Source organism: Plectropomus leopardus, chromosome 18 (assembly GCF_008729295.1).
Source record: "Plectropomus leopardus isolate mb chromosome 18, YSFRI_Pleo_2.0, whole genome shotgun sequence".
Classification (NCBI taxonomy): Eukaryota; Metazoa; Chordata; class Actinopteri; order Perciformes; family Serranidae; genus Plectropomus; species Plectropomus leopardus.
Window position 1 is genome coordinate 147,484 of NC_056480.1, and position 245,017 is coordinate 392,500.

The 245,017-nt window shown below is 39.1% G+C and overlaps 7 protein-coding genes and 1 pseudogene across 15 annotated transcripts in view; 2 read left to right on the top strand and 6 right to left on the bottom strand.

Annotated features, from left to right (window-relative positions):
• Nucleotides 1-4,475, bottom strand: part of LOC121957412 (ectonucleotide pyrophosphatase/phosphodiesterase family member 2-like) — a 56,998-nt gene extending 52,523 nt beyond the window's left edge. Inside the window, exons 1-2 of the mRNA XM_042505978.1 lie at nucleotides 4,173-4,475; nucleotides 1,362-1,467 (exon numbers count right to left, since the gene is read on the bottom strand). Coding sequence (XP_042361912.1) covers nucleotides 1,362-1,467; nucleotides 4,173-4,190 — 124 coding nt within the window. The 5' untranslated portion in view covers nucleotides 4,191-4,475. The remainder of the gene's footprint in view (nucleotides 1-1,361; nucleotides 1,468-4,172) is intronic.
• Nucleotides 4,476-26,344: 21,869 nt separating this feature from the next.
• On the top strand, nucleotides 26,345-28,988 carry LOC121958106 (annotated as a pseudogene).
• Nucleotides 28,989-36,617: 7,629 nt separating this feature from the next.
• LOC121957675 (collagen alpha-1(XIV) chain-like) lies at nucleotides 36,618-242,744 on the top strand. The gene is given in 51 exon segments (XM_042506398.1): nucleotides 36,618-36,710; nucleotides 41,010-41,124; nucleotides 48,921-49,037; nucleotides 60,913-61,056; nucleotides 65,513-65,596; nucleotides 104,143-104,301; nucleotides 104,602-104,721; nucleotides 107,996-108,160; nucleotides 109,364-109,525; nucleotides 109,888-110,057; nucleotides 113,169-113,295; nucleotides 116,011-116,054; nucleotides 116,057-116,158; nucleotides 122,306-122,435; nucleotides 127,168-127,307; nucleotides 127,429-127,555; nucleotides 128,215-128,354; nucleotides 130,474-130,606; nucleotides 130,817-130,861; nucleotides 131,474-131,619; nucleotides 142,985-143,005; nucleotides 143,007-143,115; nucleotides 150,009-150,131; nucleotides 151,545-151,694; nucleotides 157,690-157,806; nucleotides 165,441-165,590; nucleotides 168,650-168,724; nucleotides 171,010-171,149; nucleotides 174,150-174,273; nucleotides 176,886-177,029; nucleotides 177,887-178,051; nucleotides 178,177-178,215; nucleotides 179,452-179,590; nucleotides 180,451-180,593; nucleotides 180,830-180,909; nucleotides 180,911-180,946; nucleotides 186,608-186,766; nucleotides 190,445-190,522; nucleotides 191,777-191,863; nucleotides 193,506-193,559; nucleotides 230,311-230,406; nucleotides 230,590-230,643; nucleotides 232,215-232,268; nucleotides 232,496-232,549; nucleotides 233,234-233,305; nucleotides 234,668-234,703; nucleotides 235,606-235,672; nucleotides 236,378-236,566; nucleotides 237,078-237,155; nucleotides 237,240-237,395; nucleotides 242,444-242,744. Coding segments are annotated over 50 exon segments (5,613 nt in total). The 5' UTR covers nucleotides 36,618-36,710; nucleotides 41,010-41,042; the 3' UTR covers nucleotides 242,731-242,744.
• On the bottom strand, nucleotides 200,413-204,204 carry LOC121957679 (nuclear matrix constituent protein 1-like). Of its 4 annotated transcripts, XM_042506412.1 has the most exons (7): nucleotides 203,855-204,204; nucleotides 203,486-203,569; nucleotides 203,311-203,372; nucleotides 202,604-202,759; nucleotides 202,129-202,302; nucleotides 201,712-201,817; nucleotides 200,413-201,615 (listed from the first exon to the last, which is right to left on the bottom strand). In XM_042506412.1, the coding sequence occupies exons 3-7, from the start codon at nucleotides 203,360-203,362 to the stop codon at nucleotides 201,561-201,563; spliced, it is 543 nt and encodes a 180-aa protein (XP_042362346.1). In that variant the 5' UTR covers nucleotides 203,363-203,372; nucleotides 203,486-203,569; nucleotides 203,855-204,204; the 3' UTR covers nucleotides 200,413-201,560. The 4 variants fall into 4 exon arrangements, with proteins under 4 accessions (XP_042362346.1, XP_042362343.1, XP_042362342.1 ...); XM_042506409.1 differs by having other exon boundaries at nucleotides 203,311-203,569; XM_042506408.1 differs by lacking the exons at nucleotides 202,604-202,759; nucleotides 203,311-203,372 and having other exon boundaries at nucleotides 203,855-204,203.
• LOC121957676 (asialoglycoprotein receptor 2-like) lies at nucleotides 205,303-212,752 on the bottom strand. Of its 4 annotated transcripts, none has more exons than XM_042506402.1 (14): nucleotides 212,558-212,752; nucleotides 212,247-212,358; nucleotides 211,616-211,705; nucleotides 211,404-211,499; nucleotides 210,946-211,088; nucleotides 210,342-210,454; nucleotides 209,905-209,991; nucleotides 208,167-208,288; nucleotides 207,858-207,968; nucleotides 207,405-207,503; nucleotides 207,199-207,297; nucleotides 206,780-206,922; nucleotides 206,263-206,375; nucleotides 205,303-205,463 (listed from the first exon to the last, which is right to left on the bottom strand). In XM_042506402.1, the coding sequence occupies exons 2-14, from the start codon at nucleotides 212,281-212,283 to the stop codon at nucleotides 205,340-205,342; spliced, it is 1,377 nt and encodes a 458-aa protein (XP_042362336.1). In that variant the 5' UTR covers nucleotides 212,284-212,358; nucleotides 212,558-212,752; the 3' UTR covers nucleotides 205,303-205,339. The 4 variants fall into 4 exon arrangements, with proteins under 4 accessions (XP_042362336.1, XP_042362334.1, XP_042362335.1 ...); XM_042506400.1 differs by having other exon boundaries at nucleotides 207,199-207,294; nucleotides 210,342-210,457; XM_042506401.1 differs by having other exon boundaries at nucleotides 206,263-206,372; nucleotides 210,342-210,457.
• On the bottom strand, nucleotides 214,943-219,867 carry LOC121957677 (CD209 antigen-like protein E). 3 transcript variants are annotated; one of them, XM_042506404.1, is made up of 7 exons: nucleotides 219,543-219,867; nucleotides 218,066-218,185; nucleotides 217,078-217,158; nucleotides 216,875-216,979; nucleotides 216,419-216,561; nucleotides 215,824-215,927; nucleotides 214,943-215,461 (listed from the first exon to the last, which is right to left on the bottom strand). In XM_042506404.1, exons 1-7 carry the CDS (start codon nucleotides 219,703-219,705, stop codon nucleotides 215,320-215,322), a joined length of 858 nt encoding a protein of 285 aa, XP_042362338.1. In that variant the 5' UTR covers nucleotides 219,706-219,867; the 3' UTR covers nucleotides 214,943-215,319. The 3 variants fall into 3 exon arrangements, with proteins under 3 accessions (XP_042362338.1, XP_042362337.1, XP_042362340.1); XM_042506403.1 differs by having other exon boundaries at nucleotides 215,824-215,930; XM_042506406.1 differs by lacking the exon at nucleotides 216,875-216,979 and having other exon boundaries at nucleotides 215,824-215,930.
• LOC121957678 (hepatic lectin-like) lies at nucleotides 220,651-223,928 on the bottom strand. The gene is made up of 6 exons (XM_042506407.1): nucleotides 223,700-223,928; nucleotides 223,079-223,189; nucleotides 222,850-222,972; nucleotides 222,634-222,758; nucleotides 221,887-221,996; nucleotides 220,651-221,322 (listed from the first exon to the last, which is right to left on the bottom strand). The coding sequence occupies exons 1-6, from the start codon at nucleotides 223,854-223,856 to the stop codon at nucleotides 221,184-221,186; spliced, it is 765 nt and encodes a 254-aa protein (XP_042362341.1). The 5' UTR covers nucleotides 223,857-223,928; the 3' UTR covers nucleotides 220,651-221,183.
• LOC121957680 (natural killer cells antigen CD94-like) lies at nucleotides 225,721-228,629 on the bottom strand. The gene is made up of 6 exons (XM_042506414.1): nucleotides 228,296-228,629; nucleotides 227,583-227,702; nucleotides 227,361-227,483; nucleotides 227,145-227,269; nucleotides 226,861-226,970; nucleotides 225,721-226,300 (listed from the first exon to the last, which is right to left on the bottom strand). The coding sequence occupies exons 1-6, from the start codon at nucleotides 228,444-228,446 to the stop codon at nucleotides 226,162-226,164; spliced, it is 768 nt and encodes a 255-aa protein (XP_042362348.1). The 5' UTR covers nucleotides 228,447-228,629; the 3' UTR covers nucleotides 225,721-226,161.
• Nucleotides 242,745-245,017: the final 2,273 nt, after the last annotated feature.

Sequence of the window (245,017 nt, forward strand, 5' to 3'; positions counted from 1 at the left end):
CACACTTTTTTTGTGACATACTTTTAATGTATATTTTTCATGAACATGAAAATAGTTTTCTGGGCATTTTTCTCTCATCTTTTTTCCCTTTCTTGAAGAACAATTTTTTTCAGGTCACTTTCTTGTCACCTTTTAATGTATAGAAGTTTTTTTTATCTGATTATATATTTCACCATATATTTATGTTTGCTCAAGTTTCAAAGGGTTTTAAAGAGGGTCATAACATAAAAAGTGGTCTCTCTCTAAGAAGACGCAAATACTTTTGAAATTGGTGCCACATGAGCAGAGAACAGTGAAAAAGGACCGTAGCCTTCAATTTCGAGAAAAAGGCAACGCAGCAACTTCGTCTTGGTTTATATTTGATCAGCTTCAGTTTTTTCTGCCTTCACTGTGCAGGAATCACACATTGGGCACGTTTACATGGAGCCTGTAAATCTGATTTGAAATGGTTTAAAAGCCCAAACAGATGAAACATGATCCACCTTAATCAGCTTAAACAGGCCCAAAGTGATCCAGGTTTCGGTTGCAGAGGGGAGTTTAAACCTTTCTATAAACCGACCAAAAGAAAATGTATATCATGTAATCGATGAAGCGGACTGATCTCTGCACATGCTCCGTCCTTACGTAAGAAGATGTGACGATGTATATTTCTCCGCTGCCAGAAAACGCAGACTTCCAAGCAGAAGTGACGTTTGTTTTTAATCCAAACTCTTAAAAATTGAAAATGATTAAAAGCTTTAAAGCAACAGCGAATACGTTGCTGAACAGAGAGCGCTGTGCTGCTGACAGCAGTTATCCGTTACTTATTTTTCACTGTGATAAAATGCACTTGTGGTGTGAAAAGTATCAGTTGCATGTGTCTCATGGTCAATGCGAGAGTTCGCAGTCCTGTAAAGTTGATATATTCATAATTTTTGACAGTTGACCCGAAATCAGATTGATTTCAATCAGACTGAGAAAAAAGTGTGCACGTAAATGCAGCAACCATTTTGATTCAAAGCCTTTAACTCTGAGGTATAAGAGAGTGAAAATGGTCCCTGCATGCAAGCATAGCTCTACATGAAGATAAATAATTCAATAAAAACAACTAAATGTAACTGTTATTGTTTTATGTCTCTGTAGATTATATCGTCTTCATATCTGGCAAAATGCACTAAAACGAATAAATGCCTTGACGGAAAAAAAAAAATCGACCTACTTTTGTAAATAACCTGTAACAATATTAGGTATTCACACTTTTTTTAGGGCGACAACCTCCGGTTTCACTTTGTTTGCATGCAAAATCAGCTTTACTCCACTACATCAAGAGCTGCTCCAAATCTCTAAAAGCATCTCGAATCGAAGACGGAGGCTGTTCTCACCTTTGGTGTGAGTCGGTGGGCTGTCTCCTCCCTCTGAAGGTCTGCTGGCTTGAAAAACATAAGCTCTGCTGACGTCAGTTCCCCACAGACAGAACACAACCACTACCTGCAAAAAACACAGACCAGACCGTCAAAAAATGCACATTAAATGATTGTTGCATTTAAAAAGTGATACCTCATTAAGGTCAAAGGTCAGATTCAGCAGAAGCAGCTCTGGGTCGAGTAGCACCTCAGTGTCTTAGTTAAGAAAACTAAGAAATACAAGTAAACAGTTTTATTCGTCTAGAGAAGATATTCAATGAGTAATAAAATACATTTTTTTCTATAAAATTTGACGTTTGACCAACTAAATGGAGAATCTCTCATATCTCACCATACTAGTGTTATAATAGACCAAATTATTATGTTTAATATTATCCGTTTCTCATTTTTTTTCTCTTTCTTTTATTGCATTGTTGTACTACAATTTACTAGCTTCATTTTTATGTGAATCATCTCGTGCACATTTATTTTATTGTCTGATAATTTCATGTAAATTGGTGTTTTTGCACTGTCAGTATATGACTGTGTTGTTTGCATATTTTGTAAAAAATAAAATAAAATAAACAAAAAACAAAAAAAAAAAAAAAATAGAATACTAGGACACCGTTCATCCCAAAATCAAAAATACATACAGCTGGTGGATGTAGTTTGGTAGAAAGAAAGTAGTTCCTACATAAAACTACAACAACAACAACAAGGTCTGTGGATTATTTTTAGTAACCGGATCATGGTTTCTGGGAAGAGACACGCTGTTGAGTTTTAACTTTTTTAATTTAATTTAATTTGATTTTATATTTTATTTTGTTTTATTGTATTATTGGTTTTTATTTTAATTCATTTTATTTTATTTTTTGGCACTGGCAACACAAGGCGAGTGCCATCTACGTAGTCCCATTAAAGTTTAAAGAAATCTCTACGGCTGATATCTCCAACACACAGAACGATCCAGACTGATAAACAGCGCCGCAGGTTAGAGGAAAAATATCTGCTTTTGATTTTGGGGTGAACTGTCGCTTTAATGAGAATATTTCTCGATATAAACTCTTTAAAGACGGTCACTGCTCCACCACGTCGCCCTGACCAGGAGTTTGTTTTCCTCTCTTCTGAGACACAATCACATCTCACCAGAGGGGTCAGAGGTCAACGGGCAGCCAGGAACGGCGGCCGTGGGAAAGTTAAGCGTTGTGTGATTCCACTCCTTCAGCTCGGAGAGAAGAGGCCGGCACTGATAAACACGCACACAGTGTGCCGCGCACAGCTGACTGAGACGCTCACAGCAGCAGTGACACAGACGCGCACACGATATCAGCCAGATTACTTTCTGAGGTCAAAACATTTCAGAAGGCTTAACATGATGCTTTCTATAAGAGCAGAGCTTTTCTTGGTTTCAAAGAAACAATCAGAAACAGATGCAGATTCTTGTGAAATACTGGATAGTTTTGAGTTTTAAGGACAGAAGCTAAATCAGTTTTGAAACCAGAGCTCTAAATATCATTTGGTGAGTCACTTTTAATTTGAATTTTACCGTCAGCTCAGTGGGCGGGTTTCCGTGGACCCTCAGATTGCGCAAAGAGAAATTATGAATATAAAATAAGCTTAATCAAAACATTCACTTTTTGTAAAACTTTCCTAAAGCTAAGAAAATCAATGTCAAAATGTGGGACGACAACGTTTTTACTAACAACACTTTTCTAGCAACACGTCTTAAACGTCCTTAAACTTGGATGGTTAGTATTCCTTCAGTGTTCATTGTTTAGGTTTTTATGGGAGCCGAATTATCCACAGAGGTCTCAAAACAAATCGACCAGCTGATTTAAAACAGTTAAAAACGCAAATAAAGCAGTTTCCCTTTTAAAGGAAAATGGTGTTTTTCTGATGCTGCTCTCGTCGCAAAGCTGCTATTAGCTGACGCAAATATGCAAAACCTGAATGTCCCCTATCTGTCACCAGTGTTTGTTTGGTTTGTCCCTTCTGGGCTACTGTAGAAACATGGTGGTACAACATGGCGATCTCCGTAGACGAGGATACGCTCCCTCTGTGTAGATATAAACGGCTCATTCTGAAGTAACAAAACCACAAAGATCCTTATTTTAAGGTGATTATACACTTATACTTCTTATATTATCTTTAAATTCTGCAAAAATATCCTCCTAAATCCTACAAACTGGACCTTTAACATATCGGCCTGATTCATTACTAATGACTGGCTTCACAGGTGTCCTCCATATGATGATGATGATGATGATGATGATGATGATGATGATGATGATGATGATGATGACATCACCCGCCTCGCTCTGACAGAAACGGGGACAGTACATAGTGTAACCATTAACCTACAACTTTTGCTTACCTTTACCTCCCCCAGGTAAACAAATGTGTGTGTCAGTGTTGACAAAGAGCATTTCCATCATCATCATCATCATCATCATCATCATGCATCCTGTCCCAGAGTCTGTCAGAAATAAAAAATAACGCCACCCCAAATCTGCAGCCGCTCCATAATTCATATTCCTGCTCACACTTATGTCATCTCCTTTTCTCTTGAGGTAAAGCTTCCAAATTTCAGAGCTTGCATTGATGTGAGGCAAAGTGCAGCTCTCGCGCTCGCAGGTCGATACATCAGCTCTGCAGCAGCGCGGGGGAGGGAGGGGGAGGGGGAGAAGCGAGAGAGAGAGGGGGAGCTGCTTTCCAAATGAAAGCTAAAAATTAATTAATTAATTAAAAAAAACTGAGTCAAACTACAAAACTGTCACAGTCTTACCGTACCAAATTTCCCAATAGCATGTTCCAAAGAGTGAATCCACTTTTAGCATTCCAACTGGGAAAAAGTGAAACTCAGAAAGTGTCCAACAGTCCGGTGGAAGCTCCTCTGTGCGCCTCTGCGGATCGATGCAGCGCAGGGGTCCAACTCTCTCTCTTTCTCTCCCTCCCTCTCTTTCTCTATCTATCTATCTCTCTCTCTTTCTCTGTGTTTGCCTTTGCCTCTGCCTCTCTCGGTCCTGAGCCAATAAGCATGAAGTAATGGTGACAGCTGCGCTCTGGTACAAGAGTGCGTCAGGTCGGGGTGACGCTCCGGAGTCCAACACAGTCAGCAGCACTGAACTGAGAGGGAGAGGGAGAGAGAGGGAGAGGCTCCTGAGGGAGAAGAGGGGCTTTTCACTTTTCACTCAGGCTCAGACAAACATGGAGGTTTCACTGGCCTTGAGTGCACCTCAGTGACAACATGGAAATGATCCGGTGATTGATGTGGCAGCTCTTGCAGACTCTTAATTGGCTATTTTGCAGAGTTCATGCTGCATGAAATTCCTGAACATTTAAAGGAAGAACTGTCTTGGACATTTAAGAAAAGATCACTCCGTAACTGTCCATAGATTTGTTTTTAAAAAATTTTTTCTATATTATTATTATTAATAATAATAATTATTATTATTATTAATAATAATAATGATTAATAATAATAACAATAATAATAATAATTATTATTATTATTATTATTATTATTATTATTATTATTATTATTATTATTATTGTTATTATATTATTATTATTGATAATATAATAATAATAATAATAATAATAATAATAATAATAATAATAATAATATCATCAACAGTATTTTTTAAAATTTTATCTATTTATTGTTTTTTTTTTTATTTACACCTTTTTTTGTTTCCTGCTGTGTGTGTACCGCTGAAAATACTACTGGATCTGAGACAGGCATGTATATCGCCTGTATGCATACACTGAATGTTTATTAAGAAATGCCAATTAAAAAGCAAATTACAAAAACAAAAGAAATTCCTAAAAAAGTTATCAATTTAAAAAAAATGTTTTCCAGGCCTCAAACTTATTTTAATTTAATAGAAAAAAAGTCAGATTTCTTTGAGAATAAGTTGTAATAATCCAAGAATAAAGTCATGATTTTAGGAGAAAAAAAGTTGTAATTTAATGGAAATTTTTACGATCATTTTTTTCAGCGTAGAGTGCCCCAGACATGACGTTTTCCTGTAGGCCAAACAGAAAGCTAACGTCGTACTGGCTCCCCAATAGAATTTTTCCAATAGATTTTTAGATTATTGCAAAAAAAAAATAACCTCCGTAGAAACCAATTGCCTTGAAAAATGTAAGTAAATATAAACATTAATCTTAATTTTTGTTTACTTCATATATAATCGGAAAATTGAGTTATATTTACTTAATTTTGTGAAGTTGTTGCAACCTAAAAAATGACTAGTTTAATTAAAATCTTTCTTAGTTTTAGCAACTTCAGTAATGCAAGTCATATAAAAAATCATATTTGTATGTTATTACACATGTAAATAAAACTTTTAGATCTCCTAACTTTATCATTGGTGAAATCCTCTTTTTTAGGATCTAGTTAAGTCACACTAACTCGGTTTACAGAAGTAGCTAACACTTAAAAAGAACAAGATTATTTCAGATGTCAGTTTTAAGTTGTGACAACTTCACAAAATTAAGTAATTACAGCTCCGAGATGACTTTAAGTAAGACCAACTTGTCAGATTTTGCAGTGTTTGAATTTGTTTGAATCGACGTCAAGTCAAGCTCAAAAAAACTATATGCTGACTAATCAAATGCTCAGCATTTCCCAACATCTTACGGTAAACTCACAGCTGAATATAGCGACTGTAAGCTGGAACTGCAGAAAGAGAAACGCTCAAAGGAAATCAGTAACCCACTGAAGAAAGACAAAAATAAAAGGATATTAGTAACGTACTGCAGAAAGACAAAAAGTTAACCTCCATGTTAGTCACTTACTGCAGATTTTATGGTTACGGGGCGACCTTAGTCTGAGTATTAACATACCATTCAACTTCAGTTAATAGCACAGGCTATATTTTGCATAAACCACTATTTTATTGGGTGCATACTAAACTGGGATAGTTGTAAGCTAACGTCGTACTGGCTCCCCAATAGAATTTTTCCAATAGATTTTAGATTGGTGCAAAAAAAAAAAAAACCTCCGTAGAAACCAATTGCCTTGAAAAATGTAAGTAAATATAAACATTAATCTTAATTTTTGTTTACTTCATATATAATCGCAAAATTGAGTTATATTTACTTAATTTTGTGAAGTTGTTGCAACCTAAAAATGACTAGTTTAATTAAAATATTTCTTAGTTTTAGCAACTTCAGTAACGCAAGTCATAAAAAATCATATTTGTATGTTATTACACATGTAAATAAAACTTTTAGATCTCCTAACTTTATCATTGGTGAAATCCTCTTTTTTAGGATCTAGTTAAGTCACACTAACTCGGTTTACAGAAGTAGCTAACACTTAAAAAGAACAAGATTATTTCAGATGTCAGTTTTAAGTTGTGACAACTTCACAAAATTAAGTAATTACAGCTCCGAGATGATTTTAAGTAAGACCAACTTGGCAGATTTTGCAGTGTTTGAATTTGTGTGAATCGACATCAAGTCAAGCTCAAAAAAACTATATGCTGACTAATCAAATGCTCAGCATTTCCCAACATCTTACGGTAAACTCACAGCTGAATATAGCGACTGCAAGCTGGAACTGCAGAAAGAGAAACGCTCAAAGGAAATCAGTAACCCACTGAAGAAAGACAAAAATAAAAGGATATTAGTAACGTACTGCAGAAAGACAAAAAGTTAACCTCCATGTTAGTCACTTACTGCAGATTTTATGGTTACGGGGCGACCTTAGCCTGAGTATTAACATACCATTCAACTTCAGTTAATAGCAAAGTCTATATTTTGCGTAAACTGCTATTTTTAAAATATATTAAAATTCTACAATCCTTTATGCTTACAGTAAAAGGAGAAAGAAAAAAGTTGAGCTTACATTAAAATAAAAACATAAAAACAATCTAATAAATAAATAAATAATATTTAAAAAGAAAGTACTCTTTTTGTGTATTTTTTTTTAAACCCTCTTTTGTTAGAGTGTGGATGTTGCTGAGAGCCTGCTGGATCGTACCTGTCCACATCCTGCTGATAGTTTGACCCGCAGAGTCCAGGTGTGCTGAAACTCAAGCTGCAGTCTGACTTCCTGCCAGGATGAGCCAGATAAGAACGGCCTCAGGTGAAGCGACACATCGTCCAATCAGATTGTTCTGTGGCCAGTGGAAAGGTAATCTGTGCCGGAGGCAGCACTCACTCTCTCACACACACACACACACACACACACACACACACACACACACACACACACACACACACACAGGTTTCATAACTTCAAACCTCTCAACATGTTTTGTATTTGTGTTCACATCTAGGAATATCTGTGTGTGTGTGTGTGTGTGCGTGCCCATGCATATGTCAATGTTTATGTCTGTGTGTGGTCTTTGTAAGACGAGGATGTTCGCCTCGAGGTGATGGATGTACAGATCACTTTTCAAAGCCGGGAGAGATTTGTATGGACAAAATGTTCCCGGCAGAGTGCAGGCCTGTCACAGAGATGTGTTTTGATAGCAGCGCTGTGAAAAGAAGCTGCGGCTTTCTGTGCTATTCATCCCAAATCACAGCGCAGACAAACATCTTACGAAGACTGATACCCGTCTCGCAGCAGAGGCATTTATCTGCTGCAGAGACAGCTTTCAACAGGAGAGCTCTCTGCTCAGCGCCGAGTCTTTGTCTCAGTGTTTACAGAGGAAAACACTCAGACGTTCACATGTTCACTGTCGGCTCACCACGGGCCTCAGGTGTCTCTGAGCTTTGTGTTATCTCAGAGAAGGAACGAGGCGTGCGCTGGAAAATCTGACAAGTTGATTTTACTCTAAGAAATCGGGGCAACCAGTTGCCCTGAAAAATGTAAGCAAATAGTTATTAATATTAATTGAAGTTTACTTTTCTTAATTGGCGTGGGTTTAACTTAAAAATGACCATTTTTATCAAACCAATCTTTCTGTTGCAGCATGCCAAAGTTCCTAAATCCACATTCAAATGATAACACTGTGAGAACCATCCCTGTGAACATGGATCAGCAAAAACTACCAAAAACGCTGATGTATGCATGCCAATGCAGAAGTTGGCAGTGTAACTTTGTAATGACACACAATAGAAGAACACCATGCACATGCGCCAAATGCGGCCGTGACGTCGCCGTTTTCACAGGATCTGCACATCGCCAGTTTGCACGACGACAGAAGGGTTTGCGTTTTCAAAAGTTTACACTCTGCAACCCGATTTCAAATGTTTGTGTTTTCAGGCCCCTAAAACGCTGTGAAAGAAAGGCCAAACCGCAACAAAAGTTTAACATTTCATGCAAGAACCGTTGCCGTGTAAAAAGGTCCAGTTCCATTTTGTGAAATCCACATGAGGCAGGAAATAACAAAAAAAAGTACTGCAGGCAAAGTTCTTCCAAAATCACATCGTGTCTGCTCCATTACTGACTTGATTTCCTGTCCATAATCTCACATAAACGGTACAACACGTTTTCAACACGTCAACAAATGCACATGGTGGGATGACGCCGCACGTCTTTATGTTTACACAACATGAGCACATGCCAACTAACGCAGACTGTGGTTAGGTTTAGGCAAAAGAGTCACATGGTTAGGTGTAGAAAAAAAACACACACATATCCTCGCAGGAAGTGAACTCAAAGTCTGTGAGACCCACATACTTCTCCACCAGCCTGCCCAAAAAACGCACTCGTGCATCTTAAAATACATGGCAGCGTTATTACCCGACGCACCGCTCCTGTCCAGCTGTGTTCTCAAGTGACGCCGTCTGTGCACATCGCCTGTGGACACGCCCGGTGCCATCCAGCTGTCCGCCAGCGTATAATAACAACGCCACCGATTCAGTCCGAGTGCTTCTCATCTATTTTGTACACCTTACCTTCTTTACTTGAAGCTATCCATCGGATGCCATGTTGTGTAAACATAACGACCGGCTGCGTCTTTACACCATGTGCATTTGTTGACAGACAGAGCGTAAACAGCCAACGCAGAAGGAGACCTAAAACGTCAAAAGTAGACGTAGAAAGTCACTGACAGAGCGCCAGCGGACGTCTCTTTTGCCCGACGCGGCACTGAAGCAGTGCAGATTATGTGGGTTATTTTACTTTACTTGCAGCAGTTGAACATTTTGGGCTTTATGCATACTGAACAACTTCCACAGGACTGAACGGGACCCCGCCTCCAACGCTGTACCCAAATCACTTCTCATTAAATCCATTCTACAAGTATGACCCTGAAAATGAGCAAAATTGGTCCCCTGAAAGCATCAAACACATCTTTAACTCTGAATAATCAAGACGTTGTTGACAAAAACACAAAATTCCCTGGAAGCTCCACTGTCAGTTTTAACTTCCTGTTCAAAAAGCAGAAACAAGTGTGATGCAACAGCAGGCAGGCGGACGCTGAGTGATAAAAACACTGCTTACACGCAGAGTTTGGTAGTGAAGCAGCAAAAGACTGAACTTACTCAGAAAACAGGCAGAAATAAAGTGTGACTGTGTCAGACGTGCAGGGATTTCTTATTTTCTTCTTTTTTTTCCCTTATTTTTATTCTTTCACTCATTTTTCTTTCTTTGTTTTGTTTACATTTTGTTGTCATTTTCATTAAAAAAGTGAAAGCTATAAATCTTTATTTTATAGAGCATCTTTATGTATATGTATGTAGATAACTGATATATTTTATATGCATTCATTGGTGTAGGAAGTTAATGTTTGTATAGATACATTTTGTTAATTGTTTAAATCTGGGGGGATAGTATTAAAAAAATTAGACTTATTGCTACTCATTTTCAGACAGATTCAGATTTGTAGCTTATATTCATATTTATATGCTATTCTTATTCTCTTCTTGTTTGTTTTCTTTTTGCATTTCATCTCAAGTGTCTTTGAGCACTTAGAAAAGTGCCATATGAGTCCTATCAGTTATTATTGTTAATAGTAGTATTCATAGACATAGATATCCTGGAAAGTTATGGCCATTTGAATAAATAAACTCTGCAGTATTTCTACAGCCACTTTCTAAAGTGCACCCCAAACAAAACATTACAGAAACACTGATAGATTTTGTTATTTCCAGTCATGTTTAATAATAATAATAACATAATACAGGGTGCTCGGGGGTTAGCTGAAGGAGGCAATAATTCAGCTCTCGCATGTTAAATTACGTGTGAGTGGAGCACCTGTAACATAATGTCTTCCAGACTTTTTAATGTGTTTAAAGCTGTATTAGTTGGGTTTTTAGGGGAGAAAAAGCTTGAAACACACCACTGACACAGTGTCACCTCGTCCTCACACTCAGCAGATGAACGACTGTGCGGTGAAATGTGCCTTTAATGACGCTGACCGTGGAGCCGCTGCTGTATGTTGATGCTCCTGCAGAGAGTTTGAAGTTCAGAGCGCTAAAATACATTAACTCTGCTGACATTTGTGCATCGTAATTCAGGAACAGTAATGTACTTTGGACAAAGTTAATATTTGCCTCACTATGCTCAAACACACACCCACACACACACACACACACACACACACACACACACACACACACACACACACACACACACACACACACTCTTGCAAACACACACACACACACACAAACGAACAGCCTGTTCCAGTGTTCACGTCTGAATTAACGTAAAGCTCCTGCGTCACCCACACGGTTTTTAAGAGATTTATTATGATTTTTTCTCAAAGAAAAGGTTGGATGTTTTTTACCTTTAAAATAAAAAGCGTGTTAAGTCAAGGCGGTTTTTGGTGGTTTTAGAGACACACAGACACACTTTAGATCCATGAGTGGAAATGTTTAACCCTTTGAAACTTGAGCTATTTGGTTCAATTTCCTTTGAAAACACAGAGAAAAGCAGTAAGCAAAAAAAAAGAAAAAGTTCCACAAATTGCAAGAAATAAATCATTTTCTTGTTTTTAAAGTTTTTTTTAAAATTTAATTCATTTATTTTTACAAATTCTTGCAAAATTTTTTGCTAATTTTTGGGCCACTTCTCATCAAGTTACACCTTGCCTTGTCCCCATATTTTTGCAGGAAGTCAGAATTCAGCGAAAATTGCTGTGAAATGTGACCAGAACTTTACAGAGTGACTTCTAACTTCATAATTATATCATATATTTACAATCAAGTTCAAAACTTCATTGCACAGTTCGCCTACAACTGTGACAAACTAACTTATTTTAATATACTGAAAGTACACTGCACTGCAGAGACACCGGACACTGTCCACATGCAGATGTTCAACCTTCATTTGAAGGAATCCACAGAGAAAGGGACAGGAAGTGAATCAGGGGTACACAAGAGATGGCCTTCACACTGGCGCCCCCTGTTGGTAAAAATGGGGACTGACAGGGATTATGAAACAAAGGGCTCCTGGACGCAGACATGCAAAAGGCCTCACAGTCTCCAAACACACTATGTGGTGGTTTTGCCACTTTTTTTCTCTTTCTGTGTCTCTGTGTGGTCGCTTTGTGTCTCTTTGTGATTGTTTTGTTTCTTTTAGAGGTCAATGTGTTGCTCCTTGAGGAATATTTGTGTCTATATTTGTGTAATGGTTGTCGTTTTGTGTATTTGAAATACATTGTGGTTGTTTTGTATCTTTTTGGGGTCGTTTTGTGTCTCTGAGGTATATTTGCTCTTTGTGTTGTTGTTGTTTCCTTTACATCTGTCAATACTCACATTTGTCTCCTTGTTGTCATTTTGTGTCTCTTTGGGGAATATTTGTGTTTTTATTTTTAGTTCTTGGATCAAGTGGACCTAAATGCGGGAAAATGCAGAGAACAGGAACATAATGAGTTCATTTTTTTACAATTCAAAGTTGGAGCAGAGAAACAGCAAACTGAAGGTAGCACAACCAAATCAAAAGGATCCAACAAAAAATGAAAACCAAAATACAAACCAGTGTGACGAGCAGCTGCAGTGCAGGTGGAGAAAAGCGCAGAGAAGCTCAGGTGAGGCCGATCAGGTGATTTTTGCCCCGTTTACACGTACACGGTTACTTTTAGAAACGGAGAAATACTCCTGCGTTTGCACCCTTCGTTTACACGCAAACGGAGAATTCGCCTCTGAAAACGACGCTTTTTAAAAACTCCGGCCAGGGTGGAGATCTTGGAAAACGTCGGTTGCCCGTTTGCGTGTAAACGGAGCAAAACGGAGGAAACGCAGGCAGCAGACGTCACAGTATGCGACAGAACTTGCACTCGAATCAAAAGTGCGACCTATGTTTACATGTTGCTATGGTAACCATAGAGCAGCAGCCGTATTTATGTTGACGCAAGCCCTCCTCTCATGCTTACATTTACAACTACAGCTGATTTATTACATGGAGGAGCAGAGACGGATGAGTGTTGCGATTTTCGGGATTCTGATTGGCTAACGTGGGCTTCAGCCTCTCGTTACACTGCCACCTACAGGTTTGGAGAGTCCTGGCAGCAGACAAACACGGGTTCGTGTAAGCGCAGTTTTCTGAAAACGGATACATGTGCACGGAATTATTTTTGAAAACGGAGAGGGTGAAATGTCCGTTTCTAAAAATAACCGTGTACGTGTAAACGGGGCATAAGAGGAGGCGAGGAGCTGATCGGCTGAGAGGAGCAGGCAGGACTAATGAGGCTGATGCAGAACAGCTGTGAAGGTGAGGAATGAGAGAAAAGCAGCACAGGAGCACAACGAGGAGAAAACACACTGAACTGAAACCCAAAAACCGAAAAAACACACCATCTACTTAATGCTAAACCAACTGAGTGACAACAATATGAGACTAACTCAAATTAAAAAAAAAAAAAACTTAAAGATGACAAATCATTAGACACTGACTGTGACGTGTGCACGCGTTAATCTGAATGATATTTTGGGCCCCTGAGCCTTTGCCTGTGGGTCCATGCAGGCATCATCATGCTACTGAAGCTTTATGTACTGATGAGCTGTTTATGTGTGATCTTTTTTTTTACTTTTTATACACAGTTCTCTTCACCTATTTTTTATTTCCCTTTTCTGCAGATATACCAAGATTTTTTACAGTGTGGTATTATTACTTTTACTTAAATACAGGATCTAGATACTTACTCACTGCTGTAAAGACAACAAAGTGAGGTGATAATACATAACTCTGGACCTTGAACGTGTCAGAGGCTTTTCTCCAGCAGAGAGCAGCATTTCATCTGTTACAGGAGAGAGGAGGAGAAAAAAGTAAGGATCAAAATACACACGAGTTTACTTTAAAGTAGTACTGTAGCTGCACAAATGTACTCCAAATACCACACAGAGATACTGCACACAAACTAAAATGTATCTTACTGTATCTCTTGGTCATAATTTCACAGTGTTACACGTGTGTTCATTTCATATGTGAGAAATGCAGCAGTGGAAACCTCCAGGTGTAATAAATACTCAGAATCAATAATAAGAAGCACAGACATAATGTCCTGTGTACTTCAGTCCTGCAGCCTGTGAGTTTATTGATCCATGAAATCAATGAGAAATAACAGCGTTATATCATAAAGCTGCTCAGGTTATGAGAACAAGGTGACATCATCAGATTGTTACAGCAGATGTGCAAAATCTTATTTTCTGCTTGAATTTTCCGTCACTTTAACTTGAAGCAGTTGTTAGGTTGTTAAAATGATGTGGAAATGTTCTCTACAGTTATGTAAATGAAGATTTTTTATAAAAAGAAAAAATATATTTTCTTTAAAAATCAGTCAAAACTTTTTAAAGAAAACAATATATTTGAATTTAAAGAAAGATTTTTTTTTACCATTTTTTTTCTGAAAAATAGCCCCCCAAAATTTTGACCAAAAATAAAAAAGTCTAAACATTTTGGCAGTCAAATAAGTAAAAGAAATACAGTGATTTAAAGTTATATGCCTCTCTCCTAAATCCCCCTTTTTGCACCACCTGCTCCCTCCCATTAATAACAACAGTCCCTAAATTATACTTAAATATTCTGTGTTAATCCTGTTCTGATTTATTATCATTTTTTCAGTAATTATACATATTTTAAAAAGCTTCTGTGTAATAATGAAAAGGAACTGAGAAGGAGTATCGATGGTTGTTTCAGAAATCATTAAAACCGGCCTCAAAGTCCTGGAAAGTCCTGGAAATATATTGGTAAAAATGTGTGTGAACCCTGAGTCATGATGCTGTTTAATCAGTCACACCTGATTATCTTTGAAAAGGAGAAGTGCTCATTGACCTGGATTTTAACACATTTGCAAACAAAATTTAACAGAAAAATATTTGTTCAGTGCACAAAAAAGTCTCAGATCTTAAATTTAAACCTTGAAAACATTTGGAGCAAAAACAAAGTCATTGTATTGAATTGTCTGTTCAGTGTTTGTTGCGTGGGTTACCTGGTAAACAGGTGTGAACTGGAAAACTGTGACTTCATCACATGTTTTTTTTTACTTTAAAAACACCTGATCTGAGCGAGACGACGTGCAGGGAAACAGTGAAATGATGAAGTCACCTACTGACAGTAACATTTAGGTCATTTGTGACAGTTTCTTCAGTTCAGCCCTGAACTGTTACAGTCGCACATTTACAGCTGCTGCTCCTGTTTGAACTCAACTGCTTCTAAGATGAAGGTAAACAAATAAATGAAGTGATGCACACATGCTGCAGAGTTACCCGGCGATGTGCACATCTCACAGGGTCACTGTGTCAAAGGTCACGAGGCTGCTGAGTTTGTTTTTAGGTTTTTAGCGCAGACCGTCGGTCGGATAGATCAGGACTCAAACTTTCACATGTAAAAGATCTCCACAGGTCAATTCTTGTAATCCCTCCAAAAATCCCTGACGACAGAACGTTAAAGATGACAGTAATATTTTTCTTTCACAGGAATGCTGCTGTGTATCACTGTTATCTGCATTTTAAGACCCCACATCGACTCCTGATCAGGAACTGAAGCAGCACTGATTGATCGCTGATCGGCTCTGATGTAACGAGTCAGGAATGTTTTTGCTGCAGACACAACAGAATGTGAGCTTATCAGGAGCGTGTTTACTCTGTGCGCAACATGTTGTTGTTGTTGTTGTTGTTGTTGTTGTTGTTGTTGTTGTTGTTGTTGTTGTTGTTGTTGTTGTTGTTGTTGTTGTTGTTGTTGGCGGTGACGTCTGCTGAGTATTTCTCCTTTGTTGTCGTTCTCGGCCACGTTGTCCAACTGACTCAGCTGAAAGGCTCAGACATGTTGAACATTTATGTGTCACTTTTTGCAATAAATAATGTTTAATGTCAGTGAATAACATGAACAAAGTCAGCTGGGGTGCATTTATACACAACTTCATTTTTTCATCTATCTTTCGTTGACACAATATGTGAAGCTTTTAACCCTTTGAAATTTGAGTAAACTTATTTCAGAAACGCAAGACGAGGGCAATGAGAAACTTACGGAGAACTTACCCAAAAAAATAACAGAAAATTATACCTTAAAAAAAAGCTAGAAACCTGAAAATCACTTCTCATGAAACCTAAAAAAACCCTGAAAATTTTGAATAAAAATAACAATTATTCTGCAAAATAATTGAAATAGAAAAGCTGTTTCTAAAAATGGTTTCTAACATTTTTCTCTCACTTTTAAAAAAAATCCTCCAAATGTACTAATGTCTTGCAGTTTGCAGGACATTCCTTCCCAAGGTGTTCGTTGCCTTTTTCCCACGTTTTCAAAAGAAATCAAACCAATTAGCTCAGAGTTTAAAGGTTTAAAATACCTGTTAAAGGCGCCTGAATGCATCACAAAAACAGTAATGTCGATTCAGGTTTGAAAGGGTTAAACACGAGATGCTGCTCAGTCTGACCCTGCTCCTCTCAGTATCGACTGATGGAAAGCTTTCGTCTTCATCCCGCCTCTCCTCTGTCCATCAGAGCAGAAATGATCTCTGCGTTTCCTTTTCCTCTGCGGCTGCAGCCTCCTACAGTCGGCATGGCAACCAGGCTGAAGCTCAGGTGTATTTAACCCTTTGAAACTGCATTCAGATGCCTTTCACAAGCTGTTTGACACTTTGAAAACTGAGGACCAACTTGGCAAGAAATGTCCCACAAATTACAAGAAATTAGGAAAAAAGGGGTAATAAAATTATCATAAAATTTGGAGATGATTACTGAAAAAAAAAATTTAAAACAGGGAAAAATGTCAAAAACAACATAGTTATAATTCCAATAATTTTCAAGATTTAAGATTACAATACAGAAATATAGAATATAACAAAATAGCCTTTTTTTAAAATTTATTTATTTATTTATCATTTTTACACTTTTTAGGCCATTTTCTTGTTTTAGTTTTTAATTTTTTTTATTATTTTCAGGTTATTTCCTTGAAACTTTTGCTCAGGTTTCAAAGGTTTAAAAGTATCACCTCTCTTTGTCACAGTGTCATTTTGTTTGCTGCTGAGAAACTCTCTTTGTATTAAAGCTTGTTTTCTGAAGTTGCTCAACCTTAGATTCGAATGGAGAAATCCACGCTGTTATCAGGAAGGACCACAAGCTGCAGCCCGCAGTGAGCGCCGGAGAGGAAAGGATAAACACAGATATTACTGATATTATTCAGCTCCACGGGAACAGTCCGTTCTGGTGCAGATATTAAAAGTAGAAATCACACTTCCTCAAACATATGGCCCAACAGCTGAAGCTCCGGGAATGATTGTGCAAGACTCTCTGCCCTTCAGGACTCCACTAAAATACACTAAAGCATGTTAAATTACTAAAAATCTATCAAATAAATCTTCAGACCCTCCAGATTCCTGCAGACCTGCAGACCTCTACATTTCTGCAGACCACAGACATGAGTGATCAGTGGTGGACAGCAAACAGGTACATAACTCTTTGAAAAATGAGCATATCAGCTTGATCCCTTCCTAAGAAAATAACTGGAAAATAACAAAAAATGAAAGAAAAAACAAGTGAAGTAAAAAAAAATAAATAAAAACACGACAAGAAAATGAGCTCAAGGAGGTGTTAGCAAATATATAATTATAAGAATTAGAACTATAGTTTTCAGAACATTTTACTCTCAAAACTTTTCAGCTAATTAATAATAATAATAATAAATGACCGAAATCTGAATCCCAAATCTGAACATGACATTTTATTCATCAAAAGAAATCATTATTTTTTCTTCTAATAATTTAAAGAATTTGAGAAGTTTTCAGTCGAGTCGAGCTTTTCGTAATTTCCTAAACTGTTTGTTTTCTTCTGCAGAGTAAAGATTTTTAAGTTTGCAGCGTGACAAAACGTTATTTTAAAGCTTAAAGTTTATTCTTTCTATAAGAAAAAGATTTCACGTACAGACTCTTCAGCATCTTCAGACTGTTTATTTAAAAACAAACCCTGAAAAAGTACATTTTTCTTTTAAATCTAAGAAAAGAAATCGATGCACAGCCCCTTTTTTTCAAGTAATACATAAACTCTTAATATTACTTAAGTACTGCAGAGAGGAGAAATTCTACTTAAGATGTGTCTCCTCCTCCTCCTCCTCCTCCTCCTCCTCCCTCCTCCTCCTGTCAGTTTGTTTGTGTAAGGGTTTAATATTTAGCTCACACACACACACACACACACACACACACACACACACACACACACACACACACACACACACACACACACACACACACACACACACACACACACTTCTTTTTTTTCTGACCGGATGACTACCTTCGCTTTCAGACCTGTTGACACACACACACACACACACACACACACACACACACACACACACACATACACACACACACACACACACACACACACAGATTTCACTGACCAGCTGATGAAGAAAACTTCAGTCTGTGCAGAGACTCTTTTAACACCAGAGGACTGTCACAGACCGTCCGTCCACGTGTCCATCTGTCTGTCTGTGAGTTTATATGAGCAGTTGAAGCGTCTTCGTCCCCTGGGTTCGTCCTCAGCAGTTGTCCTCTCTGATCCACTGAGGAGAGATGGGACCTCGTACAGCAGGTAAGAACGTTTAAGGACGTTTCTCAACTTCGCCACAAACAAATAATGTAAGAAAAAGGTCAGAGGTCAGAGTCACTGTGTAACTGCACGGTTGACATTTTTTGTGATAAAATTGTTTCACTAAAAGCTCGAAAATTTTGTTTTTATACAGTCAATTTAAGTGTTTTGATTATTCTGTAATTCTATTAAAATGTATTTTTATTATGATAAATTAACTTTTTTTTTTACCTACATTTCAAACTGATTTTGTCACTAAATTCATTATTATTTGTATTTATTTTTGTTTGTTTAATTGTTTATTTTGTGAAGTTACTTTAATTTTCAGATTTTTATAATATAGCGTTGACCTTTTTTTTTTTTTTTTTTTTTTTTACCATATTTCATACAGATTTTTTTTTTACTAGATTCATTTTTGTTTGTAGCTATTTATTTTCATTTACATTTATATGGTTATTGCATTAAGTTACTTTTATTTTCAGATTTCGGTTATATTACATTGACTTTTGCACTTTTTACTTGAATTATATTGGGAAAATGCTGTTGTTTTTTTTTACTAAATTGCTGCATTTTGTTTACATAGTCTAACTCGTAGTGACACACTTTATAAGAAAACAATTTTGTCGTATTAACGCGGTAACCATGGCTACAGGAGGAAGTAGTGGATAAATTATTATCCTGAGTGAGAAGTGTTTTTGTTATGGTGAGACAAAGGACATGTTTTATCATCAAGGGAACAAATGAAGTTCATCGTTTTGTTATCATTTTATTATGTGGGTGTGTGAGGTCGTCTTCCTGGCATCATCTAATCATACAGTCACACAATTAAAAATGTGTATGTGTGTATGTGTGTGTGTGTGTGTGTGTAGATAATAGTCAGGGGCCACATTCACAAACATGGGAAAAATATCAAAGTGGTCTTTAGCCTAGCATTTTCTACAAGGAAGCTTTGTGAATATACGTGAATGTTCCTCCTGCAATATTATCAAATCTGCTACATAGATAATATTGATAAAGAACACATATTGATAAGTAAGAGGAAATGTAGTGTTTAGGCTCAATGATAAACTCTTATCCCAAACTTATCCTGATTTACCTTTACTCTCATGCACATAATACAAGGAAAAAGCGACTTTAAAAAGACCTTAAGACAACAGCTGCAAACAAAATATGTTCATTTGTAGAAATTTGTATAGTTGATGACTTAAAATTATTTTCATTTTATTTTATTTCTTTAAACAACCACTCTACTCCAGGCGATTTCTACTGCTATTCTCCACAGGCCATTTGTCTGCATGTTTGTATTAATGTTGCTATGCTTTTAGGATCTTAGTCATTTTTGAATGCTTTTAAAGTTTTAGATTAGAGTGAAGTTACAGGATGAAAGTTATATTTGTAAAGTTGTATGTCGTTTAATCTCTGGGCCCCAATTTACAAGCTTTGAATGGCTTATCAGAGTGTCCCATTTCACACATTTTACCGGAAATGATGTTTTAGCTTTATTTTTTATCAATCATGTGAGTAGATTTACTGTAAACAAATGAGACCACCAGCAGGATGTTAAACAATGAAGACACTGTAAATATGAAAGATGGCTGTTTGAAGAGGTAAATGGGCCCTAAAGCATCAGTGAATAAAGATTTTCAGTGGCCATGTTTTTAAATACATCAAAATTTGCTCAGGTTTTAAAGGGTTAGGGTCAGTGGCCAAACCAGCGCTCTCTTTTTGTCTTTCTTATCTCTGCTATTTCACGAAGCGTCAGCTGTTATCAACACATGTTTACACAGAAACACTTTTGTTGGAGGATGAATTGAGGAAGTTAAATGCAGAACTGGGTCAGCTTTGAGTCTGATTATAAAAAGTCACAGAGTTCTCCACCTGATGATGATTTCTGGTCTCGCTCCATCAGTGGCTCCCTCAAAGGAGGTGAAGGCAGCTGCAGGAGGAGGAGGAGGAGGAGAGGGAGGAGGAGCCCGTCTGAGGAGCTGCAGTGACGGCAGCAGGTACAGCAGGAGAGGAGTCGGCCTAACCAACAACAACTCCTCCTCCTCTTCCCCGGTGCTCTACAACCCCAAATCAGGTACAAAAAATAATACTGCAGGAGCAATTATAGACATGATGCTTTTAATTTACATTTTGTTTTGTTGGGTCACCTCACTGCAGCCACAGCAGAGGTCCGCACGCATCTCTGCAAGAGCGTGCGCAAGAGGTGACAGGAAATGACATGTTCTCAGCAGCGGGAGTTGGAGAATTTAGCTGAAGTGTTGCAGAAGGAGAATATAGAGAGTAAATTTTGAGTATTTCAAGCGAGTTTTGTTGTTGTTGTTGTTGGAATCGTTGGCGAAAATGAGGTAAATGTAGCTGCCATTTGCAAATTTGCTGTGTATGAACATTCGACTTTTTCAGCGAACTCACAGAACAGAGAACAAGCGATCAGGAGATATTCACTAAATTTGAGAAAAAGTGTTTCGGATTAGAGTCGCTGACTGCACCTTTAAGAGCTGAAAACATCACAATAAAAGCATCATATCCAACACATCCGGGTTGTTTTAATGGGAGGTGATGAAATCAAAGTTGGAAAAACTTTCTGCTTTCTTTGAGACGTTTTTGACATTTTGACTTTCTGCTTCATGTTTAGTCCTGAAGAGACCAGTGAGCACAGAAGAGCTGCAGAGACCAGGAGGACCCTACATGAAGAAAACATTCACAGTACGTTCACAACTGAACCCTTTTTCTAACAGCTAGCAGAGTGTTTCATTCAGTTTTCATTAAGCTGAGAGGGGACGAGACTGTGCGCACTTCTAACCCCACTGCCATGTCAGTTTAACCCATTTGAAAATCAATGTGAAATATTAAAAAGCTTTTTTTTCAGTATAAAAAATTTTCTACTGGCCTTAATTAGTGTAATCAACTTTTAAAATGAAAATGTTTTTTATCACAGAGGAACTGATTGGGTCAAACTGACACAGTGACACTGGGGTCAGAAGTGGCAAAATTAAGACAATTTATATCTTTGCAAATGTGAGGGATAATAAGTTCATATCCAAAAGAAAGAAAAAGTTTTAAAAATGTCAAAAAAAAAGAAATTTTAAAAAAGTTATGTAAGTCCGTATTTTATATCTCCTGTATCTTTCTAATTAAAAAAAAATTAAAATAAAAAAAAATTAAAAATACATATAGGCCTTTAAAAAAAACGTTTTTTTAAATCAATCTGTGAGCAGTGAATAATGCCTTTTCCCTTAATATTGATTGAACTGATGAAGTACAAACGACATTTGTTTGGATTTTCTGCACATACTAGGACCCCCAAACAAAAAGCGCGGGCACATTCTCCGACACCCAAAGAGAGACAGCGCGCACATTCTCTGACACCAAGGGCCGGCTGTAGCCATTTTGTTGTCCCCTAATCACAACAAGTAACAAGGTTTTATTGGAACATTAAATAATAACACCAATTATGACAACATTGCAGTTTAATAGAGATGCTGGGATCTACAGTATGAAACTGTCCGGATGTGGTGATGCCGGTGGTGTCTGCTGTCTGACCTGCAGCTGGATTCAAACATTAGTCTGTGGTTTCATTCTGCTTCATGTAAAGCAGCACTGAGCAAACTAACGTTATTTAATTTAATTAAGACCTGCATTTAGTTTGTAAAACCATTTATAAGGTAACAACAACAACAACAGTGATAACAGCAGTTACTCAGAGACTATAAATAATTGTCTAAATTTACAGAGAGATGTGTAGATGCAGCTTCTGGGAGCTTCTGCAAAAGTTTCCAGATTTATCTGGAGAGTTATAGAGTAGACTATCTCTGTGCGTGGCGCTCTATGCCAAGAGCCGGTCCTGGCTGCTGCAGACGGGTGTGTGACGGTCGTCTCTGTGTGTCTCCAGATCGTGGGCGATGCTGTTGGTTGGGGGTTTGTGGTGAGAGGAAACAGGCCGTGTCACATCCAGGCCGTGGAGCCCTGCGGCCCTGCTGCTGCTGCTGGCATGAAGGTAGGCATCATACGCTTGGGATGCACGACAATATCCGCATTACCAATACCAGTACTGATGTTGTTAAATTTCGGAGTCAGCCAACATGCTGCTTTCTGCAGATATCCCTAACCTTTTTTTTAATTGACAAAGCAAAACTGGTACAGAAGATCAACCCTAAGATGAGGTACTGATAAGATATGATCAAAACACTAGGAAAAAATACACTTAAAATTCTAAGAAGGACATATTTAAAATTATTTTATAGAAAAAAAAAACACTTTTTAAACATAATTTTCCATTGTTGTTTTTTTTTTGGGGGGGGGGGGGTGCTTATTTGCAAATAATTCTTTATCCTTTTTTATTATTAATTTCTTGGGTAGTTTTGGGCCATTTTTTGTTAAGTTGCTTGTCACCTTCTCCCCATGTTTTTAAAAGACATCAAAATTTGCTCAGGTTTTAAAGGGTTAGCTTTTCTGTCGATCACATTCAGCTCCATCATGGATGTTGTCCTTCACTTGCTCCCTCCTTTTCTTCTCACTTCTCTTATTGCATCTCTCTGTTCTTCACTCGCAGGTTTGTCAGTTTGTAGTTTCGGTCAACGGGCTCAACGTCCTCAATCTGGACTACCGGACCGTCAGCCACCTGATCCTAACAGGACCCAGAACTGTGGTGATGGAGGTGATGGAGGAGATGGACCACTGAGCAGTGACAGAGACACTAACAGAGGCTGAAAATGTGTTCCTAAAACACGTTTCCTGTCTGAGGTTTTCTTGGAAGGACTGCAAGAACGCGGGAATGAAACAGGAGGAAACCGTGTTAGGAAGGTCAGAGGAAATATTCTGTGTTAAAATTACTGTCGAGCTGATGGAGGCCGTTTGTTTTCGGATTGGCTGACAGACAATATAACTTTAAGATCAACCTCAGATCCAACAGTCTTTAGACTTTTAGAAGAGGGAGGATTTCGGGAGATATATTGGCAGAAATGGAAAATGTTCACTCCTTTAAACTGCAAAAAGAACCCGCTAACACCTGCTAACAGCTGGACTTTTAATTCATATAATGGGAAAAGTAAGGAATAGTGTTCACACCTGCGTCTGATGACTGCAGTGGTCACAGGTATTCTTCCCTCCAGCTCTGATCGACATTAGGCAGGTTTCCGTTAACCCTTTGAAACCCGGATGACATCAGCTTGCTTGAGCTGCATTCAGATGCTTTTCACAAGCATTTCAACCATCACAACGGAAGCAAATTGGTTTGGCATGAAATGTCCCACAAAATTGCAAAAATGACCTGAAAATTAGCTTTTAAAAAAAGAGAGAGAATCATATGAAAATGATCAAACACTATGAAAAATATAAAGAAATGTTCATTTATGACTGTATTTTTAAAATTAGGTTCTAGAAAAAAATATATGTATTTATTGTTATTTATTATCTATACTTATTTTAGCACTTTTTGGGGTAATTTTTTTTTTTTGTCTTTTGGTGCTAGTTGTTGGTAGATTTCTTGTAACCTCTTTGTGCAAAACATAAGTGATATTTTCCAAATTTCTATGAAATACAGTTGCAAGATGACTGCGTTTCCACTGAGTGATATTATGCGACTTCTCTCGCGATGTTACGCGACTTTCCTCTCACGATAGCATTCCAATAAAAATGGCGATGTTCAAAACATTGACAGGTTTATTTCTATTGCAGCTACTTTATAAAGTCAATCTAATTTCACCGTAATTTCTATGTATCATATCAGAGTGAAGAAGACCTCCGTCCACACATACCGACTCATGTTTTGTTGAATTTTATGTGACTTTGTTGTACTTTTTCTTCTTCTTTGGGTTTAATGATGGTTGGTATCCATAAACTCGCACCCGATGTTCCATATCATATGAGCTATAAAAGCAAAAAAAAAAAGCGTTTCCATATCAGTTTTGCGAAATACCACCTCATGCAAGTGTAAAAAACTGTAAAAAACATGCGATAAACAGGATTTCTTTCAAAATCGATGTTTCCATTAGACGTATTTTGTATTCGCAATTTCAACTTGACCAGTTTGAGGGTTAATGGACGCAATCATGTACCAATCGTGTTTTTTCTGAATTTTTCAAAATATCGCTGAAGTTTTGCGCAGATCCGTAATAGAAACCTGCTTATTGATAGAAACACGTGTGTTAATTTAAGCCCCTTCAGCAGTGAGATGCAATGACACGCTGACAAAAAATAGTCCGTCTTCACTCAAAAGAAGCTCAAATTAATCTGCACAGATTTAGAAACACTGAATTAGTAAGAGATACAAAAAACAAGAAACCACCGACCCTGAAGGTGATCATGCTGTTGACATCTCTCCAACTGTTGTTTCCTTCTTCAGGGAGATTTGGACTTTTAACCCCTGTGTGCCACCTCACTGCCTCCTCCACACAAACACATTACCCGCGTGTATTGCAGCAGCAGCATTCACACGCACCTATTCCTCCGCTGTGTTTACTTTTCCATCCACCGCCTGCGACGTCTGATTCCCAGAAAGGAAGTAAGGAGTGTGAAGACATTAGTGTGAGGTGCATCAACAACTTAACCCTTTAAAACCTGTATAGACCCAAAGCAAAATGTTTCACAAATTGAAAGAAATTAGTGTTTTTGGATATTTTTTTTTTAAATAATAGGGAAAAAAAGGAAAAAAATGCAGGGAAATATATATGATTATCATAATGACATACTTAAAATGATTTTACACAATTATTATATTTTTAAAGCATGTTTTCTTTTGTTTTGTGTTTTTTATTTTGTTTGTTTTCTTCGCATTTTCTATTTTGTCTTTTTTTTTTCTTCTTGTTTCATTTAAATTTCTTGATCTTTTTACTAATTTCTCAGTTTTGGATAATTTCCACTTTTGATGGTCAATGCAGTCTTCCCATGTTTTTTTGTTTTTTGTTTTTTTATGAAATCAAGGCAATTTTCTCAGGTTTTTAAGGGTTAAGGAAGCAAACCAGAATGCTTTGTTTTAAAGGATCTTTTATTCCATTATCTTTTCATACCTTGTTTCTGTATGTATGTTTGGATTTTTCTCTGTTTGTGTGCACAGGTTTGATAAAAATGAAATATCCCTCAGCAGGCAGCGTTTTGTTCTCTGCAGCCTGATTCTGGAGACTCAGTCGGTCTCTCTGCTCCTCTTGCATCTTTAATGATGATTTTAATGGAAGCGGTTAGTAAAAAAATGGCTGGATATTGTTTCCAAATATGAGTACTGAGAATTTTAATAAGAAACTAAATACCCTTAGAAAAAAAGAGGAGGTCACACATGTTTAATACAGAATTACAAGCATGATAACCCTATTACAGGCTTATCAATATTTAAAAGTCTACTTTAATTTAAAGTATTACTCTTTTTGTATTATGCTTTTTATTGTTTGCTTCATTTCATCTTCTCTATTTTATAACTTCACCTGTGACTGCTGTAAAGGTTTGTTTGATTTTTGTAGCGGTTATTAATAACTACGTTAGAATTTGGATTTTGCACTCATTAAAGTAAAAGGGGCACCACTCTCTATTTAGGAATTAAATTTTAAAATATGACAGTTTCAAAACATGTCATCACTTTAATCAATCTCACAATCTGTACCGTTTATCCTGTATACATTGATCTTTCATGAAATAATATCAACAGACAATGAACAATGAATAAATGAAATATTTTTATTTAGGCTAATAAAATGATGAATAAATAGAGGAAGTAGTATGACATATAAAGGACAGTGAACAAATGAAAGGGAACCTAAGTGATGTATGTTCAGGTGATGTAAATGATTAATTATGGATGAGTAAGTGTGTGTGCGCGTGTGTGTGGACATGAGGAGACAGTACTCCCAGACTATGGAGGTCAGCATCATACCTGTCGGTGTGCAGCCTGCCGGACCGACATTACAAGAAGAAAAAACACAACAACGCGTTCAATGCTGTGAGCATGCGCAGAGCCGTTAGTTTGCCGCTCAGCAGGACAGAGCTCGGACACACAGCGCGAGACGGAGACTTTTTTAAACAGACTAAACTGTGTTTTTCATTGAGCCGCAATGTCCAGATAAACCAGTTTAAATGAACTCTGTTTACTTCATCTAAAACCGTGAATGATCTCCTGGTGTTTGATGAAGCTAATGAAGTTAGCCTGCTAGCAAGAAGTATGCGGATCCGACGGTAACCCAGCAACACGGCAAACAAACCGATTTTAACGGAGTTTGTCTGAAGAAAAAACTGCTGAGATTTTAGTCAAAATGTCCAAACTTGAAATGCTGCGAGATTTTGTCAACCAGCGACTAACTGCGGCTGCGGAGGAGATTTTTGGGCAGTTTGAAAGGACGATAGCAGAGTACGAGGAGGAGCTGGAGATACACCGACAACAACGGAAACTACTGGACGCTGTTTTCAGCCCCAAAGTCCGGTTACACCGAGCAGGTCTGGAAACCAGCTGTGGAGGAAATATTGAGACTATTTACCCGAGTAAAGGTACTAAAACCACCGTGAGAAAGTACTTAGTTTCAGGTTTAATCAGACTTTGGATGAATTATTTAGAAACAGTGTCTCATCCGGCCGCTCGCGCTGAGCTCTCATTATTATCACCAGGGGCAGATGTAATGTTTTGGGGGCCCGGGGCCACAAGCACATGAGCTTATTTTCAGCCTTTCTCTAGCTGGGAATGTCGGCAGGCTGTCGGCAGCTATAGGAGAAGTAGGCCGACTCAAAAGTTTGTAATTCCTGAGTAAAATGATTAACAGCACAGAAGTTTGACAGAAGCTGAAGTCAGAGTCCTGCAGTCAGGAGAGGTTGGCCTATTATCAGCACAATGTGCTTCAATTTACCTGAAGTTTGTTTCAGATGGAGCTTTTCATTTTTATATAATGCTGGAAAGTTTGATGTATAATGATAAATCATATGTTTATTACGCTCCAACACACCATGGTCACATGACACTGTGTCAGTGAACCATGAGGGCAAAAAACAAACCACAAAAAAAGCAAAAGGCAAAATAATCATTGTTATATCGTAATCAAAGTAAAATGTTCAATTAATGGTGATATTGATTTTAAGTATAAGGTTCAGACCTTTGCTGGGAGGAAATTTCAGTAACTGGACCTCTTTGAATTTTAGTAGAATAGGTCCTCCAGTTGGTGACGCCTGTTCTACAGTGTATTTGTCATGTTCAATGTCTGACAGAAAATAAATATTTAAACCAAAATTAACCTTATCATGTCTTCATATCTCATTTAAGAGTCAAAGGGAACCTTTAAACTTGACAGAAATAGTGATTTGGTGTATATTTATATATCGATTATATATATCGATATCGATTGATATGAAGAAAAATATCACGATAGGACTTTTTTTCATATTGTCCACCCCTAGTCATATGACTTTGCCGACCTTGACATACCTTTTAATCTTTATGCTTGAGGGAAAGGTATTAACTGTTTTTCATTCAAAAGTCTCAAGTCAAAGAGAGGTCATGATTTTAAGGTCAAAGTCAAGTTAATCCATTAATGTCCTTAGTGGAATTTCAAAATTTCCCTCACAGCATTTAAAGTACTAGCTGACTTAAGAACCAGAATCAGTTGGAATTCCCCAAATCAGTCAAAGTATGAGGCGGCAGCGGCCGTTTGCTGTAACATACTTTTGTCACATTTGATCACAGAGGGTTTCTTGTTTTTTGATTTTCCATGAAAACACACCCAAAAAATTGGTTAGGAGTATTGGATCTTAATCATTTTTCATGCGCACATTGTCCAGACTCTTATAATACAGATTTAAAAAGAAAAATGATTATTCATCGATTTTTCTTGCTCCAATTTGACATTATGCACATTATAGAAGCATTTTATAATGTATTTCTATCACATTTTTGGTACCATTGGACTCAGAACAACTTGAATTTCATTAATGTGTTATTTGTTCCAGTGTATGTGTAATATTAAGCATATAAAATGAGTGCTAAACTTATTTTTGTGACATACTAAATATAATTTATGGATGTTTATGTGTTAAAAGTCTTTTTAGATTCGTCAAGCTGATCCTAAAGCCATCAAAGTTGTGACTCGAGTCCAAGTTAAAGCTGTGTGTGTGTGTGTGTGTGTGTGTGTGTGTGTGTGTGTGTGTGTTTTCTTAATCCTTCACAGATGTCCAGAAGCTGTTGATGGTTAAAGGAGAGGTTCCTCCTGAGCAGCAGGACTGGAGCTTCAGTGTGGACCAGGAGAACCCAGAGCCTCCACACATTAGAGAGGAGCAGGAGGACCCAGAACCTCCACACATTAAAGAGGACCAGGAGGACCCAGAGCCTCCACACATTAAAGAGGAGCAGGAGGAGCTGTGGAGCCGTAGGAGGAGAAACAGCAGCTTGAAGGGCTGGAGGAGGCTGATATCAAGTTCACACACACTTCTGTCCCTGTGAAGACTGAAGAAGACGATGAAGACAAAGCTCAGTCCTCACAGCTTCATCAAAGACAAACTGAACAGATGGAAACAGAAGCTGATGGAGAGGACTGTGGAGGACCAGAACCAGGCAGGAACTCACATCCAGGTAGTCCTTTACGACTGGATGTTGAAGACGAGGCTTCACATTCATCAGAAACTGAGACTGATGACAGCAGAACCTGGGAGGAGACTCAGGAACCTCAGTCAGGTTTTAACTCTCTGAAAAAAAAACAACAGACGTGATTCTTGTGAAAAACTGTTTTGCTGCTCTCAGTGCGGAAAACAATTCAACCATAACTCTGATCTAATTAAGCACATGAGAACTCACACAGGAGAGAAACCATTCAGCTGCTCTCAGTGTGGTAAGCGATTCAGCAAAACTGTGATCTAAAGAAGCACATGAGAACTCACACAGGAGAGAAACCATTCAGCTGCTCTCAGTGCGATTCAGTAAAAAATTTTCAACCAAAAATTTTGCTCTAAAGATGCACATGAGAATTTCACACAGGAGAGAAACCTTTCAGCTGCTCTCAGTGCGGTACACAATTCAACCAAAATTTTGCTCTAAAGATGCACATGAGAACTCACACAGGAGAGAAACAGTTCAGCTGCTCTCAGTGCGGTAAACAATTCAACCAAAACTCCTATCTAAAGATGCACATGATAATTCACACAGGAGAGAAACCTTTCGTTTGCTCTCATTGCAGTAAACAATTTCGCCAAAAGTCCCATCTAAAGAGTCACATGAGAACTCACACTGGAGAGAAACCTTTCAGCTGCTCAGTTTGTGGGAAAAGATTCGCTCAGCTTCATCAGTTGAAAAACCACAAGTGTGGCGGTGAATCGTCACCAAGTGCACACACACTTCTGTTTCTGTGAAGAGTGACAACGATACAGAGACAGCTCAGTCCTCACAACTTCATCAAAGACAAAATGAACAGATGGAAACAGGAGCTGATGGAGAGGACTGTGGAGGACCAGAACCAGACAGGAACTCGCATCCAGATAGTCCTTTACGACCAGTTGGTGAAGACTAAGAAAAAAGTTTCACCTGTTTAGTTTGTAAAATATTTCAGCAGCTTAGTTTGTAAAATATTTCAGCTGCGTAGTTTGTAAAACCAATTTCAGCCTCAGGAGCAGGTTGGTTTGACGCATGAAAATCCACACAGGAGAGAAACCATTTAGTTGCAGCGTCTCGGCGTGATATTGTCAAAAAACACAGGTGTGTCGGTGAGAGCAGCTGTAATAAGTGAACTTCCTACATTGGCATCCACCACTGCAACGCTTCATGGAAATCATTAGCAACCACGAAAAACCACCACAATTAAGAAACCAGTTTACCTTACGATGTAAACCATTAAAACCATTAAGGGACAGCTTGAAATGGACACCTGTATGCAGTATTGCAGTACTCTACAAACAAATGCAGTTCATAATAAAAGTCCTCTCTTCAGTCTCAGCAATGTGACTTCCGCACATGGCACGGACACCCTGCTATAAACACCTGGGAGTACATCGCATTTTTGGCCACAGACACTTGGCTGCAAACCTTTTACCTCTGACTCCTCGAGCTCATAGAGTGTCTAATCTGATGTTTAGCGTCTGCAGAAGAAATATTTCATTTTATACACGTGTCAGTACAAGTGTCAGTCGATATTCTCAAGGGCTCATTACAAAAAACTGTAAAATCTGAAACTAAATTCATGCCACAGAGTTAAAACCGAAAATCAGTCAACATCTAAATACTTAATATTTTTAAAATTAAAAATAAAAGTAAAAGCTGACAAATATTCTAAATATAGTGTACACTCTAACAGCCATTCATTTCTTTTTTTATGAGACTGTATTTAGTTGGCTGAAAACTCATTTGCTCACCATCACTTTAGTTCCTGTATGTGACATGGTCATTTTCCACCTTTTCAGCCTTGTAATGCAATTCCAGAGAGACGCTCTTCATGCCAAACACACAAACACATCGTGAACACACATCAGGAAAGAGGTACATTTGAAAAAATATTTAAAAAAAATGCAGGATTATTCCTGTGCTACAAAGCATGGCTGCACTGAGGAAGAAGCAAGTTGTCAAAGTGCACCTAAACATAACAAAATATATAAAATATTGCCAAGATTCACGTTTCATCTCAACACAAGATCAATGCATGACAGACACATTCTGTCAATGTTGTAAAAACTTGTGTCCTGTTCTTTACACTTTTTGAAAAATATGTTTTGTCATGACACTTTTTAGTGAAGCTTGAGGAGTCAGAGCTGCAGAAACCATTTATCACCTCTCTTTTGCTGCCTCCTGCTGGAAAAACTAAGCAACAGCTACCTCTGTGTAAACACCCATCTATGAAACCTTTGCAGCAGAGGCTGCGTGGGCGCAGATCTGATACCAGCATTTTCTAGAGAGGCAACTCAAAAATGAAAAGAAATCAATACAAAACGGTTTAAGAAAGTTACCTGAAAAGTAACAGAAAAAAGAAACAAAAAAGGACATGCTTAAAAATTCTAATGATTTGCAGTAACATAATTTTAAGTATATAATAATGGCAATTAAAAGTAAAGTTAAATTTTTTTTCTATATTTTTTTCCATAGGCATTTCCTCTAGCTCCTATTTAAAAATCTACTATTTTTTGCAATTAGTGTTACACTTATTAATAAGTTAAAAGAAATCAAACCAACAGCAACAAAAAATGGCCCAAAGATGAGTAAGCAGTACACCTTTAAAAAAAAGTTTAAAAACTATTTAAAAATCCTCAAGATTTACTTACTTTCTGTAACACATTTTAAATATATAATTAAGATTATGTTGTTTTCTAGACAATTTTCTTTCATTGTTTGTAAAATATCTTATATCTTATCTTCTTTTGTTGCTCATTGCCTATATATATTTACAGAGAAATCAAGCCATATTTTTCTGGTTTCAGAGGGTTGACAGTGTTTTTTTTCCCACCATGAAACACTTAAATCTGACTAGATTTGTATCATCATCATATTTTGACCAAATCTCATTATAATAAAAACTCAGTTCAGAAAATATTAATTTACAGTTTTTCTGACATTGAAATTGCATCGTTTCGTGCTGCTGCACCTCCAGTAGTGTAAATAACTGAACCATGATTAAGTTTTGTCAGTCTGAGCTGAAAGGAGCATAGAGCTGCATTACTGTGTAAATGATAAACAAACAGATTAAACTTGAACTCCCAGTGAAGAAAACTCAGGTTGATAAACTGTTTATTCAAGCTGCAGATTGAAACTTGGAGTCTGAAGGGAGTGCACAGAATTCCTCTGTTAAATATTCATGATTATGATAATACAGGAGGCTTCAGAGACCTCCAATTCTACTGTTGAGTAAAAGGCTACATGGTCAGCAAACAAAGCTCTAATAACTGAGGTGAAGAGAAACGGAGCGCCACCCCTTCAGTGGACAGGAGGCCATTATTCATTCAGGGCTCCGTGCTATCTCAAAGATAAAGACAGCTGCACATCCAAAGCTGCAGCTCTGTGCGGACATTATTATGTAAAGGATTTCCGGGCCCATTATATCATGCTGATGAAAGAAAAACATAAACAAACTGACTTTTAACATGAAAATGTAAATGGAAGGGGGAAAAAGGCTTTTTCTGGTTTAATATGTCACATTAACAACAAAAAAACACCCCTGTTCAAATGTTCGAATTTCTTTTATTCTTCACTCAGTGCGTGTGTAACAAACCTCCTCTCCTGAGGTTTGATGCTTTTTGGTTTTTATTGTTTTTTCATTTCTTGGTAATCTTTATGCATCTTTTTTTTTGCCTGTATAGTTTTTTGTGTCTCATCGGGGTCTTTTTGTACCTTTTTTTCATTAAAATTGTGGTTATTTTGTGTCTCTGTATGGTTGTTTTGCATTTCTTTGTTGTCTCTTTGTGTCTATTTGTGGTCTTTTTGTGTCTTTTTAAGTTATTTGTTTGTTGTTTTTTGGTTGTTTTCTGTCACCTAGCGGTTGTTTTATGTTTTTTTGTGTCTCTTTGAGCCTTTTTTTGGTCTTTTGTTTTATTTCTGTTTCTTTGTGCATGTTTTGTGTGTCTTTCTGGTCTTTTTGTGTATAGTAATTTTGTGTCTCTGTGTGGATGTTTTGCATTTCTTTGTGGTCTTTCTGCATGTCTTTGTGATCTTTTTGTATCTCTTTAAGTTATTTGTGGGTCTTTTTTGGTTGTTTTCTGTCACCTTGTTTTGTATCTTTTTGCGTCTCTTTGAGTCTTTTCTTCTGTCTTTTTGTTTTGTTTCTGTTTCTTTGTGCATGTTTTGCATTTCTTTGTCTTTATGTGTCTCTTTAGGTTAATTTTTGTCTTTTTTGGTCATTTAGTGTCCCATAGTGGTTGTTTTGTATCTGTTTTTCTCTTTCTCTCATTTTTTTTTGTGGTTGTTTTATGTCTTTCTGTGGTTGTTTTACATCTTCTTGTGGTCTCTTTGTCCATTATTTCCGTATTTGGTTGTTTGGTGTCTTCTTGTGGTTGTTTTGCATCTCTTTGTGGTCTTTTAGGGTGCCCTTTTTTTATGTGTCTTTTAGTTCATTTTCGTGCCTTTTTAGTATTTTTTGTGTCTCTCTGTGGTTGTCTTGAGTCTCTTTGTTGTCCATTTGGGTCTCTTCGAGCTCAGTGTGTCTTCTTTGGTTATTCTAGGTGCTATCGCAAGTCCAGTTGCCTACGTTATAGCACCTAGAATCACCATGACCTAATGAATGATAATCTTCACCAACATCTTTTTGGGTTGATTTGTGTCTCTTTGTGGTCATTTTGAGTTCATTTAGTGTCTTTTTTGGTTTTGTGTCGCTCTCTGTAGTTGTTTTGTGTCTCTTTGTGGTCTTTTTGATTTTATTTTGTGTGTTTTTGGTTGTTTATGTCTCTGTAGTTGTTTTTTTGTATTTTTGTGGTCTTTCTGTGTCTCTTTGTGGTCATTCTAAGTCTCTTTCTGCTCAGCACATGCTAATTTTAGGGATATTCTGCAGGTGAAGACCAAGGGGGGAAATTTGGGCCCCTGGGCCTGGCCCCAGTAGGTCCTTTCAGTAATCCATCCATGCCTGTGAATTTGAAGAAAAGTCGTCAGTCTAAGAACAATATGAGAGTTTTTCCCCATTCTTCTTCTATGATCCTCACTTTAACTTTTTACAACGAGCCACCTGCCCAGAGAACAGAGTGCCATATTAAAATTAGCCCTGAAGCATATAGCCAAGGGCCAGAAATACACACATTTTGTCCCCTCTGTACGCTCAGCACTGCCTGCCGCTCAAACACATTTTTCTGCCGCCTCGCCTCGCATTAAACAAGGTAAAAGGAATGAATAGCTGCAGGGGTGGATGGTGAATGAAGCGGGAAACACCCATCAGTCCGCTGCAAGTCTCAACTGAGAGATCAGCGGCGTTAAATTGGCCACAGACACCTATGGAGAGACAGGAAGCAAGGCTATTTCGTCTTCAAATTAAAAGAAATACAATGAAATCTTGGATATACTGTTGATTTAACCCATATGTGCAAGGAGGTAATGTTAGTTTGATGGCTTATATTAAATTCAACAGCCTGAATTGCTGCACTAAATAATCTGGAGAGATGCAATAAGTGCAAGTTGACAGTGTTGAATGAAATATTCAGATCCTTTTTATGAATAGGCCAAAATATCTTTGCCAATAATATGTTTGATTCATGTTAATATGTGTTTTCCGACAGAGTTTAATGTTTGGAAAATAAACAAAACAAAACAAACATTTGAAAAAACTTGAATTAAATTATCAAGGGTTAATTTGGTGGCCCCTCTGCAGTAACTCTTAGGACCCCTCAGGGGTCACAGACCCTAAATTGATGACTTTGGTTTTACACATCAACTCTTTACTGAAAACAGTATAATCGGATATAACCCCTTTTTTTAAAATCACTAATATTTTCATGAGTAAATGTAATTTAATTGCATAATTTCTCTCTGTAACTGATTAGTTACATGTAACTATTTTTTTTACATTTTAATATTTGTTAATATGATTTTATTTTTATTTTAACTAGATATTTTTTATATGCATAACAAAGTATTTGTTTACATGACTTTAATATTTTTTTTCAAATTACAGTCAAGTTGTTACCAGTTAGAATCAAACCTACAATTGCATTTAATTATATGTACCTAGATTGTTTTTTTATATTGTTAATATGAATTTAATGTTTTTTCAAATGACACTGAGGTTGTTACCGGCTCAAATCGAAACAATTATATTTTTTTTGTAATTTAATCATATGTAACTTGTTGCATGTAACTAGATTTTTTTTCATATGCATCACAAAGTATTTTTTAATGTGATTTTTTTTCAGATGACAGTTAAATTGTTACCTGCTGGAATCAAAACTACAATTATGTCTATTTTGTAACTTAATATGTGTAACGAGTTACATGTAACTATATTTTTTCATATGCATAACAAAGTATTTGTTTGTATTTTTTTCAGATGGCAGTGAAGTTGTTACCAGCTGGACTCGAACCTACCACCTTGCGGTTGCGTGCCGCGCGCTGACAGCAGGCTGGTCAGCAGATCGGAATCTGATTGGTTGACTGATGTCTCAGGGCCGCAGTGGGAGGAGCCAAACGGTAGATTCTGAGCAGTTGATAAACTGTCGATAAACCGCAGCGATAAAACGTCGATTTGAAGCCGTTAAACTGCGGAAAATGCCCGTTTTGTTCAAGTTAGCAAAGAGCCACGATTTTTTTCTTTCACCCTTGAAGGCATTCACGATGTTTAAAGGTCAGAATGTTTTTTACATAGCTACTAAAATAGTTAAAAAGCTTGTTGCTCAGAAGCCAGCTAGCCAACTCCAATGGTAGCTCGTATGCTTGTTATGCTAGCAGCAGCTCGGCTACCTTAACTTTAAACTCTCTCGGGATAGTTTGTAAAAACTTTTCTTCTTCAGATAAGAAAGTTTGAAGTAAGTGTACATGTAAAATGTGGTGTTAAGTGCCATCTGTGTGACGTTAGCGTGAAGTCGGATATGGACACATTGCTGAAACTGTCAGTGTCAACAGGTGGTGTTAATAATAATTCACCAGAACTGTTGTTTTTCTAATTCCAATTATCGACATTGATTTGGGGATTAAATGTGATGTGTTCACAAATGTAATGTGGTAGTCGTGGTTGCCGACACAGCGGATGGTTTCCAGCCCAAAAACTGTTCAAAAACCGCCCAAAATATTTGACCAGTATTTAATTAAGTAACATCACTCTAATTTCCCTAAAAATACTCTAAAGTGACAATTAGAAGTTAAATGTCTTCCAAACATTCGTATATAGGGCTGCTGAAATCATTTTGCTACTCACTAACAGTAAATAACTTAATAAACTTTGATCTTATTTTGGATAACTTTTTATAAATTGAAACACATGCTCCTCTTTGCACAAGCAGTAACACAGACAGTGCATTGAGTGCAACAACAGGCAAACACATATACTGCACTTTTACAAGGCAGATATCATTTATTTAGAAGACTTTTATTTACGTTATGCAATGATTACAATTATAACTATGGTATGGTGACACTGTCAATGTTAACTGCCTCTCACCCGAACAAGTACAAATGAAACAGATATGTATTGAGTGACTGGATGCAAAAAAAGTATTGGTTGAATACATTTTATCATATATTTTCTAAAATATAAACCCGCCCAACTCACGGAAAACCAGCCCAAATTCTCTCCATTTATTTTCCCCGCAGAATACAACCCAAAACTGCCCAATTTGGTCCAATCTGGCAACACGAGCAGGGATTTTATTTTGAAATGTGTGACCGGTAGTGCGGTGCATGATTGGATCTAACTTGTCTCCCGGTCGGCAGGGAGCGGAGAGTTGGTGAACAGTGTGGATCACAGTCGCTTTGGGGACTAGTGAGCTTCTCATTCAGCCGTCCGGAGGAGAGCAGCGGAGCCGGGAAACATATGATCTGAGAAGGTACGCCTGCTCTTTTATTCACACGCTGCAAAACAACATCTGCAAAAAGGAAAAAAAACAGCTTCCACATCCGCGGAGCTTTTCTCTCCACCATGCTGCTGATGGCGCGATGTGCAGATCCCACCTGTGCTCATTTCAATTAGGAAAACTTCCGCTGCTTTATAAAGAAATGAAAGTGGTTTGTGACTGATATGACTTATCGTTTGTCTCATTATCAAGTGCATGTGCATTCTTTTAGCGCGATTTTTATACTGTATGTACAGCAGTGAGAGTGATTGATCCAGGAGATGCAAAGACATAGTCTTAAATATTTTTTAGTGATGCCACAATGCAAGTTAGAGGCGTGCAACATTATAACACAAGGGCTCTAAATCACATAGAAGCTGCTACTCTGCAAGTTTATTACAGGAATTGGACATAAAATAGCCAGATGCTTTAATGTCGTCATAAACCCACTACAGTGAACTACAGTCACACTGTAAGTCCCTGAGGGAATATTTCAAGGATATTGTAGTGATTTTTCTCAGAGTACACTGAGGCAGGGCTGCTCCCAACAGACCTATAATCCTAACTCTGTTTTTATTACCGCAAGCAGGGCTTGTCTTAACACAGACATGGTGAAAATGCCAATCTGTCAGCCATATCAATAAATTATTGAAAATTGACTTGAATTAAAAGTTGGCTGCAGCGCCAGTTGGAATCTGTCGCCACCTAATGTGTATTTTCTTTGACACATTAGATGCATTTTTTTAATGATCAAACAGCCGCTTGTAATTATGAACAAAACATATCTACAGTTTTTAGTGACATTTTTAAGAAAGAACTGAGCACATCTATGGTTATGCCTGTGTCACTCATTGCACCATCAGTCTAGTGCAAGTAGTAATGTGCTTTATGTTAGATGGATGCAGCCCAGAGGACTTGCATGTTCATGTAACAGTGATCTTTTAATTTACTGACTAATGGGCTGATACTCAATACTTTTAATATTCTACCTTGATTCACAAATTGTGAATATTCAAGTATTGAAAGAATTGTGTGACATTATGATAATAAACTTATTTTTGCATGCAGTGGGGGACTAAAAGAAGCAGCAAAAGAGGCAATAACTTGAAAAACATTAATTTTGCACCTTAATCCAAGAAAAGGTCCTGTGAAACTAAAAACCGAAGCAATGTCAGTATGAAGGAAATTTGATGGGAGGGGCAGAGTGCAGGGGTGATCATAAAATCTGTGATGTAAGTGCACATGTCTGTACCTCATGAAGGGGTGGCTTTGAGAAAAAAAAGCGAGTGGCTATTTCAGTCAGTATACGATTTCGTCTTTGAATTTTCCTTTCAGAAACAGAATTGAAAAGACAAATAGCAATGAAATTTCCATTTTCTTAAACCTGAAGTTGTCTTAGGTTAAAAAAAAACAAAACAAAAAAAACACATTGTTCAATACATAAGCGCCAAAATATAATACATGTAGTTAGAGGGAGAAATTAAGAGTGGAGGCTGAACTTACTGTTAAATAAGTAGATAAACTGTACTGCTATGGCTTTGGAACCATATTCTGACATTATTTTAGATTCTATCATACAGAAATCTCTCTGCATTTCTGTCACATGTCAGAAAATGGTATTTATACCCCTGTGAAAGGTGGCTTGTAGCATTGGTGTCTGCTGAAATCGCCAATAAAGTGGTGGTATTTGATGAGTTTAGAATTAGAGTGAGCTGTGGGCGTCCAGTAGTTCACCTGGTTGAGCGGCACCCCATGTACAGAGGCTGTGTCCTCCCCACAGCGGCCACAGGTTGGACCCTTTGTATCCAACCTGCTCCAATATCCTGTCTTTTGTATATTTGATGCAAAAGCCAAAAAATAAGGAAAGGCAGCTTTATTTGAATGGCTCATTTCATACAGCAGGGCAATTCAAAGTGCTTTACAGAGCAATAAGATATAAAACATAATAAAGGATACAGATTGACAACAAGAGTAAAGAGATAAGATATAAAAGGTAACATTAATTACAGGATGATTTAAAAAAAAAATTATCACCATAAAAAATAGAAAAAGTGCAGACAACAGGTGCAAAGATAAAAAAAAAACACTTTAAAAAATTCAGTTAAAAAAGTTCAGTCTTTACTCTTCACTTCTCTCACCTAACTATTTTGGGGCCCATGCAATGAATAATAATTTAAATTTAATTTTAATTCATATAACATGTTTGACCCTGAGAACTAAAATTGACTTGCTTTTCATTGTTTTGTTTTGGATTTTGAAATGATTTTTTTTTTCATTTCTGTTTCTGAAAGGAAAATTCAGAGGCCAAAAAGTACACTGACCCTTTCCCACTAGGAATGAATATCTGTTCGTATCCCTGTTCACAGATTTTGAGTCATTTTTACATAACCATATCCGCACACTCAATGATGCATTTTTAATAGACATATTTAATAGATTTGTCTGTAACCGAACAAACAAAAATAGAATTGACTCAAGTTTACTCAGATCTAAGTGCCTCAATATTGCAACATAATCTCAGAGGATACATTGCTTAAAAAATGTAATATGGTGAAGTTAAGTCCTTTCTCAAGCTGTTTAAATCCCTTCATCTCCCTCCTCCTCTACATCGTTGTCCTCTCTCCTCCTGTCCTTGTCTTCCTACGTCATCGCTCCTCACACTGCTCTTCCCTTCCTCTGTCCTTCTCTTCTTATCTCCTCCACCCACCCTCACCCATTCCCTTTCTTTTTCACTTGCTCCTCCTCATCTCCTTCCTGCTCCCATCTTACTCACTTTGCTTAGCTCTTTTATTCTCACCTGCATCCCTCCTCCCTTCATTCCTTTCACCTCCCTCATCTGTGCCTCCTGTCCTCTTCCCTCCTCTTTGACTCACCAGGTCTTTCCTCAACCACACCCTCTCCTACCTACTTCCACTCTGTTTCCGTGTTCATGCAAAGTGTCCACCACATTAAGTGTTGTCCCAACTAGTGAGGAGTAAAGGCGGGTTGTTAAAACCTCAAACAATGAGCTTGCACCGATGCCGACTTATTAATCACGTGCAACATGTCATGGAGACGCTCCATGCAACTAAAGTCCCGTGCAACTTCCCTTACAAATGTTACCTGCTCAAACTAAGATCAACATTGAATATTGTCTTACAGATGTTAACATCTTAAGTGCTACATTCAAACACACCCAATTCTAGTCTAATGGTAGTTAGGTTTTTTTTTAATCATAATGTGTTTTATATTATGCTGCATATATACAGGAAGTGTTGCAAAAACTGTGCAGCTTATAAACATCAGAGTGAAAAATGAGAAGATATTTACAAAAAAAAGAAAATAAATGTCACCAATGAGTCTAAGTTTTATTCCTATTTATGTATTAATTATTTGCTAATTTGTTTTTTTTAATTTACTTTTTTATTAGTTGGTTAATTTGTTAATTTTAAATGGCAAGGGGATAATATAGCCTACCACAATTCCGGTAAACAGCAGCAAAGCCTACAAATGTGAGTAAACTTTGTTTTAGGGAATTTTAATAGTTAATTGTGATTAATCATATTTTTTAATAATGTGTTTACACTAACATTGTTTTACATTTCAAAATGTCCATACTGACAACGGAAAGCAATTCTTACCAGATTATCTTGATTAGGAATCAAAAAACAATTGAAAAACTGCTGGGACAAGCATAAAGCGGGCATGTCTGTAAAGGGGAGACTCATGGGGACCCACAGAACCCATTTTCATTCAGATATTTTGAGGTCAGATGTCAAGGGACCCCCTTTCCATTGCCAAAATTTAGCCTAACTTGGAAGCATAATTCCTCTCCCTTCCTGAGAGGCAAGCATGGCATGGTTGGTTCCACTGGATTCATCAGGTCCTCTAGTTCAGATGATACCAGTATCATAGCTCTCACTTAAAAACTCAGCCTGGTACACCCTCAAAAAGATGGGAAAGTCAGCTGATGATTAATGTGATTGAAAAAATTTACATGGTAATTATGGACTTTAATCACATTGCGATTAACCCGTTAATGCTGACAGCCTTTCTTTATTTTTCTGTGTGGTTACCAAATATTGTGACAGCTCCTTTTTCTGCCCCAAAGAGGGAGATTTGTCCCAAAGCTTGCTACTGTAGTGATACCTGACACCTGGGTGGAGGGTGCTTCATTCAGCTGTGAAGGTGACTACAAGCAGAGTGACAGAGTGGGAGTGGGTAGGGTCCAGTTTAGGAAAGCCTCGTCTTGTCTCCTGTTCCTCCTCGTTTTACTCGTTCCTTACCTGACTTTTCTTCCTCCCTCTCCTTCAGGTGTGTCCTGTCCTCCTGTCTGCTGCTACCAAGATGCAGTTCTCAGTCAGACTGAGCGTCTGCCTGCTGGGCTTTGTTCTTGTCTCTCTAATCCCTCAGCCAGCGCGGGGTCAAGGTAAGTAACACCACTAGCCTGCTTCCCACTCAAGGGCCAAGAGGGTCAATGAGGCCTACAGGGGTTTACCTGACAGCGCCACAGGACCTCACATGGTCAGTCTGGGCTTTTATTAAAGAGACAACAGGGCAAACCATTGTGTGTCATAATGGTACCCTACAGGGCGAACTTTCAAACCCAGTGCTAAACCATTAGGACTTCCCACAGTGGAACCATGTAGATTTAGAAACTGGGCTGACTGATAACTGGGGTTTCATTATAGAGGCTTTCTGCATAGATACTCAATGGGAATACACAGAATCCCCATAGTGCCAAACATGGTCAACAGTATCCTCACGGGAGCTCAGGTTTCAGTGATGTTTTCATGATGATTTTTATCCTCAGTTTCCAACAGGCCTTCGACTTTGAGGCCAAACAAGGCTCTCTACCACAGAGCCAAACAGAGCTTTCTGGGTTTTTCCCATCATGATGCTTAGCAGGGTTCCCAAGGGTTTCCCATTATAGTGCTTAGCTGCGTTTCCTATGTTTTGTTTTTCTCACCATAGTGCTTAGCAGGGTTTTCTAGAGCTTTACCTTTTTGCTGTCAAACAGGGACATCCAAGTCTTTCCATATCAGGACCAGACAGGACTACGAACAACCTCATTTACCTGAAAAATTAATTGGTTGTTTCCACACTGGTGTTAGAAATCATTCAACACTAATCTGCTTTCAGCATTAAGATAAAGCCTCGAGGCTTACTCTGTAAACCTCTGTGTGGCCCTGTTGTGGAAATGCAGGTGTCGTCCTTTGCATTCACCATTTAATTCAGCAGGTTTAAATTGTGAACTTTATGTTGCTATTTTGGTGTGCAGCTTTGCTCCAAAGACATTGGCTTCTATTCTGAAATGTTTTTTTTATGGAAATTATGCTTTTAAATGTGCATTTACCTTCATGTGTCTGTCTCAAAGGGAAAAGCCTCAATGCCAAAATCATAATGAGAAAATGTGTGTTACTGTCTGCTAGACAAACTGGGTTGTTTCCTGCAACACAGTCTGCCACCTCTGTAATTAATCCGAACGTGTGTCACTTAATTATTTATTTGTGGAAGTGTTCAAAGGGCATTCTAATGACAGATTTCTGTTAACTCAGGTCACAGATTTGATTTTCAAAATCAAAAAAACATTTGTGCTAAGCTTGTGTATAAATTTACTAACTTAACATAAAGCAGTTTTTAATAATGTTTTCTTTTATTCATATACATCTGTTAACCACACAGCATCTGTGTGTGTTTAACTATAGCACCTCTCTAAAAGACAAGCGCTCTTAATTACGATTTCTCCTTTTTGTCTGTGGTCAATCAATGTGCTCACATCACCTTTCACCCTATTTAACACATTTAACTTACTCAGCAATTAACACATAACCTCACTCATTAGCACAGAGATGATTCTCCCTCACATCATCATCATCATTAACAGTCTTATACTCTCCTTTTTGCTAGCTCGACCTTCCCTGCAGGAATTTAAATGATGGGCTGATTCTTTTTTATATAGAAGACCTGATTATGGATCTAAGATCAGAGTTTCTATCCATTTTCAGTCTCAGTGTATCGGATGTTACATGTTGTATGAGAATGTGAAAAAAAGAAACACACTAATAGATTGATGTGTTGCTTTGAGCACAGTTTGGCACTTATGCTGCACCCCAACTGTCAGAGGTTGTTGGCAGTGTTGAACCTGAAACAAGGCTAAACCTGCGTAGTGCTGCGGTGAGGAGCCAAAGCCACCTGACATCGTGCCACGACCATAAAATCAAATGTTGGGCTGTGATACTGTGCCATACCATAATAGCAGATTAAAGCTTTGAAAAAGGTCAGCATGCAAGCGTTCAGACATTGGAGGGTTTCCCTGGTGTCTGCTGCCCAGTGAATTGGTCGTCTGTATTTTGATTGGCCGGTGGTAGCAGGGCACACCTCTGCTGATCTACTGGCGACATCCATACACACACCCTTTACCATTCACCACATTTTGCTAAATCGACATGCTGTAATTTCATTACAACAGACATGTCCAAAGTCTGGTGACCGATTTTAAACGGCCCACGGCTTGTTTTTCAAACTATGTGTGGCCTGCCGCACAATATTGGGTAATCAAGCAAGATTGCATTTTTCCGTTCACCTCATAATGGCAGGACTATCGTATAGTTTGTGGATGTGCACGAAGTTGGAACTATGCAGGCGAAACCAATGTGTTTTCATAAACAGACAGTGTACAAAGTACAAAATAATTTTCCGGTTACAAAATCAAAAGATGTCCATCATAAATTCATTTCCTGCTAGGTAGCAGACATGTCCACAGTAAAAAAGCAGACAATGAAAGCCTCCACTTTCAGGAATGTTGGAAAGTTGAATAATTTTTCATTGAAAGAAACAGCTGCATTTGTCTCATTGTATGTGTTTTTTTTAATAACCTATATGATGTGAGAAGCATCTGTCCCTGAGGTGTTTTTTACATGATTTAATCTGACCCCCATTCACAACAGTTTTGACATAATGTATTACATAATCTTTAGGTTTGAAGTAGGGCTGGGCAGTGTATCAGTAGTATATCAATATAAGCTGTAGGTGGAAGCTTAACAGAGAGGGAATGCTTGTCAGCATGAAATAATTAAAATACTAACTTCCTAGTTTCAGTGTTTTTGGCTAATCTAACCAAACCGGTTTTAAAGCTAATGTATTTCCCTGTCAGTTGTTTGAAGTTGATATCTTTGTACACTTGTATAAAATAACAAAATTCTCATACACAATGCCATTACAGACCCTGTAGTGTTTTCCTCAGTGTGATGTTTGTAGTTGCCATGACAACACAGCATGCTGGAAATCTTCAAAAGCACAAATACCTATGAAAGTTTCATTCACCTTCTTTCTGCTCTCCATTGTCCCTACATGCTGTCTGAAAGCATACAGATATCTTACAGTAGATCTCATGGACTTCACCCTCAGAGAAGTTCTGCGGATCCTTTGCTCCAATGATTGACTTTTAGCGAAGCCAGAAGATCATTTTCATTGTTGATAAACTGCCAGTTATGTTTCAATCGATAAATCATGTCATCCACAGTTTCAATGCGAAAAATGCCTATCAGAATTTCAAGGTGACGTCTTCAAATTGCTTGTTTTGTCCAACCAACACACTCAAATCTGTAATGATATACTGTAAGAAATTGAAAAGCAACAATTCTCATCCAGTGAATATTTGGCATCTTAACTTAAAATAACAGCTCGTTTCAGTTCTAAGTGAGATTATGTTTACCCTCAAGAAGTGTTTTCCAATCAGTCTTTAACCATAATTGTCCCAGTAAAAGCACAGCCTGACAACTTGTGCAACAAAATAAATATATCACAATGAGGTGGGTTTTGTCCAGAGTTTGAACTGAAAGTGACTGCTGCATTCCTCGGCGAAGAGGCCATAGTGTGATAGCCTCGGCTACGCCACTGACCCACGAGGAGCGGAGGAGTTACGAGCAGCTTGGGCAGCTTCCACAGAAACTCCCCAGCTCTGTGGCTCTCTATTAGTTCAGAGGAATTGGATAGGTGGAGAAGTTTTTCAGCAAATAAATAAATAGACTACCGCTTGCCAAGAGGAGTCCAGAGATGTGAAACAAAGAAACATTCTTCTTTGTTTTGGTGTGTAATCTTTCTGTTTTCCAAGTTTCCCTGTGCTATATAGAAAAATGAGTCAGGGCTGTCATTATCTGAATACTTAGTCACATCCTTAACTATGCTCAAACCCAACACCTGCTGTGAAATCGCTACTGAAAATGTTAAATAGTCAGAGAATGACTTCAGTGTGGGCTTTGTTGAGGCTTCTCGTATTTTCCTCCTGCAGAAACAATAGAAGGAGTATCAACATGTTTCTGTGCCTGAATGGGAAACAGGCGAGGGGAATGTGGTCAAATGTCAGCGGGAGTTTTTCTAGGTCACGTCTTGTAGGTGCCATTCAGAAAGCCAATGGCATTTCTAGTGAATATAATCAGAAGCCGTGGGGACAGAAGGGTAAATTGTCGGTGTATGAAATAGAAAAATAATTGGATCTCCAAATTACACAAAATTTTGACATGAACAGGGAAAATGTGCTTTTTTCCATGAGTCTTTTACTCCTTTTACCATCATCAGAAACAGAAAGAAAGCTTTAGCTCTAGTTTGCTCCATGCACTTAATATGATAATGATTAATTGACATGATAATACTCTGTGTAGCATCTTTAAGTGCGTCTGCTCTTGGCAATGACAACATGGAGTCTTTTCTAAAAGACATGTTTGCAAACTAAAAGTGACTTTAAGTTTGGAAAACTTTCCATCATCCCTTTTCTGCTCCCTTCAAAGCTCCCTACTTGCAAACAAGAGTTTTACCATTTTCTATACTCAGCTCAACACCATCCCTTCACCTAATAATGTCTCCTGGATTCTCCCACTCTCACAAATAATTTAAGATGCTCTCAAAACTTTGCGTGTCTGACTTGCTGCACAACTCCCAGTGGGTGTGACGGACACCTCTCCCACACTCGGCAGCAGTCGGCTCTGCTGTTTGCTCAAGATTCTCCATGAAAAATAGATGAGAATTAAGTTCTCATCTCTACAGGCGAGGCCTTTTGTCTTCACCTGGCTGTTTGCTCAGCATCCAATACTTGTCTCTGTGTGAGAATACAATCTTACAGAGAAGATCCATGGTTTTCTGTGAATGAGTGTGTGTGTATATGTGTGTATGGAGCTGCAAAGGAACCGGCAGGTTTTCTCTTAAGAGGCGTGAGAAAAAAAAAACAACCACCAAAGCTTCATGGATTTTTATGTTCATATACCAGAATACAGTTGCCTCCAGTTGCGGATGAGCATGCATAATTCATGCACACGCATGCACATGTTGATGCACTCACACAGGTACACACTCAACTACACTACAAACAGAGAGGTGCAAAATCTGCTTCTCGAATCATTTGGGATTTGAGCAGCTCTCTCCAGACGAGAGAATGTCCTTTGTTTCCGAGAGAGAGAGCTAAACCCTGAGCCGAAATCCCATGCAGCCCTCATTCTCATCCCCAGGTTGGTGAGATAATTGGTACAGTATTCCTTATATGTGTTTGTATATAAATATATTTGCCTGCTGTTGAATGCGCCGGCTTCACATTCTCTTCATTGAATCAGGATTATCCTCCCTGTGCTGAACTCAAGTTTCTTTGCATACCTACATGAGTTGTGTTCTGGAGATAATGACATGCATAAAGAGGCGGTTCACCCAAAATGCTGCAGAGGTGTTTGTTGATAGGTCTTATCAGCTTGACTAAATCCTGTATTGTGGAGAAAGCTGCAGGGGAGTGGATGAATCAGTTTAGGAAAGCTAAAGAAAACAGACAGTTGCTCTTTAAAATTGTGTCATTTGCAACAAAGCTGTGTTTTTACCTTTGGCAGCACATTACAAAATCTGTTCAAGCACCATAGCACATTGTTACCATGTGTCATATGGACAGACAACTTGTGTGCATTTCGTCCCAAGCGGACAAGCAGCAATAAAAACTCCTCCTAAAAGCCACATTTATTTTCAGTCAATATGTTTTTTTCTCATTTTGTTTTGTTTTGGGTGAACCATCCCTTTAAGCATCTTGTTTATTGTGCGCCAGAGAATCAGAGCTCTTCCAGGCGTCAATCACAGTGTAGGTATTTAAAGAAGTCGGCGGCAGCAGATGGCTCACCTCATAATGAGGACACAAACACAGGAACGAGTTTGTGGTTTTCATATTTTATCCCCCCCCCCCTCCGCTGCCCTCCCTCTTTTTTTTTTTTTTCTTTTTTTTTTTTTTTACATTTTTTTTTAATATAGTTAACCAAATTAGATCGGGGAATGTGTTGCTTCTAGGTACATGATTATTATCTGGGATTTTGTTCTGCCGGTGTGAAAAGAATGGGGTGTTGTGGTTGTTGACCATGAAAATGTGTTTTTTGACATTCCAATGCTTTACTGTGGCCTCTATCCAGTGTTATATAACCTGCGCCTTAATGTGAAAACACAACAATACTGTGTAGGAGCTTAGTGAAATATGATCATGCTCTTTTGTACAAGGGAAAAAAGTTCCAGTAACACAGTGTTGTTGCCTTTTCTGAGAGTTTATACACAGGTCGAGGCCATTGTAAAGCGTATTTGGATATTGTGCAGCTCAGTGGATCTAGTCACTCTGTGTTGTACATCTAAACACTCCTGCTGAGGACAGGAGAGGAATAGTAAACAGATGCTATTCCAGTGCCTTTCCCTTTGGTGCCCTTTGTTCTTTTTCTCCTTGCAGTTAAAAGGAAGTCACATTCACTCCTTTTTCTCATCCTCTCCTTACCCCTGATGACAATTTCAAAGCACAGAGACGCAGAGAGAAAAGAAAGGAAAGAAAATGAGATCAGGACATGGAGGGATCAGATAGAAAGACAAAGACAGAGGGACGGATGAAGAGACAGAGATCGCGAGCTTGAAAAAATGAATATAAGGGAAGGATACAGAGAGGAAAGTGGGGGGTAGGCCTCAAGGCGGCTGACAGGGCCAACAACTAATCAGGATGAGAGGCAGGGGCGTCGCTTTGATGCCGCCGGTAAGTGGAACACAGAAGAAGACCTGTCGTATCCCTGCAGAGACGAGCACAATACGGGCTCGTCAATGGATGAGGAAGATGAGGATGAGGATGAGGAGGAGAATGGGACTTTGCTTTTTAATGTGACATCTGTGCAAGCTAATCTCTCTGATGTGTATCCTCCCCGCTTGGATGAGATACAATTTATCCTTCTTTATTTATTTCCTCTCCTAACTGTTTAAAAACACAGATGGAGCGACTGACTCTACGCCGCCATAACTCTGGAGGGAGTTCAATCTAACTTAACTCAGTCACAGTCATGTTCTGCGGATGAGCAAGCGCAAAACAGACGGAGAGCAGATTCTGTGAAACCTGCAGCTCTGTAAAACATCCTGAGCAGTCATGCTTTTTGTGACTTTTTAAGGATAAACAGATATTAATTCTTAAAGGGACAGTTCATCCACAAACCAAAAATACATATTTCTCTTCTTACCTATAGTGCTATTTATCAGCGTAGATAGTTTTGGTGTTGGAGAAATTGGCCATAGAGATTTCTGCCTTCTCTCCGATATAATGGAACTGGATGGCACTTAGCTTGTGGTGCTCAAAGCACCAAAAAACACACAGACAACAACAAAAAACCCACATTTGTAAAACCCAACTGGAATGTCACTTTTCCAATATCACGGCCAGGTTTCTCAAGATAATCCACAGACCTTGAGCAGCGTGCAACTACTGCTAATTCACCTACTACAGAGGCGTGAAAGTACATGTACAAGTTCTTGCTGGTATATTTAGAGATACTTTTTTTGATATCTCCAAAACAATCTACATTGATAAATAGCACTGCAGGTAAGAGAAAATTTGCATTTTGATTTTGGGATCAACTGTCAATCTTTAAGCACTTGACTTGATTTATTAGTTAGGTGGAGCTTAAAAGAAAACATATATCTGTTAGAAATTATAACCTAAAACAGTTTGTCTTTTTTAATCATCAGCAAAATTGAACTCCAGTCTTTGTTATGGATGTAATCCACTAATATGCACTGATGATGGCAGTTTTTCTAATAATGAGATAAAAATATTTGTGGGATGGACTGTGCATGACAGGGATCATTTGTGTATTTATTCATTCATCATTGAAATATTTACGGTATTTCTCAAACTGACAGTTATTGTGTGAAGTTGTTCATTTTGTTTTTTCCTCTGTCCAGTTTCATCACCAAGGAGATTTCGCACCAAAGTCCTGAGCCCCACCAAACTGCATGTGTCGTGGAAGGAACCGAAAGGACAGTTTGAAAGCTACAAGGTCATTTACAACACACGGCCAGGTAGGATTCAGCTCTTAAAAACACTCTTTTTCAGACAGTGTGCTTTACTGGAGTTTTTAGCATGATTGTTTACTTCTCTAGAGGAAGTTTCATTTTCACTTGAGACTGTTTGTCATGAGAGTTCTCCAAAAGAAAACTGCTGTTTCTATAATTAGATGGACTGATCAAAAGATATGTTTAGGGGTCCAGATGTGGCCCAGTTTCTGGTTCTTAAACAGCAAGTCACAAAATAAAGGAAAAATAATGGGGATAGGAGGTGAGTTTTGCTCAAAATTTGAACGTGACCAATTTGTAAAGTGTGAATGACAGGTTTTTTTTGTAGTGAGAGTTGACAAAAGTGAACATCACGCTTCATCTATGTTTCATTCATTATAACAGGGTTCCTGCGGATCATTGAAAAGTCTTAAAAGGCATTAAATCTATTCATCTAAGATAAAGGGCTTAATTCACATTAAAATTTCTCAAATTGACCTTTCAAAGTCTTAAAAAAACTCAGATATGGTATTTTCATGATTTTTTTTCTGACAAAAGTTGAAAATGATCTATAAATGCTTAAAAAAACTATACAAGAGAGTATAACAAGCACAGCAGTCGATACATAAATTGATGGTGAGATAGATAAATGACTTGTGCATTAACATTACTAAAGAGTCACATTCTATGTTACAATAAATATTAGAAAAATAAAATAATATTTCCCCTTACCTTTCATAATTGATGTTGTTACATGTCTTCTTTACTCCATTTTGGCTATTTTAACATTTGTCTTAAATTTCGTTCAAAGTGGCATTACAAAAGTCCTAAATGGTCTTAAATACCACTTGCCTTAAGCTGTAGGAACACTGTGTGAACAAATTAGAACAAAAAAAAATTAAACACAAACATCAGAACAGTTTGGTTTAATGCTTCAGTGTTGTTTGGAGCTGGTGGAGCTTTGCTGTCTGCAGAAACCTTCTAGTTCAAACTTGATTTGTCCATGGAGATCTGACAGGAGATTCACGCGTACAGTCGTGCCTGGTGTTTTCACACAGTTAGCCACCTTCACACCTGGAAGCTGAGCAGTACATCCTCTGTGATGGATTGGTTGTCTCGTTCAAGGGCTCCTCAGCGGTAATTGTCACGGGATAATGCATCATTAAAGAAGACCATCCAACAGTACTTGCAGTTAAAGTTGCACCAAAGTCAGACGACAGGAAGGGATTTCTTAATACAGTTTCTGTCCTTTCACAAATCATGTTTACTATACGATGTTTGTCTTCTGCTGGTGGGACAAAAATTCTAGTTATGCACGGAGTAGCACAGCAGTTGAACCTCTTCCCCCGAGGGAGAACAAATCAACCTTTTTATGTGGGTTTCACCTGCATGCTGGTTCATAATTCACTCTGTAGAGCAGGAGACACGTACCCACACACAGCTTCTGATATAGCTGATACCAGAGCTGTTCAGGAGCCCACTGTGGAAATCTGTGCTTCATTGTGGAAGACACATTTAGATTTATTGATGAAGCCCTTCAGCAAGTTTTTTTTGAACAAGTTTGTAAAGATACTTCAGCAAACATGGATCTGGAGTGTTGTTAATGGGCATGGAAGTAATTTTGTATGTGATTTGGTTCACCTCAGGTGTTTTTTAATTCGGGCTGGGAGTAGATGGGTGAGGAGTGCCTCCTCCAACCCCTCTGATACTCATTTTAACACTGATTGTAACCCATTTAAATCGGTGAGGGCCTGAGACTAAACGTGAGAACAGTCTCTCAGTCTGAGCCACTTCAGTTTAACAGCTCTTTGAAATACAGAACCTTTCACAGCCATGACGTGAATTCAACACATTTTTAAAACAGTTTTTTGAATACTTTAACCTTCACGAAGAGAAGACTTATTTGGAGAGCTAGCCTGCATATGTTTTAGCCAGGTGTACCTAATAAACAGGTAAACCGACACCACAGCTCCTTGTCGGCTTGCTCAACAACAGTACAGAAGGTTGAATGCAGCACCTCAGAGGCTGATTTATGGTGGGCTGCAGTTTTCTTTGTCTTTATTCGTCACAACATTGACATTATGTTGGTTTTATTGCTCTTAACACTGAATAAATATGTTGTAGATTTACTGGAATCATAAGTGAGGTTGATGTATACCAGTTATATATATGTTATTTTGAAATTGGGCCAAGTTTTCTACCACAGCAAATTAAAAAACAGGTGTACTGCAGATGTTTTTATAATTCATGGATGTGATGTAGAGCCATAATCCTTCATCCTGTGTTGTATTATTGCTAATTTGTGAATAATAATGAATTATATCATGAAACATTTGGGAAGCTGTCACTAAATGTTATGATATGATGAGATATACTTTATTTTCCCCAAGGCAGGGAAATTTTGCTTGAGTAATGGTCGAGGTTAGTGATTTATGACATTTTAATGTCAATCACAGTTTTGGTCTCTAACTATGATGAAACAGGATAATGGAGATAAAATGATGATTGTTTCTCTTTCCATTTCGCAATGATGATCTCACTTTGTCTTGTGTCATGAATCCAGTACCTTTCCAGCAGTGCGCTCAGTGGCAACAAAACGTGCATATGTTCCCAAAGTCACTGAGAAATCATGGTAAATTACCATGATCTCACTATTTACCATATTGATTGTGATTATGACTTTTGCCACAATTGAGCAGCCCCAGGCAATCTCACTACACATAGCTACAATCAACTTAAAGCAATATGGATCCATACAACAAAAATTTAAAAATATATGGAATATTTGCACATACCTTGAAGGATAAACTATATAAATACCTAGGCATTTAAAAACAGGGAAAGAGCTCATTAAACTGTGAAACCATCATACATAATGCATGAAACTTAATGCAACAGTGTATCCTTGAACTGCATGGGAAAGATCATCCTGTTTTCTTGTTCAGTAGAGTTATAGTCAATAACATTGTTATTGTCTGTTTCCTTTATGATCTTTTCACTCCGGTTACTGTGTAATTTAAATGTTTAAAGCTCAACAGCTCAACATAAAGACAAATATCCAACAGGTAGCAGCTGAAGATGGCTGTGGATGCTGTAAATATTTTAAGTGTTGGTTCAGTTTTTTCTATCAACTATTGAACTTAAAAATGTTCAGTGGCTGCAACAGGCATTCACTCGGGTACCTATTTTTTTTTTTTTTAAAATACAGTTTAGTTTAGTTGGTCTAATTTAACGCTTGACTCACTTTGACTTCACAGCACTGACAAGTACATGGCAACTCATTCTCACGATTTAGGTTAATTTTAGGTGTTTCTCATTTGCATAAAGAAGTTAAAAATGGATACAGAGAGAAGAAACAGAAGAGGCAAAGCACAGGCAGCTTATGTGTTGTGCACGAGAAATTGGAGAAAGGGTGTGTTGTTGGCCCAGGTTTTTTTATTGCAGTCAGAAAATAGATGCACGGGCATGAAGTGCTGTAAAAACAAACACATTGAAGCACATTCTCCAGTATTTTATTGTTCTGATGAAATGTTAAAAATATTCAGTTTGTAAACACCTCAAACTGCTATCCAGTAAGTCAGATTGCCTTACAAGAATCATGTGGAGCTGAATGAGTGCAGAGGCCAAACAGTTACAGTTTTTTGTTTTTTATTAAATATAATTTCTTTTCTTTCTTCTACGGTTATTTTTTCCACTGAGAAACATATCAGAAGGCAAGGAGATGCTTTATTGCAAAAGGTGCGCAGCTGCATGTCCTGCTGTAAAAACTGTCCTCTACTCCTGTAACTGTTATGACGGAAAGCTTCAAGAATTCATTTTGTTAAGGACTTGAGTTATAGCACAGTTAAAAATGCTCCCAAAGTAAGGTGTGAGGCTCAGTAGGGGTCCCTCAGTGGGTTTGCGGGGATACATTAAAATTTTACTTTCATTTCTGTCATAAGACACCAAACACTAAAAAAAGATTATACTGTATAAAAAAAAATGATTAAGACTGTTTTGATGAGTTGTTAGTTCAACTTTTACTTCGCTGAGTCAGGAAAAAAAGGAAGCAATAATTTGTCCCTGCTTTTTTCAACCCTGTTTGAATTTGAGGTAACCTTTAAATTTCAAACTATATCATAACTAAGTTCTGATGGTGATGTAATAAGCACACATTTGGATATGAGCCACCACCATTGCCAAAACACTAATGTGGAAGAACCCCTCAATCCTCAGAGAGGTCCGTTCAAACAGTGACGACTTTTACAGTACAATACTACAGTACAATTGAAAATCACTCTCGAACTTCTGGTCCCAATATCTTCTCATGCACTTATTGAAAAGGGAATTTGTGAACCAACTTCCCATTAAATGTTGCCTTTGGATTTGGATTTGCAAGTGAACATGTTTTTGTATCCTTAAGGAATAAAAATTATATTATTTTTTAATTTTCTGCTATCTCAAATGATATGCATTACCCCCTTGGCATTTGTGTAAAATTCAAAATTGTACCCCTCCTCTTCCACGTGCATGAGGATTAACACATATTTAGGTGTATAGGGATGTGGCTCTACAGCAACACCAGTGGTCAAACACTGCACAGAGTATCTTTAAAAGGGTATTACGGTTTGAAGAATCTTCTGGGACATGTTTCAGGTAGAGCTGCGATCAGCCCCCCAAAAAAAGACACAAACCTACATGAAATTATTGTCCAAGCCCAACCCGAGCCCCAAGCACAGCAGCAGTACCTTGCAATAAATGTTTTAATATAAAAAATTTAAAACATTTATTACAAGCTTAGGGCTGGCATGTCTGCTCGCACCACTTCTCCCTTTTCTTCCCTCCGGTATTTGAAGAGTCTGTTGCTTGCGCTGCCTCTCGTGCACCACAGGTTCAGCAGAGTGTGCACATTGGTCCACGCTGTTGTGGCACGCAGATGAGATCACAGCTCTCTGCTACTCTGCCGCTGCTCGGGAAGCAAACGCAAACACTGCCAAAGAAGTTGCTTTGTAGCCCCTCACTCTCTTTCTCTTGTTTTCACACCAGTGCAATTCTGTTCTTGACATTTACGCTGGAGAGCTGCCAGTTTGAAGCGTCTCCCGAGCGGTGTACTGGAGTTTAAGTACAGTATGTGAGAAAATGACCCCCTAATTTTAATATTTGTCTGTTTTAAACTTATTCTTAATTTCAACATTTTCATCAGTTAGAATGGGTTGATGGTGATGCAGTCCATACATTATTCATGACATTGCACAGACTGTAAAAAAATAATCAGGGAATTGGTGTGAACCCAACTTCAAGTCAGACAGGATCTTGATAAATTACAGCCCGCCGGGTTTAGGCCAGTTTGGGTTTGGGCAGAGAATCAAAGATCAAGTTTCAGGTCCATCTGATAGCACAGTGAGTTATGGAAGTTGTGTTTGTTGGTCCTTAGCTCTCAGCTGGCTGCATTACAAAACTAACAGTCTTAAACTTGTCCAGTCAATAGAATTGAACTTGAGCTGTTGATTTCTGAACTGTGGTTCACTTGAAGCTTTGTGGTAGTCATGAACATCCCAGCTCCATAACAGGTTTGTAGGCAAAAAGGCAAAAACAACCCGAACACAAAAATGCGCCCACACAATGAATAACACTCCCAAAAAGATGATTTAATAGATTTAATAATAATGTTTTGACATCTGGTAATGTTCAACATGTGACCAAGAAGATCCATGTATAGACTGATTCAACCCAGCTGTGAGTTAGAGGTAAAGCCCATCAGTCATGTCAAAATGCACACATCAAATGGTCAGGCCCCATTCTCAAATCATATATAAACAAAAGAAATGGATGGTCTGTCAATTACTGTCACCTAACAACACTTACAGTAAACACACAGAGAAATCAAGAGCCATGCACCATAAGTCACCTTCAAAAAGGGGACAGATTTTTACCTGATAACTTCATATAGTCTAATTATTTTGTCTTAATACATCTTAAACTGAAAAATATTTTTTAAACACTTTAAATCATTCAGGAAAAAATTCCACTGTTTAACATGGACTTCTGAAATACACATCTGCTTTAATATTGTCCATGCAAAGTGAAAATGAAATTTCCATCTCATAATATATGAATGATGTCGAAACATTGTTAATGTGTGTAATAAATCGTCTATTAAGAGGCATCTTTAAAACCTTTCAAGACCATTACTGACTTGGCACACTTTACCAGGGATTCAGACCTGCCCACTTCATATTTTTGATTTACTTGTACACTGCTGAATGCACCAGTCTTTTGTGGCCTGAGGTTTGAAGGTGAAGTCAACCTCTGCCATGAGTGTCGCCGTCAGCCAGCAGCGAAGTAAACCTGTAGCGTTTGGTATGGCTTGGCCGTCTGTTTGATCAAAGTAATGGAGAAAATGTCAGATAAGATGCAGTAAGCACAGGCAGCCATCCCCTGACACCGCGGGGGAGAGTCGAATGGATGGAGGGAATGACACAGGAATATAAAGAGAGGGAGATCCTAGAGGGCAGGATGAAGGATGGAGCCGGAGAGACACGGAGAGAGAGTAAATAGAGAGACGGATGTTGGGTATAGATAAATAAATGGTAAAGCGCGGGGAGAGTGACAAATCCAAATAAAATCTGGTCTTCTGTGTCTTCTGTCCAAGAAAAAAACATGTTGGTCTTTTTTTGGTTTCTGAGTTTAAGGTTTGCTTGACTGTTTGGTTTGTATTTTCTGCTCCTGTATGCAGGGAGTTCCTAATAACCGCTGGGAACTCTTTCTCTTTTGTCACATGATATCAGTGCTTTCCAGTTTAACAATAACAAGTGCTGTAGCCTCCCATGTGCCAGAAAGCTTTTCTGCCTTTTTCATATTCCTCCGGATATCCAAATCGTTCTGACATTTTCACCAAAGCACGCTGGCCTCATTTCTGAGACATGCCCACACAGCTCGCTTTGCAACATGTTGCCTTTGGGTAGTGCTTAGTTTTCAAGAAAATGAGAAAAAATTTGAAAAAGTAACTGGAAGTGCAGGGATGGCTGCATGCCTTCTGGGCCGAGTGAGGGAGATGAATGACAAGGTCGATCATCTTCTCGCTGTACGCCGCTGGTATCAGCATGAGGGTAATGAAGGTGGAGAAGTGGTGACGGAGCAGTAGTTAATTTTCTTAAGCAGCAGGAGTTTTTGTGAAGCTCTGCTGGATGGTTTCATTGAGCCTGTCTTTTCCTGGTTGAAGTTAAACCATGACTTAGACTCTGTCATCGTCTGAAACGGATACAGACACAGCAGATGCACATTAAGGTTTTTTTCTGCTACAACGTGAAGACAAACTCTTAATTTAATTTAATTTAATTTTTGTGAGTACTGTCTTAAGCCTTTTTGAAAAAAAAAGTCCTTGTTGTAGATACTCTCTTCAGTCAGGAGTTTTAGGAACCAATACCTGCCCGCAGAAGTGCAAAAGCATTTTTTTCTGTGCCGTCAGTAATTTTTGTAGAAACAGATTTCAGATGAAGAGTTTTGAATCAGTCATTTTTTACACAAAGAAATTCGGCTCTGATAACTGAAAATTTTGGTTTATTGATTTTTCCTGTTGTGCAGCAGCAGCAAAAGTAAAAGAACTCGGCAGGAGGCAAAATGACAAACTGAAAATTATCTCATGGAAAAAACATAAAGGAATTAAAGAGGTATTTCACTGCTGGAAAGATGGTCTTCTAATAAAACTGTTTGGTCTCTGCAGTAGAAAGACACAAATACTTTTGAAATTTACGCTACATGACTAGAAAAAACAGAAAAAGGACTGCAGGGTTCGCTTTTGAAGCAGAGATAGAAAACCTACAACTACCAGAATGCATTGCACCGCAACGGACTGATAAAGCTCTTGCTGGTGGGTGATGTAGTCTTTTTTTTTTAGTTTATCTGCATACAAAAATGGAAAAAAATATAGAGCCAGAGGCTTTTAAAAATGGGTCCCCTCTCAACTTGAAAACAACAAACAAAAAAACAACAAAGTAAAAAATCTAACAGAAACCTCGAAATTAACATTTTACAGAAAAATGCAACAAAAGATAAATGACAACAAACAGCAGAAAAGTATCCAGAATGATTGATGATCGATTGAAGTAATCTGAACTTGTCTGTTTGACACAATGGCAGCTGGCTGGAAACAAGCCATCTCGAATTACAGTCAAACGGTAAAGTCAAACATGTTTCTGAAAACATTTTAGGTCAGAACATTTTCAACTCAGTATCGGAATCTTGGTTTATGTTTGATCAGCACTGACTGTATTTACTGTTGGGAGTTCAGGTCGAGTCTGAGAGAGAGGGGCGGGTCTGTCTCTTGATCTGTGTCTATACTCTTTGTGTCCGTGGTGGCAGCATGGGTGGCAGGCAATATCAAAATGCAGAATTACAGTCTGTATTTTGATCTGCAGCCTGAGAGCCAGCGAAACTCTGCAGAATGTCGAGTCTTGCATCGTCTGGCTGTGTTTCACTGTGGGGGAAAATAAATTATACCCACATTGTTGTGATACAAAGCTGAAGTATCCATTTAAGGCAGCGTTTCCCAAACCTCTTCTGGCATATCACTTGTCCTGCATATTTTAGATCTATCCCTGCTCCAGCACACTTGAATTAAATGGTCAGCTTGTTATCAAGCAGCTTCAGGAGTTTGCAAGGAGGTGATCTTTTGAATCATGTAGGACTAGTGGCACCCGAGGAGAGTTTTAAGGAACCAATTCCTGCTTTAAAATATGCAGTAGCATTTTTTTCCTGTGCTGTCAGTAAATTGTAGAAGCAGATGGTAAAAAGATTTTTGAATCAATCATTTTTACATTGAAAAATTTGGCTTTGTTAACTGAAGATTTAAGATTTATTGATCCCAAACGCTCTGCAGAAGCAGCAGCAAAAGTTAAAAAAAAAAAAAAAAAAAGAGCAGACGAGGCGAAGAATGAATTAGCACTTTTCTGTCATCTCAAACTAATTTTCATGTGTAACTCTGATGATCTTGGACTTCCCAGTCAATATCTGTGCACATGGTAGACTCTCTGAAAGCCAGGAAATAGAAACCTACGCTTCTGAGTCAATCTGCAAACTGCTGACTTCTGCCAAACCTTCTGCTGCTACGACAGCAGAGCACATTTGGCAGGATTAGCTGCTTAAAACATGTATTTTATTAGACTGATTTGATTTTTATTTATACTCGGTATTCCAGTTTTGTTCATATTCTTGGTTTATACCTTTGTCCTTATTTGTGTTCCTTCTGGTTTCTGCTGCTGTGATGAGTTGTCGTCACCTCGGGCGTTAATAAAGTTAATCTTTCCTCTCCTCAGTGTGTGAAGCCAGAGGGCTTCTGAATGTTGGTTTTCTTTTCTTGGCAGTTTAAGCGATAGTGTCACTTTCAAATATTACTCGAGACATTTTTTCATATTTGGAAATATTTTGAAGCTATTTGAGAGTGCAGAGAGGCGTGTAGTGGGTGTGGACAGATCATGTGTTTAATGAAGGTCTGGTGTGAGAGACAGTTCAATAACTGCAGGTCGTTAACTGCGTTCTCCATCACGAGCGTCTTTATGAGCAGCCATTTGCTTTGCTCAAGTGTCCTTGAACAAGACATTGAGCCCCAAACGTGATCACATGCTCAACTTAAAATCAAGGACCTGCATATGTCAGCCTCTCATAACTCACTTCAAGTCAAATACGTCTAAGTATAATCTGTATTATTGTACTTTAAAGTGTGGCAGCTGTGGCTCAGAAAGTAGTAAGCAGGGTTTGATCCTCAGCCTGTTAGAAGTGAGTGGTTTAATAAGAGGCGAGGAGTTTTTAAGAAAAGCACCACATAAACGCTGTCTATTTGGTTCCATAGTAGTGCTAACTGATGGAGGCAGTCTTTATCCACTGCCTCGCTGGCTTAAATCAATCCTCACCAAAAGAGCTGCTCACAGACCTGAGATGTGAAAGCGTTTACGAGAGCCTTTTGGTGGTTGGTCGCAGTTCAGTTAAGGTACAGCAGATGATGATTCATGCACCTGAAGATCCGTGTCTGCCCTCACTGTGACTCAGAAGTTTGGTGCTTCAAGACAGACAGCAGTAGGTATAACCTTTATGTTTCTCTATGAGCAGAAAAATGGAATTTGGCACAGGCACATTTTGGAGACGCTCGTCATCTGTGGAGTTCACTGAGTGCTCTGTGAGCTGAAAACTGGGTAAAAAAAAAAGGCAAAAACATTTTCTGTTGATTCTTGGAAAGTTACATGAAATATTTGGCTGAAATTCTCCCTAACCCTAATGCCTGGAACACACTTCATGTGTGAGCAGCGCGTGACGGCAACCTCGCCGCACTGTGGTGTGTTTCACGCTTGCGATGTCCATTTGATTGTCTTACACTAATCCTCTTTTCTACCTTCTTTTTGTCTTTTCCTTCCTGTCATTTTCCAGCCCTTATCAGTTGTCCATCACCTGTCCACAGTCTGCCTGCCTCCTTTTGTGTTGTATTGATTGATCGATGCGTTTCTTTTCCAGACCGGCAGAGTCCACAGTTCAGCCTGTGGAAGTCTCTCAGACTGATATTTCTGCATAACACAAGTGTGTAACATTTGACCTGCAGTAGGCGTAGGCCTGCACCTCCTATAAAACGATGAAAGGAGTTCACTTCTCAGGTTTAATTGCTCCTTCAGGAATAAAAAGTTATGCTGGTCAGGTTTGAAGGGATGTGCCTGCACTCTGGAGATCTTAATGCTGCTAAAACAGGTGTTGTGAAGGCCTGTTTTGAATTTGTGAGAATGTAATTACACAGATATTACTGAGGTTTTTTTGTGAAGTGATTTGTTACATTTAAAAGGCCACCAGACTGTAAATGATCCTGAAGTAGCAATTTTAATTGCAAGGGAAACCAGACATTTGAAAGTAGAATAAAAGATAATGAAAGTTCATTCATTTTTCAAATATATTTCAAGCTTTTAAAGCATAAACTTTATTTATTTTTGTGATAATCAAAGCAGCAAGTCATGTTTTTGCACCGGGTGACAGGCTCCTTCATTACAATCAGTTACAGGATAAATTCATTGTCTGTTTTGGTCTCCTCTCGGTTTGTCTTCGAAACCTGGATTAGTCTTTTTGTGATGCATTCAAATGCCTTTCACAAAAAAAGACCTTAAACACCTGAGCGATTGTTTGGTGTGATTTCTTTCGAAAAGATATACAAAAGGCAATGAGCAACTTGGCAAGAAATGTCCTGCAAATTGCAAATTGCAAAAAATAAAATAAAAGGTGACAAGAAAAATGGCCTGAACACGATAAGAGAGTAAGCTGTACAAAAAAGAAAAAATGTCCAGAAAACTAATTATAATAGTTATGCATTTTTAAAATTATTTATTTCAGGTTGTTTTTTGTCAAGGTCATTTCATTTTTATATTGTTATTTTTTAAAGTTTTTTCCCTTCTGTGTGCTAATTTTCAGAAAATTTTGGTGTATCTTTACTTAATTTTTTGGGGTCATTTCTTATGACGTTGCTCAATGCCTTTTTCTTATGTTCTAGAGAGAAATAAGGTCACTACTGAGACACTGATGTGCACGGGGCATAATCACACGTCCACAATCGGTTCCAGAAGCTGTGCTGTGGCCGTAACGTGGTGTTGGTGGTCCCGGTGGAATTTAGCTTTCATATTTATTTACCCTTAACATTCAGGTTAGCCTTGTCCTCAAATGATATTGAAAATCCATGTTGGGTGTGAACACAGCTGCAGACTGACTGACAGACTTAAAGACTTGGGTTTGATTTACAGTCCTCGCTGTGTTTGCATGTTCTCCCCATTAAAACGATAATTAAAGTCTTAGATTCTGATTCCCTTGTGTGGCCGGGATTCTTATCAGTAACAGTTTCTTCTCTCTAATCCCCAGACTTCAGCTGCTGAGTGTTTGTTCTTCTCTCACTGTGGAACAGGTGGAGAGCAGAGGGAGGTTCAGGTATCGAAGCAGGACGCAAAGCTGCTCATCGAGGACTTTGACGCCTCAAAAGAATACAACTTTAAGATAATTGCAGTCAGTGGGGGACAGATGAGCAAACCTCTTCAGGCCAAATATGAAGGTAAGAGACTTTCACAGCTCCTCAGTCGTACGACTCCCCTGATGACTGATTCTGATGGCTGATACAAGCGGTGTGAGATTGATGGCGCCAGAAACGAATTGCACATGACAGAAAACTGCTGCTGAACCGATCTCGATGTTACATCAAGCTGCGCTCCTGGCTCCAATCAGTGATGTCACCGTGGGTGTTTTCCATCAGCTGTGATTGGCAGAATACCTGCTGTGACATCACTGATTGGGGTGTGGTCATTAGAGCAATGGGCTTGACAGTTTAAACCTGTGGAGAGCAACACAGTAGCTGTTGTGATTCAGGGTGTGTGTGTTCTGCTTTAACTAATCCTGCTGACCTCTGTTGTTTAGAGATGCCTCCGCTGTTTATTTTGCTAATGTTTGTGTGTTTGGTGGATGTGGGAGTGCAAGTCGAGCAAAGCAGGAAAAAAGATTCAAACAGAATCACAAACAACAGCACGCCTCAGCTCACTGCTGTGGTCGTGAATGCAAAAATATGTGCGGCGAGTTGTTTACTTTGTGTCAGTCACTGACATTCAGCAACCTGCTGATATTTACTTGTCATACTGTGCTTCAAGAAAAAAACAAATACTACACATAGAGCTTTTAAACAGGATTTTAAATGCAGAAATCCACAGGAGTGTTTCCTCCAGAAATGTATCACATCAAGGTGGAAAAGCCCTTTGACTCAGCATTTTTTAATATCATGCTGCTCTTCAAAACTAAAGACTAGACATATTATTATCACAGCATTTTCTGTCACATGATCTCCTGTGCTTACAAACCTTTTGTTGTTGCACCACTTTAGAAAATCACAGTGGGCGCTTTTTTAATGATTTAGAGCAGATGATCTAAAGTGTACGGTGCAAGTGTCCAAATTCACTTTTGATAATTAAGTCAGGGCACAAAGTAAGGCATTAACGCCAAAGGAGGTCTGGTAATTAATCAAAGGTGTGTTTTTAAAGGGTGAGATAAATTCAGCCTTTCCGCACCTGCACCTGATGAACAATGATCTGAATATGATGTGTGACAAAATATGCATCCCCTGATTTGACATATTTGTCAGATGTGTCTAAACAGCGTGCAAAAGAGACACATGTATGCACACAGACAGACACACAAACAGAGACTCTACATGCTCTACATGTAAATAAAACTGATGTGAACGGCCAGGCGGCTGCTGATGGGCAGCTGTGTGACTGTTGGCATAGCAGAGCGTCTACGTGTCCAGTGTCAGCGTGGTGTAATACAGTAAGAGCAGTGATGTCACTGCAAGAAATATCGTGTAACATTTAAACAGCTAAACATCAAACTGTTATAACCTTGACCAAATAAACAGCATCAAACTTTTGGCCTCTAAAATGATCTATGAAATGATCTATGAAATGACGCTGCTACTTGTGTGTAAATGCACACAGCGTACCTCTTAATGTGAAGTCAGACAGCAGCTCTGCAGCTCTGCTTTGCTTTCAGCTGTGCTCACATTTTGCAGAATTTCATTAATATTTTCCTTATTAATGATGGATTATATCACCCACCCACAATCCATCAGCATGTCCCAGTATGTGTAATAAGCTGAGTGTATGTGCACTGTGAACCCACCTATGTAGGCGCATCTTACTGTCTGAATACTGCATCCTTTAAATTACAGGAAAATACTCAGCCACTGACTTCAATTAGTTTATGTTGGTCAGTGGTTCAGTCAACGTGATGCCGTTTGGCCCAAAAAAACCCCACCCCCCTTTATTTACATTGTAAAAGACATGTCGGTGAATATATTTTTTAGAGTATCACAAACCCAACCAAGTATATCGTTTAACTATCAAGAAAAATCTAGAAACATTGCATGTAAAATCTGGAAATGACTGTAAACATCTATTTTCTGTCAAGTAGTTTAATAAATTTCCTTTTCTTAAACTTGTCATGATGGGAATTCAAATAGTGAAATCTCACATGCAGTTTGAAAAACACTAAGTCGTCCAGAAATGCCAGATTCTTCTAACTTCTATCGGTAAACTAAATAGATAATTGCATATAATTGAATATAATATGTTCATTGTCTTCTATTTGTTCCACTCTAAAAAGGATTGTTTATTTTTCAACATTTAACATGGATCATCTAACTTTCTCCAGACATAATAAAATTGTCCTTCAGTTTTTGTTATTAGAAAATTGGTTTTCCAAGTGGCATTAAAAATTCTTAAATCTGCCTTACTTTAAGCTGCAGGAACCCTATTTTGGCACCATTGAGTAACTTATGTAGGGATGAACGGGGCTGGTCCTCTGACGCTGTGTCCAGTTTCTTTATGTATTCATGGGCACAATCGTTTTCTAACGTCTCAAAATCACAAAATGCCAGTGATGACCACACCTCATTGTAAGACCTACACACCCATAAGCGCACCGATGGGCACGAGTACTTTTGCTACTTAGACTATGTGGGTGATGGCCTTAAAAAAAAAGACACTGTGTCTTTCTGAAACTGTGCATCACTTCGCTTCGGTGGAAAAAAACTACACAGCATTGCTGCTGTTTCATGTTTATGGCAGCATCGGTTTAGCTGAGTGATTGACTGATTATAACATACAAATATTGAAGTGTTGATGGTTTGGCCAAAATAAAATAAAAAATTGAGGTTTTAAACAAGCATCGGTGTTGATTCACTGACTCCCTCAGGCTCAATGGGAACTACGCTTTAATCACTCTGTGCCTAAGTGATCAAAGTAAGGAAGGTTTTGATGTTGTTTTTCAGTTGCTGCCACTTGGCCTGTGTCTTACATAAAAGCTAAAACACACTCTTATTTTCTAATTTGTTATCAAATTTAGTGGTTTCTATTCTGGTCGATTCTATTCTTGGGATTTTATCAATATTCTGTTTTGCTTTCCCCCCCTCTCTTAAACACTTAAATATTGCACAAGTGCATTTTGGTTTTGTTTCAGTGATGCACGAAAATGATTATTTCAACCAATACCGATAAACTGATAATTTCCAGCTTCTCGTGGCCAATAACAATACCGACACCCCTTTTTGTGTGTTTTTCATTACCTGAGGGTATGAAAGGCTGAGATGTGGTGAGTACAGATGAATTTAATTTGTGCATTTTCATAAAAAAAAAAAACACATTTCAGACAAAACGCTGGAAATCACATTTTTGTAAAAGACAGTCATTTTCAATAGCAAACTCAAACTCAATTTCATTTTTATATTTGTTTTTTTCCCTCTTATCTTTTTATGTCAACTTGAATTGTACAAAAATAATGCCGAAAATAATAGTGTTTGAATTCTAGTGGAACTATAGAGAGGAATGTTTCCCAAAATGTCAGGAAGCAGCACAGCTACAGAACAGTCCCTAAGTAACGGCTTTATTGTGATCGCTGCACATTTACATGTTGTCCTGCTTGTTGTTGGAAGTAATCAAACATCAGATATCAGTTTATTCTTTCAGCATAACCGTGTTGGAAACTCACTACAACTGAACTCAAACCGCGTCCATCATGTCCTCTCATCATGTCTCCGTCACACACACACGGCTCTAGCCATTTTGGTGCACGAGGCCAGATTTGGATTGGATTGGTATATTCAGTAACAACAACAACAATAATAATGGTAACAGCAGTTACTCAGAGACCACAAATAGCCTAACTGTCTAAATGTTCCCGCTCCAGAGAGATGTGTAGATGCAGATTAGAAGGCTCTTCTGCAGCATCTGCTGGGAGCTTCTTCTAAAGTCCACTGATTCATTTGGACAGTTATAGAGGACATTAACCGATTACTGCACAAGCAAAAACATGAACCTGCAGCAGACAGTGTAGGACAAACACCAGCTGCAGACACCTGTTGGACAATGAGAGACAGGCAGAGAATGATTGCGAAGCGGACATTCGGAGACACTGGCGGAGAATGAAAGCGGCGCGGACATTCAGAGACACCAGCGGAGAATGAGAGCGGGGCGGACATTCGGAGACACTGGTGGAGAATGAGAGCGGGGCAGACATTCGGAGACACCGATGGAGAATGAAAGCAGGGCGGACATTCGGAGACGCCGATGGAGAATGAAAGAGGGCTGGACATTCGGAGACACTGGTGGAGAATGAAAGGGGGGCGGACATTCAGAGACACCAGCGGAGAATGAAAGTGGGACGGACATTCGGAGAAATTGATAAAAAGGTCTTTGCGAATTAGAGACCTTTTCAGATGTTTTTTGAATGACAATAATGTAGGTGTTGATTGTGGTGATGGAAATAGGTTGTTCCAAAGAGATGGTCCTCTGTATCTCAATGAATATTGTTTGAGGGAAGTCTGAAAATACGGAAAATTAAAGTCCTTCAAGTGTCCTGTGTAATAGGAATAAAAGTCATTGGTTGAAATGGACTCAGTCAATTGTTTCGTCTGTCTTCTCCCACCATTCACTAATGTTGATTCTTGCATCATGTGTTGCTTCTTCCAGGTCAGCAATCCGGCGTGGAGATGGTTCAGTCTCAGAGGAGACAGGACAGCGGTGTCACCGAGGAGAACAACGAGATCTCAGAAGGTAAGATCCTCGGCAGGTAAACGGGAGGCAAGCCAGGCGAACAGGAACACCGACACGAAAAAAGATTGATGCATCCGCCTGCTGCAGGCGTCCGGTTGTCTGGATTCAAGACCCCCTCTGTGAAACAAGAGCAGAAGAAGATTTTTTTTTTTTTTTTTTTAAAGGAGATTCTCTTTGAAATGCCATGTCAGGAAGACAACCTGTCACTCTTTAAGAGAAACTGCGAAAAGGAAAGTAAGAGAAATGTCCTGTAACAAAGAACACGTTTTTTACAGATTGGAGAAGACTCCCTTTTCTCAGCTCAGTTCCACTGAAAACAGCCATCTCCTTTTTTCATGAAGAAATCGTTTTAAAAGATTTCTCCGACACTAACACATGAAGCTATCATTTTTAATAACATGACCTTTTTCAGACTTAGATTTCGACTGAGGAAAATAACACAACAAGAACAGGTAAGTGGAAGCTGAAGAGGACATGGAGTTGGTCACAAATGGCTGCATTCACTGCAGGTGTGGAACATGTTCGATTCACCCAGTAAATCAAAGACAGTTTCTCTTGAACTCTCCGTACCTTCTTGGAAACAACAGCCATTATGTGATTTTTTATGATTACTGCCCTCGCCAGTCTGAAGAAGAAGGAAGGCTTGCGAATGCAATATTCCTGCACTCACACATCGATTATCAACGGGGCTCATTCCCGAGGAAATGGAGGGAAAGGAAATGAAAAAGTGCGAAAAGGAGAATTCAAGCAAGAGCCTGCGACAATCAGGAAATGAATCAAGAGACAAGCGCAGTAAACAAGCCTATTACAGTTTTGAAAGTGATTGTAAGCGCCACATGCTGAGGTGCACAATCAGATGCCACGAGGAAAAAACAGGAAACGAGGACACAAGCAGGTGAGACGTAATCTCTTAACTGTGCGTCTGTTTCACACTGCAGACCACAGGAGCACGGGACGGCACTTTGTGTCACTGTCGTGGTTTAGATTTACACCTTCACAAATATGTTGTTTGGTTTTGTGTAACATAAAAGTCATATTTTGGTGATCTTTTTGTGTGCTGTGGATGTTGCTGTGCTATATTGAAAGGTCTTTCTCATGTTTTGTTACCCCATGATTGTATGTAATGGTGGACAAAATATTGGAAACACTTCTGAATAGCAGCAGCAATCGTGTTTTTGCTTGCGTTTTTGTCTGTGTGGAAACCAAACCGAACTCTATAAACATTTTGTCGAAAAGATCCTGCAGTGTAAACGGAGGGTGTTTACCTGCTCGTGTTTTGTTGACAGAAACATGATGTTGTGCCGTTGTTCCTTTGCAGCTCTTGAGAATGTGATGTGTCCCTTTGTGTGAGTGGTGGTGTGTTTTGAAGCTTTGAAAAGGAGGAATGGTGTTAATGATGGTGCAGATGGGACTTCTGGCAGACGCTTAGCCGCCGCCTCAAACCCAAATTACAGCTTCTGCTCTGAAAATCGTCACAACGGGATAAATACTTGGCAGTTCAAAAAATATAATCTTTTTCTGGTTTCTAAATCTACTTATTAGTGCTTCTCAATCAGCCTTACCACGTTTTTGTTGTCTTTAGTCTGTTGTCTGTCTGGTCACATTTTTGTTGCAGCGTGCTTAGATCCCTTGATGAAATTTTGCCTTTCAGTTTCAGTTTTTCGTCTCTTTGTTCAGAATGAGAAACATTTGCAGCAGAACTTGGGCCTTCCGCTCACTGCAAATCTCATTTCACTTCATCGCCTCATCACTTTCCATGCAATTACAGCTCGTCTACTCTAAATGGGGATTTTATTCTTCTCTCAGCAGCACCACACCTCGCCAGGAGAGCTTTGGTGATTGGTATTTTTTCCCCTCCTGACTGCAGAAACTTTACAAACCTGTCAGGAATTTTCTCTGCCTCCGGCTGAAATTACTTAGCCTATGCTAAGTTAACTCTTAAGTCCTGGGGTCAATTTAATCTTGTCCACGGTGTTGTGCAATTACCCATTTTCTCACACACTAAGTGAGCCGTGTAACCAGTGTTGGAGTGTGGCAGTACACACTTGAGATTAGATAAAACTTTATTGTTCTTATGGGAAGTTAAGGGGTTGGAACAACAAATGTAAGAGGATTAAAGGTGTTTTTTAGCTGTTGTCAGGTGCAAGGATGACTCTGGAGAGCTTTGGACACAAAGCTTGGCATTTTGGGATGACATTTACTGCAAGATGACAATTTCAGGGGAAGAAAGTCTTGCACAACAAAATGCCACAAAAACAAAGGTTCTTCATTATTCAGGATTTATAATTAAGTTGCAGTTTTTTGTTGCCTGACATTACATTTGCAAATGAGAGTTAGTCTAGAACCTCTCAGTTCATTTTCAATTTACAAAGGGCGTAATCAATAGCTGTAGATCAAAATACCTAAAGTTGGACTCACAGACTGTAGCCCCACCTCGCAGACAGCCTGTCACTCATATTGGCCGTGTCCTTAAATATGCGTGACTGTATTTTATTTTTATTTCATTATATTATTTTGATTTACTTCTTTATCTTTTTACTTCTTTATTTATTTGTCCATTTCCCCCCCTTTTTACATGATTGAAATGTCTTCATGTTCATTTGGTGATGTATTTTGTTTTTTTACTTTCACATAAACCAACAAAAAGAGAATTCCAAAAAAAGCATAACTTTGGGCTTAATAAAACTGAAACGAGTGAGTTATAAAAAATTCACCCCCCATGCAGTTGTCATGAATGTTAAAATAAGCTGCAGTGACCAACACTTTTTTTGTACCAGGCTGTAAACATGTTTATTTCTGCTGTAAAGTTGGACATTTTAACATGTGGGACTTTTCTCTTCCTTTTTGTGGGTTTTTACTCTGTTTTGGAGGCAGCTTGTTCTTGCCTCCTCTTTCAGACCAACCAGCAATTTCATACTGAAAAATGAGGCCGATGCTCAACGTTAAAATGCCCAACTTCACAGCAAAAACAAACATTTTCTCTCTAGCCAGTAACGTAACCATGGAGTAACCACAGATTCACAGGATATAGGTATAGCAATAGCTGTTTATATTTTAGTGTTTTTAAACACTAAAATCTTTTTTTGTTAATGAGAGTTAAATACAAGGTTTTGGTCACCTACAAAAAGTCTTGTTCAGCATTGAATTGTACTGAAAGACACTCTCAGGAATCAAATATTATTTATATATGTTCTTTGCGGTGTGTGCGTTTTGTTTTTTAGGGTTTTAAGTCTGTTTTTTGCAAAATAAGCAAGCATTAGCATTAACACAGTTAAGTGTAGCTGTTAGTGTATTGTGCTAACCAAACGAGCAGTGAGCGTTAGATCTACCCTCTCTTACAAATACGGTCACTTCTACTTCCAAAAATCCAACACTGTGACAGCCAAAATGCCAAACTGGAGGCTTTATGGAACATGATCTTGTGCACTCGTCTGGTTCCCAGGCATGATGTTTTTTTTGATTCAGAATATTATTCTTGAGGACGTGTTTTGTAGATTACCAGTTAACTTACATTAGTAAAACCTGTTGACTTAGTGCTAGTTCAAATGCTGGATGGAGTTTAGTGGTTCCTAAGTGAAAATAGCCAATCAACAGCTGCGGCCTTGAAAAAAGGAAAAAATGTTACAAATTTAAAGCTTGATGATTTCTTCATCCCTCTGCTATAAGTACAGAAATAGAAGGACATTCAGATTCCTATAATATGGGACCTTTTGAAACATGACAGATTAGTAGAATGGGGGACAGCTGCTTCTGTGCATTAACATTTCACTGATGCTCAAGATGTTTGAGCGGCGCCTTCACTAATGTGACAGATCTGATGCTGGCCATTTCTCTGTGAGAGCACTCGTGGCTCGACAGATGTTTTAAAATGGGTGCTAGACTTCACCAGCTGTGTTTGCACTCGCTGCACAAGACGAGTCAAAGCAGAGAGCGCTGTGGCAGACCGGAGGGAGGGAGGAGGCGCGCCGTGAGTCCAAAGAGATCTGATCCAAAACGCTGAGATAATTACAGCGAGGACTTCCATAAAAGTCCTTTTTCTGACTCATTACTGCTGCTTGGGTGTTGCAAGATTGCTACTCTCCGTCAGTCTTCCTTTGTTTCTTCCCTCTGCACCCGTCACTTTGTGTCAGTCTGAACATTCTAATAACTATATTTTTTACAAATATTTATGATCACAAAAATAAGCCGGAGCAGCATATGGGATGTACATTTTCTGCAAATAGCACTTTCAACGTTTAAGCATCTCTAACATCGTGCAGCAGAAAGTTATTCTAGAAGTTGCATACTTGTAGATTATTGAAGAGTTTGACTTCTACATTTGAAAAAGATTTGAAAATAGATTTCTTTTTGTGTAAATGTTTGCAAACAGAGATACACCTTCGAAAATGGCAACAGTTTAGTGTTAGTCTATTTAAAATAAAAACAGAATGTAAATATATGATTTTAATAAACACTTTTATGGAGAAAAGTACATATGCAACAATATTCAAATTAATAATTATTTGGTTTGAAAACAACATTTATTAGTAGTATAATTTGTTCAGCTAAAGGTAATGTAGTAATGATTTTTAGACTTAAAAGCATGACTGCATAAAATATTGTTGTAGGAAATGAGAGGACTGATTGATTTGCAGCCTTTAATTGTGCAATTGTTTCAGCAGCATCGTGTCTCCATCAAAGGATCAGTCAGTCTGCTCCTGTCCTTTTCTTTTTCTTTTGAAGCTAGTATTTATTATCGTTCACATACGTTTCAAAATAGAGAAGCAGTTATATAATTCAGTATGAGGTTCGAATGAAATCTAGTGTGAAAATCACCTGTGTTCATCTTTCTCTCTCTGTTCACTGCCTCCTTCCTCTCTCTCTCAGGCTGTCTCCTCCAGTTTACCAGAGTTTCACATAAATATAAAGAAGTCCAGCAGCAGAAGCTGTCACTGGAGGAGGCAGGCCATTAGTGGAAGAGTGAGAGCGAGGGCTGACGGGGACCAACATAGTAACAGTTGGTGATGATTGTCAAAAGTCCCGTGGCGCGGGATGTCGCGTGGCCCCTGCCTCGGCTCTGGCAGCAAGAGTCGCCATTTGGCTTCAGAGGAAATGTTCAAAATATTCAGAGGGAGTAAAAGAAGGAGGGAGAGAGAAAAGGTCTGTCACAAATTTAAAGAGCAACTGAGAGAATTAAAACAAGTTAACTAAAGAAATGAAGTTTGTCAAAACCAACATTACTTAAACTTTGTATTAATTAGGCTGCAAAGTATCAAAAAAATTAAGTCCAAGGTGTCACTCCCTAAAATGAGGTCTGTGAACATTTGACTGAGGGCCTCCAGTTCACAAAATGTTTTTCTTCAGCAGAAAGGAGGTGGCATGTTGCTGGGGAGCACTTCATCCCAGCGCTTAGCTTTTTTACACTTGAGCACTCTTTTAATAACTTCACCGCACATCGATTTTGTTTCTATGACAACAATATCTTAACATGAATATTAGTTTGGTAGCTAACCTAACGATACCTAAACAGAGTGTTGACTTCGCAGTGAACGAGGAGCTAACAAAGCGTATGGTGATGAAGACACAACATCGTGTCCGGCCGATCTGCTCCCACAAATGGACTTTTCTGTCTTTGCTGTGATAGTTGATGACTGACGGATCAAACAATAGATAAATCTTTTGAAAACTGACCGTGCCGTAGCTGTTGTGTGTATTTTTTTACATACTAGGAACTGCAGTGTAACAGGCTGAAACAGTTTCAGTATTTATCCAGAATGCTTTGCAAATTTGACGTATACAAGTGCAATAACAGAAAACACAAATGCAGATCTGTTTTGGTGCTCAGTGATGTGACTATTTAAACTCTGTTAATTATCTGCTCTGTATCATGCAGCCTAATGTGCCTGACCTGTGTTGGGTTTTATGTCACCGTGGTCGAGTTTCCTCAGAGTTAATGTCAAGTTTATATTGTTCAATCTGGCTGCATGACGCTGCTTTACGTTTTAGATTTGACACCAACATAGAAGTGAACATGACTTTATATTTTACGGTGCATACAGTGTTTTTGTGAGAGCCACCTGCTATATCTCCAGATTGGCAAAAGTTGCCGCAGGCTAAAGGGGACAGATGGGGGAGAGAGGAGCCAACCGGTGATAAAACGCTTTCCTTTTTTTAATATGACTCCACCCCACCGCCGCTTGTCTTATTGAAGACACCCCCAGCACACACACACACGCACTCACAATCCCATCATCACCCCCTCCAGCTCTCTTTTTTCATCAGCTTTTCTCTCTTGACTGCCATCTCCGCTAACATTTTTCTCTCTCCATCACTTTTTCTCATTACTCTCTTCCATCTTTTTCGGCACCATTTGGTTTCATTTTTCATGATCTCAGTCTTCCCTTTCATTTCCTCCTCATTAAAACAGTTGTGACAAATATGTATGACTGCATAGTTCACATATTTCACTTCATGTGAGCTGTGTTGGGATAACTAGATTCTCAAAATGTCCAATTTTATCCCCCCGTCGTCCTGTTTTGTTGCCATGACAGCTTAACCACAATTTAAGCACCAATCTAAAGTTCAATATTGAGAAATTTGTCCTCTCAGGGTATGAGGACAAACACTGATGTGGATTTATTTATCTGTCTTAGGTCTAGACGGAGTAGATCAGGTTCCTGGAAGCAGTTTAGGCGACATTTGTGTGAGATTTGCTGCGCATTTTACGTCTTCTACCTGTTCTAATCGATACAGTGCAGACACATGTACTCCTTTTGCAGGTGATGAGAATATAAATTACAGGTCAAATTTGATGAACGTATTGAACGTTTTCAATTAAAGCATTCAATTTAATTTTACACAGTCCCCTCACAGGTGTATTAAAAATGTTGGTCATCACGATAAGACTATCTACTGTCCTGTTTTTCTCTCTTTTTCTCTCAGATTTAACTTCCAGCCCTGGCTCAGCACCATTTCTGTGCCTTCCTTCCAGCTCTTTCTCTCTTTTTCTCTCTGTCTCTCTCCTTTCTAACAGCGTCACCTCTCTTTGTCGGCTCTCCGTGCTCATAGCTGACAGTCCGCTCCTTGCCCACACTTGCTGAATACCACAGCTATAGCCTCACAGGCCTGTTCTTGGGCTGCTGCCTCGCTGCTGATCAGACTTTTAACAGCTGCCTGCCTGCTTGCATGGCTGTCAATCTGAAGATTTGGCTGCTTGTTTGTCTGCCGGTGTTGTTGTGTATGTCTGCTGTGTCTGCACGCTTGTCTCTGCAGGTCACCCAGGTACCTACAGGGTACAGCTAAGTCTCTCACAGGCTGCCAGGCTCCGCACTTTATGTCTTAAAGGAGAATTGTGTTGAAATCTAATTTTGGAGTGTTAGATACTCACCCCCTGTAGGCCTGAAAGGTAGCTCTGATAAGTTTGAAGCTCGCTCCTGTAATTAGCTTGAATTCACAGCAGTTCCAGTGGATTACAATGGTGACCCAGTTTTTAATCAGACAGCTCTTGAAGCATAACCTGCTTTTTCATTGTCTATTGATATGTTCCAAATATTATTCTTTTGTCTTAGCTGTTTACATTTGTAATAAATCCAAGCCAACATGACTTGAAACATTACAGCCGATTACGACTAGGGACGAGGATTGAAACACGGTTCTATTGAGGACCCTGTTCCACTTTTTTCAAAACATGAAAATCTGTAACATTTGAGCTTATCCATACTGCTGTCTAGTCTCGTGGGTCTGATAACGTAACATTACATCTCTAGTTGAGTCATTTAACTCCAATCACTAGTCCGCATACATTAACTCTCCTATAAAGTTTTTTTTTTTTTTTTTATCTAATCAAATTGACAACCAACAGGTATTAAACCCAGCAAAGAAGAAATCTGTTTAACCTAATATCATGACCTCTGATCATCGTCTCTTACCCATGCATGATGTCAGGGAAACGCTGAACACCAACTGTATCAAAACACGGAGATGGACGAATATTTGACTACAATAGCAGTATTTGCACTGCCTGTTTAAGGCAGGAATATCACGCTGTTACGCTGCCTCACCGTGCTGTAAAAACTCTGATGATGGCTGATATTCACGACACAATTCACCACATAAATTATTAATAAGGTTCTCTGAATTTTTGTTTTGACAAAAATAACCAAGAAATATACTTGGCAGGACGTATTAAAAAGTAAATTTGATTCTGCCTTCTGGTGGGCGAACTATATCTTACATATATATATATATATATATATATTTTTTTTTTTTTTTTTTTTTTTTTTCTGCATTTGGCAACTAAAGTTCTGATTGGACTCAGACATAACGTGCAATCAAAACCCCGGGTGAGTTCATTAAACATCATAAAACGAACATTTCCACGGCACATTTTTATCATCGCTTTCATCCTTTTCTGAGTGGAGAGTTATTTAGGCTGGAGTTTAAATTCCCGAAGTTCTGATCAAAAGCATCTTCTGTCGGGTTTCTCAGCAGGAGGACGTCCTCTCCGAGAGTAAGCAAGCTCACATCTGTCAAGGAATGAAACCTCCAAACATGCATAGCATTTTGTTGGAAATAATTTGTGCTCAGTGTTGTTCGACTGCTTTTCAAGATGTTTAAAGTAAAGCTTTTATTGCTTCATGTGAAAGTTTTGTTGCACACACTCCTGACCTGCTAACTTTTGCTGGCTAAAACATAAAATCTGCTGATGCAATAAGCTTTACTGTACTTTGCAGCTCTTTGGTGGCGTCTGCAGCTCCTGTCTTCCTGCTCATCAGACAAACTATTTGCCTGTCTAATTCTCTCGCCGTCTGTCCTCCGCTGTGTGATGGATGTGGAGCGTAATCTGACATGAGAGCACTATAACTCATCTAATCTCTCGTTTCGCTCTCAGAGCACCCAGGTGGCATCCGCAGGTGTCCCCACAGGTCGACTCATTCACCTGTCTGTCTGTCTCTCTGTCTGTCTGCCATACCTACCCCACATTTAGCTTTAATGAGATCAAAGAGTTGAATTCATCAGACAGGCTGATGCATGGCTTAAGGAGAATTGTGCATCAATAATTATGTTCTTGATTTAACTCAACCTAACCTACGTGAGCGGTGAGTTGTAGCCACTGGCTGCTTTTAAGCTAACGTTAACTAGCTTTCCTCCTCTTGATTTCAACACAGGTTTGTTGTTCACAGTGTTAACAATAGGCTGCAGCCTATGATGGGACATTAGTGAGTTAAATGTATCTTCTTTGTCTAAAAGACGTCCCGCAAATGATCTCTGTTTGTCCCAAAGACATTTTCTGTTGTCCCACGGGACGCCTGCTGGTTCTTGCCATTTCGTCAAACAGTGAGATTACAGAACCCATTTGTAAAACAGTCATTGATTTTTTTTTTCTCGTTCCAGCTCATTAATTTGAGTTTGAGTTTGTTAGTCTCCAGCGCTGCTTTTTAGTCTGCACAAAACTGATGCGACAAAACAGAAAAGGTCAACGATCAACAACGGGTGCATCAGCTGATAAACTGTTGTGTCCCTAACCAACTGATTTACTCCGAAAGTCTACTTTACTTAACTGAATATTCAACTCCAGACATCAGAAGGTCTTGAATGTCTTAAGGTTTGTGTCTTTGGGCCGACAGATGTTGTTTTTGTTTCTTTGCCACCCTGTGTTCCCCGAAAAGAACTTTGTTACAAAGCTGTGTGTGTTGTCGAAGGCCCTTCGTGGGTGCATTTAAATTAAATGGATTTTAAATGAAAGAAACTTTTTTGCAAACGGTGGAAGTGGAGCTGTGTGGGCTTGAGTTTGAAGGTTTGTGCACACATCCTCCATTTAACCGTCTATCTGTGTCTGTCAGAACCTCCTTGACCCTTCAGGATGTATTTAAGCAGTGCAACATCTGTAATGGGATGTTCCCTCACTGATAAGTGTGATGACACACCGCACTAACTCTCCTGTAACAGCCAGGACGGGTTTTTATGTTGAGGCTCGTCCCCTCATAAATTAGGAGGAAGAGTTGCATCACATCCTGTGTATGGTTAAGACAATACTATGTCTGCTTCTCTTTATCTGCTCACATCTGATGCCACACAGATTTATTTATTTGTTTATTTATTCGCACCATTAAGATGGACAAAAAAATAGACTTTCAGCATCAAAAACAGACACAAGCCCAGAGATAAAAGAACATTGTTTTCTTTTAACGGGGCTTATGTAAGTTTTTCTGTAGCACTGCTTGTTTGTTTGTTTTGTTTTTAGAAATCTATGTAATTTTTCTTCTGGCATTCATCACTAAAGCAGGAATACAATATAAACTGTTCTTTAGTAGTGTGGCAAGTATGAGACTTTGATTAAACCCTTTGAATAGACATGTTCAGACACCTTTCACAGGCATTTAAACCTCTGAAATCTGAGCAAATGGTTTTATTTCTTTTGAAAACGTGGAAAAAAGGAGCTGAGCAACTTGCCAAGAAATGTCCTGTGAATGTGACATGAAAGCAACCAAAAATTAGAATGAGAGAGAGAGACAGACAGTTATGACATTTTTTTAAAGGGGGAAAAATATCCAGAAAATTCTGTTTAGGTTTTTCTGGTTATATGTTTAAAACTGTTAGAGAGAAAAAATGCCTCATTGGATCATCTTTTGCAAAGCTACTCATTGCCTTTTTTTTTGCTCAGGTTTCTAAAAAGTGAACAGATGCAGTGTGAGACGCAACCCAAAAGCCCAACAGCTAAAATGTGAAATGCGACAGGTACACTCATGACTGTCACGACTTGTTAGTGTGTTTTGGGGTGAGCAGCTCTTCACCTGAACATCTGGTAAATTCGCAGATGTCATAGCCCAAAAATAACTTTATTTTTAAAGCACTTTTCTTCTTTCTTAACTAAGAGGCCAGGATTTTGGGTTGTCTGTCTGTCTCATCCTCATGAATGCAATAGCTCAAAAAAAACTTCTGGGATTTTTTTCAGATTTGGCAGAATCGTTCACTTGGACTCAACAATGAACTGATTAGATTTTGGTGGTCAAAGGTCACTGTGGCCTCAAAGAACTGAATTGGTGGCATTAATCTTGAAACTGTGCTGGCTGTAGTTTGTTTCTTTGGTGCTGTCAGATGGAAGATGTGTGTGAGGCGTTCACGTTTTAAAATTTTTTGTTTCTCTGCAGGAAAATCCATATTTGGAGCATTGGAGTCATTGCTACAACTTTGTGTTCTCTATTGTTCCTATGCTGGTCCACCACAAGTTAGCTGATTTCGGTGTTTGTTATTGCAGCATGTGACAAAGCTTTCTGTCAGTCCTCTGTGCTCCTCTGTAACAATGGTCTCTAAGTGAAGACGGCATGTTTATCACTCGAAATTATCTAAAATCATACATGTCAATATAGTGATAACTTCTATTTTGCCAAATCAAATGCACCAAATACCTTTTCATGAACTGCAACTTTTAGCTCTCTTTTTAGAACAGAATGGAGACTTAACACAAACACACACACACACACACACACACACACACACACACACACACACACACAGGTACCTTCTCACAAACACCCAAATCATTTTAATTGGAGGATATACAAACAGTGTGACTCATGCTAGTTGCCATAGCAGCAGTTATTGTGCAGAGGTCTATGGGTTTGCCAGCAGTTGTTGGGTGTTAAGGTTTTGACTAAAGCTTGATGGACGTGGCATTGTTTGAGAAAAAAATCCTAAATCTTAAATACTTCAAAACACTTTGTCTAAGATTTAAAGATGATATATCCAGACACTTTAAACATAGTTCCAGTCAACAGTTAAATTATGTTTTTTTAAAATATTTTATTCACATCATTTAGTGTGTCGCCCTTGCATTGCTCAAACAAACTGCAGGAAGTTTCAGGACTTTTAAATGTGCATTGATTGTTTCTGTCTGTTTACAGTCTTGCAGTTTCGCTCAGTGTCACATTTCAGGGCATCGATTTTGGCTGCAGAGCAGCAGGCAGGCAGGTGTGGGCTTGCATGTGTAACATTGCAGTTGTATGACCATACTGAGCTTTGTCTACTATTATATCACTCTTATATCCTGATACGCTATCTTACATGATAGGAATCCAAATCATTCGAGTTCACGGTTCAGTGATCCATCTGAGTTAGCACACTCTGTTTGTATTTGTCTTAAGGCTGTCGGTCTGAGTTACATCACCGTCGTGCTGCTTCTCTACTCACCTGTGCTCAGATTTGACACTGGAAAGTATGTGTGTGTTCCTGCATTCCTGAACCTGCTGGATGTGGAGCAAATGTCCTCATAAGGATATAAAACTGGGGTAAGCTGAAGGTGAAAGCAGCCCTGCACATTTTTAAAAAAGTAAAGCATGACGTTTTAGAGCCGGTAGTTCGGCTCATTTTACTGCACCATGAAAGTCAACTTGCATAGACTTGAAACTTTCTGCAGCAAAGTGATCCATCACAGCGAACACTTTGTCACCATCTATTTTGTCAAAGTTACATAATTGTCGTGTGTTAATGGAGTTATGATCGGGGACTGTTCTGAGATTTATTGCTTGTGGTGGGTTTAAATTCTTGTGGGGAAACTTACATCTGAGACTGAAGAGTAGCCACCAGACAGCGAAAAGCTCACAACTTCATAAATTAACTTCACAACATCCAGTGGAATTCTCTCCTTAGATGCTGCACATTGGAGGACTTTACACTTTTACTTTTCTTACCTCAGATTGTATTTTGTAGCTCTTTTTGTGATTCTCTGAACTATATACTTGCTGTGATTTGTTTAAGCCCGGTATACACTGCGATTTTGGACTGTCTCAGACCAAAAAAACCATCACGGCAGAAACGTGCTGATTACTTTGGTCATGTCTCTCTAAAACAGACTTCCTACGTTGCACAGTGAGAGAGGTGCAAAGACGCCTGCTGTCACGGTCGGATATTTGGGATGAGAATCTCAAGGTGTGACAGCCGTTACAACCTACGTTCACTAACCAACCAACGGAGATGCGCAGTGAGCAACGCAACAGTGCTCCATGCTAAATGCTAATACTTACTTTGAGCTCTAGTTGCAAAACTGGTGTTGGCCAGTTGGCCTTTTTCCCGCCATGGCCATGTCCACATTCGCCTCCTCCTTTTCCAGATTTTTTCCCAACACACATTAAGGCCGCTACAGCAAAGGCTCGATTTGTTTGTTTACATTTTATTCTACCACTACAGCTGTGTAGATAAATGATGCACGCCAGCGACCCTCTGTTCACGCGTATTGATGTCGATGGACGTGGGTCGTAGCCTGTGATTCAGTGGGTGATATCATCACACAGTCTGCACACCTTAAACGTGATGTTTATTCAGATCCATGTTGCTCCATGTCGCTCAATGTGGCTTCACTAAACTAAAAAGATTGAAAAGTCTCACAGTCTTCTCGTGGTCATCTCTTTGAGTCGTATCACTGACTTCGTCTTTCTTTCGGTGGCTCCCTCTTCTCTCATGTCTCTGTGCTGGCGACATAAACTTGACGTTTTGTAACATCAGCTGTTAAAAGACGCATCACTGTACATTTTACAAATCAATCAGCTAATTTCACCGTCCTTAAGTTCAAGTCATGGATATATTCTAGGTCAGCTGGCCTGAAACACGACTTTGGACTGACTGAGGATCCTGACAGTTAACACTATTGATGTTGACCAGTAGTCCCAAAGGCAAATTTGGGAAATTGAAATGAGAAATAAAATAGTACGCAGTTCCTGCAATCCCGCTCTGATACTCAGACCCTTAACGTCTGTGTTTGTGACAAAATACAGAAGCTCATTCCTGCTGACAACTTTAAACAAATTTCTTCGTCCCCTTAGGTGGTTTAGATAAAATTTAAATTTCTTTGACTGCTAGTGGTATTTGCTGTAATGTATACTGACTGTTGCTACCCATTAATTAAAGAACATATTAATAATAATTTAACATTCATGTATGATAGACAAAATAAATACATTAAAGAAAAAAATATAAAAAATAATGAAAAGGTTGAAAACAATTTTCAAAGATTCACATTATTTTTGTTTACATTTTGATCAGAAGGAAGTGTGCTGGAATTGTTAAATCTTTTTATTTGTAAGAACAACTTTCAGGGTAAACTGCATCTGTAACCCAAAGGAATGACTCCAAAAGTAGCTGAAAAGGTCAAGTTGTAAAATCACAATTTCCCCTTCAGCTCGACATGCAGTGTCTTGGTCCGGGACTCGGTCTCTCTTCCACAGCCTTGACCTTTCAATACAGACACACTCACTCTGAGCACAAGTGTGTGTAGGACCGACGTGACCCAGTTATTGAGGTCTAATTGCTCGTCCATTTGTTGAAGCCACAATAATTAGACCGTGTCAGCTGTGGACGAGGCGGGAATAATAGAATCACAGCTCGGACTTTGGTCCCACTCATCAGACGTGTGTGTGTGTTTCTGAGAGAAAAGAACAAAAATACAGCATGTGTGACTTAAAACTGAGCCTCACAGTTAATTTTGGTTTCTCCACAAGTATCTGGAGAATGTGTGCTGTTCTAACCTGTGGTTATTCAGAGGAGGTTTGCTGAGCAGCAGTTCTCGCCGCTTTGTTGAGGATGACTCGGCTTAACATGTCTTTCATTTTTGTGTCTTTAAAAACCTGAATGAGTCTAAGAATCAGAGATCTGAGACATTTGGCCTCATGATGGAAGTGATTCATGAACACATTTTCTCTTATTTTTACTAATAGTAATAATAATAATGATAATTGTGATAATAAACACTTTATTTATATAGCACCTTACAACATAACATTTTTAAAATGATTGGATTTCAGTCAAACTGTATTTGTATAGCACCTTTCATAAAGAAATAATGTAGCACCAAATGCTTCACATACAAACAGATAAATAAATAAAGAATACATGACCCCAATCTCACAATCCATGCTCAAAGTTAGAAAATGTCTCACAAAGGACTCAGTAAAAAAAAAAACCAACTTAAAAAACAGGCACTGGTGAACTGAAGAAACGCTATCTTAAATTTCTGATGAGGAAACAGTTGAGGTAAGGTTAAAATGTTAAAATAAATAAGAGAAAAAATGTAATAAAACAATAAAAGATAACTAAACTAAGATTATAAAACACTAACAGATAAAACAGTAAAATGTGATAATATTAGATAAAACACTAAAAGATAAATCAGTAAAAAATATTTAGTAACACGGCAAACAATAATTCTAAAACTAAAATAGAGTAAGCTAATATATAAATCAATAAAACAGACTAAGAAGATAAAATTCAGTTAAAAGACAGGCTGTAAAGGAAGGTCTTGAGTTTGCTTTGAGTACTTTTACCTTTAATACTAAATTACATTTTTCTGATTATTCATTAGTGAGCACACCTGGGTAAGAGCAGATTTGGATGGCTAATGTTTGTTCACTTCTCGTATAATTTTTTCTCGACAGAAAATAAAATATCACTGCATGAGGCCCAATGAATACATCCACTGATTGTGTTGGTGTTTTTCCTGTTGTTAGTTAGATTAGGATTTGTTTGGTTTTGTTTGCTTTTTCTTAGTTTTTGTTTGTCGTTTATTTTCAACTTTAGGTGTGGTTCGTTTGTTTGAACCTGTGGCTTCATGACTTTTCCTGACATTTGTTTTAGAATTCAACTGAATTTAATGCAGTTTTTAATTGTGTGCAAATAAAGTAAACGTCAATAAAAAATTTAAATATTAAAGGTTATAAATATTTCGGACTTAGTGTGAGCGATTTAGAAATCAGGCTTCAAGAACCTTGTGAAACCTTTAACGAAGCGCTTTGATGTCAGAATAACTTTTGTATTAGTGTGACGCATCTTGAGTGAGGCAGTTGTGGGAATTAGGAAATATCAAGTTGTGGCAAGTTTTTAGATGATTCATCAGTTGTGTTTTCTGTTTCACTTGGACGCATCTGTGTAGCGAGGATGTATCCACGCTGAGACAGTTGGTGTGGAGGGAGAGCCAGGCTCGGGTAAACTTGTCAGCATCAACAGTGTGTCAACTGTGGCAACGTGCAGCTGCACGAGGACGGTCGAGATGTGGATTTGCACTGCTGCATATGTCAATACTTGGACATGTTGATGTGGATTTGTTCATGTTTTGGTTTTTGTTGTGTACACAATATGGTGCCGTACACATGGCGGGGGGACACAGAATTTATTTGGCTTACTGCTTATTCAGCCAAATATTGATTTGTAGAGTGCGGCAGACATTTGTTTGCCGTGGAAATCTGTCGTATAAAGATAGATAGCTTAGTTTTTGTTAGTTTTGTTTTGTGTGCAGAAGCTATTTTCATAATTTATAATATTGTTATCTTTCTTAAACACATAACAGGCTCCGCAGGGCTGGATGTCATTTAAAATCCTTTCAGTGGTTTCCCCCACTTTTCATAAAATATACCAACCCTCTAACTAATGGTTTGCTTTTACTTGTGTTACAGATGAAGAGATAACTTTATAAATACTGTTTTTGTAGATAATAATAGATAAGAGATAATTACAAGTTTTCTCATAATTTATCTTTTAAAACAATGAACATTGTGAGTGTAAGTAAATATCCTCTTAACAAAGGGTTCGCACAATCTGCTTTAAGTACTCAAATTATTCTTAATACTGGATTTAGGGATGTCAGTCACTGGTAATTCTACATTTGATAGCTTAACACCCATTTACTCCCAGTACTCTTTTGATGTCGGTCCCAAAGGTTCGCACAGAACTTGGCAAAGAAGATTTTTAAATTTGCCGCCCCCTCCACTTGGAATAACTTACAGAAGGACTTAAAACTGTCTGAGCTGATCTCTATGGGTGAATTTATGTCACTTTTAAAACGTGGAGAAAATAGCACTATTGGTCAATGTAACTGCTGCTCAATGCTAACTGAAATCTGATGATTGCACTTTTCGCATTTTAACTGGAGATTGTGCCCGTTCTTTGTATTGTGTGATAGTCGCATTTGTTTGAAGTTGTATTTGTCTGTCTGGATTTATTGTTGTAACCTTGTTTTAAGCTGCCCTCTTGGCCAGGTCATTCTTGGAAAAGAGATTTTAAATTTTAAAAGCCACTGAGTTTAAAAGCCTTTCCTTTAAATCCATCGCTCTATTACCTCAGTGAGCTTTAGTGCTGTGTTTCTAAGGGATTTCCATTTAGAGGCTGTGAATTGTCACATTTTGTCTTTTTTATTTTCTGCTAGCTTTGCAGAGAGACAGACGTCTGTCCACGTTGACATGTGGAAATGTAGTGGTTATCACTGGACTGGTTATTTAATGTTAGCCTCAGCCGCTCTGCGCTGTGCACTCTGTGGGTTTAGTGTGAACTTACTCAGCTAGCAGTGCTGCTCATTTGTGATTACAAATTCTGTTCACATGCAAATGCGACTATCAGGCTGTCAGTCTCACACCAGCTCCAGGTGATGCACAGTGCATTAATCTAAAGAGTAGCAGAAACAACCAGTCAGTCAACAGGTTTAACCGATCAGAAATATCCTCTGTTGTTTAATGATGATTAATTGGATTAATGGTGTTGACATAACTGAGATGCCTTGATTATAGTCACGTTTTTTTAAACAAAGTACTTAAAAAGTCCATAAAATGTGAATGATATTATGCCCTCTTACATTGTGACCAAAGCAATGCTCATCAAATCAGAATGAAATCACCCAGCTTTGGCTTTATTTTTTGAAAAATTCTGATTCTGGCCGTGGGGTGCTCTCCCTCTTTCTTCCTCACCTTGATGATGTCCCATCCAACAGTTTATTTTTGCTTCACTCCACTCTTGAAACCCCAGCAAAACCAGTAGGTCAATGTCGCCATGACCAAACTTAATATCTTAACATGACCTGATCTCCCTCCTTGCTTTGTTTACAGACGGTTGTATTTTCTTCATAAGTTTCATTCCTTTTTCCAATGAGTTGACAATTCAGTCAAGTGCGGCAGGTCCTCCTCTTCCTTGTACACCGTGTGCCGGTTGTTTGGGACACCGTTTGCCACAGAGGAGTCCAATTTTGAGTTTTTGTGGTTTCACTTACATGTAATCACACTTTTGTTGACACTTTTGCTCTGAAATCTACTGGGATGTTTTCAGAGTACAAGAAAGTGGTTCATTACTGTACTATAATCATCAAAGCTCTCATGCAGTTTGAATCCTTTGTTGAGCCATTTATATAACTGTGCTTAAAAAGAATTTGAAAAGTAACACTTGGCAGTTGGCATTTAACAGTGGCTGATATTAGAAATGTGAAGGACAATGCAGACATAAGTGAATCTGGTCTAATGTCCATTTATACCAACAAATGCCAGCAGTAAATTACACAAATATTCATTAAAGGGTAAGTTTCAGTGCGTCGCTCAAGGGCACTCGAGTAGTTTGATGTGGGCACAATGAGGGAACTCTGAAAAACATCTTATGAGTGAAAATGTGATGAAATACAAAAGTGTCCTCCCAAAACAGGTTGGCACATTAATGCTTGCTTGATATGCGGGATGTAACTGGGGGGGACATCAGCATTTACAAACAGCAAGTCCATGTGATGTCAGTCTGCTGCGCCACAAATAAAGATGAATAATGAACCAATAAATCATGTGTGCAGGGTGCTGCGAAGGCCGCAGAGGAGAAGAGATGTTGATTTAGTGAAATTGGGAAAAAAGAAGGCAGCAGGGCGGAGGGGGCTCAGTGCAGCTGAAGCACCATCACCTCTATTTGACACTGTGACAACCTCATTTAGATCTGAGAAATGAAGGGATGCAGGGAGACAGATGGGGGAACAGGAAGAGAGACCAGAGAGGGGGTTACAGTATGAATCCAGCTGCACAGAAACACTCACTGCTGTTTGCAACCTCTTTGAAAATAGAAGGTGGTTGACGGTGCTCGGTGTGCAGGTGAGGTAAAAGTTGTTTAGAGCAGGTGCACTTTGAGCTGCGGTGTGGTGCTGAGTCAGTCATGAATAAGCTGAGGGACGCTGAGCTGAGGGACACTGTGTGAGGGCGCGTGCTCGGGGTGTGAATCACTGGTTTCATCATGATGAGATATTATATTGATACTTTGGACAACACTTTTGCCGATATTACAAAGTCTGCAACAATACGATTTCGATTTGATATGATTTAAGGGGCCTGCGATCGACACAAGCTGAAATTATCTGCTCATTGAACACAGTTAGATGAATTTGCAGTATCCCGCTCAACACATTGTGATAATTAATTATTTCCTCTGTTTTGGCTTTTACTCCATCTTTGGTTTGTTCCCTCCAGCCTACAAATGCCACACATCATGCCAGTTAATTCACATTTTCTCTCCTTTCTTCACTTCCTCCTCTCCATCATGGGAATACCGTCCATTGTATCTGTCAATGGCTGTAATTGTTTTCTCCTTTTCTTTTTGTTTGTTTGTTTGTTTCTGTGCTGTAAATATGCGGTCGGCGTCTGGTTCCCGTGGGTTTTCAGAGCCGACTGTCACACCCTCATTTTGTTTCTCCAAATTCAGCAGAGAAAAGAGTTCTCACCCCCTCTTTCTCGTACAGAGTTATTTCTTTTTCCTCTCGTTATCACTTTTTCTTTCACTTTTATCTCAAACTGTCACTTGATTTTTATCTCTTTGTTGCTCTCGTCATTTCTCTCGTCTTTTTGTTTCACATTGTAATCTTCCTCCAGTTTCACCATCTTCTGTAGCTCAGTCCTATTCTCTGTCTTTACATTATCTCAGTCCATTTCTGTTTTCTTACCAAATCTGCATTTTTTGGTTGTATTTGTCCTTGTACATTTGTTGAAAAGATAATGGCATGATGATGGCATGATGTTCTATCATGCCATCATCATGCCATCATCATGCCATCATCATGCCCATTCTCCCTCCACTGACAAATAAGCCATTTCCTTGTGATGGCAGTTGTCCTGTTGTTTGATTGTATTCAACTTCTTACGCTACATTTTCGTTTCTGACCTGTTTTGAGTGTGCAGAAGTTAAAGAGATGTGTGGTTGGTTTTAACAGTGAAAGCCACAACGCCTCACACTTCCTGTCTGCCTGTCTTACGCTCGGTCTCTCACTCAAACTCTCTCACACACACACATAAATATACAGACAAGTGTCACTGAAGTTCTCTGTATTCTCTCTGTTGCTGCTGCTGCGTGTGTGTGTGTGTCTGTGTGTGTGTGTGTGTGTGTGTGTGTGTGTGTGTGAGTGTGTGTGAGAGAGAGAGAGAGAGAGAGCGAGAGAGAGAGACAGAGACAGACAGAGAGACAGTCAGGTGTGTGTGTGTGTGTGTGTGTGTGTGTGTGTGTGTGTGTGTGTGCGCAGACCTGTGGGACTTCCTGTGGTTTTAGTTCCTTTTTCTCTCAGCCTTGTGAGACTTCTCATTAAAGAACATCAAAAAAATATTTCATCTGTGTCTGTCTGACTGTCTCTCTGTCTGTCTCTGTCTCTCTCTCTCTCTCTCTCTCTCGCCCCTCTCTCTCTCTCTCTCACACACACTCACACACACACACACACACACACACACACACACACAGACACACAGAGAGAGAAAGAAAGGCTCTTTACAGCTTTGTGTAGAATACAGTGTGATTTTCCGCCCCAGAGGTGGCTCGGTACCTGTGACAATAATGTCAACAAGAACTTGCAGCAGCACTTTGGTGACATGTGCGTCGTTGCTTGTACGACCTGCGCACCACAGCAGGGCGGGTCTGATAATACCTCATGACAAAGTTCTGTCTCCTTCACCATTTTGAACACAAAATTACCTTTTCTGCAGATCACATTTAAAATAAACTCAACTGGTTCAGCTGAGTGAAACAAAACACTGCAAAGAAATCCTTTTAGCTGAAATAATTGATTGGTTTCATTTATTTATTTATTTAATGTTTATTTAAAAAGGACAGCATACTAATGAACATCAGTATAAAATGCAGATAAATGTATATGCAAGAATAAGCAGGACTGCTAATTAACATCCATAGTCCTTTGGCAGGTAACAGACATGGAAATATCACGGAAGAAAAAAAAGTGTAAGTGCAAAGTGTATAATTCAACATGTGTTGGTTGCATGCGTGTATCATGGACAAGGGGCTATATTGCAGACACAATGCTTCAGAACAGTTCAGATGAATTGATCCTCTCCTGCTGCCTGGAGTGAATCTAGACATTCGAGATTCAGCTTAAACAAAGAGATTCATCACATGAATAAAACTATACTTGGAAAGTTTTCCCTAAATGTCATGTACAGAACCAAGTGTTTCATACTGATATAAATATGTATTTAGCTTAGTAATATAATTGGAGTTAATGATATTAATAGTTGGATTCGTAATAAAATAAGTAGTATTATTTGTAGCAATAGCATTGTTAGTAGTAGCTGTACTGGCATCAGTAGTCTGAATGTGTAAATGGAGCTTTACTGGTCTGTATAAATTGTCACACACACTGAGATAAAAAAAGATTGTGGTAAAGACTCAAAATCAGCAAGATGCAACATTTAGGCATTAAAATTACCTTTTCTTTGAAGCAGTTTTCTCATTAGACCTCCAGACGATGTAAGGACACTGACATTGGAGTTTCTCTTTTGCACCATGTAGCACACAACAGGAAATTGTCTGTGTTAGAGGCGTTCTCACCCACTGAATATACTCTTGGTTTGGGTGAGAAGTTACGTTTGCCTACAGCGTGCAGGAGGATTGCAGTGCATGTGTGAAAGAGTGAAAGGGTTAACCCTAACCCGTAATAATCTTACAGTCGTAGTCACAGCAGTACAATTCAAGGTCATTTCTGTATACAGGCTGTGTAGAAACAAATATTTTTTTTGCCACTGAGCTTTGCAGAAAATAAAAATAAGCAGCTTAAATGATCACAACTTCCGCATGCCATCAGTTCGAGGATCACTTGGATTTGATTGACTTGGTGTCTTGAGGAGTTTATGGTCTTTCTCTCAATTTATAGATGTTATATCTTCTGAAGAAAGTGTGGCAGGTAGTGATTCATCTGCCACTGAGAGGTATCATAAGCTTTTACTGTCGAGGTGCCGGAGATTTTAGACCTGATATGCCGCTAGCTCACTAATGTTAGGATAAAAAAAAAAGTATATTTTTTGGGAAAGTGCACACTTTCATACTATATCTTTGTTGGCAGGTGAAACAAATGTAAATTACAGTTTGACTTCATACTTGCTGACATCACAAAGTCTTCAAATCACTCATCTTTTTGTCAAAGTGATGGATTATAGATCTGAAGCCACGGAGCATGTCTGAACAGTGTTTGAGAGGGTCTTTTTAACTTGAGAGCTGCACATTAATGGTGTTGTATGAAAAATCACTCACCTTCAACCACTACACATGTTTACATACTAACACGTCTGCTGTTACTCTAAATACTGAGATTAAAGTCAGCTGTCTTGTTTCTTTTTTTTGGTGCTGTTTTTCTGCACTCACCCCTGTGGTGTTTCTGCTCTCCAGTCAGTCATCACTGTCAAGCAAACGGATGTCTTTTCAGATAGTGGAACTCTTTTTCTTCTTCTGATGTTAGCATGTGCTTGTAGCGAGCATAAAGTGCTTTTTGACGCCATATTCATTCATTTTTAATTTCAGTGTCATGCCTCTTGGCGCATCATCACATGAAATTACAACAACAGTGTTATTTCACAGCCATCTTCCAGTCGTGCATGTACAAAACAAACAAAACAAAATTTGGAAAAGGGGAAGTAAAAGAAACATCAAAAGGAACTAAACAAATACAAAAGAAAATACATTAAAAACAAAATAAAGAAACACAACATCCTTAATGAACTGCTCCCACGAGAAACTACCAACCATTTACAGATTGTTTCGATAAAAAGCCCTCCTTTTCTCCCGGACTTTCTCTCCAGATAAGTGGCTAAATTGTATTTTTCAAATGTGAACATATGTTTACAAAAGTGATGTCTGTTTTTATCTTGTTATCGAAACAGTACCCACAATGACATAGTGCTCATTTTCTGCTGTTTTGACAACACACTGGGCAGATTGGCTTTTTCTTCTTCCAGAGGATGATAGACCAAAGAAACATTTTACCGATAGTCCTCATTACGTGTCAGAAGGTGCCAATTCCCTCCTTTAAGATGGTGTAAAACTTAAAATCCAATATTCCCTCTGCATGTGATTTTCTTGAGTGAATATATGCTTTATCATATTTCTGTTGTGTTGTATTCCTTCTCAATTGCTCATCTTGATCTCTGACTGAGGCGAGCTGGAGCCTGAGAGGATCTGGTCCACCACCTCTAGCCTTTAGTCTCTCTGGGTACAGAGCTGCTCCTCAACCCCTCCCACAACAGTTTGGACTCTAGATGGGTTTTCATTAACCCTCTAATTGCAGAATTTGCAATCACATCACATGAGGTGGTATTTCAGGAGATTTGAAAAAGCCATATTTCCCAAAACTGCAATGGAAACACGTTTCAGTCTTTTCTAGGTCACATGATGCTATGGCTATGTGTTTGTCAGTAGGAACTGGCTCCCTCATGATGCAGCAGGAGCTACAAGAGCTGTTATTGCATCACATAACTCTGAGAAAGTTGAGCGGATCATCTGGAAGTTTTGAATCCACAATTCCTCTGTGAAATCGTGGGCTATCAGCTCCCAGAAATCCCTCATATGTAGCCGCTCCCACGTATGAGGGGCTCGCCTTTCCATTATCTCTTGCATAACACGCCTACGTGCCCTTGGATTGGAAATAATGACGGTGGCTGCAATAGAAGTAAAGCTGCTGATGTTTTGAACATCCATCGCCATGGTTACTGGGATGTTATCACCAGAGGAGAGATCGTAAAAAATTACTCAGTGGAAACACATTAATCTTGCAATTGTATTTTATCAACATTTGGAAAATATCACCGAAGTTTTGTGCAGATCTGTAATGGAAACCCATCATGTGACTTAGAAGTGTTATGAGCAGAACATACTAAGCTGCACAGAAGACAAAGGGAAAAAATTAGATGCATTTATAGCCCTTTTATTTCACATAAAAGCAGTACTTTTTGTATTGTTTTATGGCACAAAGATTGAAAGGCTCTGTTGGGCTCTCTTCTATCAGACCTGAACAGTTTCCTGTGGTGTGTAATCGCCTGCTCTTTTCATATTTTCCTGTTGGCTGAGAAAGACAATTTTCCCAGCAGTGTGCGGACTGATGAAACAGAAGGAAAGTCACATTTCCATCTCTACATGTGTCAGAATCACACTTGCTCGTCTGCTTGGTGGTAACCCTGCTGCTGGGCCGCTGTTCTCACAGCTCAGTGCTTCATGGGAGCAGTGGGATTTGTCTCATGTCACACCGAGCTGTTTTTGTGTTGTTATGCTTTAATTTAGAGCTTTCTTCTTGTCTCATTATAACAGGAAGAGGCATGGTTTCATTTCGTCACACTGGACCACCCAGCTGTGTGTGATGCACAGTTTACAAGCTGGAGGTGGAATCAGAAGTTATTAATATTGCATGTCAAAGTGTTCTGACATCTCTAATAATAACAATTAGATCTCTAATTTTAATAAGATCTGAAGTGGAAACACGCCAGCAGTCGTCTGTGAAAACAATTTGATCTAACAAACAAACACCTTGAAGCTGAATTTATGATTCTAATTATATATTTCGGGTAAGTTAGGACTCTTTCTAAAGTAAGAAGTCTGGCCAACACAGCTGCTCAGCTTTGTACTCTCAATCTGTAATTTTGCACCTTCCTGTCAGACATTTTACTGGATACTTATCTAATGTAGAGTTTGATGTGTAGGTTGAAAAATGGTCTCTGTGATCAAAATGACATCAAATGAGTGTGTCGTTATCCTGAAAAATGGATTCTTGCTCACTTTACACATACAGGTTTTCCTCCCTCAGACATTTGCGTACAAATTATTTAATGTTGTGTCGGAGCCAGCAATCTTAAACCTGAGAGACACTTTTTCAATTACAGTGTGTAGGCTGAGATGTATAGCAGTAATAGCATCAGGGTGGTTGGGTGTCCTTAAAAAGTATTAAATTGTGTTTAATTGGTAGATGAACTTGCCTTTGTATAGCACCTCTCTACCACGCAAAGTGCTTTTACACTAAATGCAGTATTCACTTGTTCACACACGCATTCGTCCACTTGTTGCCGAGGCTACAGTACAAAGAACCACCCATAGACTGTACCTAAACATGGACGACACGCCCCCAATCACCCCCGCTATGCTTAAGTGAGGGTAAAATATCTGAGATATGGGCGTTGCCATCTTGCAATGGTGATGTAATTGAGATGATTCTGAGGTGGGGGAGTTCCCGCCAAAACACCCGTCCGACCAATCATGAGCAGCTCCATTGAAAGCAAGCTCATGGATTGGCTGTCACAGCTGTCAATCATGGCGGAAAATCCCCTTTTTGTATAATTTAATAACTCATTAAAGCTGAACTTATCATGAAAAATTCAACAGGGGAACAAATTTTGACATGTGTATGCGCACCGTGCCTCTATTTGTGTCCCATCTAAACAGATCAGCAATGAGTGATGCATTGTTAAACTACGGCTACTACTTAATTTGTTTTTTCTTTTATAAGCACAGAGTGTCTTTAATATTATTTTACCTTATCGTTCACTTTAAATTGACATCGTTTTTTTCGCCCCCGGTCTTAAAAAGTAGTAGTAGTCTTAAAAAGACTTCGGTTTAACTGGTTTATACCTGTTGACACCCTTGTTGCAGTAAAGGAGCGCAGACAGCTGAAACTTTAAGAATGCCTTTGAGTTGAACATTTAAAAAATGATTACAGCCTAATGAGAACAAATTGGGAGAAGTAGTTTGGCTCCAGTAAAACTACTTCTTAAATTGTTTATGAGGGCATTCAAATATCTTAAATCTATTAAAAGTTTGAAAAATGGAAAGTTGATTTTATTAATAGTTTTTTTTTATGTTGAATTTGAAAAACCTTGAAATAATTGGTAACTTTTCTTTTTTATAAATGATTTTTTGAATGCTTCTTGCATTTGTTACGCAGATTAGGATTTGTGTTTGGTCGGGAAATTCATGGTTTTTCCACTATAATTTTGCTTGTTGTGAAATTGTTCTTAAATTTCATTCTGAGTGGCATTAAATGGTCTTTAAAAGTCTTTAAATCAAGCTTGCCTTTAGCGGTGGGAGCCCTGAAACTAGATTTCAAAGGAATATTTCACCCTCCCTTAGAGACAGTCCTCTGTGATGCCGACCAATAAAACGCCTCTTCATCTGCACTCTAGAGTCATCTATTTCCTATTGTAAGAGGAAGCTGGAACGAGCTGTGATTCTCAAGTGTTCCTGTCGTTGTTTAGATTTATTCTGACAGTGATGAGGTGCAGTCATCTGTTAGCTTGTAGCTCACTCTCATCATGTTGCAGTGAAACAAACTGCAGACTTCTTGTCCAGAGGCAGAGCTGGCTCCACAACAACAACAACAAACAACAGAGGATTAATTTCTATCCTATGGAGATTTCTATGTGAAAAATATTTTTCTGGCCTGATGCTGCTGACTGATCAAAGAAAACTACTTTTAGATTTGTAGCATTGCAACACTTCTTTTTCTGCAAACCCTGCATGTGTCAGTGGTTTACCATTTACCTGTAACCTTTAGTTTCCCAGGGACGCTCTTTGTGCTGAGCGTGCTTGTTTACTGCACCACCCGGCTTCACATTTATAATGTGAAACTTTCTTACACCTGGGAGCAGTGCAAGGACACTTTGTCCCTGAGAAGCTTCGTTGGTGCAAATTGGAGCTCGGTGCCTTGCTCACAGGCTCCTCAGCTCATAGAGCTACGTTCACACTGAGGGCAGAAGAGGCCTATATCTTAGTTTTTCCTCCCTGTCTGACCCAGATGTAATTGTTTAATGACAGCGTGAACAGCTTAATTCACATGGAATCTGAACTTTTCAAATCGGATTTGGTTCACTCTCATGTGTGGTTCTGAATCAGATACAGATCACATTTATTGAGATGCAACCTCAGTGCATGTGACTTCGTACTGGATTTCAGTGCAACTTTTACTCGTCAGTCTAGATCCACATGAAAGAAACATGAAGAAAACTCCATCTGTCTATCTGTCTGGATCCATTTTCCTTCTCAACGGTTTGCCCAATCAATCTGAAAGTGCACATGTGTTTTGAAAATTGCAATAGAGGTAGAGGCTGAGGAAGACCTTTGTTTAAGTTGCCCACTACCCATGCCAGTTGTGTGTAGAAATACTTCATAAATAATGTTGACTTTCTTCTTCTTCTGCCCATGGAGTTAAGCAGTGAAAACATGGACAGCGCCACTCGGCCAATACAACCCACAGTGTGGTCGAAGGTGGAATGACAGAAATAAAGCACTATTTTTTTCAGTCTTTCACAGTGCTTAAAATATAAATGAAAGTGCACATGTGGACTGGGTATTGCCATAAGAAGAGACTAAGCCCTCTGTCTCAGTCACCCACTGCCCGTGCCCCTTCTATATAAAACAGACTTTTCTTTTTCTTCACTGTTCTCCTACTCATTATCTTTGGCTTCCATTGCACAATAACTTAAAAATTAAACCGTAATCACCAGAATAACAGCTTCATTTCCTTAGTCTGTGAGAATCCTGAACTCCTCCTTTGACTCCAAAATATGTAGCAGGATTAAAGGACAAACTTTAATATAGATTTTCAAACGTAGTGTAAAAGATGACTAATAAATCTACCTTGTACCGTTGTAAATGGTCACATTAGTGGCCACCATCTTTTTATCATTAAGGACCTCTCCTCCTTATTTACTTACGTATACACAGCATGCTGTATGTGACGTCTTGTTCTTCAGATTCAGAAAACCTTATTGTCTTTCGTGACAGAAAATCGTCTGTTTTGTGGATCAACATACAACATACAGTGCAAATCAAATTTGGAGAACAAACATACAGCATGTGTTCCTAAAAACAGAACAAATGCCTAATACAATAATTTATACAGAACAAAAATCACAATGTACTACTTAGTGCGAAGTGGCGTATTGTTCATGTAGATGTGCAGATCATGAGCTTTTATCGAAGATGTTTATGGCAGTTGGAATGAAGGAGTTTCTATTGTTCTTGGTCAAAGGGACTTAAAAAACGCGACCTGATGGTATATGCAGGGAGAGATTCTTCTGGGCCATGAACAGTTCACAGTCTTGATTTTGGCCACATTTAAACAGTAATGTCAACAGCTGCATTAAAGAAAAAAAAAATCTGATCTAGAAAAAAACTTACTTTCCTTGTTCACATTTCCATTATGCACAATGCACCTGAACGCTTTCAGACGTCTATAGTCCTTCTATACAGTGACAGCTAGAAAAAAGTCAAGGTTTGTTGTCTTTAAATCAAACTTTTAGTCACACTAATGAGACTGCTGATTTCATTATCTCCTCTCTTAAATGAGTTTCTTGCCTGTGACGCTGCATATATTTTTTATGTGATAACCCCGAGCTGGGATCCTTAGGCCACTATATTCTCAACACAGGTTAAAAACAAACACTGAAGAATTTGTTTGACTCAGGTTTAGAGGTGTCATGTGACCAGGCTGACAGGAGACACGTGAGATTAGAAATGTCATCCGGGGCTCAGAGGAATCTGCTGCTGCATCCTAACCAGCTCGCTGCTCTTTCATGTTTCGGAAAGAAATTAGGTGCTCGCTGTTATTGGCTTGGGGTGCTGGTTGTCCTCTTTCTCATTACGTCTGAGGGTAGAAAGCCCTGGATTTGCCATCAAGCAGTCACAAGAGCCACAATGTGCTCGTTTTGTCTCTGGGAAGCTATTTAAAACATCCTTCTTCAGACTTAACTAAGAGGAAACCTTGAGCAAGTTAAAACCTAAATATAACAAAATAAGATAAACATAAATATAACTGAAGCTTTCAGACCTCATCCAAAATTAATGAGTGAAAATCTGTGTGGAAAATAAATCACAGATACATCAGGATATACTACAAAAGTGACTTCAAGTAAAAAAATAAATAAATAAGCCACAAAGGACCAATAAAGTAAATTTAAGTTCAGATATGAACCGAGAAAAAAAGAAAAAAACTAACCAAAATGTTGGGGTGTATCTTTATGACACTTTGGCCAGTTTAAAAACAAGGATGTGAAAACCATTAAAAAATAGATAAATAAACTAAAAAATGAACTAAAATAAATTCACTTTAAATAAATAAAGAACATAGAGGTGTAATATATCCAGCTTTTAAAAACTTGTTGCAGTCAAATCATGAAAGAAATCATTTCCATCTGAAAGATGTTGTTATACCTTTAAACTAGTAATCATTATGTTGCATAAGGACATCTGCTCAGGATCCATTCGGGCTCACAGGTACTACCAAATGCAATATGCAATAATAATAATCAATAATCAAATGATCTTTTAAAATTTAAGGAATGCCACAAGATATTAGTTTTACTTTTTAGCTTTGGATATTTATATCAAACGTGGTTAGTTTTTCATATAATGATGTAAACGCATGTAAAGCTGCTTTCACGTCACCGTGCTGTAACCGCCCAAACAACTGTATACCTGCAAGAAGGTTATGCCCAAAAAATCAAAAATATGTTTATTGAATTTTCACGTTTACTCACTGCACATAACACGTATAAAACTTAACAGAGCATTTTAGGGAGGGCTGCTTAAAGAGAGATTGGTGCTAAAATAAAACATATCAGACAGAGTTTGAATACAGATGTTCTAGTGCAGACTGTTTTAGAAAAAAAGGGTTTTCGGATCATTAAAGCATGTAAACATGTTCTAGTAGAACCCCAAAATAAAAGTATGACCCTGAGCAAAATAGGTCCATTTTATCCTGCTCTAATTGAACCACTAATTTAGAGATATGATATGACAGTTTATATATAGACATTTGTCACTTTCAAGTTGGTTAAAATGACTCCATTAGTTCCATTAGTCTCCATTACCAGAAGGTAATTTTACTGCATTCAGAACCATTTCAGGACAGAGAATCTTTACTTTCTGTCCTGATATTTAAATTTCTGATTACTATAATCTGCTGAGCATACACTAAACTCATCAAGTCTCATTTGAACAGGGTGATTTTCTCCATGTGTTTAGACTTTAATTCCCTCTCTCTACTGTCTCCTTTTGAGGTATTGCTTGATTCAAAGGTAGCTGAGGACATCATACAGCTGCTGTGAAAAACATGTTGACGACTGTACCTGTAGGCCTTTCCACATGCATGACTGCGTGGAATCCACATGAGCTGGACATGAAACGTGTTTTACGTGCAGCGGTAGAATCGGCAGCCGACCTTTTGACCTCCTGCCATGTAAATTAGCCGAGCGTAGATAAAGCTATCACACGGCGCCCTGAGGCGGGATAGCTCACCTCTGACAGGGCAGGTATTGGCCTTGCAGTTGCATCTCCTCCCCCGTCGCCTCAAGCTGTTAGCGTAGCCCTGACCTCGCTGTGACTGCTGGACGTTCGGAGCAGCAGACTCGTCGGAGCTGTCCTGTTTGTGTCTCTGTAACCTTCCTCAGGTGTAAATTGTGAGGGTTTTTACCTTGTTTGTCACAACAACTAAGAATAAATCTCTTTTTCTCTCTGCAACTTTTGCTGTTTTGAAAAAAATAGAGCAGAGCATTCCTAATTTGACATCTAGTTTCATAAATATTCACCCGGCATCGTAGGGTTTTTTTTTGCTATTAGTCATTCAGAAAAATGTGGGTTGTGTAACATTTCCTTTTTTCTTTATAACCTGGTTCTTCATCAGTTTTCTTGCACTATGTTCAGAAGCTTCTCATAAGCTATTTCACAAGTTTGATTTCTCCCAAAAACATGGGGAGAAATTGCAACAAGCCGCTTGTCAAGAAATATCACACAAATTGCAAGAAATTAGTAAAAGCTGACAAAGATTCAGATGCATTTCAGTAGTACTTCTGCTTAAACCTTTGAACTAATTGAGTTAATCAGTTTGCAAAAAAAACAAAAGAAAAGCTATATTGCTAAAAATTGCTAAAATTATTTTACAGGTTGTCAGGTTGTTTAATTTTTTGTCTTTTTTTAAATGTAACTTTCAACCGTGTTTGTTTTTGTTCGTTTGTTTGTTTTTGCTGATTTTCGGGTAATTTTCTTGTACTTTTTACAAATCTAATTATTTTTTGTGCAATTTATTCTGAAGTTGCTTAATGCCTTCTTCCCATGTTGAATTTTTAGAAAATTTTAAAAAATTAGGTGAAAATGTCCAGGAAACAATATATATGATCATTATGATTATATATGTAACATTATGTTACTGGAAAGAAATACACTATAAGTTTTTTTGGGCAATGGATTAAGTTGATCACTTGGCCATGTTTTTGAAAGAATTCAAACCGATTAGCTATGGTTTCAAATGTTTAATATCACTTTTATGTAGCAAGACAGAAAGAGAGAGAAGCAAAAAAAAACATAAATTAAAATAAACACTTATGGACTGTTGCATTTTTCTCCCCAGTGGTTCAGAGCTCTGTAGAAAGGTGAGCACATTCTTCAGAAATTATTCTTCAGTAAATTACAACTCTATAACAATAATAGGTGACAAAGATGAATTTTAAAGCACAAGCAAAGATTATGGAGGTATGAAGTCTCTAGTACCTTGTTTCATCCATTGACAAAAGGAGGCAGTTGTACCTTTTAACCCTGACAGTGGTGGTTCCTCGCTGCATGAATCAGGATCCTGGCTGAGCACAGCCTGCAGACCCTGTTTAAAGTCATGAATATGTATGAAAATGTGTGGAAGGACTCATTATAATATTGTTTACACTCAGCCCGCATGGGTCGCGTCCTCTGTTTGATAGTTTGACCCTCGCTGTCTGGGGATGCACCTCAGAACGCACCGTTTTGACTTTCCAACCTGCGGAGAGACGCTTTGCCTGAGGGGCCGCTCAGCTAATAGCTATCTGGTTGAAGAATCTGTCAACAAATCTTTCTTTTGTATGTTTCCATTACCTCCCTCTATTTGTCTCTCTTTCTCTTACTTCCTGATCTCCTGCCCTCCGCATTTCTCCCCACCTCTTTGAAGATTCCTCCCAGTTTAGCAAAAGGGATGCAGGAAAGTTTTGTGGTGCTTTTATCACCAGAAGACAATCTCAAATAGGTCAGTCATGGCTGAGACTTTTGACTCGTCTGTTCTGGTTTGCACAGACTGAAATATCGATCCATGCAGGCTCACATCAGGACATTTCAGATAATTTAAAGTTTCTTATCACTGAAAACAACACAACCGCCTGCAGCAAAGCACAGGTGTCAAAGCACGAGGCCAGCTCCCTGCCTCTGCGTCAAAGTCTTTGCTGTCAAGAAAAAAAGTTCACCTGGCTGGTTTTTGTTTTCTTCACATATCAACTTATACCACACACGTCACAGCAGGTTTCTGTAAAATTATTCTTTCTATGAACCTGCTGGTTTGTGTTTGGGTTGATTATTGTTCCATCAGTTTATAATGGGCTGAAAAAACAAAAGAATTGTAGCTTGCCAACAAAGCCAACTTATGAATGATTTGGTGTTTGATATTTGGTGAACATTTAGCTGTCATTTAGCTGTCGGCAAACATAACGCTTAAGAAGAAGAAGAAGAAGAAGAAATTAATTCCCATAGGATAATTTCACCTTGTCGTTACTGTACATGTACGTATTAGCAGGCCCAGGCACGTTGGCAGTGCCGGGTAGGTGAACAGGTATCTCTCCAGCTACCAGTCCACACTATATAATTGGTCCGTACAGGGACTTGAGCTGATGCAACTTTGGTCCTCAAGCCAAGTCCCTATAGACTGAGCTACTGCCACCCCAAATTAAATCTGTGATGCCTCAAAAACTTTCTTCCTGTGTCTAATTAGAATGCAGCCTTAATCTGCACGAACACCCAAATGTCCCAGGTGACTGTGATCGCGCCCCTTCTGTCGAGTCTGCCACATATTCATAATTCATACTTGAAATTCCAGAACACAAAATACCGACATGAATTTTTTTGAAAAATAATAATTTGTCTAGTGACACACTGGTGATGAAATAGGGCCACAAGAATCAACTGGCGACTTTTTTTATTGTTGATTTTTATGCAGTTGTTTTGGGTTTTTTTTAAATGAGATTTTCGGGTTGTTTGAGGCGCCGTAACAAGGTGGATATGTCCTCTCCCATTGTCCTTAATTTCTACTGTTTTCATCATCACTTTCATCTCTGTCCACTTCCCCAAATGTCCCACCTTTCTATTTAAAATGTAGTTTAGGAGGTTCAAAAGCTGAGTTTAAGATTCTCAAAATATGGCCTTTAAAAGTCTTAAATTTGTTAACACACTCTTGAATTTTGTTCCCAGATGAGGATCTTAGATGTTTTTTTCATGTCCTTTCGCAGTGATGTTGCACATCCTGCTGTGTATGGATGTTAATATCATAAGTAATTATTTCTAGGGATAAAAATCGACACAAATTTTTGCATTATATCACACATTTGTCAGTATGACCGTGAAGTTGGCCTTAAATTTCATTCTAGGTGGTTTTGAAAAGGTCTTAAATGGTTTCAAATTTTATGTTCAGAACTCCGGCACCTTGCAGATGCTTATTTCTGTTCACTTTGTACAGAACTGTGACGTCGTCTTTAGATTTTGTTCTGCTCCCTTTGTTTTTTTTGTAGGTCAGTCTCAGCGAGGTTTTAACTGCTCACGGTAACAAGCCTGCTCTTCTTCCTCTTATTCCAAATAAGCCACAAATCAAATACAGCGCTTCGTTTGCAGAAGTCAGAATTATTGGGATCATTTCTTTAAGCTGTGTCATTGTTTTCTCTCAGCCACACCCGTGTCTCCTGCTCACGCATGTACCGATGTCTTTTATCTTCCTCCCTTTCAAACATTCCTGTACCATTACTTTTTATTCCTTCTCATTATCCTGTTTACTTTTATCTTGTTTTTACTCTTGTGTGATTAGCATGTGTAGCCTTAAAGTGAAAGTAGAGACAGATATTGCAGTTCAAACATAAATAAGTAATAAAACAGAACAGCACTGGTGATAATATAAGAGCAGAAGAATCAGGGCGGCAAACTCACAGAGAATAAGAAATAAAAGAAAACAAATGCCAAGGGGAAGTTTAGTAAATCAAGCAGAGAGAAGCACAACATTGGTATTCGCTGCAGACTCACTTGTGTAGTTAAACCCTTTAATATGCATCTGTCACAGCTTTTTCCACCGCTTCTTTTTCCTCTCTCTCTCTGTCCTTTTTCCTTTTTCGCCATCTGTCCAGGTGCGAGTATTTTCCCAGACGTGCTATTAAAAGAAGGCTGGTCCTCTTTCACTTAGTTCTCCAAAGCACTGTTTTGCCCTTCAATTTCACCTCCTATATTGACTGAGAAACCGCCTTCCTTTCCATCCTTAAATCCATCTAAACCCGTCCTCTTCGCCAGATGCATTATTCAGGGTTGTCACCTGCGTCTCCAGGTTCTTGGACAGGATTTAGTGGTAATGACACGAATACAGATACAATTTGGTTACAGACTTTTGCAGTCTGCACCTAGAACATGAGATGAAGCACCAGCCACGGTTCAGGAGCTTGTCACAGTAGTGTTATCTGTTGCAAATATTTTATCCTTAGGTATAAATAAGTGGCTCAAAAGACAATTTGATTCATTGTTTATTCAGGGAAAATTGACAGAGCATTGAGTTATGTATAGAAATGCCCTGAATTCATAATAAAATATTGTGATGTATAAAAGGTTAACAAGGCATGGTCCTAGACAGTGGCTTTTTGTCTAATTTCAAATGAACAAAGTCCCACCATCTGAGCTAGCCTAATTCTTGGCCGCTAGTCCTTAGTAGCAGTTAGAGGAATTTGAGTCGATGATTGATTTGTTGATTCAGTCAGAGCTGATCAGATCAGATTGATGGATGAGAGCAGCAGCTGCTGTAGAGGTGAGTGAAAGCAAACTTTTAGACTGAGTGCAAGGAAGGGTTAAGTTTCACTTTCATTGTTCCTGACATTTTGCCGCTATGTACAGAGTGGGCTCTGTGGTTCGAGAGTTTGTTGCAATACATAATCAAATGGCATACATATTTCTGCAACATATTCTCACAGAATGTGTCATAATATCCTACAAAAATGCACACACAGTAGTTTGTCAGAACAGTTTTTATAAAATCATATGAATTAGTGCCCTATAATTAACGTTATGTCCTTAACGCACAGTAGCATAATTAACTTACAGTTATGGAGGTTAGGTTTAGGTTTAGGGGGGAGTCACGTGTCGAATTCCAGACTTTTGTGACTCATCCACACCAACCTGCCTCCTTACAAGACCGTTCAGGACGGTTTCATTTGCTTATTTCCATCAGTACTATCGTCATGTGATTGCAGCTTTTTTTGAAATACATGGGCTATTTACAAATGAGGGTGCATTACTTTCCATGGGAAAACGTCCAAACTGTTTTTGTGAACAGCCTGATTCCTTCAGCGCTCCTCATCAACAGTCCAGCTCCAAAAATACCAAATCTTTGCATTGCAGATGTTGTTTTTATTGTCACGGGCAGCCACAAAAAATTAATATGTGGGAAATCCCGCAGGATGAATGCCAATTAAAGAATCAAATTTATAGTTATTGTTACAATTTCTTTCAGTAAGTTTGGAGGTCTGATACACATCCACGAGTTAAGGAGTGAAGATTGGATTTTTCCTATCTTGAAAAATTAGGAAAAAGTTGTATAATGAGGCCCCTGGACTACCAGAAGAAAGCAAAGCTTGTCATACTTTTGCTTTTGACCAGTTATGATTTGGACTTTGAATTTATGTTTACAATTTCTGCTTTGTCCTCTCCAAAATAAATTGGTCAGCCACTGGTTACTGTTGTTTTCGGCTGCCTCGTGTTAATCACAGCTCAGTAAAGCCAACAGAGTAACCAGATCCAGACTCTTCCTCCGGCTGTCTGCAGAAGTGACATTTTACTGACTTAAATTGCTGCCCTCTTCTTAACTGGGAAGACCATGTTTGCTGTTGTAGTTTGAAACAAATGAATATATCTCAGTAGTGAAGACACATACACACCAACATGCTATAGTGTTCACATATTTTATTTTTAAAATGTTAGCGTGTCATTTAGCTGACGGCGACTTGCAGGAGCAACCCATGAATTAGCTCTAATTTCTGCATCGTGCTCCGTGCAGCCAAACGATAATCAGCGCCAAAGCTCAGGGCTCATTCTTTCCAGTGCAGTGAAGTAATTGTGTGTCTTATGTGTCACTGCTTTCATCTGCCCACTGAAGTCGTATTGGATAGCGGCACCGAGACTCTGCTAGACCGAGGAGGAGGCTTGAATTCCGACACTGTAGAGACTTGTAAGGAGTGATACACTTCTTAGTTCCTGTCAATGATGAATGAAATGACTGCTGAAGAATGCCCTCGCCACCCCACCAAACACACACTCGCAGCCCTCTCCACCCCTGAGATGTTAAAACATGCTGCAACCTGAATGAAATATTCTCTTATACATCTGGAAGATAAGAAATCGTGTGCCAGCGGGTGCAGATATACAGAGCTGGTCTCACACGTACAGACCATCGCAGCAGTGGGCCAACTATGTGTCAAATTCATACTGGAGATAAAACTTAGTGCAAATCAGTGGCTGATGCTCGTGTTTCTACCTACAAGTAAAGCAGTTAAGAGATTTCACTTAATCCAGTTTGAAGTTAAACCATCAGGGTTTTGTTTTTACAACCACCTGTGCTTTATGGCTGCGTCACTGTTTTCTTCAGCTTTATGTATTCAAGGAACGGTTGTCGGGCATGAAGTCTCTTTTTTTTTTAACATCCACACCCGAGAATCTCCCAATGTGCCCACAATCATCTTTTGTTTGCATTCTGTTGATTTAACATTGACTATGTTGCTCAAGAGCACATTTGGAGAAGAGAAACCAGACTGGATCAAAACCTAATATTTGTCCAGACCGTGTATGACACCCCAGAGGACTTTTAGTTTGAAATTAGTCCGATTAGGAAATGTCCTATTTGTTGCGACAGCAGGTGGCTAGTTAGCCAGCTAATGTCACAGTGGTTGCTGAAAAAATGTATAAATGTTTCATATGTAAATAACCAACTCAATCTTTGTGCATCATCTGTATTTACTAAGTCAGTCTGATTTTATGTTTATGTTAGAATTATATCATACGTGTATTTAAGCACTGGGACTACATGAATTGTGTTTTGGGTTCAGAGTGAAATGCTAATTTTCAACACCTGTCCACGGGAGGATTTTTTAAAATTTAAAGAAGAAAAAAGAAAGTACATCCACAAAAATACATCTGCAAATACTACAAATACACAAAAATGTATCCTCAAATCTGTACACAAAATTGCTTCTGCAAACACACAAACAAAAGTACACCAATAAATAGAACAAATGCATACACAAAAATACATTTGCAAAACACAATTACATCCACAAAACACAAAATAAAATTTATGGTTCATTCCCAGCAAAGGACTTACAATTAATTCCATATCTCTTCCCTCTTTTTTCTAAGAAACAAGAACATAATAAATATATACATGTTTGTAATACATGTGGTATTAAAACAACAATGAGTGTTTCACCAGGTGAAAGGTGAAAGAAGCAAGAAAAAACACAGTTTTCAGTTAATGTTATTTTCCCAGAAAAAGAAGTGTTGATGTTGAAACTTTATGCCTCCTGATTAACATTATTGGTCATTTGTTATTTGTAAGTTTAGATGTGACCAAAGTGAAATGAGGATCACAGAATTTAAAACGAGCACTGAAGTGATTATACAATTACTCTTCAATAAAATGCCTTAAAGCAGATTAAACTGATAGATCAGCACAGACTGTTTTGTTTTCCATAAAATATCTTACTATTGCATATTTTCTTTTCTAAACTTTCATTTATTGAATTACTGTTTTCTTACCATACATGCATGTTTGCAGCAGAGTGCCTTGCTCATCTGCATTTTGGCAGCATTTTAAAATTCTGATTATTGGGCCTACTGGGATTAAAACCAGCACCTTTACGATTGCATAGTTTTCCCACACGAACTCACAGAGGTTTCCTAAGCTCTGTGAGAAAGATAATTGGCTGATAGAAATATGGTTGTTTCCTAATTCGGTTGGCCTTTGGCTCGCTGTGTGCCGGACTGGCTTTTTGTAAATGAACTGCTGTTGCCTCATTAGAGTCGGGTCTGTTTTATCACCCAGTAAACTGTTGAGACAAACAACAGAGTGGGCTGTTATTTTTCATCTGCTAAAACTAAGTACCTCGTTCCTCCAGGGTTTAATTATACCGTGTTGAACTGAATTAGAATTAATGAAACACTTTGTAATACTCTGGGACAGAAGCTGCACATCAAATTGTCCTACTTTCAACCACTGCAGATTGAACGTGTGTGCGCTGTAGGCGGCTGTGTACATGCTTTACATCCTTTTTCTGTCTGCTTCATACTTCACATTAGGAGTAAAACATTAATAACAATATGTCACTGCATGTTAGATCTCTAACCACCAGAACAGGAAAGAGACCATAATTACTTACAAATTTTGCAGTGCTGCGTGAGACCGTCGTTCTGTTGTAAATTTCTGTTGTCGTTTTCTGTGTTTCTGTCTGTTTCTTTAGTTGCGGATGAGTTTATGTGTAAAACTCCGGCCATAGCCGACATCGTTATTCTGGTGGATGGCTCCTGGAGTATCGGCCGCATCAACTTCAGGCTGGTCAGGACATTCCTGGAAAACCTGGTCAAGGCCTTCTCCGTGGAGTTCGACAAGACCAGGATAGGTGAGGAGATTAAGTTTCAGGTGTTTAAATGTACAAACTATCTTCATAACATTTGGAAGATTCATTCAAAGTGTCTTATTTAGCATGTTGTCCAACTATAGTTTCCACCTTTATTTTAAATAATACTTAAAAGTTTTCAAAGATGCCAAATACATTGCATTGCAGAGAAACTTTTTTGTCACCACACCACACCAGATTCAGTCAACTCAACCTCAGTGGAGTCTGCAGATTCAAAGGTCAGGACCCAGACAAGACTGTAATATCCATGTGTCCTTTGACCTTAATGTGACATGTTTGCAGGCCTGGCTCAGTACAGCGGAGACCCCAGAATCGAGTGGCATCTCAATGCTCACACCACCAAAGAGGCTGTGATGGACGCGGTGAAGAACCTGCCGTATAAAGGAGGAAACACTCTGACAGGTACAGCACGCAGCCGGCCAAAACCCAAGCCTCCCTCTCAGGTTATTATGGTCCTCCATACTCATCACAGTCAACAGATAACGCCTCAGAGGTCGCCTCGGACCGAAGCCAATCCTCCACCTCAGCTTATTAAATTCACTTCAGTGCAGTTCATTTCAGCTTAGTGTTAAAACGTTTGTGACCTCACAGCGGGGAGGCGATAAGAGCAGACTGAGAGTCAGAAGGTCGCCGCAGTTCAATTAAGGTTTTCACTTCAGTGTGACCACACACAGCATTCACACATTAACAGCAGCTCCATTCATATTCAGCAAATATAAAAGTTAATTTAGTCTTAACCATCAGTCTGTGCTGATTTAATTTGCAGTTTTACCTTAAAAACCATCACCATGAGAAGGTGCAGGTGTAAGAAAACGCTAATATACAGTCATTTCTGGCTTCCTAATAGTCAAGATGGCGTCAAACATGACAAAAACAGCCAAAAAACCTATTACCCCATTAAAGAAAAAAACCCAGCAAAAAGAACATTGTATATAAGCTACCCCCCCCGGTTACCTTTAAAGTGTGAAATACACACTTTTTCTAGCATGACTCCGTTGCACAGATAATCCAAAAGAGATGAACATTTTTGATGAAGTAAAGAGTGCCGTGTGTGACAACAGCAAAACTGTGTCAAAACATCTGTTTACAAACTCTCACACAACTCGTGCAGTAAAATCCAAGTCTCCTTTATCCAGTCGTAGGCTCAGTACTTCACAAACACATGCATTTTTGAGAAACCTTTAATATTTAAAACACATAAACAATCTCCCGCTCAGACAAGCGGCGTGCCTGGGTACACACGTGCATTTGAACTCAAGCAGAGCTCAAACGCACACACGTAGGTGGAAGTGTTTTTATATTTTATGTTTTAGTAAAACTGCATGTGTTGGGAAGTACTGAGCAAACGACTGGATAAAGAAGACTTGGATTATACTGCGAGAGATGAGTTGTGTGAGAGTTTGTAAACAGATGTTTTGACATAGTTTTACTTTTGTTGAACATGGCCCTTTTACTTCAACTCATGAAGACATTTCTGTTTTTGGACTCTGTTTTTTCACTGTGGAGGCATGCAAGAAAAACAGACTTGTAACTGATACACAAATGGTTGTTTTTTTTTAGTTTAGTATCTCTTTAAGGTTATTCTGGTTCCCAGGGGAGGGGAAAAGAAAGCCTGACCGCTCTGACTTCGATAGACAAGGCCAGATTTCATGACAGATTTGCACAAAACGTAAGCGGTATTTTTCGAAATGTTGATAAAACACAATTGTTAAATGAACACGTTTCCACTGAGGGATGTTCTGCCACTTCTCCTCTGGTGATAACATCCCAGTAACCATGGTGATGGATATTCATAACATTAGCAGCTTTATTTCTATTGCAGCCACCGCACTAGCTGTCATTATTTCCAATCCAAGGCCACGTAGGTGTCTTATGTGAGCGATAATGTTAAGGTGAGCCCCTCATACGTGGGAGCGGCCACGTATGAGGGATTTCTGGGAGCTGATAGTCCACGATTTCACAGAGGAAGTGTGGATTCAAAACTTCTGATGATCCGCTCGACTTTCTCAGAGTTATGTGATGCAAAAACAGCTCTTGTAGCTCCTGCTGCATCACCAGACCTAGAAAAGACTAAAAAGTGTTTTCATTGTAGATTTTCTGCAAAATGTAGCTTTTTTGAATTGCCGAACCTCATGCAAGTGTAAAAACTTTTTACATGACAAATGGGAGGGTTTTTTTCTAAATTGACATGTTTGCATTTGGATTTTTTTTTTTTAATTTTTGTTTGTGTAATTTTAGGGTCAATGGAAACCTGCCTACTGATGCACTTGTTTACGCTAGATTTCTAAATCAATATGCAATATGTATGTTCATCTGAAAAATTCATTGACACAAAGCTAAAAAGAATTTCTTACTGTTTCAGCGCGAACAGAATTCAGCATATTAAACAGAAAAATCGATCCCTTTAGTGTATTTTATTTACCAGAAGTTTCTGTAGTCGTTTGGATGAACAGTGCGTCAGTGCAGGTTCACGACAGCCGGTGAACCTGCAGAGTGACAAGAGTCAGATAAGCGGATCAGTATCCAACATTTAACCAACTTTGTATCGACTGTTAATAAACAGTCAGAGTTACTTGAGAGTGTTTTGGTCAACAGGCTGAATTAATGAACAAGAAGCCAGCGGGGCTTAAAACAGACATAAAATAAGAGCGTCGTCATTATTGGAGCCAACAGAACTTAGCTGCTCATTATGTGAACAGACTCATTAGACTGAACACTTGTCGAGCTATTAACGACACTTCAAACCCATCATGTTGGTGAAGTCTTTGAGCCAGGACGCCACAAGTCATTTCAGCTGTCCTTACTCCACCTCAGAGGGGAACAGAAAGAGCAATCATACTGTCAGCCGCAGATTAACCCGCCATCGCAGCTGTTCTTTAAGTGGCTCTAATGTTCAGATGACTGTCGTCTTAAACAGTAGGTGTCACCTTGTCCAACAAATGATGGACGCAGCGTGTCAAAACACGGAGAGGGAACATGCAAAAAATGTCTTATTTTCCAGACTGCTGCACACTGTGATTGATTTCAGAGATTTAAAACACACTTGATGTTACATCATGACTCACTTCTGCTTTGCGTTTAGCGTTCGTCCTGACTTTGGCATTGTAACCCCACTTTTGGAGGAGCATTTCACAAAAGTAAAATCTTTTTAAAACTGCATTACACTTCACTGATTTGGGGAGATATGAGATTTTTAATAATAAGAATAGATAGAATAGATTTTATTTATCACTTTACATTTGGAACAAATCTCAAAGTGCTACAAGATAAAGTATTAGCATAAAAATAAAAAGTCCTTGTATGAAAAGTGCTCTATAAATAAAGTTTATTATTATTGTTATTGAAAACTTTTTATCTTAAAAAATGTGGTTTTACTTGTTTGTTTTCTGCACACAGAAGATGTGTGGCATAGTTTCACCTTATAGGCTGCAAACTTTAACCATAAAACCTTAAAATAAGCATTCACAAAGTAAGTCTTTACTAGAGTTTTCTCATGTTAGGATTAAAATTCTCCCTGCAACCTCAAAAAGTATTTTAAATGGATGACATCTGTAAAAAGAACAGGAGCATAAACACTTGTAGTATTGTAGTTGTGGACGTTTTTTCAGGAGTTGGCACTGTAATAGTGTCTGTGTCACGCTGTATTCACTGTGTTTCTGTCTGTGTGTCTGACCAGGTCTGGCTCTGACCTTCATCCTGGAGAACAGCTTTAAAACCGAGTCTGGATCCAGGCCCGGCGTTCCCAAGATAGGCATCCTCATCACGGACGGGAAGTCCCAGGATGATGTGATACCGCCCGCACAGAGCCTGAGGGATGCTGGGATTGAGCTGTTTGCCATCGGTGAGCCACACCTGCACCGAGACTGACAGCTCAGACAGACACTAATACAAAACAAAAACACTGTCTAAGATTCAACTGATGCAAAATATTCCAAAGACCTGTCACCTGACTGCAAATATCTGCAGCATATTCGGAAGACGTTGCTCTTTAATTTTCCTTAGACCTGCTGTCTTTACAGATTGATGCTTTAAATCACAAACAAAATCTTGACCTTTATGTTTTTCTTCATAAAGGTGAATAAATGTTCATTTTGATGAATAACAAGTCTCCACAAGTCGATTTTGATGCTGCACTGAAATAAACTAAAACACCTCCAAGGAATGAAACCAATCTTAAATCTTATGTTGTGCTGTGGAAAACAGTAGGCAGGGAAAATATTTGTTACTGTCCTTACATGAAATGCCAAATTTCTGTTCATTTGACGGATTTTAGTTTGTAAACCTTCATTAGAGAGACATTTTTTAACCTTTCAGGATTTCTTTGAAGTCAGGTTGCTTTTGGCAAAGCACACAGACAGCAGAAGGTGATGAGAGGACTCCTGAAAAATGACTTTTAGTCGTTGTACTCAGCACTCGGGTCAATTCAGTTTGACATGTTCATTCAAATTAATTTGAAAATTAAGTATAAAAAGCAGTTTTGGAGTTTGGGAAAATATTGTTCTTAATTTAAAAACTATTTTGGGGAAGGCACGTTTCAGATTTTGACAAATTGTCCCCTTTAGGTGAATGAATGTCTTTATATTCATATACATGTCATGTACATTAAAACCCTATTTAAAACACCTTTAATCAGGGACTGCACAAGGTGCTTGAGGTGCTTGAAGTACTTGAATTCATATACCTTGAAAATCAGGCATTGTCAACTTTGTCTTTAGAATTATTTGAATATAATGGAGAGGAGACCAGACTGATGCATTACTTCATGAAATGTATCAGATAAATGTTTCAAACTAGAAAGTAAAACTAAACTAAATAAACTAAATAAGCAGCAGTGACTTTTTAAACCCCGGTAGCACGTTTTCTCCATTTATGAATTTGCACTATTTTCTAGTAACAGATGTTGATGGAGAAACCAGTTTCATTCTAGAAAAAAAAAGTTTCACTGTACTTTACTTGAAAGGGGCATTTAACTCGCCCCTGTCTGGTCGAAACCTGTTTAAAGTTACCACTTCCTGTCAATCTCATCACACTCTCATGTCTTCAGGTGTGAAAAACGCAGATGAGAACGAGCTGCGGGCCATCGCCTCTCCTCCCGAGGAAACTCACGTCTACAATGTGGCGGACTTCAGCGTGATGAGCGACATCGTGGAGGGCCTCACCAAGACGGTCTGTGACCGAGTGGAGCAGCTCGACAAGCAGATCAAAGGTTGGTCTCAGCCGAGTCGCACGACAGGACAGACAGCTCGGACTGCGATTACTCTGTTTGTGCCGCCGGTCATAATTATGACTGCAGGAGATCCCAAAGCAATAAAAACTCAGTCCCCATCTAATATAATGTAGCCAGACGTACCGCCGCCCTCATGAAATGTACATACACACACAGGCTGCTTAATAAAGCAGGTAAACATTTAACAGTGTGACACTTTTTGATTCAGAAAAACGAGTTTTGAAGTTTGCACATAAAATGATTCAGCAGGTGTGAACCATCTTTGTCGCCATTTGCTCGGACAGTTTTTACGTGAAACCCAACATGGAGAAAATGCAGCGTGTGCTTCTCTTCTGTTCCAGGGGGAGGACAGCCTGCCCCCCCGCCCACCTCTGTGGCGCCACCTAGCAACCTGGTGACATCTGACATCACAGCTCGCAGTTTCCGGGTGAGCTGGACCCACGCGCCGGGCCAGGTGGAGAAATACCGTGTGGTGTTTTACCCAGCGAGCGGAGGAAAGCCAGAGGAAAAGGTACCTGGATTATTATTTTTTAACTATTTTAGTGGAAATAGGATCTAAAATCACAGTTATAAGCAATAAAAGAACCATAGTAGCATTCATTCTTTTGCAGCAGAAAATTAAGGCCTCCTGTCATCACTTTATGATACTTTTTTATTCATATTATTTAGCCTTTATTTAGCCAGAAAAAATCTCTTAAAAACCTCTTTTTCAAAAGTGTCTTGGCCAAGACAGGCAGCAACAAAAGTTACAGACAACATGAACAAAAATATACAAAAAGTATATCAAAAAAAAGTTACCACAAAGAATGACTAAAAAGGTATGTTAATATATGGTATAACTAAACCACAAAAACAATCAAAGAAAACATATAAACAATCACAAAGCTGTAATTATATAAGCATGGGAGATAACAAAAATCCTGTACACATATCGATCGAAAATGAAAATTAAAAAAAACACATTACCTTACGTGCCGTGTGAATGTAATATTTTCTGGTCTTTCCCTGGGAGAAAGCAGAAGGCTTTTGATTTCCTCTTGTTTTTAATCATGTTGTTGATCATAATGACCTCATTGTGCGACGTTACCTGCGGTGCAAACATGTGCGGCTGCGCTATAGAAATGAATGATGAATCCATCACAACACATTTGCACTCTGCTCCTAAAATGAGCATATTTCTAAAACTAAATAAATGATTGTTAAGATATATTTTTTATGTTTCCACATTTTAGAAAAAATTTTGATCACGTTTTGTTCATTTATTTTGTAAGTATCATATTTTGTATTATTGTCTTGAATGACACAGTCTTAATACTTTTATCAGTTATTGTGGTTTGTTGACTTACATAACCTTTAAGATGATGATGTGTGATGTGATGTTGTGGATGTGGATGAAAAATAGTTGATCATGATGTTTTTTTCAGCCTGTTCTTTGGTGCTGACTCCTCATACAGCTTGCTGTTGGTCGTTAATGGTACCTGTGAATACAGGCTTTCGCTGAAGTTGTCTTTCATAATTTAAATTAATCCAATCCACTGGTTATTAAGTGGTTCATCTGTTTCTCTGCCTCCTTATCAATGATGAGGGGTTTTCCTTTTGTCACCTTAATTGGTGGGACTTTGCTCCTGATTTCCCAGCAGAGGGTAAATAAAATGCTGAGATACTGATGTAATGGCTGCATTTTAATTAAGGCTGCTCAACAAAACCGTTTAAGGTCAATTTGGCGAGTTAAATTCATTTCTCAAAGTGATATGCAACATTAATGGCAACGATTCTGCAGAATTTGCAATCAGGCGTTCATAAAACCCAGCGCCTCTTTCTGCTGTGGTAAAATATATTCTGCTACCTTAATGAAACAGCCATTAGCCTGATTTATGGTAGGGCGCACTACACTTTTTTTTTTTTACTCAAGGTCTTTTTAGGGGAATTAAAAGTCATACAGAATGCAATAAATCACTAATGCAGTTGGGAAAAATGCAATTTACCTTCCACTCATGTTTCTGCTCCATTATGTACAATGTTGTAATCAAACGGTTAGAAAAAGAGTAACAGTTATTAATAATATCAATAGAAATCAATTGCATGAGCAGTTACATGTACATAATAATAAATTCAGTGGGGCAGAAACTGCACTAACAATAAAATAATTGAGATTGCGTTACTAGACAATAAAGAAACAATACAAATAATAAATACCTGATTCGTAAGTAACACCTCCCCAAAGTAATTAATTAATTATATATAAATAAATATTGTAAGAATTTTAAAAAAATGAATTGAAAATGGGGACAGTAGTGCAAATCTACAAGGCAAGGCATTAGCACATTTCATACAACAGGGCAATTCAAAGTGCTTTACAGAGCAATAAAATATAATAACAGAGATGAGATATAAAAGGTCAGTTACTGAATTATTTAAAAAAAACACTATTAAATATAGCAAAAGTGCAGACAAGAGGTGCAAAGAAAAATTTGTTTTTAAATGATTTAAAATAAGCTAACAGTCATTATCGGGTGGAGTAGGTAAAGTAAAAAAGGAATGTTTTAGCTTTCACTTAGAAGTGGTCAACAGTATCACCTTTTCTACTGTTTCACAATAAAATGCCTTAAGTCAACAACTGATGGGATTCTGTCGACAGAGATGTTGTCAGAGGGCTTCATTTTGAAACGAAAACAGAAAAGTTTGGGGAAAACAGATACATTTTTATTTCTGCCTCTCTGTCACAGATAAAGATATTGAAACTGTCGTTAAAGGTGGTATTAAGTCAGTATGATTATCAAAACACCATTTACACTGTCTTATTCTGCCGACAACCACCAAAAACCCAGCAGGTTCTGAGACGCTCACACACGCTGCTCACGCAGGCAGTGAGTCCCAGGCCTTAGTCGCAGCGAGGTGTCCCTGATAAACTGGCAGCCGAATACGTTCTGCAGGGGTTTCCCCGATGACTTAAGTGCAGCGTCCTCAGCCGTTTGACGACCTGTGCAGCAGATTGATTAAAAGTTGGTATGAAGTCTCTCCACCTTTATAACTAAACATCCACGCAGTACTGTAATTTTTCAGCGTTGATATTTATGTTTATACAGTTCCCTCTTATTTTTATCCAGTTTCCCTTTGATGTTTATTACAACTTGAAGCTGGAACGGCCCAGTTTCCCCACAAGGAAGGCTGAGGTTTCATCAAAGCTAATCTGATCCAGTTACACTCAATTTAAATCTCTTTGGAGACGAGCTGAATGCCTACAGCAACATGTGGTGCATTTTCGACCGTGCAGTACGAGGCTGCCTAATAAACAGAGGCCTTTTGGATATTTCAATTCTTTTTGACGTACAAAGTGCTGCAGTCTGCTGCAAAGAGCACCAAATCAGAGCTAATTAAAGTCTTTCTTAAAATAATAATGCTATCAGAGATTTAGCTCCCTGAGCACACAGCTCAGATGACTCACAGTAATGAACACGACAAAACAAACTTAACTTAAACTCTGGTTTTTCATTCCTGGATGACACTGTTCAATGATTCAAAAAATTACAAAATAATAATAACTCTGGAAGATTTTCATTTTAGAGTGTAGAGCGGTGCTGTCGTGTCCAGGATTAACCCCTCGCTATGATCTCTCCCTCAGGTGGTCCTCGGGACAGACAACAGTGTGGAGCTGAGCTACCTGAACTCTCTGACTGAGTACCAGGTGGCCGTTTTCGCCGTCTACCGCAGCTCTGCCAGCGAGGCCCTGAGAGGAAGCGCCACCACATGTAAGTACATATGTTGACAAGGATACAACGAGGGACATGTTGGAGGGGGGTCAGTGGGTTTACCTGAATGGGCTTTGGTTAGAAGCCTTGAATAAGGTCTTGGTTAAAACAACCTAAAGACAAACGGGACAAACAAACAAACAAACAAACAACCAGAATTTCTTCAAATTTGGTCCCAACATCCACCTGGACTTCAGGATGAAGTCATTACGGTTTGGTGGTCAAATTTCAAGGTCATTGTATCCTTGTTTATCTCACTCTCGTGAAAGTGATATCACAAAAACACCTTTTGTGTTTTTTTCTTCAATTTTGGCACAAATGTTTCCTTGGACTCAGTTAGGATTTGGTGGTCAATGGCCACTGTGAGCTTAAAGAACATGTTTTTGTCCATAACGCAAGAATTTATATCCTCACTATGACAAAATTTCAGACAAATGTCTAATGGGATAAAATAATGAAGTTAGGAGATTTTATGTCCAAAAAGTGACATCATGATGTTGCTCAAAAACATATTTTTTCGGTCCATTAGATAATGTCATATCAGGGACAGAAGGGGACACATTTGGTCTGATACTGAATAGTTGAAACTAATCTTGGGTGTCCAACTTGAAACGTCAAAAGTATAGATCCTATCTGTATGAAAGGAAATTCTCAAACGAAAAAGATGCTGACACTAATTCTAAACGTGGAAGCTTCAAGTTTTTCAAGCTTAAACCTTGAAACTTGAAGCATCTATGTTTTAGAAATTGCTGCATCTTCTTCCGGAAACATCCATATTGGATTTATTGTCAGCTGTCATGGCTTCATGAGTGTGGACAGACATGGATGTAAACTGGAGCTGCAACTTTGCTGGTTTAATGAGCCCACTTTCCCTATCTGCATAATAATTTCCCAAATTTTTACATTTTTGGAACCTTTCAAAAAATCCCAAGAGTATGGAAGCCCATTTGCACCAGAGTGATGGAAAAAAGGTCCCGTAAGTCATTATAAAGAAAAGCTTTATTGAAATAATGATGAAGTATCTCAAAATAATGACTTGTTATCATTTCCCATTATTCTAGGATGCTGTAAGAGTACTTCAAGTTACACAGTGAAGAAGACGTTGTTTTCCTTTATACCTTCACTGTGAATGAAGAATCAAAAAATGGAGAAAATTCTTGATGAATTGAAGTAATGGGGGTCCAAGTTACAATATCAAAAAACATCCGTTCAAATCTATTTATCCAAAAATATGCTTAGTACGTCTAGTACAAAACTACCATTTCTTATGAGAACTGTACAGAAAGTAAAAAAAAGTCATTATTTTGAGAAAGAATTTATTTTGAGATACCAACCCATTATTTTAAGAAAGTTTCTCCACACAGGATGTTTTGTTTTTCATCACACTGGTGAATATTTGCCTCCATACTATCTCTCTACGATCAAGTATCAACAGGAGGAAAATAAACAACTGGAATGAAAACAGCAGAATAAACCCAGCCGATACTTTATTAGAACATAGAGCTCTCTGAATTGCTTTGTTATTTTATATTTGCTAAATAATAAATACGCCTTTCTTTGAACAATATTTGAATAAACCTATGCTCTGAATATATATAAAGAAGAATAAAAAGGAACAGCACATAATGAGGACACTCGCTTCCAGAGGACACATTCATAGCTGGTTTAGTAGCATTTCGACAGAAACACTGATCGACCTGCACATATATCTCACGAATTTGGGCCACAGCAGCTTCACAGGTGTTCCATTATGCATTCGATCCCCGATCCTCCACCTCTGACAGGACGCCTGTGGTGAGCTCTAATTCTGGTTGTGTTGCCCGAGGCCCCGTCACGAGGTCTGAAACACTGAACCGCAGCCTGCCGGGATTCTCCGGCCTCTCGCAGCCCGGCGCGCGCTGATGAATGACGGGGAATTCCTCCCCGTCTGTGGAGGATGAATGCTAAGTTGCAAGTCGACCTTGTCCCAAAGTTAATGGGGTTTGGCTGCTTTCATTAGCTGCCACTGCTGGTTGAGCTGCACCGTCTCTCTCAGGCAACAAATGAGACGTGACACTAAGCGCTGAGAGATGTGGAGGCGTGGTGCTCTTTGTGTGTGAGCGCCTCTCAGAAAACACAGGATGTAAAACAGAAGAACAAAACATATTAAAGTGACAAGTGAAGAGTTGACGACCAAAGTTTGGCTTTTCAAGATGATTTGGACTTTTAATATTTTAAATTACAGGATTAATTGCACCTTAAACTTATGCAGTTTTATTTATGTGAATTTCTTAAAATCCCACCTGAACAGTTTAATTAGTAAATGAAATGTAAAAGAAAAATGATCTTTAATTTTGGATTTTGTTTTTTTTTTTCTCTTGCAGTGAGATCAGAAAGTAACCTGGTGACACTGACGAGCTGAAATACACCAGATTTAATAAAACTTGAGCACTGGCCAGACTGTTCCTGACATTTAGATTTATTTGAACTTACTGAAGATGGAAGTCTTGTAAAAAAAAAAAAAAAAAAAAAAAAAACCTAAAAGAAGCTGTAGGATTTACTTGCTGTCAAAGTCAAAAACTCAGACTGCTGTATTTGTGACGATATGATCAGTGTATAATGTGTATTGTATAAACATGGATGTGTTTTTAAGACGTCTGTGTGTGTGTGTGTGTGTGTGTGTGTGTGTGTGTGTGTGTGTGTGTGTGTGTGTGTGTGTGTGTGTGTGTGCTGCAGTGGCGCTGCCCATGGTGAACGACCTGGAGTTGTTCGATATCACTCACACAGCACCATGATGGTCCGCTGGAGGATCGCCGCCGGCGCATCTGGATACATGATCCTGTACGCTCCGCTGACTGAGGGAGACCCTGCAGACGAGAAGGAGGTATGGAGTGTCTGTCTGTCTGTCTGTCTGTCTGACTGTGTGTGTGTGTGTGTGTGTGTGTGTGTGTGTGGGTGTGTGTGGGTGTGTGTTAGGGTGTGAAGGCAGGAAAAAGAAAGCTGCAGGATTACAGGAGACAAATTAAAACAGCTCTACAGTTTGGAGCAGGACCACTCTTTGCTGAGTGAACAAGAAACGAAAAAATCTGAACAGAACAGCAGTGTTTTCCTTAAGTTTACTGGACTCTCCCGGCCCCTGTCCTTGTGGGACCCCTTCATGCTGCTCCTACTACCAACCAAAGAAAGAAAACTTAAAATAACTCCCCTTTCATTTTCTATGTTCTGTATAAATCTTTAACTTGCTTATTTATCTATTCAGTCAGTCAGTTTGTGACTGAGTTCAGGAGGAGTATTTCCTCTCTGACAGCCTGGTTGGATCAAAGTCTGTCGTCCTGTGCTGAGTCCAGTGCTGCTTGTCAGGGGGCGCAGTTTGAGCAGGAGAGCTGGTGAAGTTACAGTCCACAGTTGGATATTTGTGCGTTAGCAAAAAAGTGAAAACTGTAACGTTGGTAAGAGGATTAATCCGCTGAAAGCTGGAAACTAACAGCTCTCCAGTTCATATTGCAAAGTTTTCTAAGTCACGCTGGTGCTTCGTGGTGCCAAAATGTGAATAAATAGTCGCGATCTGAGCCCTGCAGACACAAACACTCAAAGCCTCATCTGCTCACACTACTGCAGCTACCACTTATTAAGTCAGACTGTTACTGCGGCGCCGTTAAACGTGATGATTTATTCTCTGTCAGCTGGAAACAAACTAACAGCTCTCCAGTTCGGATATTAATAGTATTTGCAAGTCATAATGGTGCTGTGTCTGACTTTTCATACCCAAACCCGTCCAAATGACAGAAGAAGCCCATCTTTTAGGTACGCGGTCCTCCTGGTCTTGAGTAGGCCAGTTGGCGTCAGTGTCTTGGACTGAAGCCGTGCATTGAGTAGATGCCCCCTGGCCCACATGGACGCAAAGCATTATCAGATGACGGTAACAAAATAAACAATCTAGTAGGGCTGAGTGATTTATATTTTTAAATCTCCTAAAAAGCACTTCATTAACGCTAAACTGGGAGACAGGACCAAACATTACAAGTTTTTTTTTTTTTTAACCAAATCCCCTCTTCGATGTGAAAATATTGTAGGAAATGGACTATTGGTAAATATTAATGCCTCAATTTTTGATCAGTTATCATTAGTAATGTAGAGAAAATGGGTAAAGGCAAGTATTCAAACAAGTGTCTGATGTGTTAAGAGAAGTACATAACTTTACTGTAATGCAAAAGGAAAAACACCATTTATTCAGGATGAATATATAATATCTAAGACAATATATAGTCTAATTTCTCTATACGTTCTAATACGTACGATATACTATATATAGCGCAGCATGAAACAATAGGCTTTTTTTTTTTGTCCGATGATATATATCTCGTCACATGATATGTTTTGTCGCAAAGCCCTAACAGCTAGTGTTGGAGGGAGAGGGAAGAAGAAAACTGAATATTGACTGAAAAAGGAAACTTCTGGACAGCCACACTGTGAGAACAGTATTTACAGGTTCAAAAACCATACCAAAAAAAAAAACAGGAAAACAAAGATTAAAACACGCGGGTCCATGACAGGTGAACTCAGCAGCCAAGGAAGATGAGACAGACGAGGAAGTGGAGGAGAGGTGTGAAGGGCACAGCCAGTCTTCTGTATCCCTCTCCCATCAGACCTCATTACGTCTGCCGTCACATTCCCCCGCAGGCAGAAAGCAATAAAAACAATCTAGGAAGGAATTCAGAATCAGGATGGATGCTTTCCAGTGGCGAGGATGAGCCTGGCTTCGAGGCTTTGCCGTCACAGCCCGGGCCTGGCCGACTCGTGCTCGTGTGGCTTCCACTCGCGGCCACGTGGGGACTCGTACGGGCCAAAAACAGAGTCACATCCGGTCCAGTTTGACTCAGAACAGTGCTTTCATCCACCAGTGGTCCAGTAGAGCAGCAGTGGGCTTCAGTACTGAATGAACCCAAGAGAGAGACTGAAAGATGTGAGCAGCTACAGAGAGATTTGGCTAAAATGGGCTCTGAAGACCCGTGTCCCTAAAACCGACTGTTTTCCTGCCAATAGAAAAACAAAAGTGACAACAATTCAGTGTGTTTGTGACAGAATGAGTTTCTTTCAGAGAGGAGCTGCTTCTCCTCAAGCCAACACATAATTTCAGAAACAAAAACCTCGACTCAAAAAGCACCAACTTTCGTCTCAGGGTACAGAGTCAGAGATAAAGTAGCTAATGTAGCTAATGTAACTCTGACGTTTGTCTCAGTGGAGATTTTGATAGTGATTGTTGATTTAGGCCCTGATTACATGGAGATGTATTGTTAGAGATATATTATCTGCATGCCTACATGCCTGGTAGTTTTTAGACAAACATAAAAATTTAAATATCCTCCACTTTTCATCAAAAGGAGCACTGCTCATCAGTGTCAAACTTTACAGAGGCAGCCAGTCAAATGAAACAAAAGGCTGGATTAACTGGCGGTATTTTGATGATGGATGTGCAGATGAGGTGAAACAGTCGTATATTGAAAAATGTAGATGAAAGGTGGATATTAGCATTTAAAAATTATAGCGAAGGTCAGCCTGTTATTTGATTTGGGTGCATGAATAGCCATTTCTCTCTGGCTTTTTGATTTTTTGATTTTTTTTTTTTTTTTTAAATTATTATCATATAATCATCTCATCATTCTGTGGACTTAAAATCTAAAATCAGATGTTTTTGCTGGTCCCTGAACACAACCACAGTGGGTGTGAGTTTCCTTCCTCCTCTGCAGTACTTGTCATTCATGAAGTGGATCATTGATCTATGATCCATTCACAGCTGATCAGATCACATCAATGGATGAAAGGAGCTGTTTGCAGATGTTGGTAGGTGAAAGTTAAGTTTTAGACCAGGAAGAATGGTTAAGTTTCGTCCTAATTAACAGTCTGGCAGTCTTTCGAACAACATATTTTCAGTCTTACACCTCATCAACAGTTTCACGACAAGCTGTGACTTTCTTGATTTGCAAATTTGTTTTGTAAATGAACAAACAACATATGTGTTATTAACAGCAAAATTTAAACAGGATCAAAAAATTACTTGTCTCTCATTAACTACTGTACATATTTTTTTTCCAAAATAATGTCTCATGGTTGTCTATCAGAAGGGGAGTGACTTTGTTTCTCTTTTCAAACCATAATGAGACTTAAAACTCTCCACTGAGTTCCAGACTTATAAAGGCTTTTTTGTCAGTTTAACAGGTTTTCAGTCCATTTCAGCAATTGAACTTTTATTGTGTGTTTGTATGTAATAGAGAGCATCACATCACCGGGGCCAAACCAACATGCCTCCAAATGCTGCATCATACTGCTTTATTTTTGCGAACATCAACAGTACAGGAAGGTGAAACAAGGCCAAAAATAAATGTAAATATACTCCAACGGAAAGGAAAGCTGCTGATATAACAACCATGTAATTCAGGCTCCAACAGCAGTCGAGTAACTCTAAAAACATGCACGTGTTCATGTCGACAGCATGTTGTAAGTTGGCACTCAGATCCCTGTCTCAAACTCTGCATCAGTTATGAAGCATGACTCTTGAAATTTGGCAGTACATCTTATTCCGTCAGGCTCCAAAAGGAAAACAATTTATTCATGGAATGATCAGAGAAGAAGAGCAGATGGACAAACATTTGTCAGAGCCTCTCCTTTCTGCCAGATTTTGTTTTATAAAACATCCGTTTTTTTGTGTGTGTGGCAGGAGGTGAAAGATGGTAAAGTTCTTGGTTTGTGGCCATCGTGTTAGCAGCTGTATTATTGTGGAGGCAGTCATCCTGCTGAAAACGAAATCAGACCATGATGAGTTATTTAGAAAGAGTTCACCTCTGTAATACAAAATTCAACTGAGAGACAGAGCAAGGCATTTAAATAATATATGGCTGTACTGTCTACAATTTATTTTCAGAGTTATGGTATCCATGTGCTGTATAAGTATTTTATTTTAATTTTTCAAATTTATTTTTAAATATAATTGTCTGTATATAATTAGGTTTTAATTTTTAGCACTTGAATGTAAAGCACTTTGAGCTTCATTTTATGTATGCTGACAGTCCGCTCCAGCATGGACATGTCCAGCAGCAAGTTGTTGGGTATTTCAGTTATTTAAAAATTCTGTTAACCCTTTCCCCACTGGGGCTGCCAACTCACACGCATCTGCCATGCGTCTCATCCTGTCATGACACAGAGAAAAATCTCACACCAAAATACAGCGAGGGCAGAAGTGTTGAATAATCATGTTAAAAGGTGAACGACTTTGACTCTAGAACAGCTGAGTGTTTGACAGCCACAGCATTTCATTTTCACGGATCAAACAGCTGATGGTCCGACAGCAGCGCAGTGAGACAGACAAAGAGAGCGCAGCTTCTCCTGAAAGCACTAGTTCAGTGTCTGAAATAGCCAGATTTGCAGAGGTGGAAAGTGACTTATTTAGACTTCTACAGACTACTTTGTGTTATTTTCTCGTTTAATCAGACTTTGGATGAATTATAATAGAAACACCAGGACACATTGCTCCGTGTCTCATCCAGCCGCTCACATCTGAGTTCTCATTATTATTACCAGGGGCAGATGTAATGTTTTGGGGGCCCGGGGCCACAAGCGCATGAGCTTATTTTCACCCTTTCTCTAAATGTGAATCTTGACAGGCTGTTGGCAGCTATAGGAGAAGTAGGCCGACTCAAAAGTTTTTTAATTCCTGAGTAAAATGATTAACAGCACAGAAGTTTCACGGAGTTCCACAGCACCCCCTAACGTGTAGCTCCAATGCTCAGTTTAACCTACATTTACGAAAATCTGTACACTTATGTCTCATGCCCAGACCCACAGAAAAGCCTCAAGGACCCACCGCCCAAACCCTACAGGAAGTCGACCATTTCAAATTTTGTGCTGATTTTTCGCGATTTTGGGCCTCATACTTTTGAGAACTTGTCCTCCACGATTAATCCGATCGACTTCAAATTGGGTGGGTCCAGTCCTAACCCCTTCATGAATAAAAGTTATCCAAAGTTCGCACCAAAGTTTTCCTGTTTTCCCCGTGGTGTGCCATAACATTTTGATGTCTCGCCATAAAAACGGGACATTCTTGTAACTTTGGTGTACATTTTCCGATCTGCCTGAAACTTCATAGGTTTAATAAGGGTCCCACCCTTAACACCTCTGTATGACAATATTCACTAGTCGTTATCGCACCACCTACGGCAAGAGCAAGTAAGCCTTGAGGGACAATTATTATTGGATTTATATATTTACATGATCTGGTCTAGAAATTATGTACACCAAAATGACATGGAATTTGTGTTCCCTGCACTGCCACCTGCTTGCTGCTGGAAGTACAACACCATGTGAAATAGCTCACTCCAGGGTCCAACCTCCCTCCGTACATTATCCGACTTTCACAGTCATGAACGACCGCTTTAGTCGGTGTCCCATCAGCACCCCAACATACGTGGGACTTTCATTGCTGCTTGCAGCTTTTTATATTATCATTGTTATCATTATTATTATTATTATTATTATTATTATTATTATTATTGTTATTGTTACTATATAATGAGATTAAATATGACTTTGATAAAACATCTTTCAAAATGACAAAGTGTTATGCAGTTAATCCACATTAAAATTGACAAGAGAAAGTTATACAACTGTGGTTCTCCAGACTCCTGGACTTTGATCACTTATGTCACAGCTCAGATCACGGGGCACAAAGCTCTGAGGAGCCTGAGCGGACCACCTGCTGACAGCGAGACGAAAAAGGGCACAGCCACATTCAGAGCTCATCTTATATAATCACAGTTTGATTTTTTGCTTGTCTGGACAGGACGGCACATTGATGGAGGAGTAGATGTGCCGAGCGGCAGATGATATGATAGATAAAAGGACAGATGGGATTAGAGACAAGATAAGACGTTAAAAGAGAGAGAGAACGATAAGGAAACACAGCATCCTCTTTCTGCTGAAGGCGCATACCTTCATGCTGTGTGTGTGTGTGTGTGTGTGTGTGGGTGTGTGTGTGCAGGTGAAGGTGGAGGGCTCGGTGAACGAGGTGGAACTGGAGGGATTGACCCCGGCCACGGAGTACACGGTGACGGTGTACGCCATGTATGGAGAGGAGGCCAGCGACCCCATGACCAGCCAGGAGACCACATGTGAGTCTCACACAAACACACAGCGCTTAGCGGATCAATCGATTCACTGATTTGACCATTGACACGAAAAAATCACTGGTTCCAAACATCAATAAGTGGGGCCGTCCACCATTTCTGCTTTCTCTCGGCTTTGTACTCTTTGAAACTGTTGTGCCATCACGTTTTTAAAGATAACAACAATAAGAGTGGTCATCTCTTTCCACGCCCCCCCACGTGGTCGCTACCTTTTTATAAATCCCTGACTTCACTGTTGCGCTGAACACAGAAATAAGAGTAAAACAAGAAAAATATAGACAGAGGGCGGAGTCTCTGCAGATAAATACACACACTAAGAGTCAGTCGTAAGTGATGATTAAGAGGGATTACTTTTGTGTGAGTCTACACATTTTTTTTAGTAAAATCCTGCAAAGTCTAAGCTCTGCTCTGAAACCAAGTCTTCCCCTCAAGCAGGCCCTTAAAAAAATTTCGGACCGTGCAAAATGTTCTAATTCCCCCCCACAAAAAAAGGTCTCAAGTCAAATTGGTCCTCACAGAGATAGAAACACAAGGTCACACTTGCTCTTACTCATACAGTAAATATGAATATCACTGAGAAACTGTCAATGAGCTTTACTAACTGCTGATGAAATTCAATTTCATTAAATCCCTGACAGATTTTATGACCCTCTGAAGTCTCGTCTCTGGAAGCTCTCACATTTCAATCACCATCACAGGACGTTTAAATTTACTCACAGCTGTCTGACGCTGACACATCAACTGAAAAATGTGTGTGTTGAGAGCACTCGTTTTTGGAAACTTCACAGTGAAGTTTCGGCAGTTTCTAACGATCTGGAGTACCTCTGAACTCAGTGATCGAGATGAAGCAGCGTCGCGCTCCAAACTCTACAGCAGCTAATTTCTCTGATCAGCTCTCTCTGCTTCTGATCACTCAAATCAGCTGCTGCAGTTTCATTTGTGTTTGCGTGCAGTTACGTGGCCTTTCCAGGATGGCTGCAGCATGTCGGAGTCACGTCCTGGCACGTTTTCTGCCCCCGACAAAACTGGCAACCAGCGATGCCAAAAATCACTGCATTGCTTCCCCTCAGTGTGCTATTTTTTGCACCTCAGTTTCTTTTAAGAGTTTTGCAGCCTTGGCGAGTGTGCCTCCCCCCTCTGCCTCCTCCGTATCCCCACCATGCCCACTAATTAAGGTTTTATGAAGCCTGCTTTAAGGTCTGTGGCCTGCGGCTTTAAGTCAGGGCATGTTTTTGTCTTTATGATGCGCGTAAGAGTTTGAATGCAGGTCGGATAAGGACGCCGACGGCTATCAGAGGGAGGCGCTGGTTGTTTTTGGGGGGGGGGATTGAGGTCTCTTTCAAATTACTTTTCATTTCCTCCATCCATGCAAGCAGGGCGAGCATGCCTCCATCCACCCATCCAGACATCATTTGTGCATACATCCAGTCATCCATTATGTTAAATGTTCATCTCTTTTTAATCATCCATTCATTACGTGCGAGGAAATACAAACATGCATCGCCCCTGTGAGTCACAAGTGTTTTTGCAGTGATTATGCCTGGAGCGGAGATGGGGGTGCATGATTCTGTTCTATCAGAGTTAGGACATTTATTGAAAATTACATTGATTTTAGACCACATTTGTGGTTTTCTGCATCGTGCTGCTCATCAGCCGGTGGTCACAATTTCCCCCTTGTTTCTTGTTTTTTAATGCATTTGGACAGGCGGGAGATGAGTTTAATGTGCTTTTCACTCAGCGTGTTTGTTCATAATCATTCAGACCCCATTTCTCCGCCTTCAGAAACCCCTCGGCCCTCGTTTCATCCTGTTATTTAACTGTTGTTTGTGTCTTTGTTAAGACAAAATGAGCTTTAATGATGGCTGCGGTGAAAAGAGGCCACCGCAGCTGCAAAGAAAAGGACCTTGATAAAAAAGAAAGGCAGTATGATGGCGATTAAGATAAAGACTCTTTTTGCAAAATCAGACTTCATATACTTCATACTTGATGCCTTGAAATTAATACTCTCAAAATATAGCCTTAAAGAGTCTTAAATTCATTAATGCAGCCTTGAATTTTGCTTACAAAGGTCTTAATTACTATATTTTTCCTGTCCTTTCACAGTGATGTTGCTCAGTACACATTATTATCATAAAAAGAATTGATACCGATATCATTCACACTGTTGGCAGTATGGCCTTGAAGTTGGCCTAAAATTTCATTCTAGGCAGTATTAAAAAGGTCTTAAAAGTCTTAAATTTGACGTTGAGAGCCCCGGGGGTACCTCGTGTTGGCTTTGATGACGACAGGCAGCTTTTACTTTATGTTGTTTACAGTTAAAAGATAAGTGAGGCATTAAACCTGAAAGGAAGCAATAAACTCACCATCCACGCCTCCACGAGACACACGCTTTTATTTTCCTTCGTAAGGTTAATATCACACAGGAGGGGACGCAGGCGAGTGACTGTCACCTGCTGAATGTGGGCAGTGCCTGATGTGACAGACACGGATTTCGAGCTTGCTTTTTTTTGTCTTAAATTGTACAAAATCAGCTGGTCAAACACAGAAGATTTGCTGAGGCTGTAACTTTGCTGGTCAAAGTTCACCAAAGTTGAAGTCCACTTGATACTAAAAGCCGTGACACTCCAAGTCAACACGTGCTGCTGCGTCGCCTCACGTCTCTGTGTCTCGGCCAGAAAGTTGCCCTGAAACACACCAACCTGAGAGGAGATACCTCTCCATGCCAGCAGACAGCAGACGTCTGTAATCATCATTCAAACTGGGAAACAGGAAGATCAGCAGTTAAAACGTTAACAACACAACCCAATATTGAAAAACGAGAGCATATTTACCGTATGCCGGTGAACAACAGAACCATCGGAAAACTTTTCTATGGAGAGCTCGATGGCTGAATAAAAATCTTACCTCATATAGCAAGTTTGTTTCGACCTCCCTCCCTCTGAACTTTAGCTTTCTTTACATTTATTACTTCCGTTTCTCGTCTTGTGCGCTGAGCTAAGAGGCCAATCAGAGGGATTTCATTCACCGACGGGCTCCATGGCCACAGCCACCGATTAAACGTGCACAAATGGCCAGAAAAAAGACGACGATTGTCGGGTCACACTGCTGCAGCGAGGGTCGGGCGCTCTGTGAGCTGGAAACAAACTAGCAGCTCTACAGTTCAGATTATTATAGTATTTGCAGGTCAAAGTGGTGCTTTGTCTGACTTTTCATACCCAAACCACGTCCAAACGACAGAAGGAGCTCCTCTTTTGGGAACGAGCTCCTCCTGGTTTTGAGTAGGATGGTCGGTGTCAGTGTCTTGTGCTGAATCAACACGTTCAGCGTCTTTCCAGCTTCTCCACGATTGTCTGTTTTGGTGCTGTTCGTTGTGTAGACGCCTCCTCGGCCACGTGGACGGAAGCAAAGTGTTATCAGATGGTCTAAACGAAATTAATGATATAGTGTAGCATGAAATGAGAAACGTTTTTATCGTCAGATGATATATTTCGTGATATCACACGGGCTTTATAGACACACAGATTTGAAAACTTTGGAGACCTACCTATCTCCAAACTTTTTAATTTCCCATCCTCCTCATTCCTGAGCTGACCCCGGCAGTTAAAACAGAAGCAGCCTCCGCCGTCCTCCCTTCCTCTCTGCTGCTTTGTTTTTATTCTGACCCTCCATATAATTGAGGTGAAGCGATGGCGGCTACAATCGGGATTTAAAGAGACAGAAAACAGATCAGTAGTTCTAAAATTTCCGTGAGTAAATCAGATTCCCGGGCTGAATTAAAAAAGTGGGGCTTTTTTAGACCTTTGCAGCTCCTCAGGGGGGAGAGAGGAAGAGGAAGGGTGAGCGATGTAGTGAAGGTCTGTCTGCTTTATAATTAAAATAGTGGAATCCAATCACACTCACTCAAACACCCATAAGTCCGTGTGTGTGTGTGTGTGTGTGTGTGTGTGTGTGTGTGTGTGTGTGTGTGTGTGTGTGTGTGTGTGTGTGTGTGTGTGAAATCTATTTCAACATCCAAACTCAACTAACCCTTTTATATCAGCAGCTCTGTGCCAGTGTTTCTTAATATTAACATTTTTGTTTTGATATCATCTGATGAAAGATACACAATAACAAATACATAGACGATAAAATTTAATTCAGTATATTAGAGGCTTACGATCTGATTGAAATTGATTTGGGAGGCCATGAAGTCGGTTGTGTCATTTGAGTTTGTGTTGTTTATTATCCACTCCAACTCAACTTTATTTATTCTGCACCTTTTATACAAAAGTGCAGCCGAAAGTTCTTTAAATAGCAAAAGAAATCAGCTTAAATGAAAAAAAGTTAAACCATAAAATGCCAAATACATACAATAATGAATAAAACTTAGTAAAACATGATTGGATAAAATAAACTCCTGGGATAAAAAGTAAGGTAAAAGAAATTATTAAAACTTAAAAGCTAATTCTACTTCAAATTAAACCTCATCATTTTTAATTTCTGTTTATTTGCTAAGGTACTAATAATAACGTGTTAATTATTGTTATTTCATTTATTTTTAATTATTTGTGAAAAGGTTTTGTCTTTGTTGGCTGGTAAACAAGCTGTGTTCAGTTTACGGTCGACACCAGAGCGCAGTGAAAGTAAATTATAGATAAAATCATTCAGCAAAGACTTCATTGAAAAGTTTATCAAGAGTGCTAACATTTGATTCCTGTCTCATCTCCTCCCCGTTCAGTACCGCTGACCCCGGCGAGGAACCTGCGTTTCTCAGACGTGGGCCACAGCTCGTCCCGGCTCACATGGGACTCCGCCTCCAGGAAGGTCAAAGGTTACCGCATCATGTACGTCAAGACCAACGGAGTCCAGACCAACGAGGTGAGAGGATCCAGGACAGAGTTTTTTTTTGTTTCATTTGAACACAATCAGGCTGCAAGCTTTGGTTTGATGAGTAAAAAAATCGAAGATGTTTGTCTCGTGTTTGGTCGTGTGTCCTCAGGTGGACGTCGGCCGCGTGACATCCTGGCTGCTACGAAACCTGACCTCCCTGACGGAGTACACAGTCGGCGTCTTTGCAGTTTACGATGAGGGACAAGCTGAGGCCGTGACGGACAGCTTCACCACCAGTAGGAAATAACATCTGTGCTATTACTATACAGGCATTTTTTAAATATATGAAATTTGTTGTGGGCATTTTAATGTTAATGTTTTTCTAGTCATGACAAGTTAACCCATTAATGGACCTGCACCCCCTCCTCTCATTCATGCTTGAAGAATAATAACAAATATGACAAATATCAACACATATCAACTAAAAAAGCTTCTTTTTAAACTTGCATATTCAGTTTGATCCCGATTTACCTTGATCCAGTCACACTACACTTTTATACTTTTATACAGTGTAAATTTGTCTTTTTAATTTAATTGATCTGGTGTTTTACTGTTGTTTTTTAACTCTGCCTTGTAAGGTTACTTTGACTGTTTTGAATTATTATTATTAGTCAATAATAAGGATAAGGACCTCAGAAAGTTAGTGTAAAACAGGGGGAAAAAGGAAAAAAGACATTTATAATAAATCTCAATAATACTGATAATAAATCTCACTCAGGTAGTCACGCATTCTTATTATCGGATTTATAAATTTTAAATTTATAGAACTTCAGTCAATATCTATTGGTATAGTAGTCACATTATAAGCAGTCCAGTCTATGTTGACCAAAAGTGTGTATCTGTGTGTGTGTGTGTGTGTGTGTGTGTGTGTGTGTGTGTGTGTGTGTGTGTGTAGAAACCGTCCCGGACCCGGTGGATCTGAGGATCAGTGACATCTCCACCGACAGCTTCAGGGTGTCATGGCAACACCCGGCCGCTGACGTGGTGCTGTACCGACTCACCTGGACGCCCACAGACGGAGGAGACAGTGAAGAGGTGTGTGTGTATGTGTGTGTGTGTGCGTGTGTGCGTGTATATGTGTATGTGTGTGTTTGTGTGACACTCCACGTTCCTGAGAAATCTGACTGGTTTTTCCTCTGACGACTTTTCTATCAGCAGAATCCCTTCTGTTTTTGTTAAAAGGCATTTTAGCTGCACAGCTTCATAAATGAGTACAGTATGTGCTTTAATTGTGGAAATACATCAGTTATAACAGTAAGCAGTATGTCGCGGGCGTAACCGCCAGTGCACATGATGCATGAAATCATCCTCAATAGTAAATAAAAAGATGAGGGTCTGTATTTTTATAAATACTCTGGTATACTGTAATACAGTGTTACTGCACATTCCTATTGAGAATTTCAGGATTTTTATACCAAACCTCATGAAAATGTTATAAAAAAAATATGCAGTAGAATGTGTTCTCAAGTAGATCTCACTTGAACTGCATTATCTGAAGGGATTTAACAGAAAACCAGTGTCAACAACTTCAAACAAACTCAAAAGAATAAAATCATCAGGTCCATGTCTTCTCATTTATTATATTCCAGAAACGTTCACCTGTTCCAGCTTGCAGTGTCACAAGGCTACGCTAATGAACTCCCCTTCTATCAGCTCTCCGACTCTTTTGCTCAGTACCAAAACAGTTTATGACCTGAAGAGAGGTTTGAAGTGCTTCTCCTTCATCTTTCTCAACGTCTGCATTATTTGTCCACACTCAGATCTCCAGACACTTGAACTCTGGGTAATAACTTGAAGAGAGCAATCGGCAGTTTTCCAGCAGAGCTCCATCGTCTCAGATGAATACATGATTTGATTTAGTAACTGATGATCTCCTTCTTGTTTTGTCACAAACATCTCAGCGATTTATCATCGTTGTTGCTTCTATTTCTGACTGTCTGGATGTCAAACATTAACCCCAGCCGGTCCACATTCTCACAACTAAAGCGACACAAACACGTATTTCTCGGGGCTGCTGTCTCTGTCTGTAGTCTCTTTTACTGATTGTTGATTAAAACGGAGCCACGTTTCATCTTAAATCTGACACACTTGAATCAGACGATTTAATTAAGATATAAAGTAAGCAGAGAGGTGAAGATGAAAAGATAAAAGTCGACTCTCTCACGTCACACTTTGTCTGTCCCGCTAATTAGGATTATATCAGACAAGATATTCCCCAAAACATGACACGTTTTATCAGCCTCTTCACCTGTTGGCTTGTCACTCGTCTGCAGGCTTTTGATCTTCCTACCTGTCTTTTTTGGCTTTTGCCTTTATTTGAGACAGGACAGATACAGCGTGAAGGGGGGAGAGAAAGCGGGGGATGACATGCAGCAGAGGGCCGAGGCAAGAATCGAACCTGCGGCTGCTGCGGCGACGATAGAGCCTCTGTACACGGGGCACCTGCCCTGCCAACTGAGCTACTGGGCGCCCCACACAACATAAATTCAAACAAAAATAAATGTCTAAATGTGTATTTTGTACCTTTTTTTTTATTAAGTCTAAAAACAAAAGATGTTATAGCAGCAAAAAAGGCCAAAATCTCAAAATTAGCCCTTGCATAAAGAACTTTTCACTTCAGTTTCCTCTTAAATCAGCTGCTTCTTCCTGTGATGGATTAACAGGTTGGACTCTAAAAATTTGGTGAACATAAACTGATTCAGTTGGGTTTAACCTCCCCTGTCGGGTTTTCTATCTCTATTTCTATCTCACAGGTTTCCATTAACCCTCAAATTGCGCAAATTAAAATTGTGGGTATAAAATATGTCCACATTTCCCAGAATCTAGACCACTGAAACAATAAAACAGTGAGCACTGGGACGCCCTGTTTGGCACGCCGACTTTTTTTACTGAAAAATCTGATCAGCAGGGTGAGAAGGTTAATCAGAGCACACTATATAATCCCCCACAGATTTGAAGGAGAAGTTGCATAAAACCACTCAATGAAAACGCTGTCATCTCGCAGTTGCGTTTTATTGATATTTCAAAAAATATCGCTTCAGTTTTGTGCAAATCCAAAATGAAACCCCGCCTGCTGAGTTGTTTTTTCGTATCAGCTGTGCATCTGCTCGTCTAACAGATCATTTCCATCCCTCTGTTTCTGTTTGTGTCGCAGGTTCTGGTGGACGGACACATCAACACCTACCTGATAAGAGGACTCGACCCCCTCACCGAGTACGAAGTCCTCCTCACTGCAGTCTACGCAAACGAGGTCGAGAGCGACGAGGTGATCCTCGTAGAGTCCACCGGTAAATAAAATGTTTCTTCCAGCATTCCTAAAAAGAGTTCTGAGTGAAGTTACAAGTTTTACTGCTCACTGAGCTGATGTGTGATCTTTTCTTTACATCATATATTTTCTGTTCTCATGTAAAATTACAGAAAAACATCATTTTCCAGATTGAAACAAACATCAGAGCATGATTATTTTAATATATTACATATTTTTCTTTCATTTTCAGCTGAAAGAATGACCACCGTCGCCACAACAACCACCACCACAGCAAGTAAATATCTCGTTCCAGCTGTTGTGATGCTGTTTGGTTTCTCTTTCCTTCTCTTCCTCCACTTTGCTTTACCTCTTCCTCATTTTTGATGTTTTCTAGGTGTAATCATACAAAAATTAGGATTCTGGATTTGAATGTTTCCCTCTGCACAAGTTTATAAAAGTTTGAGTACAGTTCTGCAACAAGCAGAAAGATTATTATCCAGCAGTGTAGAAAAACACAACTTCTTCTAATCTTTTAATAACACTCAGGAAAAACAGGCTTCAAGATTAAAAAAACATCAGGAAGCAAACATTTGATTAAAGTTTGCTGCCTCTGCGTCTTGGATAGCGTTTGTAAATCTTCTCTCACGTCTCTAGACGGATGTCGTATCATCCATCATGAGGCTGTCAGATATTTTGCCACACAAACTTTCCCGGGGAGAGTTCTGATATTGAAGAGCTGATATGAGGTTGAAGACCTGAGTAAATTAAATGCCAAAACGATGACATCGTGATATGATGAGTTCTTCTGATATGGGATGAAAAACATCAGACTGTTGCGCTTCAGTGAGTTGACGTGTACCTCAGTGACCTGCAGCGTGTGTGTTTTTTTAACTCTCTGATGCTGCAGCTCCTCGTTACGGGGTAAGGAACATGAGGATCGATGAGGAAACCACCTTCAGTATGCGGGTGGCGTGGCAGCCGGTGGACACGAGGAATGTCCGACATTATCGACTGAGCTACATCAGCGCCAGGGGAGACCGAGCAGAGGAGACGGTGAGACAGAACATCGGAGACAGTGTTTGCTCTGTTTCATGAAAATCAGCTTTGCAATTTCACTCTGAGGGACGTTTTGATCGTCCGGCTCGCTCGTTAGGACTTCTGGATTTGAAGTGGGATGAGTTTGGTGATATTTCAGATTTTATAAGCTCTCTTCAACTTCTTTTGGCTTTGGTGTGTCAGCTTAGATCTCCTGTGAATCAAACCGCGTGGGTGAGCTTTTTTTTTGTTTTGTCGTTTTTCACTTTTGGATTTGTTTCCTCCAAACGAACCAGAAGTGTCTAATGAATCATTTCAAACCATTAAGCCATCGGTTTGATCACTTTTGTCGGCTGATAATTCGTAACAGCCATGTTTATGAAAACAGTTGATTTGAGACTTGTGCAGGCACAGTTCTCATTAAGCTGTGTGGGAAATCATGATGGACTTTATCACTTCAACGCGACAAAAAAAATGTGACTTTCAAATTCTACTTATCTCACTGAGGCTGAAATTCCCTGAAAAACCAACCCAATGACCAAAACAATTGTCAGAATAATACGTCTCGCAAACTGCAGATCTGTTTTCTTTGCTTGTTATTATGCAGCACATTAGTTGAAACTTCATGTTTTAATAATACTGCCGTTATTGTGATTAGATTCAGGGACAAAACCAACTTAGATCTGATTAAGAAAAAAACTAAAGATCAAATTTTGCCTTAAAAATAATAGTTTGAGGAAAGGCAGTGATGTAGTTAAAAACAACGGCTAAAAAAAATGTCAGTCGCTTGCTTCAAAACTACAAAACTAAAAAAAGCTTCTGAATATGCAGCCCTAAAAAACAACTGCTTTTGTTGTTTTTTGTAGGCATCTGAAAAACGAAATTTTAGCGCTGTCGAAAGCAAACCAAACCCAAAAGCAGCGATATAACGTAACGCATCATGATCGTGATACAGCTTTAAAATATCGCGATAATCTTTTAAAGCCATATCGCCCAGCTCTATCATGAAATGGCTCCTCGTTTGTGCCGCCTCTACGAGGAGATAACAGCGTTCACTCTGACGCCTCACGCCAAAAAGTTTTTCCCGAGTTTTTGAATATCTTCACCCCGGACAGTTTTTTTTCAGTGACATAAAACACATTTTTCCGTGTAGTTAAAAAAACAAAACACACAAAAAAGCATTTTTTAAAAAAGTAGACTTAAGGCCTGAAAAGTAAAGTTTAAAAAATCATTAAAAACATCCATAGACACTTCTGAAACAACTCCAACTTCACATGTACTCTTCCACCAGCATGTCCAGCATGTCCAGCATGTCCAGCATGTCCAGCATGTCCAGCATGTCCAGCATGTCCAGTATGGACAGAGTTCTAGTTACAGCACTTCTGTCACCTCTGCGAGGCTCTGAAGCTCCACCAGAATGGGCTTATATCAGGACTTAAGGAACATACTGGATATAAAAAGTGGATTATGCTGCAGAGGTGGTCTGAAAACTTCCCTCAGATGTCTTGATGTGTTTTTTTTTCGTTGTTTTTTGTGTTTGTTTTTTTGGCCGGGTTTCTGAGTCGCCTTCACAATTCCGTTTTAGGTCCGCAGGGGGTAATTAATATTGTGAGAATAAGGATTTAGAGTCAGTGGTCTTAGTAAGTGTGTAACAACTGCTGCCAGAGGAAAGTTTGTTAGTCTCAGACTGTCACTGTAAGTTGGATAATAAGAGATTTGTAAAGACGCGCTGGGCGTTTGGGGAGTCCTGGAAGAAAAAAAAAGATGTTGATTTAAACAAAGCCAATCCTTCGATGTGTCAATCTTCAACAGAGGGATGGAGATTATTGATGAAGACGAAAGTCGTCCGTGGAGAGAAAGAGGGAGGAAGACAAAGAGTGTGTAGTTAAAGTTGATGGCAGGCCTTCAGAGTGGAGTTGAGAGGAAGAGAGAGAGAGAGAGGAGGATAATGACGATGAAAACAAGTGGCAGATCCTCAAAGAGTTTGTTTCGTTAGAGAGAGAGATGGAGAGAGAGAGAGAGAATGGCAGGTCTTCACACTAATGAGCCACAACAGACAGAGAGACAGAGAGAGAGAAGCAAACACTTTTATAGAAAACAAAGAAAGATGCAGAAACATCCAGTTTGCGGACGGTGGGAATGTGTGTTCATTCCTGTGTGTGAGTGTAGCTGACATGCAAACATTGAGATGCTACATTAATTTGACGGCCTGAAGCGCCAGAATTGAAGTTGAGATGTCTGCAGTTGTGTAAACCTGCATCACCAAAATAAAATCAAACTATATATTGTCCTTAAAGAACAGTGTGTAAGATTTAGGGAGAATTTGAGGAGTCTAACGGGGAGGATTGCAGATTGCAACCAGCTGAAACTTGATGAACTGAACTGTGATAATTAAAAAAATATAGCATGTAATGTATTGAAAATAATTCATTTTTTTGTTTTTCGTCTAAAAACATAGCTACATCATGACAAAAACCTGGCATTTAAAGGAAAAAAATTCTAAAAAATGCTGAATATTTGATATTTATCAAAATAATAATAATGTGTAATAATTTTTTTAAAGCTTTGAAACTTTGAAACGCTCATTTTCTTCGCAGAGCAATACGAGTGTGTGTCATTTTAAAGCGGGCCTCTAAGGGTTAAAGAAGCATTCTAGTTTTTGTTACATAGTGTGATGTACACAGTTTGTCACATATCTCCAAAAATGTCCCGTAGTTGACAGGTGTGTGTGTGTGTGTGTGTGTGTTTGTGCCGTCACCACACTGGTAGCCGCCGTGTGTCTGCGGGCGGCGCTTGGCCACAGGTCCCACATCAGCCTTTTCATCCTGACAATAAAGAGCCGCCAGCTGCTCGCACCAGCGGCTTGTTAAATGAGATCTCTTATCAAAGTGCGAACAGCTGTGGGCTCTGTTTGGCAATCCGGTCAGGTCATGAATCACCAAGTGCTGCACTCAATAGCTACCATTTAGATGTCTATCTGCTCTGGGAAAAAAAAAACCTGGCAGCTTCTTCTCGGGCTTTGTTCAAAGCAAGTTTCACTCTGCGGTTTGTGGCTGCCAAGGGAGGGACAGCAGCCATTAAAGAAAGACGAGGAAGGAAAATAACTCATTTACATGCCATTGATTTCTGGATGGCAGTTATCCCACTGCATCTTCACTGATGGAATTAGGTCTTAAACTGTTAATAACTTGTACAAAATTGTGGAGTTGTATCCAAATTATATCAACTTTAATTAAATCGCAGATGTTATGCAGCAATTTTCATGCAAAGTGCTTCTCAAACATGATTAAAACAGTTCAGAATCAGAAAAACAGACTGAGAAAAGTTGTTTAACATATCAAAGCAAATCTACCACAAGATGCCACAACCACAGTTCACTCAAGTCTGGCTTCCTCTTGACCTTTGATCCCTGTAGAGAAAGAAAAACAATATTTATCATCATCGCCATCTCAAACTGGAATTTAGTTAGTACTCCCTCCTTTTGGTGCTTTCAGGCTGTAAATACCTTTGGGATGTGATGCAACATTCAAACCAGTGCGTGACTGACAGATTCACTGGCATGAATCATCTTCTCTCACATGATTTAAATGTGGGAACAACAATTTGAACATGTTCAAGGTGTTTTTCTAAGATAGAAATGTTGACAGACTCATTTAAGTTAAGTAGTTTTTCAACAACACATTCTCAAAAGTCCAAAACTTTCTCTTTGAAGTGTTTTTTACTTCAGTCTGTCTGTTTTCTGTGTTTTCTCTGAATGAGGAGTGTGCAGAGTGAGAATTGTTGCTGTTATTGCCAATTTCACACCGTAGTTGTAATTTGTTGTCTCTTCGCTGCTTTTATCCCTGAAACATTTGGGTTTGTGTCGACCAGCTTCTCAACATCGCTTCATTAGACACTCGCAATTACCTGAAAAAAACATCCATTTAAATTTCCGTCACTGCCAAACATCTCTGTTGCTGCCTGTTGACTGACATCTTCTGATGACGCGCTCATAGACACATCGGTGTGCATTTAAAGGCACTAACCGTATAATCGGATTGATGCAGCACAGATTATAAAATAGACTTTGTCCATCATCATTTTCTTAAAGCTCACAAATCACTATTTTTATCTAAGCTGAGAATCTAATGACTGCATGTAAAGTAAAAGAGCTCTCTTGTAGTGAGAAACCAGCTACAATTATGACCCATCTCTGTAGCTTTACACAAGTATTGAATTTGATATGAGTAGAGATGATAGCAATCAATCGACAATCGATTAATCAGTTGTTAAGAATTGAAGCAAACGTGAAATTTAAGTGATTAAATGATGAAATGCTGTTAAAGAATATGCTATATGTTGCTTTTAGCTTTGATTAAGGAAAAACACATCTGGTATTGTCTGAAATAAGCAAAGTTCTTGTGTTTTTTTATTAATTAATGTGTTTTATTAATTAATCAATTGTTAATTTTACCAATTAATCAATTAAGAAAAGTGCTAACAATTTGCAACTCTAGATGTGGGTCATGTAAACTTTGTAACCTGTAATTTCAGGTTGAATAATCTGAATGGGCTTTATCCCAAATCAGACATGCATGTCCAAAACAGCAGCTCTCACTTGTCAGAAGGAAAAAAACATCTACGTTTACCTACATTATCACAGACTCAGTTATCATCAAGTTTTTGGATGAGCACCAAAATCTCAACGCCGACCTTTTCAAGAAGGCGCCTTTCAAACAATCCAATAAGTCCCTCACTGTTAGGAAACTTTGCAAAATCCTATTTTTGGACAAAGAAGCAAAATGGCACAAGTAGCTCGAGCTGTTTCACTGTTGGATATGTTATAAGTGATGAATGACATGTTAGGGCATGTAAATTGGTGTATTCCTGGCTGCATGTAAACAAGGAGGTTATGAAATATTCACTATCATTAGCCATGTAAAGAGCTTATTATTAGTATTGTTTTTTATGGAATAAGTAAAAAGAATGGGGCAGTTTGTGCATGTTAACACAGTCATTGTCTCCAGCAGCAGCAGGTGGACGTTGTCTGATAAACCTGCTGAACATCACCTGCTCAGCAGCAAACAGCAGGCGGACACAGTAAGAGATGAGCTGGTGAGCAAAGTGAAGCATTTAGCACAGGGGTGGGTAATTATCTTTCCTTGGGGGCCACATGAGAGACCCGGGAAAAAAGGAATTCTGTCATGTCAAACCCTCTAATTTAATCACTAGAATAAATGAAAGAAGACATACTGTGCATTAGGGCTGGGCGTTATAACGAATTCAACCACGAAATAACTTTTCCTCAATGGAAGTATGAGGAGAGGTTGGCCTATTCTCAGCACAATGTGCTTAAATTTACCTGAAGTTTGTTTAAGATGGAGCTTTTCATTTTTATATAATGCTGAAAGTTTAATAAATAATACTAATTAGTTGAATATCCCTGCTGTAAGCCATCTTCAAAGTGACACCACAATTCTCTTCATAGATCATCAGACGGATTATTGATGATTGATTAAAAGTGCTCACATTTAAACAGACTTTTGAAATTACTGCACAATTCAAGATAAAATAAAAGATCATGAACAGGGAAATAATGGCTTAAATGTAAGCTGAATTAAAGATTTTTGATAATAACATGATATTTTCATTGTGATTAATGAACACACGTTCATCGTTTATTACAGTGAAAATTTGGCAAAACAGCACTTTATTAAGGAAAATAAATGTAGGAGTCTTTAACCTACTGTACAGGACTGGCTGTTTCGCATAAAAATATATTAATTACAAAAAAAAAAAAAAAACTAAACAAAAAATCCCTCAGCATTGCAAAAGATCTAAAACATGCACTGGAGGTCCAAAAAAGCAAAGTCAAACCAGTGCAGACCTAAACACACATGCACAAATTTACAATTTACTGGAACGTATTTTACAGTTTATTAAACATTTGTTTGTTGGACAGTTGGACAAAAGAGTATATGCTTCCACGGACACAGCCCATCCTGTATTTCTGCATCACGTGCACTGGGCATAATGATAATCTTTTGGGCTACAGCAGTCAGATCTTTGTGATATAAACACAATCCACGGGTAGCTTTAGCCAGCTTACGCAATGAAAGGGATCAAGTCTCTGATGGGCTTTGACTAGTCCACTGAAGAGGCAGATACTTTACTCAGGAGGTGGTTGAGACCAAAAACTGAGCTTTAAGAGAATGAATGTTGGCATCTGCATCTTGTTTTTTAAGTTCCTCTGCCCCCTAATGCTCAAAAAAAGATTACTGCAGCTTTGTAGCTCATCACTGATCGCCCCGAGCTCTGTCCCGCTCAGCTCTCTACATGCTCAGAAATGCATAAGTTAATGGTTATGCCCATTCGTATGGCTCCGTCGCTGTCGTATCAGACGTTGCTGTGGGGCGACCCGACTCTGCAGCCATCTGTCCACACACAGCTGCGGTGCTGAAGTCAGTGAGCCTCCGTTATTTCCCTGTGCTGCTTCATTCAGTGTCCAATAAACCGAACCTGCAGGGCAGCAAGTGCAATTCCACCGTTTGTAAACAGAGTTTCGGCTATTATTGCTCGGCAGCAACGTGTTGTTCCAGGAGGTAAAAACGTCGTCAAGGGGAGATTAAAAAGTTTGAGGTTTCCTTTCTGTCACAGATTGTCTGTAGTTTGTACAACTCTGGCAAAGAGTTTAACTCCTGACTTAAAGTTTTACAAAAGTATTTTACAGATATAAAGAGGGTCCTCACATAAAACTAGTCCATCTATACAGCAGGAAGGTGCAAATACAAACGCACTGATATTCCCTTTTGCTCAAGAGGTAGATGTAAAATCAAGTCTCAAGGGTGACGTAATGCAAACTCTACATGTGAAACAGTGCAGCAAAACCAGCAAGAAACTATCTTGAATTACGGTTCAACATTCAGCTAAAACATGTTTCTAAAAACAAGCAGAGAGACATCCAGCTCAGTAACAGAATCAGGTCATTTCTGACTATTTTTGTTTTACTTTCTCTGATTTTATTTTATTTATTTTAAAGTTTGGTTGTTTTTTTTTCGCAAATTTTCGGTTCATTTTCGTGTACTTGGGTCATTCCTTCTTCTGTTGCTCATTAATATTTTATTATTTTAAAAAAAATTTTTAAAATAGATAAATCTGATTTGCCTAGATTTCAACAGGTTAATTGACATTTTGACTATTCCCCATCTTCTCTGAGCAACAGTTATGTGTGTGTGAAAGGAAATAAAAGCCTGTCCCATATGGACGCCTGTTCAAAATAAAAGCCTTAGGTTTAGGTTAATGATTTAAGCAAATAATAGCGTGGGTTATTAATTGATTTTTTATGGTAGTTTTTTTATTTTGCCCAATGAATGTGTACATTTTGAAAAGCATTGTATTTTATGTCTGCATCTGCCATCATGATAAGAGCAGCTGAATATGTCAGTTCCTCTGCAGGAGAGACTTGATGTTTCTGCCATTAGGTGGAAAACACAAGTTCATATATATCATTATCATTATCTGCAAAAATAAGTCAAAAAATGTATTGGTTATCAAAAAAAATGCCATATTGTACATCCCTAGTTTGTGGAAACTACTGACTCCTCCTTTGGTGAGTCTCACTGGGAAACCCCCCTGGTGGTCCCAGTTGAGTCAGCAGGGTCCGTTCTGGTCTTAACCCAGAGTGCTGCCTGAACCTGGACCCCCTGGACTTTGTAATAGTCTGAATGGCAGCTGAAATGGTCTTTCATGAGGTACATTTCTGTCCATGTTTTCTATAAATTGGTCACAGTTAGTGGAAAAGGAGAGCCTGTGGTTTCCCTTTTTTACGACTTTTGCGCATTGTTACTTTGCTTACCAGTGTAGTCACCTCACATTGACTCCCATCACCTGTGTACTTGACCGTGTTCCCCGTGCAGTTTGCCTTCGAGCCTCGCAGCTCCAGCCAAGTCTCAGATGGATCAGACTTAATATTCTGGGGCTGCACGTAGCCTCTGTCAAACTAGATTGGGTTCCTGAATCCTATAAATACTTTATGAAACCATGTTTGCATTTACAAAGTGGAGTAAAAGGAGTGTAGCTGGAGGTGGTTTCCTCCAACTGTGTGGCTTGGTGACAGTTTAGAGACTTGCTGGCTTTTTCATCATACTGGGCTGAAATTGATTTGTTAAGGCCTGCAGTGTTTGTCTGACTGACACGTCTGAGAAAGTGGGATTTTTTTTCCTGTTTTTGGGGGGGTGGATGTGGAGGGCTTGTGGATGGAGACGGGCTAGACTGTACATGCTCAGAATGCAAACAAGGATGACAGACAGACGCACAGTCCCAGAGACGGAAAGACAGACAGATAAACACACAGACAGACAGACAGAGACGGAGATTGTGTAAGGAAATGAACACACTGAGGTTGTCTGCATGCACCCACACAGCTCAACCTTTAAAATAAAAGATTTATTCCGCCAAGAAGAAAACAACCAAAGCACCGTTTATCTGGAGGTAAAATCAGGTTTTCCAGCAGCAACAACAAACAACCTCAAAGCGTCCAAGTTTATAAACAGACAAGCACAATTTGCAATAGCTGCAACTTCAAATACGCACTTATGTCCCCTGACTGCCACGCCCTCTTTAAGCCAGTTCACATGAATGCACCTTCACACACACACACACACACACACCCACACACACACACACACACACACACACACACGTGACCTTTCAGCTGCAGAAGGGGATTTTTTTTTTTTTTTTTGCTTTTTAAGCAAAGCTTTAAACCCAGAAGAAGAATGGACGGTTAACCTTTAGGGACTGAATTTCATGCTTTTCACTCTTCATGTTGTGATATTTTGTGTGTGTGTGTGTTGATGCATATGTCCTAAATGTAGTCCAGATTGTGTATTTGAGTGTAATCAGTGAATTTCCAGCTCAGCTCCTACAATAAGTCTAAAATACACTGTGGAAACTAAATAGTTACATTCAGACTGTTCAGGTCCAAAAAATGCTCCATTGAAACCCATTCAAACTGACATTTTTGATCCCACAGCCATCAGAGCAGAAAAACAGGACTTGTATTATTTCTGGGTGTCATTCTGGGCTTTTGACTCTGAATTTGTCATTTTGACTATTTTCCACCTGATGAGGTCATTTTGACCATATTTGGCATATGGAGGAAATACATGCTATTTCCACTAGGTGACCTGTGACAGTCAATGTAGCTGCTGATCACTGACATATCCCAGACTGTCAGCAGCTACACTCACACACTGACATATCCCAGACTGTCATAATAATAATCTACTTTGCATTTAGTATATTGAAAATAATTATTTTTATTTTCATTATGTTTTTCTTCATAATTTCAGCTTTACACAATAAATGAAGGAAGACTTTATTGTCTGACTATATCAGTGAGTCACAAAGAGATATTAAAGCAAGAAACTGAGAGAAGAATTTAAAGTACTTTCAGAAAATTAAAAAAAAAAAAAACTCTATTGTCACACTGATTTATAATGATAAATGGCAGGAAATAATGATATAAATCAATAAGTAATTACCACAGTTAAACAACAGCAGATGTGGAGAGAGAAACAAAGCATCAGAGGAACAGAAGAAGAAAGATTTGGAAGCAGAGATGAAGAGAAAAGACGCCCGCAGGGTAAAAGAAGCAGATTAGCTTTTTCTCAGCGTGACAGCGGCGCTTCACCTGGACGGATGACTCATTTAGGGATCAGTTTTAACAAAAGGCCAAGTTCACAGACAGGTGAGGAGGAAACCTGGACACAATTAACCTCTGCAGCACCCCGAACCTCAAAGCCTCACTGCAGCAGCTCGCCTCACCTCACCTCCATTAAAAGTCTTATACAGTTTTTCACTTTTTGGGTGATGATGAAATCCTAATTTGCTTTTTTGGTTCATTCAGGAATTGTCCCAAAAGGAGGCCCGGTAGTGTAATGAAGAAGATATTAAAGAGGAATTCCACCAAAATAAAATCTCTTCAGTAGTGCAGCAACATGTGACATTTTCATTGTCCTTTAAAAATCAAAAAAATTATTTAAAAAAACTTAAAACAGTGGAAGTCCTTATTAAAGCGATCAGCATGTGTTTCTCCTGCAGAGTGCGGAGAACGGTCAGACTCTCCTGCTGGTACAACTTCTGCCGTCAGCACGTCACCTGACACTGTTTGATCTCACAGCACGTCGACCTGTGACACTAATTAAAGGAATGAGAGCCAATTTAAAAATTAAGTTCATTAAGTTCACGAGACATCTGTGCTGATCCTCTGTGACGCTCCTGTCTCTAAAGTGACGTGCTGTATGTTTGTTCTTTATCTTTTGTTACCAAACAACCAAAGAAGAAAAAAAAGAACTGGGTGTTTAGAGTGAAACGCTGCAGAAACACAAACTGCATCAATATAGCGTCCAAAAAAGAAGACAACAGCTGGGTTGCCATTCAAATTTGGTACAAATTTCAACAGAATTTTCTGAAAATCAGCAAAACAAAAACGCAAATTCATACACTTTTTTATCCACTACAGCTGTGGGAATATTTGGAGTTGGTTTTTGAAATAAGCCGTGTGTGGCGCTGATTCTAAGCAAGTCTGCAGAAGAAGAGGACACAACAAGATCGTGTTTTTGTTTTTGTAGCAACAGAGATAATGCTGGACAATGACAAAAAAAAAGCTTTGAATATTGAATATTACAGCTTTTTGGTGGTTAAAGAGTCCTGTTAACAGCACTGTGTACATACATAAGCATGTTAAACCTTCCAGAGATGATATAAGCCGCATTTACACTGCCTGTTGTCCCGCCTCGCCGTTCTGTATATAACGTCCGATCGCAGAAAGAGGGGACGTCTCTGAGCTGGAAACGGCGGTAGTAACAGTGCTGTAATGAGGTCCGTGTAAAACCTAAAGCCAGAAAGACGTGACCACGGGCGGCGCAGATGTGATGTTTATGCGTGCGTCCGACTGCAGACATTTAAAAAGCAGCTGTTAGCATTGCGACTAATTTGCTGCTGTCTTGGCCAGGACTCCTTTGACAAAGAGCTTCTGAGTCTCAGTGGGACTCTTCCCGGCTGAATAAAATGAAATAAATTCAAATGAAATTTAAAAAAAGAAGAAAGACGGCCGTAAATGTCTGCAAACTGGGAACACAGTAAGATTTGGGAGCTTCTTGGCCTTTAAAACAGAGGACGAGATCAGCTGCCAGATAACAGAGAGTAAATGATTGTGATTGTCATGTTTGTTCCTTTGATAATTGTTATAAAACCACAAGTATGTTACATGTCACACTGGAGGCGGACGCCTATGTGTTATCATCACGTCCATCATACCTGTCACGATGCAGTGTATAATCCCACACTGCCGCGGCCATCTTAACATTTAATTTTGAGCTTGCATTTGTGTCTGTTTCAGAGGACGGTGCCCACAGGTCAGAAACAGTCTGGTTCTGCAGCCCCTGCTCTCAGATACCGAGTACAAAATCGCCATCACTCCTGTTTACCTTGAAGGAGACGGACCCACAGCGGCACGAATGGGACGAACACGTAAGTCATATTCGTGTCCTTTTTCTTTCAACTGTTTGTCTTTAAATCTATTCAAGTGGATGTTTTCCTTCTTTCCTGTTTAAAACCCTCCAGTACCCGCATTTTGGTTACTTAAGGCTCAGATGTACTTTAAATACACACTTACACACCGTCCTCCTCATGCTGACATTGGGTGAAAGTGAAACTCGGAAAATGCTGTCGGGTCATAAGCGAATGTTGAACAGCCAGCTTAAAACTGACTAAACGTCGAGATGGCTTTGACAGGTTTGGCAGCAGAGTGGAGATTGGAACATGCATAGTCCGTGTGCTTGATGTCCTACAGTGCACACGGTCAAAAAAAATGAAATTCACAAAGACGTTGGCAAGGTGTCCCTCATAGACACATGGACCAAAGCGGAACCACTGGGACACGCAGATTTGTAAACTATGAATTGGCCCCAAAAAGGAAAAGAAGATGTGCACACAACACTAGCTGGGTTTCCATTACAGATTTGAGTGGTATTTTTTAAATGTCGATAAAATTGCAGGAGTATGTTTCCACTGAGTGATGTTCTGCAACTTCTCTGGGGATAACATCCCAGTAACCATGGCGATGGATGTTCAAACATTAGTGGCTTTATTTCTATAGCAGCCACCGCACTAGCCGTCATTATTTCCAATCCAAGGCCACGTAGGCGTGTTATGGAGCCATGATGGAAAGGCGAGCCCCTTATACGTGGGAGCGGCCACGTATGAGGGATTTGTGGGAGCTGATAGTCCACGATTTCACAGAGGAAAAGATTCAAAACTTCCAAATAATCCGCTCGACTTTCTCAGAGTTATGTGATGCAATAACAGCTCTTGTAGCTCCTGCTGCATCATGAAAAGGCCAGTTCCTACTGACAAGCACACAGACACAGCATCATGTGACCAAGAAAAGACAAAGAAGTGTTTCCGTTCTAAGTTTGCAAAATATGGCTTTTTTAAAAAAATGTCTGAAAAACCACCTCATATGAGCATAAGTTTGTTTTTTGCGATAAATGGTATATTTTTTTCAAAATTTATATGTTTCCATAAGAAGAATTTATATTCACAACTTCATTTTGTGCAGTTTGAGGGTTAATGGAAATGCGCAGTGACATGTCCTCACTCTCAAGGAGATGAATATCAGTCCAACATTAACTCTCTTTTAGCTCTGTTTTTGGTCTCCACCAACTTCTGAGGGAAATATCTGTTATGGACCTAACTGAAGCCCCAAAGTGGAGCTAAATGTTCACCAGCTCGTCTCTAACAGCGTCTCTGCTGTTTGCTGCTGAGCAGGTAGTTTAAAGTGGCTTTTTACAGATTTTTTAAGAAAAAATAAAAACGATTCTGTGAGACTGAACCTGAACAGTTGTGGGCTGGACAGATATTCATTGAGCTGAAACTCACCATAAAGGATTTGGAGTTGGTGGACACCAAAACAATAAAGCTAACAGAGAGTGAATATTGGACTTGCCAGGTGACCAGAAGGTGTTTTTGTGTTGGTGTTTAAAAAGCTAACCTCTGCCTCTCCTAAGAGAAAGACTTCATTCTAGGTGAAAGAAATACTTCCACCCACTCGCAGCTGTCTGAAACTAAACTCTCATTACCCGACACAAACACAAACAGAAACGTGTTAGCTATTCATCTCCTCTAGGACGTCTCGTTTGCTGAACAAAGTGTTGCAGGACTGTTGCCAGAGGGGGAGTGGAGATGGATCGAGGGGGAGTTTTCCTTCTTGGTGCCAAAATAAATGAAAAGGATTAATTTTATATCAGAAAGTATAAACCCCTTGAGAAATTAGGGAGGAGAACCTCTTAATTTAAGACCTTGTCATGATGTTATTTGACTTAATCAAGAAAAAAAAAAACTTCCTTTAAAGAGCAGATTTAAATACATCTTGGGATCAAATCGGCTTGTTTTTTCTCAAAAACATGACGAAGGCGAAGGGCAGGTTAACAAGAGATGAACCAGAAGTCAGCAAACAAATTAGCAAAGTATCACAAAAAATGCTTGAAAATTAGCACAAAAAAATCAGATACAAACAAGAAAATTATCCCAAAAAAGTACTTAAAAATGACACAATTTTAACACATCATTCAAAATAAAATAAATTCATAAATAAAGTTTCTGGATATGTTCTCTATTTCATTGTTATTCTTATATGCTCCTTTTCTCTTACTAATTTTCAAGTTGTTTTCTTGTCACATAACACCAACTTCTTTCAAGTTGCTCGCTGCCTTTTTTCCGTGTTTTTGAAGAGAATTAAACCTCTTTGCTCAGTTTCATGGGTTTAAATATTTGTGAAAGGCACTGGAGTGCAACTGATGTCTATCTAGGTTTCAAAGGGTTAATGTTTGCTGTATTTTATAAAGTCCGGTCCTCACCTGTGTGTTGATTTTGGCTGGAGGCTACACACCAGAAAATAAGAAAATACAGGCCGAGCGCCGAGTCTGCAGATAAATAAACCACCACACACTGAAAGTGGGGCATAAGTGATGATTGAGAGATATTACTCGTGTATGAGTCTGTACATTGTTATTTTGGGAAATCCTGCATAGTATACCCTGAAAACATGATTCCTGGGATAGTGTGCGTTTGTTCCCAGGACAGAAAATGTGTCATTTTGGGGAAAAATAATAATCCTTACTGAATGAAATTCATCACTCTGGCGGGTAAACAGTCTGTTGGAAAAATAGGTTTAGGCTTTTTAGCTCAACGGTATTATCTAGTGTGACTTTTCTAATAATTATAAGGAAAATACTTTACAATTGCCACGACCTTCCCCCACTAAAACTTCTTGATATATTTTAGCAGCAGCTCCATTAACTAGTAAATGTAGGAGCACTTTTCTCAGGTGCTTTCTTCCACCTCAGCCCACCCTGCGTCTGTGCGCAGCTCATTACCCAGGAGACAGTTTCAGGGGAGTTAAAAGAGATAGCAACCTGTCCTTTTAGCTCAGTATTCAACATCCATTTTCTTTACTGTGCAGCTGAGGACAGAAATATGTTGGGAGCGGGTTTTTTTTTTGTTTTGTTTTCGTCATCTTTTGTTAAATGTGACTGATTGCTGCTTTGAATGCACCAGCAAAGCCTAATGATTTTCTCTGCTGCCAAGCACATTACAGAACAAACAGTCTACTTTCAGCACGGAGGAAATGCTAAATTCAAGCCATTCATCTCTCCACGCCGTCACATCATGTCTCCCTGCGCGGCGCGTTACACACATTAGCAGACGCTAACGACGTTCTCCGGTTTTTAAACGACGGGGCCTTCGACACCCGCTGATGATGAATGGTTCCTGTTAGCAAGTGAGGGATGGGATGATCACCCGGGGAGGAGCGACAGGGGATGCAGAGAAGGGGGAGGATGATTGGGTTTTTCACAGTGAAGATAGATGAGGTGACAAAGGGAGCCGGTGTAATCTGGGGATTTGAACCTATGAGGGATGGGCCGAACGCTGAGGGAGGCATGACAGCGAATGCAGAGAGGATGATTGGGTTTTTAGCCTCAAACTGAAGATAGATAATGTGACAGAAGGGGCAGAATAATCAGAGGCTTTGATCCACTGAGGGATGGGGTGATCACTGAGAGAGGTGTGGCCGCGAATACAGAGACAATGACAGAGTTTTCAGTGATGGAGGAAAGTGAAGAACGGATAATGTGACATTATGAACTAAAGGCACGGCGATGTGGCTTTAAAATAATATCACAATATTTTTAGGCTATATTTCAATACACAATGTACACTACATGGACATAAGTACTGGGCCACACCTCTTAATCATTGAATTCAGGTTTTTCATTCACTCTCATTGCCACAGGTGTATAAAATCTGGATTAATGGGCAAAAATTCCCACAGACACAATCTTGTCAAAAGCCTTAACCAGAAGAGTGGAAGCTTTGATAGCTGCAAAGTAGGGACCAACTCCATATTAATGCCTATGGATTTAAAATGGGATGTCATAAAAGCTCCTGTAGGTGTATTGAGTAGGTGGCCCAATACTTTTGTCCATATAGTGTATATATTGATATTTTGAAGTCTCCTCTAAACCACTATAAACCCACAGTTACAAATGAAGTTGCTACTGCCATAAAATAAAGGGTTATGAATGAAATATTGTTATAATGTTAAATAATGTAAAATTATCAAGTTATATAAAGTACTGTTATTGTGACTGTAAACGCGGTATGAGGAGTCGTCCACTGTGAGCTGGAAACAAACCGGTCAGCTCTTCAATTCAAAGATAAATAATATTTAAAAGTCGCACTGGTGCTTCATGGTCGCAAAATTTGACTAATTAGTTGCAGTCTGGAGCTCTGCGAAAGCCCTGCTTTTTGTGTGTGTGTCTGTGAGAGGCAGAGAGCCACAGGAGAGAGAGAGAGAGAAAAACAAAACGCTGGTGTCAGTGTCTTATGCTGAATCTGCAGGTTCAGTGTCCAGCTCCTCCATGTTTGTTCGTTTTGGTGCCGTGCGTTGTGTAAACACCCACTCGGCCACGCCGATGGGCGCAAAGCATGATCAGATGACGTAAATTAAATTGACAATATAGCCTAATATGAAAGGATAGACATTTTAATGTTGTCAGACAATATATTTCATCATATCGCACAGCTCTATATGAACTGCACATTTGAAATAAGATGGTTAATTAAAATTAAGTGACTTTTGGAGAAATTGTGGGAAGAAATAAGGATTTGATAAAGGATTTGAATCACCAAAAGCCTAAGGAGATTTTGAAAAATGCTGACATTAAGACAAATGATTAAAGGATTTAGGTTTTTAGGAAGAGAAAAGAAAAGTTTATTTTTGAAAGAAGGGCAGAATTGGGGCTGGGATGGCACTTTTTTATTTAAGATAAATACACCCAAACCAATATTAACAACACTAGTCCTTCCTCAGTGCTTACATTATTTAACGCCTAAACTATTTTGCATCAACCCTCCCCCCACATAAATAACCAACAGTCCCTACCACTAATCACGGAGGAAGGTCGGCGCAGCGACTAGGAGCACGTGCAGAACGCCAAGTCCAATTAAAGTCCGTCTGAGGTGTTCACATGACAGAATAGCTCGACTTCTCATCACATTATCTGGGTTCAATTTCGTCACTCAGTGAAAACACAGTTATGTTTTATCCACATTTCAGAAATGTTTTGTGAAAACCTGTAACGGAAACCCGCCTGCTGTTAAAGGGCTCTCACGAGTCCTTTCTGGTTACAGCAGTAGAGCTGCAGCATGTTAGTGATGCTTTGGCGTTGGCACATGATCATACTTTATGATTTGGCTTCAGTACTGTAAGTTACACCGTGATTGAAAATCCCTCCACCCCCCTCGGGATGCACGAACTACAGCCTTTGAAGAAAACTGAGACCAGCTTTGTGCACTCAGAATACCAAACTATTAGCCCAGTTCCTAAAAATGTTGAGGGGCTGCTGGGAGAGTTCCTTTGGTCCTTAATGGTCTGCCCATTAAGTCTCCTCATTACTGCTGGCCTGAAGGGCGAGGACACAGTGAGAGGAGTGTCAAAGAGCTCCGAGCATGATGCTGATTGTCTCAGGACACAGTGAAGACAGGACAGAGGAGGCGAGAGTAACGTGAAGACATGTGGGGTTTTAACGGTGAACGACCACAGAAGGTGAAGAGGGAACATGAGCCAGGAGAGCCGGTATAATCTGGAGGTTTCAGTCAGTGAAATGGCGAGAGAGACGCACACTCAGGGAGGAGTGATGGGACACGGAGAAAATGATGGGAGGTTGTTAGCATTTAAAATGTGCAACAGATTCACTCGGGGGGCTCAGACCTGAAAAAAGTCTCACGTCTCCCATTAACCGAGGGGATCCTGAGAAGATTCAAGGCTATCAGGAGGACCGGAGTGGGCCGCAGAGAGGTTACAAATGTGTGCGAGTGCACAGACGGGCTGAAAATCACACATTCCTCAAAGAAAAGTTCTATTTAAAATGCACTATTAATACCATCCTGCCATTAGTTGGCTTTTCGAAAGTTCTGTCCCAGTTGTCAGTGATAACTTCTCCGGATTTAATATCTCTGCGACGGACTAATTCAACGGTACACTCTGAAACAGCAAAGGGACATTTCTCACTGTGCTGACTGTTGAAATTCTATTAAGTGTTATCAAATGTTATCCTTCTTTGACTCTTCCTCATTATCATCCGCTCACCAACTCACTCTCTGTCCTCCCGGTTTCTGCCTGTACTTTCTTCCTCTGCTCTGTGAGGACAGTTTCCTTTAATCATTCTGACATGCAGAGAATTACATTCTGGGGAATATTTATTTAATTTGATTTACTTTATGTTGTATTATTATGTAAAGATTGTTTCTTTTCGTCTCTCGTTTTATTCGTTTCCATTTGCTTTCCTTAAACCTGCTCTCTCATTTGTCTCTCTCCTGTGTGTCCCCTTCACCTCCCGTCTTGCTCCTGTCTCTTTTTATCTTGATTTGTCTTTTTTCTGTAATCCTTCCTGTCTGTTTCTTGTTCTGTCTCCCTCTCCTCTCCTCTCTCTCCTTATCTCCCCTCTGCTTCGAGTCCAGATGGAGCTCCACCTCCTCATCACCACATTAGCTGATAAAAACAATACAGTGTGCATGTAGATCTGGTCAAATTAATTCTTTTAAAAGTCACAGATGCACCATTAGGTTTTGTTTTCATGTCCTGATAATTGCACTGTGTGCATTAATTTAGATGATAGAAACATGCATGGATCATTATTTTTATATTTTTCTTACCCTCCTCTCTCTTTTCTTGTCATTTTCTTGTCCCCTTTTTCTAATTTCTTAAAAATTTGTTGGACATTTTGCCAAGTTTTTGCCTTTTCCTTCATGTATTTTTTTTTAAAGAAATAAAACCAGTTTGAAATCTGTTTGTTCCTCAGTTCCTCTCTCGGCTCCCAGGAACCTGCGGGTGTCCGAGGAATGGTACAACCGCTTCAGGATCAGCTGGGACGTTCCTCCCTCACCCACCATGGGCTACAGGGTCGTCTACCAGCCTCTCTCAGGTCCTTCACACACACAGACTGTGTCAGTCAAATAAAACTACATATTATTGTTCCACATGGTAACATATCCAAAAACCTTTCATCCTTTTTGGAAACTGTCAGAATGAAATTCAACAGGTCCTTAAAACGTTTTAAAAGGCATTGGATTTATTAAAACCTTTATTAGTATTAATTAATGTCTTAAACCAGCCTTTTAGAATTTCCTAAAAATGCAAAGCCCTTTTTTAACATTGCATTGTAAAAAAAAAATAAAACAACCTATTTTATTTTTTTTTTACAATGCAATGTTCATCATGATGAGAATTAAAGCACCGAAATCCCACATACAGAGTGAGAGACACAAAATCTTTATTAAAAACTCAACAATAAATGTTAATTATTTCCCAAATTTAATCGAATCTAACTTTTTCATTGGACTCAAATAATGTAATATTGTATGTTACAGTAAATGTTTTGGGCGAAATGGCCTTTAACTTGATGTAAAAAGATGTTGGTTCATTGTTCATGTTTTTTTTTTGTATGTTTTGTTTTTTTCCTTCGAGTTTTGGTTTTTGTAAACGTGGTCTTAAATTTTAGTCTGAGTAGCATTAAAACAGTCTTAAATTTAGTTTGCCATAAGCTGCAGGAATATTTTCAGTTTTACTTTGTATTGCTGATAACAATGCAAAAACAATAGATAAAATGAATATATATATATATATATATTTATATAGAAAATTTAACAGGAGATATAGCTGATTCCACTGCGACACTTTGTGGACATGCTGCCCTGTGAAAGTAACAGCAGGGATTATCTGACCAATGACACTTTGATGAAAAAAAAGCATATTGACAAAACAACTGACCAGCTGACCAGGCGTCAGTCCCACTTTTTAGGAAACCTCTTAGTTGACCTAATTTCTGTTTCTCGGGTGGAGCTGCGTTAGTGGATTTATGTAACACACAACTGAAAAAACACACAGACTCAATCTCTTTGCATATATATTTTTTAATGAACTTGTGCTTTTCCATTATTCTGCACTTTCTTTGTCCTGCCTGCATCAATTTTGCACTTTAGTTATCCTCCGTCCTCTTCTCCTCACTGGAATTAAAGCTAAGGATGGTCTCTGAGCTCCTCTGTGCTCCTCTCTCTGCTCCTCCGAGCTCCTCTGTGCTCCTCTCTGCTCCTCTGAGCTCCTCTGAGCTCCTCTGTGCTCCTCTCTGCTCCTCTCTGCTCCTCCGAGCTCCTCTCTGCTCCTCTCTGCTCCTCTGAGCTCCTCTCTGCTCCTCTCTGCTCCTCTCTGCTCTTCTGAGCTCCTCTCTGCTCCTCTCTGCTCCTCTGAGCTCCTCTCTGCTCCTCTGAGCTCCCTCCATTCACTGAGCATGTGCTCCCCCTTCATGCCTCTCCTCTGTTATCCTGCGCCCCCTCTGCAGCCCCCGGACCAGCTCTGGAGACCTTCGTGGGAGAGGACGTGAACACCATGTTGATCGTCAACCTGCTGAGCGGGACGGACTACAGTGTCAAGGTCATCGCCTCCTACACCACCGGATCCAGCGAGGCCCTCGCAGGCAGAGCCAAGACCTGTAAGTAAAAAGCAGAAAACAACCAGCAGACAAACCTGCAGCTTACTGCGTCCCTCCTCACGCTTTCTCCAAATCATCCACCAATTATATGAAGTTAGTTGTTTTGAATCAGACAAGTTTGACTTTACAATCTAAATTCTAATGTGAACACAAAATACCTCTTTGTGCTTTACAGATTATGAAGAGCATAGATTAAGATTTCCTAAAGTAAATCAGGGTATTTTCTGCATAGAGAATCACGAGGCGTCCGCCCCCGTCAAATGTTGTCCTGCCTCTGGACGGATGTCTTCATGGAAAACACTTAACTAGCAAACATTTTACTTCACTGTCGTTTGTATCTGCACTTGTGGCAGTAAGCTGATGTGGTGGCACTTTATCGTAATCAGCACAGTGCAGCAGGGAAGGCACTGCCAAAACTGCCAAAGAAGAAGAAAAGAGTCATCTGTTTTAGGCTGAACGCAGCAAAGCGGGTAACAGCAATACCAACACAACAGACAAACTATGGTCACTATTAGTCCCCCCTCTGTCATTTCATGGTGCTTCTTTAATTCTCTGTTTTCCTGGACAGCAGTTTATGGTACAGAGCTTACATAACGACAGACAGTTTAATTCCCCTGCTGTTCAGATTTTCCAAAATATAAGAACTTTGTACAAGTTGGGAGAAGAAAGTGTTCACATGAAAGCTCTGTAAGATATTTCAGGAAGAGACTTTAGATAAAGATAGAATCGCAGTCAGAGTAGAACAATTTAAAAGGGTCATTTATCCGATATCTTCACAAAATCTGTCGGCCATGAACATGCTTTTCTGAGGGACCATTCAATGTTTTTATGCAGTTTTATATCTTAAGCCTGCATTTATAAACTAGTCTGCGTTAATAAATTCAGCTTTGAGCAGTTTGGTAAAGTTGAAAAGATTTTCACAGATTCAGACTTGGATCAATAACTCATAAACAAAACGTTGTTAAAACACACAAAATTCCTCTTTCCAGCTGCAGTAAAGTAGACAACAAGCCATAACCTAATTTTCATCAAAATGAGCCGTTCCAAGAGATGAACAAATAACGTGACTCTCCAGCTGCAGCCAGCTGTGAGACGTCGGCACAGGTGCAGTCGACAAAGTGCAAAGCTTTTCAGAGTCCTCAAAGATGATTGACATAGGAGTTATAAAAACATCAGAAAGATTAAATGAAATTAAACACACAGTTAAGCCTTTAATGAAGTCAGAAAAATGAATAAAGCTTAAAACCAGCTTTGGTTTATATTTTTCCCGATAAGGCTACAACAGTGTCTGAACACTTGTTATTGTTGTTGCGAGTTTACACCACAGTCTAATGTCATCATACGGCCCGTCACATCAACTCTCCATCGATCTCTTCGTTTGTTTTCTGTTGCCCAGCTGTCGATTGCCAGTTTTAGCCTTTTATTTTTATACAGATTATTTCTCATTGGACCTCCATGACAGTACCAGCTGCTGTTGGGAAGAAAAATCTCATTTTTTTTCACCAATTAGAGCAGCCAGTCAAACACTTCAGACGCTAATTCCTTCGTAGCCATCTGATGCTCTTAACGGCAGTCACGACTAATTACAGGATACGCTCTCGAAAATTTTATTGTGACCATCTTCGATGTAACCACAACCGCTGATTAAAAGATTCGGATGGTGGAGTTTCAGCCGCTGCCTTGTTAGTTCCACAGTCCTGCTTTATTTCTCTTTGTTCTGGTAAAAATAGGCAGGGATTTACCATGAAGATGCTGCCGATAAGATCAGGTTTTTATTATTTAATTTATGTCTTTTATTATTAGGGCTGTAACTGTTTGTGTGTTTGTGCCGAGCCGTCCCAGTTCAGTGCACACAGCCACACGCACAATACACAGAATATGAGCCGTGTAACGATACATCCGTTGTGTCGATGCATCGATTTATATTCTTGCAATCATACTACATTCATGGGTAAATGGCAAGTCGTCCTACTAGTGTGACTTGTATCAATCCAAAATCATTTTTCAAGGCATGAATCGATTGTATGGATACTAAGAATGTGTGCCTTGTGTTCATCACATCAGATTTCCTCTATTTTTGCAAAAAAAGTTACTGTATTGATTTTTAGTCATTGATTCGTATCATATCGTGTCACTCGATGAATGAGCCCATGTTGTTTTTGTATTGTATTGCCGACCATGTTTCGTAACACACGTCGTATCGTTGTTGAAACATAACATTACACTACGCATTTTTTTCCCACTGAATCAAATCAACACAGAACTGTGACCCCTGTGTACCGTCAACCGTAATTATTACAAAGTAGTTTTTGAATATCTGTGCAAGTATACTGACAATATCCAACTGTTTTTTGTTTTAATAATAATGTTAATTTCACTTTTACCAAAATAAACCAACCAGCCTTACAAAACCTAGCAGAATAATGCGCCGTGGAAAAATGTGCAGATGTGATCAAACGACCATTTCATCCTGATGAACTCTGATCAGAGCGGCTGATTCTGCTCTGGTATTTGTTACTGTAATGTTTGTTGGACATTTTCTAAACCTGATCATAAACGTTCCTTGTTTTCACCCTTTTCTGTCCAACAATCTCCTTTAATCTAATCAGCGAAGCAGACATCAATATCTTGAAATCGATCTGACATTTTTAGAGAAAACTCCACCTAATCACCGCCCGGCCCTGCAACTGTAGATGCCATAGATTTAAGTAATCTCACTGGCCATGTGGACACTTCCTGCGGCTCTATGAGCGTCTGGCCCGGTTTGATCAATCACTGCTCTCAAGTACAATCATTTGAGCAGGAGCCTTGATTTCCCTCTCCTGCATGATAATTAACCACTTCAGCGCAGGCTGGCCCGTTGGTGTAGTAGCTGTTTCTGTAACTGAAAGGTCTGATTTACATTTGATCTCCATGACAGCCAAAGCAAGCGATGAAAACCACGTGACCTTTTCAAGTGTCCTTGAGCGGGACACTGACCCGCCACCCTTTCATCATCCACTCTCATTTCTCTCCGGGTAAGAGCTCTTGACGCAAGTGTCATCTTAATGCCCGAACATGTAGCTCTAAATGGATCGCGGGCACGTCACTTTACATCGGAGCCGCAGTTTCCTCCACCTGCATGACAATTAAGCACTTCTTGGTTGATTTGAAGGACAAGTTTGGGAGGACAGGGTGAGGAATAGGTGAGAAAGAAAGGGGGACTAAACCTGAAGAAGATGGGTAGAGAAAGAAGAAAGATGGAGAGATGGGTGCAGTTGAAAAGAGAGTATAATGATTTGAGGCCAGTGAGATCCCAGGAGGTGAGCGGAGCGTCTGTCGTAATGCTCCGCAGCATGTTAATGAAGCCAGCGGACCGGTCGAGATGAGTGGACGGATGCTTCAATGTCACACAGCAGCACAACCAGCACAGTGGTAGAGGACAAAATGGAGACTGGAGCTGGTTTTCCTGTAACACCTCTTCACTGAGTTTAAATTCTTTACGGTTTCACGGCCAGTGATGGATGAATATTGGTATTTCAGCAAAACTGATGCAAATCTTATCTGCTGAGATTGAAAAGATACTGTACCAGTCCAGAATGTCAAAGAACATTTGAACAATACATAGAAATAGCTGCTGATATTACATGTTTTCATTTCTGTGCCATTAAGATAAGATAACGTACGGTACGGTACGGTACGGTATGATACGATACGATACGATATAAGCCTTCATTGTCTCCCTTAGGAGAATTTTGTCTTGGACATCAGAGAGACACAGTCCGCTTGACCATATACATAAAAGTCAAACTATACTTAGCACAGTATCCTCCCCGGATCCACAATGCACAGTGCCCTGACCCCAGGTGTTGCACGATGCTCTGCCTAAAATAATCCCCCTACAGTGCTATACAGGATTACAAGTGCCCACATAATAATTCCACAGGTCAATTCATAGCAAGTACCCTACATCAAATATTGCACAATATTGCACATAGATTGCACATACCTCCTCACCCCACACCCCAAATGTCCTCGCACACAAACACACACACACACACGCACACACGCACACAAGCACACAAGCGCACACACACACACACACACACACACACACACACACACACACACCAGTTTACAGTTTGGTTACCCGTTCCTCCCGCCTGAAGGCATCAGCTCATTCTCCTCATGCAGGATGTGGTTTGGATCAGTAGTGATTTTTCGGCTCTGCTTCTTCACCGTCTCCTTAAATATCTCCTGCAGTGAGGATGGGGGCAGCATGCCAATTATTTTTCCTGTCCCTCTGATTCAGGTTTTGGATTTGGGACTGAACAGAGTTCATATTGAAACACTTTTATGAGGACAATTCAGTATTAATTTATGTATGTGTTTTATTTCAAGTGTTAGTTTAAACAGGTGTAAATGCAGATATTTGATTTTAGTCACTTTTAAAAGTAAGGAGGCGGTCAAAAAAATCGGATATCGGCAACAAATCAGACTTGTATTATAAATCCAGCCTAACACAGATTTAAACACTTTTCCAAAAAACGTTTGAGAGAGAGAGAAGCTTTTTGTGTGCATAGAAAAGATATTAGATCTTTTATTTTAACTCATGAGAAGTCTGAAAAAAAACAAAAGTGTTGTGATCATAGTTTTGTTCAGTGTATAAAAATCTGCCCTCCACCTGTTTGGTCGTTGTAAGTAAAGTTACTCCCAATGTTTTCTCAAAGTTTTCTTCCTTGTGAACTCAGAGCACCAGTAATTCAAGCATAATCAAATAATGTATCACAGCGTATTCAGTCACACTGTGATGTTCTGGCTCCTGCTCTGCACTCTGCTGATGCTGAATTAAGAACCCCTCCATGCCCTTTAATTAAATCACACGCTGAGATTTTTACACGCTGCGCAGGGATACATTATGCATTGGAACGCATTCCAAAATAATGCAGATTGGATATTTGGCTCAACTGGAAAATGTTGTGTTTTGTCAGAGGGGATGTAAAATATATTGTGATGTACAGGGCCATTACCGACTCACAGAAACACGCCTGCTTATGTCTTTCAGAACGAGTGCTGCTTTGAGAAGTCGGACGATGAAAGCACATTTGCATAAATAGAGAGTGTGTGGGTTTGTTTGGGCGTGAGTGTGTGTGTTTGTGAGTGTGTGCATACGCCGGAGCTAACACAGTGAAATTATGTTTCTGTCTCTGTAAATAACTCAGTGAAAAAATACAAGTCAGCGTCCTTGAAACCAACTGACCTCGCTTTTTTAAAAGTGTCGTCTGGAAACTCGATGGCGTGTGGTTTCCCACATGTGTGCAGTTATATGCAGTTTTATTATTACAGCAGCTTGTAGAGAGGAATACTTACAAGTGTTTTTTAGAGTCCAGAAGAAGTTTGGAGTTCATTTTTACATCTCAGCACTTTTTCAGAGTCACTTGAAGTTCAGAGTCATATTATATTGTTACGAGGTGACAGTAACTGTACATATGGTATTGTAGTATTGACGATGTTGATGTGAGAGTGACAGTAACAGTACATATTGTACTTGTGAGCTATATTGCAGCAACTGCCTTTATGGTTATAGTCCTGATGCTGCATTTTTGTGACTGTCCTGACCTGCTGATGGTGCTGTGTTTTTCATTGGAAATGGTTTACGTTATGAGGAGATTTTTGTCATTTTTATCGCCAACTGAATTATTTTAGGCTCTGTGGAGTTGTTGTGGACTCTTACTAATGTGCTGCTTGAATGTGCACAGGAACTAGTCACCCTGTGTACAGAATAATGTCGACTTTTGTATGTTTCTTGTCATATTGCTTGTGCTTTATGTGTTTTTATTGTTTTTACACTTGCTGCAGCACAAATGCCCTCTGGGACAAATAGCAAAATTAAATTAACTAGAAAAATATCAGAATGTGGTGAAATAGGGCTTAAATTTTGCAAATACATGTGCGGGCCTTTATGTGACACTTGCATCGAGAAAGTCTGAACGATATTTGTGTTTTTTTCCTCCAGTGTATCTGGGAGTGACCAACCTGAATACATACCAGATGAGGATGAACAGCTTCTGCGCCCAGTGGCAGACTCACCGACACGCCAGCGCCTACAGGGTGGTCATCGAGTCTCTGCTCAGTGAGTACGCGCACGCACACACACACACACACACACACAATCAGTGGGCTCTGTCACCTTTTCATTGTTTTGTCTACACTTTATACTTCACATGCAGTGTGTGTTGCCCTTCATGCAGCTGTGCAGCCTGAGACGTTTGTTAAAAGGCAAGAGGTGCATTAAATTGATTGATTGAGTATTTTGATTTTAAAACCCCGTGAGGGAACCTCTTGTGGTGAAAATCCTGAGAACAGTTCTAGACGGTGAAGTTGGACCGCCTGAAATGATATAAGCTGATGAAACACAGTAAATACTGTGAGTGGCGTGCGCCTGTGAAACCATTTTGACGTAAGAGTTTCTTTTTTTGTTGTTGTGCTATCATTTAAAAATTCTTCTCAAAAACTTCTTTATTATAACAAACTCAAAATCATGGAGTGATATTTTCTCTTGGTTATTCCGGGTCATTGACAAATACAAATTTAGTTACATAAGACTTTTTAGGGCCCTAAAAAACCCTTAAAAATTAAAAAAAAAAAAAAAAAACAGATTCTGTTTTATGTTTTTACAAATTCTGTGATTTCCATTTAATTTTATTTATTTTTTATTTTGTGTTTTATAATTTAAGCACAATTTGTTATCACAAAGCATGTCTAATCATGTGTTGGATTTATACAATTTAAACAATTCAAAAAGAAATTTTTAAAAATTTTAATGACATTTGCAATGATCAACGTTTGGAGACATTTTACAGCTGCAGTTGAGTGTCTACATTCATCCAGCTGTTGTGCAGCCTTGGACGTTTGTTAGAGGGCAAGAGGTCCGTAAAATTGATACTGACTATTTTGATTTGAACCTCCTGTGCTGCCAGAAAATTGTGAGAATTAGTTGATGTTATTAGTTGATGGAACACACTGTGACTGGCACGTGCCTGCGAAACCATTTTGACATAAAAAGAGCTTTTTTGTTGTGCTTTCACTCAAAAAAATCATCTTAACAACCCAAGGGAACAATTACATGCTGCACAGAGTGCCTGTAGTATACAGTCTGTGCCTGAGTGACGACACGCAGCCGCTCCAGCACATAAAACACACAACAAAGTTTAGTTTTTACTACTTTTAATACCTCTAATCTCTGTGCTAAAGTATGTTTAACTGGACCTGAGTCTGCAGCAGGCACACAGAAATCAGACTATTATTGATCTTCAGTACTGAAACGAGGTTAATTCACAAGACGTGAGAGGTTTTCTTTAAGGAAAGCCTCGCTGTTTTTATGCCTCGACACCGCTGGGAGCATTATGTCTTTGGTTTTTTTGGAGGTCTGTCTGTCTGTCTCATTCTTTTGAACGTGATAATTTCAAGAATGCCTTAAAGAAATTTCTTCAAATTTGGCACAAATGTTGGAGTCGTACTCCTCGATGATGAGCTGATGTGAATTTCGTGGTCAGAGGTCACTGACCTTGTATCCGTCTCATTCTCATGAACACAATAGTTCAAAAAGGCCTCGAGTGAACTGTGAACTGTGTTTTTGGCCATAACTCAGAAATTGCTAATTCTGTCAAAATTTAAGAGAAATGTCAGATAGGATGAAATAATGAAGTGATGACATTTTATATTCAGGTCAAAGGTCAACGTCACTGTGACATCATGTTCTTCGCCTGCTGACACTAGAAATCCTCTGTGTGAGGCGTCCATGTTTTCACAGACATGGAAACTGAAGCCGTAACTTGATTGGTTCGTGGTGACCTAGAACCACAAGGCAGTAATCCTAGCATATTGTTTTAGCTGCATGACCATTTTTTTCTGAGATAGTAAAGATGACCTTGACCTTTTTTTAGGAGGGATGAATGCAAATCTCATACACGCACACAAATATTCACATCCCCGGCTGGTCGACATGGTTATTAAACGTGACTGTGCATCACTACCTCCGCATCAGCTCGGCAGCGAGATACTAAATACTGTAAATGCAGCTGTGCTTCTCCCCCCGCACATTTTCTCCTACACTACATAACTGCGCTGGTAGGAGGTTGGGGGGGGGGGGGGGCTCATACATACTCAAACATGCTTTCATCAGTGGGAGTTTGAGTATGCAGCGCAGGGAGAGCGTCCAATTTTCTGAATCCCTAAGCAGCCTGAGATGACAAAGATTTTGTTGTATCCCATCAGAGACGTGCTGACAGCTTTAAAGGTTTAGCTGTGCATTCAGACACTGAGCCGCTCTGTAGACCAGCAAGACTTACTGATCGCAGCCTGGCTGACATTTACATTTGCTGCGTGAGGTAAACTGCATGGAAAAAAAGACAAAAGGTCGGCATTATGGCTGCTAAGCGTGTTGGGATGAGACTCTCTTGTTGCAGGAACGACAGTAATTATGCCCTGTTGTCTTTTTTCTGAGAGTTTAGCTTTAAAGAGAAGACGAGAGAAAAAAAAACTCTTTTTCTGCTCATCAAGGTTTCTCTGATAAACGTTATGTTGCACCTGCAGCCTGTGCTCTGATTGTTGGATGATTGTTTCATGGAAACAATAAAAACGAAACAAGTGCCTCTATTTGAGGTTCAGTGTGTGTGGGAGTGTGAAAATGAAGGGAAGCGAAGGCTGCTGTCTCACCGCAGACGTAAATGACAATCAAAGTTTCTGAAATAGAAAGACTAACAGTGAATGAGCAGATGTCTTTAACCCTTAGGGACTGTTTGGCACATTTTACATGCTTTTTCATTCTTCGTTTTTTTTTAATTTGGCAGTGTTCATGCATATCAATTTTGGCAAGATTGTGTGTTTTAGTTTAATCAGTGAATTTGCAGCTCAGCTCCTACAATAAGTCTAAAATACAATGTTAAAATGCTCCATTGAAACCCATTCAAACTGCATGAAAACATGCCATTCTGGGCTTTAGACAGTCATTTTAACTATTTTCAACCTGATTACATCATTTTTTTAAATCATATTTGGCATATGGAGAAAATACATGCTATTTCCATTAGGTGCACTGTCACAATTAATGTTGCTGCTAATCACTGACTTATCCCAGACTATCATGATCAAAAAATAATAATCTACTTAGCATGTAGTATGCTGAAAGTAATTCTTTTTGTGTGTGTGTTTTATTCACTTAAAAACATAGTTTCATCATGACAAAAACCTGGCATTTAAAAAGATTAAAACTCTAAAAAGAAAAAAATTATATTTTATAATATAATATTTGATATTCATGATAAGGGCTCATGTTGGTTAAAAAAATAATAAATGAAAGTAGAAAATCATATTCATTTATAATGTTTTTTAAAGCTTGATTTTGAAAAGAGCATTTTGTGCACAGAGCGATATAAGTGTGTGTAATATTAAAACGAGCTCTAAGGACTAAACTCGCCTGTCAGGTGATCAGACCATCCAAACCATCTTATGAAACTCCTGTCTACATCATGAAACTATCAGGTCTCTCTTTAAGTAATTTTTGGTGACTCAATCAAAAGGAGACAGGACTTTATTTTCTTAATTTCTTTCTTCATTTCATTGAACACAAAGTGCCTACACAGACCCAAAACACGCTGAAACTTAGTAACACTTTATTTTTCCAGTCAGGTTTCCCCTCTCCTCCTGCTGTCTGCACAGATCCTGTCTCACAGACAAACGTGCGTCTGTGAAGTGGAGAAAGGAAGCAGCTGATGAATGAGTTAACCTTTTATTAAATATCAGATATCAGTCATTTAATGCTGACCACCTCCCAGCAGCAGAAAAATAGCCTCAAAATCATGCAGTGATCATTTCTGCTTGTTATTTGGGGTTATTGATAGATACAAATTTAATTACAATTACTTTGTAAGGCTTGATGAAACCTTTAAAAGTAAAAAAAAAAAACAATGAGAATTTGCTTTATTTTTTTCTAATTCTTTGATTTTCCTTTTATTTTTTTTTATTCAAGCATGTTTTGTCAGCAGAAATTATGTCTGATCATGAGGTGGATTCATAGAATTTAAACAGTTCAATAAGAAAATTATGAAAGTTTTAATGATTTTTAAAATGAATTTGATGCAAGACAACATTGCAAAAAATCCATGTTTACATGATAACATTGTGACAGCGATCGTCGTGTACACGGATCTGCAAAAACAACTGAAAACGCTGCAGTAGTTGGTGGTGTAACTTTGTAATGACACACTGTACAAGAACGCCGTCACCGTTTTCACCGGACCCGTGCATTGCCAGTTTACCCGGCGACAGAAGGTGTGGCGTTTTCAAAAGTGTGCGTTTTCACACCCCCAAAATGCTGTTGTTGTGTGACAAACCGACACGGAGGTTTAACATTTCATGCAGGAAGTTTTGCCGTGTAAATGGCCCCTAAGTGGACGCCGGATTGAGTGTTGTTCAACGTGAAGTTTTGTTTTAGCCGGATCACGTAAAAGCTGCTAACAGCACTTTGTGACACAAACAGCTGACTGGCGACAGATGAGAAATGTGGCGCCAAAGGAAAAAGCTGTTTGATGGCGAGGAAAAGAGCTGAAGGCCTTTTTAAAATGGTTAAAATACGTTTGAATTTCAACCCGTTTCTGCAAACTGAGAGCGCGCCGACTGCTCACTGCTGTATGTAGTACATATATATACATACGTATACATACGTGTTTCATACAGAAATCCACAACTATCCCTTTAAGTTTCAGTGAGCGTCTGTTTTTCAGCACCCGGTGATGATTTTAGTGCTCTTAATTTGCACTCGGGACAGGAAAAGTAAATGCTTCCAGTAGTTTACTGTCAAAAAATGTACAGAAATCTTGACTCGTGCATCTCTGTAATTTAGCTCGCTATATTTCTCTTTGTTAACTTTTAGATCTATAATTCAAAGTTCTGTGATCCAACATGTGGAGCGCCTTTACCCGCAATATCAGTCTGTAATGGTCAAACTTTATACATTGAAATGCAGGAAAATGAAGGTAAAATCACAGAGCTACTGCACAGCAGACCCCATTTAACCCGGTCTTCAGATTACCTCCGGAGTCTTTATTAACATCTTTCTGAATTCCTTTTTTTGTTTGATGTTCTTTGATGTATTCAGCTCCTGCTTCAGCTGTCAGAAATGACTGCACCAAAGTCACCTCCATAAAACAACCTCGCAATTATTGAAGTCATTTTCTCGGTTCTGATTCTGCGTAGCCACCGGGCTCGGAGCCCACAGAAATAATTGTGTATTTTCCCATTTGTTTGAAACTGATAACACACTCCAGCACACCAAAATAACATCAAACAACAGATGGTGTGCCCCCGATTCGATTGCGCACGTCCACCGTTCAGTCACCACCTCAAAGGTAAGATTGACTTTTAATACAGCCGTCATCCAGCGAATGGAAGGCAGTAATGGCTGCTATTCATCACCTTCAGGCCTCCAGCAGCAACGCCGCCGTCATTAACGTCACATAAAAGGCACATATTATTGCAGTGGCCCTGTGTTCCTGCAGGGAGCGCCGAGGTATTGGTTCTCTCAACACATAATGGAGCTAAATGAGGATTTATGTTTGCACAGCTGGTAAATAATTAGCAGAAAAACGTGTATGCTGCAGGAGAAAGAGAGAAATGGTGTGAAGTTGTCTTTTTTTGGTGTCGATGCATTGGAGGTAAAAAAGATCAATAAAAAATGAAGACTTGGCAAACGGTGTATTTTCACAAATCCTCCTGTAGGACAGAAAGTTCCCGGGGAATTAAACTGGAGTTTACAGAGATCGACTCGTCACCTTCTCCTGTGCAGGATTATAAAGTCATGCTTCTTCAAAATAACACATGCGTGCTGCTCGATAGATATTTCAATCTACACTGCAGAGCAGCGTTAAACTTTATGCTTCGTAACCCGTGAAAGTTAGTTTCTTTTCGATCATGCATTACCTAATACTTTGGTTTTTGAAGTTTTATATGACAGTTCACAGTGCAGATGCTCGTGTTAAGACATGAACATCATTTCTAAAGATGCCATCCTGATCCGCTCATCATCTCATTTCTTGATTCATTTCCTCACCTCCTCTCCTTGCGTCTTGGTGAGGTGCGTCCCAGCTGCTTGTTAGCGGCAGCACATTTAGTGAATGTAAATAAATAATATAAATAAATGTATATGTAAAGAAAAGCACTCAGTTTGGTAGGTGTTGTTGAACGTACCTGCTCTGTTCTAAATCAAGTCTATCTGGAAGTTTTATATTGTCGGCAGTAGAAATTGACTCGGCTCAGTGCTGCAGCTCTTTAACTCATTAAAATGTTCCACCTGCCCTCTGTGATGAAGCCGTACGAGTGAACGCGTTGTGTTTTGTGAATACGTTTTCCTCAGAAATGTATTTGACAGGTTGCCAGTCGACCCTGACCGCCGAGTGAACAAAAACAGCAAACACATGCTGATTATTTCAGTAATTGGATTTGGTTTGTCACGTATTCCTGACTGTAAAAAGTTTCATTTTATTCAGTTTTATTTGGGCAGAAAAACAAACTGAGCTGCTGACAAAAAAAAACAAAAAAAGAAAAATGTCTCACTGTGAAAGACAGAAAAGTGAGAACAAACAGAAGAAACAATCATCTGGTGAGTCAGTAAATGTCTCCTTATTTGAATCCAATCATAATCATCATCATCATCATCATCATCATCATCATCGTCCACCTCTGGAAGACACCGAGGAATTCAAACTGCTTGAAGAAATTTAGAAATGTCCGTTTGTAGTGATGATGAGATGCGTGCGTGCTTCATAACACTTTGTAGGAGAATCTGAATGTGTTAAAGGACAGTTTTAATCACCTGCAAAAATCCTTGTACCGTCGGTTTTACTTCAAAGTCAATACAACGATAATTTATTTGGAGCTACGAGGAAGGTGGTCACGTGTGGCACCAAGACCGCAACGGCTGAAATGCTGAACTTGAGGCTTCACAACATTAAAAACCATCAAACAAACAAACGGGCGACGTCACTGGTGATTAGCTTTGTTAATTATTTTTACCATCTTTGGTATTTACCCTCTGCCACATACGGCTCCATCATCACGAGGTGCTGCACGTCTATTCTGCAGCGAGTGCTGATTATATGGCATTTTTCTGGTCGCCAAAAGTTCAAATATTCAATTTTGGGAGTCATCGGCTGTACTCATCACTGCAACTTTTTACCGAGCCGTCCAGGTGTGACAAAGAGACAAAGACCAGCTGTCACATCTTACATGTGCAAGTGCTGAACAACAAAAGCAAGAGAGGAAATATTTCTGGTCATATGCTGCAGGCTATATATTAATATATGTGTTACACGCACACAAAATCTCATGATCTCACACAGACAAGGGACTTTGTGTTGGCGGATCATCAGGAGTCAGTGAGACTGGAACTTAATTAGATTTTGATGTTTTAATAAAGGGTTGTGCTTTAAAGTATGTGGGACTTGTTTTTTTATTTATTTTTTACTGCAGTGTTGAATTGGTTTTCAAGAATTGTGGAACTTGACTGCTATTGGTTTCATTCTGGTATCCTGACATGCTTATCTAATTGTGAGACATAAGTTATTATACAATATTTTGACATAAAATACTCTCTTACTCTTATATCTCTGATACTGAATGTCCTAATGAAGTTTTTCTCCCAGTACAAATACAGCAAAAAGCAGTCGCCTTTCCAGAATAATAACGATGTGATCTCTGTGTCTTCTGCAGATGGTCAGAGGCAGGAGACGAAGCTGAGCGGATCAGCCAACAGACACTGTTTCAACAACCTGAAGGCCAACACGCAGTATAAGATGAGCGTGTACGCTCAGCTGCAGGACGGGACCGAAGGCCCCGCCGTCACCGTGATCGATAAGACTCGTGAGTACACACCTTCAACCAATGATGGACATACACAAGTGTGTCCACTACCAGTATTGTCAAGTTTTAGTTACCCTTTGTGTTTGTGGTGTTTTAAAATAATTCAAAATGATATGTTTAATATCACTGTATATCACTGTGTATTAGATTTGGCAAGATTTAAGTCCAGAAACAGACACCTTCTAACTCTTGGATTAAATTTGTCAGATGAGCAGAAGGTTAGAAACAACTTTGTATAAATCAAAGTGTTGAAGACATTTGATGAAGTGTGTTTCTCTCCGCGTATTTATTCGGATTTTAGTCATGGCTTTTTCAGAACCTCGTGGAGACACCACCCAACATATATTTTTGTTGTCTGTTTTGTGCAAACACACTCATACACACACCACCGACACATCACGTCCACTCTCCCTCCTCCATACCGTGAGCCAAACTCCCATTTAAACGCGCCCATACATGTGTCACCACGACAGTATTGCAGGAACACACACACACACACACACACACAGAAACTGCTGTCAGCTGTCACCGTGTATAAAAGAAGCCCACTACAGACTGGGAGGACGATCACGTCATTTTCAACATAAAACATCTTTTATCCTCGTGGGAGCGATGAGAGCCGAGTCCTCTTCCCTCCTTTCAGAATCAGCCGTTTGTTCCTCGCCGGCGGCCCCCGACGCTAATCAAGACCCACTGTCTGCATACGGGGGGGGGGTCTCAAGTTTTCCCTGTACAGCAGCGCATTTTCCAGTGCTCTGTGTTTATATAGTCATGTGAGACATTTTTTTGTTCACCATGATAACATTTTACTCACTATCTTCCCTGTGATGATGAGGTCAAGTTAACGGAGTGTTAACGTGGCTGAAATGTCCCTAAAATGTCCTTCACTGTCAGGCAGCGAGGAGAAGGACCCACACTTTAACTCAGATCAAAAAATAGAGATAATAAAAAGCTTACAGGCAGCCATCCAAACTGAAAAAGCTAAACACGCAGGAGTTCAAAGAAACGAGGCAGGTAAAAGGCACAGGTACGGCCGGAGATATACCTGCTTTTGACTTTTCATTTATGTGCATATTCTGCTCGTTTGGACCGTTTGCTCCGTACATTCTTAGAAATTAAGGGACGTTTCTGCAAGATGCAATATACACGTACGAACAGTAGAAGCAGCATTTTCAGAACAAGAGAAACAACCTCAACATGACAATGTGTCCAATATTTACCAACAACAGCATCGCTGCTGATTTTTGATTTTGAAATATCATAACTTCCTGAAGTTGTGTCATGTGTAGCTCCTCATACGTGAGAGCGGCCACGTATGAGGGATTTCTGGGAGCTGAGAGTCCACGATTTCACAGAGGAATTGTGGATTCAAAAACTTTCTCAGAGTTGAAAGGTGTTAACAATGCAGTTTTGTAAAATATGGATTTTTTTATCGTATGAAATACCACCTCATGCAAGTGTGAAAACTTTTTTGTGATAAGTGGGAGAATTTTAGAAATTGATGTGTTTCCATTAAGCATATTTTATATTCACAAATTCAATTTGTGCAATTTGAGAATAATTGAAACCCGCCTCGAGTCTTCATATTGAATCATTTGTGTCTAGTTTGAGGGTTTGACTGCAGTCTTAAACATTATTTGACGTGATTGACAGCTGCATTAGAGACTCCTCAGCACTCTTGCAACAGCAAATATGAGAAAAAGTTCATTTTACAAAGTTTACCAACTACGACTTTAAACTGTGAGTTTCTTTCACTTCTTTGTCTCTTGATGCTGTGACAGAGTTCACTGTCTGCATGGAAACTGATCCTTTTCTTTCAGTTTGACCAGTTCTGTTGTCGATACTGTAAAAAATGCATGTGGGAGTTATTGATAAAAAGCAGTATGAAGCAATAACATTGTGCAACAGATCAACAGAATAAGTATTAATTGATAAAATAAGCAAATAAAACATCTGTTTTTGGCTGTTAAAGTGAATAAACAGGTAACTACAAGAAGCTGGCACGAGCTGCTGTCACACTTTAACCCTGTTATGTTTTTGACTAACAAATGCAGACATAAACAAACATTTTTGAAGATGTTCAGTGTTTCTTGCTCTGTCGGGCAGTCCTTTATTCCATTAGAGGGCCATGAAAATTCACTCATAAAGACTTGAAACTTGCATTCGGCATTCGACCGAATGAGCTTCATATCTGCAACGTTTTCATCTGGTTAAAATGTTTGTGGCCTGCTGTTGTATGTGAAGGTGTTAATTATTTGTAAAGGCTGCTCTGTGTTGTTGGGCAACTGTAATGAAAGTGACAGAAATCATAGCAGGCACAGTGTTTTCTGAGACATTTAGAGTCCGGACAAGTTCATTTCCGTAGTGTACTGAAAATTAATGAAGTGAGGACGAAAAAAGGGGGGAAAGAAAAGAACTGATGGAGACAAAGAGAGGAGAAGGAGTGAAAATAAGAAAAAAGATAAAAGAAGGAGCAGGTTTTTGTGAGCTGCTGCCCTGCGTGCTGCAGCTCTGCAGAGAGCCTCCACGATGATTTATTGCTTTGTTTTGATGCAAATGAAAGCCGCAGCCTTTTCTCCAAATGACTCTCCCAATCGCTGCAGGCAGCCGCTACCGAACGCTCCCCACCTGCCATCACCAGTAATTCACAGCCTCAGGTAGCTGATTTACTGCCTAAACACCTCCGAATCAGTAAACTGTGTGTGTTTGGAGGGGGGCAGCTGGTTTATCGAGCCCCCCTCACACACACAGAGAATAAAGGTAAAGGCTTGAAAGCGGCGGCAGTCGAAGTGTGATTTAGACCGCGGCCGGCGCTGCGATCAATCTAGCAAATTATACGGGAGCTAAAATCACAGAGCTGAACGTAGTTATTTTACACATTCTGTACGTTAAATGCGTGACTGTGCGCCGTCTGACACTTCTTTCTCTCTTCAGGCGTTTTTTATGTTTTTCAGAGGGAAACTTTAATGTTAGGGTTGCGATTGTTTTACGATGAATGCGGTCGTGATTGCAGCTTTTCATGTCTTTATGTGTGTGTCCTGTTTATTCTGTCTGTTCAGTCCCCGTCCCGACCCCGGCGCCGACCCCTGCCCCCACCACCACGCCGCTGCCCACAATCCCGCCTGCCAAGGAAGGTGAGAGCTGACTTTACACGGTTTATTACGAACATGTCGCCAGTCCATTTTCTGATCTCGATGTATTGGTCTAAAAAAAAAAAAAAAAATCTGTTAAGTCTGTCAGTTTCATCATATTTGTGTATTTTTGCAGTGTGACATCAGCTTTTTTGGGGATTAAACTGGAATCACTAGGAATCACCAAAGTACATTTTCTCAATAACTCATCTATAGTTTTGATGTCATTTTTACAAGTTTTTTAAACTTTAAAGACACACAAGAAAGAAATCAATAAAACCTTTTTTTCTGGCGGTATAACAGAACGGCATTATTCATGAGTTTATAAAGTCATTTTACAGAGAAATATTTCACCCCATGACTTCTAACAGCCAGAGGCACTAATTACTCAGCTTCTTTTTGTTTTTTTTTTTACTTAATTAACCCTCTGAAACCAATGAAAGCAATGAGCAGCTTATGAATAAATAACCCCCAAAATCAGCAAAAAATTGCAAAAGTACAAGAAAATTATGAAAAAAAGAAAAACAAAGAAAAAACAAACAAGTTGCCTAAAAAAGTTTGTAAAAAATATGATAATTCTGTAACAGAATTGTGGCAATTGTCATAAATATGATTGCAAATAATCAGTGAAGAATGCAAAAAACAAACCCCAAAAACCTTAAAATTATTAAAATAAAAAAGATGCCAAACATATTCAAAATAAACTATAAATATCTTTAAATGCAAGAATTCACCTGTGGCCTTGATACAACAGAAATACAATGTTTTTTTTCAGATGATTTAACAGGAAAACTTCAGGAAAATAACTACAATTTTCTGTTCAGCAATAATTAACAGAAAAGTTTCTTTTAACAAAACTCTCCCAATGTTTGCTCTTTCTTTGATTTTCTTTCACTTTCCCGTCATGTAACTATAGCGACTTTGTAAAGTTTAGTTCACTTTCTGCCCACATCTCCTTATATAAATCACAACGTCAAGTTAGTTATTGAAGGGAAGAGCTTGAGGTTTTCTGCACGTGTGCAGACGACAGTTTAGTGTCACTCAGCGCTGCCAGTGTGAGCTCAGTAAATAAGCGTTAACTCTTCTCCTCCCACACAGTGACGCACACACACACACACACACACTAAATTATGGTATATAAACACAGGCTCAAAGATATCTATATATATGTATGCGTGCGTGGTTAAAGGTAGAGATAATTTGGAGTTCAAATGATCACACAGAGATAACATATAATTACAGAGATGAGTGAACAGGAGGCTCATTTAAGATAAATGTCTGAAATGTAAACCTGCGTGTTGGATCTGTTGCAGCAAACATTCACAATCTTCACATATCTGTCACCACACTTTTTTTTAACTACGTATCTGAAAAAAAACACATCATCAGCTAAAAAGCAGAGACCAGCATGTTCACAACACATTTCTTATCTTATAACTATAACTATCTTATAAATAGGAACCTAAAAATTAGCAAGAGATTAATGTTAGAAGATTTTTTTCAGAATATATGAAAAAAGAAAGAAAAGAAAAAAGTAAAGTAAAAAACAAAAAATAACCTTAAGAAAGTTCCAAAAGAAATTCTTTCTTGTTAAAATTATTTTCTTTTTTCTTTCCTTTCTTTCTGTAGAGCATCATTTCAAATATATAATTGAAAGAACTTAAGATTTGCTTTTCAGGACATTTTTCTCTCATTATTATTATTTCCATGTCACCTTTTACTATTTATTTATTTGTTTAGTTTGCAGGATATTTCTTGCCAAGTTTCTCATTTTGTTTTTCCTTTGATGTAAAAATACTCGTACTACTATGTAAAAAAGTGTTACAAGTGAAAGTCCTGGACGAAAAAGTAAAAGTGCATCGGTCTTAACAGAAAATTTTAAATTTGAAACCTGACTAGATTAGCTTGGTTTCTTTTAAAAACATCAGAGGGAAGTGAGAATGGCCCAAAAATTAGCATGAAATTACAGAAAAAAATTACTGGAAAAAATAGATAAAATAAAATAAAGTAAAAAAAACAAACAAATATACAACAACAAGCAAAAAACATTAACTTCATCTTTGTCATGATCACCATCAAAGTTTTAGGGAGAATCTCATTTTTAATGATGCTGAACATGAACAAAGACATTAAATACAATAAAAAAAAATAAAATCAGAAAAAAACAACAAATAATAATAGCAATGTAATTAGCTAAAAATAAAAAACGCAGGGTAACATGTTTGGTGTAGAAGAAAAACCAAAAACATTTCCACTCAAACTTCCTCCGCCTCTCTGTCCCCGTTCAGTCTGTAAGGCAGCCAAAGCCGACCTGGTCTTCCTGGTCGACGGCTCCTGGAGTATCGGAGATGAAAACTTCGTGAAGATCATCCGCTTCCTGTACAGCACCACCGGAGCTCTGGACCTGATCGGCCCGGGCGGCACACAGGTACGCCACACCGGTTACTGTCGCAGAGGTTGTTGCTGGTTTTTCTGCTCGCTCTGCAGCATTCTTCAAAACATGGACTACAGGTGTGTTTGCTCTGCGAGAACTCGTAAAACCTCGAAGGCAGGAAGAACGGCCTCGTAGTCGGTGCCGTGTCTCCGCTGCAGTGAAGAAGAAGTCTATTGTCCCACAACCAATTCACACCCTAAGAAAATACAACCAGTAAAACCATGAATACATGTAATAACATGATGGTCAAAGTTAGCTGTGTTGAATATGAAACACTGAAGGTTCATCGATAATTGAGCAGCACGAGGACATCAGGGCCGAAAGCTTGTTTAAAAACCCGGTCGCTGAGGGCACGAAGGATCTGAGATATCTGTCCGATATTGTCTTTGTCTCAGAGAAAGTATATGTCCTCCCTGATGGAGAGGGGGACGTGGGTCAGCTAAAATGTCCTAAAGGGGTGGCTCCTGCTGTGGAGACACACATTAACCGGCAAGACCCCGTAAAGCCACCTCCGAGTTCCTGCAGAGGACACGGGCCCTCATCGCTCGGCGTCTGGTACAGCGGCTCACTGCGGCCGCGCGGTTTGACTGATAGGAAGCCACAGTGTGGTTAAAAGCACACAAATTAAAATGAAAAGCCGCTGAACAGACAGAGACCCGGGGCTGCGCTTTCTTTGGGGACCAAATCTGTACTTTGCCACTTAAATGGTGCTTTCCTGAAGGCGCAGGAGCTTCTTCATGCTCGTCCCCGTTCGGTATTTGGTGACTTGTCATGTTCTGCTGTAACAGCAGAGACGGAGCAAAGAAAGAGAGCGTCAACGGTAATCCTCTGAGAGCCGAAACCTCAGCGTCAGCGCTGACTCACTCTGCACACACTGCTGCTGTTAAACAATATCGCACAGATGCATTAATATATCTGTGTGTGTGTGTGTGTGTGTGTGTGCCCTTTATTTTAATAACCATGTGTCCCTTTAACCCTTTGAAAACCAAATAAACTGGCTTGATTTCTTTCAGTAGAAGGGGGGAAAAAGCAATGAGCAACTTTAGAAATGGCCCAAAATATTGTCATGATACTTATAAGAAGGTACAAGAAGTAAATTTTGTAACTAACAAATTACTCAAAATTAAGTCAAAAAGAAAAGGAAACAAAGAAACAAACTAATGAAACAAAAAATAACCTGAAATAATTTTTTTTTTTTAATTTCCTGGTAAAAGTTGCTAAAAATGAAATTGACTCATAAATGCATTTATTTTCTACTTTGAAATGTATTATTACAACTCAACATTGTCCTTGTTTTTGTTTTTTTTATTTGTTTTTGAATGATAATTCTTGCCAAGGTGCCTTTTTCCACTTTTTCTAAAGAAATCAAACAAATTTGGTCAGTTTTAAAGGTTTCAGTGCTTGTGAAAGGCACCTGAAAACTGATTTGGATCCAGGTTTCACTTGTTAAAACAGCTCTTCTTTCTTGTCAAACATCTCTAAAAGTCAGCTGAACCCTAGAAAAATACATTTTTTTGACAAACTGGGACATGAGAAAAACAGTGTAATGCTGCCAGTCACTGTATTCTGTGTCAGTCATTTATAATCATTTCCTCCGGCGACTCCCTCGCGGCTCAAACCCCGTTCACTTCCGTGTTCAGATTCTTGTCCTGCAGCAGCAGAATCCTTGAAATCAGCCTCACTGAGCTGCTCTCATGTATGTGTTTTGTTATGTACAAATTCAAATTCGCCCGTGTGGTCTCCCAGGTGGCCGCAGCCCAGTTCACTGAAGAAACAGCTCATTTATATTCTCCACATCGTGGAGCTCTCCTCGATCCTGCTGTGCTCTTAGTTTATTTATGTTGTCAGTATTCGTCTTTTTCTCTCCGCTGATCCGAGTTCAGCTCAGTCACAGCGCCGGGGCCAAGTTCAACTGCAGTTAATCTTTTAGAAAACACAGTACGTGCCCTCCTGTAATGCTTTGACATGTTTCACAGTAAAGGTTTTTGTTTTGCTGAAAGCGGTACACGATAGAGTCCAACCAAAGTACAAGTACACAAAAGTAAGACGGCTGTGTTCTTCTTTTAAAATACACCTTGGACATTTTTATTTGCATTTAACTTTATTTATAAGGACAATACACATTAATCAACATTTCTGTAAGTGCGGCAGTTCAACTGTAGTCCTTTTTTTGAAATCTATGAAAGGACACCATGAAGATAACAACGGCTACCTCAAACAGGAGAGCAAAGTAAAACAACGAGGGAATGGGAAATGTTGAGCGATTCTGAATAGAAAAACAGACGTCACGTCGAGGCTCGCCTCTGTTTCCCCGGCTTCTGTAACGCAGTGAAATCTCTCACTGAGCATTTCTTTCATCTCTCTGTTTGAAGAGGTAAAGCAGCTTCCTGGGATTTACTTTACATACTCTGAATTTACCACTGCAGCTACCTACATCATCACACCATGGCTTCCTCTTCCTCCATGTCTGAAGAAATCAGACTTTTTTTTTTTTTGGAGTTCTCCTCGTCTTCATTGCCTCCAATAGAAGTACATAGATATCACGCTGTTGCTTGACTGAGAGCATCAAATAGCAGCGAATACTGCACTGAACAGATACATATCCATTTTAGTCTGTTTGACTTCAGCTTATGAGGAGGGCAGACGGCACGTTTGAGCGGCTTGAGCGCTCCCGTAACAGTTTTAGCTGACTCACTCCTGCATGAGAAGGAGGAGAGAGCGCCGTGCTGCCGTCAGAAGTTATTCTGTTTTATTTTCCACACCGAGAAAATACTCTTGTGGTGTGAGTGTGTGAAGAGTGTCAGTTGCGTGTGTCTCATGGTCAGTGTGAGAGCTGGCAGCCCTGTCCAGTTACTGTGTTCACCATGTTTGTGCTGCTCCAGATCGTATTATCGTATCAATCTTCAGTCAGATCGAGAAAAAGTGTGCATGTAAATGCAGCTTCTGTGAATCTTTTTTGTGGTTGATTAGTTATGTTCCCGTGTTGTCTGACAGGTGGCCATTATCCAGTTTAGTGACGACCCCCGCACCGAGATCAAGCTGAACTCGTACGCCGACAAGGAGCGACTGCTGGAGGCCATCAACAGGATCAGCTACAAGGGAGGAAACACCAAGACAGGTGAGTGAACAGCAGGAAAACACACACACACACACACAGGATCTCTGTGACCTGCGTCTGTAGAAGAACTACTCATGAGTTATTGAACAGAGTTTGTTTTTGCAGTCTGGTCGAGATTTAGGAAACATATGAAAGCAGTCGGGACTTTGAAACAAACCGTGTACAAGCACTGTGGCTGCAGCAGATAAAATCCAGCTTTTTCCCCACAAACAAATCATCTCAAAATCCAAGAGAGGCACCTGCGGGACAAATCACCAGTTTATCCTGAACACACACACACACACACACACACACACACACACACACACAGACACACACTTTCGATTATCAATACTTACTAGTAGGCAACCACACACAAACAATTAAATCTGTCTGAAAGTGTGTGTCTGCTTTTGTGTGTTGTGTCAATACGTCTGTAAGTCAAACAGTTGCAGGTTCCTGTGAACACGTGTCTTCATGCATACATTCATGTAAGACACGTTTACATGAGAATGTGTTTGCACGTTTGCATTAATACTGATGATCTTGTATAAGGTGCACAGAAGCCTATATTTCTGTAGCGTGTGTGTGTGTGTGTGTGTGTGTGTGTGTGTGTGTAATGAGAGGAAGTCTGTGGGGAAGCAGGGAGAGGTGTAGTCATTAATCAGTGTTTACAAAGCCGCGCAGTCACTCTCTCCTGCAGGGACGGGACTGCAGAGAACAGATTTGTAACGGTGTCGCTGCTGTGTAGGAATTCTCCCTCTGCTAACGTCACACTGGAAAACACTAATCCTGCTTTCTGTCAGAAAGTGGCAGTTTGGGGCGTTTAAGAGCACTCAGTCACCTCGTTCTGCACAGTGCAGTTAAGACCGTATTTCCCAGTATTCCCACAGCCCTGGAGGGCGTTTGATCACTGGATCTGTCTGACAGACCTGGTGCTACTGGATTTCCTTTATTGAAATGTATTAACCCTGCCGCAGCTCCATTAAACATCACATCCCAAAAACAAAAGAGAAAAAAGAACTGCAGTAAATATACAGGCGGTTGTTATAAATTTGAGAAACAAATGATACTTTGTCTTTAACATAATACGCAAAATTAAATTAAATTTTGAATAAAATAAAATGCTCCCGGCTGCACTCAGTGTCTTATGTAAACCTAATCCTGCAGTACAAAAAATGTTTTTTAAACTAAAGCCTCATTACAGTGTTTCCAGGAACAGCACATTTTACTTGCCAACATACACTAGAGTTCTCATTTTAATGTAATAGTCATTTAAATGTGATTTGATTTAATTATTAAGTGCACCTGGGATCCTCAGTGTGTTCTCATGTCTTGAAACAGCCCTAAAGCTCAGCGGTTCAGTATTTTAGTGGTATTAGATGTGGAACTGGTCCCTGACCGCTGCAGAAAACAACTCACAGGACAGATCCTCTTTATTTATTCTGCCAGTCTTTTAAAAAATCAGTGGTCGGCTGCTGGCTCTGGTATTTCCCTGCTGGGCCGCTCCGAAGTTCGTTTACATCAGCATGCTGTGGACCTATTATCACAGCCTGTCATCACACTGAATGCTACATTTTTTGAGTTAAGTTGTCCTCCCGCATGGACATCTAATAATTAATTTGTATGAAACCTAAAATTCAGCTGTCAGTGCTTTTTGCCACAAAACAAACAAAAGATGTCAGATGGAGGACAAACAGATTTTTCAGTGCAGAAAAAAACAGCTGGAGCAGCAGGAACAGCAGCTTAAAGGTTACTGCAACACAAAGCTCAGATGCAGCAATTTAATGAGCAACAAATTAAAATCCTGCAGTCTCAGAGCAACGCGAGAAAAAGATCCTCAGTTCAAATCAGCAGAGGAACATCATCAACTTGTCTTTGGGATAATAAAGTTAAAGTTTAAATGAGTTAAAGGAGGAATGTACAAACAGCAAACATCTTTATTCCAACCAGAGACAAACAGAGTGATCGTAATAATCAGAATCAGAGAAAGCGTTAACATGGTTATTAAAGCGCTAATATTTTCCCAGTAAACAGATTATCAGAGATTTCCACCACACATCTCAACCCACTTAAAAATTCCCTTTGATTGAAGCAGTTTAATTCTGATTATTCATGAAATATTAGGGTCCATGTAAACACACGGTCTTTTTATTTTATTTTATGTCGGTCTGTCCTCACGCACGGCCATCTGTATACACAGTCTCAGACCTCTCTCTTTTTTGCTCCTTATCCTGCATACCCATCAGATGCTTTATCCTCTTTTTTTATTTTCCTAATTTTTTGTTTAATTCTTTCTTTTCTCGGCATTGTCTTCACTTTTATTGCATGTCTTTGTGTCACTTTAAAGAATCTCTTTTCCCTGTTTATGTGTCCCTGCACTTGTCTTCACTTGTTCTGTTATCACTCCATTTCACAATAAAAGCAGTTTTAAAGAAAGAAAAAAGAAATCAACATATTAAAACAAGAACTTTTTGGTACCCCACTGTACCGATGGCAGCATCAGTGTCTGCCCTCCTGCTGGAGGCCTGCGCTCCTTCTTCTGTTTTCAGGACTCTGAAGAACAGAAATAATTTAAAAGTTATGTATGATCACAACATTTAGCAGAATGATCGTTTCCTCCGTCCAATCAGGTCGAGCCATCCAGCATGTGAAGGAAAACATCTTCACGACAGAGGGAGGAGTCAGGAGGGGAGTCCCCAACGTCCTCGTGGTCCTCACCGACGGCCGATCTCAGGATGACGTCAACAAAGTGTCCAAGGAGATGCAGATGGAAGGTCAGAGCTGTGATTTTTTATCATCGCACAAGGTGTGAAGCTTAAAAAGATTTCACAAAGATTTTTTAAAGCTGGCTTTTTTCTTGGTTTGGTTCCATCGTTTTATAGTCACTGAAGCATCAACAGAGAGAATCAGAAACACAAAATTTCGTTTACATTGAAAATATTTACATCATATTATGTTTTTTTAAAGTCGCAAACATTTATTCAGCCTTTAAAAGTATGTGTGTTGGCTCAAAGGTGTTACACCACAAGATCTCTTTTTTATTTTCATTCAGTAAAAGAACATTTTAGCAGTGGTGTTTTGTTTTTAAGCTCTTTTTCTGGCCAAGACAGGAAGCAACGTGAATTACAGATACAGGCAGACAACATGGAACAAAAATACAAAATCATAATACACAGCGCCAAAACAACAATATAACACACAAAAAGACACAAAATAAAGTTACCACAAAGAAGGACTAAAAAGTGTATTAATAAACGCTGCGAATGTGAACCATAAAAACAAGAAAATGGAAAGACCAGCTAAGAAACACGCTGACATTGGCATGTAGAAAACTCCAGGTGTAGGAAGAAATTTACTTCCCTTCAATCCTCAGCAGCACAGCAGCGAAAAACCTCCTAAATTAAAGTACTTTTCAAATCACAATTCCTTCTCCAGTAAGCAGACAATAAATGCTAATAAAAAGGTTTTATGTGCCTGCGGATCACATTAATACGTTAAACATGTAGTGCTGATGTAAATCTGCTGTAAACTTCTAAATTTCAGAGTGATTCTTGTGCTTCTCATCGCTCTTCTTCTGGTTGTTTCCCCGTTAAAGACTAAAGTATTTTCCCCTCTCTGTCTTCCTGTAAAGGGTACATTGTGTTTGCGATCGGCTTCGCCGACGCTGACTACGGCGAGCTGGTGAGCATCGCCAGTAAACCCAGCGACAGACACGTCTTCTTTGTGGACGACCTGGACGCCTTCAGGAAGATCGAGGAGAAGCTGGTGACCTTTGTGTGTGAGGCCGCCACCGCCAGTGAGTACCCAAACCCTCATCCGAGGTTGCCACTTTCTGGTTGTAGAGTAACGGCGATCACGGTGCTACATGTGACAGTTATAAAGCTTGAAATTATTTGACTGTGTTTGTTTTTTCCTTCCCAGCTTGTCCGTCTGTACCGATGAGCGGCAGCGCAACACCAGGTAAAAGATCAAACACAAGGCTTTGAAGTATCGATACAGAAACCAGGGAGCAGCAGAGATAAAGCCAAAGAGAAACCCCAGAATACAAATGCACAACAGAGCCTCGTGTTTAAGTCCTCTCTGTATGTAGTACATTGTGTAAAGCCACGAGAAGACGAAAACAGCCCTATTAAAAACACAGTCGTGCCTTTGCAGGTTGTTTTTGGTACACCAGTAAGAAGTGCGTTGCTATAGTCCAGACACGAAAAGACAATTGCAAATTTTTGGCATTTTCCAGGAAAAGATAAGTTCTAACTTTAACCAACTACCTCTCTTAACTTTATTGACTCAGAAGATAATCAGTTAATTGGATTAGTAAGTAATCAGATTACTTTTCACTGCACGGAGTTCAAGTGCTGAAACAAAAAAGTACTGTTCAGCATCTAAGCAGAAGCTCAAAAACAGAGCAGTGTAGAGTCGTGTACATATGTGTACTACAAATAAGAAATCATACAGTAATGAGTATATATGAATTGCTTTATGTCTGTTTCTGCATTTTTTGAGTTTGTTTTTTGTTTTTTTAAGGCAGCCGTTTATGTCCAAATACAGATTTCCCTCGGGGCAAATAATCAAATCTTGAATCTTGATTCTTGAATATGCTGGATATAAACATGTGCTGCAGATAAGAAGTACTGCAGGTACATGTTTAATGTATGAAAAAATGTTATTACATAAAACTGACGCCGTAATTTTTACTGTTACAGTAGAAAATATATTACACACATCACACACACACATACACTCCAATATCATTACAGTTTCAGGCCCCGCCCTCGAGAAATAAAAACAAAACAAAATGTCCTCAATGTAGCCCTAAAACTTTGTTGTACAGTTGGAGCTGGAGGACCCCAAAATGAAAAAAGAAGAAGAGAGAAATCAATTTAATTTAATATACAGGTAAACTTACTACAACTACTATTACTATTAATACTATTACTACTAATGATAATAGTAGTAATGATGATAAACGTTATTTCTGTAGCACTTTTCTAAACCATACAATCTAAAAAAAAACAAGGTAAAACAACATCATTCTCAGACGATGCAGTTAAAATATATTATGTTGCATTTCTGTGCAGTGGTGACACTTTTTGGATGCACCAAACTGTCTTCAACAGTGATGATTACATCATCAGCTGGTCCAGCTCTGACTTAAAATGATTTTAACAAGTTAAAATTGCTCCTGTGTGTCGTCAGGTTTCCGTATGATGGAGCTGTTCGGCCTGGAGGAGAATCGGTACGGCAGCATCTCCGGTGTTTCCATGGTACCCGGCACCTTCAACACCTTCCCCTGTTTCCACCTGCACAGCGACGCTTTCCTGGCACAGCCGACCAGGTACACTGGATTTCATCTGATCGGCCGTACTGTTATTTAGCCCCAGTCTTGTGTAATTGTCAAAATGTTCAGTTTTATCATATTTATTAAACCTCTTCCTGATTTTATTTTTAAATCAAGTTAAAAATTTGGGCATTTTAGTTTCACAGTTTTAGTCATTAGATTATCCATCAGTCCAGTTGATCCAAAACTGATGATTTTGACATTTTAGTCAAGCATAAGATTTTATCTTATTATCTGATGAAAAAAAACAATGTAGGGATGATATATGATAGACTGAACGACAGAAAACTAAACTCGAGATGCAAATTTGCCTCGCTACAGGAAGTTCACGTTTTATTCGCCACATTGCTCGCATTAAATTAAAGTGACAGGGACGAAAACATTTGCCAGTGTTGACTATGTCATGACCACAGAGGAACTGCTGCATTAGGGAAAAAAACTATAGTGTTTTGTCTCATATTTTTTGTCAACAACAATAAAGATTTTCGCAAAGTTCTTATAAAAACTGCATTTTAGTCCCACCTTTTCCAGTCAGTAATACTGCATGATAGTACAGTCACAGTAGGTGTTTAATAAGTGTGTCATCATCAAGTGTTGTTATAGAAAAAGAAACATATTTAGTCAGAAAAAAAATTGAACTCGGGCGCAAAAGTCTCCTCTCATAGATATACAAGGTACCAGCGCGGCCTTAAATTTAACTTTGAGAACCCCTGTGGTACCCTGAAGTACCACGATTAAGAGTTCTGATATCTCTGCTGATAACAGATAGCATCCATAATCCAGAATATCCACGAGATTAAAACCACGAAGGCCCCTCAGCGTGTCCTTGGGTCTGACATGTCCTCTCTGGCTCACAGGTACATCCACCCTGAGGGGCTGCCCTCCGACTACACCATCAGCCTGCTGTTCAGACTGCTGCCCGACACTCCCGAGGAGCCCTTCGCCCTCTGGGAGATCCTCAACAAGAACAACGAGCCGCTGGTGGGAGTCATCCTGGACAGTGAGTCCGACCTCCCTGCTGTGGGAGCGTCTGCTTTTTGCCAAAATCATCGATATGCGTTCATGTGTTTCTCTTTGTTATTCTGATATATTACCTCTGAAAAAACAAACTCATCACAACCAAGGGACGCCCACTTTTGTCATTCAGGAGTAATTCAGGTGAAAGCTGCTGAGTTTCATCATGTGAGGAATCATCCCGGTTTTGGTTGTTGTTGATATTTTTGTGTTTTCCTGCAGACGGAGGAAAGACGCTGACGTTCTTCAACAACGACTACAAGGGAGACTTCCAGACGGTCACCTTCGAAGGGCCGGAAATCAAAAAAAAAAAAACTCTTCTACGGCAGCTTCCATAAGGTGAGAATCGCTCCCATGTGACAGACTCCTGACACACAGACCGATCACAGGCGAGGCAGCTTTATTTACACAGCAGGTACATATAATACAGCAGGTACATACAATACAGCAGGTACATACAATACAGCAGGTACATACCATACAGCAGGTACATACCATACAGCAGGTACATACAATACAGCAGGTACATACAATACAGCAGGTACATACAATACAGCAGGTACATACCATACAGCAGGTACATACAATACAGCAGGTACACGGACAGTGTGCGGGACTCCACCTGTTACATAATAATTTAATAAAAGGTAATACATTTTATTTATTTTTAATGTTTTTGAATTAATGGTATCTTTTATTAATAATAAAATAATTCAAGGTAACATTAATAATGACATTTCAAAATATATGTTAAAAATAAATGAATTTAAAAAATCACCATATATATTGCTTAATTTTTGCACAAATCTGTGATGGAAACCCACCTCTTATTTGCACAGTATCCCCTGTCTGCTCCTCCTCTCTCCTCTCTCCTCCTATTTCTCTCTCCTTCTCTCTCCCCTCTCTCCCCTCTCTCCTATTCCTCCTCTCCTCTCTCCTCTCTCCTCTCTCTCCTCCTTCTACTCCTCCTCCTCTTTTCTCCTCTCTCCTCTCTGTAGTGTCAGTAGTGTAGTGTCAGTGGTGTTGTGTCAGTGGTGTAGTGTCAGTGGTGTAGTGTCAGTAGTGTAGTGTCAGTGGTGTAGTGTCAGTAGTGTAGTGTCAGTGGTGTTGTGTCAGTGGTGTAGTGTCAGTGGTGTAGTGTCAGTAGTGTAGTGTCAGTAGTGTAGTGTCAGTGGTGTAGTGTCAGTAGTGTAGTGTCAGTAGTGTAGTGTCAGTGGTGTAGTGTCAGTGGTGTAGTGTCAGTAGTGTTGTGTCAGTAGTGTTGTGTCAGTAGTGTTGTGTCAGTGGTGTAGTGTCAGTGGTGTAGTGTCAGTAGTGTTGTGTCAGTAGTGTTGTGTCAGTAGTGTAGTGTCAGTAGTGTAGTGTCAGTGGTGTAGTGTCAGTGGTGTAGTGTCAGTGGTGTTGTGTCAGTAGTGTTGTGTCAGTAGTGTTGTGTCAGTGGTGTAGTGTCAGTAGTGTTGTGTCAGTAGTGTTGTGTCAGTAGTGTAGTGTCAGTGGTGTAGTGTCAGTAGTGTAGTGTCAGTAGTGTTGTGTCAGTAGTGTAGTGTCAGTGGTGTGTAGTGTCAGTAGTGTTGTGTCAGTAGTGTTGTGTCAGTAGTGTTGTGTCAGTGGTGTTGTGTCAGTAGTGTTGTGTCAGTAGTGTTGTGTCAGTGGTGTAGTGTCAGTGTCAGTGTGTAGTGTCAGTAGTGTTGTGTCAGTAGTGTTGTGTCAGTAGTGTTGTGTCAGTAGTGTTGTGTCAGTGGTGTAGTGTCAGTGTCAGTGGTGTTGTGTCAGTAGTGTTGTGTCAGTAGTGTCAGTGTCAGTGGTGTAGTGTCAGTGGTGTTGTGTCAGTAGTGTCAGTGTCAGTAGTGTAGTGTCAGTAGTGTTGTGTCAGTAGTGTTGTGTCAGTAGTGTAGTGTCAGTGGTGTAGTGTCAGTGGTGTTGTGTCAGTAGTGTAGTGTCAGTGGTGTAGTGTCAGTAGTGTAGTGTCAGTAGTGTTGTGTCAGTAGTGTAGTGTCAGTGGTGTAGTGTCAACGTGTCTAGTAGTTGTGTTGTGTCAGTAGTGTAGTGTCAGTAGTGTAGTGTCAGTGGTGTAGTGTCAGTGGTGTTGTGTCAGTAGTGTAGTGTCAGTGGTGTAGTGTCAGTAGTGTAGTGTCAGTAGTGTTGTGTCAGTAGTGTAGTGTCAGTGGTGTAGTGTCAGTGGTGTAGTGTCAGTGGTGTAGTGTCAGTGGTGTAGAGTCAGTGTCAGTGGTGTAGTGTCAGTAGTGTTGTGTCAGTAGTGTAGTGTCAGTGGTGTAGAGTCAGTGGTGTAGTGTCAGTGTCAGTGGTGTAGTGTCAGTGGTGTAGTGTCAGTGGTGTAGAGTCAGTGGTGTGTAGTGTCAGTGTCAGTGGTGTAGTGTCAGTGGTGTTGACTGATCTGCAGTCACTTCTGTCTGCTCGCTTTCAGCACAGCTTATCCTGCTTACCTTTTCACCTTTTCTTCTGCTGGCGTGTACGTGCGTGTGTGCGCGTGCGTGCGTGTGTGTGCGTGCGTGCGTGTGTGTGTGCGTGTGTGCGTGTGTGCGTGTCACTGCATACACAGTGGCTGTTATAATCCTGGAGGACCAGTACAGTACTTTCAGGTCCCACCTGACGAGTCTGTGTGACTTTTCTATACGTGAGTGCAGATCAGAGGACGTCGTTAATTTGATAGTTGTCTCTGAACTTTTGAGAACTTTAGTAACTTTCGAAGATAAAAAGCCCTCTCCCCCCCGTGGGTCACAAAAGTTGAGCTTTCCTTAGTGTTGTAGCGCTTTTCACACTTAGCAGATAAACTCTGAATGTTTCTGGCTGTCGTAGTTTTTTATTTCCTGAAAAGCTGACGTCTTGGAAATGTGACAAGAGTGTAGAAATTTCCTTTAGCGAGGTTTTCAGACTGATGGAGCAGTGATGCTTCACACTTCACACTCTCAAACAGGATTTATATCACCGCTCTGCGACGCTAATGCAGGTCGGAGGGAACTCTGCGATGCCTGTAAATCTGTGTTTACGCTCACACACACACACGCGCGCAGTAGATACAGTAGCACACTTTGTGATTACAGCTTTACAGCTGTCTTTCCTGATATAGAATAAGCCACCGTGACTACATTTATTTCAGCCTCCAAAGTTACAGATATTTTTACTCTAGAACTGCAAACATCAGTGAATACAAAGAAGTCTTTAAAGCCACAGTTAAACTTTATGAAAATAACTTTTTGTAATATTTGCTGAAACTCTCACAATATTCTGAAAGAAGTCAATGAGACTCATCATCAGTAAAAAAAAAAAAAAAATCATGTCACTTTGTTCTCTCTGTGCCTCTTTTTGCTAAAATTCACTGCAGCTTTTGAGTCTCTGACACAACTGTCAATCATGTCACTCAGAGCTGTTTGTGTTCTGCAGGGATGATCCCCTCACTCTCTGTGTGGGGGCCACTTTTGCAAAATGAGGCCAGGATTTTAGGACATTTATCGGATTGTATCACATATCTAGAATTTTAGGGCCTTTCTCAGGTTTCGGGACAACTCCAGAAATTCAGGACGTTTCTAGAATTTTAGACATTTCTAGGATTTTGGGTTGTTTCTAGGATATCTTTGAAAAAAATCAGATTTTGACAAGAATTCTGTAAAGTTTGAACCTGCTTTTAATTCTGTTAAATACTTTTCTACAAAAATATTGCAGCTGAGGCTCTGGCGGATCATCGATAGGTTCATTTTTTAGACTGCATTGTTTGTCAATCTCTACATCTGAAGTGCGTCACAATCCACAATCTACAGTGACATAAAGGCTGCTGCTGTTCACCTTTTAAACGAGTGAATTCACTCAGAACCAGTCAGTGTGAACGAGTTTGTTCCTCTGCTGGAAAATCACTTTGACATTTACAATAAGTTTCACAGCAGCAGTGAACTTCAACTCAACAACCGACCAAATACACACTGAACACGAATCCTGTCCTGCCGCCTCACTGAATACTCGGCGCAGCCTCGACAGGCACGCCCATCATGTGTTAGGAAACCAGCGCTGCAGGGGGCACCAAAACAGCCAAATATGATCATCAATACTCATAATCAGAGAAAACAGAGTTATGCTTGTTCTCTATAGAAAAAGGAGATTTAAAAAAAACAATAAAAAGATGAGAAAAATGAGAAACATGCAGAGACAATCCAAGATATTCCCGAAAAAGACAGAAAACTCCCAGAGCGTTTTCATTTTTCTCACTTTCAGTAAATACGGCAGGAAACAAACAAGAGAATAACTTTTACAAACTCGTCTCTGCTGTCAGGCGAAGGCGTGCTGACGGAGGGAGGTTAAAAGGGTTCAGACGTGAGTCACTGACAGCAGCAGCTCGCAGCTCTGTTGCCGTTACAGGAGAGGAGGGTTAATGATGATGAGGAACCACTCAGCACAGACAGGCGGCGTTTCATCCGCCTCACCGTTCAGCACTCCACTGTCCGTGACGGTGACAGAGCTTCCTGTAATTATAAATAGCAGTGTCGCTCAGGGAGGTAATTTTAGTTTCGTATCCACGTGCGCTCACGATTTTTGTCCCAGTTCCAGCTCTGCTGCGGATTGCGGAGCTATAAATGTGCTCTGTCATAAAAATGTGAAGCCATTTATAAAGAACACAAGCTTGTAAAATTTAATACCGTAAATAAAATCATTTTTTATCCCGAAAGAGCCACAGACTGACTCAACATGTTGTATATTGTTGGTTTTTCATTAAATCAAGATAAAACCTTTGCAGTTTGTGTGTGTGGGCGTGTGTGTGTTGCGTTTGTGTTTGTGCCTATGTACCGGATTATAAGCAGCGTTCCCTTCAGTCATGCGGAGCCTTAAAAAGTCTCCCCGTATTCTGCCTCTCCTTTCATGTATGCCACGTATCTGACAGTATATTGTCGGATAATAAATAATATATTATACAATCATAATATATTGTCAGATAGTATATTGTCAAAAAGTTTAAATCTGATTTGTTTTCAGGAAAATACTTGGGAACCTTGTGTAAGGTTTGTTTTTATTAACGCACTTCTTTCATCAACTATTACACATTTTTACCAGAAAAGGTTTAATCAGAGTTTTTCTGTAAACTTAGACTATGGCTACAACTAATGACTGTTTTCACTGTCATATCATTTGGTCTTTAAAATGTCAAAAAAAAGTGAAAAATGCCAGTTCCATTTTTTCAAAGTCCAACTTGTCTTTAAGTCTTTAAATGTCTTGTTTTGTCAGTCAAAAAACCCAAGCATATTCATTTTAATATCATTAAAATTTCAGAGGCTGAAAACATTTTTGCAATTTTGCATGAAAAATGATGTAAACAATGAATCAGTCATCAAAATTATCATTATTTTTCTGACAGTCAACTCATCTGTTAGTCAGCTTATCATTGCAACTCCATTTAAAACATTATGCCAAAGTTAGTTCAGTTTTGTCAGTTGTGCTTTTATGCTCCTTAACGTTGTTGTTTTTTTGTTTATTTATTTGTTTTTTTACCCTCACCTTTGCCGTGTCCTTCTCCGTATGTCTTGTTGTTTATCTGAGTCTTTGTAGTTGTAACGTGCACCTGCTCAGGGATTACAGATCATGCTTTGATTCGAGCCTCCGGTCTGAGCTTCTGCTTGATCGACTCGCTCTGTAACGTTACAGCAGCTCACAGGAAGAGGGCGCTGTTCTACTGCAGCGTCCAGAATACAGGAGAGAGGACACACTGATCCTCCTCAGGGACATCTGGAGTCCATAAACTGTAAAACATGGCTGCACCTGACCTGAGCAGGCAGGCAAATGGCCGGAAATCAAGAAAAGTATTATTCAATAGTAATTAATTCAGTTCATTATTATTCAATAATAATTAATTCAGTAATTATTCAACCTGGCTGAAACATCAAAATGATTAACCGTCAAACTCTGATGATTAATAAAGACATTTTATTTTGTTGGTGTTCAGCACTAAAAACAAATTTAAACACAATTGAATAATTGGATGTTTTCTCTCTCTCACAGCTTCACATCGCAATCAGCAAGACGAGCGCCAAAGTGGTGATCGACTGCAAGATGGTGGCCGAGAAAACCATCAACGCTGCGGGAAACATCACCATCGACGGACTGGAAGTTCTGGGCCGGATGGTCCGCTCCCGAGGGAACAAGGACAACTCTGCACCGGTGAGGACGACACGCACACGCACGAGCATCAACTTCATATTCAAGTTGTTTAATGTTCACGTGTTAATGTAACTGTGAGACGGGCTTTTATGAAAACTGCTACGGAGAAACAACCAAACTTACACGATCGTCTTCACCACTAAGGAGAACAAATATTTAACAGCCCAGTCACAAGAAGAAAACGTCATTGTACGTTTCTGCAAACCCTGTTACACTTGCACATTTCATAAATATCACATCGGTGTTTCCAGAGTGACGTAGCACGAGCTGACTCTGTCATCAGGAGCTGGCGGGGACGCTGGATGACAAGTAGGCGAGATTCCTGCCAAGCTGCAGACCGACATTTCAGACCACCAAACCACAAAACCACCGGCGATTTAACAAGTTGTCTGTTTTACCAGCAGCTTTATATCCCCCCAAACAACCTGGCATTGTTTTTAACAAAACTATCACTGCGTTTGCAGTAGGGCTGAACCTATTTATTCGGCTAAGCGGGTTCAGCGGGTAGGTTTTCGAGTTTCAATTTAGGCATTTGGATATTCTTTTTTTTTTTTGCAGAGGACAAATGACATTTCATTGTGATCCTGCTGCTGCGCCTGTGACACACACAGCGACAGGCATGGTCATTTTACCCAACGGTGATTAACGGGTTTATTAATGGAGTTGAGCCGTTTCTGTGTCGGTGTGAGCAGCGCCGATAAGTTTCCCCCGCAGCTCAGCCTGAGTGGAGCTCTGTCCTGCAGCGCAGAGCAGGTGAATTTAACAGTCGGAGTAATGAGTGCACTTATCCTTTCACTGATTACTCTCGTCGCTTTTTGGGTTTTTTTGGTTTTTTGAACTTTACAAACTATGAAGTGTCACAAAGCTGTCGAGCAGTCGGAGGCGCACCGGGCTCTCTCTCACCTAACACTGAAGCTCGGTGGCGCACGGTGGCTCTCTCACCTGACACCCTCATAATTTGGGGGTCGGGATCCCCTCTCTCCCTCATCCATGAAGCTCACGTTCTCTACCCACCTGATGGTGACGGTGCCGCCTGGAAAATGCCCAAAAACAGGGTACTTGATAGGATGATTTTCTGAGATGACGTCTGAGGGACGGGAACACTAGTTGAAGCTTCAATCAGGAAACATTTACTACGAGTAAGAATATAAGTATACAATTTTGATTAAAATTACAATGAATAGGAATACAAATAAACAAAGACGACATAAACAAAGACAAATACAAAGAACGAACCAAGACGAACTGTAAATGAAGACGAGTGCAGCAACTGCTCGGGTCAGCCCAGACAGAGACAAGACTAAAAGCGGACTAACTGACACAGATCACATGGAAAGGTGGTAGTATTTCTACAACGCTGTGACATAGATGGTTGTAGTATTTCTACAATGCTGTGGCGTAGATGGTAGGTATCAGTTACTAACATGTCCGGTACAGGACTTCTTTTGAGGAATGAGGCATGTGCAGTATTTGTGTTGTTAAATTTGCTGGCACTGGTCCAGCTCAGATATCTGTGCTTCAGCATCACTCGTAGACACTTTGCCATATATAGGTGTGTGTTAAAAGATACATACTTCTTGTGGAAGATGCATAATCATACAAATTTATACAGTACTTTAAGCCAAAATATGATGTTTAGTTTGAATGTATCTGCTGCGTAATAACATACCAATGTGACTCATCTGTGGTTTGCAGAAACGTACAGTTTCCACATTTTCTCTGACAATTTGGGTTGCATTTAGATATGAGGGAAAAAATTAAAAGCAGCTTAATGTTCTTGTGTCACGCCAGTTTCAAGTCACTGCAGGTGGATTTTCATAGTAAAGTGAACTGAATGTAAACCAACAGCTGCCAGGGAGGAAGGAAGCCTATCAACAGCACCATCGTGTGTCCGCTTGTGAAGACTTCATCAGCTGAGCGTGCCAAAAATAAGATCCTTGAACTGATATCAGATAAAACACCCTCCCTCTGATTGACTAGATCACACTGATTTTTCTCTCTGCAAAATTAGTAACTGAATGAATTATAACTCGCAGTATTTGATCTCATGCTGTTGCAGCGGTTTCATCTGTGTTTAATTTTTTTCATCAAAGCCGAGCCGTTTCCTCGTGCAGTTTTATGACTGCAAACAAATCAATTTCCAGCTGCTCTCCTGCAGAAATAGCAGCGAGGCGGACCATGTGTCTGATTGGTTTGATCCCCCTTTGAAGAGAAAATCCTTGACAGTGACTCTGCTCTGAAGCTGAAAAAGTCCACTCACGTGTCAAAAAATCTCCAACAGTGTCATTTTTAAAATATTCCCCCTCAGGCCACAGCTGTGTTAGTCACCAGCAGCCAGGCTGTTTTTTTGTTTTTTACAAAAGAAATCAAACTGCTGCTCTGAGCCTTTAAGAGGTCGTTAACTAAGCTGCTAAGTCTTTCTTTGATTGACTGTACGCTCTGTATGCACATTAACAGCCTCACAGTGCAACACGGTTCTTGAACCAGAAACAAGCAGCCACAAATTTAGAGGCAGATGAGCGTCTTCTTCTCTCTGCTTTTGTTCTTTGAATGTTTCTATAAAACGAGATGTGTCTTCTGATCTCCCACTGGGTTTTAACCCCCTGAGTCATCCGGAGACTCTGACTAATACTCTAATTTTGTACCTTAGAATTCACCACGCCTAATTAGACAAACTGGAAACACAGAAATCTGCAAAAAGCTTCAAAGAAAAGCTGTAAAGCAGCGCAATGTTTTCTTTTCTGCGTGCATTCAAGACAGGATTATGAATTAAAGCCTTATTTGAACTAAAATAACCTCGGGACATCCAAGAGATTTCTACACTCCAAAATCTGAAAAAGTTGATTTTACTTAAAAAAAAACCTAGGAAACCGATTGCATCAACAAATGTATGGAAATATATCTATAAATATAAATGTATGTTTATTTTATATCTAATTATTAAGTTTATCTCTGTTTTGTTTTTAAAGTCTTTATTTAAAGTTTACAAGCCACAAATGGCTTGTGGCGATACCTCCCCAAATCAATTCTGATAATCACAGATAAAAAGAAAAGGGCGAAACAAGAAACTCTTTAGTCCAAGCAGTAATAAAAAAATGACAGAAATGCACAAATTACAAAAACAAAGTTAGTATTTACAAACTGAAAAGCATTAAAAATGAATCAGTAAAGTCTTTTGCAAATTAGAGTCCCTTTCAGATTTTTTCTTTCTCATAATTTAGACGTTGATTGTAGTAAAGTGACTTCTGCTTTCTTTCCTGCTGCTGTGAATCTGAACGTTTCGGGATGCATCTACAGTGATGACGCGACATTTTACTTTATTCAGTCAGGAAATTACAGATGTTGGCTTCGGGACATGAACTCTCTGAGTCAGTTCGGAGAGATTTTTCTTTGTTTTGTGTCTGTATGTAACACTAAAATAACCAGTCGTCATAGTTTACGAGTCAAATGTGCAGAATTGTGCAGCCGTGTTGTCATGATGCTCGAATTTGTTATGCTGCTACAAAACCCTGAAAAACAAAGTTTTCCAACACCGTCTTCGATACCACAGGAAAAAACACGAACACTGAGGGCATTACATTTTCATTTCACTGTTTTTTTGTGTCCTGCGGGATGTTGTATTTCTATTTATTTTGGTGGTTTGCGTATTGAAGTTTTGTGTCTCTCTCTGACGTGCAGTTCCAGCTTCAGATCTTTGACATCGTCTGCAGCACGTCGTGGGCCAGCAGAGACAAGTGCTGCGAACTTCCTGGTCTGGTGAGGTCAAAGTTCACTTCATTGTTTACTCCTCTGTCTCTTCTTTGCGCACAAAATAGATTTTAACAATAAAGATCTGTTTAAAGGAATGAATGGATCATTGCTATGAAACAGACATTTTAACAGTTTAGGTTTCAACACAAACGGATGAATTTGAAATACATTTTAAAGGAAACAAGAAAATAAAATCTCATTCAGTTCGTTTTAAACGTCATTTAAAATGATCCAGCATGTCTCCCTTTGGAGGACGATTTTGTCTCTGTGTCGTCCTCAGTGTCTCAGTGCTCGTGTTCTGTAGTTCACTCAAGCTGCGTTTCACTTTATTGAAGAGTCGAACCACAGATCATCGTTTTTAACTCTCGTTTTGTTTTACCACGGATGTTTTAACGAATATGCAGCAGATTTTGTGTCACTAACCTGATGTCAGCACAGACTGAGGAAATGACTCCTGCTGATCATAAAAATCGCTGATCAGGCCACTAAGCAAATCCAACTTAAAGTAATCTCGCATGTAGGAAGAACTCTTAGAAAAATATCTCAGCGGGTTTGAAAGGAACTTAAATCTGAGGATCACTTTTTATATAGATTTACTTCTTTAACAGGCTTTGATATGGAGCTGTACGTAGAAACAAAGGCAGGAAACTTGGAGGTCAGAAAACTAGATTAGGTCATAAAAAACTACGTAAATATAAGCTCTGCGCTTGAGAAGGGGGGATGTTTCGGTACGGGTTAGATGGAGGGAAGTTCACCACAGTTCACCTACACTTACTACTCACATTGTTTTGATACAAAGCTGGATAAAAACTGACCAAACGTCCCTAAAGCCAGAAGTACACTCGTCTCCACTGTCCTGTGTGCAGAAAGGTTCCATTCAACAAGTACTTTTACATCATGTTTGTCGTCTTTGAAAGAGTTTTCGTAAACCTGGCAGTGCTGTGATGGAGTATGTCGTCTTTTTAGTGAAAATGAGCCGAATTTAGGTAAAGTTTTCACATGAAAAGTTTAACGATAACCTTTCAGCCAAAACCAATAATTGCATCACTGACATTTCCTGTTTCAGGAAGCAGTGTTATCTAAAAATAGTGTTTAACGCCATGACATCAGAGATTTTCCTTTAACAGCCACACATCCACCTTTCTGCTTTGCTTTTGCCATTTATGATCATTTCATCATTTATCATGTCATTACCATATATACATATTTTTAATTTTATTTTTGTTTTTGTGTCATCCCCATCATGCTGTGATCATCCAGAGGAAGGAGGTAGACTGCCCCGCCATGCCCAAAGCCTGCACCTGCACCCAGGACAGTAAAGGCCCCCCCGGCCCCGCGGGACCACCAGTGAGCCTCACACACAGACATCAAGCACTTTTACATTTATTATCACTTCATGAGTCCTGGTTAACGCAGTAGGTCTTACAGTGATACTACGTTTACTTCATGACACTGCAGTGACACTTTTTTTTTTTGACACATTTTCATATATTACTTATTTCTAAACATCTGCTGCTCATTAAAAAGGTCTTTTAGGACCCTTTTGCTCATGAGACACTTTGATTTTTTTAAGCTGTGTGATACATAAAGTCACTTTTTTGCTTAAAGAAGTAATGTGCCACTTTATTTAGTTTTAGGCTTTTGTGCTGCCACTTCAGCACTGACTCTATTTTTATTTCATTTTTCATTTAGTCTCGAGGACATTAATCAGCAAAACTGTAAATATGACAGTGTTAGCCAAAAGGCTGATTGTCAGCTGTTGTCCCTCAGGCTAAAGTTACCTTGGCTTTTAACCCTTTAAAGACCTCAGCTATTTGCCTTGGTTTCTTTCCGAAAACACAGGAAGAAGGCAATGATCAGCTTAAAAAGAAATAAACCCAAAAATTAGCAACAAATTAGTGAAAAGTTACCCAAACAATAGCAAAAAGAAAAGTTAAATATAAAACAACAACAAAATAGAAAAATAAAAATAAACAAGGAAATTAAAATGATAATAATTCTGAAACATAATTTAAGATATGTAATTATGATAATTATTTGTATTTTTTGGGGGGGGGGGGGGGTTTCCCTAGCAATTTTTAAAAATGTGTTTTTTTCTGTTTATTCAGTCTTTCAATTTGCATGACATTTTTTGCCAAGTTGCTCATGTTTTCAAAGAACAAAATCAAACCAGTTTATTTAAGGTTCAAAGGTTTGTGAGAGGCGTCCGAACGTTGCACAAATGAGGTGACTTAGGTTTGAATAGAATAGAAAAGATCTTTATTGTATAAGGTGATATTAATACCTGAAGATGAGAATCGTGATTTCGTTACCTGAGAGTGAGACGTTTATATCGAAAAGCAGCGGCTCCTCGTCTAGAAGAACGGACAAAGCAAACCAGAAATGACAGTGTTGACAAAACACTTGATTTTTGACATGAATCTGCTTTAATTCAGTGTTTTTACCAGTTTAGATCAGCTGGTCTGTTTGTTTTGGGGGAAAAAAACCTTCCAAACAAAAATCACTGAAGGAATTCTGACCAGGAGAAATGTCAGCTGGTTGCAGTCTGCACCCCTCAGTGCTAGAGGCCACTGAATCCCCTCCAAAGCAACAATTAAACACTGAAAACTAAAACAGCAGAAAGCAAAACATCAACTTCTGAACAGGATGTAAAGAGGAGCAAGGAAGCCTCACGCAAAAAACAACAGGTGAAATTCAGGCAATTAAAACAGAACGTGAAGAAGGCAGTCAGTCCGAGTGTCCACATGCTGAAACACGCTGACGCCTGCAGCCACGCGGGTGGATGGAGACACCAAACATCAAAACATGCTTCATGTGCAGTTTGAGTTGCTTAAATTCATTCACTAGTGTTTTTCGTCACTTTTTTAATTTTGGCAGATTAAAACTGATAATTCTTGTATCTCAGCTGGTGCACACGCAGCGCTGAGACACCGTGAATCTGAACGTGTTAACGGTCTCTGATCATCTCTGCTGTTTGTGTTGGGAACAGGGAGGCCCGGGAATCAGAGGAGCCAGAGGGGATCGAGGAGAGCCGGGCCCAGTGGTGAGTGTTAAAACTGAGACCAAGTCATGACTGTCAGCTTTTACTCTATTTCATTTCTTTGGCGTGCTTGTTCTGAGAAAGGGTGACGTTGTGAACAGGAAGTGGACAGTACAGGAAGTTCACTCGGATCTGTCTTTTATCTGGTTTCAGATAAAGTTATTGCCACCAAACTGTTTTTCACTCAGGGTGCTCCGGTCGGGTTTTTGTGCCCACTGATCACTGAAAGCATTAACGGCCAATACAAACCACTGACCTGTTTGAAGCTTTCTGTTGATCGTGTAGCTTATATTCACTTCACAACATTTTATGTTATGTGTGACATTTAGCAGAGGAGGGAGTGTCGTGAAGTGACAGAGAACGCGAGCGACATATTCAGCTCTTTCTGCGATTCGACTTAAACCACAGCAGCCTCCGCTTGGTTTGAAGAGCTTAGAGCTTTACAACTCGTCGAAAGATTTATGTGGAGTAAAATAAATAACATTTTAGAATAAATGCTTAATGGGCACAACAAACCACGTTAGATTTTTTTTCCTGAGGAAAAGAGTTTTAATTTTGTCAGAATTTTTTTTTTGTTCTGTGTCAAATGTTCATGTCAGTTTTTAATCGTGTGTAAGTCAACCTCATCTTGTTTTATTTGTTTTTGTTTTTTTCCGGAGGCTAGTCAGTCGGAGCACCCTGACTTTACAGTTTGGACTTGTTGCTTCTCTTCTCCCTCTCATAAACCTCAGAAAGTTTCTGTGTTGTGATTATGATTGTTATTTTTGTTTTTTTTCATCAGCTGAAATACACACACATACCATCATTTTCATCATTCTTACAGAAGCCCTTTCGAATCTGCTCTCGCCCAAAATAAGAGCAGACTAGCATCTAGTTTTACTTTTTTGATTTTTTTTATTCAGGTAAGTTTCGCTGAGTGTGTTGTTTGGTAAATGAAATATGCATTTAAAAAAAAAACATTTGTTTTTCATTGTTTGCCAATATGTTTACAAGTAACACTGCCTGATGCTGTGAGTGCTTGCAGCACAGCTGTAGGCACACACACACACACACACACACACACACACACACACACACACACACACACACAACACACACAGAGGATCTGTCCACTCACATATGCATAAAAGTAAAAGGACAACAGTGAATTTGGTCATAAATCTAATTCTGCCACATTTTCTTTATTAAATGATTTTGCAGTGGTTGTAAGAATGAAAACAAGAATTACATCAAAACTGAAAACCAAAACTAATCACAAAACAACAACCTGAAAAAATAAAATAAAACACAGTATTTCCTAAAAAAACAAAACAAAAACACAAACTGATCCAACACTACAGAAAAAGGCAACATTTCTAATAAGAAAACACAGTATATAAAAAACAATCATATCAAGAGCACATTTCAGATTAAACAATTACAACAAAAACATGATGCAGAAAACAGAGCCTCATTTCAGAAAACACAAGACACCAGAAAGAAAAAAATCACACCAAAAATCACAAAAAACAGCAGAAAAACAGCAACAATTCAAAAATAAGAAAACTGAAAAACACACCAGAAACATAAAACAGAATTTCCCTACCACCCCTTACCCCCAACACAGAAGCATTTCAGAAAACACAAGACACCAGAAAGAAAAAGAAATCACAAAAAACAGCAGAAAAACAGCAACAATTCAAAAAATAAGAAATTAAAATAAAAAAAAACACCAGAAACATAAAACACAATACCCCTACCACCCCGCCTCCAAAAAACAACAAACAGAAAACACAGAAGCATTTCAGAAAACACAACAAACCAAATAGAAATATATGTCAATTTAAAAGCTAGTATTTCAAATTAAACACAAAAAGGAAACACAGATTAAACCAAACAGATGATGTAATTACACGTCATTTCACTTTGACTGGCCAGAAAAGGTAGGTACCCGCTTTCTTTTCTCCTGCAGTTTTTTCCCTTCACTACACATCCTATAAACACAGAGAGCCAAAAGCATAATACACAAACGCAGTATTTCATAAAACAAATCAACACATTCAAAGACACATTCCTGAAAATACAACAACGAAAACACAAAAACTGAGAGGATTATTTCAAAAAGCAGAAAAGGTAGGTACCTGCTGTCTGTCTTGTTGCACTTTTCTATTTCTCTATCCTGTAAACACACACACAAACACACAAAAATACAGCTTTTGGCTCACTTCTGAAATAGCTGAAGACTTCAAGTACTTTGTGAAACACTCAACACGGTGCAACACCTTTTTAACATTGTTGTCATCAGATTTTTGCATCTTTTCTTTGGCAAACATTCTCTCTCTTAATCTGCCTACTTCTCACCTGAAGTGTTTTCAGAGACATATTTTAGTATTTTAGTGCACTGTTTGACCGTAATATGAGACTTTGTGATCAGAAAGTTGGTGTAATACTGTTTCCTTGATTGTGAGAAACGACAGCTGAAAAACCTCTGATCAAACAGCACAACCATGAGCTGCTGATCAAATATAAATATTGTTACTGAGCTGCCTCTTTCTCACCTCGGATGTTTTCAGAAACGTATTTTAACTAACTGTTTGACTATGATACAAGATTTTGGTAGCAGCAGCCACCGTGTTATTTTCGGATGCGACAAAACTAACTTGCATTACCACCAGTGGGGACGTTGTTGGTCCGATATGACGCAGTGCACTCTGGTCGTTAGCAGTTAGTCTGGTAGTAGCAAATGCCACAGCCCTTTTTCTCTTCTCTTTTTCTGGTCAGAACCCATTTCAAAGTTTTTGTGTTTTTATACTGCATAGACAGCATATTTTTGTGTAAAGACCATCTTTCTGGCAGTGAAATACCTCTTTAACTGCACATGACCCTCTGTGGGGTCATGACCCCTGATGTGACAACAACACATCCGAAGTTTGTGAAAGTCTCATAATGCAAAGATAGAATTAAGATGTCTTGTTTACTGTACTTTTAGTTATTATTGTAACTATTTGTTTGTTTTTAACGACATCTATTGCACGTCTGTCCGTCCTGGAAGAGGGATCCCTCCTCAGTGGCTCTTCCTGAGGTTTCTACCATTTTTTCCCATTTCAGGGGTGTTTTGGGGGACTTTTCGATGTGAGGGTCTAAGGACAGAAGGATGCCGTATGCTGTACAGCCCTCTGAGGCAAACTGTGCTTAGTGATGATGGCCTTTATTCATAAAATTGACTTGACTTGACTAGGGCAGGGTGATATGGCTTTACAAATTGTGGCCTTTTATGGCTATATTGTGATGCACCATATATCAAAATATTTTTAAACGCGCTTCAAACTAATGTTAACTACTAAAATAAAAAATAGATTGTATGAATGGCAGTTAAGTGAAGTTAAATAAAGTACAATAAAGTTAAAGCTGCTAATATCAAATAATACAGTTAAATACATTACTGTTAGAAAAGCATTTAATAAATGATAGTGTAAAGTGGTCAAAATGAAAACTCTGCAAAGAGCCAAACCAACATTAGATGTAAAGTCTCAAACTGTGAGAAAGTTCACAGATAAATTAATTTGCTCAGCGTGGGATCATTTTTCTGATAACTATCAATGATTTCTTATCTGCTGTTTGTGACTTCATGAGCAGGAACAACATTTCCTGTGTCATGAACGCGATAAAACTTCTCTCAAGTCACTGTGACGGTTGTAACTAAGCTATAGGAAAACTTTATGAAGTATCTTATACACAAAAGTCTTTATTTAAAGTTAAGTTGTTTGCTGCTAGAGGTGGGCAAGATCAACAAAAGCCGATAAGGGGCAATTTTTGGCCCAAATGTCCCTATTTTCATCTGCAGTATAAAATGACATGCATAGAGTTGTTATTGCTGCTTTTAGATAATATCAAACAATCTGTTACATCAACAAATTCCCAAATAATATTAGTATCAAATGACTAATGGTTTGAATAATATTGAAATGTATCACCCAGCTGTAGTTACAATATTAACTTTTCATTTCAATTGTTTTTTTGTTGTTTTTCTGCAAAACAGACATCCTATGTGTATGACATACTATATACTAAATTTACCATAACCACAAATAGCCATGGAGGAATTTTTCAGCTCACATTTATAATTCTTTATTTTAATATTGATGCAATGACACAACACTAAACAGGACGCCCAGGACACACTGAATTATGAAAAACATTACATTAACAGCACATTAACAATGAGCCCATGCTTTCTAATAAAAAGGTATATACAGTGAACTGTACAGTGAAGTGTACAGTCAGTGGTTACACAGTTTAGTAGTTTTTGAGATGCTGTATGAACAGCAGCAGCTTCAGGTGAGCAGTGCGACAGAAAGAGAGTGAGCAGAGCACCGACTTCCTCAGATCATCAGTGTGATTGAAATGTAGCATTTAGTTTATGCTGCTGTGAGAAACATACGTCACGTGAATCTTGAACTGCTTCATCCAGCTAACAGACATTTTTAATGCAGAAAGGTCGACAAGACTGTAGGAGGGTTGCCTTTAGCCTTTAGGCGAAACAGGCGATTCCAAAATGAGAGGAAAAGAGGATCAAAAGTCAGCCATTTCTAGGTCTGTATAAGTGATACTTATGTTGTCTCCACTTCCTCAGATCTTCCATGCACGAACGTAGCTGAAGCTGTGACCCGCTGTAGCTTTTGTTCAGGTTGTCATATCGGGTCTGTAGCTCGTCTCAGCAGTCAGGTTGATGATTCTGGTTTGCGCCTGGTTCAGACTGATATTGAGCTGGTCTCTTTCTGTCATCACAGTTTTTTTGTCCAGGGTGGCTAAAATATCTGTGGGAGCAGAAACAAAAGAAAAAGCTAATTAAGGACTTTAAGTCATGCAGATGATGAAGTGAGGGCAGTGTTAAATTACTCGCTGCGTTTCGTTGTTCGTTTTTATTGTTTCATGTTTCAAATTGTTTGAATAACTTTTCAAAAAAAACAAGAATATGCAACTTCGTACTGCATTATCAGGAATTTTTTTGTTTTTGCATGTTTTATTGCCAGAAGTGTATGAAGTATGAAACCCCCTTCTGCTTTGATATGCTTTGATTGTTTAATTAAAACTGTTAAATTTACATTTTTAATTTGCTGCTGGTAACAAAAATTAACAAACTAACCAGGAAAGAGTGACTTTATGTCATTAACACTTGTTTCTGAGATGTCTTTTCTCAGTGAGATTTCCAATTTCCAACAAAATCCCTCCGACTCTGTTTTTGTTGCTTCTCTTTTTGCTCTCTCCCCACATGTGCACCATTCAAAGTTTGCTGGGGCACCCAAACACCACTCAGACTGGCAAACAGTATGTCAAGGTTGGGGAATTACGAGGGCACAAAATAAAGTTAGACATGTCCTTAAAATGAAATCCTCACAGCGTGTGTAGATCCCAGCCAATATCAGAAGATGCAGCACTCCCAGAATCACAGCAGTAGCTCCGAAATGTCTTCTTTTGGCAGCTGAAAGAACATTTGGAGTTAGTGGTCCCACAGAGACAAAGTACAGGAAAACATGTGAAGCACGTTTGAAGTGACCGTTTGAAATTATAGATCATTCATTTGGGGAAACTAAATTACATTAACATCTCAGTTAACTGGGAATGATTATGTTGTATTCACTGCAAAAAAAAAGAGTTAAATGATTAAACAGTTTTTCCTTGTGCAGTATTTAGGTATTATTTCGTACTCACTGGCTTCATGGCACCGATGATCAGTACAACTTTGTTTCAGAAGGTCTTCGTCCTCGTAGAGCTGAACTTTGCTCTTATTTTTTGCTCTGTTCCTTTTGTCTACTCTAAATCTCACATTCAAACTCAAGCGTGGCGTTTGAATGTCTTTTGACATCTCGGGAGGTGAGAGAACTTGAAACTAAGTGATGACACTGTTTACTGTTTGTTTCTGTGTCAGTTTGTCAGCTTTTACACGTATCAAGGAAGTATTAGTAGCAGACAAACCACAACCACAGATGTACACTTTTATTACAGTGGGGGGGGGGGGGTCATTTTGCCGTTTGTCCATCTTACAATTATTTTGCTAAATTTCAACTCTTAATAATATTCCGATGGAATAATTAAGATATTAACATTGATATCACTGTATTAAAAATCCAATTACAGGGTAAATTTACCACCTTTTATGTGGATGTCCAATCTGAACAGAAAGTTAATGTTGTCTGTTGAAGCATGAAATTCATCTATGAATGTTGTATTGATTAAGAAAGCTGAATCTTCATCACATTATGTTAAGAGCTTAAAATGATAGTGTTTAATGACAGCAGAACATGATAATACCACGCAGTAACGTAAAATTAGGTTATGTACTTCTGTAACAATGAATAACTTAAAAAATGTCTTTTGGTTAGACACGGGACACAAACCAAGAGTTCCTGGGTCTAAGTCCTGTATTTGTTTGGCCTGTCCACCACCGACGTACATTTTCTACATAGACTACATCCCTCTTTATGCTGCATCACCTGATTTCCTCCTTTTCACCCAACATATAATATGTCATGTTTTTTATTTGTTTTTTATTTTTATTGTTTATTTGATTGACACGATGTGAATTCACAGTAAATCTTCAGCTTGTCACAAACAACTGATGTTTCACTTGTAGAAATTAGAACTATGGCTACGTTTTTACTTATTGCACAAACATCAACAATGAGCACATGCTAGCCAATAAAAATGACCTCAACATGTAAGTCCAAAATCATGCTGAAGTTCAACATTTAATGCTGTTTGTGTCAGCTGCTTTGACGCAGTGAGTGCGTCAGCTTCATTTAACTCTTGTTTAAACTTGGTGAGGAGATATAGTTGAGATCATCAGAAAATGAGACCAACAAGGTTCAAGGGGATAAACAAACACATTTATTACTGTGTGTGTGTGTGTGTGTGTGTGTGTGTGTGTTGGGGAGGCATGCATGTTATCCAACTTAGAAATGAATATTATAACTATAGTTTTGAAAATCCTATTAATCAGAAATTTCACCACTTTTAGTGTGAAAAAGCAATAAATTCCTTAGTGCATGCTTTAACAACCTTTCTTGTGCTTACGTAGTTGTACATGTACCAAGATGCATTGCGTGTGAGCTTCTGATGGTAATAGCCACTAGCCCACTACTCTACAGATATTACTTTGTTGGCCAAAACATAGTGTAGCTGAGATTTATATGTTGCACTTTTATTCTGCACATAATGACCTTTATTTTTTTTTTCCGGTTGTCCATGTCAGCATGTTACTGCTGCATTCCTGCCATTTTTATTTTTCACAAAAAAGCCCAACTTAAATTACCTCAGAGCATGTCATGAAATGGAAAGACACCAAAACCATTTAGTGTGGTGTTGGGTGGCAAAAATACTTAGTTACTTCCTGTGCCGTGTCATTAACCTGATAAAACTGCTCTCAAACATCTGAAATGATATAAATGCAATAGAAATGAATCCCACTTTATAGAGCATGTTATACAGGAAAATGTTTAATAAAGATAAATTGGTTGTACTCAGAGGAAGGCAACGTCAGTAAATTCAAATAATTGGCCATTTTGGCCCAAATGTCCCCATTTGCAGTATATAATGTCATAACATTTTGAGATGTTATTGGTGCTTTCAGATGATATTTAACACTGCATGAAAGGAATAAATGAGAGAAGCATAAAGCTGCATCACATTTCTATATGTCCAAGATATTATCAGTATTGAGTGCCAACGTTTGAATAGTTTTGATTCATCACCCAGCTTTACTTGTTATTCTCTGGCCATTAATATCAGTTTATGTCTGTCAAAACCAACATTATTCTGAATTTACAATGACACACAATTAATCCTGGTGGAACTTTTAAACTTGTATTAAAGTTTGTTTTTCTGATATTAAGTTATTTGCAAGCGCACTGACTACTTATATATGTTGAAGTTAGAAGAGTACGTAAGTTTATCAATAGACAGGTTTTACTTTATCACTGCAGAAAGGTTAACAAAAATGGCAGCTCAGCAAACGTATACGTCCGTCTAAAATGGGGAGAGGTGGGTGAAGGCCCCAAACAAGTCGCCTGAGTAGGAGACTCTAAATCGGGAATAAAAAGAAAAAGTAAAGAAAAAAGTAAAGTTAGTGTCAGATTTGCAACACTCAATGAGCTGTTTGCTCTACAATCATTCTTACCTGCTCTCCATACTCTCCACCATACGCTTCAGGTGATTTCGGTCGTCTTCTAACTGTCTGTAAATCTTTCTCAGGTTGTTGTATCTGGTCTGTAGCTCTTCTTTTTCTTTTGTGAGATTGAAGGAAATTCAGCTTTAAGTTTGCCCATATTAACATGAAAAACGTAAATACAAACTTTTCCTATCATTACTTTAATCATCATTACTACATTAAATTTTTTTTATTTTTATCCACATCTCTGGACGTTTTTTTCCCTACAATATCAGATACAATTCTGAAGCACATTATTCATATTTCCTTATATTCATATGAGGTGTACGTCATGATGTTTCAGATTTAGGTATTACTGCTTTCGTGGGACAAAAAGTCATAACAATTAATAACTAAAAGTAAGATCTGTTTAACAACCACTCTCACCTGCCATCTTACCCTCCAGCCTATATTTTTCATCCTCCAGCTGACTGTAGCTTTTGTTCAGGTTGTCATATCTGGTCTGTAGCTCGTTGATGCTGGTTTGCGCCCGGCTCAGACTCATATTGAGCTGGTCTCTTTCTGTCACCACATTTTGTTTTTCCAATGTGATTAAAATGTCTGGTGGGAGCAGAAACAAAACAACAAAAAAGCTTAGAGCATTTAGATGTAAAGTAATAGCAGTGTTCAGAATTTAAACCTATTTTTTTGGGGAGGGGGGGTTGTACCCATTTTTCATCATCCTGCCTGGTGAACTTTGGTTCACGCACAGTTAAATGTTTGGCATTGCTGGTCGAAAACCTGCAATGCCATTATATTTGCGCCCTTCGGTTAAACTTGAACATAAATGAATAAGGTAGGAGGTAAAGCTTAAAAACATGCCAAGAATTACCCCCAAAAAGTAAAACAACAAGTGACATACCTTGCAAATCATCAGTATATTTGCCCATTAGTCCAACCATATAGTCTCCGGCACACAACCCACCAAGTGAGGAAAAAAACTTCTGTGCATAGTAAAGCACATCATCCAACAAAAAGTTCACACGCTGAAAATCAATGCAGCTGAACGTTTCGGTTTCTGTTGGCATTGGAGGGAAATTTTAGCAAAGGTACCACCAGTCTGAGTTTGCTCTGTGCAGGCTTTTATCTGGAGGGTCCCTGGCGGCCATATCGTCTTGAAGGGCAGACTCAGCATCTCTCCACATTTCTTCTTCTTTCATATGCTGGTCTGATTAAATAGAGCTGAATATCCCGGCCAGCCGAAGCACTATAAAATGTACACCTGTCCATAACATGCTATTTCCGCTGTAGGAAACTTAGCTGGTTTGCATTGCAGTTGAAGAGGAAAAGGAAGTTCTGGACCCTGATTAAGATCCACATCCAAAGGCCTCTTTAGCCTCATTAACAGTCATTTCTGACATGTGTTTTAAGGCATCTACTTGCTGGAAAGTGATTTATTTAAATGGTTTCGGGCATTATTCTATTATTGCTTCCTAGAGTAATTTATTTATTTTTTTACAAAATTTTTTGAACAAATTGGCAAAGAGTGACTTTGTGCAAGAAACAAACACAGTTCATAGATGTCTACTCTCGGTGAGATGTGAAAGAAGCAATTTCTAACAAAAATACCTCCAGCTTTGTTTTTGCAGTCTCTGCCTGTGCGTTTCCACCTGTGCACCATCTACAATTTGCTGGGGAACCGAGACATCACACAGACTGGCTAAGAGCTTTACAAAGTCAGTAGATTACCAAACTGTCAGAGGACAAAACACAGCCTGTTACTGAATAAAAATGAAATCCTCACAGCGCATGTAGATCCCAGCCAATATCAAAAGATACAGCACTCCCAGAATCACTGCAGTAGCTCCAAAAGGTCTTCTTTTGACAGCTGAAAGAATAATTTAAGTAAGTTTATCTACAGAAACGGTATACTGTTGAATATAAACGCAAAAATAATGTTTATGTGTCTTTTTAAAATTCTGGATCTTCCTTCAGTTGTGCAAATCTGTTCATTTAGAACTATGAAAATTTAACTCAGATGGAACGAAAATGCACTTTAACATGCAAAAGCTGTTAAGTACATGAATTGAATGAATGAAACATGAATTGCTCAGGCTTTAACCAAACATGCAAAACCATCTTGTACAATATTTGGTTTTTATTTTATACTTACTGACTTTATGGGACAGACGATCGGTAGGACCCTGTTTCAGAAGGTCTTTATCCTCGCACATCTCCACCTGGCTCTCCTCTTTTTCTGATCCGTTCTTTTTGTCTCCTCTGTTAAATCTCACATTAAAACTGAAATCTGGTGAAGAATGAATGAGTGCAGACATCCTGCGAGGTGAAACAACTTAAAACAAAGTGATGGTAATAATTACAGTTTTTCCTCTGTGAGTTTCAGCAGCTTTTAAATGTATCAAGGAAGTAGTAGCAGCAACACAAACCACAACCAGATATACACATCTAGTTTGACTGAGTGTGTGTGTGTGTGTGGGGGGGGGATTCCTATTAAAGGGAAAACGTACCTTTTATGTAGATGGTTAATATTGTCGGTTGAAGAAAAAAAATGAATCTCCCCTTTAGCACCTACTCTTTGTTATTTTATTCTTTATCAGTGCAACTACTGATGGTGTGACTGAGGGGGAAAAACTTTGAATTTTAGAATATTTCCTTTTAAAAACCATTGAATAAGAGTTTTTTCTATGAGATATCCAAATTTGGGTTATATGTATTATTTTGGATGTGCATTAGGGTGTGCATACGAGTGCATTATTAACTAGTTATCTGAAATGTTGTAACTAAACCTAAAATGCAGAAGCCATTTCTCTTGTGGCTCTTTTTGGCAGTTACATCTTCAGGTGCATTACCACCACCTTCTGGACTGGAGCTGTACTGACCCTGATTTGCTTGTAGTTTAGGAAAACAAAGACTGAGTGCAGTCAGGGGTCAGGTGTTAACAAACAGGTATTAAACTGCACCTGGATTTAATCCAGATTTACGGCGTCTAATCTGAAGCTCTGCGCTAAAATTAGAGAGCTGTTTGAAGAAACAGCCTTCTATTTCTACATTTGCCAACGGTGCAGTTAATCACACATTAATCACACATCAAGTGCTCTGCTGCTCTGTCTCCTCCAGACAGAGTGCCCAGAGAGTGCTCTACCACGCAGAGAGTGTGATGCTCTGGATAACCAAGCCAACAGCGCTCCGAATTCACAAACAGTCCAGTTTGTGCCAGAGTGTGCTCCAGCACTCAGAGTGTTTCTGAACGCACCCTTAATGTTGGGTTTAGCCCCTGAAGCTGGGTGCATGGAGGAAAGCAAAGGAGAGACTTTAACTCGCAGAATACAAAAATATTCATTAACCATGTGAACCAAAGTAAAGACAACTTGCATTGACATCTTTATATTAACTGATTAACTTTATATTAACTAATAATCCTGTAGAAATGTAGAGTAAGAGCACATGTTGCCTCCTTATCTGGATGACTTCTAACCACATTTTTCACTGTGAAGGGCAGAGGAACAATATTTATGTGATTCGGGTTATTTATCATGCAACACAGAATAAACAGTTTCACAAATGTAAAATGAAAATTGGTCTAATTTGGCTAAGCTGTTCCCAACACCACCCATACTCATCAAAGAAGACGAAACATCTATTTCTCACAGATCCAGCTCTTATCTATAAAATAGTCACTTTGTGTCCACTGTCCTTGTTGGTTGCAGCACGTTGCCGCCTGCCTGTAGTTGTCATCCTGTGGCAGTCCTGGTGCCCAGAACCTGTGAAGCGTAAAAAAGAGTCAAGTTTCACGGCTGAAACTTGTGAATATAATCATTCAAGATCAACTATTAAAATTAATTTCAAGTATTATTTTGTCTGATATTCAATAAATTAATTTTAGTAACAGTTTATTTAGTTTTGTAAGTTGATGACATCTGTAAAGGCTACCAATGAACGAACGAGTCCTTGGTCAGTATTTCTATTTCTCTGTTATTTCTGATTTCTGCTTTCAAACTCATAAAACTTAACAGTAACTTTTTTTGTTCCATTCATGGAAGCAGATAATTCAAATCAAACCACAGGTTATTTGGTACATTACATTGCATGATCGAAAAGGGGCAGGAAGAAGAAAATCTTATTTCACCAGCTCCTTTCAATAAAATAAATCAACAAATAAAAGTAGATAGTCTGTCCGTCAGTTGCTTAGCAGTCAATACTACTTAGAAAAAAATCTAATTATTATGTCCTTATACATTTCTGTAACTGAGAGATATTGATACCAACCTTTAAATCATTCTCTGAAGTATTCCACAGTTTGATATCACATACTGAAATACACATTTGCCTTAAAGTAGTTTGGTAGTTTGTGCGTACTGATGTTTAGAATAAAATTTTCTTCTATGATCCTCGTCCTCCGAACTCAAAACAAAATATTTGTGTACCTTTTCTGCTCATAGTTTAATTTTTCCCCTGAACACAACTCACAAAGTAAATGTCATGTAGATCTTTAAGTTTCAGTGATCCTTGTTGAACTTGGTTGAATTGTGACAGGAACAAAAAAACAATCAGATGTCTCACGTTTGTGCCTGCGGTGATCCGTCCACCCACTCCCATATATATTCTCTGTCTGTCAGTATTTCCCATAGTCCAATCCAGGAGTCTCCGCGCACATTCAGCTCAATGACAAACTTCTAGTCGTTGACAAGAGACAAAAATCAGCCACAATAAACAGATGGGGATCCACTGTGGTACACCACACACTGAGGACTGAACACAACAGCATGGTAAATGCATGTACAAAACATTTCATTTTATCAGAAAGCATTTTAAAAAGAAAAGTAAACATGTTGTAGGTTTTTTTCCAAGCAATGAAAATAGTCTTTATTAATGTATGAACGTAGAAATACATTCTTTACCCCTGAGATTTTCATCTATGAAGAGGTCTTTCTATTAATCAGAAGGTTTCTTTGGTAATTATTATTTCTGTCATTGTTTGTTACAGAAACATGGCTGGGTGAAGATCAGACCATCTGCTTCTGCTAATTCATTTTTCTCTCATTTTTATTCAAGACTTCAATTTTCATGGCACACTCACCTGTTCCTCTTTGCTGTTTATAACCACCAGATCTGCTCCTCTCTGCTGACACTCTTCTCTGCTTCCCTCCCAACTTTTCTGCTCATCAGATTTAAAGTAACAGCTGCATCCAAACCTTCTCCATCCATCAGGACACCATTTGCCTTCATGCCAAACAAGTGTTTCAAAGATAGATTTAATGTCATTCAGTGTCAAAGTGATAAAACCTTAGTTGGTTAAGGCTCTGTCATGCCCTCCGTGTTTCCCTTTTAGTTTTTTCACTCTATTAACACCTTAATTTTCTCTCAGCCTAACAAAAATGTTACAATTGCAAAAATATTCAAAAGCATGAAACAGTTGAAATTAAAAATAAGACAGTCACATTATATGAGGTCAGTTTGTATAATGCAGGAGTTTGCTGTTAGTTTATAGACTCTCACCTTCAGTTTTGTCCCTCAGCTGCTTCACTTCATCCTGTAACTGACTCTGATTTCTACTCAGCGCTTCATAACTGCTCTGTAACTGACTGCAGTCGACTGCTATGTTTTGAGAGAAACAGCAATAGATGAAAGTGGGACAATATGAAAATATTTGTGCTCACTAAGTAGTGTGAAGTTATATTGTGTGTTTAGTGGTGTTTTCAAACCGTTCTTTCTTGACATCAGTTCTTGGAGTTGGCTGTAGTTGTTGCTCAGTTGGTCGTACCTGGTCTGCAGCTCGTCTTTTTCCCAAGTGACTGAAATATCTAGTGAGAAGTGCAACAAATTACAAACACAATACATATATGTGTGTGTGTGTGTGTGCGTGCGTGCGTGCGTGCGTGCGTGCGTGCGTGCGTGCGTGTGCGCGCGCGTGCGCGCGTATGAAATGTATAGAAATATAGCTTTCAAGTGTTCACAAAGTGATGTTATCTTTCCCTTACTTTCCTTTTAAGAGTATTCTCTTGACTACTGAGGACACCACTAATCACAAAAGTCACGTGTGCTGATAAAACACATGGACATTTTCCTGTTTTATTAAAAGACTTTCAACCAAGACATTCTAGAAACAGAGAGGGACCTAAAATATGAAAGCTTGGATTAAAAACTTCAGTCCTCACAGCGAGTGTAGAGTCCAGCGAATATCAGAAGATACATCACTCCCAGAGTCACTGTAGCAGCACTGAAACACCTTCTCTTCACAGCTACAGGGTTGTTGTGAGTGTGTGGATCTACAGAGGCAAAATATATAGAGAGCATGCTTTATTATTCTTGTTAGAGGTTTAAATTGGCCTTTTTGAACTTTAGACTTTTAGTTAAGCTGTTGTCACTCTATCCGTTTTGAATTATCACTCATTATCTAGTTGACATCGAGCCGCACAAAAACTGGCAGTACCGTCCTGTTTATAGCTTTATTATTTCAGACTTACTGGCTTCGTGTGACCTGAGATCAGCGTGGTGCTCTTCATCCTCTGAGATCTCCACCTGCTCCTCTTCCTCCTCTTCCTGTTCTCTTGTACTTTTCTGGTGTATCTGACATTCAGGCTCAGATCTGGAGCAGCAGGAGAATCAGCAGACATGTTGAGAGACTGAACTGAACCTTTTCTGCTTTAACTGTTTGTCTTTGAGCTGAGCAGTCGTCAACACAGGAAGTGACATCAGGACAGCCCGCTGACACACATGCACACATGAACACGTTTATTAATGGTAGATGAAAAGTCCCACTTTAATTAAACTTGACTGAAATGAAAGTATTCAGTTTTTCAGTCATTGTAATCATGAAAACCGTCAGATAAATTGTTTGGAAATATGTTTTAGGTTGAAAAGTAAAGCAGTTTTTTTCCTTGACTCTGACATAGAGGCCATATAAGGTTTGGTCCATATCTGCATGCACACACGTCTCTGGCACAGGAAATGTGATGCCAGTGGACAGTTATTTTTGTAGTGTGTGGGTAAAGGAAGTAAAATGACAAGTTTTATATGCGAGGTCAATCCTTCAATCCTTCAGTAAAACAAGACAAAAGAGATGATAGAAAGCCGTCCTTACTGACACACAGCCAGTGTCTGTGATAATTACCTGAAGTTCAGCTGGACAGGATGAAGAATCAGCTCTGCCACAAAAACAACTACTAACATACAGAGGGCAGATAATAGATCCTGAACAGTTTTTAAGATCTGAGCTGAGTTACTGATGTTAATCCTGTCAAAAATAAAGCCATGATGAAATCTATGAAACATACAGTATGTGTGAAGCACTGCTGAATGTGTAGTAAGTGTTAAATGTGTCATCTTTCTAGGATCTTTACATGAACACCAGTTAATAATTATATTTGTGAGACAAACAGTAATGAGTTCCCTTCCCTTAATTTACAGTTACAGTCAGGAGGCGGGGTTTCCATTAACCCCAAAATGCGGGGGTTCCTCCAAAAAAACTCATTTATCGCAAAAAAAATTACACTTACATCAGGTGGTATTTCAGGCAATTTCAAAAAGCCATATTTTACAAAAACTGCAATGTAAACTTTTTTTTGGTGTTCATAGGTCACATGATGCTCTAGCTATGTGCTCACTGGTAGGAACTGGATTTAATCCAGATATAAGAAACTTAACATGACAAGTATTAGATTTAGGGGAATACTCTTGTCATGGCCAAAGTCACCATTTAATGACGCACTAGTGACATGAAGCCTCACACTAGCAGGTGAACACCAGCAGCTGGTGACTGCAGGTGTATTTAAGGAAACACATTAAACAAACTCACTTGTTATATAAACATATTCATCAACTATTTAAACCAAAGTGAAGACAACACACTATTCTTTATTTTTACTAAATGTTTTTATGGTAATTCCTTCAGGACTGCAAGCTCATGTAGGGATGAATTCTGATAAGACTGTGCGTTATTGTGATTTTCTCAGGATGTGTTGTTCATTGTGACTGTGGTTTAATAAAAAAGAATAAAAAAAAAAAAAAAAGACTGCGTTATAAAGAGCAGGCGAACAAAATGTATATATTCCAGGTTATGAAGCATGCAAGACAGAATAATGAGATAAAAAGTAAAATTGTAAATTGGTGTAATTTTGCAAAGTTGATCCCAACACCCTCCACCTTCATCAAACAACACAAAACATCTATTTCTCACAGATCCAGTTCTGATGAGTGTCGTACAGGCTTTGCGTCCATTGTCCTTGTTGATTGCAGCATGTTACAGCCTGTCGGTATAAACTATACTCAGGCAGTCCTGGTGTCCAGAACCTGTCAGACAAAAAAAAATCATTTTAACGGGGCTGAAACTTGGGATTATTGACAATTTATGATAGATGTTAAAATTCACTTTTAATATTTGTGTTCTCTTTAATCTATAAATTGATTTTTAGTATTTTTTTTATTTAGTTTTGTAAATTGGTGTCATCTGTAAAGGCTGCCAATGACGGAATAAGGCCTTGTTAAACACTTCCATCCTTCTGTTTCCAGTTTTCAAGGGATTGCACTTTATAACTCGATGTTGGTACAACTTTAAAAAGATTTTTGATTTTCTTATTTCAGTGACAAACAATAACAATGGTGGAATTTTAACGGAAACAAAAAACTTTTATTTGTCTCACATTTCTGTCAGAGGTGATGTGTCCACCCATTCCCATTTAGCATGTTCCCCTTCTGTCCATTTTAGTTGTAGTCCAATCCAGGACTCTCCGTCCACACTCAGCTCAGTGACAAACTTCTAGTAGACAAGAGACAAAAATCAGCCATAACACACAGACGAGGGATCCACTCTTGTGCACTACACACTGAGGACTGAACACAACAGCATGATGGTGAATACACGTACAAGTTCATTTTTAGTTTTATCAGAAAGCATTTTAAAAGAAAAGTAAACACGTAAACATATTTTCATGGTTTGTTTAAACAATTTAAGTCGTCTTCATTGATGTATAAATATAAACATACAGTCTTTAGCTCTTCGATTTTGATGATTGCAGAGGTCTTCGTACTCATGAAAAGGTTTCTGCAGTTTCTCTTATCTCTGTTATTGTCTTTTACTTAAACATGGCTGATGAAAAACCTGAGATCAGACCATCTGGTGCTACTGTTATATCAACTTTATTTCATGTTTATTCAAATCTTTAATTTTCATCAGGCTAAAAACAGACGTAACAGATCTCTGGCTGTTACATCTGTGATCACTGACGGTGAAACAAACACACTCACCTGTTCCTCTTTGCTGTTTATAACCACCAGATCTGCTCCTCTCTGCCGACAGTAATCTCTGCTTCCTTCCCAACTTTCCTTCTCATCAGATTTAAAGTAACAACTGCCTCCAAATCTCCTCCATCCATCAGGACACCATTTACCTTCATGTTAAACAAGTGTTTCAAAGATAGATTTCATGTCATTCAGTGTCAAAGTGATAAAACTTTACTCTCAGTGTTCAGTTAAAGCCGCCCATCACCTTTTCACTTTCAGTTTGGTAACTCTGTAAATACTTATATTTTTTCACTCAGGTTTTTCATCACATTTGTCACTTTCTGTTTATAACAAAAAAAGTTTAAGTAACAGAAACCTTCATCAGCATGAAATAATTCCAATTAAAAGTAAATGTAGGCAAGTAATATTACGTACATTTGTATAATTCAGGAGTTTGCTTCTAGTTTTTAAACTTTTCTCACCTTCAATTTTGTCCCTCAGCTGCTTCACTTCTTCCTGTAACTGGCTGTGATTTTCTCTCAGTATTTTGTAGCTGCTCTGTAACTGACTGTAGTCGACTGCCACGTATTGAGAAAAACAGTATTAGATGAAAGTAAGACTATGAAAATATTTATGCTCAGTAAGCAGTTTGAAGTAAGACCTGTGAATTGGTGGATTTTCAAATTGTTCTTACTTGACATCAGTTCTTGGAGCTGGCTGTAGCTGTTGTTCAGTTGGTCGTATCTGGTCTTCAACTCGTCTTTTTCCAAAGTAACTGAAATATCTAGTGAGAAACGCCACAAATAAGACCCAAACCAACAGCACCGAATCATTCGTTACATCAAAAACAGAATTAAATTACTGCCACTCTCACTATTTCTAACTGGAATTTAGTTTTTATGCGTATCTGTCCTTTACCTGCCAAGTATGTTGGCATGTCGTTACTATGGATAACTGACTCGCTACCTGAAGTAATAAGTGTGAACAGGAAACAAACAGGAAATTGTGCTCAAAATGGATTTGCATGCCACATGTTCACTGAAAGAATTAACTTTACAGGTTAATATGTATGTTTATGAAATGAAATGCTCTCTTATCTTCTACACTGAACGACAGCAGTATGATCTTACTGTTCTTCCTAAAAAAAAAACAAAGATTGACAAGACACCACGAATCAGACAAAAAAAAGTCACATGAAGTGCTGATATAACATATAGACATCTGCCCTTTTTATTATCTAACAGAATAAATCTCCAAGCATGACATTTTAGAAACAGAGAGGGACCTAAAATATGAAAGCTTGGATTAAAAACTTCAGTCCTCACAGCGAGTGTAGAGTCCAGCAATTATCAGAAGATACATCACTCCCAGAGTCACTGTAGCAGCACTGAAACACACTTCTCTTCACAGCTACAGGGTTGTTGTGAGTGTGTGGATCTACAGAGGCAAAATATATAGAGAGCATGCTTTATTATTCTTGTTAGAGGTTTAAATTGGCCTTTTTGAACTTTAGACTTTTAGCTAAGCTGTTGTCACTCTATCCGTTTTGAATTATCACTCATTATCTAGTTGACATCGAGCCGCACAAAAAACTGGCAGTACCGTCCTGTTTATAGCTTTATTATTTCAGACTTACTGGCTTCGTGTGACCTGAGATCAGCCTGGTGCTCTTCATCCTCTGAGATCTCCACCTGCTCCTCTTCCTCCTCTTCTCTGTTCTCTTGGACTTTTCTGGTGTATCTGACATTCAGGCTCAGATCTGGAGCAGCAGGAGAATCAGCAGACATGTTGAGAGACTGAACTGAACCTTTTCTGCTTTAACTGTTTGTCTTTGAGCTGAGCAGTCGTCAACACAGGAAGTGACATCAGGACAGCCCGCTGACACACATGCGCACGTGAACACGTTTATTAATGGCAGATGAAAAGTCCCACTTTACTTAAACTTGACTGAAATGAAAGTATTCAGTCATTCAGTCATTGTAATCATGAAAACCTTCAGATAAACTGTCTGAAAATATATTTGAAGTTGAGAATAAAAACTGCCTTTCTTTGTTTTCTTACTTTGACATAAAGGCCATTTAAGGTTTTGTACATGCCTGCATACACACTTGTCTCTGACACAGGAAATGTGATGACAAAGGACAATTATTTATAGTATGTGTGGTTGAGGAACTAGAATGACAACTTTTATATGCAACAGTTAGTATTTCATAGAAAACATGATAGAAAATCTTCCTTACTGACACACAGTGAGAATGTGAGAATTACCTGAAGTTCAGCTGGTTAGGATGAAGCTCTGCTACGTGCGCAATTAGTAACATACAGAGGGTTGATAATAGACCCTAAACAGTGGGAAGAAGCCCAAAATGAAGATCTGACATGGGTGACCAATGTTAATCCTGTCAGAGATAAAGCCATGATGAAATCTATGAAACATACAGTATGTGTGAAGCACCGCTGAATGTGTAGTAAGTGTTAAATGTGTCATCTTTCTAGGATCTTTCCATGAACACCAGTTAATAATTATATTTGTGAGACAAACAGTAATGTGTTCCCTTCCCTTAATTTACAGCCTCAGTCAGTAGGCAGGTCTCCATTAACCCCCGAAATGTGAAAATTTAAATTGCTAATATAAGATCCGCCTTACTGAAACATGTCAATTAAAAAAAAACATACCATTTATCACAAAAAAGGTTTTTACACTAGCATGAGGTACTATTAAGGCAATTTGAAAAAGCCATATTTTCACAAAATTGTAATGGAAACACATTTTTGGATTTTTATGTGTTTTATCTGGGTTTTTTTATGTGTTATGTGATCGCTCACCTAACACGCCTACGTGGCCTTGAATTGAAATAATGACGGCTAGTGCGGTGGCTGCAATAGAAATGAAGCTGCTGATGTTTTGAACATCCATCGCCATGGTTACTGGGATGTTATCACCAGAGGAGAAGTTGTACAGCGTCACTCAGATATTGATATTGATATTGAACAGCTCTGTAAAACACTGATGACATTCGATGACAAGACTCCTAAAAGTCTGGTGATACCGTATCCATGCATGACAACTGCGTTGTAGTTCAGGTTTGGTTACCATTATGCAACTAAAACACATGAATCCATGTACGCCTCGGCCAACACACACATTTTGGGCTGATTTGATAGCTTTTAAAGAGCAAAGAACTTAAGTGTTAATGCAAGCAGGCATCACGATGAAGAGAAATCTGATTCAACATCGAAGGTATCTGTCTCTCCTAAAAACATTCAAATCTTTTCCTCCTTCAAGCTGTAACTGCATTAATAAGTGACCTGTTGATGTGACTCCTACCAGGTGTGTCCCTTATGATGATGACTAAAGTAACAGCTCAAGTAAAACTGAAAAAGTCATCAGCTGTGTTGTGCGACGTCTCCAGCGAGTTGAACGCTTGAACTCTTTTATTTGATTCTTTTCAGTGCGACCACTGAATCATCTGTGAGAGACAGCAAAACTTTTCTTTGAATTTTAGAACAGGCTATTTATCATGAAAAATACTGTATGAGATAACTTCTTCTCTGTGAAGTATACACGTTTGGATTATATGTATTTTGGGGCTGTTATTGTTTCGTTTGTGTTGCCTGCTCTCTCCCAGCATTTGCCTACATGAGACTGCTGTGCAGAGGACTTTAGATTTAGATGATAACACTTTAATCTCACATGTGGTCCATCTGTTCAGGTCTTCCATGTGTATTAGTGTGTGCATATGAGTTTAGTATTGGCTAGTTATCTAAAACTGTTGTTGTTGGAACTAGAGCTTAAATGCACAGGTCATTTCTCTTGTGGCTCTTTTTGGCAGTTGCATCATCAGGTGCATTACCGCCACCCTCTGGACTGGAGCTGTACTGACCCTGATTTACTCAGGAAAACAGAGACTGATTGTAATTAGACTGTCGTGGCTAACGGACTGGTTAATGCCAACCGAAGCTTATCAGATTGCATCTAAATTTAACCCAGATATGAGACATTTAAAATTGTCAAACGTTATATGAGATAAAAATATTTATTAAAGTCAAAGCCAGTATTTAATGTGGGTTAATGACATGAAGCGAGATGTATCAAAGGAAACAGGAACAACCTTCACTCAACACATACAAATATATTCATCAACTACGTGAACCAAAGTAAAGATAACCTGCGTTTCCATCTTTTTATTAACTGTTATTGTAATAATTCCTGCAGGACTACAGAATAAAAACAAATGTAGATGTATGGATGACTTGTAGTTTTTGCAGTATGAAGGGCAGAGGAGCAACATCTCTGTGATCCAGGTTATTCAGCATGTAACAGAAAAAAACACTTCAACAAATGTAAATGAAAATTGGTCTGATTTGGCAAAGCTGTTCCAACACCACCCACATTCATCACAGACCACAAAACATCTTTTTCTCACAGATCCAGTTCTTCTTATTATAATAGAAGTTTTGTCTCCATTGTTCTTGTTGGTTGCAGCATGTTGCAGCCGTCCTGTAGTCGTAATTTTCTGGCAGTCCTTGTTCCCAGAATCTGTAAGACAATTCAAAAGTCCTTTGAACAGGGCCTTAACTTGTGATTATTATCAATGTAACAAACTATTAAAGTTCACTCCAAATATTTATGTTATCTGTAATCAGTAAATTGATTTTAGTAACTTGTTTGTTTAGTTTTGTAAACTGATGTAATCTGTAAAAGCTGCCAATGAAAGAATTCATCTCTGTTCAGCACTTCCATCTCTGTTTTCAGTTATTTAAGGGATTGCACTTTATATAACTCGTCATTGCTAAAACTTTTTGTAAAAAAAATAGTTTGATTTCCTTATTTTACTGACAAACAGTAACTTTAGTGGAAATGTGACTGAAATAAAAAATACTTAAATTAAGATGTCTCACATGTCTGTCAGAGGTGATGTGTCCACCCATTCCCATTTATAACCACTGCCTCTGTGTTGTAGTCCAATCCAGGACTCTCCGTCCACACTCAGCTCAGTGACAAACTTCTAGTAGACAAGAGACAAAAATCAGCCATAACACACAGACGAGGGATCCACTCTTGTGCACTACACACTGAGGACTGAACACAACAGCATGATGGTGAATACACGTACAAGTTCATTTTTAGTTTTATCAGAAAGCATTTTAAAAAGAAAAGTAAACACGTAAACATATTTTCATGGTTTGTTTAAACAATTTAAGTCGTCTTCATTGATGTATAAATATAAACATACAGTCTTTAGCTCTTCGATTTTGATGATTGCAGAGGTCTTCGTACTCATGAAAAGGTTTCTGCAGTTTCTCTTATTCTGTTATTGTCTTTTACTTAAACATGGCTGATGAAAAACCTGAGATCAGACCATCTGGTGCTACTGTTATATCAACTTTATTTCATATTTATTCAAATCTTTCATTTTCATCAGGCTAAAAACAGACGTAACAGATCTCTGGCTGTTACATCTGTGATCACTGACGGTGAAACAAACACACTCACCTGTTCCTCTTTGCTGTCTATAACCACCAGATCTGCTCCTCTCTGCCGACAGTAATCTCTGCTTCCTTCCCAACTTTCCTTCTCATCAGATTTAAAGTAACAACTGCACCCAAATCTCCTCCATCCATCAGGACACCATTTACCTTTATGTTGAACAAGTGTTTCAAAGATAGATTTCATGTCATTCAGTGTCAAAGTGATAAAACTTGCAGTTTGGCAGTTGAGCTAAAGCTCTGTCTTGCCTTCCATGTTTCTTTTGGGTTATTTCCTCTGTATTTATTTCAATTTTTCACTTGTTTCACTGTTACTGTTTTGTATCATACTTTCTGTGACTTTCTGTCTGTAGCAAAACTGTTCAACGGCTTGAAACAATTGTAGTCAAAAGTGAAGACAGTCAACTTATATTATGTGAGTTTTTATCTTACAGGCGTTTGCTGTTAGTTTTCAAACTCTCACCTTTAATTGTGTCGTTCAGCTGCTTCACTTCATCCTGTAACTTGCACTGATTTCTGCTCAGTGTTTGGTAACTGTTTTGTAACTTAGTATAGTTGAATGTTAAGTCTTGAGAAAACAATAGATACATGTAAGACAGTATGGAAATATTTGTGCGCAGTGGGCAGTGGATCCTGTATATCATGATATTTTGAAATTGTTCTTACTTGACATTAGTTTGTGGAGCCAGCTGTAGTTGCTACTCAGTTCCTCATACCTGCTCTGCAGATGATGATGTCCCAAAGTGACTGAAAAATAAGAGAAGAGAAGAACAGTGTTTTCTTGCTGAGCTGTGGTGAAAAGGATGTCCTGGTAGTTGCGTGTTGGTTTGCTGCTGGGACACCAAACCAACAGCAACACTGGGACCACTTCATTTCACTCATATCAGCTTCAGCTGAATGTTAGTGCAGAAAGAAAACCGTCAATTTTGTCCCTCTTCTTTTATTTTATTTTTTCTTTTGGGGGGGTTGTCCATCCCTCCATCCCATTCTTGAACGCCATATCTCAAGTACACAGCACAAACGTTCACTTGGACTCAAGGATGAACTGATGTGATTTTGGTATTCAACTGAATTTCTGATTTCTGAACACCATATCTCAAATACACCTTGAGGATTTTTGTTTTTTTTTTTTTTTTTTCTAAATTTGGCACAAACATTCACTTAGACTCAAGGATAAACTAGTTAGGTCTCAGTGGTCATTGGTCAAAGGTCAAGGTGTGACCTTGCATCCAACTTATTCCTATGAACATGATATCTCTTCAGCGCTTTTAGGGAGTTTCTTGAAATTTAGCAACGGTTACTTAGTCTTAACACTGCACAGGTTAGAATTTGGTGGTCATAGGTCAAGGTCACTGTGACCTTGCATTCATCTCATTCTCGCATGGGAGCGTACAACCACGTGGCAATACTTCTAGTTCTTACATTTTCTTGTGTGAGAATGGGAGTGCTGAACGGGCAGTATGAACAGTGGGAATAGTTACAAAGACCGGTTACTTTGTCAGCAAATGTATGTCATGTTAGTTTTGTATTAAGACTTACAGAAAGATACGAATCTCTCCCTTAAAGCATGAGGCTGATGCTCCTCACCATTAGAGTGCATCAGTGAATACTGTTTCAGTATGTGGTGGTTGTGTGGTGTTGAATTTTCTCTTACGTAGTATGGATGAGAGGATGATTCCAGTTATCATCAGAAAGCACAGCACTCCAAAACAGTATGCAGCAATCCTGAAAGTCCTCCTTTGGACGGTCGGAGGGTGCTTCTCAGTGTGCAGTCCTAAAACACGGAGTGGGTTTTCATGAAGACAAAGATTATATTTTTCACTCAGTTTCTGTCATTCCCCTGTTTCGATAACATTTTACTCAGCAGCTTCACTGCTTTGGTTGGGTGACATTTTGGGAGTGTGGGAGTGACGAGACAAAGAGACTGAGTCACATCAAATCTGTTTACTCTCACAACAACAACACATGCTCAGGACAAACGCACAGTCAACCAGCAGGAAGACTACAACAAAGCTCTCTCCTCCATCTCCCAGAATCCCCTTCTGTCATATCTGGACTCTGCTAATCAAAGAAGCAGCAGTCTGGTGAATGTCTACGTAACATTTCTATAATGTGGGTCACCACAACATCTCTGTCACATTTTAAAGAAGTCATTTGAACACTCAAAACCAAGTACTGTTCTAATACTAACCAAGTAAAACAAATTTGACCTCATCTGAAATGTCTGAATTGCCCAGCTGACTCAACATTAAGCTGCGTTACAGTGACTTAGCATCTTCCCCTCTTCAATCTCTCTCACAATCTTTCTCCTCTCTGCATCAATAATTATATTCAGCAGACCTTCTAATGCTGCACTTCTCCTTTTCCTTTCCTGCGTGGTTTCTCTTTGCACTTTTATAAACTGTCTTTACCAGAATTAATGCCTCAGATCTCAGAAATGAAATATGTCAGTTAAATGATACTGTAAGACAGAATTATGACAAATGGTGCACAATGAAAAATGGCTTCCAGTTTGTGTTTTAGAAAAGCAACATGAGTCATAAACTCAGAGAGGTACTCAAGCAGAACATTATCCAAACTTCAACACTTACACTGTACATGTAGGCCTATAAAAAGACACATACATGGGCTACAGTTCCCTGGGACTGAAAAAAATCAGTCTAACAAGTTTAACTTAGTGTTAAAAGTACACCCGCACAAACAAATTAGCAAAATGACTTACGATGTATTGATATACAATATTTCAGCCCAGTCAGAAGTCACTAAGAAGAAGATGTTGGCATTGTACGGATCTGAAGTCACATTTGTATGTTTCATATATATCATACCAATGTTTTCTACGGAGAAATTGCTGCATTTACAGTCAGGATGGAACCACAAAAAGGGGTAGTTTATCAATATGTAGCTCGGTTTTTGCCAGGTTGCACCACCAAAACCAGCCCAAACATGTTCTCTTCCTCAACATTTTTTATGCCCACAACTAACCACATGCACAGCGTTGTTGAAACAATAAAAACGGAAAATTTAATCACATAACATAATACGGTACAAATGTCATGTATCCGTGGTTTGCAGAAATGTACAATGCCAACATTTACACTGGTCATTGGGCTGTATCATTTTTCACTCACCTTCTTTGTGTGACTGAATATCGGCGTGATCATCTCCGATAGTGTCCGTACTCTCGTAGATATCCACCTCTCTTTCCTCCCAGTCTATTTTGTCCTCCTGCACATCCCTGATATATCTCACTTTCTTTGATAAATCTGGTTTGGCATAAATTTCTGAGGACATTTTTAGAGGACTTTTGATGCACTGCTAACAGCGCTGTGTTGATCTGTTACTATGCTGCTGGTAAACTTTAATGTGTACTGGTAAAGTATGCAGTACTTTCTGTGCCAGAATATTCAATGATGTTATACGAGACACTAATGCTGCTGCCCGGCTTTTGTCTGGTTTCAGAGACGAACAAAAAGGAAGTACTAGTGTACACACCCACACACACACACACACACACACACACACACACACACACACACACACACACACACACACGCACACACACACCCACACACACTTACTTTACTTACTTACTTACTTATTCATTTAACTGCATTGTCAAGTATTTGGATTTAGGAAACTTTAAATTCATGGTTGTAAATCGTAAAAGAAAATAAACTTAGTTAAAGAATGGTGAGAGTTTTCTGTGGGCACCAATAAAATACACGCAGTAATAAATCTGCCCATATTTCTTCACACCTTGGTTTAACGCTACATACACACACGTACACAAACACACAGCAGCAGTTTGGCCAAAAGGAAATGTGGCCTTCTCATTTATTTCTGTCAAAGAAACCATGTTTTCCTGTTAAGTCAAGTGAAAATGTGACAGTGAATGAGTTGAAACAGATATTCTGCTTTGAAATACAGTTTTAGACTGTTTGTCTTTTAATCCATGACTTTACAATGAAGACTTTTACCACTGTGGGCCAGACTGCCCTGAAAATGATTGTGATGACACACAGAAAACTAAAATGTTATGGGTAGTGCTCCCCCACAAAGTCATAAGATTTGTATCATCAATCACAAAAATAGAGATTGCTTCAAGTCAAGTTTTTTTTTTTTTTTTTTGTGGTATGCAGTGTACTTCTTGGGATGTTTTGGTCCCCAGAGTTAGCTTTAGAGTGAGCGCTCCTCACTGTAGTCTGCTGTCTAATACAGGCAGCTGCTGGAGGAGACCAGGCTCTGTCCCACAAGGCTCTGAGATAACGTTATCTACTGCTTTCTGTGTAAAGGTGGTGAATTTACAGCCAACAGTAACTTAATGTGAGACAGTCTCCTGCTTTGTTTGATATCAAGCATCAGCAAAATGTTGCACATTTCCGATCCGTCGTGATCTGATTACGTGAATGTCACCGTCACACTGGACCTCTTTCAAGCTGTCAAACTCTGTTTGGTTAAAGACAGAACAAATAGTCCAATATTTATGTCGACCTGCCTCGTCTCGTTCAGCAGTAAAGGGCAGATTGCTGTGAAATTTAGAAGTCTGTGTTTTTCTTTGAATATTATTTTGTTTTCTTTATTATCATGAAGATTTCTGCCTTTTTGTAGTCAACCATGTTTCACACACACGAGTAATGTCTTACATTTAACTTTCTCATGTTTGTCTTTATTAAGATGTTTTTAAGGGAGGGCAGTAAGAGCTCATGATAAAGAGAGTAAAGGTCCTCAGCAAGAATCAAACCCATAACAACACAGCTGCATGTCACATGTCAGACTGAACAGATCCGTCTCTCACAGATCCATCGTTTGGATCCCTCGTTGGTTTGATCCCAGGGTCCCTTCAGATTAATGTATGCTGTCGATGCAGCCCCGTGTACAGGGTTAGGCGTCACCTCTGCCTGCCAGGGCCTGTCGAACAAACGTTATAATGTTTCACATAAAAGCCACAAAACATTATTGATCTCAGATTATGGATGCTGTGGTCTCATAAAATGAATTCAGGACTGACACTACACTGGACCTTCATATGTGTTTTCTTTATGTCTTTTAATGAATGTGTTCAGCTCAGAGGGCAGCTCGGAGGAGGCTCAATATAAACATGATGGCGCCCCCATGTGGTCGAGCAGTAGACTCTGAGTTCATCGCCCGGAGCCGTCAGTGCTTCAGCCTCTGAATGTGTTGGCACAAAGCGTGTCAAATTCAGCTCTTCAGATTTAGATTTTTTTACTGATTAAAATACACACTAATCTTTATTTTCAGTCCAACAGCTAAACGCCAAACACATCATGTTCCTCTGATGGCAAGTTCATCCATAGGAAGATTTTATATTAATTTATATTTATATTTATTCAGAAATACTAGCATTGTATGAAAACAAGATTTTTTAAAAAAAAAAAACATTTTTTCCAGTTAATAGCCATAAACAGTGAGTTTGACATATGATGATATTAAAAGAAACCAAAATGTTCTCACCAATAATTTGTATTTGATTCATCCACCCATTGCCATTCCCAAGCCTTTCCCCACTGGTCTTTCACTGGCTGCAGGCCGATCCAGGAATCTACATGTTCACTGACAGAATCCTAAAAATGTAGCAAAAGAGCAGATTATTATTCCTCTGTTAATACACTAATATTTCTGTGTAATAAATACACGCTTCATGTTCTGACCATTTCTGGAAGAAAGAAGTCCTCCAGGGGAAGTAGCAATGAAAAAGAAACACCACAATATAATCGTCTTGTTGTTGCAAATAATTTATACAATGTTTGTACAGGAAGTTTCTGTCCCAATCTTAAGGATCAATAAAAGTGATTGTTAGAAGTTGCCACTGTACTAAAGCAGTGTGTAATATGAGGGAGCCGCGTTCAGACTTGTTCTTTTAAATGTTAAAGTGTTCAATTCTGTTTAATAAGAGGAATAAGAATTAACAAACAATACTTAATCTACAACCTACCTAGTAATATCAGACACTTGCTTTTGGAGTAAAAACTAAGAGATTATAATTATTATAATAATATTAGATTAGAAGAATTACATTATAACTGAAAATACTCAATAACAGGGGTTTCTTTGTCTGACAGGAATTTCCAAAAGCAGTATAAACCCAAATATAATCGCGCACACCTACACTCATAAAATAAGCTTGTACAGAAACTTATGTCATGCAAAAAGTAGACATGCTGTACATACGCAGATGTAAACATGTCAGTAGACACTCACATGTTCAGCTTTGTCGTTTATTACCACCAGATCTGCTCCTCTGCTCTGACAGTCCCTCCTGCTCTCTGTCCAGCTTTTCCTCTCAGTGGATTTGAAGTAACATCTGCATCGAAATCTCCTCCACTCTGTTTATCCAGAGTTTCAGCAACAGCTTTCAAATAATTTAATGGCAAATATACACAAGACCTCAAATGTTCCTTTTTAAGTATTTCTCACCTGTGATGTTCCCCTTTGTCTGGTCCTCTGTCTGGCAGAAACTGTCACTCAGGTTGGTATAACGTCTCTGCAGCTCGTCATAACTGCTGCTGAGCTGGTTGTATTTCACAATGGCTGAACTATCTGGTTAAAACCAAAAACAAACAGCACAGTAAGTTAAAATCATACCCACTGATCAAGGTTTTGAGTGATTTGAGAGATGACATTAAAACAAGGACAAAGTCCTCACAGAGTCTGAACAGGACAACGACTCCAGCTACCAGCAGGGGGCCCAGGACCAGAGCAGCAGTTCTTAAAGGGTTTCTTTGCACAGCTGCGAGACGCCTTTGAGTATGTGCTCCTGTGTACACAGAGAACACATTTTCATTGAGGCAGCTCGTCTGAACAGACAAGAACCAAGACATTAAGGATCCTATTTAATGACTGAGGATGTAAAATGTTGCATTTGCAAGGGAAATGCCCCCCAAATTTTTTTTTTTATAATAACGAGAGCCAGTAAACAGTGAGTGGATTAATTTTCCAATAAAATATAATCTTTCACTTACATTTCAGTTCTCATCCATCGTCTCGTATTGTTGTCTTTATTAAATTGATTGACATTTGCGATATTGCTATTTCCTCATATATTGGTGATAATTCATTATTAAAGCATTGATTAATTTTATGTCTGTTCTTACATCTGTTTTTTTAAATTTATTTGTTTATTTTTGTCGTAGTACCTGATTTGAAAATACTTCTTCCATTTTGTCACTTTTTTGTGTCACTCTGAAAACCCCATGAAAAGCACACATGAAAAGAAAAACACAGTAATAATATGTATTGATTATACAGAATTTTAATACCTACGTACCCCCACCCTGTGTGGAAATATCACCACGATGGTCCGTGTCCACATTCTCGTAGTTGTCCTCCAGAGTCTCCACCCTCTCCCCGCCGTCCTCTCTGGCTCCTCTGCAGTATCTCACATTCTTTGTCAAATTTGAATTTTCACAAATGTTTGAAGCCATTTTAAGGTGAAAAACATGTGAAAAGTCAGTTTTACAGGAGTCAATGCTGCTGTCTCTGTTTCTGTCTCTGGCCCTCTGTTCAAACGACCACATTAAGGAAGTGTTGACAGAATAACACCCTCACATTTTCAGGAAACACATGTCCGAGCTACATTTTTGAGATTTGTGATCTGTGGTTTGTCAATTCTGCTAGAGCACTGAAAAATGTCCACAGAATTCAGATTGTTTGCAGATAATGACGTTAAAATGTCTGCTGTGCTGCTGTGTCACAGAATAGACTAGAAAGGGGTGAAAAACTATGCTTAAACCCCCGAACTGTGTAGCACGGCAACCGTTGTGAATATAACAGGGCCAAATGATGGAATAGAAACAGCACATCTTGGGCCAAACGATGAACATGAACTGACAGATGGTTTTAAAATGTCCTATTTTTAACATCTCATCCTGAAGCAACAATTCGGCTGATACGGCCGTGCTGCAGATGTAATATAGTCGGTTATCATCACTGCCGCCATTTTGTCAAAGCCATCATTTCAAGCTATCAGATGTTACACCCTCAAAACAGAGTCATAAAAACCAGATGTGACCAAACTCAGAACTGAGGAAGAAAAAGCTTTAGAAAACGGTTAGGAACCGTATTTGGCTTTTCAAAGTCTGATGTGAAGCATCAGCAATGGATTTTCCTGTTTCTGTGATTACCAATCCCTGTAATCAAATGTATTTTTGGCGAGGCTCAGACTTGGTGGTATTGACAGTAAAATCGTGTATTTATTGCAACAGTCTTAGAGAGTGTGATCAGATAGCATTCAGGTATGATATGACTCCCCGTCCCACAGCTGAAGACGAAACTCACAGGACTTATACAAACAGCCATGAAGATTGTCTGGAAAAATGAATATCATTATCTTCAGCTTCTGTGTGAGGAGTCTGTGCTTACGGAGGCGCAGAAGTGAACGACCCAACACACATCCCAAACCCTGAGTTTCAGCTGATGCCCTCAGGCCGACGGTTCGGACGGCCGAACCGTAGATTAAACCGGTATAAAAAAACCCGTTCAGTCCATTCTCTTCTAAGATACTAAACAGCAATAAGTCATTTTTTATGAATTTGAATACCTTATCTTTGACCTTACCTTACCTTATCTTTGACCTTACCTTACCTTATCTTTGACCTTACCTTACCTTTCACCATACCTTACCTTACCTTACCTTAGCTTACTTTGCCTTACCTTAGCTTACTTTACCTAACCTTACCTTATCTTTGACCTTACCTTACCTTTCACCTTACCTTACCTTACCTTACCTACCTTACCTTACTTTACCTTACCTTACCTTTGACCTTTCCTTACCTTATCTTTGACCTTTCCTTTCCTTTTACCATACTTTACCTTACCTTACCTCACCAAAGATGTTTTATAGATGATAATAAAATAATAATATATGAAAATAAGTATTATTTCTCTTTCCATTACATAAGGTTAGAATAGATCATCGTGTCCAGCAAAAGGTTAGTATCACTGGAATTATTAGACACTAGTACAGAACCTTATAGTAACCTCTTTATGATAAAGATACACACACAACCCATTCAACTTTTCAATCATTTGACTCTCCAGCGTCTCCAGCTTGGTGGTTTCCTTTACTTCAGCCAGTAGAATGCATTGTCCAGTTTTAGTACAGTTCTTTTTAGCAGTGTGTTGCCTAAACTAAAACTGTTTTTTTAACCAAGTTGTCATATTTTGTTAAGAGAACATTTTACAACTGATGCATTAAAACAGATAAGTTGCCTTGGAACAAGGTATCAGACCATCTGCCTGTGAATCCATGATGAAACAGCACCAGACTTTCACCTCTGTGGGCCGGATTTCTCTGAAAACATTTGTGTTGGCACCCTGACGACACTAAGATGTGAAGGGCAGATTTCTGTGAAATTCACACGGTACTGCCGTGCACCGCAGTGGATGAACCGTTTTCGTTCTGGATCCCTGTGACTTTTCCTCTAGTTACACTCAGGACAAACTGAACAGTTTTAGCTGCACCTGTTGCACTGTTCAGGCTCGAAGAGTAGCAGAAAAGTCTAACTGTGTGTTTCTTTCAATATGATTTTATTTTCTTTAACGTCATGAACATTTCGGCTTTTTTTTAAATCCACCATTTATCACTTCTGAGTAATGTCTTACATTTAACTTTCTCATGTTTGTCTTTATTAAGATGTTTTTAAGGGAGGGCAGTAAGAGCTCATGATAAAGAGAGTAAAGGTCCTCAGCAAGAATCAAACCCATAACAACACAGCTGCATGTCACATGTCAGACTGAAGAGATCTGTCTCTCACAGATCCATCGTTTGGATCCCTCGTTGGTTTGATCCCAGGGTCCCTTCAGATTAATGTATGTTGTCGATGCAGCCCCGTGTACAGGGTTAGGCATCACCTCTGGCTGCCAGGGCCTGTCGAACAAACGTTATAATGTTTCACATAAATGCCACAAAACATTATTGATCTCAGATTATGGATGCTGTGGTCTCATAAAATGAATTCAGGACTGACACTACACTGGACCTTCATACGTGTTTTCTTTATGTCTTTTAATGAATGTGTTCAGCTCAGAGGGCAGCTCGGAGGAGGCTCAATATAAACATGATGGCGCCCCCATGTGGTCGAGCAGTAGACTCTGAGTTCATCGCCCGGACGTCAGTGCTTCAGCCTCTGAATGTGTTGGCACAAAGCGTGTCAAATTCAGCTCTTCAGATTTAGATTTTTTACTAATTAAAAACACACTAATCTTTATTTTCAGTCCAACAGCTAAACGCCAAACACATCATGTTCCTCTGATGGCAAGTTCATCCATAGGAAGATTTTATATTAATTTATATTTACATTTATTCAGAAATACTAGCATTGTATGAAAACAAGATTTTTAAAAAAAAAAAAACATTTTTTCCAGTTAATAGCCATAAACAGTGAGTTTGACATATGATGATATTAAAAGAAACCAAAATGTTCTCACCAATAATTTGTATTTGATTTATCCACCCATTGCCATTCCCAAGCCTTTCCCCACTGGTCTTTCACTGGCTGCAGGCCGATCCAGGAATCTACATGTTCACTGACAAAATCCTAAAAATGTAGCAAAAGAGCAGATTATTATTCCTCTGTTAATACACTAATGTTTCTGTGTAATAAATACACACCTTCATGTTCTGAGAGATTTACGACCACAATTAGAGAGAAATGTATTCAATGAGTTCCCCAAAAAGTCTTAGATCTTTAACTCTAACCTGTGACACTCACATGTTCAGCTTTGTCGTTTATTACCACCAGATCTGCTCCTCTGCTCTGACAGTCCCTCTTGCTCTCTGTCCAGCTTTTCCTCTCAGTGGATTTGAAGTAACATCTGCATCGAAATCTCCTCCACTCTGTTTAACCAGAGTTTCAGCGACAGATTTCAAATATTTTAATGGCAAATATACACAAGACCTGAAGTGTTCCTTTTTAAGCATTTCTCACCTGTGATGTTCCCCTTTGTCTGGTCCTTTGTCTGGCAGAAACTGTCGCTCAGGTTGGTAAAACGTCTCTGCAGCTCGTCATTACTGATCTGCAGCTGGACTTTTTCCAAAGCCGTTAAACTATCTGGTAAAAAACAAAAAAAGAGGTGACTTAAAATTAAATCCATTGATAGAGGTTTTGAGTCACTCAGATTTGACATCACAACAAAGAAAAGGTCCTTACAGAGTACAGACAGCACAGTGACTCCAGCTGCCAGCAGGAGACACAGCAGACCCAGAACCAGTGCCGCGGGTTTAAAACGGTTTCTCTGGACCGCTGCAAAATGCTTTTTGGAGTGTGCCCCTGCAGAGGCAGAGGACACAGACAACATGTTTTGATTTAAGTCAACCTGTCTGAACAGACAAGAACAAAGATGTTTACTTTACAGGAAACAACCCACAGAGAGGGAAATATCTGATCCTGATACGTCGGCAGAAAGCTCCTCAGCTTGAGCTGACAGCTAGCTCACATATCTGCCAACTTATCACAAAAAAAGTTTTTACGCTCGCATGAGGTGGTCTTTAAAGCCAAATTTCCAAAAACTGCAATAGGTCACATGATGCTATGGCCCTGTGCACACAGCGAGAGAGCACAGGTGAGGCCACCCTTAAAAAACCATCGTGCTGATGTTACAGGGATTTAAGTGTTTTACAGGACAAAAATCAAAGAGATACAAAAATATAAAAATATGTTATATAAGTATTAAATGCTTTGGTGTATGTTTATCTTTTGTTAAGGTTGTAAAATGTGCATCTCAGTTGTAAAGAAAACTAATCAATATTACCACAATCATGCACAAGTGTCATTTATAACGAAGCCCCTTATTTTATTTTATGTATTTCCTATATTAGCAATAATATTTAGTAAGGATTCAAAAATGTTACATAACTCTGTACCTCGATCCTGTGCACACACGTGTTGGTCTGAGTCCACACTCTGGTAGATGTCCACCAGTCTCTCCTCTCTGTCCCCGCTCTCCTCTCTGGCTCCTTTGCAGTATTTCACATTCATCGTTAAATTTGGGTCTTCATAAATGTTGGAGGACATTTTAAGGTGGAAGAAAGGTCGCTGTCACTTCACAGTAGTCTGAATTTTCTGTATAGTGCAGCGCGTTGCTGTCGATCTGTTGCTGTATTTATCTAACACAAGGTGCTTCTCTTTAGTTTGTATTTTTGAATCATAAATATGAAGCTTTGCTGTATTCTGATGCTGCTCTCTCTGCTGTCTGCGTCTGTCTCTCTGTTCAACACAAAGTCTTCAGGAAGTAGTAGCAGGAAAACACACACACACACACACACTGCCACATTTTTTGCAACTAACTGGCCGATGTTTTTAATCTTCCTTTGAGCTCTTAAAAAAACATTTTTCCCGATAAGCACAAACGTGCGCTGATTAACAGTTTTTAAGCTGTTATTTGCGATCTGTGGTTTGTCAGGTATGCGAGAGCTCGTAAAGGTGTTTCACAGAATTCAGATGAAGTGTCTGTGGTGCTGCTGTAGTTACACCAATAGTCTGCAAAAAAATATAACAAAACTGTTTGAACCTCTTAAATGTGTAGCACAGCAACTGTTTTCAGAACAAGGTCAAATAACAGAAACAAAATAATGGATCAAACAGTGAGCATGAGCTGATACAACATTCAAATGCTCTGGTTTTTAACATGGCGTCCTGAAGCAACATTTACTTTGATTAAAATGTCCTCGCTGCAGATGTGACATATCCTGCTATCAGCACTTACGTCATTTCCTTATCGCCATCATTTCACACTTTCAGATGTTAAACTTGATATGAAATATCGCCTTAAAGAGTGAGACGTAACCACAAGCCTACAGAAAAATAGATATCAAAGCTGAGCGTGATGAAGAGTTAAAACCCAACAACATCAATTTGTTTAACTTCACACTTTCTCAAAACGCGACTGTCATTTGTTTGTGGCTGCAGCGCAGAGCAGCCACAGGCCTGTGCGTGGATCAGTGTGTACACGTGAATTAAAAAGCTGTAATGTAACGCAGTCATAGATAGTTCAACATCCAGCTCACATCTCCGAGACCATCAAGAATGTTTAGCATATGAAATGATCTACGCTATTCCTCATGTAGACAAACACGATGTTAACCTTTTGAAAATGTGCTATATAACTTTCACAAATAAAAATTTTAAAAAAACAGAAATTAATTCCATAATTGCTCAATAACACACTGATTTTACGAGGAGGCAACAGAAAGTAACTCTCTGATGAGTGTCGAGTAGATCTACGATGTCTGTCCCAAAAAAAATGGCAGTTGTATTTCTGGAGTTTTATAGTTTTATAGTTGGCATGAATGTTTAAATTAGCCACAGAGACCAAAACTGTTTTTTTTTTTTGTACTGGGCTGTAAACATGTTTATTTGGGTTTTATGGCTGGGCATTATAACATCAGGGTGTTTGGGGATTTACTCATTTCTTTAGAGCCAGTTTCAAATGGCTATTAGATCGCCACTTCTGTGTTGGCTTCGTTTTTCAGCCTTGGGGATTACCACTTCTGTGAAACTGTGAAAAGTTCACAGTCAGTTTTTACTTCCTTTTTTGGCTTCTCCAAACACGAGAGCGCCAGTATCACACTCCACTTCAGGCACCACTGTTTGTTTACATCCTTGTTCCTTGAAGTCGGCCTGTAGCGCCTCTCAGAAGTCACAACAGACAGCAAGCGGCGATTTGTCAGGGACCAACATGTAGTCTGCCATTTTCCTTAAGTCTAAATTCTTGCTTGTGTTGTAACGATAAAAGCGTCTGCTAAATGAAATTGTAGAATTGTAGAGAGACTTTGACATGACCAGTTAACACCAGTGTCCTTACATCAGGCTGTGCAAGCGTGCCAACACGAGATCTTTAACTCTTTGTTTCTCTCTCTCTTTCTCTTTCTTTCACCAGGGCCCGACTGGTCCAGTAGGTGATACAGGTGTCCCAGGACCTCAGGGACCCCAAGGACCACAGGGACCCAGTGGACGCTCAATCATAGGACCCCCAGTAAGTCCTTGCATTATAAAATGAGTGTATTATAAAGTCTCCTATCACAGTTTTCTTACATTCATATGAAATTCTTACTGTACATTTAGGAAAACACTTTTGGAACAATATTGTTGAGTATTTTTAATAATATATTAACAAAACACATACAATGAGAAAACAAAGTATACCTTTTATCTGCAGGGTGCTCCAGGAGAGAGAGGACAGAAAGGCGAGGCTGGACAACAAGGAGCTCAGGTAAAAATAACATTTAAAAAATGTAAAGACAACATGCATTCAAATGGTTAAATAAGTAAGTTTCAGAAGACAGTTTGTTTTATAAGGGTTGCTGTTTCAACCAAAAACTACCTTGTGGCGTCCCACAGGGGCCCATTCTAGGATCGTTATTATTCAGATATACAGATGAAAAACTCTATTTCTCTTTAATTCACTGATGAAAAATGCAAATTGCCCATAGTACATTGTTCAAATTAAAGAAATTATCTTTGAATATTAAAAATGTAACTTTTTTATTTGCAAAAATTAATCTAAAATGACAATCAAAACTTTAGAGATGCCTCAGGTCTCACATACAAGACTGATGTTAAAGTAATATAATGTCAAAGTTCTGCGGGGTTAAGTCTGCATGATCCACATGTGAGTCACACATATGGAAATTTCACTTCGCTCAGCTCAGACATCTACGGTCGTTTGTATTTGCTCACTATATCATTTTTAAAGAATCTGGACCAAACACTGATTGTACTTTATTCTTCATTCTGATAATTATGTAATGCAGATTTCCGTCTTGTTGGCGTTGATGGGGAGCTGTGAGCTCTTGTTAGAACTGTATTTTAAGTGTTTTGGTCGAATGAATTAACACACGGTGACAGAACATTGAGCAGTGTGCTGTTTCAGAAAGGTTTGGTGCTCAAAAAGAGTCTCCCACAAGTAATTACTGCTCCACTATAAGTTTCTGGGACTAAAATGACCTTTTTGTAGCAAATAGTTGTCAGATTTTGAATAATGGTGCCATTTGCTAAAGGTTGATTCTTATTTGTTGCTCTGTTATGTTTCTATTCCCTGAGTTTGTGACATTAGAGCGTTTTGATCTTACAGCGTCTGTCTGTCACAGGGGAAACAGGAAGCAATACAACAAATAAGTACAAATGACCTCCCAGAAGGTGGAGTTATTTTTTAATCTTGTAAAATTTGTCATTACACATCAAACATTTTGAGTGTTGCTGCTCAAACAGTCACACACAGTATGTTTGCATTTACACAAAGGTTTAATTATTGTTAGTCTGACTGATTTCCTCCCGTGGTGGTTTGAGAAAGAGACTTTTAGTTATTTACGAGGCGAGAAAGGGTGCTGCAAAACGGGTCAGACATGTTTTGAACAATTAAGCAATAAGGAGCGACATACAACATGAAAAGGTAGTTTTTTATATTCATTTGAAATAAAAAAAGTCACATCTCAGCCAAGACATGGATTTTCCTCCGGTGCTTGTATACCGGGACAAGGACAGGAGCCGAATTAACTGGCCTAGTCAAGCTGTGACTGTAGCTCCACTTCAGTTTTTTAAATATTGACGTCATTTGTGAAACGTGTATCGAGTTCCTCCTACTCTTTTTCAGACACAAATTTCTTATGTATATGTGAATCTGAATATGTCCGACAGGGATTCTGGTGTTGTTTTTCGTGCTCATATTTTATTTACTCTCCTATTTTATTTGGCATGTTTGAAATAAAGGTGCAAACTAAGTAACCAGCTAACGTGGTGTGAATGTGACCTGCAGCGACCTCTGCTCTGCTCTTTGTGTTGCAGGGAGTCTCTGGCAGACCTGGAGCTCCAGGCAGAGAAGGACCTGCAGGATCCAGAGTGAGTTACTCTGAAAAAGGCTAACTAAAAAGGCGCACGTCTTCCTGCAGCTCACCCCTCTTTGTCCTAAGCCCCTCTCACCAGATGATCAGGGGATTTACAAATGAATGACAATACAGTCAAATAAAAGCATAAAGATGAGCACTGGAAGTATCAGGAGGAGTACTGTCCCAAATACTGAATGGACACAAACATGTTTATGTTGCAGCAAATCTTCTCATCCACAGGGACTACCGGGCAAAGACGGCCCGCCGGGCAGACAGGGTCCAACAGGAACCATCGTAAGTGGAAATTAAATGTCAAGTAAAATGAGTCTGGCAGCTGATTCGGACCGAGCTGCAGTTTGCTGTCCGGCTGTATAAGATATTTATATATTTTTGGGAAGATCTGACCGAGACAGCAGTCATCGTGTCAGCTAAAGATGCTTGAAGTTGACGCTGTCGTAATGATCAAACTGGACCAAAATCCTGTAAAACACCTTAAAGCTGCGGATGATTTTTCTTTCAAACCCTTCGAAACAGGCCGGGGAAGAATCAAGACTGTATTTTGTATTAAAACACATTTTGAAAATCATTCTGAAAATCATTTTTATTCTACTTTGGTCACTAATGTCACAGTTTGCATCCACTGCTGTGTGACAGTGTGAGTAGATTTACTGTACTACTGAATGTACTGTAATACTGTGCATTCATACATGCATACAGTTTTTAGACTGAACCGGAGCTTATTAGAAGGCTGCTGTGGAAAAAACAACTGGAAACAACCTGTTAAAATGCCATCAGTCTCCAGTAAACACCCTAATTAAAAAATAAATATCGAAAATTAATTTAAAGAAACAAGGAAAAAAATGTCCAAAACTCTGGATTCATAATCATTGTAATTATTTTTTTTAGAATTTAGAGTTATTTGTAATCAGTTCTCAAAGGGTTAAAAAAAATAATTCAAATCTGTCTGTGTCTCTTCAGGGGACGCCGGGAGCCCCGGGGGCCCCGGGTAACACAGGCCCTCCAGGAAAACAGGGAGAGCTGGGACCACCGGTGAGTACGTCCGTCTGCATACAGACATCATCCCGAACAGAAACGCCTGACGAGCAGCTGCTGCTCCGTGTTTACCTCATCGTTCACCGCGGTAACAGAGTTTAGCTCGGTATGTGACCACCCTCTGCCTCTGCATTTATTCCTGATTAAATGAAATGTTCACACGCAGTAAATCACATTTGGACTGCAGCGCCAAAGACGAAATGAGATTCTGTAGGAGGTGAAACAAACTGCTGACAAATTACTCTGTATCGCTGTGAGAAAAAAATAAAAGTGTTGTCAAGCGTGTAATTAGAGATACGTGGGCGGACTGCAAAGAGCCCTCCTTTCCTAATTACCAAGCGCAGGTCTTCATGTGAGTTTAGCAGCCGAAAACATAGTTCAGCTTTTGGAAATGACACGTTTTTTAGAGAGATTATGAAACATTAAAGGGACAGTTCAAAATGAAAAACAAGTTTCCTGTAACACCCGCAAACGTAACAAACCACAAACGTTATACAAATCTGCTGCTTTTGATGTGATAATCCCACAAACTTTGTGAATTTCCCACAAACGTAGCAGCAGTTGCCTACTACAAACGTAATGCTACATTTCCTGCAAATGTCCAGAAAAGACATCTATACTATGTTCCTCATATCGATATCTTCTCTGAACATTTGCACGAAATTTAGAATCACATTTGTTGTAGGCAACAACATCTGTGGGATTATTACATCAAAAGAGGAAGATTTGTATCACGTTTGAGGTTAATTACGTTTGCGGGTGTCACATTTCGTCGTACCTGAAGTCCTCTTCATCAGCCTTCACTGTTTTGCTGTGAGTGTTGGATTTTGGGCTGTGTGGAGAGAGACTGCAAAGTTTATTTTGACTAGTTGTGAGTCTGTTTGCTTCTTGTGGGTTTGTTTGTTTTTAGTGACACATACATAAAAGCTTATCGATATGATTTATTAAAAAGATTGCAGCTTGATTCAGTGCATAAAGGATTTGCTGCTCAGGTTATAAATTAATAAAAAAAAGTCAACAATGACAAAAGTTCAAGTCATAAAATGTCAGTTTGACCAGGAAACGATAATCAGAGGTTCAATATTTAAAGCCACAACTGCCTCATGATAGAGATAACAAATGTTCCTGACACTCTGATCAGGATGCATCACATCGAGATAAAGCAGGAAACAGCAGACGCAAAGGATTCTGGGTTTGAAAGGATTTGTGTGCTGTCCTGAATCCTGAACATGTTTTCACTGTTATTTCAACCTGAGGAACGCCGCGCGCTCCCTGAAATCTGAACAGGTTGTGTCTGCAGCGTTCGATCCTTCGCAGGTTTGTGTTTTTCCTCTTTTCACTGACGTTTCTGTGTTGCAGGGTCCTCCTGGGAGCAAAGGAGACAAAGGTGAACGGGTGAGTGGATCTGTCACTGTGCTCGTTTTATGTAAAGGAGGAAACCTGCAGGAACTCGGGGGGAGTTTTCGGGGTCTCGCCCGTTGGTGCGTGTCTCCGCTGCAGAAACCGCTCCTGTCGGACAGTTTTTGAGAACCTTTAAAGTGGTGAAACAAGTTCCTGCCTCGGGGTAGTAGTAGTATTTTATTCAGTCAGTATATAAAAAAGCTCCCAGTTTCCTTGCTTTTATGAGGTGGTATTTCAACTGATAAAGCCGTATTTCACAAAACTGCAATGAGAAGGTTTTGTTTGCTGTCAGGCTCCCTCATGATGCAGCAGGAGCTACAAGAGCTGTTACTGCATCACATCACATAACAGCAGATCATCCGGAAGTTTTTAACCCACAGTTCCTCTGTGAAATCGTGGACTATCAGCTCCCAGAAATCCCTCATACGTGTCCGCTCCCACGTACAAGTGGCCTTTCCATCATGGCTCCATAACACGCCTACGTGGCCTTGGACGGGAAATAATGACGGCTAGTTCGGTGGCTGCACGAGAAATAAAGCTGCTGATGTTTTGAACATCCATCGCCATGGTTACTGGGATGTTATTGTCAGAGGAGAAGTCGCAGAACATCACTCAGTGGAAACAGTCATCTCGAGGTTGTTTTATCGACATTTTGAAAATATCGCTTGAGTTTTGTGCAAATCTGTAAAGGAAACTCGGATTTAAGAGTTGGTGTCGATGCTGCTGTTGAGCACATAAGGGCAGAAACACCAAAATGCATCAGCTGGTTCTTTTCTTCCTTCAAAAAACCCCAAAAAGAGCCGATTAAAGTTCTGTTAAATAAGCAGTATCTGTAAGAGTAGTAGTACCGTTAAAACCTGAGCGATACTCATCCCAGCCTGTGTGTGTGTTTCCAGGGCGACCTGCAGTCCACAGCATCAGTTCAGGCCATCGCCAGGCAGGTCTGCGAGCAGCTCATTCAGAGTGAGTCACAGCACCTTCTGTTTGTTTACGGGTTTGAGTTAAAGATTTTATTAATTTTTTTGATTTTTAATTACTTCATTTGCTTACTTATTTTGGGATGTGCCCTGGTTTTAGTAAATGGAGAATAAGAGACCTTTGTTTGTTTGCTTATTTTAATTAAAATCTGTCTCTTTTTCTGCCTCCTTCGTTCTCACAGGATCTCATCCTGTTTTACTGAACATATTTGTCTTAACTCAGAGGCCCGTATGAACATGTTCACGGACGTGATTTTACAAAATTTGTACACAGGACGGGAGATGTAATGATAATAATTGTAAGTGTGTAGAGGTACAAGAAATAATCTGTGCACTTTATTACTTTTTGTTTTTCCTGTCAAATATTAAAACCAACTTTACCTTTTTTCTTTCTTACTTTGTTTCTTGTTTGTTTCTTTTCTTCAAAAAACTATTGTAATACTATTATTTATATCACAGTTGCCTGTATGAATGATAGATTTTGATTTTGATTGGATCTTTTTCCCATTTTAATGTTAAAAACAGAAACCGATGTAAGTGTGCTGTGCTGTATTCAGGACACCAATTTTAATTCCAGTAAAAATGTAGATTAAATAAAAGGTTCATGAATGAGCTCTGTGGTGGTTAGGACTTGAACATGTCACCCGGTTCGGACCGGTCTCTGGACACTCATCCCTCTTCTTGTCTCCAGGCCACATGGCTCGCTACAACTCCATCCTGAGCCACGCGCCCAGTCCGCCGGTGTCCATCCGCACGGTGCCGGGACCCCCCGGAGAGCCTGGCAGGCCGGGAAGTCCAGGGCCACAGGGAGAGCAGGGACCCCCAGGAAGACCCGGCTTCCCGGGACAGAACGGACAGAACGGACAGCCGGGAGAAAGAGGTGAAGTGGAGACGACAGTTCACACAGCAGATACGCAAAACGTCGAGCCTCGTCGAGTTTTTTGATTTGATTTGCAAACATGTAAAAAAGGAAAAAGAGAACTGATCGTACAAAGAAGCAGACAGACAAAAGAATTAATATTTTCAATGAAAAACATGAAGCAAAAGAAACTGTCAAACACATTAGTTTATATTTTTCAAAGGAGTGAGAGGAAACTTATTTAATCCCACCTCTTCTCCAAAAGTCATCGAAGTTTAATTAAACAGCCTCCTTATTAATTTAAATCTATTCTCTAATTAATTACACATATATGCATACACCCACATACCCAAAATCAAATATCTACAGTTTTACATGATTATTTACAGGAAAACAGAGAAAATAAACTCGGAAAAAATTATCATTAAGTGACCAAATAAACAGATTAAACACGAGCTCTTAATATTTCACCAATATGTGACACTGACTATTGTGTATGTGTGTGTGTGTGTATGTGTGTTTGTGTTTCCAGGTCAGTCAGGAGAAAAGGGTGAGAAAGGATCTCAAGGCGTCGGAGTCCAAGGCCCCCGAGGACCCACGGGACCCCCCGGTACATTAAACCTCACCGATCAGCAGGAGTTCTCAATCTGGACCTCCTGGTCGTTTTTTTAATGAATTCCTCCTCCTCTCCCAGGTCCCCAAGGCCAGGGCAGACCTGGCAGCCAGGGTCCCTCAGGGCGACCTGGAAATCCTGGAGCCCCTGGTCGGCCTGGAGTCCCAGGACCTGTTGGTTCTGCTGGGCCTCCGGGTTACTGCGACCAGAACGCCTGTGTGGGCTACAACGTTGGAGGTACGTAGGGTCGCTGGAGCGACACCTCTTTTCTTGTGCTGCTTCCAGACGCCTTTGACGAGTATTTAACCCTTTGAACCCTGAGAAAACTGCTGCAGTTTCTCTCAAAAACATGGAAGAAAAGGCAACAAGCAATTTAGGAATGAATGTGAATAAATGCAAGAAATTCATAGATTTTGAAAATTATTTTAAAACAGCTAGAGAAAAACAAAAAAAATCTAGGGAAAAACTATATTTATAATTATTATAGCTCCATATTTAAAAAGAGTTACAAGATGAGCACTTTTTCCAGTTAATTTCCTTGTTTTGTGGTTTGTTTTTTGTTTCTTAAGTTTTATATTTGATTTATTTATTTATTTTTATTTTTATTTTATTTTTTTACAAATTTTTAGATAGTTTTCTTGTACTTACTAATACTTACTAATTTCTTGCTAATATTTTGTTAATTTCTTCTTTCATTGCTCGTTGCCTTCTACCCATTTGCTCAGGTTTCAGAGATTTAAATGAATATCACTACAGCAGTTTTAAGACTTAATTAGTTAATAAATACAAAAAGCACCTGATGTTTCCTGGTTATCGTATCCGGCCGTGTGATCACAGCCGCAGAGCGAGGAGGCTGAAACAAGAGAAACTGAAGGTTCAAGCAAGAAAGAAACAAAACATTTCACTTTTTATTTTACACAAAAATGACACATTTTAGTCTTTTGCTTCTACTGTATCCAATCATGACTCAGAATGATCAGTGTAAAATATCTTAGTTAAAAGCCATCAGCTTGTTCAACACTGTAAGCTGTGTAACTGAGCATGAAGTTTTTTTGTTTTACTGAGAATGTCTTTTGGATTGAGGGTCGTCAAGTGAAACTTTTAATTCATTCGGTTTCTTTTCATGTGGAAAAGCTGCTGCTGAGTTAAACAGGCTGCATGTCACGGGAGTCACCCGTCCCTCTCCGAGTATTTGAAGGTGAAACACCTTGAAATACAGCCGGTGTCAGGATACAGAATTCTGCACGTGTTCAGGTTGCATGTCTGACTCGCATGAAAAATTCAAATATGCATCATGATTTTGAAATATGTACAATTAACATATCATTTTGAGCTCCTTTTTGTCTGTTTTTTCACCTCATAGTTGCCTAAAGGTCACTTCACCCAAATCATTACAAAGAAAACGATGTAAACATTTATAAGAACCAGCAAACAAATCCTGAAAGATGAAGGTTTTTTTTATTTCACTGGATCTCAAATTCTGCTACTGAAATCAAAACATTTGCTCTAAGTGAGAAAATAGTCCCTTCTTTATGCTGTCTTTGGATTTTTACACAACAAAACAACAGCAGCGTCATTTCACTTCAGTGTGTGATTTTAGACAGCATGCCGGCGTCATGGAACCAATAGAGGCGTGACGTTTAACACATCAGCGTTTGGCTTTAGTGTGACATGAAACAATAACAGTGACGTCACATGTCAATAACAATCATTTCGCGTTTCTGTCACATGGAGGCTGATCTCGTCCTCTGCTCGGAGGAAAAGGAGCTCCTGGACCTGAATGTTTTTTTACCAGTTTGCAGACATTTGCAGCTGCTGTTCTTCCCCTTTAAGTTCGTCAATAGCTACTTTTTATTCTCCTGCAGTGAGTCGGACACATAACACGTCAAAGCGTCACACCTGTCACACACACGATTACATCGTTACAGACCTCGATCCGAGCCGAGACCACTCTTTCTCCTGTACAGAGCCTTGAATTTGTGAGCGTTTCGGCACGTCTGGTTCTCTCTTTGCTGAGTCAGTGGAGTTTTTTTTTAACATGTTTTAGGTTAAAAAAGGTCTGTGGTTAGCACACGCTAACGAGACTTTCACGTTTTGTTCTACGACATGAAATACGTCAGTAAATACCCCACAGTGAATGAAGACAGAAGCTGCAACAGAGCGACACCAAGCCAAAAACGGCTTCACAGCCTCGTTGCCATGGCGACGGGACTGTAGCGTAGTTTGTATTAGCCTAGCATTAGCTTTTTACTTGTGGTGATTGCATTTAGGAGTCAAGAATCCTGGAAGTGGTGTTCATTTGTGAAGATTATCTAGCTCAACAACACATGTAAGCATCATTAACGTTTGTTTACCACAGAATTTATTTTCTGCAATGATCTAAAATCAAATGGAAAAATCCCGTAGGCTTTTTAAAGAGGGAATCAGGGTAAAGCTAACTTCTGTGTCGGCTTACAGAAAAACCTCATTCCTGGGAAACTATATTCCTAAATCGAACACAACAGCGAGATGACACAGCTCTACGATAGTCCCACCTTGAACAGGAAGTGTAAAAGGGATTAATATGTTGACTTTGAATTGGGTGAAACGGCCCTTTAAGCTTGACATCAGCAAACAGTAACGACATGGAAACCAGATCACTGCCTGAATTCTGCATCTTTGCACTGAGTCTGGGTTCAGTCAGTTCAGGGAAAGATGCTGCATGCTGGGTTTTCTTGTACTCATTTATCATTAAATACACCACAACTCAACACAAGTGCAACAGATCACTCTGCAGCGTTCACAAAGAGTTAGCGCCGGCAGCTTTTCTATCAGATCTGTGTTACTTTGCTCTCCAGCAAATTTTCTCAGCCGTAACAGGAAAAAAAAATGTAAATTTTGATATCACAGCTTTGACGTTAATCCTTTGAAAACTGAATTGACATCAGTTTTTCTTGTGGTGCGTTCAGATGCTTTTCACAAGCTGTTTGACTCATTGAAAACTGAGCGATTTGGTTTGTTTTCTTTGAGAACATGAGTGAAACAGCAAATCAGCAACCTGGAAAAACATTTCCCAGAATTTGCCAAAAAAAGGTTAAAAAAAAAGGACAGGATTATTAAAAAAAATAAATCCAAACAATCAGGTAAATTATATAGAAAACTATGTCTGCAATAATCAAAATTATGTTACAGAAAAAATATAAAATACACACAATAAATACTTTTTTCTTCAGCACTTTATCTGGGTCTGTTTTTGTTTAGTTTTGTGGTAATTTTTTCAAATATTTATTTGTTATTTTTTGGGCCATGTCTTAAAAAGTGTGTCATTGCCTTCCCCCCTATGTTTTTGAAAAAAAAAAAAAAACAGACCAATTTGCTCAAGTTTCAAAGGGTTAACGCCAAATAAGTCTCTTCACATACACAAATCAGCACACGTGCCTTTTCAAACACTGCAAATATATTCATGAAGAATCATTCTGACCGTTGTGTCTCCAAAGAAAACCCAACATGAGCCGTCTTTACTCATTCACTCGTCTTTACATGCATGACCGTGTTAACGTCTGCTGTGTGTTGAGGTTAAAGGTCACACAGCAGCCTCGCAGCCTGCAGGGTCGTCATGTGAGTAACGTCTGCATGTTGTAATCATTCCTCTGTCTTTGTGTCTCTCCATCCGTCCGTCTGTCTGTCTGTCATCTGTCTCCTCCTAACCCTCAGCACAGTATTATAGTGACTACTGAGCCGCTCTAAAACTCTGACAAAGACAAAAATAGCTTTAAAAAAACAGCTTTAACTGCTGCAGAAGCTGCAGAAAATACCGCATGTGACCAAGTGATGTCACTGCATCAGCTGACCAGCTTCGCCGCTGCCTCTCTCCGCCTTCACGTGATGTAAAACAGTATCGACAGCAAAGAAGAGGATGAGACAGTTAGAGGTTTACAGGGAAAGAGAGGAATCTAATTACACCAAAATGAGATGAACGGCACATTTTCATCCTAAGAGTTAATCAGAGTGATCATGCACGTTTCTGCTGAGTCTGAAGACATATAACCAAAGTATTTCACCGACACTGTTCATTTTGAAAAAGACTGTGTGCATCTAAAGCACCGAAACTGCCCAGCCAGCAGGGAACAACAGCAAAAATCGCTGCATGACTTTGAGTTTCTACATTTCCTGTGAAAACAGAAGTGTATTTTGAAAAGACACAACGTAAGAGTCGTCATGTTCAGACGTGAGCGGCGCTGACAAAGCGTCGATATTTGATGATTACGGATGAGAGTGTGTTGATATCTCAGGATACACACAGTACGTGTAGCTACGTTCACTGTCGGATAATACCGTATTCATTTTCAATATGATGAGAAAAATCACACCTTGATAACGGCAAGGTTCCAAACTGTTGACATAATGACGTCACGCACGGCAACAACAAGCGTGACTGAGAGCGAAATTCATACCATTTCCTGTTATTTACAAACTAAATCGCTGAGAGTCGTTTTTATTTTGTTTCTTTACTGTTGTGTTTATGCTGATTAAAACAGTTATTTTGTTCCGGGTGTTTGCTCTAGAAATCATTTCTTTTGGTCATATTTTCAGTATTTTGGCATATTATCGAGAATATTATTGTCTCAAATAGAGAGAATAAGAAAATGGCAGAATATGACCTTTATTTGGCAGAACAGGACCGAGTTTAGACGTTTTGATCTCACGCCGACTCGATCGTCCTCTCCTCACTTTTTCTCCTAGATTACGATCATCCGGTGCCTCTCCTTTAAAAAAACACAGGAAAAACTAAAAAAATACATTCAGTTCCTAAAAGCTCATCTGCACGACAACTTATGAGTATAAATGTTGCACGCTGTTTTAACCTTTAGTGTCTATAAACCTTTAAATTGAAAGCTTTAATTTTGACAGTTTGAATGTGAATTAATGGATAACAAATCTAACGACCGCCTGATGACACTTACGGACATTTACACAAAACTTCTCACGAGAAACTTCATTTCAATTTTCAGATGTTAATCCTAAATTTATCCTTCCCTCTAACTCTGCTCTCAGTCCGTAACCATGGTAACCCTGACTCAGTAACCCTCGGTAACCTTTGGTAACCTTTGTCCCTCTGTGTCTCTTCATCCCGTCCCGTCCCTCTTCCCGTCCCACTAACCCAATCAAACCCCAACAAACCAATCCAAAACATTGCTTCCTTGTGGTGGCGGGGGTCGGCCATCTTTGTTTTGGGCGCTCACTGACTCTCTGCCTGTCCGCCTGGCGCTCTGGCTGGCTCGCTGCCTGATTGGTTGGCGTCGCAGATGGTGAGGATGTCATTGAACGCAGCGCTGTCCCCGCAGTCCAACTGCCGCCCGATGTCTTCCAAAACTACGGCGAGGTCGAGGAGGACGACCCCTATCGCTACTACGAGCCCAACTACCCTGCGCCGCGGCCCGTGGCGCCCGGCGACCCGGCGCTGGACAACATCGAGCTGAGTTCCCCCGGCGTCCACCGCAGCGCCCGGAGCCTGGAGGGAGAGGAGGAGACATTCGGGCCGAAGAGGAGACTAAAGAGAGGAGCGAAGACGCTGCCCGGACTAATTAAATGAGAGGACGTGATTGGAGGACGGAGCACCGCTCGCTGCTTCTGATTGGGCGGTTATGAACTAATCAACAAGTGCCTGACGTAGAGGATTTCTTATGGACATCGTAGAGGGGACGGGGTGGGGTCACAGGCTGGGACTATTTTAACTCATCTATGCTATTGAATTTAGAAAATCTGTTTACTTTGTTTTTTGTTGTTGTTTTTGTTTTTGTCTCCAAGGAGACGGTCGTCTTAAAACAGATTCAGCGGCTTTTATCTTTCAGCGTCACAGCGTCTCTCAGTCAGTACGTCCGCTGTTTTCGGTTCCTCAAACATTTCGTCATCAGATCGATCTGAGAGAAGTTTTCCGCTTTCAGTTCTGCTGTTTGTTGTTCGCCTGGTTGGTTAAGTGCCTCCTAAAACCGTCTGCAAGAAATTTTAAATGCAGAAATACGAAAACAAAATATTTCTACACATTTAGACAACAAACAAGCAACAGTGTCACTCTTTATTTTTTAATATCACCAACGTTTTGTTTCAGTTTTTCAGTTTTAGGACCTCACTGTAAAATCTGACGAGTTGATTTTACTTTAAAGAAATCAGGAAACTAATTGGCTTTAAAAATGATGTTAATATAATTGTTAATCTTAAGTTATATTTATTTTATATCTAATTGTTGAGTTTACTTAAAGTTGTGAAGTTGTTGCAACCTGAAAATGAGAAATTTAATCAAATCTTTCTAAGTTCCTAAAAGTTTACAGTAACTTCAGTAAACCAAGTATACTCCAAAACATGTAGCAGAATTTAGTGACAAATTTTAATTTGATTTTCTAAACTACATTAAAAAATGACAAATAAATCTGCCTTAATCTTCGAACTTCATCATCGCAAATTCCTCTTCGTGATGATCGAGTTAAGTCAGACTAACTTCGTTTACTGAAGCTGCTCCGGTTCGAAAGAAGAAGGAAATTTCATTGTCATTCTTAAGTTGCAACAACTTCACAAAATAAAGTAATTACAGCTAAATTTCCGGTAAATTTAACACTTAGATGTGAACATAAATTAAGATTAATAGTTATATTTACTTTCCTTTGTCAAGGCAGTCAGTTTACAAAATTATTTTACGTAAGATCACCTTGTCAGATTTGACAGTGTAATATTTTCCCATTTTGTTTCTAAAATACTGAAATAATTAAATCACACACGTTACCTCCGAGCTGCTGACAGGTGAGTTAGCTTCTTCGTGTACATTAAATACCTGCGGCCGCTCAGCCAATCACAGTAAAGCACAAAATAATCACGTTTCCGTCGACAAACAGCTTAACGAAGTGAAATTCTGCTCAGATGACAGATTTTTGGGGGAACAGGAAGTGAATTGATTTTGTCTCGTCTGCAGAAAATTCTCAAACTTTTCACCCCGACAGTCTAAACCTGCATCTTAATCTTTTTTATTTCTTTTTCTTTGTTTTTTTAAGTCTCTCCGACTCTACAGCAGGTCGTTTCCCTCGAGACAAATTTATCTTTTATCTTCACGACTAAAAGAAAAAATTATTTATGTAAAGTTTTGCATGTTTTTGTTTTTCCATTTATCATGTGATGTATGATATTTTTAATCTCATAGAGCCGTAGACACATTTTACCGTTACATTTAAAGATCTGTTTTGTTTTTTAAGTTTTCCTCCAGTGTTCGGTGAGGAGTCGCTTTTTGTCGCAGTATTAAGCTCAGACTGATGTTGCTCTGCATTTCAGAAGTTTGGTGAAAAGAAATAAGTTGTAAAAACAGTAACAGCTCATGTAAGACAGAGTTTTTATATTTCTTCATAAATGTATTTTGAGTTTTTCAGGTTTCTGATGTCGTTGTAACTGATGGGAGCTGTTGGTCGTGTTGCCGATGGAAAACTAAAGAAACATTAGGAGCGAAAAACTAGTTGATTTTTAAAGACTGACGGTCGATTTTTTTTTGGTTTAGTGTTTCAGTCGTTCTGCCTCCATTTGTAACATTTATCACTGAGCTAATTTAAGTTAAACTGGACGCCATCTGTCCAGAAGAAAAGTGTTTGGGGTTATTTTTCATTTTTTATGTAGAAACTGGAGACTGATTTCTTAAATTTGTTTCTTTGCTGGAGATCAGTTATATAAAGACACGTCCAGTTATTTGGAAAAAGGTGTGCTTTGTTTATTCACCTGTGGATGTCATATTTTCTCTTTCAGAGTGAACTTATTTGCCCAAAATTCAAGCACATGCTAAACTTTTTCAAATATCTTGGAAGTCTTGTCAGCATCTCTGAGGCCTTCAGGTCAGCGAGGAGTTA

Bases quoted from the DNA above. Each gene is read 5' to 3' on its own strand.
- LOC121957679 (XM_042506408.1), bottom strand. From the start codon at position 204,017: ATGTCTGCACTCATTCATTCTTCACCAGATTTCAGTTTTAATGTGAGA. The intron at 202,303-203,485 runs GTGAGGATTTCA...TGCTCCCACCAG, and splicing joins GGCTGGGATCTACATGCGCT to ACATTTTAATCACATTGGAA. The intron at 201,818-202,128 runs GTGAGAGTGGTT...ATCTCACAAAAG, and splicing joins GCTGGAGGGTAAGATGGCAG to AAAAAGAAGAGCTACAGACC.
- LOC121957676 (XM_042506399.1), bottom strand. From the start codon at position 212,283: ATGTATCTTCTGATAATTGCTGGACTCTACACTCGCT. The intron at 207,504-207,857 runs GTGAGGACTGAA...ACTTCTCACTAG, and splicing joins CGCTGGACTCTACACTCGCT to ATATTTCAGTCACTTGGGAA. The intron at 207,298-207,404 runs GTTTGAAAACAC...CTCAAAACATAG, and splicing joins ACTGATGTCAAGAAAGAACG to CAGTCGACTGCAGTCAGTTA.
- LOC121957677 (XM_042506403.1), bottom strand. From the start codon at position 219,705: ATGTCCTCAGAAATTTATGCCAAACCAGATTTATCAAAGAAAGTGAGA. The intron at 215,931-216,418 runs GTGAGTGTGTTT...CTTGTCTACTAG, and splicing joins TAGACAGCAAAGAGGAACAG to AAGTTTGTCACTGAGCTGAG. The intron at 215,462-215,823 runs GTGAGACATCTT...ATTGTCTTACAG, and splicing joins ACATCACCTCTGACAGACAT to ATTCTGGGAACAAGGACTGC.
- LOC121957678 (XM_042506407.1), bottom strand. From the start codon at position 223,856: ATGGCTTCAAACATTTGTGAAAATTCAAATTTGACAAAGAATGTGAGA. The intron at 222,973-223,078 runs GTGAGGACTTTG...GGTTTTAACCAG, and splicing joins CGTTGTCCTGTTCAGACTCT to ATAGTTCAGCCATTGTGAAA. The intron at 221,997-222,633 runs GTGAGTGTCTAC...CTACATTTTTAG, and splicing joins TAAACGACAAAGCTGAACAT to GATTCTGTCAGTGAACATGT.
- LOC121957680 (XM_042506414.1), bottom strand. From the start codon at position 228,446: ATGTCCTCCAACATTTATGAAGACCCAAATTTAACGATGAATGTGAAA. The intron at 227,703-228,295 runs GTACAGAGTTAT...CTGCCTCTGCAG, and splicing joins CGTGTGTGCACAGGATCGAG to GGGCACACTCCAAAAAGCAT. The intron at 227,270-227,360 runs GTGAGAAATGCT...CTGGTTAAACAG, and splicing joins GACAAAGGGGAACATCACAG to AGTGGAGGAGATTTCGATGC.